This window comes from Phoca vitulina, unplaced genomic scaffold (genome assembly GCF_004348235.1).
Source record: "Phoca vitulina isolate PV1807 unplaced genomic scaffold, GSC_HSeal_1.0 scaffold28, whole genome shotgun sequence".
NCBI classification, from domain to species: domain Eukaryota; kingdom Metazoa; phylum Chordata; class Mammalia; order Carnivora; family Phocidae; genus Phoca; species Phoca vitulina.
The window spans coordinates 7,702,053-7,924,569 of record NW_022589731.1 but is presented as its reverse complement, the minus strand read 5'-3'; the positions used below and the strand labels follow the sequence as shown (position 1 = coordinate 7,924,569).

Genomic DNA, 222,517 nt, shown 5'->3' with positions numbered 1-222,517 from the left:
GGGGGGGAGCGGGAAGAAGGACTCTGAGGGGCATTCTCTGATTCTCTGCACCCCGAGGCCAACAGCTGGGAGGCTGGTCCTTGCTGCCCCCTTCCCTTGCAGAAAAGTGATCCCTTCTCAGAGAGCATGGATGGACAGTAGGAGGTTTCCATGGGACATTTCCGCCACTGCTTTGGAGGGATGGAAGGTGGCTTCCGGAGGACGAGCCGAGGAGATGCTGTAGAGAACCCCCAGGGTTCCAAAATGGGGCGCGTGGTTGTTGTGCCTCTGGGAGTGCTCATTCTTCTCCTGTGTCAGGCCCTGCGCTGGGCACCCTGCACGCAGCCCCTCAGCTAATCCTCACAGGTTCTCACGGAATCCGTACCACAGCTGCTCCCATTTATACAGAGGCGTTAATATGCTGAGGGAGAGAGGTTATTCGTCTCCAGCCCCACAATGGCCGGCAGAGCCTTCAGCTCTCCGCCACGGTGAGGCCGCACTCCTAACCAGCCCCCAGAGGACTTCAGGGTTTCTGAACTTCATTTCAGATCATTGACTTTTGAAGATGTGCCCAAAGCTGTTATCTTGTCCTGACAGCTAATGATCAGTGACATTCACCATTTAGCCAGGCCTGTACCTGTACTGATTCGTTGAATCCGGGCAACCTCCCAGCAGAGTGTTATCGTTATCCCCATTTAGCAGATGAGAAAACAGAGCCTTGAAAAGGTTGAGTAACTTGTGCCAAAGATTGTAAACTGGTATAACTAGGCTTCAAACTCAGTGAGTCTGACTCCAAAGTCTACACTATTAACAATTACTCTATCCTGCCTTATTCCAGGGAAGTACGTACTCTACACCCCCACACAACCATGTGCTCCATCAGGGGATTTGGGGCTCTCTGAAATCCTTTTTTTTTTTTTAAGATTTTATTTATTTATTTGAGAGAGAGAATGAGACAGAGCATGAGAGGGAGGAGGGTCAGAGGGAGAAGCAGACTCCCTGCTCAGCAGGACTCGATCCTGGGACTCCAGGATCATGATCTGAGCCTAAGGCAGTCGCTTAACCAACTGAGCCACCCAGGTGCCCCATCTGAAATCCTCTTTTGGGGTCCAGCTGTAGGTTAACAATACCTAAGGATCAATTTTTTTTTTAAGATTTTATTTATTTATTTGACAGAGAGAGACACAGTGAGAGAGGGAACACAAGCAGGGGGAGTGGGAGAGGGAGAAGCAGACTCCCCGCTGAGCAGGGAGCCTGATGCGGGGCTCCATCCCAGGACCCCGGGATCGTGACCTGAGCTGAAGGCAGATGCTCAATGACTGAGCTACCCAGGGGCCCCAGGATCAATTTTTTTTTTAAATCAAAACTCAAAACTTTATGCTTCCAGGAAGACCAGGTACTGGGAGAGGAGAGTGCATGCCTGGGGCCTTTGGCCAGGCTGCTCTGAAGCTTGCTTTTGCCTCTTCGCCAATTCTAGATTCCGGGGTTTACCCCAAGTCTGGCGAAAAGGTCAGTTCCGGCCACACCCTGCTTTCTGAGTGACCATGCTATTGGGCAACTCCATCTCCTACCTGCCCCCTTGCCCTGAAGTTACTGGGCCTGCATTTGCCTCTCTGGTAGGGAATGAGCCAGGGGTCCAGTCCAGGAGGGTATATGGGAGGGGGGCAGGTGAAGGAAGTGCTACAGCTAGATCACCGGTGTCTGAAATTGTCGTTTACATCAGAATCACCTGTTCAAAAGCAGATCCCTGGGCCCCACCCCCAAGGATTCTGATTAAGTTTGTCGGAGTTTTTTTTTTTTCAATGAAGGCCTCAAGTGTTTAATAAAGGCCCACTGACAAAGACTGACCAAGGTCAGAGTCCACATTATCCGCTCTGCTGGCAGCTGTAATCAAGAGGAGGACTCCTGGTTAATTCTACTCACGCTTGGGGCAATGGCATCGGGTCAGAATCCCAGAGACACAGGGCAGGGGCTTGGGGATTTGTACGCTGAGCAGACAGAAAGGAGGGGTAGCTCCTGGAACTTCTTTGCAGCTGCCGCCGCCCTGAGTCCTAGCAGTGGCCCGTCCTTCCTCTCTCCCCTGCCTCCACTCACCGGCCTTTACCCAGCCTCCTTCCAAGAGTCTCTGCTCTGAGCTAGGAGAACTGCCGGGGGTGGGAGGTGGAGGTGGGAGGTGGAGGTGGGGGTGGGGGGGGGTAACAGACTGAATTTGTTAGGGCAAGACATAGTTCCTGGCCTCCAGGGACCCAGAGTCTAGTTGAGAAGGTGGTGGACAAGTCAAGCAAGAACTGTCAATGAACCTGGGGCATTGAACCCAGGTGACTGTGGGAGCCAGAGCACAGCCCAGGGGGCAGGAAGGCAGGGGGCTGGGGAGGGAGGTGGTTTTGAGTGAGAGGCCACAGCGAATGACCATTGGGGGCATAGGGGTGACTGCAGAGGAAGCTGCCAGGGAGGGTGACGAACGCACCTGTTTGCCAGCGATGGAGGGGGTTTCACTTTCAGTGGGCAGACCCTGCAGGGCAGGTGGGCTGAGGTTCCCTTCAGAAGGCCTGGAGAGCCCCCCCCAAGGCACAGAAGAGCCCACCGAAGAATCTTCTAAGACTCCGGACTCTCTCCACTAGGCAGGGGGTGAAGGATAGCTGGGGGGTCTGGAGGTTTGGGGACCCACTTCTGAATACTCCGGGCTCTTTTACAAACCTTGAAAGGTCCACTGAAAGACACAGAGGGTTGGACCAGATCATCTCCAGTTTCAAGTAAAGAGATGAATTACACTCCAAGAAGCTGTAGGAGGAATGGTGACTAAATTCGTTCTTAATTGAGCTCTTACTGTGCACCAGGACTGTGATAAGTGTCTAATAGAGACGGTCTTATTTATACCCCATAACTTCCCTTTGGGGCCGATTTCATTACTCCCATTGGAGGGATGAGCAGACAGAGGTACGGAGGGAGCAGGTCACCTGCCCAGTCACATAGCTGTCACTGGCTGAGCTGGGCCTTTGACGAAGCACACCTTAATTGAGGAATAAAGATCCGTGGGATATTTTCTCTAATTGGTCGATGCGAAACTCCCCAAAGTTTTAAACAGTACTCACCTGTCACAGAGAATTTAGAACCAGAATGAGGAAATGACTTAGGTCAAGGCACAGCATTTTAAAAAACAGAAAAATCCAGCTGGGAGCAGGTCAAAATGAATCTCCGTGTTTAAGCTGCGTTGCGAATGTCTAAGGGGAGCCAAGGAGTTGGCACCTCAGCCAGCCTGTTTTCCCAGGCAGAGAGGTGCTTCCTGACTGGGAAGGATAAGCAGCATTTGAAAAAGGAATGAAAGATCAGTTGCATTTCTGGAACACGGTGACTAACAAAGGGGGCCTCTGTCGTTCTCCGGGTCCAGCAAGGTGACGCTGCTAATCCTAGAATCTATCCCACAATCACCCGGCCGGGGAGAGGCCTCTGTCCCCAAAGCCCTCAGCAGACAGTCATACAGGTTTAGTCGGAAGACGAGAGTGAACCTCCCTCGTAGTTGCCCTTCTGTCTGGAACGGGGCTCGACAGCAGCATTTTCCAAATGTAAGAAATACATTTTCTGTCACCACCCAGCACGGACCTGCGTGTATGTATGTTTCAGAAAGCAATACCTGCCTGTGTTAAATGCAGTTCACTCTGTTGTTCTCCATTCTACCCAAATTCCTTTGTTTTAAAGCTGGTTATGACCAGCTAAATGGATTTCACTAACCACGAATGGTTTACGATCCACAGTTTAAAAAACATCGAGCCGTGTGAGAAGGGCCAGGGAAACTGAGTAGGAAGCGTCAGTGACAGGAATTTATACTGCAATCACTGTCGTTACCGTTGGGCCTTTGAATTACGTTGTGTGTTTACCCTACATTCATCTAATTGGCATTTCTCAAACCGTTGTTCCATGGATTACCTTTATTCTGAGAGATTTTTAATAGATACTTTCCTCCAAAATGGTCCTGTGGCCAGACAAGTTTGGGAAATGACAGATACTACAGCCACACCTGACGTGCCACATGCACTTCGCCTGTTCAAGGCTCTGAGAAGGTCTGCAGCGAAGGACCAGCAGACTCTCTTTATCTAGCTTTTCCCAGACTTTTTTGACCACAGAGCCATTTATCCCTTTATGGGAACACTGGTGCTCTCTAGAAACCAGTCAGGGCCTGACTGCTTCACATTCTGCTTTGTCCCTGAGAGGCCAGCGAAGCAGGTGTTATGGGAATGCTGTTGGAAGACAGTTCACCTACTTGTCTGATTCCCCACATGGGGTCAGGGCCAGAGCTGGGCCAGAGCCAGGCCTCCTGACTCTCAGTCAGATGGGGGAGCCCTCGGGCAGTCCCATGATCCCGAAGGGCTACTTTCCAGAAGGGCTGAGAAAATCCGTCCACCCTGACGTGCACGCAGGGGCAGTGGAAGGGGGCTGAGTGTCCCAGGAGCCCAGAGCTCAGCCCGAAGGCCCTTTGGCTCTTCAGTCTCCCTGGAGGCAAGAGGGAGATGGGGACCTTGTCATGCCCCCTCCCCTCCTGAACGGGGTCAAGTACCTCACCAGCCATGGTGCAGACAGAATAGGTACTTGCTCCCCCGGCTTCTAGCTCCTGCTGTGGTTCAGCTCAAGCTTGGCTGAGGAACCCGTGCTCAGATTCCTGAAACAGCTCCGTTGGTTTCTTTTATTAATTATTTTGGAGTATGTCCTGTGTTTCTTTGGATACAAAAGAAACACGGGGATATATAATAAAATTTTTTCTCCTAGAAAATGAAGAAATTTCTTCTTTGTCCCGGTTGTCTCATCACCCAGTTTCTCTCTAGAGCCAACCAAGGACGGGTTTCTAGTATCTGCGCATCTGCAAAGAAAGATACACAGGGGCGCCTGGGTGACTCAGTTAAGTGACTGACTCTTGGTTTAAGCTCATGTCATGATCTCGGGTCGTGGGATCGAGCCCTGTGTCAGGCTCTGTGCACTCAGGGCAGAGCTGGCTTGAGGCTTCTCTCTATTCATCTCCCTCTGCACCGCGCTCTCTCTAAAAATAAATAAATATATCTTTAAAAAACAAAGATATGTATTATGCCCCATGTACACACATTAGACGTTCAAAAAATTTTTTTTCTTTTTAAAGATTTTATTTATTTATTTGACAGAGAGAGACACAGCGAGAGAGGGAACACAAGCAGGGGGAGTGGGAGAGGGAGAAGCAGGCTTCCTGCTGAGCAGAGAGCCCGATGTGGGGCTCGATCCCAGGACCCTGGGACCATGACCTGAGCCGAAGGCAGACGCTTAACGACTGAGCCGCCCAGGTGCCCCACACATTAGATGTTAAACGTAAATTAACATACTGCACACACTGTCTCCACTTTACTTTTGAACTTAATGATGGATTTTGGAAATTGTTCCCTTTTACTACACAAGCTTTCTTACTCTTTTTTATGGCTATGTATATATTATAGCCCTTTATGGATGCATCATAATGTATTTAACTAGCCTCCCCATGATGGATATGGACTACTTCCAGTGCTTTCTATTAGAAATTATACTGCAGGGGCGCCTGGGTGGCTCACTCGTTAAGCGTCTGCCTTCGGCTCAGGTCATGGTCCCAGGATCCTGGGATCGAGCCCTGCATCGGCCTCCCTGCTCCGCGGGAAGCCTGCTTCTCCCTCTAACCCTCCCCCTGCTTGTGTTCCCTCTCTCGCTGTGTGTCTCTCTGTCAAATAAATAAATAAAATCTTAAAAAAAAAAGAACTGATGCTGCAGCGGATAATCATGCCCACCGCGTGTGTCGGGGGTGGGGCGGAGATAAAGTCCCGGGCGTGGAACCCCTGGGTCAAGGCACCGACACTGCTTTAGGTGGTGTTAGGGGCTGCCTGGTGGCTCTGCTCCGGCACGGGGATCCCAGGAAGAGATGTGGGGTTTCCCTTTCTCATTAGAAGTTTTATCCAGCCAGCTTCATGCATTGCCACTGGCCTCGGGAAACATGGGGTGTGGTTCTGCCCTGTCTTCAACCAGCTCTGTGACCTTAGGTAAGATACAGACCTACCCCAGATGTTTTCCTGCCTTTGTAAAATCGGGTGTTGGAGCACAAGCCATGGGGACGCACTAGCTTCTTACTCTCCCCGGTTCTGGAATGTGCTCTCGGTGAGTCTTCCAGTGGCGGGGAAGGGCAGCACTAAACTGTTCTTGCTCCCTTGTCTTGTCTCCATTCTGGAGACACTTCTCATTTAGGACCAGGTCTTTGGTCTTGTTCTGGAGGAGAAGCGAACTGAGCTGTGTGGCTTGCTTCTATCATCTCCTTCCACAACAACAGGATCTCCACATGGGCTGGGGGTTCGCGGGTCTCACTCACTGCGGTATTCTGGCATCTAGAGCAGCTCCGTTCGATGGAAACAGTGCCATACAACAGCAACAACACACCATGACACACCTATTAAAATCATGAAAATCTGGAACACTGTCAGTGCCGAATGCTGGCGAGGATGTGGGGCAACGGGAACTTTCATTCATTGCTGGCGGGAAATGAAAAATGCTACGGCTACTTTGGAAGACGGTTTGGTGGTTTCTCATAAGACTAAACATACTCTTACCAGGCTCCTTGTTATTTACCCAAATGAATTGAAAATCTATGTTCATAAAAAAAAAAAAAACCCTCACATGGATGTTCATAGGAGCTTTATTCATAATTGCCAAAGCTTGGAAGCAACCAAGATGTTCTTTAGTCGGCAAATGGATTCATAAACTGTGTTAATGCAGGTAATGGAATAACATTTGGCGCTAAAAAGAAATGAACTATCAAGCCATGAAAAGCCATGAAAGAAACTTAAATGCATATTACAAAGTGAAAGAAGCTAATTTGAAAAGGCTATATGTTGTAGGATTTCAACTATTTGACATTCCGGAAAAGGCAAACTTATGGGAACATTAAAAGGGGCAGTCACTGGGGGAGTTGTCGGGAAGGAAGGGATGAATGGGCCGAGCACAGAGGATTTTTAAAGCAGTGAAATGACTCTGTATGACACTGTAGTGGTAGATGCATGTCATTATCCATTTGTCCCAGCCAGTAGAATGCACAACACCAAGAGTGAACAAAGTCTGATATAAACTATGGACTCCAGGTCATAATAATGATCTGCCAGGGTGGGTTCACCAAATGTAACAAACACACCACTCTGGTGCTGGCTGTTGGCAGTGGCCGAGGCTGTGTGTGGGTCAGGTGACAGCGACTCTGTGTGAAGGCTGTCCCTTCCATTCAGTTTTGCTGTGAACCTAAAACTGCTCTAAAAAAAATAAACTATTTAAAAATAGACCTTAAAAATTTGAGCCACATACACATTGTTCCATTAAAAATTGAGATAATATTCACCCATTGAAAAGGTACAATTCAGTGGTTTATAGTGTATTCAAAAGGTTGTGCATCGCTCACCATTATCTAATTCTAGAACATTCTTTATCACCCAGATCCGTGAACAGTTGCTCTCCGTTCCTCCTGTCCCCCAGTGCTCCAGCAACCAATAGCCTACTTTCCGTCTCTACAGATTGCTTGAGCTTTCCTTCGCCTTGGGTCTATGCCTAGGAGTGGCATGGCTGCATCACATGGCAGCTCTGTGTCTAACTTCGGGAGGACCTGCCAGACTATTTTCCACCGCGGCTGCACCTTGTTCCATTCCCGCCAGCAAGGCACGAGGGGTCCGGTTTCTCCACATCCTCACCAACACCTGTTAGTGTCTTTTTTTTTTTTTTTAAGGATTTTATTTATTTATTTGACAGAGAGAGACAAAGCGAGAGAAGGAACACAAGCAGGGGGAGTGGGAGAAGCAGGCTTCCTGCTGAGCAGGGAGCCCGATATGGGACTCGATCCCAGGACCCTGGGATCATGACCTGAGCCGAAGGCAGACGCTTAACCATCTGAGCCACCCAGGCGCCTCTCTGTTAGTGTCTTTTTGTTTATAATCATCCCAAGGGGTGTGAAGTGGCCCAGAGCCTAACCTCTTAACTACTATTCTACACAGGAGGCACTCCATGAACATTTTTTGAATGAATGAGACAATAAACACAGGTTGTCATCGTCAAGGATGGGAATAATGGGACAAGTGACGCAAGGCGTACTGACCAGGAGCTTTAATAGAAGAGGAGGCTGTGGGGCTCAGCCCGCTAAGCGTCTGCCTTCGGCTCAGGTCATGATCCGGGAGTTCAGAGTTCTGGGGGATCGAGCCCCCCATCCCATCGGGCTCCCTGCGCCGCGGGGAGCCTGCTTCTCCCTCCGCCCCTCCCCCTGCTTGTGCTCTCCCCCACTCTCTCTCTCAAATAAATAAGTGAAGTCTTAAAAAAAGAGTGAAGAGAAGGCTGTTTTCCTCTAAACAGTGATTTCCTGGTGGTGTCAGGGTCACCTGCAGTGTTTTATTTATTTATTTTTTTAAAGATCTATTTATTTTAGCGAGAAGGTGCGCCTACGCCAGCGAGGGGAGGGGCAGAGGAGAGGGACAGAGAGAATCTGCGGCCGGCTCCCCGCTGAGCGTGGAGTCCAACGTGAGGCTCGATCGCAAGACCCTGAGATCATGACCGGACCCGCAGTCAGGAGTTCGGACGCCTAACTGACCGTGACCGAGCCACCCAGGCGCCGCACCTGCAGAGTCTTAAAAGTGCAGATTCCCAGGCCCCATTCCCAGAATTCCGTGCGGTGAGATGCGGGCTCGGGATCGTCCCCCAGGTGATTCTGCTGGGTAGCCACGTTTGGGGCCCAGAGATCTAGAAGGGGCATTTAGGGTACAGCGCTCGCATTGGAACAAGCCGGCTGTGGGAGTGCCCTCTAGGAATGCAGCGTGCGGACAGGGCAGGAATAAGCCCGGCTGAATCTGGGAGCTGGGGCCCTGCCCAGCGCGGCATCCCCAGGCCCGGGCAAAGAAGGCCAGGGTTGCGACTCAGCGAGAACTCACCCCGTTCCAGTTCTTTACATGCAACCCCTGCTTTCAGCTTCAAAATGAGGTCCTCTGAGGAAGGCACTCTTCGTGAGCTCTCCTTTACAGATGACAGCTCCGAGGCCCCGCGGGATGGAGTCACGCAAGACCCCACAGCTCCGTAGGCTTCAAGCAAGGTCTGTCCGGCTCCGCTCGGCCTGTTTTCCTCCCAGGACCACCTCTCTACCCTGGAAGTCCTCACTGCGCTCGGGAGGAGTCAGGACACACACTAATACAGGCGGGACCTAGACAGGCCCGCAAGGAAGGAGCAGGATGCCTAGTGCGCGGGGTGTATGCGAGGGTGCTGGGTGAAAGATCGGTGGGGGAAGGCAGGAGGGGGACAAACAGAAGACACAGAAGCGGTCCTTTGTGGCAGTGCTTCACGACACTTTCTGAGCCCTGTAGCTGCCCCCGTTACTTCCTGCTGCGGGCTTGCTTGCCTTGCTTGCCCCCCAATGCCCTCCCACCCTCTCCAGAGGGACTCACATACAGCAAATATTCCTTGGCACCTAAGAATCAGGAGTAGATGCTTTCAGCTGCCATAGCTCATTTAGATATTATTTCCAGCTGAGAAAACCGAGGCCCAGAGACATTAAATAACTTGCCTAAAATCGTACAGTATATGTGTTGCAAGGCAATTCCAACTTCGTTTTTGACTCCTGGTCCAGTGCTCTTTTCCTCCTAGTCGTGATTCTTAACCTGAGGCAGATTGTGGGTCCCTTTGAGAATCTGATGAAAGCGATCTTCCCCACACTGAGCGGGAACATCCCGGTGTGTACACTGGGGCTCATTCACAATGCTATGATTTGGGGGCGATGCCCAGACTCTAGTTAACCTGCTCTGCTTTGCTCGTGCTTTGAGGGACCCCTCACAGGAACGACAGTTTCACAAGAACATATTAACAACCCCTCAAAGACAAAGGCAACTTAAAAGAGCTGGTTCATCACAGAGCCGGGTCCCTTCTTTGCAGGCCCAAGCGGACACGGAAACCATCAAAAGCTGAGGCTGGGAAACCCAGCTTCCTGCTTCTGGCCTCAATTCCCCACCACCATCACCACCAAGACCACTCAAAATAAGACCAAACCCAACACATGCCCTCCGCACGTCGTTCTCCTCGTGGTTTATCTCTCTGCTTCCTGTTGATCTTGAAGTTCGCTTTACTTCTGAGCTTCTGACTTCTGGGCACAGCCCATGGGCCCTCCCCCAGCTTGAGAGGAAATAGCATTTTAAAAAGACCAAGAGAAGATGGCAGGTGGGAAACAGCGGGTGCTGAGGGGCGATGTCCTGCCTCTCTTCATCCATTTTGCTGGAAAAGTGGGGACCCTCCCTCCCACCCAGCAGTGTGGCAGCCCCGGGAACTCGGGTCCAGACCCTATCAAACATTGCCAGGGTCGACCTGGATGAATGTTGGTTACGGGTTTTGACAAATGTAGCCCCACCCCCACCAATGGTTGTGGGGCTATGGAAGACATAATTGCTATCTGGACTCACTCAGCGAGTGTGGGTGAGGACGGAGTCACAGGACACAGGATCTTTGGGGACAGTTTATGAGAAATGCCCTTTGCCTCTCCCCATCTGTCCCCTGGAATACCAAGGGTCATTGGCCCATTTTTCTGTTTTACACCCCAAATGCTTCCAGCCATAATTTCAAACTCCAACCCCTCCAAGAGATCTCCCTGGAGCCCCTCAGCGAGACTTCACCCTCTCCCAATCTCTTAGCCTCCGTTTGCTACTATAATTACATGTCTTCCCTTGCTAGATGGTGAGCCCTTGGAGGGGCATGGGTGACCACTGAATCACTCTTTTTAGAAATTGCACAACTAATATATGTTTACCGTTTGGAAACAGAAAATTCAGGGAGCCCTCCTCCCCCCACTTCCAAAGGATAAAATGTATCCACGATGCCCCGGTGGGACTTATAACATTTTGGTGATCTTTCCATTTTCTTGTGCAGACACAAACAGCCCCACAGGCCACATTTACTTAGAGTGGAATCTATTCTACTTCGAGTTCCCTAACTCCTTATAGGCCTGCTCAATAATCTTAAGATATTTTCCTCTCAACATTGTATATCATTGGGATCACTGCAGAGAGTCCTGTGACAGCTACGTCCCAGTTTTCTCTATCAGGCTCCTATTGCTGGGCCTTTAGGTTGTATCTAGTTCTTTTCTAGAAGACAGCTTTATTAAGAAAATTAGTCCTTTTAAGGTGAATATTCGGGGGTTTCTAGTGTATTTACAGAGTTCTGCAATCATCATCACTGTCCAGTGTTAGAAAATTCTCATCATTCCCAAAAGAAAGCCCATAATCATGAGCCAGCATGGTACTCCCTAGCTCCTAGAAACCCAATCTCCATTCTGTATGGATTCTACTTTAACCCTTGACATTTCATATAAGTGGAATTGTACGATGTGTGGCTTCTTTCCCTTATAATGTCATGTATCGGTCTTTCTTTTCTGCTGCTGGATGATATTTCACTGGGTAATACCGCATTTTGTTTACACATTCATCAGTTGATGGACACTTGCATTGTTTCCACTTTTTGCCTGTTATGAATAATACTGGTGTGAACATTTCTGTGTAAGTTTTTATGTGAACATATGTTTTCAATTCTTTTGGGTCTATACCTCGGAGTGGAATTGCTGGATCATAGGGGTAAACTTTATGTTTAACTTCTTTGAAGAACTGCCAAACTGTTCCAAATTGGTTGTACCATTTTACGTTCCATTAGCGAAGTATGGATCCTCCAATTTCTCCACATCCTGGCCATCATTTACTTTTGTTCACCAATTGGTTTTTAACCCCAGACCTGTCCCTTGAATATAGGAACTGCTGAATCCACGTTTGCTAGATTGATCATGCGCTTTCCCCAAACAGCAAGTTTTTGCTTTTCTGAAACTCATCTCTATAATCCAACCCCCCAAACACCAGGCCAAACCCAGACTTTGTCCTTGGAGCAAGGGAAGGCTTTGTGGAGGAGGAGGCATTTGTTTGGGTTGGAAGACAGTTGTGACATCAGAGTGTGGCTTTGGGGGCAACCATCAACCCCTTGAGACTTTGGTTCAATCACCTGTAAAGCAGGGGCTGAGAACGGTACCTGCCTCATCACATAAGGCAAGGAAACCACGCGGCACAGTGCAGGGCACACAGCAGGGCCTCTGTCCTTCCCCATGAGAAGGATGAAGGGTTGGCTCTCCAATGAGCTGGGGAAGGACATGCCCCTTGAGGAAGTAGCATGTGCCAGGACAGGGGAGGGAGAACACGTGGCCAGAGTGAGGGGAGAGGGTGGAGCATGGAAATAAAGTCAGGAACCCACGGGGCCAGACCCCCTCAAGGGGGTCCTTGTGCGGGAAGGAAGTTCCATTGTTCCTTGAAGTCACAGACTCTAGGCTCAGAGGGGCGGGGCCACGGTGTGCGGTGTGTCGTGTGCGTGTTAAAGAGCTCCCTTTTCAGCAGGGTGAGGCTGGACTGAGAGGCTGGGCCAGGAGCAGCCAGCCCAGGGGGCTGTTTAAATGAATCTGGGTGAAAAATGAGGAGTCAGACTAGAGCCGTGAGGACAGGCATCTCAGGAGGGGCCCACAGGGAGAGAGATTTAGGAGATGGCATCAATGGGATGTGACGGGCCTTGTGGCCTCTCATGGCAGGCTGCCCTAGAGATCTCATCTTTTTAAAATCTCACAGCTCTGCAGGGAGCTACCCGCTTTTCCAGTTCTAGGTTCGCAAACTGAGGCTCAAAGGAAGTTAAGAGATTTGCCCAAAGTCCTAACAGAGGGATGACATTTGCCCCTGGGTCTGCCTGCTTTCCTGGGAAGGACTTAGCTAGGCAGTCAAGCCTGGGAGGGAGGGAGCAGGGAGGGAGGGAGCAGGGGAGCGCTATGGTGGGAGGCCTGGACCTCAGGTGGGTCAGTCCAGCTGCCGGGCCTCTCTGAGGAGTGAGGCACTCGGTGAAACAAGAGAATTTGCCCAACAGGAGCTGGGATGTCTCGGATGCCCTCTCTTCCTGCGGGGGTCGGGGGAGGGCACAACACGCAGCCTTGGAAACAGAAGTGTGTTGAATGGAGACCATGACCCAGCCAGCCCTGTTTGGAGTGAGGCTGGCACATTGGCCCAGGCGGAGAACAGGCAGATCCCCACCTCTTCCCTCATTCAGAACCCTATCCTTGGCCAGAAGCCTAGATCCTCTGGATTTGGGGCTATCCTGGGGAAGGGGGGTTGTCACTGGGCTGGTGGCTGGGGCCAATCTCCCAAGCAGCCTCAGGCCTTTCCCTGAGCACTTCCCTCAGCAGGACTAAGAGACTCCAACCCCTTGGTGGAAAAATCCACACTCACAGCATGGGGAACTGTCCCGGCCCGCCTGGGAGACCCACGCGCTGGTCTGCCTCACAGAAGCAGGTGAGCTGAGGGGCACCGAGGAGCAGAATGGGGGAGGGCGCTCTGGGAAGGGAGTCCCAAGCTGCCAGGCCTCACACAGAGGGGGAACCCCTTGCTTCCACTTTCCCCCAGGCCGCACTCCCCATGGCTCCCTTCCTGTGCCCATCCGCCTTTGTCTGCGAGGTCCTGCTCACTCAGCTTAAAGTTAGCGGAGGCCCAGATGGGGACAGGGCAGGGAGCCATCTGGTCTTCTCCCAAGACCCTCAAAACTCCCCCCCCCCCCCCCGCGTGGTCCCCAGAGCCTGGCCTGCCTCAGCCCAACTACCCCCTTCTCTCTGCCCTAGGGTCTTTATCCATGTTTACTCTGTCAGTTAGGAGGCCTCAGTCCCCTGCTCACAGAGAGCAATCTCTGGGCTCCCTCCCCCTGCCTCTCTTTCCTCCAGGTTGGAGAAGTCGGGGTGGGAAGGGAGGAAGGCAGCTGCAGTCTCCCCTTTAGCTGAAAGCGACCGTGGCCGTGGTCTCTTAGCGGTCAGCTGCTTCTCGCAGACCAGAGCTGGAAGTCCTGGGGTGGGAGTCCGGGTGAGGAGGGTGATGGCCAGCGGGTCCCCGTGAGGGAGGGGTGGGTGGGTCAGAGGCTGCACTTCCCTGATCGCCTGGGGCCTGGCTCAGTCAGCCTCCTCCATCAGTGTGGCCAGTGACCTCTCCCTGAGCGCTGCTGGACACTTGGTCTCATCGCTCTGAGGCCTCCAACCACGAAGGAGGAGCAAGGTAGAAGAAGAGGAAGGAGCCAGGAGCAGAGGTGCCATGGGCGTGGGCCGGGGGTTCCCAGGAGGGGCCTCCCATCTGCCCGGGGTGACCGCGTGTGGACGCCGGGAGTGGGCCAGCTCAGAGCCAGGCGCTTGAGTCACGCTTGTTCCAGCCCCAGCACCACCTCTACGAGGCAAATGTGCTCCTCCTCCCCTTAGAGCTGAGGAAACTGAGCTCAGGCAAGAAACTGGCCCCAAGTCTCTCAGCGGGCCTGTGGCAGAGCTTCTGGCTCCAAAGTTCACGTGCTTGCTCTCTTCCCGGCCACTCAGGGTCTGCCTCGCCTCGTCCCCTCGTTCTGGAAGGGAGCCCGTGGGCCCTGAGCTCAGCCCCGTGTCCTCTCACCATGCTGGGCTCTGCCTTCTGGAGGGACGCGCCCCACATCTGGTCTGGAAAAGCCTGTCTCACACGGGGATCACTTGAGTGCCCAACAGCTTCCCAGGGCGAGAGGGCCCAGCCTTCATCCTTGGAGGGGGCTGGAATAGGCAGAGGCAGAGGAGAGGCAAGAATTGGGGGTCCCAAACACGGAAGCAACTTCTTCTCTCAGGAGAGACCCAGTGGCTCAGAGACGCTTTGATTCCTGATCCCCACTTCCTGATCTCTTGGGCAAGTAGTTTGGCCTTTATGGGCCTGAGGCTCGTCACTCCTAAGACAGGGTGAGTAATATCGGAGCCTGCCCCCCAGCCCCTGGGTGGGGGGCATTGTTGGAAATGCCATTTTCCTGGTAAAGCACCCAGCTCATTGCCTTAGACGCGGCAGGGGCACCACGCCTACTAGTGGAGTTTATCATTCCTGTACTTTCTAGGCTGACCTCTCCCAGGGCCACACCACACACTCTTGGGGTCACAGGGCCACATCACTGATGGTCAGGGCTGTAGGCCACGACGCAGGAGTTTCACTCACCTGCACAGAACACGACTGGGCCTGGCTCATGGCTGCCCTCATGACAGGACTGTGAGCTCACCCTGCTTTGTTCATCAATGAGGATGTCCCGGGGACTTTCAAGTGAGGGATCAGCCCCAGCTACGAGGAAAGGGGAAATTCAGTCCTAACTGCAGACCGTTAAGCCAGAAGGAGATCTGAGAAAAAGGTGGACAGCAAGCAGCTGCTTTATGGGTCCAGTCCCTCCCGGGGTCTCCCTCTGTCCCAGGGAGCGGCGGAGCTGATCCACCCCAGAGGCCGAGCTCGGAGGGCAGCCTGCCCTGTGCACACCCTGCTCCTCGGTCCCGTGCGAACTAATAACTTGGTGGTGGCTCCCGGCTGATAACCTCTCAATATTTGTTACTCCTTTTCTGAAAGAGGAGGCTGAGCACAGACAGAAGGGTGGAGGACCAAGTGGGGTGAGGTGGGAGCAGTAATGGTCTTTGAATGCACAGACCAGACCCGGGAAAAGCAGCCCTGATGTCAGCCAGATATTCCCCTCTGCCAACACATCGATACAGGACGTGGGTCTCAATGCCTTCCCTCCCCTCAGAATATTTCATCGTAGTGTTCTGCTAATCCCAAATGGTTGAAAGCTACTTCCTAAGTCGAGGTTCTTCATTCTTTTCACCTTTATCAGGATGGTTTTTAGTCCCCGTATGGACTGGAGCCCTGGTTAATGCCAGTTGGCCTACTGCTTCCTCCGGGTCTGGCTCTGACAACAGCCCTGGTTCCTCTAACTTCCAACCCAAGGAAAATTCTCTGCACGAGCAAACGTGCCTTAGGAGCTGAGAGGACCAGTGGAGCAGAGTTCCAGGGATTCTCCAGCCATAAGTTCTCAGAGGAGAGGACAGTGTTGACTAGAGAATCCATCAGAAGAGTTTGTTTCCTAAGAGGAATGGGGTGGCCAGTGCTGAGAAGTGGGGACAGAGGAGGTAAGTATTCACAGTGCTTTCTCCACAGCCCGTGGCCAGAACACCCGGCACCCCAGAGAGCTGGTCCTGCCCTGGATTGGGTCCTGTCCCATGGTGGCAAAGGCCACCAGCTACCTTTGGAGGAAAGTACCCATGTGGCCAGGAGGGCGGTGTTGGGAGAAGTCTAAATTTGGAAGAGGACGCTAAGTTGGGTGGGTGGTTCCCGGGCCTTATCAAGGCCCTGCAGTCCAGCATGGCGTCAGGGCAGATGGGCTCTCCAGTCTCCACCCTACTGGACTTGGCTCAGTCCCTGTAAGAGGGAGGGCCTTGTCCTCACACACCCCTGTGCTCAGTGTCACCCTACTCCACTGATCTCACTGGCCTCCATGTCACAGCCAGCTGCAATGGGAAGAGAAGTTGGCTGGCTTTCAAAGTCAGGGGTGAGCAGAGGCCTGGCACTACCCAGACTGGGCAAATCCTGGCAATGGCAGAAGGCAGGCGAGGGGCTTCTGAAGGAGAATGAACACCTGTTGGATTCCGGAGGCTTTAGAAACGAGTTAAACAGCTCTGTCGGAATTCATTCAACTGAAAGTATTAATCATATTTCTCCCTGGTGGCAAAATGGTCATGGCTTAGATGCATCCAGGCAGCAAGTAATGGAGAATGCTTTCCATTTCCCACTGAGGGAGGGTGATGGCACAGCTCTGACCTCAGGCTGACACGTGCTTGACATGCTCTGACATTGTGTGACCTCGGACAAGTTGTAAGTCTTCTCACAGTCTCATTTTCCTCATCTGTAAAACTGAGAATATGTTTTTATGAAATTAAGCACAATAATGTGTGTTAAGTACAGAGCATCGGACGGTAGGCGCTCAGTAGGTGTTCCTTCCTCCTAAAACCCCTCTTTCCTTCATTTCTCATTGTCTTTACCTTCTCGTTTGAGTGATTTGATATTATTGACTAATTCTGATGCCCTGTGGTGGCTTTTAATTTGACTACAAATTCTTTGACATTCCGCTCTTCAAAAGGTGGAAACTAATAACCCTCCCCTTGAAGACTGGCTGGATCTCGTGACTTGCTTTTTGCATGAAGAGGATACAGCAGAAGGGAAGGTGTGTGACGTCTGAGGTCATAAAAGGCATTGTGGTTTTCACCTTGTTCTCTCCTGGAATCTACTCTTTGGGCCACCATGTCATGAGGATGCTCGAGCAGCCCATGTAGGGAAGGCCCAGGTGGGGAAGATGGAAGGTGCCCCACCAATAGCAAGCACCAACTTACTAACCATCCTCCAGCCCCAGTCAAGCCCTCAGATGACTGCAGCTCTGGCTGATACCTCGTTACAACCTCTTGAAAGACAAGCCAGAATGCTCCTGAACCCAAAGGAACCATGAGATATAATAAATGCATATTGTGGTTTTAGCCTCTGCATTTTAGAGTGACCTGTTACACAGCAATAGATTAATATGTATCTACTGAATTCCAAAAAAGCTCTGAAACTGCCTAAGGGCAAAGCTGTAACAACATGGAAAGCTATCAGAACAAGATTTGAAAGATGGGAGTGAAGTAATAAATGGGGTGGGTCTAGGGAAGAGACTGTTTCCTTCAATTAGAAAATCTGGTTAAAGACAAAATAGAGCCTTTAAGGCTTCTTTCAGGCCAAGGTAAAAATGGGAACGTAATGGGTCATATTAAAACTATTTTTTTTCTTTTGGCTTTGAATAATGATAACACATTTGACATGCGGGATTTTAGATAAATAGCACCACCGTATGGTGAATGATACCTTGGTATCCCGCAGATACTCTACCTACTGTAGATTATATCGAGGTTTGAAATAGTGAACATATAGTTCACTTATAATGATGCACTTTCTGACAGTTTTCAGAAACTCTTGGCATTACAAAAGTTAGGAAAGAAATGTACACTATATTTTGCAAACTTTTTATGTAGGTACTAGATAAAAAATAAGGTATAATAAGGTTATAGGAAAAGTCTCCATTTCACCCCTGTCCCCCGTGGGCTAGTTTCCTTTCCCATGGTTAACCCTCTGTGACTGATTTCTGGTTTAATTTCTCAGAGATATTTTATATACACACAAATAATATATATTGTTTGCTCCCTTTATTACACAAACCGTAGCATACTATGGGTGTGGTTCTGTCCTGTGCCTTTTATTATTCAATATTGATACAGGACTTAAAGATAAAATTTCCCTTAATTATCCTAATTTTTTTATTTTCTGCGCTTTTGATATTTTATTATTCATACTTGGGAAATGTAAAGAAGTCGAAAAAATAAAAAGCACTTGTAATCCCACCATCAAGAAGTCGCTGCTGTTCAATACCTACTGTTTGGGCGTATTCTTTCCTGTCTTTCCCCTATGAATATGAGATGTGTAATATGTGTACTTTTTTTAAACCGTGGAATGAATTTCATATTCTGGGGTTTTCCTCCCATTTACTTTTACATACTCCCATTCCCTCTCCCTTATCACTACCATTATACTATAAGTATATTCAGGTTTTTCTTAAGGGGCATATTTATTTTCTCAGTAATGCTCCGCCCAGCGCAGGACTGAGGTGAACCTGCCTTTTGTGGGTCTTCTCCAGGCTGCTGTGAGAACAGCTCCGACCAGCCTCCGTCACCAGAGCATCTGCAAGAGGAGCAACCAAGGCCGTGAGGCATCACTGAAGCACGTTCGTAAAGGACCTTCTTGGATTGCCAACATGGGACAGCTGGGGCCTCAGAGCCTGCCGACGGCCAACTCCCCGTGTGACGGCACTCAGCTCTCAAGGAGCAAAGAGAGCTAGGAGAGGTCAGCCTTGCCAACCAGAGCCCCAAAGTCAGCTGTTGCCCTGAACGCAACTTAGAATTACAGTGATCGGCCGAGTCCCATGGGATTCTCCAGGAAGCTGCCCTAGGTTGAGGCATCCCCACTGATCTCGAAGGAAGTTGCTGCTCTGGAGCATCCTTGCCTGGGAGGACCTGACATGACAGTTTCCTCTCCCTCACCTTCCAGGGCACAAACCACACCTTCCAGCGAGATTTCTTACTGGAAAAGGGCAAGTTACATAGGGTTATCTATTCATCCCTTTTCATCCTGTACTTCTTTTTCAAAGACTAGACATCTGGTCACAGTTGTACAAAGAATTCTGGAAAGAACAGGAATGACAAGTTTTTTTGTTTTGTTTTGTTTTTTAAGATTTTATTTGAGAGAGAGAGCATGAGCAGGGGGAGCTGCAGAGGGAAAGGGAGAAGCAGGCTCCCCGCTGGGGTTCGATCCCAGGACACCGGGATCATGATCTGAGCCAAAGGCAGATGCTTAACCAACTGAGCCACCAGGTGCTCCAGGAATGACAACATTCAAGTGGATAACAGTGGAAAGGGCAAACCAGATGTAGTTTACTCCTTTATCTTTTCCCTAATATGCATTTTCTTCCAGCAGATAAAGGAGACCAAGCAAGTGATAACACTATAACGATACCAACATTAATTCAGGGCTTACTGATACTGGGTTAAGTTCTGTGTACATTATAATCTTGCTTAATTTTTATAACCACCCAAAGAGGTTAGTGCAATTATACCCATTTTATAAAAAAGTGAAGAGCTAGGAATCAAAGTCAGGTTTCTAGGACTCCAGGGCATAAACTCTTAATTTTAAACTATAATGCTTTATTGTTGGACAAAGAAAAAAATGCTACAACAATGTCAGAAGTGGAAATTTTAGGGTATTGTTGGTATAGTTGTTTAATAAGATATGTAATATGTCATATGACAAATGAGAAAGAAAACGTGAACCCAGTACAATGTACTTAATTGATGTCTGCTGTCTCTAGAGATTCATGTAAATTAAGAAGATAAGACAGCAGTTATCTTTTGGAAATAAAGACAGTAGAAGTATAAGCTCTTAAATCTGATTATGCAGGTTTGGAACCCCAGTTTTGCCACTTACTAATTATGTGACCTTGGGCAACTGCTTTAAACTTTAGTTTCTTATCTGTAAAATGGGATACTACCTTTTACCTCAGAGGTTTGTAGTATTAACTTAATGAATCCATTTAAGGCACTTGGGTGTTCAGTAAATTCTACTATTACATTTAACCCATAGAGTTATAATGTGCCAATGACGTCTATCAATGACCGCGGCCTTCAGTTAAATAAATAATTGCTTAAGATCCAATGGGCGATACAAGAATTGAAAAACCACACTGGTGATCAGGATGTAGTCGCTCTATCACCGTAGGGTTTGCTAAGGCTAGACAAATACTCTCTGTAGATCCAATTCGTCCTTGGGTTCCTAACCAGAACCTCACTGTATCCTTGCACAGGAAGCCCCTCCCCACACTGGATTAGTGAACGCCAGCGTGGCTACCCAGGCAGTTTGCCCTGGGGTAAAACTCTGCCTCACCTAGAAGCCACTTTACCATGAGACAGGTTGGGGAAAGCTTCTCTGACACTGCCTTAAGTTCTAACACTTGATGTTCCTACCAGCTGATAAGCAGGCTGCTTTTGGTGAATAACCTGGCATGACAATAAGAAACAGACTTGGAGTTTGAATCCCAGATCCACCACTTACCAGGTGCGAATGTAGGATAAGTTACTTGGCTTCTCTCTAAACCTTGGTTTCCCCTCAGTGGAGTTAGCCCTACAGTGCAGGATTGGGGATTAAATGAGATAATGTAATTTAAACATGCAATACAATGCCTACCCAATGCCTAAACTGTAGCAGTCATTTGCCTTACAGATCAGACTAGGAACTTCAACTAGGATTTGTATCCCAAGCCACTTCCTGACTTTCACTATTAAGATATAGGAGAACATCTTTTTGCTATGTACATATTATTCACCATATCATCAACACGAACAGTATTGTCTACCATGAGCAACAAAAATGCAGATTCTATTTTTGGCCAAGCATGATGGAGGACAAAAGGATGAACAAGGTTCAGTCTCTGTGCTCCCGGAGCTCACAACCTTTTAGGGGAGATAGATACATAATCAGTAATGTTAATTTAAGACAGGCCAAGAGAGGTATGATCCTAAAGTGCCACTGGAGTTTGGTAAAGGAAGAAAAATCATTTTGATGAGAGAAACATCGGTGGGGCCAGGTAGTAGAGGATGCCTGGAGAGCTAGGAAGCCCTCTGGCCAGGTGTATAGGTTAGGGAGAGGGGTGTGATGAGGGTCTGCTGGCCAGGGAGTGCTCTGTGGACAACTGCTGGCTCAGGGGACTGAGTGATTCAAGCAGATGCTGACGACAGATCTGAGCTTCTGCAAGTGGGGCCCAGGGAAGCCATTCTCTCTCTAGTGGCAGGCTGGAGGAGTGAATGGAGAGGTCATTATTTGGGCAAGTGTGGCAAGATGAATCAGAGAGGCCTTCTGACTCAGTGGCAAAAGGTAATTACCACAACCAGGAGGTTATGGAGGATGTACCTTGTAGAATCAAAGCTGTTTTGCTCGTCTGAACTTACAGCCTCATTTATTCCAGTTGGAGGAAGAAACACAGACCACTCATTCTCTTCAACCCAGTCAGTACTCGTGAGGAGCGTCTTCTGGTGACGCCCAGGAGGGGGGCCAGAGTCATCACTGGAGTAATTTCCCTGTGGTGAAACTGTACTTTCAGATAGGGCAAATGAGCTCACAAGGAACATCTGGCCGTCTTCACAGCCGGTGTGCTGGTAGCACTTGGCCCCTGTTCATTATCCGGTGCTCGTCCTCCCAGGTAGGTTCTGGTGTGAACAGCAATAGCCCAGTCCTGCTGCCCTGCAGGACTCTCACATGGCTGCCTCCACTGTGAAAGTCAGGTCAGGCCCTTCCTGGCCCCGCAGCACTCCTCTCCCCTCCACGGCTGGGGCCCTGGACCCCCTCACCTAGCTGTGGCCTCCTGCACTAGCCCTGATGAGGCACGAGGAACTCAGGCGGCTCTGGCGACTCACTCAACATTAAGCCACACCTGTCTCCAGGCCAGTCACGACCTTGTGTCGGCTCCAGCACTGCCTTGCTTCTGGAATTCTGAGTGGTATCATGTACCTCAAGTCTGGTAACAGGATCCCCATCTGTCACCCTCCTTACATCTGGGTTCCTGTCCTGAGGAACTATCTCCTGCCCCTTAAGCCTGAGGTCCTGCCCTGATCTTGCCATTGCCCCACAGGAAGCCGAGGAAGCCCTGCCCTTGAAGCCTGAGCTGGGGCTCCTACACAGGCTGGGGGACTTGCAGTCCTGCTTTTGCTCCGGACACCTGACTGGGACGGACACTTCCCTGACGGAGACCACTTTACCAGACTGTGCTTCTGGTTGATTGCCATGTCCTCCAGATTCCATGTTTCCCCTGCCGGGCTGGACTTCCTACGAGCTGCTTCAGCCCGAGCTGCTCTCCCCACGCCTGACTTTGCTCAGTGAGTGGGTAGAATTCCAGAGCTTGCCCCACCCAGTCTGCCCTGTTCCTCTGCAGTTAATTGAGCCATGCTCAGCTTGACTTTAGCAAGGATATGTGCATGTACTCTTGCTCAATATTAACCTAAAGGTCAAAATGGAGACATGAGACCATACTTATACAAAATCATTTCACATACATGGTTTGAAGACAGAAAACTATTTAAAAGATATTTTAAAAATGAAAAGTCTCAGTTACCACACAACATATTTTAAAAGGCTTCACATACCCAAACATCAGGTGCGGCGGGAGCCTAACGCCACCCCCGGGGACCGGTAGCTAATACTTGGAAAACATTTTTGGTTGTCTGAATAGCCTCAGTTTACCTTTAAGTTGAAATAATTGAAGCCGACATTTCCAAAACAGAAATCAGGTAGGAAGTAATCTATAGCCTTAACTTGTGAGTCCAGTGAACACCCCTGAGGAGCCTGCCTCTGCCCGCCAACCAGCTGGCCATACCTCCCTACTGCCCCTAACACTCAGTGGGTCACCTGTTCTGGAGTCAAAGTCTACCAAGCCAGCCACCACTGAAATCCAGCCCCTAGAGCATTACTCAACAGGAAAGGGCGAGTTCTAGAACGCAACAACGACTTCCTCCACAGCTCCTGCTCAGTGAGAATCTTCAGAAGCTATTGCTTTTGGAAAAACCAATTAGAAAATATTCTAACATTAAGGACAGACACTAGACTGGCATATCATTGAAGAGGGTCTAGCAGCACTGCAGCTCTAGGTCCGGGCTGGGACAGTCACTACCAACATCTGTTTTTAAACCCAGAAAAGAGGACCAGTGGGAAATTCACAAAACCGTCTACCTCTTAACTCCTGCATTTTATAATCATACCACTTTCCTCATTTCCAACCCATCTGTTAGAATATTACTGCTGTGGGACATCCAAGTTTTTCTTCAAAAATCTCAAGTCTAAATATCAGCTTGAGAGGACACTGTTTGGTCTAAGAAGTCCAATTAAGTAATACTCCAGATTGGTCTTTCCATAGGGCTCATACATTTAGTGGCTTTTTGAGGGGCAGCCTACTACAAGTAGACAAACAATGAGGACAAAGTCTTGTCTACAAGACACAAGATTATAGACAAGATTTTGTTCTATGTACTTTGTCATCTTAAAAGCACAGCTAAAAAGTTTTGGAATAATTTCTTAGAAACTTAATATTTATCAGTGCACATCCAAATTAGATTAGTAATACTACTCTGGTTCCTCTTTTATTTTTTACAAAATTGGATTAATAAAATCAATGTTATTGATTTTAAGGTATGGAATTTAGCAAGGAACTAGTATTTTGTCTAGTGATGGGAATTACCTGGGACTGAAAATAAGGGAATTTTTTTTTTTTTTTTTTTTTACTATTGTAAGCAAGGTCAAAGCTGGCCTGGAGAATGACAAAACCTAAAGTACTTTGTGTAGGAATAAAACAAAAGGTAGCTTAATCAGTAACATTCACCATTGCTTCAGTACCAGGACTTACCCAACCAGAAATTATACAGGCCTTAGAAAAATTACGGACTGCATATATACCCATCTATCTTTCTGCTAGATAAAACATATAACTTCTTTGCTATGCAAGGCATATCAAAAGGTACCAGTTTATCATTTAAGGTATAAATGACATTTAAAATATTACAGGTTGCATCAATAAAATCAGCACCTTGATTAATTTGAGAGAATACACAAAACTCTCTGCAGACTTGACACTTTAGGAAAAACAATTATTGTTTACATAATATACAGGCTCAGTCCTGCAATAGATTTCTCTTAACAATTTCTGTAACAACATACGAATTTGCCGAGAACTTTAGAAAACTGTATTTATCCCTAAGTTACGACCTGATGAGCTTCCAGGGGAGACTATGGCACAGTAGAAAAGCAGGAGGTGCAGACCTGAAGCCCTTTGCTTAACTCCTGGCTTCGCTGCCTACGAGCTGCATGATGTTAGGCAAGCACAGCTTCTCTGAAGGACTGATCCTTCTTAAGTCAGAACGAGAAAACGAGGCTGAAGGAATAAATTAAGTAATTTGGTATCTCTAAACTTTCCTCAACCTTAAAGCACATCTAGCAATGCATAATCAGAATAAAGCCCTAAATGGAAGCTCAAAAATATTTTGAATGAAAGTTCTCATGATTAATTAAAACTAAATTTAGACCCAGGATTGCCCTCTAATGGTCATCTTTTAGAAATGAAAGTTATTTTTTCTATCAAAAGTTCCCCAAAAGGCTTATCCTTGTTCTGATCTCCAGCAAGTATGCTAGATTTTTCTCCAAGAAAGATCATCTCCAAGTATATTTATTTAAATAAAGTTTTAAGTAAATAAAAGTATACTTCTGACCTTTGAAACTACTTATATAGCTCGGGGCGCCTGGCTGGCTCAGTGGGTAGAGCATGAGACTCTTGATCTCAGGATTGGGAGTTCAAGCCCCACACTGGGCCTACAGCTTACTTAAGAAATAAATAAAATTAAAAAAATAAAAGGTCAAGGTTTAAGAAAAAAAGTAAAACTACTTCTCCAAACAGTCTTTTCAGGTTTTTAAAATAACACTTTCCTTGGAATGTTTCTCCTTGTCCCCAACACTGAAAATCAAAAAGGAAACACAAGGAAAAGATAAAGGGGCTTTTACCCAAGTCTTTTTTGCATCTTAAGCAAAGATATAGAGATACCTTGTCTTCCAGGTGTCATGGTAAAGACTCAAGGGGTGCTCTTTATATTAAAGGACAGTGTCACCACAGGTCACTCCTACTTTGCAGGTATTCATCAACTTCTTCATTCTTGGGGTGAGTTGCTGAGAAAAAGAAAAGTCTTCCAAATCAAAAGTTAATGTTTTATCCTAAACCTATATCCCATCTTATATCAAAACGTGAATTCAGCATGGTTGGACTTAATCCAAACTAAGGAAACTGCCTAAAAAAAAAAACTCAAAAAACATACACGGGAGCCACACTGGGTCTGGCCCACAGGTGTCACTAGTAATTTTAAATATCTGACTTTTGACGGGTGAAATGCTAGTACTCCCTTTTCATTTTCTGTAAGCCTTAGTCTCATTATGCACAAAATGGGGATAATATCTATTTTGTTGGGATGTTGGGAAGGCCAAATGAGGTAATACATGAAAAGCACTTAGCATAATTTTTGATAACAGAAGGCATTAAGAAACAAGAGATTATCAATCTCCCCAGTCAAAACATGCCAATTTTTGAAGAAAGCATTATATTGCCACTCAGAGGCACAAGGAGTCATTTTCTACCATGGTTTCTTCCTGAGACCTCACTTCAAATATTGTTTCAATGTGTTTTCCACCATAGGCATTAGAGTCCTTGCTGGTGGTGTCTGTATTAGTGAAATGGGACTTGTTAAGACAACAAAGTTGAGAACAATCTAGCGAAGAGAATGATAAGCAACAAAGGAAATGTCTTCTGAGTTCTGGGTATTTCACAACAAACATGGTGCCTACCGACGAACGGGGAAGTTAAGGGCAAGAACTGAATCCACAGAGTGGATTGTTAGGTCTATTACACCCTCTAGTGGCCAAAAGGAAGATTGTTCTTTTAAAAATCAGTTTGGTCAAGATGGCAATTTGGATGTGTATATGTAACACCCTTGAGTCTAAAAAATAACCAGCTTGCCTTTATGTGTTTTTTGCCTATGTAAAACAAAACAAAACAAAACAAAACACCCTAAAAGCTAGTGTTAAGAGAAGCCAGTGCTGTCACAACTGGATTCACTCGGCTCTCTCTCTTCACCGCTCCATGAAAACACTGAACACTAGAGGAACAGGCAGGCGGCACACCTTCTTGCCACAATGACTCTCAAATGCAACTGAAGTTAATGGTCTTTGTTGCTTTATGGAAGGGAATTTTGAAATGAGTATCTTTCTAAAGCAGCAATTTTTCACCACAGGGTTATTTACAAGCCAAGGTAATAATATGCCCAAGACTATGAATCTATTCTTCTCTGCCCAAAACCCTTCATTTTTATAATGGGTAATTATAGTAAAAACTTCAATTAACCAGAACCCTCAATTAACATGATTTCCCCTCTTGCACTCTATTTTTAGGACAAAGTGGAAAAAAGAATCACAAGAAGTCATTCCTATGAAGGATTGGGTCTGAAAATCTTCTAGGATGAATTTTGCTAAGGAGAAAAAACCCAGAAAAAAATTACATTCACACCATGATAAGCAATATATATGAGATCTACCTATAAATCATCAAGAGTTGGAAGGGAATAGATTTATTGTCAATGTTAATGTGCTGGAATTGTAACCTATTTTCTATTCTTTTTATTATCACATTGTTACATAAATAAAAGTCATAGACAAGGGTAACGTATACAATAAACTCAGCACATATTCTGCAACATTTTCTATTCTACATCCATAGATCTGGACAGTAGAACTGAGACTGAGAATCAAAGTCCTAAGTCCTTCCAAGATCTTGAGATCCCAGAGATATAGTTAAGGTCACCATACACTGTCAAGACAAAAAATAGGTCACTTGGGGAACATTTCTTCTAATATGAGCTGAAACAAGAAGGGTTTTTATATAGTGAATTTTCAACTAATTTGAAAATAAATATACCAGGACATCACTTATTCAGAAGCAATAGTCCTACTCAAAATCTCACTGTGGTTAAAAAAAAAAAAAATCAAAATTCCACAAAGTAATTCAGGCTAAGCAACCACCCCTGAATTGAAAGTTCGTGATACCAAATCCATCTATTTAAAATACTGTTTATTTGTGATTTAACATTAATTAGCATTACATCTAAGAGCAATATCAGATAACATTTATACATTTTCCACAGGACACAGAGGTTCATTGGCTCATTCTTTATGCCAAAGCAAGTAAAGAGAGGCATTAGCAAAAGGTGCAAATAGTTCACTGTTGCGTTTAAAAAATATTTATGCACACTGCATTCATTTAAGATATATATATATATTTAAAAAGTTATGGAAAAGCATAGTTCACAGGTTACTGTTTCTACATACGTTGTAATACAACATAAATGATGTAGAACATAAAAAAAGTCCTCAAATACAGAATTAAGCAACTGAAAGTTTCCACTAAGAGATTAAAACACTGATTCCAGTAGTTAGTGAGATCTAGAATGAAATTTCCAGGCTCTGTTTCAACTTTGCATCATCATACACACACAGTCAAACAGAACCAGCCCCAGAACACACTGTAATCAATGTGATTTTTTTTACATGCCAACTCACCCTCCAGAAACACTTTGGATTATTTTTACCCACTGACCATTTTGGATCATTGATTTTACACTGATTTGTGACATCACTTGGGTGAAGGGGGCAAAAAACTATATTAAGTCTAGGTTTAAATTTGTATTTACATTAGAAAGAAAGTTAACTGAAACAAGATAAGAAAATTTTGTAAAAATCAAGAAGTGGTAGGTTTTCTCACTGGGGGATCAGACCCACTGATTTCTTCTAGTACTGCCTTCTAAAGATACAGAAATTAAAAGGAATTGACCCTTTTAAAACTCAAATATCAACGAAGAAATATGATTTTGGCAAAGCAGAATTTTAGCAATTTGGGACATGTTTCAAATAAACTACGCTTCAAATCCTATCGTGACTATGAGTCTTTATCAAACTAGAATTCTTTGCATGACACCACTTTTGTTCCCTTCATTTTTCACTTTCTCTTTTCCTTTTCATTTGGTTACCGTATGAGAGCTTCTTCATTTGTTAGCAATACTAAGAGAAAAATACATGATAAGGTTCAAATATGAATCTAGTTATACCTTGAAATGCTCTAATCCCCTTTTGATACCAAGTCCCTGGATTCTTGAATTATATTTAAGTATACTTAGTACCAAGCAGCCTCAAATATGCTCTACGGTTATATGATTGGCTAATATGCTTATGATGCTTAAATTGAATGGTATACAAACATCTCAACATACAAAAATCGTTTTTGCCAGAGTTAAACTAAATAACCCATGTTACGTGTACAAAATCCCCTTTGTTGAAAAATAAGGGGCTTTCTAAACTAATAAAAAAGAAAGTTTCCAAAAATTATAGTTTACTAAAATGATTTTTTTTGGCAAAGAAAGTTACTTCAGGTGAGGAAATTTTATACTATGAATAAAATTCCAAATGAATCTTTTCCTAAACTTTTTTTAAAAAAAATTATGTGCCAGTGTATACTAATGCTATAGATTCTTAGAAGCTTTTAAAGCGTCTGTTAATGCCCACTGAAACAATGGGAACCCAAAAGGTACAGTCAATGATCATGGTAAAAAATTATCATCTGATTACCCAGTGAAGCAGGTGTTGAGAAATAAAAATTCGCTCGCTTGTTCACTGGTAATTTGTTTCCAACAGATATTATGCAAAGGCCTGAAGTAATTCAGACAGGTATCTGTTTGTGGTGAATTATAGTAATACTTCATGAGGGCAGAGCTAACTAAAACTAGCAAGTATTTAAAAATTCAAAAACCTTTTTTGGACATATAAAATGAGAGATGAATTTGAGATTTTTTTTCATAATGTTTTTCTTTTAGTAAAATCTCTTTCCAGTTCTTAAAGTCCGGTTTGCTACATACCCCCAATCTTATCTACCACTGCATATTAATGAGCAACTTAAATGTGGTATTTAAATGTGCAATGTCACATTGTAATAATAATAATTATAAAAAGACTTTAGTTAGGCTTCAACTTTCTCCTTTTTTTTGTTCTTTTTCAGAAAAGAAGGAGTACGGAATTTCTTCTTTTTCTTGGATGGTGATTTTGAAGGTGAGCCTTCAGGTGACAGGACTTCTTCAATTTTTTCTGGAGACTTAATGGTAATCTCGATGTTCTCTATGGTCGTGCTTGTAGTTAACCTACTCACTCGCTTAGCAAGCTCATCTTCAACATCATGCATATCATCCTTGCCATTCACTACCATGACAGGCTCTTCCATGGAGATGAAGCTCTTGGAAAACAGCTCATGGTTTTCTACAAAAGGGGAGGGTTTTTTTTTTTTTTTTGGTTATTTTATATAGTTAAAATCTTTGCTTTATTTTACAAAACTGAAACGTTTCAGCAATGTACTAAGGCATTACTTTAATTTCAATAAAGATAAATCATTATCTTAATAGACTATGGATCTATTAGCATGAAGCTGATTTTCTCACATGGTATAAAGGGGAAGGGGACAAAGTTTTTAGACCAAAGGATGAAGGATAGATAAGTCTGGTTTGATGATTTGAGTTGCACTGTAAATCAAGTCAGTATAAATGAGGAAGACAACATGTATTTTTCTTTAATTGTGGGGTCATTTGGCAATCAAAACTGAAAAAGATTTCATGCTTCTGATTGGAAGATGTGGGACAAACCACTTTTAATTTCACAAATTCTTAAGAACTACTGGTTGCCAAAATCCCAATTAAGGTAAATCAATATAAACTATGAACAAAAGTAGCACACCATTTAATAAAAAAAGAGATATAAAATTATTGGGAGCTTTAAGTAAAATCCATGGCAAACTTACTGCAATCAGGCATTCAATTTCTTTACATGAAAACAAACGACAGAGGACAAACTCTTAAGACTAACTCAGTGAATGCTATGGGAAGTTACAGTGAATACCTTCTAATTTTTCAGGGATATTTTGCGGTGACTGAGTTTGAGACTGAATTTGTGAAACAGATGAAGCGTCATCTGAGAGTAATTCCTGCTCAGCATCTGTCGGATGAGAGTTTAGTTAAAAGCCATGCAAAACAAAGAAGCATAAGATCTCAGGGAGGTTAGTGCATACTTGGAACACCTGCAGATATATGATAAACTTCAGCAATGAGCTGAGCATGCTAACAGCTATCTCATATATCAATAATTATGCATTAAGAGGAGGTTAATGTGTTAACATTTCTGGCTGCTAATATTAAGTTTACATACATGCTTACTGTAAGGAAGCATGGCTACTCACTGGCCAGGCAAATAGTATGTATGCATTTAGCTTTTGCTAGAGTGTTAGAAAACCAAAATATATTGAGCAGCCAGGTGAAAAGAATGATGAAGTCTCACCAGTGATGCTACATTCATGAGGCAGAATGCCTCACTGAATTTTTGAACAATATCCTATTAGTGATTCCTGTCAGAGCAATATTAGTGAGCTAATTCAGAAGGCCATAATGAATGTGGAAGAAACTATTTATAAAAATACATATATAAAAGGTGACGGTTCTAGAGTGCAGTATTTATTACCTGGCATCTTTAGGCTTTCAAAAAATGAGAGATTAAAGAGGGACCATTTTACAAAATAGAAAAACAAAGTTTCCAACCTTAGGTTAGAATAAATAAATTCACTAATACCACTTAGAACATTTAGCATAATCACATTAATGAGTCAGGATGACTCCCTCTTGTGACAAAGGCACCAACTAACATACTGATAAAAATCATTCCCTGGATGATCCAGCTGTCAATTCTTTCTACACGATACCTAACATGGACAAAAATTCTTTATCTATTGGTTCTGCTTTGGGTAAAAATTTCAACTGTATGTTGTAGATGCTCTAAAGCAGAGGCTTTTACCCTTTTTTGGGGTCACAGACTTCTCGTCCCTTACCCTGAGTGCCCTCTTTCCCCAAATGTATATCATATAAAATTAAGCACATATTTTTCAGATGGCTCATGGACTGTCTGGAGCTTATCCAAAGACCCAAGATTGAGAACCCCTGCTATAAAGAATTTCTTATTTTTGAGAAAAAGGGAGCTAGCATTTAATTAGCTGGGGTTTCATGAACAACTTTTAAATATAATCCTTACTTAGGGTTCTGAAGTCAGAAAAACTCAACCTCATGAGAGTGATCATGTGCTTAAAGAAAGTCACCTCAAAACTTTGGCAGTTTGCTTTTGAGATTATAATACTGGCACCTTGCAACACCCAAAAACAAGAGAGATTTTACAAAGTCTTAAAGACGTACAATATATGCTGTAATGTTTAAATCTATTACTGTATCTGTATTTACTTTAGCTGATAATTCTTATCTGTGGATTTCACATTGCTATGAAAGACTTTCTGCTAGCCATCAGATTGCTTTCGGAAGAAAACTGTTTCTTCTACATGTTAACATACATGGACTATGGTGGCTCTTTGCATTTTAGCTCCACCCACACTCAGTAAGGTCTGGGAGAGATAACATAGCACAATCAATTACAGAAGGAACATTTAAAAAAAATAAAACACTGACTGCCTTCCATCCAACTCAAGGTGTTCTGCTGTTAGTAGTATGGTTATCAGGCTTAATCTGAAAATGAACTAACCTTCCAGGCCCTGCTGTTTACGTTCAATTGTCTTCTTATACTCTTCAAGCTCTCTTTCTGTGAGATGACTGAAGGGGTTGGGAGGAGCTGGTGGGGCCTGATCGTCATCTTCAAATTGCATGGTCTTGTAGAGAAAAACATTGAGAGATCAGAGGTTATTCTTCAGAACTGGGTTAGGGGTTCTGAGGGCTCCCAGAATGATGGTGGGAAAATTGTAGGAGACTGAAGAATTCTCCAGATAAATGGCCTCAGATAAAAGAACTATAGATATTAACATTTAGGGATTCTCCAGAGAAACAACCAATGACCTTAGAATGAAGCTCACCAGTTCCCAAGCTCTGCACACACCCAGAGCATCTGACTGGCTTTTCAGTGCCCTGTTCTTAAATATAAACAGACTGCCATGTATTACTAGACACCTGAGGAACGCTTCCAACATGGAAGGGAGAAACCAGGGGAAAAAAAAAAAAAGGGAACTCAGAAGAAACAAGGAAAATAAAGGAGGGAGAAGCAGGCTTCTCGCAGAGCAGGGAGCCTGATGTGGGGCTCGATCCCAGGACCCCGGGACCATGACCTGAGCCAAAGGCAGTCGCTTAACCAACTGAGCCACCCAGGCGCTCAAGCCTAGGTGTTATTTAAAAAAGAAACATTCAGGGAATAAGAAGTCTTGAAAATTTTTCAAAAATGCATCAAAACAGAAAATTAAACAGAAGGATAAGAAAATAAAGTCAAGCAAATCTCCCAGAAAACAGGAAAAAAAGACAAAGGGATGGAAAATGGGAAAGAAAAATCGAAGAGATTCAACTAACAGCAAATCTTGATAGAAAAAGAGATTGGAGGAAAAAACTATTGAAGAAATACATTTTAAAAATTCCCAGAGCTGAAGGATAGGACTTTGCAGATTGAAAAGGGTTACTGAATGCTAAGAACAAAGACTAAAAGAAATCTACTACAGAGCACATCATCGTAAAACTTCAGAACAGCAGGGATGTAGAAGAGATCTAAAAGAATAAAAAAGGGCCCTACACAAAGTCACATGAATCACAGTGCTCCTCTCCTACTTCTCAACAGTAACATGGAGTTAGGGGACAACAGAGTGATGCTTTCCATATTTTTGAGGTAAATTATTCTAAACTAGAATTCTATGTCTATTATATGAACATTTGAGGGTAGGACACAGGATTTCAAGCTGTTACCTTCTGTGTACCCCTCTTCAGAAAGCTAGGAAGAGGATATGCTCATCGATAAAGGAATAAATCAAGAAACTGGAAGACACGATGCAGGAAACAGGGGATACTACACAGTCAAGAATCAGAGGAATCCTCAGGATGAGACTGTGCAGCTGGCCTAAAGAGCAACCAGGCCAGATCTGGGCCGGAAAGACAGAGTAACGGGAGATTACCTGTTACCTTCGACCCTTTGGAAAATAATAAGAAGGGCTTTAAAATTCCTTTGAAAAGTTTGGGAAGAACTAAGCCAATGTACCTAAAATACTAAGCCAACAAAAAAAGGAGGCACTTATTAACTCGAGGGGTCAGAGACTAGTATAAGAAAGGATTTGTAATCATGGGATATTACCTGGCTCAGCAGTAAACACTGAATACTGTGAATAATAACACTGAAAGCTGATTTAACCAGGAAACTATAATATAATCTTTCCCCCACATTTTCTCATCTCTGAAATCGGGATTCATCTAATGATTGATAGCTTCCTACAATTATAATTGTGAGGGTTTTTTCTCTTTTAGTGATATACAAAACAACGGTACTTCTTATAGTTGATGACAGAGATTCGATGAAATCAACTGAGATCTAAAATTAACAGGCCAAGAACTCTTTAGAAACGTGAAGGTAAATGCTAGAACAAAGTCCTTGCCCCTGGAAATTGGAAGTTGAAGGTGATATTTTAAGTCTGGCAGTTACTTGACTTTTCAACTTGTGCTTACATTAACTTTAGTAAAAATAAATATTCATATATAAAAAACAAAGAAATTAATGTGGTAGATATAAATCAAAGATCATATTGCTTCATGGACTTACAGAAGGAGGTTTATCCACAACAATTCCAGCAAGCAACTGAGATTGTGGTCCTGCTGTTTTCAAGTCATATCGGTTTTGTTCTCGAATCTGAATTGAAATACAATAAGAAGTTCTTGGGGACAACTATGTAGATGATTTTTACTCTCTCTTTTCCCACAGGCTTGCTATTTGACCACCCAGAGCCTTTTTTGTTCCTGTCTCCACCCATCCCAACAACGCACATTCATCTCCTCCACTCTTCCTGATGTGTGATTTCTATTGCCTTATGTGGTTAGAGAATTACATTTTCCACTAGCGCTGGGGCTCACTCTCACTAACCCAGCAGCAATATGTTTAGTGCTTCTCCCCGTGTAGCCGCTTACCGGTGACTAGCACAGAGCTGGACGTATTCAATACAAGCCACAATTATACTGAGTTTCAAAATCTTTTTTATTCAAACCCCCAAGCTTGGTATTAATCAGATTTAATCACTAGTGATTTGAACATAAAACAGTATAAAAAATGCCTCCCCTGGCCACAGAAGACCACATCTTACCTTATTTCTCTTTTCTAGTACCTCATTCGGGTTTGTGTTTAAAGGAACAAACTGATTTGGATCTTCAATTTTGATAGGTGTTCCACTACTAACTTTAGAAGAATCCTCTGCTCTCATCCACTAAAAAATAAAAAATTTTATAGAATGAAGCTTTGTGTTAAGGAACAAGGGTAGGTTCTTGGTAACTGTTTATTGACTCAAGGCGAGGGAGCATACACTGCCAATATTTTAAAGAATTTCACTAAGCAGTATTTAGTGGGCAATTACTGTATATCTCATACTAGTTAGAAAAAGGCTCACGATCAGCACTCACTTAAAAAAATGTGATTACTATTTACATGAATACTCATTTATATGGCTACTTAAATTTTCCCCTTTTGGCATTTTCAAATATGATGCTCAAAACATTCCAAGCACAGATACAGAGCTTGATCTCGTATTAACTCACATTCAGAGATGGCGCCTGCATTGAAGTTTCTTCAACTGATGATGGCTAAATCACCGAAAAGGACTCAAGGACCCCCTGACCAACATTTTACAAAGAGAGTAATCTGGTAGTGACCCATAATATAACAGAATGATAGGGATGGAAGAGCCTTATAGAATTCTTCTTCTTCACCCCATATTATATCCCTAAAAGAAGGCTAATATTCATCAAGATTAATAATGGTTGGCCATCAGTCTGTCAATAAAATTAATTCTGGGAAACTAAGGAGTTTAATTATGTTCTTTTCCTAGGAGATAAGAAATCTTTTTGGGGGGGCACCTGGGTGGCTCAGTCGTTGCAAGCGTCTGCCTTCGGCTCAGGTCATGATCCCAGAGTCCTGGGATCAAGCCCCGCATCGGGCTCCCTGCTCGGCGGGAAGCCCGCTTCTCCCTCTCCCACTCCCCCTGCTTGTATTCCCTCTCTCGCTGTCTTTCTCTCTGTCAAATAAATAAAATAAAATCTTAAAAAAAAAATTTAAAAAAAAAAATCTTTTTTTTTTTTTTTAAGATTTATTTATTTGAGAGAGTGAGAGAGAGCACAAGCAGGGTCAGAGGGAGAAGCAGACTCCCCTGCTGAGCAGGGAGCCCGATGTGCGGCTTGATCCCAGGACCCTGGGATCATGACCTGAGCTGAAGGCAGCCGCTTAACCGACTGAGCCACCCAGGCGCCCCAGGAGATAAGAAATCTTACAGACTAGGGAGAAACCTTTTGATGTCTAGGCACTTCCATATTGAATGGTACTGATTGGTATGATAGGATGAACAATTTTGAGTATTTAGAGGATATTTGGTGATAAGCACTCTAAAACTAAACCAAATCTGAAGCAAAAATGTTGAAAAAGATAAGACAACCCATTTCTCTCTCTACAAGATCTTGCCTAAGGATAAATATGTGCAGTAATTCATGAAACTTTGGCACCATTACATTTCGGTAACTTTTATAGCTCTGATTCACTGGTGTAATATAAACTACAAAGCAGTAGCTAATAGTGGATTAAGAAGAAGGCTCCAGAGTCATTTTTGTATGCATTCAAATACTGACTTTACTATTCACAAATGATTAGTTAATCCCTCTGTGCCTCAGTTTTCACATCTATAAAATGGGGGAGAAAAATAGCATCCTCTCCATATTAAGAGAATTAATTGAGAATTCACTTATGGTCCATAAAACAAAGTATCTTGTTACAAAGTTTATAACTGATAAATGACAGGTTATTATTATTATATTCTGCTTTCCCAGTATTTTTAACAGATAACATTCAATTCATGAGTAACTAGGTGAAATATTTCGTAAAGGCGAACCATATAAATAGTGACATACTGTGATTTTGGTCCTGGGACTGGTTTCACCATTCCGAGACTCCTCAGGCACATTCACTTTCATATAAGTATTTGGGGAGTTCAGCCATCTTGTTTTTTCCCGCTGCTGCCTCTGTGCCATATATTTGAGAGGAGACAGTAGCACTGTGTCATCCTCGAAGGAAAAAGCAGTCACAGTTGCTGGGATCTCCACATCACTCTTGTGCCTGGGCTTCTCTCGAACGAGAGGATGCCTGTAAGCATAGCCTGTTCTATACCCCTAAGGGACAAAAAAAAACCCACATCTGAAGCAATCAAACGTGTACCGAACACAGCATCTGGACTCTAATTCTTTAAATAAATGATCAAAAAGACTCCTTTGTTGAGAAACAGAGGGGAAAGTTATCTTTCAAACCCCACATAACCTCCACATAACACTAGAGTTGAAATTAAGCAAATTTCAAGATTTGGTTAAAACAGATTCCAGCTGACAATGCTATTTCCACTCACACATCTGTTCCTGACAAAGGTAATTTCAAAACTGCTGACCAGAAACATTTTCCTAGCTATTTTCCAGTTTTGTGGAAGCCAAATCTCAGTGCTCATTTAAGTCTTTGTTCCAGGGTCTGAAGGCAATCTATCTTCTGACCCTTAGTGGAAGAAGGTAAAATCTTAAGATGACATCTGCATGTTTCACCGTATGATTCTTAAAAATGTGGTAAAATTACACTGGAATGCCAGAGGCATAAGGAGGGCCCCAGATAGTCCAAAGGGGGATGGAGGCATTTGCTCTTGAATCTGAAGACATGAAAACCAAGTTTATGTACAATTTTTCACCTACCAAATTATCCAGAGTCCTCATCAGCCCTTCAAACTCCATCTCGCCAACCTTCCATTTTTGATGGGAACCCATATTCACTCCTCCTCCTCCAGATGCTACCACAGTGTAAGTGAAAGCTTTGTACTTCTGAGGATCCAGCACAAGCAGATTGTCTACTCCACCTGCCCCTGCTAATGCCCACACCTGTAATCAATGGCAAAATAGAGAGGCACAAGACTGTAAAGATTATAAGTATTTTACCTTTAAAAAGGTATAATTTTAATTCAGCAAATACCTATAACACTTGTTCAGGCTACTAACAACAAAAATAAGGCAATATACTTGGGAAAAAAGGCAGCTGAAGTATCTTTTCTACCTATCTGAAAAAGATACCTTCCAGGATTCTGACCCTCCCTGATGGAAAACACATTTAGAGCCATTCCTTTTAACGTATTTCAAGAAACTGAATTCTCTTGCCAAATTTTAAAGTTATCTTGCAGTTTTCCCATGGTTATCCTTTTTTTTTTTTTCTGAAAGTTCTAATTTTAAAGGAATATAGACACTATACTGTGAATTTAAGGATATTTAGGCAGAAGTAGTCAGCTCATCTTAATTAAGCTTTTCATAGCTTCATTTGAAAAGAGGAGGTACTGCTAAAGCAAAAAAAAAAAAAAAAAAAGGTTGGTTAAGACATTAAAATTGACAGAAAAGTTTTTTCCCCTTTTTTGTGGCCCTTCCAATAAATTAAGATTATTACCATTTGCTTCAAGAGAATCTTCTTGAAGACGGAAATTAGGTGTGTTAAAAATACATTCAGCTTGGGGCGGCTGGGTGGCTCAGTCGTTAAGCGTCTGCCTTCAGCTCAGGTCATGATCCCAGGGTTCTGGGATTGAGCCCCGCATCGGGTTCCCTGCTCAGCGGGAAGCCTGCTTCTCCCTCTCCCACTCCCCCTGCTTGTGTTCCCTCTCTCTCTGTGTCTCTCTCTGTCAAATAAATAAATAAAATCTTTAAAAAAAAAAAAAAAATACATTCAGCTTCTCTGAGAAAAAAGTGGCTGATAACTATCCAACCTGTTATAATAAATCTGAGGCCGTGCAATTGTTAGAAACTGCACAAGTTAGTAAGACTTCTGGTCCTGCTCTTACACTTTTTATAAAAGTGGCTATAATACATCTGATCTTTGAGGACTGACAGTTGCCTCTGTTTCTCAATTAGTACCACACCACTTCAGGGTAAAAACAGAGATGTGTACAATTACACTATCTTAAAAAGAAGGATTATGGGGAAAATGATGTTTATGAGGCACTCAGATTTGTGTGTATTTATATGTGACACTTTTTTCCCACCCTATTTTCAATTCAAGAGATAACTGAGCTGACCCTTTTTATTCAAGTAAAACAGAACTTCTCTTAAAAGACAAACAAAACAAAAAGCCAATAGGACTTTGAAAATAAGTAAATACAAAACCCATCTCAATAAGCAAATTACAAAGCAATAAAAAAAAAGTGTGTGTGGGGGGGGGAGGATAATTTTTCCTACCTGAATCTCACAGGCTATCTGCACGTTAAATATATAATGAAAAGCCTCCTCAACTGTTTCTCCAAGGGCTAACACACCATGATTTCTGAGTACCAGCACCTAAAATAGAATCCCAAAGCAATCACTTTAAATAACTGGCATAGCTCACACTGTTTTCATCAACAGCAACAGCAACAGCAACAAAAATAGCTCCTTCAATAGAAACTCTACTTACATACCTTACAACTTGGCCCCAGAACTTTCTGCAGTTGAATTCTCTCCTCCTGTTCATCAAGGGACCCTTGGTAGTCATAATAGGCAATATCTCCCAGGATGAGGGACTCTTGAGAAATTGGAAGGATCCCACACTTCATGGAGGATACCTATTTGATTGGGTCCATGTCAAGAGGACACATTTAGTTACTAATTAATTACACTCTCCTAGGAACCTGATTCTTTAGTCAGCTCAGGAAGCACTGGCCTATTCACTGTGTTCACCATTCCAGCCCATCTCCCACTTCAGCTCGTCACTTCTTCCAGAGGGGGGGAAAAAAAAGGATTTAGGGCATACAAGTCAATTTAAATGTTGTGCCAAATATTATGAAAGAAACTTTGCTCCAAAGAACTCAGTACCCAATTATTAGCTGATTAGTTAAAAAGGCCAATGCTATCTCTCCAGGTGTTTCCTACAATGTCAGCATTTGGTCCAAAGGAACTTTTGCTTTCTGGGTATTCAGAGGATTAATATTTTGAATATAATTCTGAATGATGGGGTGTGAAAGCGTGCAGGTAGTAAAGCATCACATAAGGAACACCATGAAAATTAAATACACTTCCCAGAGCCATTGCTGGGTTTAGTCTTCAGCGACTTACAGCTGCTGTTGCAAGAGTATGGATGTGGATCACACACTTAACATCAGGACGTGTGGAATAGATTGCAGCATGGGGACTGAAGCCTGTGTGGTCAATTTTCAAATTAGTACTTCCCTGATCAACCACTTCTCCTATTATATTGACTTTCACCTGGAAAAAATCAGAGAGACATATTTAATTGGTATCAATGTATCAAAGACATGTAACAAAGTCTGCCTGTGGTCCACCAGCTAAACCAGGGGGTGGCAAACTTTTTTGTCAAAGACAAACAGTAAATATTTTAGACTTTGTGGGCCTCTGATGCAACTACTCAACTCTGCCACTTTATGTAGAACCATAAAGAACTGTAAAAAAAAAAAAAAAAAAGTGTGGCTTTGTTCCCATTAAACTTTATTTACAAAGAACAGGCAGTCTGCAACAAAACTTAGAATTTATAAGAAGTAGTTTCTAAAAAGCCAAATAACTTAAAACTCTTCACTAAAGGTCTGGACAAGGTCTGGCATTCACTAAACTGGCTGGAAAATGTCCGTTTGCTAACACTGCAGCACCGAGAACCAATGCAGTTCCTGCCATTCTAGAAGCCAATGACACTGGTTATGAGCACAATCGTGGAAAAATAGAATGCTACACAGTCAGCCCCTCTGCTCAGACCAACTGAATTTTGCTGAAATCTATCTATAAAATACACATAGACTTTGTGTGTGGGTTTTAAAAAAATTCCAGAGTGTACAGGGTGGAAAAAAATTCAAAAGATTCCCTTCAAAGCATGGATAGGTTCACTGATAAGACCAACTTATTTATTAGTCTCTTCAACTACCTTGTTTTTCTTGACCCCTAAAGCTTTTCTTAAAAAAATCAACATAACCTTCCAAACTCTTTCCTGTTCATTAGCAAATGTTTTCCCATCCATACCTTCTCTCGTTCTGTCCTGTACTAAAAACTAAAAGCTGTAAGAAAAGCCCAAAGAAGGACAGAAAAAGTAACATAGGAATGAAAATTATACCAAATTGGAGGCTGTGGCTTCAGAAAAAGACAGGCCTCTAGGAATTATTATTATGTGGTCTTGCTCCTTACTTATTCTCACCTGAGAGAAAGAAAAAAAAAAATAGGGAATTACTGTGAGGTGTTCATATTTTGCAGTGTAAATACGATGGGGAATATATTTGCAGTGAATAACTGTAAGAGATCGGGGGTGGGGGGAGGTTGACAGGAAGCAAGAAAGCAGAAATTAAAGGTGTGCAACAGGAAACTTTCCTTGAAAAGTTTTCTTACCTCAACACTCAAGCACTTGCTAAAAATTTCTGACATTAGTTTCTCATTTACTGAACTTACCTGAAGTGTTATCCCGGGAGTTCTAAGGTTGCTTAGGGTCAGCTACATTCACGAGAAAAGATTAACTGAATGTGGTAATGACTATAATTTCGATTTACAACATGGAAATTAAGGGAAAAGGGGCAAAGGAAAGAGAACAGAGTGTCTTCTTGGGAAGGAGCTGAAGTGGAGATGAAGGGGAAACTAAGGAGCGGCCGGGAGGGAAGAAGAGGTGTAAGGAAGACTGCACCTGAGCCACTTCCACCACCACAGTTTCATAAGCTTCCAAATATTGTCTGGCTTTCAAATGTGACAACATGAAAACAGATAATGGAAAAAATATACTTAAAAAATAAAGCCCAGGGAGGAAACTTCCCTGACCCCCTCTATTTTTCCTGCCCCAACCCAACTGCTTTTTAGTGACTGACACTCATGCTCAAACAGAATTAATATGGAGAAAGAAAATTCTGCCAGAAGAATTTCTTCTTGGATAGGTTCTACAGCTGGTTTGAACAAAAGGGACACCACAGACAGAAAATGGAGAAGAAAGCGAGGTTAACTGCAGCCTCTCCCTTGGAGATAAGGTTTAAATCAGGAGTTGGCTGTAACCCAGCATGCTAGGTTCAGAAAATGAAGTCTGACTGGACTTAGGAGTAAAGGTGAGAGGAGTACAGCTGCCTTCTGGCTGGGATTTTTTAGAAAAGGACTCGAAAGCCAAGGAACTCACGGAGATGTATGTATTTGCCAGCTGTGCCCATCCAAACAAGTCCACGAGTCTGTAGAGGCTGGCGAGCTTACAGCGGGTAAGCTTTTCTCCCTTCACGTATGAGGCTGTATCTGCCCCAGGAAGGTCACTGATAGGTGTGACCATGCCGAGACCTAAAAGGAAAAGTTGTGGAGAGAGATTCACGTCAAGTAACGCGGTACCTGGAAGCAGCCTGAGTCTGCGAGTGTTCCAGCCTTGTAAATAATGATGTGAAACTTCTCAGCCCACACAATGTTCCTTAGCTTATCTTCCTTCACAAGAGTACCCGCAGAGCTAAAATGCGCATCAGCAATCTTCGCTATTTCATCTAGTACTGGACTTGTGAGGGAGGGACTTGGTAGGAAAATGGTCACATGATCCTAATGGCGAAAGTGTTATCAATACTGAGGTTACTGCTAATGTTATGATGAAAAGATCTCAACAGAAAGCTACTTTTCTAATAGCCCTTTTGACATTTATTAAAAAAAATTTATTTAAGATAGAGAAGAATGCATTCAAACCGGTCTGCCTTTAGCCGTCACTAAGCAACAAAACCTAGTCTTGGGCTTTAGTGACCCAACCGCTAACTTCAACTGTGACCATGTTCCACTTTCTCTCAGTCTTCGTTCTCCTTGACACCATTTACGACCTCTTCCCTGGAATTCTTCTGCAGGCCTGTGTGACACGGCCTGGACCTCCCATTCCCCTTTCACCTGTTGCTTCCTTCTCCTCCAACCAGCTCTCCTCCCTTCTGCCCTCTGTGGCTCCATCCCAAAGCTCAGTCCCCCACTATGCTCCCCTCTCATTTTACTTTTCCCCAGGAAAACACTACAGACTCTTGAATTTTCACTGTCACTTCCGTGTGGAAGACACCCTGAGCTTTATCTGTGACTAGGGCCTCCTGCCCACCCTCCAGCCTACTGCTTCTAACGGCCTGCAACGCAACAACATACACATTAAAAAGGTCTAAAAGCGATTTTATCTCCCCGCTTTTTCTGACCTTCTCACTCCTCCTCAGTCTTCTGATGCGCTGGTACTACAATTCCCACAGTCTCACACAGGAAGTAACCTTCCCTGGGCCACCATACGTAATTCATCACCGTGTTCCGTCATCCTTTGCCTTCCAGGTTTCCTCATTTTCCATCCCTGAGTTCGCCTCACATGTAATGCTTTCAGTAGGCCGCCTCATTTTGTCCTTGCCTGTAGCCCCTCTCTGTAAATCCATTCTATATAAAGTCACCTTTTGCCTCACTACTCCCCTGCTCTAAGTTTTGCAAAAGCCCAACGTGAAGGCCTACAAGGTGCCAGGAGATTCACCTAAGGGCTGAAACTGGGCCTGCTGAAGACTGTAGGCACTAGAGAGGCCACAAGCCTGGGCTGAAGGGGCAGCTGACGCGCTGCGATCGGCTGCTAGCATGTGAGAGTCGGAGGTCGGGGCGAACATTTCAACAGAAGTCTCAAGTCAACACTCGAATGTGAGAGCTTCTCAAATGTTCTGAACTAATTCAAAGAAAGAGTTTCAATATGTAAGCCATACATTCAAAACAGTACAATTTCTAACAAAATTTCAGAGGCAGCTGTGAATCGATCTCTCACTCTCCCTGCCAATGTTAACTTCTACTTTCCACAACACAACATAAATATTCCAGCCAAATTGGCTGATTTCTAGTCCCTGACCTCTGAACCACGGAGCACAAATCTCCTACTGCCATGCCTTTGTATACTCCAGCCAGCAACCTTGGCAGCTCAGCTCCTCTTTCCTGCTATGGTATCTAGGACACTCACAGGATAGCTCCTCTTATTATTCTGGTCTTCCCTGACCTGTCTTCCTCTTCCAACTTTCGAAATTTTCTCTTTAGACTCTTTTCTTTCCTGCTTATACCCTCTTGAATGATTATTTAATCAACATACACAGCTATGAATAATACTTCTTTATGTCCATCTCCCAAGCCACTCCCTTAAGCTCTAGGACTGTATTTCCAACTGCGGCCATGTCTTGGCAGCTCTTGGCAACTTTGGCATGCCTAAAGTTGAACTTCCTCCATTTCCCAAGCCAAAGAGATCCCCAACTCTGGACATTCCTATTTTTGTCTAATAATACCGCAAAATTTCCCAGTTAATTCTTCACACAGAAACCATAGAGGTCTTTCTGTATCACCCTCCTGCTTAAAATGGCTTTTCAAAGTTAGAATAGAATCCAAACTTCCAACTCTGGCTGGGAAACCCTGCATAATTCAGCCTCTGCCTATGTTGCTGACCTCACTTTGTTCTACTTGTCCCCCCAAACCCATGCTCTCCAGCCATAATCTTTAATTTTTATTCCTTGAAGAGACCACCAAATTCATTCTCATCTTGTTTCCACCTGACATTTGTACTTATTCCTTCTACCTGGAATGTTTTCTCTCGATCTTGGTATGGTTTGTTCCTTCTTACAATTCAGATTTCAGTTCAAATGTCACCTTCTCAGAGAGATTCTCCCTCATCATCCAATCTAAAGTAGTTACCTAGTTCTTCCTATCAAATCACCATCTATTAATTATTTGCACAGCACTTCCTATTATCTGACCATTTTCTTTAGTCTATTTTCTGTCTCCACAAGCACAGGAAACTTTGCCCATCTTGTTTATCACTGTATGCCCTATCTCTAACAGGGTGCTTGGAACATAATAGATACTCAATATTACAGAAAGAGCAAAACAAACTAGCTCAACCTTCGAATTTTTCTGTTCCTTCTGATAGAAGGTTTCTCCCAAGCTACAAGAGTGATTTTGGAACTCACAGTTCTTCTCCCACTCCATCCCCACAATACCACATCAAACCTGTCACTAAGTCTTCTCTACTCTTCCTCGGTGATGCCTTTCTCATTGATCTCTTCCTTTTTGTACCCACACTCCTATTTTAGTTCAAACACTTACACATCACACTGGGACTCTTTCAAAAGACTTTTTAAACAATATGTATGTGCCAACATGCTGGTCCACTGTGAGTTCTACAAACACACCCTAACCTTAGCATGTTTCCATCATCATGTCTCTCTTTATGCCATTCCTCTATTTGGAAAGTACTTGAATTCACTGACTCCTACTTATAAATCTTTAACCGAAAAGAAACAAAGGAAGGAAGAAATGAAGAGAAGGAAAATGAAAGAGAAGAAAAAGACAATCCTTGGCTCTGACATGCAGCAGTCCCTCACAGTACCTTCCGGTACTCCGTACCTGTTCTGTACTGCAGTGAGCTCTGTACATATCTTGCTGAGATATAAAGTGCTTACAGCGTTCAGCTCACCAAACTGGTGCTCTCACCAAAGAGCTATTATTAAATGAGTAAAATGTCTTCATTCCTCTTTCATACCAAATTCTAACTACTCCATCTTCTAAAGCCTGGTTAGTTCAGGCCTCTCTTTTTCCATAGTTTTCTCAGTCCACTTCAGCCAACAATCAATTCCAACTCTAAGTTCATAGCCTTTTAAAAGGTCATTAGACAATTTCTTATGAACTGCTTTGTAAGTTTTTCTTCTATAGTTATCTTGCAGTTTTAATCATTTTTGCATTCATGGAATGTCTCCTCAACCAAAAATATACATTTATCTAGGACAGGGCCCTTGTCTTATAACTATTTTATAATCTTACAAAGCCTAGTAAATGCCTGGTTGATAAGAAAAGGTAAGAGATTTTAACACTTTGTTACTCTAAGTATTAGACGTTATAAACTTAAGGACTGAACCAGAGCAGAGTAGGCTGCCAGAGATGTACAGTGTTCAAAGTAGAGATAAAATCGTAATTTTTTCAACTTCCCAAAACTATTTGCAACGACATCGATGGAACTAGAGGGTGTTATGCTGAGCGAAATAAGCCAGAGAAAGACAATTATCATATAATCTCACTGATATGTGGAATTTAAGAAACAAGGCAGAGGATCATAGGGGAAGAGAGCAAAAAATGAAACAAGACAAAACCAGAGAGGGAGACAAACTATAAGAGACTCTTAATCTTAGGAAACAAACTGAGCGTTGCTGGAGGGGCGGGGGGTAAGGGGATGGGGTAATTGGGTGATGGACATTAAGGAGGGCACTTGATGTAATGAGCACTGGGTATTATATAAGACCAATGAATCACTGACCTCTACCTCTGAAACCAATAATACATGTTAATTGAATAAAAATACAAATAAAAAAAAATTAATAAACTTTCCAAAACTGACGTACTGAGGGGAGGTGAAGTAAAGCCTGAAAAAGAATTGGCCATGATGTAATCTGCGATCTGCTGTAATGCCAGCAATCCAGTTGGGTTGTGGCCTTTCTTCATCTGTTCTTGAATAAGGCATTCCAGGTCTTCCCGAAAGGCCTGAAACACACAAAAATAACCACTAAGCACATACATCTCACTTGGAGCAGAACGATCCAAACATAACTTTCTCTATAATCAATCTTTTCCCCATCCCTCTTTTAAATAAGCTTTCATCTACACTACTTTAAAACAGATATAAAACACAAAATAATAAAGCACTGGAAGCAGCAGCAAGAAGCGTGCTTTCAGGGGAGGGAAAAATTAGGAATCCTTAATCTCAAAGAAAATGAGCTACTATAACATCTACAATAGACAGATATAGAGGAAACAACCCTGTTAACAATATGGAACTAGAGTACCAAGTATAGACTGATGGAGAAAGAGAGCCATTCCTTATCTAGCAGCCTCATTATCTAGGTTAGGCTAGAGTCCCTATTTGAATGGGGCAAGGCTCTGACTACAGACTGCCTCACAGCAGAAGTCTTCACTAAGACATACTAAGTATATCACAGCTTCCATTTTATGATTTCCATTGCAATCCCCTAGCTCCACAAACACTGAAAGCAAACTGATAAGCATGGAGAACTGATTACTCCCCTTCTGCAACACTGTGCTAAAGAAAGAACATTTTTTCCCCAACTTTGGGTACTGTATGTTCCTGTTCTCAAATTCTGCTGTATCTTTTCTTTTGCAGGCATATGTACATGTGTCAGAAACAGTGTTTATATAAATAAGAATTCTGAACATTAAGAGAAATTCTCTATTCTACTAACCCTTGAGTTGCTAATATGATTCATCATCTGAAACCTCTCAATCCTTCACATTACTTGAAATAGCTCATTTTTATTTCCATAACACCCAACCAGTACTTATTTTATTAAATTCATTATTTGTTCTCTTGCTCAAGCCTTTTTTCATTCATTTTAAACATGAAAGCTCTTGCGATATAAATTCTCTAAACCTTGCTCTTGGTTACATGTGAAGCAGAGTGCCTGCCAGAAATTAAGTTCAATTTTTTCCACTTCACCTAAAAGGCAGAAGGCAGAAAACTGCCTTGGAATCACTACCTCCAAGAGGAGTACATACTAACCCCTTGGAGACCATTGGAATAATCTTCATCAGAGGGTGAATTTCCTTTGAGTCACCAACAGTAGCCTTCTTGTAAGGCTGGGAATAAGATCTCCTGGAGTCCCTGCTTAGATGTAGCCTTGCTTAGAGGATAGCTGCATAACTCAGAGGTTTTCAGAAAGGACTTCTTAAAAAAAAAAAAAAAAAGGCACAGGAACCCCATGGAGGAAAGGAGAAATGTGGTTTGAAGCTATGAGGTTGCAGATATTAAGACCAGTCCTGACTCAATGCTTGTGCTGCTTTCAGAACAACAGTTGAGAGGTATCTGTGATGTGAAGAGCTGAGTGCTAACCGCTGTAATCTTGGGAGCTCAACCATGGGGCACCATGGAACACCCTAACTGAGCTTAGCACAGGAAGAGGGAGGTCATCCTTCCCTAATGCACCATGGTGGCCTGCATAGGCATCTGGGTCAGCAATGAACCTGCATCTTCTACTGGACAGAGTAAGAGTAGTTTTCAACACCAGGGAGGTCCAGTGGCCATGGGCTGTATACACTTTAGCATGACTCACGTACGCACACGCAGACATATGTACACACCACATTTTGGATATAGAAGTCACTGATGAACCCTTTTGGACTATGTAAGCCACTGACGTTCTTGGGACAACTTAGAGGGGAGTAGAAATTCCAAGAGGAAGATGCTGTATTTTCTACTAATACAGCAGGTGGATGTTTGAGTGATTTAAAAAGTACTAGTGACCAGGGGCACCTGGATGGTGCAGGTAGGCATACGACTCTTGGTTTCGGCTTAGGTCGCGATCTTGGGGTTGTGAAATCAAGCCCCACATTGGGCTCTGCGCTCAGCACAGAGTCTGCTTGAGATTCTCTCTCCCTCTCCCCCTCCCACTTGTGCTCTCTCTCAAATAAATAAATAAATCTTAAAAAAAAAATCCTAGTGACCATATTTGAATTCTGAGTTCATGGAACAGTTTATACCAGTTAAACATGGTTTTTCTTTTACAAATTTGAGGCTTGTTAAATGTAAATCATCAGCACAATGATACAAATTCTAAACATCTAATTCCATTGACTGTACCTAGTTCATTTAAATATATGATTTAAACCACAGAAACTATCCTATAAAATATCCTCTACAAAGACACATAACACTGATCAGAAGACTCCATTTCTAAGACTTAGTGAACATAAAATGGTTGTGAGCTTCATACAGATGAGTAACATGAGTATTTTACCATATTTAAGGCTGAAAGGAAAAGAATCTTCTATATATACTCATTTATCTTTATATAAACTACAGAAAACTTCTGGACATTGGCAATGGGCCAGTCGACTCTTCTGAAACTATCTTCCCTTCAAAACCAAATCCTGTTTAAACCTTCCTTCAGCTGAAAGCAGCTATAACCAATATTCTTTTATTCAGTAAAATACTAATTAATAATAATAATACCTACAATGTGTATCACTCATGATTTACATTGCAATAGCTCTGAGAAATGGGCATCATTTTACTGAGTATCCCACCTCACAATGTTCCAGGAAGAATTTAAGAGATTCCATAGATTAAAATTATACAAAAACAAATATAGGTTAGAAAAATTAAGCTAAGGAAGAAATAAGCATAAGGAGATTAGTCAGAGCCAGGAAGGAGGTTAAGATACAAAGTACATGCTATAAAACTGTAGGCATTTGCTAGAGATTGGCCAAATTTTATCTAAACTCTCTAGCAGCCAACATGAATTAAGATAATCTGCTCAGTATGCTAATATACAATGGCTTTAAGATTAAAAACCAAGCAGTTGTTCAAGAGAATCACAACTATTTATGAATTGATGAGACACTTCTGCTGGGTGGGATGAGAAAGCTAAATGAGAAAGGTCGAAAAATTTGTCCAAGGCAGTAATTGTCCAAGGCAAAAACTCAGGTCAAATGCTATTTTCATTAGTGAAAATGCTTTTTCCACTTTCATACATCCCACAATATGGTTGGCACCATCCTAAAATTTTGGGATGATCCAGTGTCATAAGGGGAAATATATAAGCCCTCTAAAATCAATTAAGAGAAATATATGAATTTCCCCTATAAGGCTAGTGAATAGCTTCTACACAGTATAGGAAAATAATTTTCAAAGTAAATGAAATTTCCCCAGCCTTTTTATACAGTTGTAAGTGCTTCAACAGATAAGAATTCTTCTATAACAAAAAATTTATTATTTTTTGTCATGAACATATTTATAACTCATTTTGAAGGTTTCAAATATTTTTGAAATATTATTCAGATAATTACCTAAGTCATAAGACATTATAAAAACTAATGATAAAAAATTATCTCAGCTGGTTTTAAAAATGTATCTATAAACATATTAAGCTTTAAAATATTGTATTAAAAGAAAAACATACTTATCTTTATGATGACAGTTAATCATATTTCTACTAAAATCCAATGTTAATATAATAATCCTTTATAGTTGATTCATTTGAATCTCACAACAAAGTCCTGAGATAGGCAATGATTTGCTCAAGGTTGCACAGCTAGGGCGCCTGGGTGGCTCAGTTGGTCAAGCAACTGCCTTCGACTCGGGTCATGATCCTGGAGTCCCGGGATTGAGTCCCACATCGGGCTCCCTGCTCAGCGGGGAGTCTGCTTCTCCCTCTGACCCTCCTCCCTCTCATGCTGTCTCTCATTCTCTCTCGCAAATAAATAAAATCTTAAAAAAAAAAAAAAGGTTGCACAGCTAATAAGTAAATGGAGTAAAGGTTGAAATCTGGAACTCTCAGCTGGGCACAGGATCTTTCCCTAATTTTATAGGAGATGCGTTGTATCACTGAAACCAAATACAACTAATAAGGCAGCAGGCACACTGTGATCAGAAATACAGGGTAAACTTCCTAGGCTAGATTAGAGCATTATGTTGTAATGATGGAGCAAAAAATTTATATAGCAGCAGATGATGATGATCCACAAGTACCAAATACTTGCCCTCTTATAGCTGGGACTTCTCCCATCAAAGCAGAATGAAAAACTAATTTATACACGGGGCAGCAAGATGGGCTTCTAAAATCAGATTAAACCAACAATTCCCTAGAGTGTCCACTAGAGGAGTCAGGCTAAAAGATCAAACAACATATATATAAAGCCACAGCATAAACCATGTCTTCTATCTCTCTCTGAAACAGAACAGAGGAGGTTGTGGGAGTTTTTACACCTTGAATGCATGAATACATGAACGTGAATAAGCCAGACTGCCATCAGGATGATAGATTCTTTGGAGACCTTCAAGAAAACCAAAATATAGTCTAAGGAATTGTGAATATATAATCTTCCAAGTGTTGCCATAAAATGCTTTCACTCAGCAATACTGTATATAACTTATGCATACAATTTTCACAGAAATACTTGCCTGCTATGTGCTAGTCATTACATGGCTTGCTTTGATGTTATTTAATTGTCACAACCCCACGAGGTTCATTTTACCAACAAGGAAACTGAAGCTCAAGTTAAGTGAGTTTCCTATGTCACATAGCTAATATGTGGTGGTGAACCCAGATCCAAAGCAAGCACCATGTGCATATACGTACCTATGAAAACATTCATATAAACAGATTAAAACTGGAAGTGATGAGAAAATGGGCTGACTCCTAACAGGTCAAGATGGTCTGGTACTCCAGGATCTCTATAATCTGTCATAATATAACATTTTGGCTGTATCTACCGTTACTACCTTATGCGCTGGTTTAGCCTATGAGGTTTGCTCATCACTCTCTGATCACAACCTGTACTTTTCTATCCCTGCTCACTCTACTTCATCAAAGGGAAATGCTGGCTTCCTCTGTTCCTCTACCTAATCAGTTCTCAACCTTTATCTAACACTCATCTTAAATGCCACCTTCTTCTTGAAGTCTCTCCTTTAATCACCCAATTAGATCTGATCTCCAATTTCTTCTCTTTCCACCCTCCTCTAAATTCTTTTAACATTTACCTTTACTACACTTAGGGTACCTGTCATAAGATTGTGATTTACTTTTCCTACTCTACTACACCATGATATTGGATGGTTGGGACTGTGACTTTCACATTGCTAGAGTCTCCCTGAGTGTCTAGTTCAATGCTCAATTAATAAAATAGTAAATTAGAGTTTTTCTTTTTCTTTTTTTTTAAAGATTTTATTTATTTGAGAGAGGGAGAGAGAGAAAGTGAATGAGCAGGGGGAGTCGCAGAAGGAGAGGGAGAAGGAGACTCCCCACTGAGCAGGGAGCCCGATGCGGGACTCAATCCCAGGACCCTGGGATCATGACCTGAGCCAAAGGCAGAAGCTTAACTGACTGAACCACCCAGGCAACTTGTTTTTCTTCTTCTTTTCCTAGAATATAAGGAAAGAAAGTAAAGAACCTGATCTCAGTCTTGATTGAGTTAATGATAGCAAAATCCATTTCAAAGGTTTTTAGCACTGGAATTTGAAGCTCTAGAAAACCATCTTAAGAGTCTGTTACTTGAAGGAGAAATTCTTCCTGTGTAATTAGGTATGTACATCATCTAATGGGAGAAATGCATCTTTTTTTTTTTAATAAGAAATGAATCTTCACTAAATGTTATAGATTTTTGAAAAGTCACTTAATTCTTCAACTCAAACAACAAAATCCTACTTGAAAACTTGGTTTGTCCCCAGAGCATTATACTTTGGACAGCTCTCTCATTAGACACACGTCCAAAAAAGTATGGTTAAAAAAAAAAAAAAAAAACCACTAGATGAAAAACAAAATGTTTAAGTTAAAAGAGGGTACCTTAAAAGCCTTATCTGAATCTTATACCCTTTTATTTTATACATTGTCTGTCAATACTGAGGGAGTGATCCTATAAACTCTGAATTCATAAGGTATGAATAAAAATAAACATGATTATAAAAACATGACAGATTTGGAGACCTGACATTCATGTAGGTAAGAGTATACTTTAAGTACAAACATACTCATGTATCCTATAAACCAAAGGTAGAATTATCTTGAAGTATCAGATCTTAGCTTCTGTACCTAGGATCAGAGCTTTTATGAGAAAGTGGTATTGGATGAAAGGTATTTTAAATTACAGAAAAGAGGATCAATTTGATAAAAGAAACTGACCTGATGCAATTATTTCAGTTAAGGCTAAAAAAAAATAAAATAAAAAAGAAAATCACACAGGCTGATTTATAAATAATGTTTAACTTATGGACATCAAACAAGAGAATGCTGGTAAATATCACAGATAGATTTTAAATATTCACATCTGGATGTTCTACCTCATAATAATTACTAGAGCGAAAAACTGGAGCAAAAAGAAAAAAGATTACAGACTAGCATGCTGCTCCCAAGGCACCCTGCAATTATGTTATTAGATCTCTCCCAAGGTGGGATTAGGAGCATAACAAACTTACTTAGAATTTCTCCATTAAGAAATGTATTCATTTGGAAATAGATTACCACTGGTCCTGTTGAAAGGAGAAAAAACAAATAAACCAAATTTTCTTTTGGATGGTTTTTGTCCTCAGCCTAAGTCTTAATTAATATGAAGCTAAAGGTTAGAATAATATCTTTTCGTGATGCTGGCATGTAATAAAAACACAAACAAAATTAATAAAGAATTCTTGTATCTTAAACTTCCAAAGCAACCAGATAAATCATGGTGCTTTTGATCAACTAATCTAATTAAGGTGCCCTGCTAACTTTTTTTTTATTAGAGAGTGAGGGGAGGAGGGACAGAGGGAGAGGGAAAGAGAGAATCTTAAGCAGCTCCAACACCCAGCACGGAGCCTGATATGGGCTCAATCTCACAACCCTGACCTGAGCTGAAATTGAGGGTTCAGACGCTTAACCGACTAAGCCACACAGGCGCCCTCTGGTGCCCTGTTAACATTTTAGGCCTTAGAGTGATATTCTAAAATGTATATGGCTTTGAAGTTTCTATCTTCGAAGTAAACTTGTAGCATTACACATTGCCCTATTAAGAAATGTTAGTGTGTCATGTGCCTGAGCTATCACCACCTATATACTCCTGTCGTTCTAACTTTCAGAAAAACACTGCACACTTCCATCAATCAGTCTAAACTGCTTCCCATAGTGGTAAGGTTTAAGAACATTGATCCTTTTTCTGAAACCCACCAAATGTTTTCCATATTAGGTTGTCAAGTTCAGCAGGAGCTTGGTGGACAACATTCGAGTGTTTAATGACTCAAAGTCCACCCAGCTATTCATATAGCCATCCATCCATGTATGTATGTGGAATTTTAACTAAATATCTACTATGCACAATGTCCTGTTAGTTTTTCAACTTAACATGCTTCTTTAATGTTGGTGAAGCATCATTTAGTTTCAACAGTTTGCCCTGGACCCTTCATTCTGAGATAAGGGGGTTAATGATAATCTAGGGTCTCCATAGACATATATATTACTGGTCAAAGAAAACTTGTAGATTCTCCTTAGGGCATTAACAACATCTCTAGCTAAACCTGGTTTAGGTTTTGACAAAAGACTGTGAAATTCCTAGAAAGAAGTAATACTTGGGAGTCAGGATGAGACATTCTTTTATTTTCTTAGCTGAAGGCAATAAGGTACTGTGTTTGTCATCCAAATTTACAGACACCAAAATGTCTTATGATTGAAAACTCTTCTTGTGTTGGGTTGAATTAACCTTAGCAACAGAATTTGACGATGAATAAAGCAATAATAATATATGGGTGGAGCTTTTTCATTGTTATTGAATGCTTTAAGTGGTACAGCCTACTGGTTAAGAGCGTGAGTTTTGGAGTTTACACTCAGAGCCCAAACTTGTAAAAACTTCAGCAAGTTTTCTAAGACCTCTAAAGTTTCAGTTTATTCAACTGTAAACTAGAGAGATTAATACTTTTTTGACTGAGTTGTTTTGAGGATTAAATAGGATTTGATACATAACAGCTGCCCATAACAGGTGTTAATAGGGGGCTTAATAAAAAAAGTATTATACTTTGCTTTTATTAGTTTCTCTATTTCCCTTTCTTCTCAAATAAACTCAACATTTTATTTTTATTTATTTATTTTTAAAATTTATTTATTTATTTATTTGACAGAGAGAGAGAGAGACAGCAAGGGCAGGAACACAAGCAGGGGGAGTGGGAGAGGGAGAAGCAGGCTTCCTGCGGAGCAGGGAGCCTGATGCGGGGCTCGATCCCAGGACCCCAGGATCATGACCTGAACCGAAGGCAGACGCCTAATGACTGAGCCACCCAGGTGCCCCTAAACTCAACATTTTAAATAGGAGGCTTACAAACCTGTTTCTTACAAATAAGAATTAGTAATATCTTTGATTTTGATTTTTTTAAATATATAATGTATTTTTTGTTTCAGGGGTACAGGTCTGTGATTCATCAGTCTTACATAATACCCAGTGCTCGTTATAACACATACCCTCCCCAATGTCCATCACCCAGCTACCCCTTCCCCCCACCCCACCTCCCAGCAACCCTCAGTTTGTTTCTTAAGATTAAGAGTCTCTTATGGTTTGTCTCCCTCTCTGGTTTTGTCTTGTTTCATTTTTTCCCTCTCTTCCCCTGTGATCCTCTGCCTTATTACTTAAATCCACATATCAGTGAGATCATATGATAAGTTGTCTTTCTCTGACTTATTTCGCTTAGCATAATAAATACCATCTAGGTTCCATCCACATCGTTGCAAATGGCAAGATTTCATTTTTTGATGGCTGTGTAATACTCCTTTGTATATATATATCACATCTTCTTTATCCATTCATCTGTCGATGGACATCTTGGCTCTTTCCATAGTTTGGCTATTGTGGACATTGCTGCTATAGACATTGGAGTGCACGTGTCCTCTCGGATCACTACATTTGTATCTTTGGGGTAAATACCCAGTGCAACTGCTGGGTCATAGGGCAGCTTTATTTTCAACTTTTTGAGGATGCTCCATACTGTTTTTCAGAGTGACTGTACCAGCTTGCATTCCCACCAACAGTGTAGGAGGGTTCCCCTTTCTCTGCATCCTCACCAAAATCTGTCATTTCCTGACTTGTTAATTTTAGCCATTCTGACTGGTGTGAGGTGGTATCTCATTGAGGTTTTGATTTGGATTTCCCTGATGCCCAGTGATGTTGAGCATTTTTTCATGTTGGCCATTTGGATGTGTTCTTTGCAGAAATGTCTGTTCATGTCTTCTGCCCATTTCCTGATTGGATTATTTGTTCTCTGGGTGTTGAGTTTGATAAGTTCTTTATAGATTTTGGATACTAGCCCTTTATCTCATATGTCATTTGCAAATATCTTCTCCCATTCTGTCGGTTGTTTTTTGGTTTTGCTGACTGTTTCCTTTGCTGTGCGAAAGCTTTCATCTTGTTGAAGTCCCAATAATTCATTTTTGCCCTTGCTTCCCTTGCCTTTGGAGACATGTCTAGCAAGAAGTTGCTGCGGCCGAGGTCAAAGAGGTTGCTGCCTGTGTTCTCCTCAAGGATTTTGACGGATTTCTTTCTCACATTTAAGTCTTTCATCCATTTTGAGTCTATTTCTGTGTGTGGTGTAAGGAAATGGTCCAGTTTCATTCTTCTGCATGTGGACGTCCAATTTTCTCAACACCGTTTTTGAAGAGACTTTTTTCCATTGGATCTTCTTTCCTGCTTTGTCAAAGATTAGTTGACCACAGAACTGAGGGTCCATCTCTGGGTTGTCTGTTCTGTTCCACTGATGTATGTGTCTGTTTTGTGCCAGTACCATACTGTCTTGATGATGACAGCTTTGTAATAGAGCCTGAAGTCTGGCATTGTGATGCCACCAGCTTTGGTTTTCTTTTTCAACATTCCTTTGGCTATTCGGGGTCTTTTCTGGTTCCATACAAATTTTAGGATTATTTGTTCCAGTTCTGTTGATGGTATTTTGATAGGGATTGCACTGAATGTGCAGATTGCTCTAGGTAGCACAGACATTTTAACAATACTTGTTCTTCCAATCCATGAGCATAAAATGTTTTTCCATTTCTTTGTGTCTTCCTCAATTTCTTCCATGAGTATTCTACAGTTTTCGGAGTTGATTTTGATCTTTATTAGTTATGGGTTTTGTCTAACAGAGTGAACCCCAGTATCATAGAAGACACATAGGTTTTAAGAGAATTATATTTGCAGAAACACTGCAAGCTTGGGCATAAAGGAACAAAGGTAGTTCCAAAAGAAAAGAGGTCTTTGAACCTTAAACCTCTACAAGAAGGAAGAAGGCTGAGGAAAAAAACAAACACAGGCTACCATTCAAAGAAAAGGAAAGATGATTCAGGGGGTAGAATGAAAAGCCCAGAGCCACTAGCTAGAGAGTCACCCCCTTGAAAGCAGAAGGACTGGGTCTTTATCAAGGGAACTTCCAAACATTTCCCAGATGGATTTCACAATTGCTATGGACCAGTTATTCTTTTGTACCACTAATTTCCTTTTTGAACAGGAATGTGTGTAACAGTTATCTTTGCTTTCCCCACCACTGGCTGTGTGTGAGGGCAGATAACTTGTCTCTTTAGTTCTCTGGTGTATACAATTGAGAGGACTTGTACTAAAGGAGCTGTACTTAAGGAATCACACCTGAGGAGCATCATCTGCAGCTGGACCAGATTTAGTAAGATTCTGGACTCAGGAAAACAGTCTAATGAGATGAGACTTCCGCAGGGGTGTTAGGAGAGAGTGAGTGTATTTTGCATGTGGAAGGAAGTTAAATAAATTGTGGCAGACTGCAGTGCTTTTAAATTAAACTGTGATCAGAGAGTGGAAAATCCTCCTGTCAAAAGGTGGATATTAATTCCTCTCTCCTTGTGTATGAGCTGAACTTAGTGACTCACTTCTAACTATAAATATGGTGGAAGTGATGGTGTTTAATGTCTGAGATTATGTCATGAAATGCACTGCAGACTCCTCCTGGTTCTCTCTCAGATACACGCTCTGGAGGAGAACACTCAAACTGCCTCAGGTAAAGGTCCACGTGGCCAGGAACTGTGGCCTTTTGCCAATACCCACATGAGTGACCCATCTCAAGAGTGGAAACCTCCAGGCCAGTCAAGCCTTCAGATGACAGCAGCTCTGGATGATGTCTTGACTGCAACTTTGTGTAAGACCTTGAGCCAGAACCACTCAGCTAAGCTGCTCCTGAATTCCTGACCCACAGAAACGATGAGATAATAAATGCTTGTTGTTTTAAGTTGTAAAGTTTCAAGGTAATTTGTTATTTAGCAACAGATACTAACACAGGTCACCATAGGTTATATCCCGTGGTGAAAAGTTTGTTGTATTAAAAGAAATTTGACAACTGTTGTCCCAAAACACAGAAGACAAAACTTATACACTTTTCTAAGTCTTTCACAAATGAGATTTTAAATTCACCAGCAAAGATCTAGGGAAAAAATGATCAATCCACAATTCTTTTAAATCTTCTCTGTTCCTATCTGGGCTGAAAATTACCACTCCTGCTATGTGAATATGGAAATGACAATCGGTATGTCTGGCTTTTCCCATAATTTCATTTAGTTCCCTAAGGCATAAGTGAAATTGATACTTCTAGCCAATTTACAAACGAAAATACATAGGTATAAAAAAATTAGAACATCTACTCAAAGTTATGCTGTCTTTATTTAATGGGGAAATTAAAACGAAAGCCCTGGCATAGAAATGCTGCTTAGTACTTTTTCCTTTTAAACTTTATAGTTAAAATTGAATGGTCCTTTTTGGAACATTTCTAAAAGAAATCTCAGTATTTAACAACTTTTAACAAAATCTGAACTTCATCTCATTCTCTCAGTTACTTTATACTATATGTTACTGTAATCATTTGGCTAATAAGTTAGTTCTTAAAAGTGGGGTGTGTTTCTTTAGAAGAGGGAATATATCTATTTTAATCCAAATAATTAATGTGTCTTTCAAGTATTTATAAACACAGAAAGTTTAGGTTTGCATAAAAGAAGGCACTGAACATTTACTCCCTCATGATGAATCCTCTGGTTAATCTCCTTTCCATTGGGAAAGGATTTCTTTATGGGTTTATTTAAAGGATAGGTTTAAAGTTAAGCTATACTTAAATTCCTCAAAGCTCGCACTGCTTTTATAACTTGTAGTTGCTTTTATCTAGGTCACTGGTATAGCTGGATTACTCAGAGTGGAATTCCCCTTTGGCTTTGGGCTCAACCTCTGTGATTAAATTCACAAGGGCACAACAAAAATGATTTACCAGGGCCACCTTAGGCAGTTCTATGCCTTGGTGCTTATTTTATTTATTTATTTTTTAAGATTTTATTTATTTATTTTGACAGAGAGAGACAGCGAGAGAGGGAACACAAGCAGGGGGAGTGGGAGAGGGAGAAGCAGGCTTCCCGCTAAGCAGCAAGCCCAACGTGGGGCTCCATCCCAGGACCCTGGGATCATGACTTGAGCCGAACGCAGACGCTTAACAACTGAGCCACCCAGGTGCCCCTGCCTTGGTGCTTATTTTAGTACTGAAGTTGAAAATCTAATATAATCCCAACATAGGCATCATGTGTCTATGTTTGCTGAACTCTACCTTAAGGGGTCCATGTTCTTCATTATGCATAAGGTTATTAATTCATTTTGCATCTTAAATCAAGCTATTCTCTCATTTTCCATCACTGATATATGACCTTTGCAATTCCACTAAGGGTTTGTAAGAAAACTAACAAATCACTTAAATATGATTTACAAAGTCTCGATATTACTGTGCAGACATAATTTTCAGCTTAAGTTTATAATCCACTTTTAATTTAGTTTGGTATGTATGCATATATGTGTGCCTGCATTAGGTGTACGTAACATTAGGCTGCCAAATCAAAGACCACCTCAAAAACCTTAAGTCTTCCTATGCTGCTCTGAGTGTCAAGGTACACAAAGAAAGAAGAAAATATGTGCATGGGATGTACCTAACTCGTTTCTTGGTTCGCAACAATTCAGTCATGCCTTTCTTTTCTACACAGATACTCACTCTGAACTGGGTATCCTAGCTCAGCTGGATCTTTTGTCCTCCTTTAATGAAGTATTACACTCAGAAATCACACAAAGAAAATTTACACCACCAAGACAACAGTAGTTTGTTATTAAAGCTTTGCAAATTAAATATATAAATTAGGTGGTCATTTTACCTCTGAAAGATTGGGGGCAACTAGCAGTCACTCTTCCTTCACCCCCCTCTAATGTGACCATACTTTAAGATACCTCCTACCTCACTGTATCAAGGTTTCCAGAGAGAAGAAAGATTATAGCCTTCTAATTATTTCAACTCACAGGACTTTGCAGGATCTGAGTAACTCGTTTCCTCTGCTCCATCATATTGAAGTCTTGTCGTAGATCAGGAGACATGTTTCTTTCCCTAATATATTCTGGGTCATTTTCATTGATGCGGTCAAAATACCTCTCTTTGTGAGGCATGCTGGGAGGAGGAGGAGTAGTGACCACGCCTTGGCTGGCATCTGAACTCATGCTTCAAGTCAGCGACTCCCCTTGTTATCTGCATTAATAAACACAAACGAGGACATTCATGATAAGTATTAAATTAGATTTTACGGAGGTTAAGCAGAACTTTTTTTTTTTTTTTTACCCAGAAAGTACCAGTGGCAACTTTCTTTAGAAAGTAGCTTCTCAAAAAATATTAGAACAATTTTTTATTAAGGTAAAAGTCTCTTAAAGTGCTAAATTGGAAACTGATATTTTCAAAGGTAATGAAAACTCTTCAATTATAATAATGTCATCAACTACTAACTGAATCTTTAGGAGGAACAATCAAAATCTCTGAAAGTAAAACCTCACATCTAAAATGGCAAAATTTCCACAATTAGTGAGTACTGTCACTAGAGCTCCTCTTTTCTCTCTTACTCATGCTTTTTTATGTTACGCCAAACTTTGGCCATATTTAATGACCCTACATTTTATAGAGAATGTAATTTACTAACATATGAGAGAAACAGTTTTTTAAGTCTAAAAATTTTCTTTCAAGTTCTTCCAATGATTCAACTTCCTAGGAGGAATTACTAAGGTTGCCAGACTACAGCAGATAGTGCTTCAAATTCAAGAAACAGTAAAAAGCTATTGAAACCACGTGAACAGCTGAGTCACTTAATTATCATGATAATCACACTTCTCTAGACAGATTCAGGAAGAAGAAGGTAAAGGCCACTTTCTTCTTAGGGATCTGAATCTCTGGTAAAAACCAGAGATATCTGGTCTCATCTTTAAAACACAGTTAACAACCAGTGAGATTACTGTATTTGTCTCTAATAACAGTTTTCTCTGATAGAATTCATCTCTACAGCTGCCCTGGTGCAACTTAGACCAAGCAAACTGTAAGATTAAAAATTCGTGCATTAGATGACATGATGCCGTATAAAGAAAACCCTAAAGACTCCACCAAAAAACTACCAGAACTGATAAATGAATTCAGTAAGGTCACAGGATACAAAAATCAATGTACAGAAATCTGTTACATTCCTATACACTAAAACAGCAGAAAATTAAGAAAACAATCCCATTTACAACCGCACCAAAAATAAAATGCCTAGTAATAAACTTAATGAAAGAGGGGAAAGACCTCCAAAAACTATAATACTGATGAAAGAAATTGAAGACAACACAAAGAAATGGAAAGACATTCCATGCTCACAGATTGGAAGAACAAGTATTGTTAAAATGCCCATACTACCTAGATTTAATGCAATCTCTATCAAAACACCAACAGCATTTCTCACAGAACTAGAACAATCTTAAATTTATATGGAACCCCCACAAAAGACCCTGAATAGCCAAAGCAATGTTGAAAAAGAAAAACAAAACTGGAGGTATCACAATTCCAGACTTCAAGTTATACTACAAAACTGTAGTAATAAAAACAGTTTGATAATGGTACAAAAACTGACACTTAGATCAATGGAAGAGAACAGAAAGCTCAGAAATAAACCTGCAATTATACAATTAATCTTTAACAAAGAAGGCAAGAATATGCTAGCTACTGAAGTTTATATACATTAGTTTATTTACTTCTCTTAATCCCATGAGGTAGGTGTTATCTCCACTTTACAAATGAGGAAATAAAATCATTGAGAAGTAACTTGTCCCAGGCCAAAGAGCTAGCAAGTGGTGGACCAGGGATTTAAATCTAGTCTGTAGCTCTCTAGGGTCAGTGGTCTTCATCACAATCCAGACCCAGAGGTAAGCTAGTACTTCTTTTCAAATGCCAATTCCAGCTACTCAGTAGCACTGATGATTTTTTGTTTCTGAGACTGGTGAAACCTTTCCAAACAAACAAGCAAGCAAACAAACGAAAAGTACCAGAATTGCCATGGTTTGGAAGGGAGTCATGCATCTTCACTATACTGCTTCCCAAGGAGGGTTATTTTAAGGGAATAAAGTGATAGATTCTTTATTTTAAGGGAATAAAGTTTTTCTTAATCCTAAACAACTAAACTAAGCTACATATTTCTGCTTCTAGAGGATATAGAAACAATTCAGTTCCACGGCTCCTTCCCTTTAAAATTAACTGACCCTATTTTTTTAATTCAAGTATAATTAACATGCAGTGTTATATTAGTTTCAGGTATACAATATGATTCAACAATTCTATACATTTCTCAGTGCTCCTCTTAATCACCTTTATCTATTCAACCCCCCTCCCCTCCTCTCTGGCTACTACTAGTTTGTTCTCTATTTAAGGATTTGTTTTTTTGTTTGTCTGTTTCTTAAATTCCACATATGAGTGAAAATATATGGTATTTCTCTTTTCCTGACTTAGTTCACTTTGCCTTATACCCTTTAGGTCCATCCATGCTGCTGCAAATGACAATATTTCATTTTTTAATGGCTGAGTAATATTCCATGTGTGTGGGGGTGTGTGCGTGCGCACACATGTATGTGCACATACACATCCATCTTCTTCATCCATTCATCTATTGATGGACACTTGGATTGCTTCCATATTTTGCCTATTGTAAATAATGCTGCAATAAACACAGGGGTGTATATAGCTTTCTGAATTATTGCTTTTGTTTTCTTTGAGTAAATACCCAATAGTGGAATTACTGGATCATATGATAATTCTATTTTTAATTTTTTTGAGGAACCTCCATACTGTTTTCCACAGTGGCTACACCAGTTTGCATTCCCACCAACAGTGCACGAGAGTTCCTTTTTCTCCACATCCTTGCCAACACTTGCTACATCTTGCGTGTTTGATTTTAGCTATTCTGACAGGTGTAAAGTGACATCTCATTGTGGTTTTAACAACCAATCCTATTTTTAATGTTACATATATACAGTCATGCTTTCTAGTACTTCAAAGCAACATAAACCAGTGCAAACCAGTATGAACTCCATTACCGGGAAAAATATTCATCTTCTAAGAGGATTCTTTGAATTGAAAATAATGCAGGGAAACAGATTTTTTTTACAAAGTAAAGTTATAAAACTTACTGTCAACACCATGGGTTTCACTCTGGCCATATAGATTAGAAACAAGGTATCAGGCATAAGCAAAAATTCTAGTTTAAAAAATCTTACCCAAATATTTATGAAATAAGCACCCAACATGTATATTTAAAGAAATTTAGGTTCAAGGCACAAAGAGATGAAATACTCCATAACGATGGCTTTCAAACTCTTTAAAAATGGCAATCCACAATAAGAAATACGTAAGTGTAATCACATACATGAGATAATATAACTGAAATAAGTTCATGGTACTTTCCCTTACTATGTGGTACATTCTGATATTTCCTATTTTAATCTTTTTCATTAAAAAAAAATACTGGTCAAATAGATTCTTGGTCTACTAATGGGTTGTGACCCACAGTTTGAAAAACACTATTGTAGAGACTCTAAGTTATGGTCAGATGGAAAACAGAAAGGAAAAGAAGTGTGTTTGTATATGAGATGGGGGAGGAGGGACTGAATATATGCTAGAGATGGAAGGGAACTGGAAATGCTTCCTTGAGATTTTTAAAAAAATGTTTATGGCAGACTATAGCAGTTAGATCCTAGTGATTTGGGGGATAATTACATTTTCCTCCATTTGGGCAGTTAGTGCCATCTGTACTACTCAATGTCCATTTGTTTTTCATTTTTTCTTGAGTCTTATCTATTTCTAGTTCAATTTTCCAGACCTCTTTGCTTATGTTTGTAGTTCCCACAGGCAGGGGACTCCGTAAGTGGTGGATAAATTGAATTAGTTTACTATCTCACAATTCCTCCCAAATCAATCTGGTTTGTATTAGTTCTAGGCTGGGAATGGTAAAAAACAATCTTATGAAAAGTTATTAAAAAAAACTCCCAAGAATTAAGTTTGGAAAGACTTTAACATCTTCTTCTAGAACAGAAGCAAAAAGATGGTTTACTTTCAAGTCCCAGGCCTATTGTTCCATATTTAAAACAAAAATCAAAGATATGCCACGACTTCAAAGCAGCATATTTGCTAAAAACAACAATAGCAACAACAAACGCTGGTTTATTAAGTTAGGGTTTTTCTTAATGAAATTTACTGTAAAATTATGAGGATATTTAAAGTTTTAGAAAACAATTTGGACCCTGCACAAACTGTAACAAGCCACAACTTTAGATTGACCAGTGAAGTTTTATTCATTTTAAATTCTAAAAGGCATAGAGATGCCTGGGTGGCTCAGTCGGTTAAGCGTCTGCCTTCGGCTCAGGTCATGATCCCAGGGTCCTGAGATCTAGTCCCGGATTGGGGGTCCTTGCTCAGTGGGGAGCCTGCTTCTCTCTCTGCCTGCCACTCCCCCTGCTTGTGCTCTCTCTCTCTGACAAATAAAATCTTAAATTCTAAAAGGCATAAACTACTTTCAACTGCAAGCCAAGATTTTATATACAACTGACATGGAAATCAACAGACTTGGGAAAACGGAACTAGGCATAGAGAAAAGTGAAGAAAAAGAAAAGAAAAAAACCCAAACAACAGGCATTGAGTAGCACCAAGTAATACAGATAAAACTTTCCAAGTGCCCCAATGGAAGAAGATTTAATTATCCCACAAGCACTAGGGTCTTATTGTTATAATGGCTATGGATTCTATTTAGAGTTCTCTTGGAATATTTCAGACTAGATTCAAGGATCACATTTTACAGATGAGAGGAAATTACACTCAGAGGTGTTGAGTGCTTTTTCTAAAGCTACCATGTTCCAGGATCAGATATTGCTATAAAATCATAATAATGACATGTATTAGTACCATCGTATCATTCACAGATTGCCCCATGGTCAAAATTTACTCTTCCAATGAAATATATGAAAAAACCCCAGGCCTATCACATACATTTTATGCAGGAATTTTATAAATATCACTGACTGTGAGGAATAAGCTATAAAGAAGGGCCACAAATTTTAGCTCATGTAAACAGACTTAATTGTATGACTGTCCCTCTAGCATGCACAGAAAAGTAGATAAACAAATTAGGTTTTTCATTGGTAATCTGCTTCACTTAAATACAAAAGGAACACATTTTATTTAAATAACTAGACTTCTAAAGATTAAGAAGTATTCACTAACATAGTACCACTAAGTCAAGGAAGTGTCTTTCATTTAATTCTTTGAAGCAAAAATTAAGAGACTATCTGGTCCAAATCTCTTATCTTCCAGATTAGATAACTAATGGAAGAAGTCTTCATAAAGAGACGAGCCCAAGACCATATACCAAGCATCATCGGGGTGATCTAGGTTCTCCTAGTCCAGGGCTCTTTCCATGACACAATATTGCTTCCTCATAATTTGCCACCCTATATACTTGGTCTTTTCCATCAGTACTTAGGAAGCCAGATATAAAGATGCATAAAGACAAGGAGTATTGGGAGCTGGGCTGATCAAGAAGCTTCATGAGGCAGGAAAAGATGAATGGTACCCTAAAATATCATGGAACATTCAACACAATTTTGAGTTCCAAACAAAAAGGAATGAAATGCAGAGTAAAGGCCCTTAAACTGGATCAAATCCATCTGAAGAAACCGCCAAACGGGCAATGATCAGTACTTTGGAAGTTCTGTTAACCCAAATGACTACAATGTCTTAATTAGAGGTTATCAAAATGACACTGACTGTGCCCTGGGTAACAATAAATTTTGTTCAAATTTACACTCTTACCCCAGAGTTAATTTAGCATCATTTTGAAAGAGTTGAGGGTCTCTGACTATTTATAATGAAACAAATTAATCTTCAGAAAAAGATTATGTTGGTAGTATCTCCACTTCACAGATAAGAAAACTGAGGTTTAATAATCTGCCTCAGGAAGACACAAAGAAATGGAAAAACCTTCCATGCTCATGGATTGGAAGAACAAATACTGTGAAGATGTCAATGCTACCTAGAGCAATCTACACATTTAATGCAATCCCTATCAAAATACCATCTACTTTTTTCAAAGAAATGGAACAAATAATCCTAAAATTTGTATGCAACCAGAAAAGACCCCAAATAGCCAGAGGAATGTTGAACAAGAAAAGCAAAGCTGGTGGCATCACAATTCCAGACTTCAAGCTCTATTACAAAGCTATCATCATCAAGACAGTATGGTACTGGCACAAAAACAGACACATAGATCAATGGAACAGAATAGAGAGCCCAGAAATGGACCCTCAACTCTATGGTCAACTAATCTTCGACAAAGCAGGAAAGAATGTCCAGTGGAAAAAAGACAGTCTCTTCAACAAATGGTGTTGGGAAAATTGGACAGCCACATGCAGAAGAATGAAACTGGACCATTTCCTTATACCACACACAAAAATAGACTCAAAATGGTTGGAAGACCTAAATGTCAGACAGGAGTCCATCAAAATCCTAAAGGAGAACACAGGCAGCAACCTCTTCGACCTCAGCCGCAGCAACTTCTTCCTAGAAACATCGCCAAAGGCAAGGGAAGCAAAGGCAAAAATAAACTATTGGGACTTCAACAAGATGAAAGCTTTTGCACAGCAAAAGAAAGAGTCAACAAAACCAAAAGACAACTGACAGAATGGGAGAAGATATTTGCAAATGACATATCAGATAAAGGGCTAGTATCCAAAACCTATAAAGAACTTATCAAACTCAACACCCAAAGAACAAATGATCCAATCAAGAAATGGGCAGAAGACATGAACAGACATTTTTCCAAAGAAGACATCCAAATGGCCAACAGACACATGAAAAAGTGCTCAACATTGCTTGGCATCAGGGAAATCCAAATCAAAACCTCAATGAGATACCACCTCACACCAGTCAGAATGGCTAAAATTAACAAGTCAGGAAATGACAGATGTTGGTGGGGATGTGGAGAAAGGGGAACCCTTCTACACTGTTGGTGGGAATGCAAGCTGGTGCAGCCACTCTGGAAAACAGTATGGAGGTTCCTCAAAAAGTTGAAAATAGAGCTACCATACGATCCAGCAATTGCACTACTATTCTATAGTAGTGCAATTGCTGCACACTATACTAAATATATGTATTTACCCCAAAGATACAAATGTAGGGATCCGAAGGGGTACGTGCACCCCGATGTTTATAGCAGCAATGTCCACAATAGCCAAACTATGGAAAGAGCCAAGATGTCCATTGACAGATGAATGGATAAAGAAGATGTGGTATATATATACAATGGAATATTATGCAGCCATCAAAAGGAATGAAATCTTGCCATTTGCAATGACGTGGATGGAACTGGAGGGTATTATGCTGAGCGAAATAAGTCAATCAGAGAAAGGCATGTATCATGTGATCTCACTGATATGAGGAATTCTTAATTTCAGGAAACAAACTGAGGGTTGCTGGAGTGGTGGGGGTGGGAGGGATGGGGTGGCTGGATGATAGACGCTGGGAAGGGTATGTGCTATGGTGAGCGCTGTGAATTGTGTAAGACTGTTGAATCACAGACCTGTACCTCTGTAACAAATAATACATTATATGTTTAAATATTTTTTTTTTTTTAAGATTTTACTTATTTATTTGACAGAGAGAGACACAGCGAGAGAGGGAACACAAGCAGGGCGAGAGGGAGAAGCAGGCTTCCTGCTGAGCAGGGAGCCTGATGCGGGGCTCGATCCCAGGACCCTGGGATCATGACCTGAGCCGAAGGCAGATGCTTAACGACTGAGCCACCCAGGCGCCCCTACATTATATGTTTAAAAAAAAAAAGAGAAGATAGCAGGAAGGGAAAAATGAAGGGGGGGAATCAGAGAGGGAGACGAACCATGAAAAACTATGGGTTCTGAGAAATAAACTGAGGGTTCTAAAGGGGAGGGGGGTAGGGGGATGGGTTAGCCTCGTGATGGGTATTAAAGAGGGCACGTACTGAATGGAGCACTGGGTGTTATACTCAAACAATGAATCATGGAACACTACATCAAAAACTAATGATGTAATGTATGGTGATTAACATAACATAATAAAATAAAATAAAATGAAAAGTAAAAAAAATAAATAATTTGCCTCAGATTACCAAATGTTCTTCACCAAATGTGGAATTATTCATGGTTACAGATCTCAATAGGTATGAGAGTTGACCACAGATGGAATGGCTCAAAGACTGCCATTTTCTAGAAGTATATACAGCTATCACAACCTTGATTACAACCTTTCTTTATTGTGGTGCCTGGAAATACATTACAGGATCACAATATTTACCACCAAAATAGAAATGGCAAGTGTTCTGAAAGTAGTGAGATTAAAAAGTCTCGTATGGCTATCAGATTGGTATAAATGTAGAAACTTAACTCTCTCTGGCCTAGTGCCAGAATCTTTTCAAATGACTTCTGTTGAGTATATCTTTAAAACTATAAATTCTAAACTTCTATATAAAAGTCAGGAAACAATGAATCTACAGTTGATTAGTAAAAGATACTATTAATCGGAGCCTTAGCCTTAAAATCAAAACTTAAAGTCAAGGAAAAAAACAAATAAACTGGTAATGGTAACACCACCTCATCATGCTGCTAAATGTCCTGTGCTTAATGGAATTTGATAGCTGGCTCAGTAGTCATTAAAAAACAAAACAAGGGGCGCCTGGGTGGCTCAGTTGGTTAAGCGACTGCCTTCGGCTCAGGTCATGATCCCAGGGTCCTGGGATCGAGTCCCACATCGGGCTCCCTGCTCCGCGGGGAGCCTGCTTCTCCCTCTCCCACTCCCCCTGCTTGTGTTCCCTCTCTCGCTGTGTCTCTCTCTGTCAAATAAATAAATAAAATCTTTAAAAAATAAAAAAATAAAAAAAAAATAAAAAAAATAAAAAACAAAACAAAAACAGATAAAAGAAAACAAAAGGCATACTTATGAGAATCTTCTGGTTTCAAACTTTGTTTTATAAAGAAAAATAGGGGTGCCTGGGTGGCTCAGTGGGTTAAGTGTCTGCCTTTGGCTCAGGTCTCCTGGATCCAGCCCCGCATCGGGCTCTTTACTCAGTAGGGAGCCTGCTTCTCCCTCTCCCTCTGCTGCTCCCCCTGCTTGTGCTCTGTCAAATAAACAAAATCTTAAAAAAAAAAAGAAAAATAATACACAGCTAATTAAGATAAATTATTTTAGCAAACATGAAAAATACATCCTGTGCTTGTACAACTGGAATATAGTAGTTATATTTTAAATAATGTATATTATGATGACATCTAAGTGCAGAGCAGTAAGTACAAAAATTTTGAACAGGTGTTTGCTAGGTCAAAATTCAGCAGGGTGAGCCAAAGACTAAAAGTATTCATTCAACTGCTGGATAGCAGGATGAAAGCATAGGAATAATCAAACGTTTTTCTCATTAAGGTACCGATACTTGATGAAGAATATTTCATTGATCAACATTACCTGTTGCAAGGAACAGTGTGCTGGATTCCTGTATTTGAAGAGGACGGATTGGGGAGAAGAAGGACAGTTACTTGCTTAGGCATTGGCAGGAGTATAAATAAATAACATTTACTGGTAACTTGAAAAGAAACCTTTCATTATAAATAGATCAAATTTACAAAATATAATGGCCATGCAAGAGGCAGAGTTACAAACCTGAAAATATGTATAAAAAGTTCAAGAAAATAAAGTGTATTTTCTTGAAGTCCAAACTCAATCATTATCTAGATTTAGCTCAAATTGTTCCCAACATGAATCATCTGGAAAAACAAATATGAAACTGATTTTTAAATAAATAAACATATAGCCTTATAAAATGGTCAGTAAAACAATCAACCACAGAGAGGCAATTCCCCAAGTATCTTGCAGAATCCAAAAACAGATGGCCTTGGTGCCTTTACCCTCTTTTCTACAACAAAATTTAATGTATGTTCTGTATATATTCCCTCAGTATTCGTTTGTCTTCAACATGGAGCTTTTGGAAATGATTGGGAAAAAACAAAAGGAGGATTTTTTTCTTCTCCTAAGAGAAAGTTGACAGAGACTAGTGGATTGATTACTTGAATGTGCCTCTCAGACATTTAGTTTCTGTTATTGAGTCCCCTGGTATCAGTGAAATTTTTAAAACTGAGATCCAGGAAACTCTCCAGAACTTGACAGTTCATGATAAATGAGAGGTTTTAAAAAGTGGAATCAGTGGAGATTGTGATTTTTAAAAAAAGATTCATTGCTCTCAATTTCTGGAGATAACCTTAAATCTTTGGCTCTTGACTATATGGTAGTCCTTCTGGGCAAAAGGTTTTTGTTTCTGTTTTTAAGAAACACTAAAGTCTATTTAATATGTGCAGCACTGAGCTTGAAAAATTTAAAGCCCTTGCTTTTGACATTTTATTGAGAACAATGTTTGAGGTCAAATTCACTCTTACCTAATATGGTACATGTATCTAGAAACCTCAGGAAACTTTCCAAAATGAATATGAGAATATAAGTAATATGGAAAACTTAACTCCCCCAAATTCCAATCTTATGTCTACTTATTTCTCAAGGATTCTGAAGAAATTCTAGTTCCTCACTCTGAAGAAATGCAAAAACAACACTATAAAGCTCATTATTAAAAATGAGTTGAGTTTGCAAAATTAAACAATCACCCAAAAGTCTAGTCTAGAAAACGGATTTGTTACTGTGGATGATACTCCTAATGGTTCATTCCTAATGGGGGTCACTGTGACCAATGAGAAACAGGAGGGGGCCTGGAAGGGCGCGCATGCGCGCACGCACACACATAAGGCAGAGCTCTTTATTGTAAAATTTGAAGGAAAAAAATATATAAATAGTTAAAGAACCTAGGGTATCACTAAGTCCCAAGAGTTCATTCTGATCTACTATTTCAGGTATTCCAGCTAAGGAATTTTGGCTTTTATGGTTATAAGATGTAAAATACAGCTGCAAAAGCCAATCCAAAAGCTGTAGGTAACTCAATACATTGTCACTGCAAGGAAGTCTGATTTGAAGGAGTTCCCACCTTCAGATTTTGGCTAGTAAGGAGGATTTCAAGATCATCACAACCCCATCTGTTTTCTTTCTATGGGAAGTCTAACAGTGAGCCATGAAAATGAAATTTATTAAGCATAGGTAACAGTACTTGAAAATCACTTTGAAAAATACTTGGTCAGACCCTGCCATTTTAGAAATGTGATCATTGTTTTAAGTGGCAGTCCATGAAAAGAGATGTTCATCAACCTCAGAAGTCTGCTTTTGTACAAAAACTTTTTGTGAAACCTTTTTCAAATGAATCATCCTTTAGATCTAGAGTTCAATATTATGTACTGTACTGGGTTGAAGAGTGTCTCCCCAAATTCATGTCATGACTTCAGAATGTGACCTTATTTGAAAATAGGGCCTTAATTTGTAATCAAGTTAAGATGAAGTCAGATTGGATTAGGGCAGGCCCTAAACCCAATGACTAGTGTCTTTAAAAAAGCGAGAGAGATGTGGACACAGACACAGAAGAAACACAGGGGGAAAAAGCTATGTGATGATGGAAGCAGTGATAAAAGTATGCTGCTGCAAGCCAGGGAATGCCAAGGACTCCTGGCATCAAAAGCTAGGAGAGGCATAAAGCAGGTTTCCCCTCAGAGCCCCCAGAAGAAATCAACCATGCTGACACCCTGATTTTGGACTTCTGGCCTCAAGAGAATAAGAGAATAAATTTCTGCTGTTTCCAGCCACTTGTTTTGTGGCACTTTTTTATGGCAGTTCTAGGAAACAAATACACACGCTGTTCCAATGGAATTTCCATCCTGATAATACTGATTTTTCACAAGCCATTTTGCCATCATAACAATGTAGATAACAATGTGGACACATAGCACACCTTTGCAGAATCAAAGTTGGCTCTTTAGAAATAACAGACATCATTGATAATAAGTAAGGGCAATGCAAGGTAAATATATTCCACAGTGGCATGACTTTTGCAAACTACAATTTTAGACTGAGAAACAATGTTTCCAAGAAAATCTGAAGCCAAGAAAATACAAATGTTCTTGTCACATCAGAAGCTTAACAGAAATTTCTTTGTAAAACTCCATGAAGACTCACAATGAATGCTACCCACAAATAAAAGATGCAGTGGGCTCTACTACTTCTATGATAGCTGAAACAGTGTTAAAGCAATTATCAAACTATAAAATATTACTCTGATGGAATATTTTTTCGTTTAACTAAGGATGGATTTAAAAAGCCACTTGCTCAGGTTAGCAGGTTCTTGCCATGCATACATACATGCAGTATTTCTGCTCATCTACCCACACTAGGGACCACTGAACCCTAACCTGCAGTTTCAACGTCATGCCACGGGCCCTGGATCCTTAGGATTATGAAAAACCGTAAGAAACTAGTTAAGCAGCTCAACATCAAGTTAGTCTTGCTGCTGCTTCTACTCTGTTGTCTGACTTTCACTTGAGCAATACTTTTATCTAATCCTTAAAGATCAAACTCTGTTGGTCTCTCAGCCCCTCCACTCACTATAAAGCAGCCTAAATCCCTTTCTTGTTTCTCTGTCAGGTAACTCCAAATACTTTCAAAATAGAAACTCTATACCTGAACCTGATACGTCAGGTCTGAGTCTTAGACCCTTCCATCAGTTTCTATAGTTCCCTGAGGTCACCTGACAGCTCGTACCTCGGCTTACAGGGGATTTCTGATGCCATGCAGAGTTCCCCATCTAGCCTTCTCCCAATTACCAAAATATCCTGTCCCCATGCTCTGCCCATGTGTCAGGGTTGGACACTTACTGTTGAACCTCCCTCTTACTGACAGTCCACACACCTGGGTTCTTCCCTATTGCCTGTTGCTAGGGTTCTGCCGAGGCCTCAAAGGATCTGCCTAGATTCCAAATCCTTGTCAGGCATGTTTCAGTCACTGCAACTCCATTCCCTACACCATTCTTCTTAGTAATTTAGCTTGTGTGTGTCTTCATTAAAGAAATTAATTAGAATTTTTAAAAACACATTTTTTGACGAAAACGTTTTTATGTGAAGAGAGGGATAATGGCCAATAGTCAACATTTCCTGACCATCTAATGTTGTCTTACATGGTCTTAAGAATATAGCAGGTTTTAACTCTTTTAATCCCCATAATAACTCTAGAAAGGTAGGTGCTATTACCATACTCATTTTAAAAAGAAATAGCACAGAGAAGTTGTTTATCCATGGTCACACAGGAGTAGGTGTTAGCTGAGATATAAATTCAAGGAGACTGGCTCCAGAACCTCTGTTCTTAACCACCGTGCTATATTGTATCTCTACCTTCCACCATCCCATTCCTCTCCCTAATCCCCAGTGATGTTTTTAAATTTTGAGTCATTTCGAATTTACACCTGTTAAGATCCTTTGGTAAATGTTTCCAACTCCTCCCCTACCCCAGTCCCCAAATCTGAGTGAGTCACCTAAGTGAACACCATCTAAGTCCCTACCTCTAATGTGAACTGTTTGGCAAAATATGTATTTTCATAGATCAGATTTTTCTTACAATGAAGTTTACTTGAACATGAAAACATGTCATACAGGGTCTGACACTCAGGGATTATTTTTTTTTTAATTTTTTATTGTTATGTTAATCACCATACATTACATCATTAGTTTTTGATGTAGTGTTCCATGATTCATTGTTTGTGCATAACACCCAGTGCTCCATGCAGAACGTGCCCTCTTTAATACCCATCACCAGGCTAACCCATCCTCCCACCCCCCTCCCCTCTAGACCCCTCAGTTTGTTTTTCAGAGTCCATTGTCTCTCATGGCTCGTCTCCCCCTCTGATTTTCCCCCCTTCATTCTTCCCCTCCTATCTTTTTTTTTTTTCTTAACATATATTGCATTATTTGTTTCAGAGGTACAGATCTGAGATTCAACAGTCTTGCACAATTCACAGCGCTTACCAGAGCACATACCCTCCCCAGTGTCTATCACCCAGTCACCCCATCCCTCCCCCCCCCCCCCCCCCTCCCGCAACCCCCCGTTTGTTTCCTGAGATTAAGAATTCCTCATATCAGTGAGGTCATATGATACATGTCTTTCTCTGTTTGACTTATTTCGCTCAGCATAATACCCTCCAGTTCCATCCACATCGTTGCAAATGGCAAGATCTCATTCCTTTTGATGGCTGCATAATATTCCATTGTATATATATACCACATCTTCTTTCTCCATTCATCTGTTGATGGACTGACACTCAGGGATTATTAAGTCAATAATAAACAAGCAAAATTTCCTGGTAATTCACCAAATTTAATCTTCCACCAAGTATAATATAAACTACAACTATAATTATAAGCTTTAGGAAGAGGTGGTGGTGGTGGGTGAGTTCTTTGGAATCTAATAACTAGATTACATATGCCCCATTATTTCATCTAGAACTGTGTTGGTCATTTATTGTCATTTAAAGAGGTTTAGGCTCTGACCAAATATAAAGTAAGATTTAGCCTTGAAAAGTAGGCTTAGTCAATATGATTAAGAACCTTGAAAATGTATGCATACATTTTAATTTTTTAGGACAATTAATTCATATAAGAGAAAAGAGATTGGGATCCTTTTCTGACATGGAGACACTGAGGAGACTGGAGAGAATAGAGACAACAATTGAAGTCTCTAAACCACAGCTGGAACCTGAAGTCTTAATAAAAAGAAAATCTGAAAGAAGACCTAAAAAGTCTAAGGTCAAAATCAGGGAAAAAGAGAAAGCATTAAACTAATTCATCATTTAATTTACGAAGGAAAGCTTAACAAAGACATCAGAAGTGCAGATTTTTTTTTTATTTTTTTAAAGATTTTTATTTATTTATTTGACAGAGAGATAGCGAGAGCAGGAACACAAGCAGGGGGAGTGGGAGAGGGAGAAGCAGGCTTCCCGCCGAGCAGGGAGCCCGATGTGGGACTCGATCCCAGGACCCTGGGATCATGACCTGAGCTGAAGGCAGACGCTTAACGACTGAGCCACCCAGGCGCCCCAGAAGTGCAGATTTTTAAAGGATGAAGAATACCTTTATAAGGATAACAGAGAGACAAAACATTTATAAACCCAAATAACAACTGTCCCAAGAAATATATACTGCTCTTTCCTAATATTACTTAATTAGAACCAAAATAAGAATAGCATCTTTAGAACTTATGTCCTACTAAGCTCTAATACCTTTAAGATATTATTACATCTAATCCTACCCCCTCAATTCTCCATATGAAGAAACATATGAAGGTCCCAAAAAGAATGTGACTTCTCAAGTGTCCCTCAATTTATTTTGAGACTTTTCACATTACTAGAATAGCATATGATACACAGAAAGTAGATCATATGATCTGTCAATGTAAGAAAAGATTTAAAATAGAAACTGCATTAAAAAATTCCTTTAAAGATTATGGCAATAAACTAATTTCAGAAGCTACTATGCATTAAATGTTACCTTTCATGAAAAAGAAAAGTCACCTAATGTCTTAAGCTCCAATTTCTTGATTTTAAGTAGTTTTTAAGTAGCATTCAGGGTTAACAACACACAAAACAGATTTTTTATGTATTTTCATAAGAATTTAGAACGACTTAACCACTTTTTAAAATAATGAGAAAGCTGCTCTTTCAAGCTTTAATGGTAATTCACTAGAGAGAATAAACTTTATGACTCAGCTTTTTGTACCCACTCACACATGCCTGAAGGGTCCCCTTAAATTGCTTGCTATATTTTAAATTCAGGCTTGGAGTAGGATTCTTGTTTTTGTCTAGTCACAAAGACTAGACTCACAGCTTAGTTCTATAGTGCCTATTTAGCTGGACTTAAAGCCTACATCAAGTACTTTATTGTCAAATAAAAAGCAAACTTTCATGGAGCTTAGTAACTTAAGTAGCTCTCCACAGAGTTTGTTAAATATTTTGTTTCTACATTTGATCTCTATTGTCAAGGAAGAGTTCTATAGAGTTGCAAAGTGCCAGAAAGTGTTATTTTAAACATCTAAAAGGTAGTATGGACACTACAACCTTTGGGGTTCATGGTTACAACTGAGAAGCACAAAGATACCTACTATATAATTTTCCAAAAAACACAATTTTCTTAGTCCCTCCCTCAAGGAAAAAAAAAAAAGCACCTTGGAGTCCTACCTTTATTAGGAATCAGCCTGGGGGTTTCTAAAATTCAGGCTCTGAAAATAGGATGGAAAAGACTTCCAAGTGTGTCCCTCATAGACTTAGAGGAAAATGATGACTCTCCCAAACAAAAGCCATTTCCCTGATTGATGCTTTGCTCACCTTCTTTCTCATGTACTTGAACTCTTTTCCCTCTCATCTCCAACCCTCCAAATCTTAATCCATACTTTTAAGTCTTATTCAAAAGCGAACTCCTTCCATAATGGCTTCCCCAATCTCCTGCACAAGAATTAGCCTTTCCTCCCACCAGTATTGCTCCCAAAGCACTTTTTCATAGTCTGTGTTGCCTTTAAATTATTTGAGTAGGTCTGTCTGCTCCAGCAATTGGGTCAACATCTTTTTTCTTTCTTTACTGTCCACTTACAATTATGCAATAAGGGTTTATTAAACTAAGTGAGGTAAGTAGGGCTATTGAATCATAATATCCCATTCTCTACTTGACTTAGAATAAACTAGGGCAGAGAATTTAGAGCAACCCTTGAAAACTGGGCTAATCATGGTTTGTTCAGAATGGCCAGGTACCCAAGATGGCTGAGGTAATGAATTTCACCTGCATATAAATGTCTTAAGCTGATTGAAAAGTAATCACAAAAAAGTGAAGGTATAAAAAGAGCAATTTAAAAAAAATCTATACTTACTCCTGGGTTTTGAAATGAGGTACAAGTTGTGGTACAAAAATGTCATTTTAAAATATTAAAAAAAAACAACCAACAAACCCTATTGATCCTATCAATCTAGCAACCACTAATTCAGCTGTTAGGTAAAGTCTATAAAGAAATATAAGACACAGGCCTAGGTCCTGCCTTTAAGGACTTCTCAGTTTTATCACAGAAGAACTAAGACATGACACAGGGAAAGGTAACAAACAGTAAAAACCAGTTTATGACAACTACCAAATGAAAGATAAATATAAAATACCCAAGAGTTGTTGAGAATGGCTGTTAAACAGAATTTTGGGTTAAGATAGTAAAGGAAGATTGAAATGAAAGGTAAGTTCTGATGTGCTTCATGTATAAAATGAGGTGATGGTTTGATCACATGACTTCTAGGTTTACCTTCCACCTCTGAAGTTTTATTATATTCTTATCACATAATTATAGTGGTGACCTGATACTGACCATCCCCTGAATGGAGTTTTCTTCTTCCTAATCGTTATGAAAGAAACACAGCTTTGAAAAAGTAGACAGTCCTCAAATAAGAAGTATTATAAAATTATTTTAAATATAAAAATCCAAAATCAAATGTGATATATCTCGTAAGAACATCTGCTAGTTCCTAAAGACCCTGAGTTTGATGCTTTTTTCTTTGTACTAGCTTCGTGGTGTAGCTTTCAGAACTCAAAACAGGCCTTTAAGTGGACATTTTTCATAGCTGAAAGACGTATTTGAAACCATTTAATTAATTCTTGTCTCTCTGCGGGAAGTGAGTAAACCTGCAAAAAGTTCATCACTGCTATTAACACATTTTTTTTTTTCTTCTTTGTTCTTTTTAACTGTCATGACTTCTATGCCCAGTAGTTACTGATGGTCATATGTATTCTGAAGGCTGGCCAAAGTTTTTTTTTTTTAGGGTAACACTCAAAACAAAGCAAATATTGGCTTAGTTATGACACTTGTTGTTCTAATACATTAATAGCCTATTGTTCACTGTGGTTGTCTCAACAAGATAATACATTGAAAAACAGTGTTTCCTGATAGGAAGTGAATTCCCACTGTGTGTCACAGGACCCCAGCCAAAAGCTGGGCTCCAAAGAAGAAACAGCAGTCCCTTCTAGGATTGCATAATGGAGCAGAGTAATGATTAGACTTTTTCTTCTCTCTCTCTTTTACACACACACACACACACACTTAAAATGGCTTTCTGCTTCAGCTCAAACTATAATCTACTGGACTGATTTTGCTATCATAGGGTTGTTTTTCTTAAAATGATTGCAAATGTTTTAGACAAAGTTGTTCAACATCCTGTAGACAGCAGTATCCTGTATATTTCTAACTATAGAGAATTTCCTTAGTCGTAAATGTCACAATGGATGGGGTAACTTGACAAAGATATCAGGATGTGTCATCAAGACATAGTGTGACCACTTTCAAAGGTTAGTGTCATACAAGCAATAGATTAAGTCATAATATATGAGGTACAATAATTGTAACAGGTTTTTATATGTTAGATACATGTAAGTGGGCAAAAATTAAGGCTCAATTAGTCCAACCACAACTTTATTTTGTTTAGAATCTCATGAGTGAGAAATTGATGTCACTTAGCAGATCCACACACAGAAGAGTGTGCCTCCACAGTAGTTAACACTGTCCTAACAAGACATTAAAACCTTTTTAATTATTTAAAATATACCTTGTTTTTATCTATTTTCACAGACTCAAAATTTGAAGAACTTTCTCTGCCCAAAATTCTATCAATGGAAGAAATAAGAGTTGTCATTTTAATAGATTCCAGTAAGACTAGACTGTCTCTGTCATTTAGGTACTTCCACTGCTTAATGCAGTGCTTGGTTCCTAGATGGTCCTCAATACATTTTGCTAAACTGAACCATATGTCAAACAACTGATATGAAAATCAACACAGAATACCGGTAGTAATTATGCAGCATTGCTTCGATTAATAAATAACATCTCAGGTTTCAGAGAAGCATACTTAATCAAGGTATATCAAGTTTTCTGCCACAAAGCTAGGCTAAACCAGCATATGAACACACAGACTCCCCTACCTCCAGGCTGAGAAAGTATCTTTTTATCTTCTTGTTATTACACAAATCAAACAATGAAGTTCTTTACCATTCTGCTTTCAGGACAGCTGTCATTTGACAGAATTGCAAGAATAAAATTGTGAAACAGGCAATCCTAAACATCTTATGTGTGATGCAGCAAAAACTCCTGCTTCTGTTACTTTATAACTTTGCTGTGTAACTTGATAACTTTGCTGGCTGGATAATAGTGTATAGTTCACCTCTAAGCTGCTTCCTCAGCACCAAATCAGACAACTTTAGCTATGTCAAGCAATATCAATTTTAGCATTCAATGAAACAAGGAGATGGATTAGAGGACTAGAATGTGAAAACAATTTAAACAAGGGGGCTGAAGCCAAGTTTCAAAGCCCTGAGGATTAGCCTTGAATGGCTGGATTCATTGAAAATTACAAGGATCCATTTTAAAAACAAACACCGCCTCACTCAGAATCTTCTTCTCAAGTATTCAAGCTTGATAAAAGGATCTGCTTTTCTCTGGAATGGATTTTATACTTTTGAAGTGGACTTTTTAGAAAAGGAGAGTTTATATAAAATATAACATTCAACTTCTCTTTTTTATAGTCTTACACTTTAAAATAGCTTAGCCCAAATAAATTACACATCACACAATATACACAAAAGATGTTTTCAATTTAAGTAACAGAAACCTAATATAGATTGGGTTATATAGCTTAAATCAATACTTCAACAAAAATATAGGTAAATACTACAGCTGGAAAGGGCATTAAAACTCATCTATTTTGGGACACCTGGGTGGCTCAATTGTTGAGCATCTGGGATCGAGCCCTGCTTTGGGCTCCCTGCTCCGGGGGAAGCCTGATTTTCCCTCTCCCACTCTCGCGGGAAGCCTGTTTTTCCCTTTCCCACTCTCCTTGCCTGTGTTCCTGCTCTCGTGGTCTCTCTGTCAAATAAATAAATAAAATCTTAAAAAAAAAAAAAGCATCTATTTTAACCTCTCATTTTATAGGTGGCAAAACTGAGGATCAAGGAGGTTAACTGACCTGCCCATAATCTTACACTCAAGTTACCAGACTTTGAACCCAATGTTATTTGATTAATCTGCTGAAAAATGACTCCTAGGGCAGTTCTTACTCACTCATGAATGGCTGGGACAGTGGGGCCTATCCTTGGTGTTCTAGCCAGAGGAGGAGAAACTGATGAGGGATTTCTCTATTTCTGCACAGCACTATTACCCCTTTTAGCACCTGGATTCTGGCTCCAAAATGGAGGTAGGAGAGAGGACTGATTAAGTATATCTGATAGGGGAGAAAGGGAACAATTTGGAAATAATCCAGATCTCTATCAAAGGATGAATGAATAAATTATAGTACATCCATCCATACACTGAAGTACTATACAGCCATTAAAAAGAATGAGGTAGATACACAATGGTGTGCATTGTAAATTTAATTTGCTTTAAAAAAAAAAAAAAAGAGGGCGCCTGGGTGGCTCAGTTGGTTAAGCGACTGCCTTCAGCTCAGGTCATGATCCTGGAGTCCCGGGAACGAGTCCCACATCGGGCTCCCTGCTCGGCGGGGAGTCTGCTTCTCCTCTGACCCTCCTCCCTCTCATGCTCTCTCTCTCAAATAAATAAATAAAATCTTTAAAAAAAAAGATGTGCACTCATTCATAGAAATATTTTTTGAAAAATAGAGAAGAACCCCCCCCTCCCCCCCCAGGGAGTAGGGCTCAGGGATTAGGGTTGCAGGAGAGGATTTAAGGGCAGCTATATAGAGCTTGGTGAAAAAAAAAAAAAATCACTCCACTTTCTTTATATTACATAATTATTATAAGAAAAAATAAGATGATGATGATGATGATGATTTTTATAGAGAGGTGGGAGAGGGAGAGAGAGATTCTTTAGCAGCTCCACGCCCAGCGCATGAGCCTGACGTGGGGCTCGATCTCACAACCCTGGGATCAAGACCTGAGCTGAAATCAAGAGTCAGACACTTAACTGACTGAGCCACCCAGGTGCCCCAGATTTTTAAATAATATTTTGAATAAGAGTATTACTGGAGGTATTAACTACTGACCTTCTACAAAAGTTCCATATAAAATCTATTTAGAAAATTTCCCGATTTCAGTATTTAACAACAAAGTGGTTGGCAAGCTTTGTTCTGGAGCAACCATAAAAACATCAAGAGTAAGTGTATTCTCTTAGAGTTCAAAGGGACAGTAGAGATCATCTAGCTCAGTAGACTGAAACAAACATTTTAAAAATGAAAAAGAACAAAAAAGTGTTTTCTGTGCTGTAAGGGAAACTTATTTCAGAAATTAAGTGGTGTGTATGTGGTTTGTGTATTGGGTAGGGATGCAAAACAACTTGAAAATTTATTTTGTTGAGGTGATGATTAGTGAATTCTACTGCTCAGAATAGAATCAAAGAGTAAATTTCTAAAATTTCTGATATACACAGTTTAAAGTAAAGCTTTAGTTTTCATGTCATTGATAAGAATGATTCTAGGTTAACATCTAAACATTTTTTCCCCTCAATTCCAATACATCCCCTTTAGCATTTTTAGAATAGGCATGTGTCTTTACAATGAGAATTAAGGTATTCTCAACTGGAAAAGTTCTTAGCTAACCCAAATTCCCAAGTTTACAAGTGAAGAAACCTGTCCAATGTAATGGCCTTTTGATTCCCAGCCTAGTGCTTTTATCTGATACACCAAGCTTCTACTTTTTTCTTACATCCTTGTGATGTTAGAAAATGGCTAAACACAATTACTACCAAGTTTCAAAGAAGAACCTAAAGCAAGGAAATGCTCACAAGTCTAAGTCCAAAAAGGATGACACAACGTCACCCCTGCATGCTTTACGAAAATCTGCCATTTTCAACATTCAGCTTTGATTTCAACTGAAGCAAGTGCTTCAACTTGCTTGTACTGAATGGGTGTGTCTATCCTAAAAGGGTACACAATGGACATGCCTGAGAGGAAGACAATAGTCAGTACAGAAGAGATCACAGAGCACAGCCTCTCTCTCAACATGCCTACTCTGGTCAGTGCATAATTAAACACTTCACAGGCATTTAAAACACAGCTACAAATGAAACCCCAATATGTAAGGGGAAAAAAAGTCAGATCCATTTGCAAAGGAAAAGTTGCTGAATGTGGACCTCATTGAATTCTCCTATAGTTCAACTTACCACTCACGTCACAAACTCTAGAAAGAACACAGAGGCACAGACAAGGCATGGAACAGAACTTTGGGCTGCAGCCTTCCCCAACTCTTCTGACAAATACCCAACAGCAGCAGGACAAAGCATCATTATAACAGAAATAAAGGCTCTTTAGATGCTGGCTTTTTTTAATTCAATGAACCCACTCTTACACACAAAGTTCATGCCACGATGTCTCGAAATACAGTATTGCCAGATTATGCTGTTAATGGGTCCAATAAATTCAGTGCAAAACACTACTTCAAGCATTTTTATGTTAAGTAATTAGCACATTTGGGAAACTACCAGTATTTTCCTTAGTTTAAACAGTCATTGTCATTCCCCCAAACAATTAAAAACAACAGTTTAGTAAACTGTTTAAGGAACAACAACAAAAAAGCAAGTGAACAGGAAAAAATTTAGTTGACTGATAAAGCTACAGGCTCCTTCCCAAGAAGAATACTGCACATTACTAGCAGATAGCACAAAACTAGCCATCTATCTTATCTATGCTTCCCCCTAAGCTGTGCGTTATCAGTTTTACAATAGAAAGCCCATTACTTACAAAAAAAAATTGAAGCTGCTGTACATTTCTTAAGCTGGTTTTTGTGTGGCAATTCTGATGCAATGCTGCCCTAAAAATGAACTTTGTTTTAAACAGTGAGATATCCACACTCGGTGCGGTTAGAGCAAGGGTGGAGCCCACTCTGGGGGAAATAACACACCCAAAGCAGACTTCAGTGACAGCAAACTGCACGTTAATACTGCCACAACATTTTTCAGGGCCTCAGAGTCAAAACTAATTGGTTAATCCTCCTGAAAGAAACAGGGGAGAGGAGGGCAGTTCCTCCTGCTTTCCTGCTGTGAAATAAAATATGGACTCATTCCTTTTTTGTGAAGAAAGTAAAGATAAAATGCAAGGTAGATCACGCAGCTCAACCAGCAGAATGTAAGGTGGAAGTGGACTACTATAAAGGAAGTCCAACCATGCCAACTTCTAAGTTTAGCAACAGCAGCTTCTGCATATCTCAAGGTGTTGGCAACATTGCTCACTCTAGAACTTAACCTTTTGGCCTATTTGGCCAAAATAGGGGATCCAATAATGAACATAAGCATTACTTATCCTTCTCTATCAATGCTCTAGTTCTCCTGGTAATGCAGAAACAATAAAAGCATTTTCTTATCAACTAACTAGCAAGAGTTGCCTTAAAAAAAAAAAAAAAAAAGGATTTGATTTATAAACTTGTTTTAGGTAGAATATTAAAATACATACAAGGGAGGATTATTTTGATGGAAATCACTAATATACATACCAGACTTTAAAAAATTTTATAGGCACCTGCTTTTGAAATAGTTTCATAGAGTTTTGATTTTCAGTTTTTTCTGATTTACAAATAAGATATTCTGTAAGATGTATACATACTGCCTAAAAAGCTTAGTGTCTAAAATAATCAGTTATTGAAACTGTTACCAAACATCTGGTTATTGTTCAAAGTGACTTTAATCAATACTACTTCCTGTATATGCACATTCAGACGCACAACCAACAGTTACTTTTAACTGAACTCCTATAACTCATGGAATAAAAAATAGGGTTTTAGTAAAATACCCACACAGGTAAAAAAAAAAAAAAAAATAAGCTATATAATCATTTACATTGAATTTAGAACAAAGAAAAGGCTTTTGGAGAAGAGCAGGAAAATATTATTTTTAATGATACATGTTGTCACATTACCCTCTGCGCCAACTGCTACTTCCTCACACTGGAACAATAAATCAGTCTGCAGTACTGAACATTTTGGTATTTTCCTCTTCTTCCCCCCCGCCCCCCATATTTTCAGAGGTGGCCTATAACAACAACTTCCAGGATCCTAGAAAGGGGGTGCTTGCTGACTGATCTAGCCTTTTGTTGATTATGAGGTTGCTTTTACCATAAAATAAATCAACCCATTCAAAAATACTTAGTGCACGTGCCTGTTTTAATTATTTTTCAACCATATATATAATTATGAATCGCCTGCCATCCCTTGCTGCTCTCTATCTCAGCCCCAAACTGAACTCAAAGGTAGCAGTCAGATATATTTGAAGAATCCCATTTTGATACTTTTTGGATTTGCACTGCTGGAAATGTCTGTTTTCAAGTCAAACTTCACTTTCACAGCTGCAAAGGAAATGACAAGAGAAGAAAAACAAAGCCAATATATATCAGCAATTAATTCCATCCACAACTGCCCAGCTGTTTGTGCATGGAAGAATCAGTCTGTTTCCTTTTGGGGCTTTCACCACTGAAAATTGATACTGCACATTCAGAGACACAAGCTGTTTGTAACATGTCAGGAATGTGCACAAGATCACACAGAGTTGAAAAGACAAAATGAAATCCAGATCTAGTTTTCTTGGGACTTGCCAGTATTATTTCATGGCTAAAAAATAAAAAAATAAAAAAATCATAAAAACACCCCAATCAGAGAGCAAAATACATGAAAAAACAATCTCCCTTCTGACTATTGTCCTTCCAATAAAGGGGAAAATCTGCCAGTGCCATCAGATTTAGTATCAGGAATAGACACTCTGATTTATTGGCATAGACAAGGTGTGACATTCTTAGGAATCCACATGCCCCCAGTATGTTAAATCCAGCCAATACTTTTTGGACTACACAGTCGCTTGCCCAATGTGTAGTTATTAGGCCCTTTAAAAAAAAAAAAAATCCTCATAAACGTGAAAGTTGTTGGGAACCAATGCTTTCACCACAGTGATGTAGAAAAGCAAGTTTTTCTTGGTTAGTTCAGACATTTTTTGGCACTCACATACACCTGCCTGTTTCAGGGATTCATGTAAATTTAATGATCCAATCTTCTAGGGTAACTCTCAGAAGCAATTAATTTCTCCTTCCCTCTCCATATCAGCTTTGTGGATTTTAAATAAAAACATTGTCTACTGAGTGCCAGAGGCTTAAAAATTATAGTACGCGCTCCTGCACAACTCAAAACGTGTCCTGATCCCCCTCCCTCTGCCCTTCAACTCCAATTTTATTTCAAATATTTGTTTCATTTAAATGCCATTTTGTTATATTTTCAAACACACAATATTGTAAAATAATCTGTGCTTTCAGTATGTAAAGTGACTTGTAACAAACGGTTATTAAAGTTAGAAAAAAAAGATGACATTTTTAGAAGAAAATAATTCAAAACATATTTTAGCTATCTTACTGGTTTTTTTTTTATGAAATTAGGTATCCCCATGATTTAACTCATTGTTCTAAGGGCTCTCCCCTTCACTTCTGCTGCACAAGAGTTCATGTACTCTTCATACCCATACACATTCTCAAACACAACTTGGATGAGACACTCATTTGGGGCACCACCAGGGGCTGGGGCTTAACCAATGAAGAGAAGATAAGCACTCTGCTTCAAATACGAGAGGGACATTCCATAAGCTTCAGAATGAAGATGCTCTCAAGTGCCAGAACTCAAACCAGCACAATGAGAAGTTGTCTCCAACTAAAGCGCTGGGGAAGCACGAAGGGTCATTTGTTAAAGAATAAAGAAACACAAGGCATCTCAAATCTCGAACTTGTGGTTGACTGAAAATAAAGCACAAAACCAAAAAAAGGGCTTTTCCCTTGACAAACATCACCAGATCAAGGATATTTCTAGTGTGAGAGAGGGAGAGAAAAGTTTAATCTTTGGCTGATGGTGACATTAAATTCTAGAAATATGGTATAACTATTAGTGACTCAGAGAGCCACAGAGATGAGCTTTGCTTGGCAAGCTTCAGCTCTGTGGAACATTCAGACTAACTTGAAATGTCTATGGGAAGGAAGCTCCCCATCTACAGGACTGGCTAAGGAATGAAAAGGTCTCTCTGAGCTGTTTAAATCAGGTTAAATTCATGGTAATCCAACTAGAGCCTGAGGTGGTGGTAGTCACCTCTTCAAAAGTGAGGAGGTGACTATTGATAGGAAATTGCTGACTCATTTTAAAAGTGATTTCCCCACCCTGACAATTATAATATCTTAATATTTGTTATTTTAGATTTTCAAATTTACAGCAAATTTGAAAGAAGTTTACAGTAAGCACTATACAAGCCCTATTAGATTTTACCATTAACATTGTACTATACTTATTTTATCACATACCTCATCTACCCATTCTTCTATACAACCATTAATCTACGTTATTTTTAGTGCATTTTGAAGTAAGTGACAGGTATCCATATACATCCCCCAATACTTCAGCATGCACACCGTTACCCAGAGTTCAATATTTGCTTATGGCCTTTTTTCTTATGATATAAAATTTATATACAATGAAATGCAGAAATGTAAGTGTATACTTGTACAAACGCCTATCAAAATACAGAACATTACTTTCAACCCCAGAAAGTTCCCTCATGCCTCTCCCCAGACAATGCCCTCTTCCATTTCCTCAGAGGCAATCATTATTTTGATTTTAAAGTGATTTTAGGTATCCAACTCTTGATTTCAGCTCAGGTCATGATATTAAGCCCTTGTTAATAGGTTCCGTGATCAGCAGGGAGTCTGCTTGAGATTCTCTCACTCCCTCTCCCTCTGTCCCTCCCCAAACCGCCCCCCGCCCCGTGCGCTCTCTCTTTCTAAAATAAATAAATCTTAAAAAAAGAGTTGATTTTAAACAACTCTAAATAGTCATGCCTTTGCAACCTATGCGTTAGAACATTCCCCACTACGTCACATAACTTGGCTGCACAAAGTGATCAGGCGTGAATGAAACAGATGGAAGAAGCCTAAGAAGAAATTATAAAGTTAAAAGGAAGTGTAGACTCATCTGCTCCAATTACTCCACTTCTTAGGTGAAGGAAACAAAACTTCAAAAGTTTTGGCTGCCTGTACCAGCCAGCCAGCTGGTCAGTAATTTATTGGTTGGGCCTAGTCTAAGGTTCTTAGGCAGCAGCTCTACACTTGGCTTTAGGATGAAGAGAACAGAAGCTTGGGAGAGAATGCTGGCTCAGAGGAAGAACTCTGCCACTTACAGGCTATACATCTTAGGAAAGTTTCTTGGTTTTGGTTTTGGTTTTTTAAACTCCTCTGAGTCTTAGTTTTGTCCTATGTAAAACAAGGAAAATCTTAATTCATAAAAGTTGTACGGCTTAAAAGAGATAGCCTTTGTAAAGTGCCTGGCATGCAGTAAGTGATCCAAAGAAGAAAACACAAGAAGTGGAAGCAAAATCAACAGTTCTGGGCATAGTTCAAGCATATGCCCATTCACATACTGCTTCGAAGCTTTTGTGCTACTCCTATGTTTGCTCTCATTTCACATACGCAAAGAAAAAATAGCAAATAAAGCAGAACTCTTTATTCGCTACAGAGGCAAGCGATTTTTTACGTCTGGGAAAAAAAAATGCTACTTGTTTTCTCTTTGCCTTCCTACTATGACAGAACTGGAATGGCAGGGGGAGGGAAGAATAGACTTTTGACTTTGTAGTGACTACTTACACCATATATACTTATATCTCCACCAGTCTTTGTATAAAGAGCTCCCTTTCCCTAGTGTGATCTCCCTTTTAACCACCAAGTGAGAATTCAAGGCCCAGTTAAAATCTAGCCTACTTTCCTAATCTACTCAGAACAAAATTAAAGCTTCTTCATCCTGTGTTTCCATTATGCTTTAAATAACAGCATTATAGAACTCACACCAGATGGCTGCTTCCATTAGTTTCCCTTACTTCAATGGGAGAATCTTTGTATTCCAATGCCTAGCACATGGAAACTGTCCATAAGTGCTGAACGGATATGCCTGGATAATGGGTACTCAGTTATGATCAAAGTAGCCAAAAAAAAAAGAAAAAAGAAAAAAACCAAACCAAAACACTAAGCCCAAACACTCACCAAAAAGGAAAGCAAAGTGCTAGAAAAGTGGGGGGCAGGGAGATGATCACAGGGCATGAAATTAAAGAGATTAAAAGTCAACTGTGTGCAAACTCTTGTGTTCTTGGAGAAGTAACTGCTGCTAAGCAGTTGAAGTGCCACTGGAATAATTCAAACTGCTATGTGCTTTAAATACCTATCCTGTGTACCACCCACAACAGCTCCACTGGGCAGTACTACTAGGTTCCTTTTATATATGAGAATACGGAGACTCCAAGAGGTTAAGCATATAAGGTCACACAACTCGTGGCAATGGAGATAAAATAAAGAAGTGATTTTTTTCATTACAAGTGATTTTCATAATAGGCCAATTTTACAGAGTGTGGGGAGGCTCTGGGATTAACAGAACTCAGATAGGGGAGGGACAACCAAATAGCACAAGAGATTCAGCTGAGGGAGCAAAACTCAAGGGGAGAAAAAAGGCCTGGCCAAGAAAAACAAAACAAAAACAAAAAAACCAAAGCTGAGACAATTAAGAGTAGCAGGACTCAACTCCATGGAACAGTCTGCCATCCTGGAGTTACGAAACCTAAGTCAGAAATGGCCCTAGAACCATAGCAGTGCTAAATCATAGCTCTTACTCTTATGACACTCCCAACCCAAACCAACTGTTCTCAGAAGTAATAAATACAACATGGATAACTCCTTGATAAAAATGCCAACCATGGTGTTCATACTTCAGAAGATAATGAGAGCCTTGCCAAGCTGGTGAAATTCAACTCTTGTCTGCAGGCATCTGGCTATATTCCGTAATTTCCCATTTAGGAAAACCCTGGTTTTGCTTCCCTTGCAAAGATGGATTTGTGAAGGAAAGCCTTCGCGTTGAAGTTCAAAGCTTCAAGTGCCACAGCCCTCTGGCTTACCTCCAACATAGCACTCATTACATCGACTCACAATTTTCTGTTTGCTGGTATAGCTCTCATACGTGCTGTGAGCAACTGGCAGGCAGGGCCCCTAAGCACCTAGCATAGGGCAAGTTCAAAAAATATGGATGGTAAATGAATAATATCCTTTGCCTATTTAATATCTGATAGATGGTTATTTGTTAAAAGAGGTAATCCAGGATTTAAAGATGAAGCAGTTACAGAAAAGGCAAGGTTGGGAATAAGTGAAATATGGTTAATGTTCAAAATTAGGTTTTTTGGTGGATAAAAAAATGTATACAACATAACCTACAATGATTGGCAAGTTAAGCCTAATAAAGCTGACGCAGAAGTTCGGTAAATCATTAGGTCTAAAGATTGGACATGATCCCCATTTAAGATAAAAATTAACCAAACTGGTGAGTTTGTATTGTATCTGAAAGTTGCCAAACTTGAAATGGAAAAACAGTATGTGGCTTTGACTCTCCCAGGGCATAATACTTCCAAAAACAATGCATTTTATTAACCACCTCTTAGAGGAAGATAAAGACTACATGGGAAAAAAAAAAAACCAAAACATTAAAAAGTGAAGAGTAAATGTTTATGTGCTATTAAAAAACCTGCATTCACAAATAATTTCTGCTTTGGGGAAAAGTCCAAAAAAAAAAAGGAACAGAAAACAAGTAAATGTAAATGCACTATGGCCACATGACCTAGACATTCATGACACATGCAATTTCTTTTTTTTTTTTAAGATTTAATTATTTATTGAGAGAGAGGGAGTGAGCGAGCACGGCATGAGCAGAGGGAGGGACAGAGGGACAGAGAGAATCTCAAGTCAACTCTGCACTGAGCACAGAGCCTGATGCAAGGCTCAATTTCACGACCCCAAGATCATGACCGAGCTGAAATCAAGAGTTGGACGCTTAACCAACTGAGTCACCCAGGTGCTTCTGCAATTTTTTGTTAAAAATATTACTGTTTTTTTTTTTTTTTAAAGATTTTATTTATTTATTTGAGAGAGAGAGAATGAGAGAGAGCGAGTACATGAGAGGGGGGAGAGTCAGAGGGAGAAGCAGACTCCCTGCTGAGCAGGGAGCCCGATGCGGGACTCGATCCAGGGACTCCAGGATCATGACCTGAGCCGAAGGCAGTCGCTTAACCAACTGAGCCACCCAGGCGCCCATTACTGTTGTTTTGATTGGTTCCATCCAAGGGTGTGGGGGACCAGGGCAGACATTTTTTAATTGTTGCTTTTTCTAAACATGAGAAAAAAAATCTCTTTAGTTGAAAAAATGTTTCACATTTCAAATAATTTACCCAATTAAAAAAAGTCTTCTTTTTTAATCTTCAGAAATTTAAGTATTCTCATCCAAAAAAAAAGTCTTCAGGTACTTAGCCTCAAACACTGCTATAAGGTAGGTAGGTGGGCAAGCTGACAAATCACATGACTTAAAGGACTAACGATCTTCTCTCAGATCAAGCTCTGGAACACATGTTCCCTATTCATTACAAGAATACATCCTGGGGCGCCTGGGTGGCTCAGTCGCCTAAGCGGCTGCCTTCGGCTCAGGTCATGATCCCAGGGTCCTGGGATCGAGTCCCGCATCGGGCTCCTTGCTCAGCAGAGAGCCTGCTTCTCCCTCTGCCTGCCTGCCACTCCCCCTGCTTATGCTCTCTCTCTCTCACTCTCTGTCAAATAAATAAATAAAATCTTAAAAAAAAAAAAAAAAAGAATACATCCTATCCTCTAAAACAAAAAGTTCCAAATCCCCCAAATGCTACCATAAAAATCAGAGCACGAGACAGGTTTAGAAATGTTCTCCTCCTTTTCATTCCCATTGTTCAATCCCTCCAGTTCCACCTGCCCTCAGTGAAAGTATCTGTAGATAGTTGGTAGATTTGCTACCTTTCTATTTCCTTAGGCAAACCGGTAGTATGATAGGAGGTTCAATTAAAACAAAAATGAGGGGCGCCTGGGTGGCTCAGTCAGTTGGGTGTCTGCCTTCAGATCAGGTCATGATCTTGCCTTCCTGGCATTGAGCTCTGAGTCAAGCTCCCTGCTCCGCAGGGAGTCTGCTTCTCCCTCTCCCTCTGCCCCTCCACCTGCTTGTGCTCTCTCTCTTGCTCTCAAAATAAATAAAATCTTTAAAAAAATAAAACAAAAATGAACACAAAAACTGGCCTATAAGCACATCTCTTCTTATCATTTTAGAAACACTTTCAGTTTAGTTTACTTTCTGCCCCCAAGTATTACTCTAGTTGGAGAATATCAACTTGTTCTGTGCCAAATCTACAGCTGCACTGATTTTAATCTACTGATTTTAGATTTTAAAAATTTACCTTTAAATTCAAAGTTGGTAAGTCAATTAATCAATAAATCTTCCTACTTCTGGCTGAATTCATTTATTCTTTTAACAATAATTCATTCAACACCTATCACGTTCTACAGTTGAGGATGTAATATGGTGGAGAATGTAAGAAATGAATGAGACATTATCTTTGATCCTAAAACGCAACTTAGTGGGCTGGGGGGAGAAGAAGGGAGAGACAGCTTCTTAAGCAATTATATTAGCCCACTGTGTTATCGTATTATAATAGACATATTATGAACTCAGAGAAAAGAGCCAAGTTGAAAGGTTCCTAGGAGTTACACTTGAGCTTGGTCTTAAAAGGTTTGGTGGGGGGGATGATGTACAACTCTGGCAGAAAGATACGAAAAGACAACATGCTTCTTAATAAACTTGTATTTTAACATGTAGCTTTATTTTTTAAATTTTATTTATTTATTTTTAGAGTAAGAGAGAGAGTAGGAGCGTTAGAGGGAGGAGAGAGGAAATCTTAAGTAGGCTCCATGTCCAACATGGAGCCCAACACACGGCTCTATCTCATGACCCTGAGATCATTACCTGAGCTGAAATCAAGGGTTCGAACGCTTAACCAACTGAACCACCCAGGCACCCCACCTGGCTTTACTTTAAATAAAAGTATCACTAATGGCAACTAATACAAAAGGGAAATAAAAATTGTCACTAGTTAACAACTTACAGTGGTTTGTATAATTTAAACTATAGGAACCCTACAATCTACTAGCAAACCATATAGTTTTGTGTCATGAGCTTTTGCTAATCTTCTGACTTGTGCACTAAGAAAAGAATCTCAAAAGCCATTTGTATCCTTTCTTGGAACAACGTTTGTTCTTAAGCTGCACTAACCAATGACTTAGAAATAATTAAGACCAATTATCTTGAAGCCAGTCATACTCTGATCTGCCACCATATCCTCATGGAAGGAGGAATAAGAATGTTCTAGGTTAATACCAAAGTCAGTATACAAAGACATGGTCAACCTGGAACAGGGACACCATACTCTATGGGCTCAAATCCTTAAAGGTATCAAGTGCAAGGACGGGAGATTTAATGGGAGGGGCTGGGAAGAAAAAAGAAACACACAACTAATCACAAGTATTGTGTTTGTAAGTCGCCTAAATTTTCAAGTTCAAGGCTCAGAAAGATGTTGATACATATGAGAAAGGTTTTGTGGGCTAATCTGACAAAAGTTAAAGGGATGCCACATTAAATTGATGAGAACAGATCACCCATTTTGATCAGGTTACTACCGATGTGAAAATGTCATAAGGTTAAAGTTTAAGATAGGTTTCCACATGAAAGTACACATAAATAACAAATCTTCCATTTTTATGAAGAACAATATGAAGATCATTATTTACAGCACACACTATGTGACAACCTAAGTGAAAATTATCTAAAACGGAGAAATTAAGGTAGGATTATTTATATTATGTGAATTCTTTAAAGATTCTTTGCCAGGTTCTTTCAGATAGTAATCTCCCCTGTGTTTAACACATTATACTGGGATGCAAGAGCCATGTGTACTTTATATTCATGAATTCACACCTATAATACCTAAGCTCTGACAAAGAAAGAAAAAAAAAAACTGTTGCAAAATGTTCAGACTGAAAGGTTTGATCCTGGAGTAGGAATTCCTCAGTGAAACACATACCTTTGGACAGTGTAGTAAGTAACTTTCTCAGAATAGTTAGAGAAAAGAAAAAACAACAACAACAACCACCACCAAAAGCCTCATGAGAACTGCTCCTGAGCCTTTGAGAAGGGAGGTGACTAGAACAGTACAAAAACTGGAAGAGGGCAGAGGAAGAGCTAAGAAAGCACATGAAGAGACACCCTAAAGGGGCCAAGAGTGACGAGAGAGAAGGAGGATCAAGTAACTGTGGCAGCAGCATGAGGCTGGGCATACCCACAGGGAGCTATGTGGCTTATTTCAAGGGGGTGGAACACTGAGAACAAGTGGACAATTTTTATTTTCTTTAACTGAAAGGCTGCTGTGCAATCCTACAAATGAGAAAAAGAAAAAGGAGTGTTTTTCCAATATAGAAAGCTAGGATGTAATAAATGGCTATCACTTGAAAAAATATTAAACAAAAGAGAATACCTTATAATATATAAAAATGAAAAATTGAGAACTTTGAGGAAAAGCAATATAAAGTCTATGTAAACCCAGAGCTGCATTATTTATTGATTGTCATGACAAAGCTTTTTATCCTGTGGACTATGCCATCCTTCAAACAACAAGATCCCCATAAAGCACACTGACAAGAATGTTGGGGTATGTGAAGCAGTGTAAGGTTTTTCTTCACTCCAACTCTCAATGTGGCAGCTTATGGAAACAATTCTTAATGGCTGAGTTTTTAAAACTCACTCCAAGATAAGCAGGACTGTGACTCCTGTGGGCTATTTCCAAGTTGCCAAGTCATTAATCTAAAACAGCTCTCAACCCCTTTAAACTGATTCCTGCTGGCCCAATATAACAAATGATATGGTGTTTTAAATAAAAAGGAGGGAGAGGGAAGAAAGAAGACCCAAACGAGTACCTCTGGAGTTACTTTTAAGTTTAAAAAAAAACTGGAAGCAATACGATAATACACATTTACTACTATATTTTTCAATCATGTGCCTGGAAACGACAGAAAGGAATTTGGAAAGGCCTTCTGCCAGAAGCAAATTACTTTCTTCAATTTCAAGTTTAAACAGTTATTACCTTTGCTACACCCCCAGAAATGAAAGCTAAAAAAAAAAAGATATATTTCAAATATATTTCAAGCTTTTTGCAGATGATTTACTACGTTAATCAAATCTGTTCATTCCTGTAAGCATCAGTTAATACCTTCCTACAGGAATTGGAAGAAGGACATTGTGCATTCAACAAGTGTTTGCCTTTGCTATGACACAAAAGTCAAGATGTACATAAACCAGTAAACAATCAGTGCATCTAGACCAATGTTTTTAGTATAGTGAGAACAGAGCAACCAGCCACAGCTTTAGCGTTTTGGATCACTGGTTTAAAAACAAAGATTTGTAGCTAGGGCTCAAAAGAGGAATCTAAAGATGCAAATCTTAATATAAAGCGGTTACAGAGATCATACCATTATTAGAAAATACTCATGGAAATACTCTTATTTCAGTTATTTCCAAAATAACTAGACAAATTATATCACAAAATAATATAAACAAATTATAAGTGCTTAAAACTTATGAAGGAATCCTAATCATAGTCATAGTTGATTTATTACGATGAGTAAGATCAGAAGTAAAAAATAAAAGTTGCTTGGTCTTCTGAAGATGATGAGCTCAATGTTGTGAATAAAAAATTGCTAAATTAAAAAGCAGGTTTTCCTCAAGTCATAACGGGGGTGGAGAGTTCTTTCTACAAGGTAGGGAGTTGTTATAGACCCCCACCATACACATACAATAAATCCAGAATCCTAGAGGGTGATACCCTCAGTTAAAAGGTAGACCAAAAAAATCTACCCACCAACAGAAGGAATTAAAAAGGACACACACACAGACCAAAAACAACAACAACCAAAAACCAAAACATCTTAATCTGTCTTTTCCAGAATGCTGAGTGGGAAAAGAAAAAGTCTCCCCTGAGAATCTGTAACAACAGGCCTACTCTTCAAAGAATTTGGTATTTGAAAAAAAAAAAAAAAATACACACACACATACTCCCCAACATGGTCCAAAAAATCCTAAGCCCACAGAATAACAAAGTGGCCTTAGGTTGGTAGCACCACTGATACCCCACAAAAAGGGAACATAAATTCTGTCTGGAGAAAGGTGCTCTCAAAACAGACTGCCTAAGGATTTCCACAGATAAAATTCTGCCAAGTTAAAAATTCAAAATTACAAAGCACATGAGTAACAAACCACATTAAACAAAAGTCAGCAGAAACAACAGAGAGTAGAATTTGATACTTCCCCCTAAGAACTGCAGACAACAGAATACTAAGACACAGAATATAAAATAAGTTTTTTTTTTTTACAATGTTCAAAATCCTTAAAGATAGAACTGGAAGCATGAGAAACAAGATGTTATAAAGGAAGACCAACAGAGCTGAAAAACTACAGAATAATCGAAAAAACATAGTGAATGGATTAAACAGAGTAGACTAGACCCACGTAGAGAGAATAAACTGGAATCTAAATTTGAAAAAACTAGCCAGAATGGCAGAGAGACAAAGAAATGGAATGTGTAAAAGAGAGGCTAAGAAACAGAGAAAGCAAAGAGGTCCAACATACCAGAGTTTCTAAAGAGGAAACAGAATAGGGGAGAGGTCGTATATGAGGAAATCATGGCTAGAAACTTCGGAGACAAATCACCTATAAAGGACTGTTAATTACATTTGCAATAGATTTCAAAAGAAAAAAGTCATTAAGACATAGAAATAATAGTGCTGAGAGAAGATAGCAGTCAGCCTAGAACTGTAAATCAAACAGAACTATCAAGAATAAGTAAAAAAACAAAAACAGAAACAAAAAGAAAAAACAAAAAACAAAAAAACTATCTTACTAAAGAGTTCTATAAACTCATTAAAGAAGCTTTTAGAGGATGAATTTCAGAAAAATTAAAACTAGAAGAATGGAGATGGAAGAGGAAAGAAAATGGTAAACAAGTGAATAATTTTTAAAATACCATATAAAAGAATAGCAATAACAAATGTAGAAGGTTAAAAAAGTGGAACTAAAATCCTGATAAATAATATCACAGAATATGGAAATAGAGAATGACAGTTAAAATGTTTTAAGATCCTTGTATTGTTCAGAAGGGGAGAAAGAACTATTGACTTTAGACTGATAAAACTTTAATCTGATAAGATTATCCAGAATATATTTTAAAAATCACTAAAAAAAGAAAAAAAAAAGACAACCTAATCTGTTTATTAGTAAAAGATCTTAAACAGGTACTTCCCAAAAGAGAATGTCCAAATGACCAATAAATGAATGAAATGCGTGTCATCAGTAGTCATCAGGGAAATACAAATTAAAACCACAAGGAGATATTCTATCTACCTATCAGTATGGTTAAAATGAAAACAAACAAAAAAAATTGTTAATACCAAGTATTGGCAAGGATGTGAAGCATCTGGAACTCAAACAGTACAAATCCTTATGCCAATTAGTCAAGTACTTAGGAAAATTTTTTGGCATTATCTACAAAAGTTGGACACACACATACCTTGTAATCTAGCTACATCTCTCCCATGAATACACTCAACAGATGCATGCATGTGTATACACAGACACACAGACACACAAATATATGAACAATAAATTATATATATATATATATATATATATATATAAGAACACTAAAAACAAGAATATTCATGGCAAAATTATTTTTTAAAAAAGATTTTATTTGAGAAAGAGAGAGAGCGAGCACGAGTGGGGTGCAGGGGCAGGGGGAGAAGGAGAAACAGCCTCCCCACTGAGCAGGGAGCCCAACATGGGGACATGGGGCTAGGGGCTCGATCCAGGACTCTGAAATCATGACCTGAGCCTGAGCAGAAGGCAGACGTTTACCGGACTGAGCCACCCAGGCGCCCCCAGAATTATTTTTAATAGCCCAAAATTTGAAACAATCTGAATGAATGACCATCCACAAAAAGGATAGATTATTGTACATTCATATCAAGGATTACAAACAATAATGAGATAAACTATTGTTACGATGCAACAACATGGATGAATTTCACAGACAAAAATGTTGAGCGAAAGAAGCCAGATACAAAAGAGCAGATACTGAATGATTCAATTTATATAAACTCAGAAGCAAGCAACACTAAACTACGAGGTGCCAAGATTATGGCTACCCTTGCGAGGAGGAGATACTGCCCAAGAAGGCAGGCACCCCAGGGGGTTGCTGGTGTTCCAGGTCTTCATTTAGGTGATATTATACAATGAACACACCTGTCAAACTCTAGCTTATGATTTGTGTACTTTTCTATAGATCTATTAAACTTATATTTAGTGGTTTACCTAAAAAAAATTAAGATAATCTACGAGAGAGGAAAGTTTCCCTTTCTTCTGTAGCAAGAACTTATAACTTGATGCCATCTTTTCTGTTGGCTAGTTTAGCTCTCTGGAAAAACTTAAATCCTCTTTCTCACAAAACCAAAGCATTTTCCTAATCTAAACTCTTTAAGTTGTAATGCAAGCTCTCTCACACATGTTGGAATTGTCTATTTCCTATAAAAACAAGAACAAATTAAGCAATCCATATAATTTTAACTATTCAGCATGGAGGAATAAAATTGAGAGATTCTCAAACAGAATTTAGGTCTCAAATCAGTATACTACATACTCCACTTCTTCACATTAACAGAGTGAACAGACTGAAATGCACAGTACAGCTGAAATGATCACAATGTTCAAACACTGGTCAACAGCAATGTTAAGTATTAACACATTCCATTGTCTGACCTCTTCAACAGCTTCTCCCATCTTCAGAATGCGTTACCGTTTTTCAGTGAGTAGAAACATTCCCAATACATTTAAATATAAATTAGGGTTCACAGTGATTAAAAAATTAAGACATTGTTCAAAATTAAGTCATTATGTAAAATAAAAGCAAGAAACTGTGTAATTACTAATGTACAACAAATAATCAGGAATTCTTTATTTCCCCCTGTATAACCCATCTCTGCTGGGTTAAGATTCTGAAATTCCTATTTAAAACCAACACATGGGGCACCTGGGTGGCTCAGTCAATTGGGCATCTGCCTTTGACTCGGGTCGTGGTCCTGGGGTCCTGGGATTGAGCCCCATGTTAGGCTTTCTGCTCAGCAGGGACCCTGCTTCTCCCACTCCCCCTGCTTGGGCTCTCTCTCTCCCTCTCTCTCTAAAATAAAATAAAATAAAATAAAAAATAAAATAAAATAAAAAATATAAAATAAAATAAAATAAAACCAACACATTTCAGTGTTACACTCTTGCCCTATCATAAGAGAATTTTCTGATTCTTACTGCACAGAAACATTACCTTCATGTTATCTTACTTTTGCTTAACACTGTTTTATCTCATGGTCTAAGAATCTGATAGAGAATGTGACATGAAAATTTATCTGTTGGCTGAATGCTACTTTCTGATGTTATTGAAGAGCAAAGGCTCAGGGGGAGGATTCCCAGAAAAAAAGTGGAAGATTTAGTCTCATTCACTAACTTACTAAAATTGCTTACTATTTTGAAAATTTTTGTGGCACACTTCATACTTTCAAATATATAAAGAATAGATATGTATTCTCAATAATAAAAAATCTAAGAGCAAGCAGAACTGGGTTCTAGTTCCAGTTCTAACTCTGATTCTAACTCACAGCATGATTTTGGCCAAGTTACTCAGTCTTTCTGGGCCTCAGTTCCCTCAACTACAAATGAGAGGATTGAATCGAATGTCAAAGACTTCATACAATGCTAACATTTTATGATGAGTCTATTGAAGAAAAGTATCGCGGAATAGAAATTTACATGGATGATTATACTACCTAATCACAGTTACACGAAAGAAAAAGCAAATAGTTAATCCTTCATTAACCAGTCTATTTGTTATGGAAGGTCTTCAAGCAATTGGTATTTCTTTTTCCTCTACAAGCACTTGTATTCCACCTATGTATTGTTTTTACGTGCCCTACAGACAGACTCTGAAATACAGTACCAATTTGCTTCCTTCCTTACAAAAGTCCTGCTTTGAAGATGCTCTCATTTTAAGTTCCCAAAGGCTTGACTCTAGTCAGTCCCCTCACTTAGACCTCTCCAAGACCAACCAGCAGTAAGAGAAAAAAATACGATCCTTTTCTAGACTGTACTACACCAATAAAAGTGAGTGTCACTGAATAAATCAACCTATAAGGCCCTGTCCACTATCTATACTGTCAGGAAGCTATCAACGTTACCTGCGTCTACCTTGGCTGTAGTATGCGGCTTTGCTTGATGAGCCCCACCAGCTGGAACACTATGGCTTCATCTTTTTTAAAGATTTATTTATTTATTTTAGAGAGAGATTGTGCAAGTGGTGGGGGGGAGGGGATCTCAAGCAGACTCTGCACTGAGCAAGGAGCCCAACTTGGGGCTGGATCTCAGGAGCCTGAGATCATAACCCAAGCGGAAACCAAGAGCCAGACACCCAACCGGCTGAGTCACCCAGGTGCCCTTGGCTTCATTCTTCTTTTTATCTTTCATATTATATAGTGAGTCTTTGAGAGTAACAGACACTAATAGGAGAGATACAACTGCATTTTGTGCTAGCAGAGCTCAGGCTGTATGAATAGCAAAAATAGCTGAAAAGACCTTAAAGGTCATCTCATCCAATTCTCTTTGTACTTGTGAGATTTCAGAGGTGCCTAAGGTCACTACCTAAGGTCATACAAAGCACTTATCTCCTGACTTCAGGTCGGTACTTGCTGCTTAGGAGAAAATGCTCAAATTGGAACCCTCTCTCCTACGGAACATGTTGTCACTCCTTTGTATCATCAATGAAACATCCACGTCAACAGAGATGTCAAAAAACATTTCGAACCTATCTGACCAATGTCAAAAATGAAGTTGTGCTAATGTACATAACCTACCAGTGTACTAAACTTAAACAGACATTAGAGTATAAAATTTCAAGGAAGGAAGGAGCTCTGGGTAATATTGTTCCAGTGGCAATCAAAGATGTTTAGGATGGTTAGATGAAAGAAATAACATCCTGAGGTTGTTCTAAAACTTTGAGAATAAAATAGTGGAATGGTTAGAATACAGAGAAAGTATTTAATTCTTCGTAAAGGAATTGTGTGGTTTATAAAAAGAAAAAAAAAACTACTTCAATTACAGCACTAGTCTAAAACATTCAAATGCTCTTGGGACCTTCTTTTAAAATTTTATTCAGAGGGGGTTTCTCCTTGTCATTCAGTTTTTGCAGCACACATACCCATATTTAATTCACACTCTGACTATAACCTAGTATTTAACCATTGTTCACATTCTTATCTGGGCACATGTCCAACCTCTTCCTCCATGAAACACTAGAATAAACTTTAATATATTAGGAAATTAGAAAAATAAAATGAACAGGAGAGAAAGCAAATGCATTTTCACATGAAGTACAGGATACAGCTGTGATATGTCATCTGTCAAGCTTACAGACTATCTCCTTAACTAAAAGAAAAATTACAGGACTCTCCTTAGCTGAACAGGAAGTAGCAATCTAAAAAAACATAAATGTTCCCAAGCCCCAATTCTATTCCCTTCACTTCTCATTTCCAGCACCTACTCACCCTTTGACCAGGCCTGTGTAATACACGCATTCAAACAGCCTTGATGAAGTGTCAGTAAACATATGGATGACAAGTATTTTGAGAGTCCACAGAATAACCTTTAATCATGATGTCCCCAAATAAAAAACCTGTGTTGGCTGTACTCTTCTGAAGAAACAGGTTGTAACAAAAATGACAAAACCTGCCTTGGCTCTTAAGAAGTTTGTATTTCTATGTATGATCCTTAGTCTCCCATTTCTGAAAGTTGTTTCTATGGCACCAAAATATAACTTAAAAAACCCAGAATTTCCTTTTCTATCCTTTGCAGGATACTATGTAAACTCATAAACATCAGGCACCTTACCCAGGCCCAAGGCAAGAGAGGTGGAAAAGAAGAATTTCATAATGGAGCTAACATGTGATTTATAAATTATAATTTAAAAAGACAAAAGCCAAGCAAAGAAGCAGTTAAGACAATGTTCCAGGAACTAGAAGCCACATGAGCAAAAGCAGCAGTATATTTGGGACCAACAATAATTTAATAGCATGGCAAATCTTTCCTACAGCTCCACTTTAAGTCAGTTAGCTGGATACTTCAGATGTTTACTAGAGGTGCTCCCATTAAATCAACAGGAGGTCATATTCAAAATGGTAGTTCTACATACATATAGGAGAGGCTCAAAACAAAGGAAACTATGATATGCTCAAATGGGTGTGTTTACAGAAGAGAGGAAGTGGTGAGCATTTTAACCAAGAGAACACTGTAAAGTCACTTCCAAAATAATACCCCTTTCAGTCTTTTGATTTTCCCAGCTTACCTTTTCAATCAATTGGAGGAGAGCAAAGCAGTGCTGCCACAGTTCTCACAAAGTGCTATCACCACGGGTCTGACTATACAGAAACACAGCTAACCCTCAAACCATCCTGGGAAGTCACCAGAAAGTCACCATCTTGTCAATTAGATGGTATATATTAGAAATGAAAAGAAAAGCTGTACGGAAAAAGCAATAAAAGAACACATGGAATAGAGAAAAGGAGCTCTTCCTGAGATCTTCCCCTCTCCCACAGCAGGCTCCACAATTTATGAACAGCTGGGAAATTTCCTTTTCACAGGAAAAGGAGGACTTCTTAGTTCACATTAAAGTGGAAATGACAAAAACTATATCATCACACAGAAAAAAAGGTGTTTCCTGAAGGAAGGAGACAGTACTGCATTTAAATACACACACACAGGAAAAGCAAAACACATGTAAACAACAAGCAGAAAAAATCTTTTTCAAGAAATAAAGGATAAAATAACTGTATCAAGGAAACATTACATGGTAGGAGTTAGCCTCAGTGGGATAATCACTTTGTCCCAGAGGGTTAGCTCAAGTGCAAATACACTTAAGGGGAATAACAAAAACATATTTGCACTTCATGCAGGGATTCTTATCGCTATTTTAATAAATACCTAGTTTCAGCTTTTCTTCCACATGCACACAAAAAGAATCTAATCTGTTTCATCACTAACTTATCACTAGTTCATATAATTCAGATTATTTCAAAGAATTAAGGCTTGAATGGTTCGTTCTTTAAAATACACTGATTCTTTTTTTTTTTTTTTAATTTGACAGAGAGACACAGTGAGAGCAGGAACACAAGCACACAAGCAGGGGGAGTGGAGGAGGGAGAAGCAGGCTTCCCGCTGAGCAGGGAGCCCGATGCGGGGCTTGATCCCAGGACCCTGGGATCATGACCTGAGCCGAAGGCAGACGCTTAATGACTGAGCCACCCAGGCGCCCCTAAAATACACTGATTCTTAAGCATACTTCTTCATTCTACAAAAAGTATTCTTGCAGTGCCTACTAAGTGCTAGACACCAGTTCCTGTTAGGCACACAGTGGAGAACAAATTTCCTGCCCTCAAGGAGCTTACATTATTCACAACTGTGAAGGGTTAAGTTTTAAAAATCCCTTTGCCTACTTTCGCTTTACAGACAGGGCAGTGGATTTCAAACTTTACAGTTTTTACAGCAGATAGAATCACATGAGGAGCTTTAAAAAATTTTTCCAATACCCAAGCTATACCCCATTCCCTTTAAATCAGGATCTTGGGGTAAGACTCAGATATGAGTATTTTTCAAGTTTCCTAGATGACTCCAAAGAACAGTATATCGAGTACTAATGAATTAGAGCATTGGTTCTCAACTTTGGGCCTTTGAAGGAATGGAAAATAAAAATAAAGAATCCCTAGAAATATATTCCTCTATCTTCTCCCTATCATACCAACCAAGTCAGAAGGTTCACTGGGGGTACAGGACAGTTTACTCTGTGGGAAGGGGAGATGTACTTGCTATCCACAATAGCACCTTCCCCATTCCTCACCTTAGTCGAAATATAATCTCTGCAGAGGGGGCTATCAAGCATGCCGTTTCTGCCTCCAGCTTGCGTATCTAGGCTACACAAAGTGGGGACAGAATAGCCATCCTGAGATATGTGGACACACATGAAGCACACAGGGGTGCTTCCATAATATAATAATCAGAGCATAAGACTTTAATGGTTTAAAATATTCTGCTTATTTTATTACTTTTTAAATCTTGGGGTCAAAAAGTCACACGAGGGTTGAAATTAGCAAGAATGGGTTAGGCACCAATACTCAAGTATATGTTTGGGAAGAATCAAATAATCCCAAATCAAGATGTTTTGGTTCTCAGTGGGAAGAATACAGGCAGGCATTAGGAAATGCCCTAACTCAAAGGTAAGTATTATTAATGATGTTGTGGAATTAAGGAACATAAGCCAAAAAACTAACAAAAATTAAAGTCCTTCATAGAACAAAATATAGTCCTTTTAAATTCCATATTTTTTTTTTTTTTTTTTTAAAGATTTTATTTATTTGAGAGAGAGAGAATGAGAGAGAGTGAGCACATGAGAGGGGGGAGGGTCAGAGGGAGAAGCAGGCTCCCTGCCGAACAGGGAGCCCGATGCGGGACTCGATCCAGGGACTCCAGGATCATGACCTGAGCCGAAGGCAGTCGCTTAACCAACTGAGCCACCCAGGCGCCCAAATTCCATATTTTTTTTAAAGATTTTATTTATTTGATAGAGAGAGACACAGCGAGAGAGGAAACACAAGCAGGGGGAGTGGGAGAGGGAGAAGCAGACTTCCTGCGGAGCAGGGAGCCCGATGTGGGGCTCGATCCCAGGACCCTGGGATCATGACCCGAGCCGAAGGCAGACGCTTAACGACTAAGCCACCTAGGCGCCCCAAATTCCATATTTCTATATAAGTTTATTTAAAAAGCAATTTAAATCAACTAGTAAAAGCAAAATGGAACTCAATCTTCCCCCACATAAGGGCATTCCCGGAATTTAAATATATCATTAGAAATTAAAAGTTTATGTACAAAATTCTGAAGAATTCCCATTCTGGACTAGCACAGGTATGTCACGGATCCCTTCCTTCCTGGCTGTTTTCATCTCACAGATGAATCACAAGTATTTCTCAATATTTATACCATATGTTGTAATATCCACCATATTGAGTTTTTAGTACACCACTTTTCTCTTCTACATGAGTATTCTAAATGCTTTAAGCATGTCCCATCAGTATATCCCAAGAATATACTTGATAAAAGTATATATTGTCCATGATTAAAAAACAACATAGAAGTAACATCATACACAAACAGAAAATACAAAATCCCCATTTCTAAGAAGGTAGAACCATTCATTATAGTGTATTGCTTGTTAACAATACATTTAATGTCTTTTAACATGTAATGTTTATGTATACAGTTCAACACATGTTACAAAGACTACCTTCCAAGTTTAAGACATCGGCCTCTATAATCTATGAATACAACAGTAAGAGATTTAGTGTGAAAAACAAAACACCTCTTTGTTAAGTAAAAATGCTTTCCTTTATCTTTTTGAAGGAAATGAGAATTATCCAGAGCAACTATTAGGGAAAATTACTGGCAGTTATATTTGATACATAGCAACAATGTAATATATTCAATACAGAGAAAAGTTGGTTGTCACATAATATCCAATTTAAAAAGTATAAATGGAATGGGGTAGGGAAGGGGAGAATTGGGGGTGTGAGGGAAGAATATAAGAGTATCACAGATTTCTTAAGAGTCTGTGTCAACTGTCACTAACTTCACCCACCTCTTATCCACAAAGGCATCAAAAGATTTTACAACCAAAGGAACTGTTGAGGAAATCATTGGAAACTGTTAATAACCTAGTGTTTCCTTATACCACTGACTACAGGAATCCAAACAACCTTCTAATAAAAACGTGGGTCTGAAAAGAATCAAAAGTAATCTGATTATAATTCCATCTTCCCACTAGGACAGCCACTGTCCAAACAGTCCTCTTGAAGGCTGAACACCACCAATCAAAAGAAAGGGTTCTCCATTTGCTCTAGATGCATGGTGAGGGTACTTCTGAGGAAGGCAGACTTCAAGTAACTTCATCAAGTTTCACTTGGTAGGAGTTGGGAATAAAGATCTTGGATTTTAAATTCATGCCAGTGGTTTCACATTCAATACTTCTGTGAATCTATTCAGTGTTGACTAGACAAAAAATCTGTTTTGTCCATTTTCCATTTCCTTCTGTTAACTCCTGGTTAAAGCAAATTAACACTCTAAACTATGAAGTTCATTTCTCACTCTCTACTCCAAGTCCTAGAATTATTCTGCAAAAAAAAAAACTTCATTTCTTTCCAAAAGTTGAAGTATTCTTCTACTTCTAAAAATTATGTCTACTGTTGCTGTGATGGGGGGGGGGGCGACCCTCAACTTAAGCTGGGCTGTCATCTTCAAAATAATTTTAATTCCCAGTATAAAAGGAGATAAAGACTAATTTTTAAATCCTTGCTGGTTCTCACTTACACTTTCCTGCTTTTTATAAATATTATAATACATAATTTATATTTATTGGATTTATATACATAAATTGATCATTAAAGAACCAATTGTTTAGAAAACATTTCAATCAAGGAACAGAAAGTTTACATGTGCAAAATGGAAATAACTTAGATATGCAACTTATTCATGGAACTACATATTACATACATTTGAGGTTCATCAGAACTCTTCTTGAATTATGTCAGCTCAAGGATTAAGGCTTCCCTTCCAACCCTAAACGTTGGAACTGGGAGAAGGTGACAGTTGTGCAGCTAGTCATCTCACTAAGAACATCTGCAATTGTGATGTGATTTTGGATTAATGTCTTCACGTACTGATAAAAATCTGTTTGCAATTTAACAGTCTTCATGTCATAAGCTCATATACACTACCACAGGCATTATATTAGTCTGCATGTTCAGTTAGGCCCAAAGCTTTCACAGTGGTTAGCATGGATTTACAGTAAGTGTTCCATTTTACCATTACAGTCTCATTCCATTAAGAAAATTGGCACGAGGGGCTTTAATGTCATCTAATGAAACATACTGTGCAAAGGAAGTCTAGATTAGAAAATGATTATATAGCTCCTTCTAGGTATATAGTGCCTTCTAGGCTACAATACACTTTTCTATCTATTATTTCATTTTATGCTCAAAACAACTTGTAAAATGATACCTCCATTATACAGACTAAAATCCATCAAAGACACAGAGTTAGTAAATGGCAGAATTAGGACTGGAATCCAAGTGTTGTTTTTTTTTTTAAATTAACATATAATGTATTATTTGTTTCAGGGGTACAGGTCTGTGATTCGTCAGTCTTACACAACACCCAGCACTCACCGCAACACATACCTTCCCCAATGTCCATCACTCAGCCACCCCATCCCCCACCACTCCAGCAACCCTCAGTTTGTTTCCTGAGATTAAGAGTCTCTTATGGTTTGTCTCCCTCTCTGGTTTCATCTTGTTTCATTTTTTCCTCTCTTCCCCAATGATCCTCTGCCTTGTTTCTTAAATTCTGCGTATCAGTGAGATCATATGTCTTTCTGGGATGGACTTATTTCACTTAGCATAATACCCTCTGGTTCTATCCAAATCGCTGCAAATGGCAAGATTTCATTTTTTTTTTTTTAAACTTTAATCTTTTCCTTTTTTTTTTTTTTAAGATTTTATTTACTTCTTATTTGACAGAGAGAGAGACAGCGAGAGAGGGAATACAAGCAGGGGGAGTGGGAGAGGGAGAAGCAGGCTTCCCTCGGAGCAGGGAGCCCGATGCAGGGCTCGATCCCAGGACCCTGGGACCATGACCTGAGCCAAAGGCAGACGCTTAACGACTGAGCCACCCAGGCGCCCCAAGATTTCATTTTTTTTGATGGCTGCTGGAATCCAAGTGTTCTGACATCTGCCTCTTTATTCTTAGGTAGGTGAGCTGCCATACTTCACTTAAACTTTTAGCTTCTTGGTTTTGTTAATTTGGGCTTTTCTTAAACTTGTAATATGAAAAATCATGGAAAAACATTAAGTTCTTAATATTGTAAATATTTATAAAGACTCTGGACCTTAGTACTATCCTTTCAGTAACTTATATTGTGAAATTTGGCAATCCCTTTTTTCAGTTTTGTTCTACTGTGATAAAATACATGTAACATAAAATTGACCATCTTGACCAAATTTGTGTGTATACAGTTCACTGCATTAAACACATTCATAATGCTGTGCAACCATCACTACTATCCATCTCCACAGCTCTTTTCATCTTGTAAAACTGAAACTCTATACCTATTAAATAGCAACTACTCAATTTTCCCTGCCCCAGTCTCTGGCAACCACCATTCTACTTTCTGTCTCTACAGTTTTGATTACTTGAAGTATATCATATAAGTGGAATCATTATAGTTTTTGTCTTTTTGTGACTGGCTTATTTCATTGAGCATGTTCCCAAGGTTCGAGTATGTTAGAATTCCCTCCCTTTTTAAGGCTGATGAATATACCATGTATGTATATACATTTTGCTTATCCATTCATCTGTTAGTGGACACTTGGAGGCAACCCAGATTTCTGATGACTCTGCCAACACTATATTCAGCACTTAACATATACATATTTAATGTTCAAGAAACAACACATGTCGTATTTCTGAAATTAAGGTTAATTGTGATAAGCAGCTAAGTGGTCTATGAAAAGAATGATTTACCACTATTTTCTATATCCACACCATACCAAAATAATTCAGAACACTTGGGCAAGAAGTTCAGCAGTTCGGTCAAATATTGTGAGTACATCTCCTTGGTTGTTTTAGCACCATAGCTTATTCCTGTTTCTTGTCCTTTTGGTATTTTTTCCAGTTTATGTCAATCAAGGAAGATTTCAGTAGCACTGTAACAACAGTTAATATCATTGGGCACTCACTAGATGCTAAATACTTTATGTGGATTTAAAAACAAGAATATTGTGGGGTGCCTGGGTGGCTCAGTCGGTTAAGCGTCTGCCTTTAGCTCAGGTCATGATCTCAGGGTCCTGGGATAGAGCCCCGATAGAGCCCCGCATTGGGCTTCCTGCTCAGCGGGGAGCCTGCTTCTCCCTCTCCCTCTGTGGTCGCTCTCAAATAAATAAATAAAATCTTAAAAAAAAAAAAAAAAAATTGGCTCCTAAAAGATTAGCTTCCTTCCAAGGTCTTGAGCTAGTCCTATTCTATTATTACTTCTATTACTTCTAACTCAAAACCCAGTGCTCCATCCACTAAACACATATAATACTAGCATTATCTGGCAGTATTAAAATATTTTGTGACTAAGTTTACAGCTCTTAATCTTGATGTTACACTCTTGATTTCTGATCATTATAAAAATAATACACACTCATATTTACATACCACTCTCCAGAAGTAAATTTTAATCAGTTTACCAGGTATTCTTTCATACATTTTCTCTGCATATATAAACAAACATTCTTGCTGACACTTAAAAAATAAGTCCTGTTGGGGCGCCTGGGTGGCTCAGTTGGTTAAGCGTCTGTCTTCAGCTCAGGTCATGATCCTAGGCTTATGGGGAGCCTGCTTCTCCCTCCCCTTTTCCTCTTCTCCCTCTGCCTGCCACTTCCCCTGCTTGTGCGCACATGCTTTCTCACTCTGTCAAATAAATAAAATCTTTAAAAAAAAAAAACAAAAAACCTCCTTGCATTACATATTCTGTTCTACACCTTAGTTTTTAAATTAACAATTTTATAGTGGATATTTTATTCTAAGTCCGTATACACAGAATGAGGTCACTCTTCAATGGCTACAGTGTATAGTCATCCCCCATTTTCAGTTCTTTTTTTTTAAACCAACTCTTCAATGATAGTTATCCCTATACATATGATGTAGCCATATCCATATGCACATTTTTTGGAAGTAAAATGTAAGGTAAATTCCTGGAAATATAATTGATGGGTCAAAGGGTAAGCACATTTAGTCTGATAGATATTGACAAACTGCCTTCAATGAAATTTGAACTTATTAACAGTCTCCTTAACAGTGTGTAAATTAGAATTAATGTTTCATTTACAACTTCTGTTCCAGGGGAATCTCACCCACTCTTATTTCTATACTCAGTGAAAACATTAATGCTTAAGGAAAAGGAATCAGTGGTTCTATTAACTTCACAGCAAGATTAGACTGCTAATTTCATTACTAAGTGGTTTTTGTTTTGTTTTGGTTTTTTAGTTCTAATTACTGGGTGGGTTTTTTTTTTTTAGTTTAGTTAAAAACAGTAACAAGAAATCAAGCTATAAAAACAGATGAGTAACTGAAGTACATTCTGTGACATAAACTATACTACTTTAAGTTTATACACAGAAAAAGAACAGTCTGGGGTATCAGAGTATATGTACTAGATTTTAAGAGTATTACTAGAAATACAGACATAAAATATATCTAAACACCCAACAGTGACCTTAAAGAATCCACATGGACAGTTGATATACTGAGAAATGCTCATTAAAAAGTGAAAAGCTATATTATGTGCCATTATAATTTGCTACAAAAGAAATCACATTAAACTCAAGCAGAAATTGGCATTATTTAAATTCACCTACTTTAAAGTAAATCTAAAAGCATCCTTTTTATTACCACTGAAGTAAATGCAAAAATGTAGAATGATCACTATGGTATGGTAAATTGTTGAGTTTTTCCCCCCCTTCTGCTATGATCTTATGCTCTCAGCCATCCGGACTGTATTTACTGTACTACTGGAAAAGTACAGTTGCTCACTAGAAAAAGCACAAACTCTACCTTTCCTATTGTACTTGCAGTTATTCCCATGTGCTTTTTTCATTTTCTAAACTAGATATTTCGCCCACCTCAGAATATTACTCTCATTTGTGAACTCAACAGAATATGCTATACATCTTACAATATGGTTGTTGCTGTGCTATATTTGAACAATGGTTTCTTTAAGCTCTAAGGAAATTCCTCTTTTCTACTTCAACTTCTCCAGTAACACTGCCTCTGAAAGGGCCCTAGTGCTTCTGTTAATTTTACGTGTCAATTTGACTGGCCATAGATTGCCCAGATTAAACGTTACTTATGGGTGTGTCTGTGAAGAGGTCTCTGGATGAGATTAGCACTTGAGCTGGTGGATTAAGTATACTGCCCTCTCCAGTGTGGATGAGCATCATGTAATCTTTTGAAGGCCTGCACAGAACAAAAAACAGAGGAAGGAGGAATTCACGTTTTTCCACCTCTTTGAGCTGGAACATTTCATCTCATCTCCTGCCCCTGGCCTGGGATTTACACCACTGGCTCTCCTGGTTCTCAAGATTTCAGACTTTGAATTATACCACCAGATTTCCTGGGTCTCTGGCTTGCAGATGGCAGATCATGGGACTTCTCAGCCTCCATAATCACATGAGCCAATTCCTCACAATAAATCTCTTTTGATAGAGACAGACAGACAAGTAATTCTATTGGTTGTTCCTCTGGAGGATCCTAATATAGTCCCTTTCATTTGAATCACTGTCACTTTATTATCAAATATACATATGACATCTGAAATGCTTTTTAAGCTAAAAAAGATAACCATTCATTTGTTTTTAATATAAGCTATTTGTCAAAATAGCCATGGTATACTTATGCAAAGAAGGAGCCTGCACTTTAACCTGCCTCAGGAAGTTAATGTTTTACCCTATACATTTGATAGCACAGTTCATTAGAATGAAGCAGATATTCTATGAGCAGTGATTCTTTCCTGTTTTCCTTAAGAGGGAGGTGGCCTTAGCTCTTACTCATTTTCCAGACTGATAAAGAGGTTATATAAAAGACCTCTCTATAAAAACACACTGTTGGTGTATTTTAAATTTTTTTTGTTTACTTATAAATAATATTGCATATGGTGAAACATCTTAAGGTACAAAAAAAGGTCAAATTGTATTAAGGAGTATATACAATGAAGTTAGTCTTCCTTCTAACTTTGCACCCCTTTCTAGAATAAACTACTTTTGCCACTTTCTTGTGATTCTTTCCATATATCTCTTGCCCATTTTTATAAAAATTATAGAATGCATGCTCTCTACATCTCGCTTTGTTCCACTTTACAGCATATCTTAAAGTCTATTCTATTTCAGAATGTATAGATCTACCTATTTTTAAATGGTTGCACAGTAATCCATTTTATGGATATCATTTTTTACATTCCCCCATAATAGGCATTCATATTTTACATACTTTTTTCTTTCATAATGCTGCACCGATTATCTTTAAATGTACTTCTCTGCATGTATTTGTTAGTCTATCTCTGAGAAATCCTCAGAAGTGGGATTGTCAGATCAAAGATTATAAAAAATAGTTTTTTATTGTGATAAAATATACATAAAATTTATCATTTTAACCATTTAACTGTATAATTCAATGGCACTATATACATTCACAATGTTGAATCTACAACCCTGTGCAACCATCACTACTACCCACTTTCAAACATTTTCATCATCCCAAACAGAAACTATACACATTAATAACTCCTATTTCCTGTTCCCCCCCCAGTCCCTGGTAATTTCTATTATACTTTGTCACTATGAGTTTGCCTATTCTAGATATATGTACAATATCTGTCCTTCTGTATCTGGCTTATCTCTCTTAGCATATTGTTTTCAAGGTTTATCCAGGTTGTAGCATGTATCAGAATTTCATTCCTTTTAAAGGCTGATTTATATTCCATTGTATGTATGTATCAGATTTGTTTATCCATTTATCTGTCAATGCACACTGAGGTGCTTCCATCCTTTGGCCACGGTGAGTAATGCTGCTATGAATACTGGTGTACAAGTTTCTGTTTGAATCCCTGCTTTCAATTCTTTAGGATATATACCTAGAAGTGGAATTGCTGGATCATATGGTAATTTTATGTTTAAGTTTCTGAGGAACAAACTGTTTTTGACAGCAGCTGTACCATTTTACATTCTCACCAGCAATTTCCAATTTTTCCACATCCTCACCAACAAATGTTATTTACCGTTTTGATAACAGCCATCTTAATGGGCATGAAGTGGTATCTCATGGTTTCGATTTGCATTTCCCTAATGATTAGCGATGTTGAGCATCTTTTCATGTGTTTATTGGCCATTTGTGTATATTCTTTGGAAAAATGTCTTTTCGAGTCCCATTTTTAAATTGGGTTTTCTTGAGTTATAGTTCTTCACATATTCTGGATATTGATTACTTATCAGATATATAATTTGCAAATATTTTCTCCCATCCTGCAAATATTTCACTCTTGACAGTATTTTGTAATGTACAAAAGTTCATTTTTATAAAGTCCAATGTATCTATTTTCTTCTGTTGTCTGTGCTTTTGGTGTCATATCCAAGAAACCACCACCAAATCCAGTGTCATCAAGATCTCCTCCCATGGCTTCTTTGAAGAGTGTTATGGTTTTAGTTCTTAGTTTAGGTCTTTGGTTCATATTCAGTTATTTTTTATATATAGTAGTCTCCATTTATCTGTGGGGGATACATTACAGTGGATGCCTGAAATTGCAGATAGTATTGAACCTTATATGTACTATGCTTTTTCCTATACATATACACCTATGATAAAATTCAATTTATAAATTAGGCACAGTAAGAGTAACAATTTACTAATAAAACAATTATAATATACTGTAATAAAAGTTACATGACTGTGGTCTCTCACTCTCTTTCAAAAATATTGTACTAGTCTACTGTATTTACTCTTCTGGTGATGATGTGAGATGATAAAATGCCTACATGATGTGAAGAAATGAAGTGAATGACGTAGGCAATGAGCCATAGTATTAGCCTACTGCTGATCTTCTCACCATATGCTAGGAGGATCATTTGCTTCTGGACTATGGTTGACCATAACCTAAAACCCCGGAAAGCAAAAGTGAGTAAGGGGTGGGGGTCGGGACTACTGTATGGTCTAAGGGTTTACTTCATTCTTCTGCTCGAGGAGATCCAGTTTTCTCAGTACCATTTGTTGAAAAATATTGTCTTTTACTTATAAAATGATACTGGCACTCTTGTCAAAAGTTGACCATACATGCGAGGGTTAATTTCTGGGACACTATTAATTTTGATAGTGCTAAACTGCTCTCCAAAGTGTATATACCAACTTATACTCCTGCTAATATATGAGGGGACTCATACTCCATATCATCCAGAGATATTTTTGAAAGCAGTAAAATGACTTGAGACAATATATTTCATATCCTTCTTAAGTATTTTAATAGGTTTGTAAGTATCATACTTAGGTAAATATTTTTGTAAAATGTTTGTTTCAAATGGGGTGGTAGTTCTCATTAGCTGAATATTAATTTTAAAACATACTCATTTTTACCTTACCACCCCAAGATACTCCCAAGATGTTCTCTGGGGATCACACAAAACTGGGGATCACTTTTTCAGTGAGAAATCACTGGAATTTAAATTGTTTTTTCATTTCTGCTTCTAAGAGGCTATCTCATTAACTTTTTGCTCCGCAACTGAGTCTTTTTCCTATGGTTGTCTTTTCTGATTTTCCCAAAGATCAACAATATGTAGCATAACAAGAGTTTCTCTCCATTGGCTCCAAAATACAAATTTAAGATTCAAAGAAGAATAAATATTATAAGATAGGGTTTGTACAAATTTTCATTTGTAAAATGGTTTTTAACCATGGATCCATATAAAAACTATCTAGGCCTCTACCCACAGATATTCTGATTTAGAATGGAATGGGACCCAGATACGTAGACTTGTAAAATGCTAGAATCTGATCCTAATGTATCTCCCTAAGAACCACCAGAACTCATTTGACATGACAACTGTATGCAGTAATTCTGTGTTACAGTTTGCATTTATAGATGACCAACTTAAGGCTAAGTTAGCCAAGTGACTTGCCCAAGGTCATGTAATAGAATCCAAGTCCTACAACTTTATTACACAAAACTGTCTAAGCCCAATATTACTTACAAGGTTACAAAAAGTGTGTTCATTTGGTAAATGTCCTTTTTAGATTGTAAGTTATCTATGTCAGTTTTAAACAGATAAATGATCTATCAATAGGAAGACTCTCAATACTGCCCTAAAGGTAAATACTAAAGAATAATGAACAACACAGTTAGCTACTGTGAACTAGCTATCCTTATTATTCTGGTGCATTAGGAAAGCATGACCCTTAAGACCTGTATCACCAAGTAACCACTAGATTTGAATCCCATGCTCTTATAATTACAGCTTTCCAATTAACCAATACATAAAAACTTCACTTTAGACAGGAGTTCGTGTTCTTCAAAGCTTTTGATCCCTCATCTCTAGAATTATATAAATAGATACAATTTATACAGATTCTTGATATAACTAATAGTTCAAAAATGCTAAGTAGCAACAAAATGACCCTAAAACAATCTATACTTTCACCATTAGGAACAAAGTCCTGGTGGAAACATCAACATCATAGGGCGCCTGGGTGGCTCAGTTGGTTAAGCGACTGCCTTCGGCTCAGGTCATGATCCTGGAGTCCCGGGATCGAGTCCCGCATCGGGCTCCCTGCTCAGCGGGGGGGTCTGCTTCTCCCTCTGACCCTCTTCCCTCTCGTGCTCTCTGTCTCTCATTCTCTCTCTCAAATAAATAAATAAAATCTTTAAAAAAAAAAAAAGAAACATCAACATCAGCACTCTATTTCAAACTCTGTATGCTGGAAAAAGTCCTCAAGGAAAGCAATCTGTTATCTCCTTGTGCTCTTCTTCTGGCCAGAGAGTGCTTTACAGTAGGCTTCCATTGGAAGACTGCAGTCAAAATCCAATTCTCGCCAAATGCACATAGTAAACTACTTTGAGACATAACTATGCCACCCCCCACTCACACACGAGTACTGTAAGTACAGCATTTTTAGAAATAGCATTTGATAAGTAAGGTTATCTAGTTCCAAAGTATAAATAACAATCATTTTCCATTTTTTAATTAAGAGGTCATTATTTTCTTAATATCATGGAAAAAATCTGAAGACTTCACTGCTTACTGTTCTGATGTATTATTACTTCTGTAGTTTACAATTTTATTGTGAAGGAGTATATTTTTTCCCCTCTCCATGACATTACTATCCCTGAAATAAAAATTTCATTAGTATTACCTATCAACTAGGGATGTTCTGTGAATATTTTTAATGTTTTGAAGTTCATGTTACAGAGGGCAGCATCTTTGTCAGACTACAACATAAAACTACATGAAATACTTGTCTGATTCAGTGGAAATTTCTGGGTTCCTTGCTGGTTCATTCTCTAAATTCATGCAGTAATACATGCAAATATCATGCAATAATACATATAAAACATAAATACAAAAATATGTAAGTATAAAAATAAAATATAAAAATACATGCAAAATACATCAATCAAGTATGAAGTTCTGTAAAAACAAATATAAAATATATGACTCTTACTGTGAAGGAGCCAATGGTCTAATAGGCCAGAAGATACAATAATACAAATCATAAATTCTCACATAAAGTTTCCCATAGGATATACAAACTATAAAATTAATTTATATAACCAGAAGTTTCCTTTTCCTACTGTTTAACAAATTGCATCATACCAGACTCATAAGAATATCTTCCCTAATTCTCTCATTCTTCCCAAACCAAAAATAATCAGTCCTTCCTCTTGAGTTACCACAGCCCCTGATCTGTACCTTCTTACCACTTTGTACTTTATACTGCAGTTATTTAAGTACACAGCATATCTTCCCCAAGTGACACAACATTCCTTGAGAAGATCTATTTCTGATTTATCTTTGTATCCTCTCTCCTGTTCAGTACCAGCAAGAATTAAAATATTTATTGAATGAAGAATTCAGAACTCCTATATAATAACCTGAAAATAGCATCTTAGTTTCAAGGGATTAATGTGGATCTTAAAATTTCCCAATCTACTCTTGGGAAAACTTATTTAGTGAAAACTTACGGTTCCAAACGTGGTATTTTCTTCCCCCTCAAAGAAAGGTATATTCTTTTTACCATGTTGTTCTTCCTGAGCTATTCATCCTTGGTTGCAACATAAAAATAAAAAAGTAGGCTGGGTAATTTTAACCATAAAAGTGGAGTAACAGCAAATGAGTGAGTGAAGTATCTAGAAACATTCAAATGCAACTTACACAGTAAAGCCCTAAGAAAAAGACTAGCTATACTTAAAAATAAGTAGGGTAATTAGAAAAAACTAAAGGGGGGGAATCAATTTCTTTACATGATAATGTTACAATTTTCTTTAAAGACTCATATATAACTAAAAAAATACTTTTTCTCAAAAATATAAATGTGCAAATTTGAAGAGTTCCTATTACATGATTTTAAAATATCAAAAAAGTTTGATGATACATTCATTCTATTTTCAATGCTTACAATTATTTCAGGAAAAAAAAAAAACAACTCACCTGGATTTAAAGGCTAAGACTACCTCAAGTAAAGTTACAAGTACTACAAGAGAAAAAAGGAAGAAGAGCAGAAAGAGAAATCCACCTGTAAAGAGCAAGCAGTTCAACTGAAAAGTGGACTGGCCCAACAACCACACAGACTAAGGTCTCCAGCACACAATTCAAATGTAAACAAAATCACTATGTCTTCCCCTAGGCTCTTCCACAGCCTGAAAATAAGTTTTTTAAATCAACATTCTTGACCACTGAACCAAGATTAATCATTACTGGCCCAGTGCATGCAATTTGCCAAAAAGCTAAAATACATGACAATTCATGAAAAATAAAATAAAAGTTGACCTATTAAAACTCTGAAGTAAAATATGTATTCTACTTTCTCAAATTTTTTTTTCTTAGTCTTTTTTTTTTTTTTAAAGATTTTATTTATTTGTTAACAGAGAGAGAGACAGCAAGAGAGGGAACACAAGCAGGGAGAGTGGGAGAGGGAGAGGGAGAAGCAGGCTTCCCGCCAAGCAGGGAGCCAGATGTGGGACTCGATCCCAGGACCCTGGGATCATGACCTGAGCCGAAGGCAGACGCTTAACGGCTGAGCCACCCAGGCGCCCTACTTTCTCAAAATTTTAATAGCTAGTTTAGATTAACATTAATTTAAAATCTCTAGTATGAGTATAATTTTAGACAAAGAACAAAATCAAATTATTTCATCATTAGTAGAAGCTTTCTTTTGAAATAACTGGATGATGGAAATTATTGAAGTAGTACTTATTTGTAATTATCAGGAGAATTAGATTTGGCTCCTGAGTCTAAGAAGTGAAAAAAAAACTGATGGAAAAAAGTACCAAAGCAAACTCAGTTACAAGATTATTATTATCATCATATTAGTGTGCTAATTCTAAACTAAAATCCACATTCCATGTTATTCCAGAATATTTCCTGATTTAAGAAACAGTATTTTAATTGAAATGAATTGTATTTTCTCTTTTTAAAGCATGAGGGTTTTTTGTAAAATGATTTATAGGATTATTTCTCAGCTCACCTAACATATACCTCGATAAACACTTCCAAGTCATTTGGGCAAGACTAACTTTCGCACACTGCCATGAACAAAAACACTTTTGCACTAGTCAAACCTCCTGAATGCCTGTGCTCTTTGTCTCCTTCTGGCTGCCTTACCACCACCGCCCTCACTGCTTCCCTCCCAAGAATATAAAATGTTAGTTTAAAGTAACTGTTATTTAATATAGTTGTGTTTTAAATCATCGTATTTTTCTTAATGTTAATGTGCTTGTCCACAGAATAGGAAGCTGTTTTTTAATTATCGCAAGCTCTGACATAAACAATAATGCCTTTAAAAAGACAACACTATTTATAAACTACTACGGAATTCCTTACCTACAACTACCTACTCACAAAGTATATTTCCAAAGAATGAGACCTCCTTTTGCAACACATAAAGTCAAAATCTTCGAGGACATTTTTTTACATAAGAAATTTAATAGAAGGTCCATGAATCCCAAGAGAGTCCATAGATAAACTTCAGAAAAATTAATTTGGGATCTCTCAAATTAAAAACAATAAACTAGGGGCACCTGGGTGGCTCAGTCGTTAAGCATCTGCCTTCGGCTCAGGTCATGATCCCAGGGTCCTAGGATCGAGCCCCGCATCGGGCTCCCTGCTCTGCGGGAAGCCTGCTTCTCCCTCTCCCACTCCCCGTGCTTGTGTTCCTGCTCTCGCTGTGTCTGTCTCTGTCAAATAAATAAATAAAATCTTAAAAAAAAAAAAAAAAACTTAAAAAAAATAAACTATATGTGTATTTTGGGTGAATCCATAGCTTTCATCAGATTCTCAAAGTGGCCTGTGACTCCAAAAGTTTAGGAAGTGATCTAACTAGATTGGGGGTTTTAAGTCTGGTTTCATGGGTACATGCCTATCAGCTGTGAAGTATCTATCACAAGTAACTAATTTTGTGATTAAGTACCCAAGTTTGTGAAATATCTGCTTTTTTGAAATAAATAATGGAACAGTCCCAAAGTTACCTTTATATTAACATAACTTTCATTTCCTTGCATTTCTTGTATGACAGAGACAGAAAGAGCCCATAATTCAGAGCACAGCCATGGAAATATGCTGTGCATGTGAATTCCCTATGTTACATGTAATCCAGCAGCAAAAAGCTTGAGAATCGTTTTGAACCACCCCCCTCATTTTATAGAAGAACAAATTTAGGCTCAGAGATGAAGTGATTTGTTCAGTCACACAGGAGTCCTGGAACTTCAATCAATATAATCTTAAACAGTGCTGGGATTAGAATGAATGCCTACGCTGGAATTTTCTTAGTCTGGAGAGTGGCTATAAAAAAAAACAATTTTATACCTTGGTATTCAATAAAGTTCCATCCTTGGAATACTTCTCTCACTCTGTACACTCACCTTGGACAACCTCATTTGCCTCCCACAACTTCAACTATCATTTCTTCTAATTCACAAATCTGTATTTCCAGGCCTGTCAAACTTCTTGCTTGTAGCTCCAGATATATATGTCCAGCTGCTCACTTTATATCTCCTACTGTTATGCAAGTTTCTCAACCTTTACATGTTAAAAAAAAAAAAAATCAAACTCATATTACCGACACATTCTTCAAAGGGGAGGAGGAGGGAGAAGGAAGAGATCTTCAATCCCAGTTTTCTTTCTCTATGCCAAAAACCTAGGAGTTTTTTTAACCAGACTTTTACCTCCCACATCCAGATAGTAACCAATTCCTTCTGATTTTGCTATTTTTCCTCTCCATCCGAAAGTAGAAGTTTCTTCCTCTCCATCCCTAGGATTACTGGTTTATTTTAGGTACTTGTTCGCTCTCTCTCTCTCAGGGAATACTATAATGATCTTTTTTGCCTTCAACCCTTCATCCCTTCATCTACTTTCAATATTGCTGCCAAAATGAGATTTTTAAAACAAATCTGACCACATCATTCCACTTCCTATAAATCCTTCAGTGGCAACCCATTATTGAAGAATAAAGTCCAAATTCTTTAACACGGTATGTAAATGTCTCCATGATATAATCTTTGCTATAAAACTATTATCTGCATGCTCGCTTCGGCAGCACATATACTAAAATTGGAACGATACAGAGAAGATTAGCATGGCCCCTGCGCAAGGATGACATGCAAATTCGTGAAGCGTTCCATATTTTTGATAAAAATTTGCATTATCATAGTTACAAACACGCACAGGTAGACAGCCTCGGCATACAAGTGTAGACACCTTGATATGACTGAAAAAAGTTGATTTAAATGTATCATTTCCTCTTAAGATTGAGTCTAAGAGAGCTAGTTTCAAAATAATCTTCAGATAAAAATTTGCATTATCATTATTGACTTAACAACTGATTCTTTTAGCCTCACTTTTTGCTTTCAAGTGTTCTGATATGTTAACTAATTTGACTAGACTTGGCCATACACAGTGGCAGTGTAGACCTCAACTGTGTGATGGTTTCAGTTCAAGAAAGATGAAAGTGGCCTCAGGAGCGGCCCGATCCCAGAACTTGCAGAGCCCGTGCTGCTTGTGTGCAAACATTAAGCGAAACCACCAAATGTCTCATTTCTGTCCAGCTCTGCTGAATGGGGGCTGGACTCACGTGTATCTAGCTGAAAAGGAGAGGCACAGAAATACACATACACCAAAGCTGCTCATCCTCCAACTGAAAGTGTATTAAGCAACTTGCAGATACTCCTATTAGAACCTGCCTTTGTTTATATGCCCACTAGATTCAGGAATGTATCATTTGCAGTACTTGTATTGGTTTAGAATATAGGATTTTAAGATCGTCCAACAATGTACTAAAACATTTCAATAAAATCATGTTACTTCTTTCTATTAAAAAAAAAAACTATTATCTGCTTTATACTACAATGGAAGAATGAGTACTTAAATTTGCGGTTAACTACTAATTATGGATAACCATTTAAAAATTACTGTGCAAGTACACATATATTAATTGGTGAAACTGTGTATGTGCTGTGTAATCCTGCCAGTGCAATTTGTTCAGTCATGTTTCAGGTAAGCTGGCCTATTAATCACCTCTCAGTCTTGGCAAAAGTTTCACATCGTGTAGGAAAAGCTAATAAGAAAAGGCGGCTTCTGGGACAGTCCGTAACAAAATGGCAGGCTTTGATGGGGAGGGCGGTAGCATGAGGGAAGAAATGGACAGAAGGAAAAAGAAGAGTCAAACAATTTCCTAGTCTAAAAAAAACCAATGGTAATCAAAATTAGTCTCACACCAACAGTAGCAGCAGCAGCATCTTGGAAACCTATTAGAAATGCAAAGTATTGGGCCTTACTCCACACCTGCTGCTTTAGAAAGTGTAGCATGTGGCCCAGCAATCAATGGTTTAACAAGCCCTCCAGGTACTTCCTGGAGCAACTAAAGTCAGAGAACCACTAGCCTAAAGGGATCGTGTACGACTGGCAGCAAGAGCGCCAGTCCCATTGCAGGGAGCTGAGACAGCATCACAAGTGCAGTTCCTGTTTAGTCAGCTGGTCTCACTTGGCTTTTAAGCTTCTGATCCCATTTCTGTTGGTGAACAGTTCCTTTCTTGTAGAGAATTATCACTCATCTTTAGACTTCCTCACCAAGTAATATCCTTTAGAATAAAGATTGTTCAGATAAGTCTACTCCCTATTACCTGTAACTCCTTTAAAACATGGGATGCTGATAGGGTGGGGTTGGGGATGGAGGTGGAAAGAGAGTATCAACCAAGAAGAGTTATTAGCATCAAGGGAGCCCTGAGTAGATGGACTCACCGAAGAAAGGAAACCCTATGGATGAGATAATTACCTTTTGTTCCACAAAAGGGTAAGTGTAAGGATCTCATGCTAACATAACACGCAAGGAAAAAAAATGTTTATTTTATATTTGGGTACAAAAGAATCCCTCCCTTAAATCCATTTGGGGTTTGATGGTCTAGTCGTAAATACTACTTAGCATTAAACATGCCATTTTTAGTTATTCAGGAAATGGCAAGCCAAAGCTAACAGACATGAGGTCTTCCAAATACAACTGAAAATAAAATATTATCTCATGGTTTGGTTTGGCAGTTAATGGTAAGAGAACTTTTTCTGGTAGGAGACTACATTTATACATTATACGTCCCAAAACCTGAAACATGGCTGGCTAAACTTTTTTAGTTTAACTGAATTTATGCACTGGCTCACAATTAGAAGAGTGAATATATTTAGTATTTTTTATTACTCACAATATGACACAACTTTCTAATTTTCCAACCTAGTGATGATTCCAGAACCACATTTAGCTGTAACATTAAAAAAAAAAAAAAAAAAGCATGCTCAAATATCATGTTTAAGGAATTCATGGAAAGCAAAGAAATGTCTAAAATCCTTGATGCATATTCAAGTTAGAGAATATAAATAATAGGCTTTGGTACAGATAAATAATTTGTTTATCCTCAGAGTGCCACTGTCTTAGTTGATAGTCTTAAAACCTCATTTCATAGAGTTAATTACATGGCAGTATCCTGAGTTATTGAAATCTTTGGTTTTCCTTTCAGTTCAAATGAAACCAGCCTATTGCTACTAAAACATCTCTTTACCAAATAGTTGAACTTAAAACAATTACATTTTATTTTACTCTTGAAAAAATATATACAACTTAAATTAGAAAATAGCTTGTTAGTGAGATTACCTGGCCTATCAAAAGTCCATGTAAAATTTTAAATATAAGGAAAGTCACATTCACAAAAAGCATCAAAATGCCCCCAAGAGATAATACCAATATCAATTTAAAGACCTATCCTATGGAAATGAACATTTCTATGTAAAACTGCCTTATAATACTGGTTTTAAAATGAAACTTATAAACACAAGCCTTATATCCCCCAACCCAAGATATCTGTAACTGTCAAAATGTAATTGTGGTTTTTTTTTTTCTTAAAAAGAGTAATCACAAAAATTCTGAAATCTGCTAACACATTACTTAAGGGCTTTGTTTCCCCCCAAGTACATTCTAAGAAACAAGAGTTCCACAGGATATTAATACATTTTATTAGAGTGACCGATTTCCCTGGTCTATGGGACATTTAATTTGAAATACACTGAGGTTTTTTTGTTTTTGTTCTTTAAAGGTAAACTCAGTAACTGGCAATATTTCTCAGTCTTTGTTATGCTAATGTGCATTATGAACCTTTAAGAGAAAGAGTAAAGAAAATAGTTTTCCAAACATATTTGAAACTATTCTTCCTGGGTAATCTCTTAGAACTACAGAACACAGTGTGGGAAATGTTACTCTGGGGCATGAGGCTTCTAATATGAAAATGACAATGTATTACACTTATATGGGGTTAATTTTGAGGTTAAAAAGGATCCATATTAGTTTTTCAGATCTAATCTCCTATGATGTTTGAATTCCTTGTCATTTGTGCCAAGTGGTCTTTGATTCAGCCTATCTACCTGCTCACCTTAAACAGAGTATTAGTTTTGAGCTCATTCTATACAGAAACTTGCCTAAAGATATTAAACTTAATTCATCTGCACTTCAGGATCTTTCTTGTTCACAGAGATTAAGAGGGAAGCAAGTTATGAACCCAGGAACTTTCCAAAATAGAAATAAAAAGTATAATACAATGAAGTTACTGTCACTGCTCTTTATTATTTACAAAATGTATGAAGTATTTGCACTATGTTACAATGTTTGTACTATATACATTTTAACGTAGCACATGCAAATTTTAAATAGAAAAATTAACTTATTTTTAACTATACTCCAAGAACACGGCTGCTGCTATGAATTCCCCAGAAACGGGCTCATCTGATTAGTACAACTGATCTGCCAGCTGGATGCATCCCAAGTAAATTTCAAACTGGCATTTGGCAAAATATCCCTGTAACCCAGCAATTTACACAGAACATAAAGATGCATTCTAGAATTGCCCTGAGAACCAAGCAATTGTATGGTAACATGAATATATTCAACTTACCCTCTTTATGCTAAATTTGCTAGCTGAGCAGTTTAAATGATACTTCAAATTCTGTGCCTGAATTCTGCTTACATTTATTCTGTATTAGTTTGTTGGCATCTAACACTGGATTAGGAAAGACTGCCATCTGGTAGTTATGGCAACCTTTTACTAACTTGGTCGGAAGCTGAAGACCGTGAGCCTCAAAGAAATGCAAACCCCAGGTTTATTACTATGAATATATCAATATCTTTTTTAAAAAATAGTCATTCAGTAGGGCTTTTCATTTTAGAGAAACACCGTGGGTGCTTGCACGCTCACACATTATATAATCAACCTACAAAGGTCTGGTTTTAAAAGGGGTTAAAGGGATGACTAAATAAGCAATTAGGTCCACACTCCCTTTACCCACAAGGCTGCCACTGTCCCTTTGATAAAGCCTAGGGATGGGAGCCAAATTAGCCCTATTTAAATTGGCCATTTAACTCTAACTTCCCTTAATCACATGGGGGTACATATTTTTTCCTCTGAAAGAAGTTTCAGGTGAGCAATACTTCAGATGAAGTAAATAACAGTATAAAAACAGTAACAACATGTATAGAGCATATGAGCACACAGTAAAGGTTTTCCAATTCATCATGATCTTATTATACCATGAAGGAAAGCCAGAGAGGTAGAACGACAATGATTATCTTCTATAATTTCCTAAGGTTACCCAGTTATGGTAATGGTAGAGCAGGGAAAATTTAATCCACACTACCTAGTTAGAAATTTTATTTTCTTCCTACTATATCAGTTTCTTTCCTGAAATCGTATTTTACAGCTTACATAGCTTTTAGTATTATAAATATGTGTGTGTATAAAAAGGCTTTGAATCTGAACTTGTCCAAAACTTCCCCGCAGCCCACCTCATCTAGTTTTACTCCTTGAACTTTTTTGTTTTTCCTTTGCTCCCCTTATCTTCCCCAAATCACCAACACTTGCTTGAGCCTGAATTAAAGCAACAGCGTGTAAATGCAGAATCCAGCCGTCCAGCGCACTTACAAACTGTGATTACATCTACTCCAATTTACAGACTAGCATGCCAACACATGGACTATTTCCCCATGCTCTCATTCTAAATGCAACAATATCAAGGACATAGCCATTAAGAGACGACCTGGGATTATTAAAGACTTATCCAGCTCAATATGCTTATCCTATCCCATTATTTTACTTCAACCCTCTTTGTCTATAAAAAGCCCCTTCCTTATATGGTCGGTCTTTGAAGTCTCAGATTTGATATTCCTGGCATTTAGAGAAGGAGACTCTTCTGTATCTCTTCCTGAAGACATCTGAAGCATTCTTTGCTGACTGATTTTCAAGATGGGAGAGATGTTCTTTCACACGAGGCTTTTAGATTATTGATCCTGCTCAACAGGCTGTCACTAAGGTGAAGTCTCTTGATTAATGTTTGAGCCACTCACTAGGCACTAGCAGGGGAAAAGGGTGGCCTGGCCAGAATGGGGGCACTCAAGTTGTTCACCAAGAAAAAAAAGGATCAGCTAACACCATTTGGCAAGAGACCCCTTTAAATACAGCATTCTGCTTCATGCTAAAGGACACACATGGTTAATGGAAAACACAACGAGAGCATAATGGCTCTAGAATCAGAGAGACATGGGTTGGAATCTTGATTCTCCCACTTGCTAGCTGACCCAGGGCAAAGTTAAAATGTATCTAAATCTCTTCATTTTAACTAGTATCAATCTGGAAGAACTGATGTGAGGATTCAAGATTTTATGTAAAGTACCTGGTCCAGTATCTAGTATATGGCAGGTACCCAATAAACAGTAGCAATTAAAAAATTGTTTTTAAATCACCTGTCTTTAAGAAGAAGCTAGTCAGGAGTCCGTAATCACTAGAGGTAGTAGGCAGAGTAAATTAAAAAAATATATCTCATAGATTGGGAGTTAGAGAAGGAGAGGTAGTGGCTGCTTGTAGGCAATAGTTCTCAAAACAGCACTGTGATACAAACTGGCTCAGCTAAGTCAGCTGGAATACCTATAGCGAAGGCTTTCTGAGGGAGCATTTCCCTGAACCTCTAACAAGCTCCTAACAGTAAGAATACAACATAAACTCTCTTAACTTTTTATAAAAGTATTTTCCAGTAGAAACATAATGTAAGTCAGAGCTGTTTTTAAATTTTCTAGTAGCCACATTAAAAAATAACAGGTGAAATTAATTTTAATACAGTTCATTTAACCTAATATCAAAATATCATTTCAACATAAATATTAAAAATTGACTTATTTTACATTCTTTTTTCTTGTAGTAGTAAATCTTAGAAACTTAGTATATATTTTACACTTAACATCTCAATTAAGTCCAGCTGCATTTCAAATGGTCAATAGCCACATGTAGCTAGTAGGTACCATATTGAACAGTGGGGCTCTACAATCCTTGCATCAAGCCTGCGCCCTGTCCAAAGAATCTGCTCTAAGACTTGTTGCTCTACTATTCTACTAGGGACCCTAAAAACCTTGTTAGAAGATCTCACTTTTAAAATGTAAACATCATAATGTATGGTGATTAACATAATAAAAAATTTAAAAAAAGACATACACACACAAAAAATAAAAACCAAAAAAATAAAATAAAATGTAAACATCAGCTGACATTTCAACAGGGATTATGTGACACACCTGGGAAGTAAAGAAGAAGGAAAACTAAAAGGGGGGGTGCGCTGTGAAGAGAATCTTAAGGAAATCAAAGACGTGTTTTGCGTAGATCACAGGTTAGCTCAGACCCATGCCACTTAAAATCATCTCATAAATCCTTTCTAGGTTGTCAAACCCTAGATTACTATAATAAGATACCTGTGTATCAAAAGCTGGCACAGTCAGCTATGACAAACATACACAGTATATAACTAGTAACAGCTGTTGGGAGCTGTAAGACATTGGTAGAGGAATGCCAATCACATCAATCAACACCATTTCTTGATTGCCCATTAGTAGAGTGTATTCCAATCAGGTCAGCACCTTTAAAATTCCACAAACCTGAAAGAATTTTTAGTAAATGACCTCTGTAAGGGGTCAGTAGAACAATTTGTAAAAGTCTGAACAATTTTTTAAAGCTAATATAATAATCCCTTCTTCCTGAGGTATTGTGATAATTCATGCATTTGGACAATTATGCCTTCAGTTAGGTTTGTTTAAAGTTCAACTGTAACTGTAAACAACTTTCAATCAGGTAAGAAAAGTCTGTGTCATATGGTTTGCTTTTTTGCAATTCAAAAAGTACTTTCAAAGTATGTAATGTAAAGTGCAACCAGATGCTATTGGCAAAGAACTGGATTTTCAAATGTGACCGATTTCCAAGAATATTACCACAGATGTGGCCTACACATTGGGTGAGTATAAAGTTTTGAAGAGTTCATATCTAATCTAATCATCTATTTAGAACTCTCCATGCTTTCCCACATTTCAGCGATGGTTCAAATTTTCAAATAGAGTAAATTTCTCAAAAATGCAGAGCGAATCACAAATACATGTATGATTTAAAAACTGCCTCCTCCTAAATAGACTCAGAACACACCATACAGCTGATATATCATAAAAAGCCCCCACTCTATCAAAAAATACGAATTGATGTTAATACCTGAACAAGAACAATAGATCACTTGCATTATAATATAAAGCTTAGTCAATGAGTGGCAGTTTTCTTCCATTTAGAAAAGTTTTCCTGGGGCACCTGGGTGGCTCAGTTCTTAAGCATCTGCCTTCGGCTCAGGTCATGATCCCAGGGTCCTGGGATTGAGCCCCGCATTGGGCTCCATGCTCAGCGGGAAGCCTGCTTCTCCCTCTCCCACTCCCCCTGCTTGTATTCCCTCTCTCGCTGTCTCTCTGTCAAATAAATAAATAAAATCTTTAAAAAAAAAAAAAAAGTTTTCCTTAGTTCCTGTTACTACAAAAATTTACAATCATCACTTACTTGTTACTCTGTAGACTAGCTTTCAAAGTAGATGCAAAACACATTTAAATTCGAAAATTGCAATAACCCCTGTAGCATTTGTATCATATCTAGGAAAAGATAAAAAGAAGTATCTTTAATGATTGAGATTTTTCTCTTAAATAGCTGAAATTTAGAAACATGTACAGACGCTGTGTTAACGGATTCACAGGATAAGTATACGGAAATAAAATTAAATGGCAAAATTCATTTCTTAGTATTTAAACATGCAGAGGATGAACTATTTCACATCATTACTTTCTGAAACTTTCAGAGAAGGGTCCTGAATTAAAATCTCAATTAACCACAAAGCTTAGTGTTTTGGACAAACATTGAACTGTAGTTAATTTAGTAAACTGGCTAAGTTTCTTTAATATATGACCAACATTCATTTTAGGCATTCCTCCTTCCTCTTCCTTTTCTCACAAACAGGGATTTGGGAGTGGTGGATGTAAGTAAGCAACAATCATTTATTCAAAACAAATTTACTGAGCACCTTATATGTACCAGAATACACATGACATATTTTACATGTCATCTTATTTAACCCTCAAAGCAACCTAAGAGATGGGTATTTTTATCCCAATTCTACATACGAATAAAGAAGGTTCAGAGAAGTAACTTGCTCCAGGCCAGCAGGATTTTAAGTCAGATCTGTCTTATTTGTACAACCCAGCGCTAACTCTTCCCTTTCTATTCCAGCTTGCCTCACTTAAGCTCAACCAACTGAACCTGCCCTCTAAAGTTCTCATTCAATAATATTTGCATTTCTTTAGCAGTACTAGTTTTTGGTTATCAATTATAAAGGGGAAAAATAGCTAAAACTGGGGACCAAGAATGATTTATTTTTTTTGTCTCAGAAGTGTTCTATTTTCCATTAAATTATAGAAGAGTATACATAGAGATGGCTACAGTCCCCCAAATAGACTTCTACTGGAAGAATCCTCAACACTAATGCGGGACAAAAGAATGATATTCTAGTGCTGTGTTGCCCAATTTGGTAGCCACCAGTTACACGTAATTACTGCGTACCTGCAATGTGGCTAGTCTGAATTGAGATGTGCCATAGTGTAAAATACACACAAAATGTATAAAAAAGAGCAAAATATTTCATTAGCTTTTTATATTGATTACATGTTGAAAGAATATTTTAAATATATTGAAAATAAAATTTTAATAAAGTATAAAAATATATTTCAAAAATTTCATTTTATTCCTTTTTTAATAACATCGCTTGAAAATTTTAAATTCTATTATGTATTTGGGGGAGAGGACAGCAGTATTCTAAGGCCTTCCTATGAGACTTCAAATCAGACTACGCAGATAGTTTGTACATAAGGCATCCTCCCGTACAAACACCATCCCTGAACAGAAGGCCCAAACCTTTACAATTAAACCTCTTAAAAAGACAGTGAGCTATCAAAAGAAAAACACTCTAGGAAAATTCATGTAATTATTCTGATCAGAAATGGCAAATAAATGTTAATTCTTACAGTAATAAGCCAAATATATGCAGCCTTCTCCCCCATATACACTCTCCAAAATCTTAAAAGCTGTCTTTCCAACCTTTGGTTTCACATACTTTCATGAACATATTTATCTTTACTGCTCAAGAACTGGGCAAGATATTATTAGGGCCTTTATTCCAAATATTGATTCTAAGTGTACTAGACCACAGAAGATCTAAAAGTCAACGTACACTGACTTTAGGACTCACCTAGAAGTTACTGCTTCCAATATATCCCTGAAATCCATTTGTATTCTTAATCATTTGGTCTTCTTTCATTAGAGGACTCAAGGAATTTCAGGTAATTGAAGTTCCTATTAATCAATGTTTTATTCCCTATAGACTAAAATCTCAGGAAAAAGTACCAATAGAAACTTTTAAAAAATCAATCATGAACTTAAATATTACATGGTTTTTATAAAAGAACTGATTTACAAGGTTTTAAATACAAATATTGCCACCATTTACTGAGACAACATGGATGGACCCAGAGGGTATTATGCTAAGTGAAATAAGACTGAGAAAGACAAAAACCATTATGATTCCACTGGTAAGTGGAATTTAAAAACACACAAAAACCCACAAATTTTGTCACCATGAAACAGCTAGTACTCAGTTTAAAATCAACTTATTAAAACACTGAATTCAAAGTTTTCCAATAAGTACCTTGACCTTGTACCTATTCCTATTAAAATCCATTTAAAAATAGATGGAAAGACATCTTACATACTAACAGTGAAATCAAAAGCAATTATATTTTATTTAGACCCCAGCCATAATAATGAATCCTTTTAGTTCCTCAGAAGGATTACTGAAGGTCTTATTTTGAAAAAATCAGGCTATCTTGTAAATTACTTTCTAAAACTGTCGTGAAACCAAATGTTATAGCAAAACATGGGAAAAAAAATCAAAACAAATCTGATAAATTCCATTCAAAGTCCTTGGTATGATGCAACATTGATAAGATGCATTCTTAAATGCTAAAAATCTTGATAAGTTTATCACAAAATTAGATTAAAACACTAACATTTCCAATATGACAGATTTCTTCCTTCACTGTGTTGTATATTGGTTTATTAGTATTTTTTTTTAAAAGATTTTATTTATTTTTCAACAGAGAGAGAGAGACAGCGAGAGAGGGAACACAAGCAGGGGGAGTGGGAGAGGGAGAAGCAGGCTTCCCGCTGAGCAAGGAGCCTGATGTGGGGCTCCATCCCAGGACCCTGGGATCATGACCTGAGCTGAAGGCAGACGCTTAACGACTGAGCCACCCAGGCGCCCGGTTTATTAGTATTTCAAATCCACTTGTTTAGGACTTAAGTGAGGTTGTTTTGATCTAAGGGTGAATCTGTTTATATTGAGGAATCTGCATTGGGATGTTGTCATCAACATCTGTTGTTCATAAGCACTTCCTAGCTCAACTGTTGACGGGCACTGCTGGGGACTTACGAAGATCATATGGAAGAACAGCTATGACGTAATGGACATTTAAACTTTAAATACCAAGAATTTGTGAGGACTTACCAGGAATGTTTGGTGTGGGCAAGGCTACTCTTTGCTGATCTAAATAGCTCTCTGAAGATCTCGAAACACTCCCACTGTGGCCAGGCTACTATGTGGTCAACAGTGGTGTTAAACCATACAGCAGTCTCAGAAAGAGAAGGGGGATCTGTCCTGGCCTTGGCAAGGTTACTCCTCATAGCCAGTGGTGTGAACCGGTTTATGGTCCATGGAGTAACAGCCTTCAGAACAACCCACTTTGCTGCCAATACTGGTGCCATCACCCACTAGCCACATGCCCCAGCAGTGAGGAACTAAGCCAGCAGCAGATACCCAAGTTTTTGTTTGGAAGGATCGACTGTACCAAGAACCACCTCATAGAAAGATACACCTCAACTAAATTTGGACTCTAAATCTTTTGTCTCCCCTTTGCCTGGAATAGTGTAATTGATCTATCATTGGTTTTGGAGTAGGTTATTTCTTTATTGGCTAATTAAGAGACATTATCCTGTATGCTATTGGCTTGTGAAATATTATAAATTATAATTCCTGCAGTGAACCTATGTTAAATTATTAGCAAAGATAATCTTAGTCTCTGAGCATAATTTGCCTCACACAAAACACTGTACCTTATGTAATGGCCCACTCAGTTGAAAATAATGGAAAATTGGGGCCATAAATCCTATAATCTATTTTACTCAAATGACCTAAAACTTTCCCTTTTCTTTGGAGTGTGGACCTGTTTCTCATTTAAATATGTTCTTTTCCAAAAGAAAAAAAAAAAAGTCAAGGCAGCTAAACAGATCTAGTTTGAATTTTCAATATAATGTTCCTAAACATGTCAGAAATATTTACCATATACATGACTGGCTTCAGTGGTAAGCATACTAAAACTGGAACAATATACAGAAGATCAGCCTAGTTTTTGTCAAAATAACAAGAAAGTACATGACACATTCCAGAGTTTTAAATTTCAAAAAACTTTTCCTAATTCAATGAAAGATTTAAAAAACAAAGGTACCAACTATTTCTTGAAAAGCAGCTTCAAATCACTGAGAGATGGTGAGGTCTCTCATCCTGTCTAAACCCTACTCTAGGGAAGATCAAGTGAAATTCTGGTGAACTCCCTTACCCCAGAATTGCATGAATGGGTTAAGATTGCTGGAAAAGTCATAAAGTAGAAAAGGCATTGGGCTGAGGGTCACAAACACAGTTGTGAGTCCAGATCAGCCACAAGTAACATTATCTTGAACATGCCACTTTGCTCAACCAGACCAGGTCCTTCATCCATAAAATAAGGTAAGGGTTTCCAAAATTCTGTGCGTCTAGATTTCATCCCCCACTTTACTCCAAATGCCTTTCCAAACTTTAAAATTTACGGAGAATTCTGGAAAATTTCCAAGCATTAATGGAAAGTCTAAATGATTCACACACAGGCAGAATTTCAGCATCCAAAGAGATTTGCAAACCTGGGGATCTCCTACTTCTATTAGTGGGGAAACTTCCTTTTCATTGGGTCATGAAGGCAGAGGTCAGCTAGCACCACTTTGCAGATTTCCACCTCTCCCATAATTATCAAACTCCCTCTCCAACCCACCAACACAGAATTTGCACAGCTGAGGGGTATAATGAGGCTACAGTTCTTCACTTTAAAATATGAAGGAGGGGTGCCTGGGTGGCTCAGTTGATTAAGCTTCCGGCTCAGGTCTCATCTCAGGGTCTTGGGATCCCAGGATTGAGCCCTGCGTCTGCTTGGTATTCTTTCTCTCCCTCTGCGCACCCACCTCCTCCCCTCCCCCTGCCCCACCTCGCCACGCACTCTCTCACACGCACTCTCTCAAATAAATAAATTTTTAACATATGAATTAAAGGCTATAGGTTCTGTGCGCCTTGTCTCAACTCCAGGGGCCTGAATGCCAGTCATAACCTTTGCTGCATGATACAGATTTGTGCAGAGTTTCAAATTACAATCTTGATTAGGTATAAAAATAATAGATTTTGTATCAACTGAAACCTTGATCTTAAAACAATTTTTTTGATCTAAGAATATAGGAGGGGGGTGGGGAATTATTGTTTAATGGGTACACAGTTTCAATGTTGCAAGATGAAGAGTTTTAGAGATGGAAGGTGGTGGTAGTTATACAATATTACCACCGAACTACACCTTTAAAAATGGCTAAGATGGTAAATTCTATGTTGGACACCCACAATAAAAAATATTGGCAGACAGCAGACACCCAGGACTCCAAGACGTGAGTATCAGTTCTACCAATGAAGATGAAACTCCTAGATGTTCAAATAGGGATACTGATGCAGGATTTTGTCCCTAAAGGCACTTGTTGGAGAGTTTCAGAGAGGTTACTACCAATATTACAAATATGTCAATGTGAAGAAAGGAAGCATTGCTGGGCTTTCTATGGTGCTGGCAGCTTATGTGCTGTTCAACTACTGTCTTCCTTACAAGGAATTCAAACAAGAGTGGCTAAGCGAGTTCCACTGAAGAGGGTACAGTGTGGAGGGTGGCCTGGCACCCCTTCTTGAGGAACTGGATCAGTGCTGAATTCTTTCATATCCTAACTGAGAATTAACACCCAATAAAAGATGACTGGTACAGGGCGCCTGGGTGGCTCAGTTGGTTAAGCGACTGCCTTCGGCTCAGGTCATGATCCTGGAGTCCCTGGATCGAGTCCCGTATCGGGCTCCCTGCTCAGCAGGGAGTCTGCTTCGCCCTCTGACCCTGTCCCCTCTCATGTGTTCTCTCTCTCTCATTCTCTCTCTCTCAAATAAATAAAAATCTTTAAAAAAAAAAAAAGATGACTGGTACAAAAATAAATATATTGGAAATTTTAAAAAAGAACCCCCCCCAGATATAAGACTATTATTTATAGTATTTGCATAGGAATGACATTGTATTAAATTCAAAACAAGAAAAGAAACCAAGTCTAGTAACTGTAAGTTTAGAGTCAGGCAATCCCAAGGCTTAGGAGAAAATCTTATGACTTAGTGGGTGGCCAAAGGCAAGAGTCAATAAAATAATGCCAAGTACCAAAAATAAAAAGTTTTAGAAAAGGTACAGTTACAGCTGGCCTAATGGGGCAGATGCACAATGATGGTAAAGGCTGACCATTCCTGACCCCTTCTTTGCCCTCCCTCCTAGAGGATGTTTTTCTACGGGAACACTTCTCAAACAGAATTTGCTTTGTTAGCATGTATGTTTTCATAAAGTTATCTGTCATTGCCTAGGATGAGACAGGAGTGACAGATGATTACAATTTCCACCTTCCACTCTTCAGACCTCTGCTCTAAGTGGAGAGGAAGCTAGAAAAGGACACTCTTAAGAAAAAAAAAAAAAAAAAAAAAAAGAAGAGAGAGAGAATGGATCTGGAAACAACACCTAGGAGAACAGGGCTAGCTATTTCTCCAGGCTGTTCTGAGCCTAAGGCTCTATTTCTTATCCAGCAATTCATCCACCAGGTGTAGGCAGGCAAAGTCTTGATTCAGGAATTTAAAAATAAACAATGAAAAATATCTCTGGAAGAATATACACGAAAGGAGGAGACCTGAGTGGTTTGGAGGTGGAATAACAACTTTCTTCTCACTGTATACTCTTTTGTGCCTTTTGGATTTTGTTCCATGTCCTTAAGCTTCTTACTCAAAAATTAATTTCAAATATTTAAAAATGAAAATAATTTTATAAAAATATGCCTCACAATAAGTTTACCTTATAAATCAAGTAAATAAATTCTTGCTTTAAAATAAATCAGTGAGGGCTTTTTACTCTTCTGATTGTCAAACCTGTCATAGTATTTTAGGTCAATGAATTATTTTTAAGAATTGCTTTTAAATAAGCTATTTTAATGCTTTAAAATTTTAAGCATGAAAGTTTTATCTTATAATATTTTAGAAGTTAGTTCTGTCAAATCTTGTATTTTCTTCCATCCATTTATAAAATAACTATGTCCTGCTATAATATCCTCTTTGTTACATGTCTTATTAAAGGGAGCTACAAACCCACAAACAAAAATAGCCAATCATGCCTTTTAATAAATCGGAAACATTAGAGGAGACAAATCTTATGTTACTGGTTTTATTACGCAAATACGCAGAACCTTACTGGATTGGATCCTCTACTAAATTTATACACACACAAAAAACATTTTTTTGAATGTGCTTCTTGACATTTCTCATTTTTTTTTTTTTTTAAAGATTTTATTTATTTGAGAGAGAGAGAATGAGAGACAGAGAGCATGAGAGGGAGGAGGGTCAGAGGGAGAAGCAGACTCCCTGCCGAGCAGGGAGCCCGATGCGGGACTCGATCCTGGGACTCCAGGATCATGACCTGAGCCGAAGGCAGTCGCTTAACCAACTGAGCCACCCAGGCGCCCTCTCATTGTTTCTTTATAAGTGTTCACCATATGTTTACTCTGAAGTTCCAAGATAAACCACTAAATATAAGGGGAAACCTCAAGATGGCACAATGTCCCGTAATGACGGCATGCAATACTTGACACTGAAATGCCCTCTATCTTCAATTCTTTATTATTCCACTCCACAAAGGTTTAAGACACAAAATACAGGATAGGGAGGGAGTTTCATTTGGAAACAAATACTATTACACCAAAATGAGGACTATTCAACCATTTCCAAAGACACAAATGAAAACAAATCCAAAGACTGAATTGGGTAATAACTGACAAGTTGTAAAAAATTAAGGAAAATTAAGAAATAGTCGCATTTCTAAAGTCTTTTATGTACAGTAAGGAAAAGACACCTTCAAGAATCTGTCTCCTTTCTAGCAGTATAGGTGTATCTCCCCTCTGTCATAAATCAGAGAATTGGAAATGGAGTAAAATACATTTAAATGTCTACCCATGGTGATGGAATGTTCCTTCAACCTCTGCATTATTCAGCAAGTTGTACATATTTTTGCCTCCAAAAGGTCCCATTCCTCCCCTTCTCATCTCAAAGCCACTGCCTTACTTCATTTGCTTATCTCTAAATGCCTAACTTGTCTCTTTGCCAACACTTCCTCCATGACAACATTCTTCACACCACCAATCTCAGACACATCTGATTATGCCTCTCATCAGCTAAAATAAGTGCCCCAGAATAATATCTCAGTTTCTTAAAATAGTACCCAAGGCCTTCATGATCTAGTGCTCTCAACCTTACTCTCCTGTTTCCTCTCCCACCACATTTATCCTGTAGACTGCCTTTCTATCATCTTGGTCTGTAATTCACTCTCTTCCAACATTTGAGATCCTCTAAAACTCAATTTAAATGTCAGCCTCCTTCATTAATTGTTTCTCTCAGTGGGATAAACATTTCCCTTCTTTTTGCCCCTCTGCACTTCCTTTAAATTGCTGCCTTAGCATAGCTCTCAAGCTACTGTTGGAATCAGCTACAGAAGTGCCTATCTCCCCACCCTATCTTTCTTGTCTGCTTCATGTGTTCCCTTAAAATGCTGAAAACATGTTAAACCATCCAAGTAATATGGACCTCTGTTCTCTAGAAGCTTTCATTCTAATAAAAGAATATATGAATACATATATTTCTTCAAAATAAAATTAGGGGATAAATTTTATGGTATGTGAATTATATCTTAATTTTAAAAATAACAATAAAAAAAGAAAAATAAGAGTAGGAAGTGGTACGAAAGTTAAAGATAATCCTTTCATCTACTTCCTCAGCAGGCAACTCTTTGATAGTAATAACATTTTTAAGAAGTAAATATCATCTTGGGTTGGCTTAAAAAAAATTATTGGGAATTGAGTTCTCCATATTTTTAAATTATAGGTATGGCGAAAAAAGCCATCTTTATTGATTTAAGACCTAATAAACTTATTTATCAACTAGTTTCTGTTCTCTGAGACTCACAGAAATGATCATCTTAGAGCTTTCTTTTGCGTTATCTAGGCCATCTCCATGAAATTAGGTATTTAAAAAAAAATTAAACTCACTTATGACTTGCCAAGGATAGGATCACAAACTGCTTCCTGATTTCTACCTGAATGATCTAAGTATCTTAACTCTGCCTCTCTAAGCCAACCAAGCTAAACCAGGTTTAGTGTGGTAAGTCTTGCTTCATCAACTTTCGACTGGGAAAGCAGTTCTATTTTAGAAATAAGGTCCACATAAGTTGTTTTAGTTATTCTTGTGCACATGTCTGCACACATATACTTTTTTTCCGGGTATCTCTTTTAAAAGTTAAGATATAATTCCTGTACCATAAAATTCATTCTTTTAACGGTGCAATTCTGTGGTTTTTAGTATATTCACAATGTTGTGTAACCATCGACCCTATCTAGTTCTAGAACTTTTTCATCATCCCACAGGGAAACCCAGTACCCATTAAGCAGTCACTCCCTACTTCCCCTACCCCTCAGGCCCTGGCAACCACTAATCTGCCTTTCAGGATAGGCCTATTCTGTGCATTTCATATAAATGGAACCGAGCAATATGTGACCTTTCGTGTTTGGCTTCTTTCATTTAACATAATGTTTTCAAGGTTCATCCATGTTGCAGAATGTATCCGTATCTCATTCTTTTCTATGACTGAATAAATTCCATTGCATGGATATACCACATTTATCCATTAATCACTTGATAGACCTTCAGGCTGTTTCCACTTCTGGGTTATTACGAATAATGCTGCTACGAACATTAGCATACAAGTGTTTTGTGTGAACAATATGTTTTCACTTCTCCCGAATATATACCTAGGAGAATTACTGGGTCATAATAGTAACTAGACATTACTATTTTTAACCATTAAACTGTATTAACTTTTTGAGGAACAGCCAAACTGTTCTATTTTACATTCACACACACATTTCAAAGGGCAGTAACAACAGTTTCACATTTTGATTAAAAGCAAATTGTGCTATGCCTAGAAAAAAGAATTCCTTTGGGACCAAGTGTCTTTAGAAGTTAAAGTAAATTCAAGGTTTTACATGAGAGATTAAATCCCTTCAAAGCATTAAGATGTATAGCAAGACATGAAGCCTTTACTATAGAAAAGTTTCTTCTAGTCATCAAAGGGATTAAATATGCAAATATTTAAAAGTGAAAGAGGAAAATAATGACAACTATCAAGTTTATATAGTGGGCAATAACTGTATTTCCACTCACAGCAACTTCCTACTCAATATCTCCAAGTGGATGTCTAATAGACATTTCAAACTTAATAGGTCTCAAACTGAACTCCTATTCCCTTTGCTCCCCAAACTTGTTCCTCCTGTAAACTTTTGCCTAGACACCAAACCTTGGTCTCAAGTTTGACTCACATATACCACACATCCCAGTTGGCAAATCCTGTTGTCTATATCATCCAAATATATCCAGGATCCAAATCACATCTCACCACCTCTACGAGATACATCATCTCTCACCAAGATTATTGCACCACTATGGCCTAGTGTCAGAACATAACCAAAATAATCCTTTGAAAACCTATGTCAGATCATGTCCCACCTCTTCAAAGTCATCCAATGACTTCCCAACACCCATCACTCATTCTGTTTCATTCATGCCAGACACTCTTGGGCCTCAGGGATTTTTCCCTCTGCCTGCCATGAATCATGCCATGAAGGAGGTAAGAATGTATGTGATACAAGGGAATTACATATCATCTTTGCTCACACATCATCTTCTCAGTAAGGGCTTCACCTAGCCACTGTATTTAAACTTGCCATACACCCAAATACTCCCTTTATTTTCATTTCCAGCTCTGTATCTCTCCAGAACATTTACACCAATACAACACACACTTTACTTGTTTGTTTCTGTTTACCTACAAGAATATAAACGCCATTAGGACAGGACAGTTCTTCTGTTTTGCTTACTGAATTCCCATAACTTAGAACATGGGCTGGCACATAATAAGCATTCAATAAATATTTGCTAAATGAATGAATAAAATGAAACAAAGTGGCTCAGAAAAGAAGAGCTAAACAGAAGTCAGAAATATTTATAAGGAACTAATATACTAAATATAGTAAAAATGGTATTGTAACGGAAAAACATTTTTTGAAAAATATGCCATTATGTTTCCAGTTTGCTTTAGGAAAAATTGCTATCCTTATTTATTTCATTGTTCTTGAAAAGGATCTATCCATTGTCCATTGCCAAGGGCCCTTAGCTTCTGAAGAACTAAAACTCTGGGGGTCCTGGAGTAATGTCCTTTTCTCAACTGCCACATATACATAGAGCCAAGGACTTTCATAGTCTTTGCCTTCAATTAGACCTGTTTTCAGGACCTTCACCCAGTACAATCATAGGTTTCTTGGCCACTTTCCAAGTTAAACCACTAATTGGGGAGTTTACCTTCCTTGGAAGTAAAATCACAGAATCTTTAAGCTGAAATGGATTTTAAGATGATCTGGGATCGAGCCCCGCATCGGGCTCCTTGCTCAGCTGGGATTTCTATACATTAGAAAACTAAAATGAGAAAGAAATAAGTGACTTGCTCAAAATATCTTAAATAGTTACACTAAGTATTTTTCAAAAAGTGATAAGCATTACAAAATCTAAGAATTCAGACACTTGGAACAAATCCTCTAAAATCCAAAACCAGACATTAACAAAAATTAAGTACAAATGATTATATTTCATAATATCAACAAGTCTATCTATTGATACATTAGATTTAAAAGATATAACAGAGCCATGAACAGAATTATACTCTGGTATTTGGCAAAGTAGATGATGGACAAATTCAGGCTTTTAAAAAAGGTACCCCTCTTCCCAAAAGGAGGCTTTTCTTGTTGAGTGTTGGGAATGATGAGAATTTCTAAAGTCTTCTTCCAAGTACCAAACTTTCCTAAACATTACTTCAAAGTAACAGTATTAGGATTTTTCTATGAAGCAGTCATTTTCATGTGGGTTCATAAGGAGTGTTATTGAAATCTACATGACGGGGTACCTGGGTGGCTCAGTCAGTTGAGCAACCAACTCTTGGTTTCAGTTCCAGTCTTGATCTCACGGTTGTGAGTTCGGGCCCATACTGGGCTCCACACTAGGCTCCATGCATGGAGCCTTCCTAAAAAAAAAAAAAAAAAAAAAAAAAAAATCTACATGCCCTTCACCACCACCCTCTCATTCCCATCCCCACAATACTCTAATATACCTTCTAGGGAGGTGTGTCCTTGGCACTATTACTCATAAGAGTATACTGTAGCATTCAAGTGCCTTACAGTGAGAAGAGACTGTGAACCACTATTATAAACTATCTCCAATCATGCTACAGAAAAAAAAATTATTTTCACGGACAGTAATGTCTTGCCAAAAACTCTTTCCCTAGCCTGCACCTAGTGAAATCCTATCCTGCCTTTCAAGGCCCACCCTTGTCCTCTTTGCTTGAGATTTTTTTCTGACCACTCCATCTATGGGGCTGCTTTCTTGATGAGATGACCCATACAGCCTTTGTTATCTGTACCTGCCATTCAGCATTCATCACACACTGGCAAGTAATATCTTTTGTGTTGTCATCTTAGTTGTTGCTGACTTTTTCTATGTTTGACTGGAATGTAGAGTCAGAATCCAAGGAGTTATGTAATTGATATTCCTAAAGGGGTTTTCTGGAAGGCAAAACATAATTCTCTTACATATGAAAGAGAAGAGTCGGAGGTCCTTCAAGAGTGATTGGTTTATAATACACAGCACTCTGAACTGCAATTTTAGAAGCTTTTGGCTACACCAAAACAATGATTTCCAACCTGTTAAAGTAAAAAAAAGATACCTTTTAAGGTCAAAATAGGTTTCAAAAGCTGAAAGCACTCTCAATAGTAGGTATTAAATATCTCTTAATTGAGAGGATATGTGCATTCAAAACTAATTAGTACATATATGAGAGGTATAGTACTCATTTGGTGCTCAGAGCACACTTGGTGTGCACAACAAATTGAAGTTCCCCCAAGACCTCAGATTGGCACATGGTTGAATTTTATTGTGCTGTGGATATGGGATATTATTGCCATATTAAGAAGTACTACTACCTAAAAATATTTAGGAGCAAGCAAAATAAAGAAAGGCAACTAACACATCCCTCTTACCCGCCCAACTGCAACCCCTCCAGAACCCCAGCATAAAACCCTTCTGTAACTCAACCCCTCCTCCCATGAAGTAGCATATTTTAAGCAACATGAAACAATTTCGCTATTTCAATTATAAATTTGTTTATTTTTTAAAGATTTTATTTATGTATTTGACTGAGAGAGAGAGAGAGAGAGAAGAGCAGAGGGAGCAGCAGAGGGAGAGGGAAAAACAGGCTCTCCGCAGAGCAGAGAGCCCGACGAGGGACTCGATCCCATGACTCTGAGATCGTGACCTGAGCCAAAGGCAGACGCTTAACCGACTGAGCCACCCAGGTGCCCCTCTTGTGGTTTTAAATAAATAATATAGCAAAAGGAACAAAGACATGAATATTTTAGATAAAACCAAATAGCAAATATTTGAAGGTCTATCTCATACATACTTCCTGATCCTACTGAAATTTCAATCCTATTTACCCATTTCATCACCTTTTTAAAAAACAAACAGGGGGTGCCTGGGTGGCTCAGTCGGTTAAGCGTCTGCCTTTGGCTCAGGTCATGATCCAGGGTTCTGGGATCGAGCCCCACATCGGGCTCCCTACTCAGCTGGGAGTCTGCTTCTCCCTCTCTCTTCCCCTGCTGGTGCTCGCTTGCTCTCTCTCCCCCCCCACCAAAATAAATAAAATCTTTTAAAAAAAACAAACAAAAAACTACCAGTATTTTCCCGCAGAGGCATAAATACTCTTCTAATCTTGGTTCAAGTCTTTTGTGCAGTCACCAACAAGAATGAGCTTAAATAAATGAGCAGTACAGCATCCCATTTAAAGGAGTTAGCCTTGGGCTCAAACCTTGGCTCTGCCACTTATCAACTGTACAATCTTAGTTACTTAACTAAATTCTAGATAATTTAGGTAAAGTGCTTAATAGGATCCTTGGCAGGTTTTAAGGGCTGAGAAAAATGGTTACTGATTAATTATATCTGATACTTAACCACAAAGATAGTATCATAATTTCAAAGCTTCCTTTCAAGTCCTAATGTCAAAGTTCCTTCTTGTCTGGCTTCGACAGGCCTATTCCAGGTATTGTAAACCTCCACTGACCTACATCTGATTCTGTGACCTCCTGTTCTACCCATGACTACTACCACTGGCAGTCTCTGGAAGTTAGGAAAAACTTGACAAAACAGGAGGCCACTTGAGTAAAGCAGATCAACAACAAAACCCACTTTGAAACAGTGAAATCACCTAAGTAGGAATCATGGCCTTAGAAAGGGAGACAAAGTAAAAGGGCCAGAGGAAAAAAAAAACTCAAATACTCTTAAAACCCTTACCTCTAGTTAAATAAATGATTTGTCTGATTTTAGAGCCAAATTTTAAGTTAATTTTTTTTAAAGATTTTATTTATTTATTTGAGAGAAAGAGTGCACGAGAGGGGGTAGGGTCAGAGGGAGAAGCAGACTCCACACTGAGCAGGAAGCCAGATGTGGGACTTGATCCTGGGACTCCAGGACCATGACCTGAGCCAAATGGAGTCGCTTAACCAACTGAGCCACCCAGGCGCCCTAGGGCCAAATTTTAAACAACATCATTGTTGTCTGCAGAAGCCATCAATAACCGGAACCACTAATGAAACATGCCTCATTAAAATAATTTTCTTTACCACTTTTGATTTAATAATGATTTCACCATTGCTAGATTATTTAATATAAAGTCTCAACAACTTCTTGAAGTTTCTCCTTTCCCATGCAATCCAAAAAGTGGTGAATTAGTTCTTTATCATGTGTTTAGGCCTCCTGCGGAAAGTGTAATTAAAATTAAGCAAGCAACAATTCTACTTGGTACTAAAATCCTGTCAAATTCTTCAGTGAAGTGAGGTCTGGTTTCTTCAGTAGCCAGCTGAGAGTTCTGTAAGAAAAACGTGGGGCTGCTCAACTCGATGCTGGCCATTCAGTAGATGGCACTCTTCCCTTTGAGCCCAAATTAAACAAGCTCCAAGAAGCATGTCCTGTGACAGTCAGGTGGGATACAAAACAGGGTTTCTCTCTTCAAAGCACTTTAACTGATAGTCACAATCCCTCCAGAAATGTATCCATCAAAAACTGATGGTCCAACCACTTTTAAAAAGAACCCAGTGAAATTCAGATTATAAAAACATCAAACAATATAAAATCACCTAACGTGAGTGAGTGAGTGATTATCAAGTAATCAGCTTTTCAGAGCCTTCACTATGTCAAGCAGATACACTGTTCTTATTCAGGTATAAAATGTTCCTTTCCTATTACATTCTGCTCTAGACAGTCTTTCAGTGGCTAGTGACCAAATCATTGTCTATCTACTATTTCATTAGAATATTTAATGATAATAGTTTAGAGTACTATGATTTTTTGTCATCATCAACACTCACTAAGACAGGGCGCCTGGGTGGCTCAGTTGGTTAAGCGACTGCCTTCGGCTCACGTCATGATCCTGGAGTCCCTGGATCGAGTCCCGCATCGGGCTCCCTGCTCGGCAGGGAGTCTGCTTCTCCCTCTGACCCTCCCCCCTCTCATGTACTCACTCTCTCTCATTCTCTCTCTCTCAAATAAATAAATAAAATCTTTAAAAAAAAAAAAAAAAAAAACACTCACTAAGACAAAAGATGTATTTCTTTCATATTACTTTCAACATTTTTTGGTTAAAAATAATTTTTGATACCCACTTAAAAAGAAACATCCCAACACAAAATTACTGTAGATTTAGTTTTGCAAAAAAGTGCTTAAACAATATGGATTTCTGATTCATTAATAATATGTATTTTAATTTTAAAGCATAATGGCTCCCAACTATTACATGATAAGGTTTCTCACACTTCTGTTTCAGAGATCTTTTTTTTTTTAATTTAAAAAACAGACAGTTGTGGAGAGCGATGGAAGGAAATTCCTTTTAGTGAACTTTCTAGCTAAAAGCCAAACTTTTCAGCAATTAGATAGGAATCATCTTGAAAATTCCACCTTTCTCTAGAGGACCTAAAACTCAGTTCTGGCAATAAAAGTCATAGGAGGAAGGCAAGGTGGAAAGAACATGGTTTTAAAGTTAAAAAAAAAAAAAAAAAAAAAGTTGGGAGTGGGGACAAGGAATAAGACCAATATAACAACTTCATTGCCAATCTCTTTCCCCTTTCCACTATCTGTGCCGCTCGTCCTATGCACTTAAGCCCATTCACAACTCCACGGAGCTGTGACCATCACCATTCCCCAACCTCTTCCGTAGACATTAAGAAAGGCTGCCCTTAGAATCTTTTCATGTACTAGTAAGACAAATGAGATTAGAAATAACAATGCAGCTAACAGTTGCTGGCTCTAATTTCTGAAGGATTAAAAACAGAGCGTTCTTAAAGAGTCCCTGGGAGGGGCGCCTGGGTGGCTCAGTTGTTAAGCGTCTGCCTTCGGCTCAGGTCATGATCCCAGGGTCCTGGGATCGAGCCCTGAATCGGGCTCCCTGCTCGGCGGGTGCTTCTCCCTCTCCCCCTGCTTGTGTTCCCTCTCTCGCTGTCTGTCAAATAAATAAATAAAATCTTTAAAAAAAAAAAAAAAAAAAGAGTCCCTGGGAAGGACTTGATCCCCAAATATGCATCTTCAGACATACCAAGAAAGCCTAATTATCTTCTCCATGAGGATACGGAGTAAACCCAATTTTTTTTTTTTTTTTGGTATGGCATTTAGTTATTCCAGCAGATCAAAAGATGACAGGATGAGAATATTGTATGGAAAAAGGAAATGTTGTCCTTGTACAGGATAACTGAGCCATTGTGGAAGAACGTCACAGGAACACTGCTGATGGTGACAAATTAAAGGCATACACCAAGTCCCAAGATACTGAAAAATTCAGCACTTCTCCAACCTGATTGCTTTCTACATTGTTGGAATTCCAGCTCCCCTAGCAGGCAACCAACTAACAGCCTGGGAGCAGAATTAAACAGTCTCCTGAACTCATACCTGCAGGGTTCTTTCCTCTTCCAAAGAGGTAAGGGGATGGGGGAGTAAAAAAAAATTACAAGAATAAATTTAAAGGAGTGTGACAAGTAGCAAAAAGAATAAAGTGACAATTTCATGTATGTCACTTGGGAGTTAGATTTCCATCTTGCTTAATCAATTGCTTGCCTTAATGTCTACTTGCCTTAATGCACCTTGGGAGCATTAAAATTAAAAGTTTTATTAAAGACACTGGTTTTAAGAATATTATGTCATTTGCCCTTAAGCTTCCAAAAAGTGTTTTAACCCCTGGCTAGCTAATTGTGAGAAATTTTTATCCTATGGAAATCATTATGTCTGCTGCAGAAAAAGTGAGTTTCATCACCCAGGTTCAAACTGCAGTCTTGTTTGAGGAGGTAGCAATCTTAAATGCTAGTTAATGTACTGCCTATACACCAATATCCTGAGGCCCAGTTTTGGACAATTTGAAACAAAGAGGTTTCAAAGTTCATCTTATACCAGCGAGGTCTTACCATTTCCAATTAAGCTTTAACGCCAACTTTTAAAAACAAGTAAATGTAAGGTATATGGTGGCAATGCAGATCAGTCTGACATCAGATTAAAGTTCAATTTACATCTAAACTCATTATAAAGCTGTACTGTACATCAAAGCCTATACAATAACAGTTCAGCTTTGGCATAGTTAGAAACCAGTCTATATTATCTTCCTAAGAAGAAAATTTATAAGAACAATAAGCCTTTTAATATAAAAGATGTGTTTCATTCATTTTATACCTTTCAGTGATCATGGTACTACTTTTTGGGTTATACTAGATTAACACCGAAAGCCACATTCAATCTTTAAGGTTTCTAGGATACTCCTCCTTAAATTGCTCCTTCAGTGTAGTAAGTAATATCCTAGAAACCTGAAAGAGATTATTAATGCAGCTTTTCAAAGTATCTAACAAAAATTAGTTTAAGGAAACAAGAGACTCTGATTCTCATTATTTGTACTATCAGCTAAGGCTCTACAGTAAGTTTAACAGTACCATCTTAACATTCAAATACGTGTTCAACTGTGCAATTAACTTAATTCTGAACTGCACTTTGAAACTTGTCCAAATATAAAAGATCAACATTATTAAAATGCACATGAAATAAAGTGCCCACAAACCTTTTTTTTCTGCAACACTTAATTAAAATTAACATAATTAATTTTCAGTTAAAATTGTTCAATGCATACTGTTGATACTCAAATTATTTATTGCATGAATGCCAGGTGAATAATTATTAACTTTACATGAAAGGAAGAGTATCCCCCAAGTAGGATAATTATATACATGTGTGTTCATAACCAGCTACTGCTAGAAGGAAAAAATAAATTCATCTAGTTATTATATAAACGGGATATATAAGAGTTAACAGACATGTTTTCTTTCAAGCCTCAGTCAATGAAAGACTTCTAACCTGTAGGATATAAAGGATTCTGAATATATACAACCCATTACAGTAAAAATTTCAGATTGTCCTGGCTCTTAGCCAAGAGAGCTTAGTCACTTGCAGAACCCGAAAGACCTCATAACAATCTCATCTATAAAAGATACTGGAATGGACCCCAAGATCAAATGATAAACCATTAACACAAAAGACATGACAGTTATCAGGGCACTCATTTTGAACCTCAATGACCTAACACAGTCTACAACTCCTTAATTAATTTTAAATAAGGTGTCCATGTTTAAAAAGAATAGCACTCTGATTAGACATTTAAATTTTTTTTCTATTCAAACTCTACATATTTAGCATTTCCAAAGGATTGGAAACAGCACTGAATATTAATTCTAGCCAAAAAATTTAGTATTTATTTATGTGAGAAACAGATTAGTAACCTGTGTCTTCAATACAGCTTGGGCTTTCTTAGTTCAACATATGCTTGTTTTTAAACATTTTTTCCTAACATATTTCACTAAACTGTCAACAAAAGGACGTTTCAGTTCTCAATAATTCTAAACAGTACTGAAACCAGCTCCTGATTTACGTTATAATTTATTTGCTTGACCTATCAACTACACTGGTGAAGCAGCAACACACAATTCCATGAGGAATGTGAGTGACAAAGTATAAGCCATAGTTATATCTTAAGGCTAATCTTAGGAGGCAACTCAGGCGGAATTTAGAACAAATTTAAGTGACAATCCATCTTAGATTGATATAATGTTGATAATCAGAAGATCAGCCTTACTGATTTAGTGCAAAACCAGAATCTCTCCAAGGAAAACTAGTGCCTGCTGGGCCTGCTGGGTCCCAGCACATCTGGCAAGCTTAAAAAAAAAAAAAAAAAAATGACTTTAATATCTTTAGTAATTAAAAAGATAACATACTCTAGCCCAAATATAGTATCCTAGCTAAACTTAGGAATCAAAAGAGAATCCTCTTCCAAAGTCAAAAGGTGATTCTACTTAATGCAGATTAATCACCACCCTTCATATTTAAACAATCTGTTGGTGTGTTGGTGGTATTAATACAGGAGGGTGTGGCTAAACAAGACCAAGGGATATCTGTAGTTTTGGGAATACTTCGAAGACCTTTCACTGATTTGTAACTACTACTGCAAGTATAATAGCAGGGCCCACTAGTTACATGGGCTCACTCTAGAGTCAGACTCTGGGTTCAGAACCAGCCTGTGGCACCTAGTGCCTAGAATCCTTGGGCAAAAACCTAGGTCTCTGTTTAGTCGCTCGGGTGTCGTGAGGAATAAGTAAATTAAATCATATAAAACTATGGCACAGAGGTAGAGGAAATAAATACTGGTTATTACAAATATTTGCTTAGTCTTCACTTGCTACGTAGTGTGATATAACCACCTTCTGAAAAGACTCATTTTATATACTAGTGATGATAAAGTCATAAAACACTTACTGAGTACCAGACCATATTGTAAACACTTTACATAAAACAACTCAGTTAATATTATGACATCATTCCACAACATTCTACAAACTGAATTTGTTCAGATATGGGTTTCTATGCTTTTATAGGATTTCCTCCCTCAATAGAAATGCTTCTTATACCCTGAGGACATGTGTAAGTGCTGCCCAGTACTGCTAACCAACTGCTTTGCCACTGAACAGATTAAACAGCTAACAACCTGTATAGGCTTAGGTGTAACAAAAACAGACATGATACACCTACTTCAGGAAGCCTCACAACTGCAGAAGTTGAGCCCCACCTTGAGTCTAGATTTTAGGATTGTGTGTAGGAGCTGATGCTGATGCTATGTCCTCTTAGTCTCAAAAGACATTCTGGTTTTACAAGACCAAATCCACACTTTAAACATCACCAAATGGAACACACATTCTTCCCAGTACAGCATTATTGAAAAAAGGGGTTAGAAATAGAAAAGTGTACAGTTTTTTCACTTTTAGAATGTAAAACATATTTTGAAAATACAATTCTTCTATTATGCAAAATAAATATTTCCCAGGTGTCTTATGATCACCTGTCATGTCAAATGTCTACCAACAAACCTCCTGTTATCATACATGTAAAAAGCTACAACATATTGAATGCCCCATAACCAATTATCTCTTAATTTACATTTAAATTGAGATAAATTATGTTTAACATTCAAAATTGATAGGCCACTTTTTTTCTTTAAAAAAAAACTATTACCAACATGCCAGCACCTGAGGTCAATTTTTAAGAGTGAATTCTTTGGATGGGGCTCCCGGGGGGCTTAGTCGGTTAAGCGTCTGCCTTCAGCTCAGGTCATGATCCCAGGATCCTGGGATCGAGCCCCGCAACAGGCTCCCAGCTCAGTGGAGAGTCTGCTTCTCCCTCTCTCCCTCTCCCACTGCCTCCCCCACCCCCCACTCATGCTCTCTCTCTCACTTGCTTTCTCTCAAATAAAATCTTAAAAAAAATAAAAGAACTCTTTAAAAAGATGAAGAATTAAATGTAGCAAAAGCAACCATATTTTTCTGGCCCTCCCTCTGCAAAATTAATCTGCTCAATTTAAGCAAAGGAAAACGAGTTAGAGGCCAATTACAATGCAATCAAGATTTGGATACAAAAAACTTTACACATATGCTCCAAAAGTAACGCTATAAATGAGTTGGTACCATACCTTAATTACACAAATTTTTTAATAGTCAAGCTCTTAACGACGGGTTACCCTGCACTCTTACTCTCTTTAACAACACTCTAGAAGTCTTCTGAAGCCCAAATTAGGATATACTAAGCATGATGTAGAGGCACTTCATTCCAAGAAAAGCAACCATTTCATACTGCTAAATCTGAAATATTGTATAATTTAATATAAACATGCACACACGTTTATGTAGCTGGTTCCAACCCCCAGAATCTTATCAACTCCTTCACCACACTTGCATATAATCCCGACTCAAAACCTCCTTCCTGGTTGAGTTAAATTCCATTTCTCTCCTTACCACTATAGTGGTCGATTGCAACAGCACACGTGCCAAAGAAATTAGTGGTTTTACTACGCTCCCATTTTGAGCGGGCACCTACTTGCAATTAAATCTCTGCAACAAAAAAGTTCACCTGAGGCCATTCTTGCCAATTTAATAGAGGCCTAGCTTATTCTACCTGTCTCTGTGGTCTTGCCTCAGCTATAATAGCATACCTCCAAATAGGCTGGACGTGCCCCAAACACCAGCAAAGTGGACCCGCTGCCAACTCTGCTTGTCACCCCAGGCAGGAAGCACAACCTTAATGTGTAAGCGTTTGTAGGGGTGTGTGTGCGCACTAGGGGAATGGGGACGCGGATTACAGGAGAAAGGTGGCTGAACGCTTTCAACTAGTAACGGAAGTTTTTTAAACGAGGAAAACAAACCAACATTCTTTCCCTTACCTCCACCTTTTCCAAGCGCGGCAACCTCGGGGGCACACCTTCAGAGCTTAAGGTCCCCAGGTCACCAACGCTTCAACTAGCTCTCGATTTTCAGAACTCCCTACGGTACTCTCGAGGGAAACCAGAGGACGCCCAAGAGTCGGGCCCACCCGGCGGCGCCCAGAGGCCCTCCCTCCCCCGCACGTCCACTCCCCTCGGACTAGCCCAGGGCTCCCATTCCGGCCCCCCGGGAAGAGAGAGGTTCACCTGAGGCCGCAGGGACAGCCAATAGGAAGTCCCCTCGGCCCTGCAAGCCGCCGCGCTCCCCGCCCCCGCGCGACCCCCTGGAAGGGTTCCGCCGTTTAGCCCGCGCGGGCGCCAGCCATCCCCGCTGGGAGGAGGGGCTCAACGACGGCGCCTTCTCTCCCCTCAGGATTACCTCGCAGCTCGCCTCGCGCAGCGGGCTTTGTGCTTCCCTTCCTCCTTCTCCGAGGCCGCCGGAGCTGCAGCGGCTGCTCGATCCGCCGCGGCCGCCTCTTAAGCGCCGCACGGCTCCACAGGGGAGGACAGAAGGGGAGGGGGCGTGAGGAGGGAGGGACCTGGGCGCCGAGCCCTCTATAGCAGGAAGCGGAGACACCTGGGTCGCGATGCCTCTAGCTCTCGCTCACTGCTTTTAAAGAAAATAATTTAAAGCCCCTTCCTTCCCCTCCCGCCCCTCGCCCTGGCGACCGTTACCAGCGGGCGGCTCGCGCTCTGGCGGGACTGGCCGAGCGCCCCCGGAGCGTCCTTTGGCTCCGCCCCCCTAAGCCCCGCCCTTAGGCCCCCAAGCGCCTCTGGCTCCACCCCCTAGGGGCCCGCCCCTCGCAGCCCCCGAACGCCCCTAGTCCCGCCCTTTGCCCCCCTCCGAGCGACCTGGCCCCGCCCCTCGGAATCACAGGACGTTCTGGGCCCTGCCTCTTCAAGGCCCCGCCCCTCGCGGCCCCTCGCGCCCCTCGCGAGCCTTGGCTCCACCCGCTGCGGCCCCTCCCCGCCCGCGAGCACCACATCTGTGTAGCCGCGATCGCAGGGACCTACCGGCCGGCCGGGCCTCTGGGAGGGCCTGGCGCTAGGCAGCTCCCTGGCACCTCTTCAGCGTCCTCCTCCCGCTATGCAGTTCCGATCCGTGGCGTCCCCTGAGGGTCGGAGGGGGAAATAACCCCGACGGAAACCCGACTACCAGGAGGAGGAGGAATCCTCAGAAATGTCGTCCGCCCTAACCTGAGCGAGCCTTCCCCGTCCCGAGGCTGGGCTGCAGCTTTCAGTCAACCTCTGCCGCCTACTCTGGCAGCTGGGTCTTCAGGGGGAGGCCACGGCTAAGGTTCAATCTCCGCACGCCCCCCATAGGAGGGGCCTAGATTTTCTTCTCAGCATACTTGCCTATTGGGCGCTTCCTCCCCCTACTCACCTCCACAGAGGGGCAGGGCAGGGGCTCTCTCAATCCTGCTCCACTTAGACCGGTGGAGGGTCTTCACCCCTACTTTGGCCCCTGGCCTTGTGACCTTATGAGATCTGGCTTCTTGGAGGGGAAAAGTCGAGGGAGGCAGCGCCAGCTTTCAAAATGAATTTGGGGCTGGGTAAACTTTGCAACGTGCAATGGCAGGGATGTGGATCCATCCACAGGTGACACTGGGCCTCCCCCACCCGCCGTCGCCCAGACACATTTCTCACCCCAGCCTGTTCTCGAAACAGATCTCCCAGCGATGCACACCTTTCTCAGCCACCCACGATTTGCACATCCCTCCCGCACACGTGTCCTCCACGGCACGAATCCACTCGCAAGCACACCCCTCCAAGCGCCATTCTGGTTATTCATGGTCCCTTGAGTCAACCCCACCCTACCAAACAGAACAAACTTCATTCCCCACCCTTGTCTCCCTTCGTTTCCAAGGCACTGGCGACAGTCCACTTCATTTCCTTCCTCCTCTGCAGACTCTTCTCTTCCCCCTCAAATACTTCATGCCATCCCCCTCATCTTCATCCCCTCCCTCTTCCCTAAAAATGTGCTAATTAAAATGTAGTTTCCTCTTCCCACATATGAAGTGTGGAAAATGAATCTTGTGTTGGCACAAACTGTGATTCATTTATCCTCCTTTTCTCTCTCCACTGGACTAAGGCTATAGAAATTTCAGTCTACCACCATCTCCCATCTGCTCAAAACCTAACCATGCCTTATGATTTTTAAATACCCCTAAAGGATCGAGGGAAGGCTTCCTGGCTTTGGGGAGAAAATACTTAGAAAATGCTCAGCCTGTCATTTTATTTGGTGTTTAAAAAATATCTGCAGTATTTGAGAGAGATATTGGGAGTGGCTGGATTTTTTTTTTTTCATTTATAAAGCAAAAAATGAAAAGCTTTTGCATGCATCAAGGTTAGCCCTTCTATGACTAGCAAAAAAAAAAAAAAGTATGTTAAGAGCACTTATCAGACAATAGTCTCCACTATATAGAGCATTTCCCAGTCACAAATCTAAACAACCCCCCCCCAAAGGAAGACAAATTACCATAATCCATTTTAAGCATGTCTGATGAGCAATCTTTTCCATGATCATTCCCTTTCCCACAGTTTCTGGACAAAATGGATAAAAGATCGGCTTACCCGCGGAAGATGCAAGGCTTGCTTGTGTCCAGGGTAGTAGACGTGTGTGTCTTCTGAAGGTGTGGGTTCTGCAGTGAAACCACTGCAGCCTCAGACCCGCGGCGGCGGCCGCAGCTACAGACAGCAGCCGCAGCAGCTTCTCCCAATGCTGAGTAGTAAAGTGTGTGACTTAGTAGAGACTCCCCGGTTACCATTAGGCGCTTGCTTATAAAAAAAAGGAGGCGGAATCTTTCTTAAAGGAATGGGCTTTGTTTCTCCTCTCTACTATTGCTTCATAAGAAGCAGAAGCAGGGACTTTTTGGGACTGAGTAAAGCAGTACAGCTGTGGGAGGTCAAGGTTAAAATTAACTGGATGATCGAGGAACTGATTTAGTGTGAATCAATGAAATGCTGGAAGCTCACTAGTTTTAAGAATATTTTAAAGAGCCCTGCTAACTTCAAACATTGGGGTCCATGGCAAAAACAAACCCGTGTGCCTGGAAACCAGTTAGTATTTCGTGCTAATATTTAATTTCCAATCATTGCACTAAAATGATAACCAAATAAAAGGAGGTTATTAGCATTTAATACAAGAATTCGAAAAGAATAACAAAACTCATTCATGTGACAGGGAGCAATGAAGTCAAGCCTTCTAACCCTTGTAAGCATACCTGGAATTTCAGCGGATGTTGGTATTAGAAAATATATTATTGACAGATTTCAGTGTGTGTTCATGTTTTAAAAATCACTTTATTATTTATAGAAAAACAAAAAAATATCTAAAATAATTCTAAACAATAATAGCAGAGCACTATTCTATTTCAGTGGCAATTCAAAAATCAGCAAAATTAAGGAAATAAGTAGATTAACTTACTTTAAGTACATGTGAATCTACTTTTTAGACTATTAAAATGTAATGTGCCCGTACAGGAGAAACTTGATAGTCTGCATTATAACTTTAAATTTTATTCAATAATTAATAATCCTTGATTTAAGCAGTGAATGGACAGCTTTGATTATTTTCTTCATAGGTAAATGTAGAGTTGTGGCCTCAAAATATGAATAGAGAAAGATATAGAAAATGTTTTGCAATTGATTTTCTTTGCAGGGCCTTTGTTAACTACAGGTGTGATATTGAGCTAGTATGTAACCTTATTTGGTCCTTAGTTCCCTGTTTTGTAAAATACTGATGTTGGATTGAAATTTTCCTTTAACATTCCAAAATACTATGATTTTATGACATTTATTTGCTTATATTTTTGTTAATTAATGCAAGTATGTCTCATTCTAGATTACTTTTCATGAAAACTTGGATTAAAAATAAATCTTTATTTTAAATGTATAACCAGAGTTTGTTATTTACTGCCATTTGGGAATTATTTTGCAGATCAAATAATCATTTTTATAAAATGAATAAACTTAATTTTATCTGACTTAAGATTTTGTACGTAACTATGACCAGTTTTCCTGAAGCAGGACCCTACTATATTGCTAAGGGTATCGACTGAGTGGAGTACATAATGTTTAATAATAGTGAAAGCATTTAAAAACTGAGCATTGCTGGATGGTAGAGTTGGAACAAAGTTTAGAGCTCACTGACTCCAGTCCTGTAATTTTATAAATGGAAAGGATGGAAACCCAGAGAAGCAAAATGGGGACAGAGTTAAGGACAGAACTGGGTTTTACTCTGACTCTCCACTCTTCATAGACACACACAAGGCAAATAAACAACACGTATGAACATACACACAGTTTCATATACCCACACTGGGGGCTGAGCAGGACCTACCACAACAAAAAACGATAGTTTCACTCAGTGACACTATTTGTGTACCTGTAGTATAAACTAAAGAATATCAAACAAGTACTTAACAGTGTGTGCAAACATTAGCACAAATTTTGCCTTTGGGTTTACACTAGAAAGTGAAGAAATTTTTCCAGGAAAATGTTGTGGGTTTTTTTCTTGTTGTTTTGGGTTTTTTTAAGTGACTTCCAAGGAAACACTCATTGGCAAACTCTTGCTTATCTTCCACCCAAATGACAGGGATTTCAACTCTGTTGGTTGTTTCCTTGGGCCCATTGGTGCCTCTGTTCCCTTTTGTCTACATCCTTAAGTATGCCTGCCAAGAGGAAAAGTTTAAGAGCCAGGCAAGGGAAAGTATCATAGACTTTAATTCCGGCCTTCAGAGATGCTTTTTGGAAGTTACTTTTTGTGCTATTAGATAGTAACATTTTCCCTTCAATCCTGATCTGGTGTTCCTGGTAAAGAACCTGGCACTGACCTAAGCCCACTCTCCCTAGTTTCAAGGGGCCATTACAGTTAAAGTCTGTGTTACATTAGATGACATAGCAAACTTGGTGTTTTGTGTATCTGGCAGGCCAATTTATCACCTTGATTTAAAAAAAGCATGCTTCCTACAGGGAGAGAATCGAAGGAAATTAGTTGCCCAATTTCTTCATCTGGTTTTGTTTATCTTGCTCTTCTGTAAGGAAGGCATTTCATTTACCAGGTGGTAATAGACAATGAATAAAATGGCAATTACCTGTATAATTCAACCCCCTCCCAATTAAATGCATTTCTCTGTATCTTCCTAAAAGTGCTGAGTACAGTCTCTTATATAAAGGCACTTAATAGATACTTAAAAAAAATGAATACACGAATTAATGAATGAATAGCCCCCAAAATATCCAGAAACTGATTACAAAGTGTTTTTGTTTGTTTGCAATTTGCTTTGTCTAAAACAACTGACTCTATCCTCTACCTCCCTTTTCTAACACAGTCATGATCTAAGAGAAACAATCTCCTTTCTGTAGAGCTCTTTAGGCATGCCTGATTTGTATTCTCCAATTAAATTGTAGCCACAAATCTCCACATGAACTCTGGGTAGATCCAGCAGTAGCCGAGACACTTTCTGCCAAGAAAACACAGGCTTAAGTTTCAAAATTCCAGTGCTCTAGTTCTAGTTGTGACACCAACTGGTTATGTGACCTCAAACAAGTTTCTTGACATCCTTGTGCCTCAGTTTAGCCATCTTTCAGGTGGTGGATTATAATACCTGCTGTACCTACTTCATAGGGTGGTTGCAAAGTTCAAATGAAATAATAAATGGAACAGTGCTTTGAAGTTTTCAAAGGACTATGTAAATATAAGGTATTATTATAGGCAGATGTATTTAAAAGCAATTATGTAGTTCAAGGGACTTTACCCTAAACAACCTGTTTTACTACTTATTGTTTCAGAAAGCAAATCGGTTCATCTCTCCGTGTGTGTGTGTGTGTGTGTGTGTGTGTGTGTGTGTGTTCACACACGCTCATATGCACCCTGCTGCTTCCAATTTAACAACTTCTAGGCTTTGAGGCTTTTTTTCCTGGACTGGGGAATATGCATATGCAGTTGAATATGAAGAGCTAAGAATTTATATGGCTTTCCCCATCCCTTTGCCAAAATTTACCTTTTTGAAAAAGTTCTCAGACAGAAAAGTAAACTCAGTGATGCACAACAGCCTTATCATACTACATACTGTCCTGTACTTAATTGGTAGGGCTAGATGAGCCATTCATTTGAAACTTTGCCATGCTATATACATTTTGATCCCCCTTTTATGCCATGCTTGTCTGGAAAGTACTTGGGGAACAGAGTAAGAAGGACTGACATGAAACTCATGCTAATGAGTTCTTCATTCCCTGAGGAGACATAATCAGGACAATACTCAAAGATTCATCAACATATTTTATTAGTACTATGTGACCTATATGGTTTCTTTTAAAGAAATTATTTCAACCAAATACCTGACAGATCCTTATACAACTGTTTAAGTAATCAGGCCTGATAAATTTCTGTAACATTAACTAAATATCACCCTCAGTGGTCTCCTTTTTTAAAAAAAGGTATTTATCCTCATTTATTCATTTTCCATTTGGTGAAACTTTTAAAATCACCATAGCTAAATAAATAACTGCCAATAAACAACTACTACAAATAAGATACTCTGAATGAGAAGCCCATTCACAGGTAGGACGTAAAAACTCATACAAAATCAGTTTCTGTGAAGAGAAACTATAAAATGAATACAAAGTATGCAGTTGGTGTGTGAAACCTAAAATATATCAGTTTATCTTTACATTTCATCACATGGTCATAGGCCTTAAGATTTCAGCTGCTAATCTTTAGTATATATGTCCTAATTACCTGATTTTAAATCCTGTTTTAATCCTGACGGCACTATTTCTAGAATGTGATCAGTAACCACTTGGAACAGAAATACCTGGGGGTATTTCCTAAAATACTGATTGTTGGGCCCTATCCTTGAATTAGAATCTTTTTAGGGTGAGCCTTGGATTGAGGTTTTTTTAAAGAAGCCCAAGTGATTCTCATGTATCAAAATTTGGGCACTGCTATCCTATAGGAACAATGCAATGTATGTAGAATCGCAAGAGTCACAATGAATGAAATGTAGGTGGGTCCTTTTTCATTATGTGAGAAGCATTCAGAGGAGGACTAGCCCTGGCTCCACCATTTCTATGGCATACTTTGGTTAAAATACTAACCTTTCTGGGTCCTAATATCCTCATCTGTAAGATAATATGTTTCACCATGCTATTGTGAGGATTAAATAACATGTGGAGAACTTCTACTCTAATACCTGACATATAATGGAACTTATGCATATGTTCATTTCCTCTCTCCTTGTTCAAAAATGAGTTTAAAGGTGCGTTCTTCTTGTCCAGTATCCTTAGTATGCTTGGTAGAGGAATATGAGCTAGTTGTTTAATGATAGCTAATATGTTGTGTTCTTTCAGTATGTCGGTATTGAATGCTTCAGATGCGTTATTTTCATACCTACAATAATCCCTAAAGGTAGATACTATTATTATTTTCATTTTACAGATGAAGGAACTGAGGCTTAAAGAGGGTAAGTAACTTCCCCAGGATCTCAGAGCAAAACAATAGTGGAGTTGCAATTCAAACTGAGGCTTTCTGACTCCTGAGCCTAACTATTCATTATGTTGTATGTTCTCTATATTCTCTAAGTGCTTAGATAAAGCTTATGAGCCAGTCTCTTGGAAGGAACAAGCAACTGCAAAAATGGACTTTATAAACATGCCAAAAATACAGACAAACAAATGTCATCATTTCTCTATTTTAGAAGCCTTTGCCTATAACAGAGTATGGCACATAGTAGGTGTTCAAAGTATTTACTGAATGAATGGAAGGTGGAGTTTTCACCAGCATGCTATTGTAGGAGCTGACATATATAAACTCAAGTTTTAAACTGCAGGCCAAATTGGTCTGATTTTTCAAATTAGCTTATATTCTAACCTAATGCAAGTCACTAAATTTCAAAGCGACAGATCATCATATCATTTGCAACAAATAGTTCTTGAGCACTTGCTATGAACTATGCACTAGTCTGGCCCTGGGAAGATTAAAATAAAAAACAAAACCCAAAACCTTAAGACATAGCCTATGCCCTAAACATCTAATTGGGAAATAAAATACAAATGTGTGAAGCAACTAGATTGCAAAATCACCACATATGAGATAATAAATGTGAAGCTCCTAGCAAATGGCGAATACTCAATAAATATCTGCATGTCAATAATGTTACTTTTCATTTTAATAATTATTAAGACATAATTACTATAGTTTTATTATCAATAGGAAGAAAAATTAATTGTTATCACTATAATTTTTTTAAATTTTTTATTGTTATGTTAATCACCATACATTACATCATTAGGTTTTTTTTTTTTTAAGATTTTATTTATTTGTGAGAGAGAGAATGAGAGACAGAGAGCATGAGAGGGAGGAGGGTCAGAGGGAAAAGCAGACTCCCTGCTGAGCAGGGATCCCGATGTGGGACTCGATCCTGGGACTCCAGGATCATGACCTGAGTGGAAGGCAGTCGCTTAACCAACTGAGCCACCCAGGCGCCCTACATCATTAGTTTTTGATGTAGTGTTCCATGATTCATTGTTTGTGTTATCATTATAATTTAATGAGTGATTATGTGCCAAGCGCTGTGCTTGGTATTTTATATATGTTATATTTAATCATTTTATCAATCTTGCTAAATCAGTATTATTAATCCTATTTTTCAAATGAAGGAACTAAGGCTCAGAGAGCTCGAATAACTTGCCCAAGGCACACATTGGGTAAGTATACCAGATTCAGGGTAAGTAGTATATACAAAGAGTCCAAAAGGAGTCAGGGAAGAGAGAGGCCAATTCCTACTGGAGAAAGCAGGGAGGATATCTCAGAGTGGGAAGAAGAGCAGGACTGTGACAGGGGAGATGGAGGAGCAGGGCCTTGGATGATGGAGGTGGCAGGAGCAGAGGTGTGTATGTGAGTTTTCTGAGTCTGGTCCCCCTACACTTTGCTCAGGGCCATGCTCATGGTGAATGCATGACCTAGGTCTCTTCACTAAATAGAGACAGGAAAGTATGAGGTGTGTTGGTAGAACAGCAAGTAAACCTGTTTGTCTGGAATGAAGAGTTTGTGTAGGGCAAAGTTAGAATTTTGTCATCCCCAAACCCATAATCCTGAAAACTCAGCCTTTGTTTATTGACAGCCTGTTTAAGTAGCCCCACCTCAAGTTATTTTCCATTAATTCACTCACTTATTTTCATTCATCGAGACCACAGTATTTACTGAACTCCTACTATGGGCTAGCCACTCTTCTGGGTGGTAGGGATAGCACAGGGAATAAAACAGGCAGATTTCCTTGCACTCATGAACTTTTATTGTACTGGCAAAACACAGGTGCTAACTGATAAATAAAGGTATTTTCAGATGCTGAGGGCTATGAAAAAAATAAAACAGACTATTGGAAATGGGCCACCTGGGTGACTCAGTCAGTTAAGCGTTGGACTCCTGATTTCAGCTCAAGTCATGATCTCAGGGTCCTGAGACTCTTCCAATCCAGTTAGGAAGCCATTAAAGTCATCCACACAAGAGGAAATGGGGTCTTATTGTTGGAGTGGCTGTGGAGATAAGAAGTGAGTGGACTCGGGGATCTGGAGGTAGGGCTGACATGACTTGCTGATAGAAGGCACGTGGGAGGTAAGGGGAAGAAGAGAAAGAGAGGAATCAATCCAGAATGATCTCTAGGCCTTTGGTCTGAGCATCTGGGTGGATGAGGGCACCTTATCTGAGATGGAAGAAACTTGAGAAGTAGCATGACAGGTAAAAATGAACACTTCTGTTTGGTCAGGTTAAGCTTGAGATTACCCTCTTTCTTTCCTTCGGAATCCTTATTCTACTCTAATTATCTTGTTAGTTAATTTTTTGGGGGTATTTGTTCATTGTTAATTTCCTCCCCAAAAGAAACTTCAAAAGAGCAAGAACCTTGTTAATCTTGTTCTTTGTTGTATGCCTAGATTCTAGAATGCTGGTTGGCACAGAGTATATGCTCAATAAATAATGGGATTTGTTGAGTCTGGTTCAGTGGTTCTTAAGTGTACATCAAAACCACCTGCGCAAACTTATTAAAGATTTAGAAAATCAGCCTCCACCCTAACACCTTCCCACCATGACTCTGCTTTAATAAGTTGAACTCAGGAAACTGCATATTTAGCCAGCACTGTAGATGGCCAGTGGTCTACAGTTGAAACTAGTAATTCGGATATACTAGTGTTCATTCATACATTTACCTTAGAAACCACATTTCAGCACCATCCCAAAAGACTACAAAGTATGGCTTCATAGAAGTCAATGGTATTCTTAAATACAGTCAAATCATAAGGTGTTGATTTAAAAGCTTTTGACAAAAACCACTGAAAGAATCCTGAGGTCCCTTCCATCTCATTTGACTCAATGCTATCATTGAAGACCAGGAAGGGGTCTCTTAGGAGGGGTCCTTCATGTGAAGAAAAATGGCTCCCTAAGTGCTGGGCCAATCCTTGTGTTTGTGCCCTACACCTATTTACAGGTGAGTGAAACTCCTTTCCCTGGTGATTATAGTAAATGCATGTTTTTGTTTGCACAGTGTCTATTTCCATTTTCAGTAAGAGTGTTTCAGTGTTCCTTTGAGGAACCTTTTCTCACCCCATTACTATCTTACCCCATTTCTATCTCCCCCTGGGCGAGGCATTGGCTCCAAGCTGAAGCAACCAGATAGTCTCTCCCTACAATTGAATATTGAGTAGAGTGACACAGACACTTAAGAAGATCAGAGTCTGGGGTGCCTGGTGGCTCAGTCAGTTGGTCCAGCTCTTGATTTCGGCTCAAGTCATGATCTCAGGGCCATGGGATCAAGCCCTGTGTTCGGCTCTGCACTGGGTGTGGAGCCTGCTTAAGATTCTCTCTCCCGTTTTTCCCCTGCCCCTCCTCCCTTCTTTCTCTCTCACTCTCACTCTCTCTCTAAAAAAAAAAAGATCAGAGTTCATCTTGAGGGCAGTCCCTGAAGAGAATGTGATTAGATACTGCTGCAAAGATCTCACCGAAGTGACTTGGCTCCTGTCCTTTCCAAAACCTGATTGTTCAGCTTCTCCAATTCTACAAGCTGTGAACCTTATTCTTCCAATATAGTTCTGTGTTTGCTTAGAGTGGTTTCAGTTGCTTGCAGTATAATCTATGACACAGCAATTAACAACCTTGCAACTTACAATTAAGGCTTTGAAAACAAATCCTCCTGGGGAGCAGTAATACATTGACCTAAGTTTTCACTAAAGTGTAAACGTCTGATAGCAGAGCCTGAATAACACACTTGAGCAGGCAGAGGCTGATGAAAGGGCTCCAAGCCTTGACATCAGTTCTACCTGATGAGGCAGGAAGGAAAAGGGTGGCTGGGACGTGACACATCAGTCTCACTTCAGAATTTGCCCCGAGTTTACTCATGAGATAAATACCTTGCTGGAAACTCTCAAACCTATTTATTTCATAGTTTCCGCTTAGTCCTCCCTGCTCCGGAATTTCTATCTTCAGACTAAACTTTCAGAGTAAGCCTTTCCAAAGCAGGGCATAATTACTAGGCCACATAAGCCTAAGACATCAATTTATGAACATGAGAACTCATAATATTAAATTTAGTTCTCATTTCCTTCAGTGGCCCCTAGGGGAAAAAGAACATCCTGTCCTTTTAATCATTTGGGTGAAATCCTAGTCATTGGTTGACCTCTCCCCTCCCCCCTCATTTGAAAAAAGAGACCTATAACTCTTTAAGACTCTAAGAAACGAATGACTTCACTCATGTCTTATAAGCAACAGTCTTGGGACAAGACAAGTTTCTCACAACCTTATTGGTAGTGATTCCTGAAATCAAGTCACAACAGATAGGATCCCAAACAAAGCCAACACTGCTCTGTGGCTCTGGGTGTGAGCCACACCCAGGGTGAGATAAGGAGCATGTTACAGTTTAACAGCACTAATAAAAATGAAATCTCATCACTTGAAGATTATATGCAGTGTAAATGGAGCTCAAATGTAAAAACCAATCTAGTTATTTTTTTTATTTTTAATAGTGGTTGCTACTTGTAAAAACCAAAAATAACAACAAAATCTGGATATAAATCTAATAGAGTCTGCATAACCCATCATTTTCCTTTCAAATTTGTGGTGGGGGGTGGGGAGAATCACCATTCTTACCATTAAAACTAAGATTTGCTGAACACTTACTACTTTCCAAGTCCTATTCAAAGTGCTTTATAATGTAGATATCTCATTTAATCTTTGCAACAACCCCATGAGGTATTATCGTATTATCTCTGTTTAGAAATAAGGGAAATAAAGCAGTGAGAAATTAAGTCATTTGCCCAAGATCAAAGAATTGGCAAATGGCGGGTTTGGGTTTTGAATCCAGATAATAAAATGGCTCCAGAATCTGGACTCTCAACCACCCTTCTGGACTTCTCTGACCACCTTCCAACCCTGCTAGGCCAAAGAGGCAAACAGCACCTGGTCTTTCCTTCTACCTGCGCTCAAGTTCCTCACTTTAAACGTTTAAAGTTAATTTGAACCAGGTAATCGAAACAAATAGGTTTTCCAGCAGCCTAATTGCTTAGATGTTAATTGTTAACTAAATGGCGAGCCTTTCCAGCCGCCTTGACAGAAGTGTACTAACCCGGATTTTCTATTAAGTAAAGCAGTGAGAATGTAAGGATCTTATCTATGTCTCCAAATGTACTCGCAAGGCCTTCGCTTTTCAAACTCCTTGAAGGGTTTATACTTTCTTACGGTGGATTTGAGAGGGGGGAGTGAGTGGCAATCTCTCTCAGAAAAGTGAGTTCTTTCTCTGAGAGGTGGTTCTTACTTCTTCGCCAGGGAGGTAATTAAGACACCAGTGTGGGACGTGGCCCCACGTGGGAGCAACGTGGCATGCGGCGAGGGTGGCACATACATGAAACGTGCTTCTCAAACATTCAGAGGCTCTCCCAATACCAGTATGGATTTTCTGAGCTGGTCTCCTTGCAGTCTGGCCACGGCTCAGTATGCTTCAGCCTAGAAGGTGGTAGTTTCTTGGAGACTTTTCTTAGTTTTTTCTTTTCTTTTTCTTTTCCATGGGATGGGACGTAGAATTGATCCAACCTTGACTGCGCTTTTAAAAGATTGCCCGAGTTCCTATAGGATGTACCTCTGGTTGGGTTTGGCTTTTCTGTTATCCAGGAGTATGCCAGGCCCCTTCCTCCATGCCATTACTTTCTTTATCTACAGCATTAATACTTTTACTGCTGGATTAGAAATCCAAGGTGTTAAAAAAGAAGAACGTGGGGTACACCAAGCGCGTCTGCCCTTTGTGCCTTATTCTTAGAAGAGAAGGGGGAGGGGGTGTGGGCAGGAGTGAAGAAGAGATAAGCAGGGAAAAACAGAAGCGTTACTCTCCCTGCCCCAATCATACATTGTTCTAGGAAATCAAGGTGGAACCTCGGTTAGCTGAAGTCCCAAACAATGAATAAAGGGATTCAAAATGCTAGAAAGTCTGCAATCTTGGACGTAGGTGTGTTCTGTAGAAAGGTCCGCAGAAGAGTCACCATGACTCCTGAGTTCTGTGTTAGTTTGCTATTGAACTTGACCAAGTTAACTTAATAATTCTGAACTTTTGTTTCCCTCTCTGTAAAATGGTTGTGAGAGTCAAATTATGCATTTGTAGACTTGGAAGGGGACTTGGAGATTATTTGATCTAGCAGCCTCTGATCCATTGTGGGAAGTTTGTCTGTAATATTCCTGACAGAAAACGAATTGCCCAACCCTTTCATTAAATGGCACTCATTATCTCCTATCCCTCTTGTGCTGAGCTAAATTCTGCCTCAGGACTTTGACTCATTTGGTCGGGTTCTTTCCTCTGAAGTTCTGAGTTGGTGACTTTGATGGCAACTGAATGATATAGGACAGTGGAAAGAGAATCAGGTGAACCCGAGCCTGGACCCCATCTCAAGCACTTAACTAGCTGTGGAATCGGAACCAAATTGTATCTGTTCTGTGAAGCTCTGTCTCCTTATTTGTCTAATGGAAAAATGGCAACCTACTCTGCGAGTTTGTTGAGGGAATTAGGAATAATTTATATAAAATGCCTTCATAGAGAGAATGCTTAATAAAAAGACTGGGAGGATTCTTTTTCTTAGAATATAATAAAATCAATATTTATTGAGGCTTGAGGAATTCATGGCATGATTTCAGGTCATTTTCCCAATGGTTTGTTCTGAAATCTTCTTAACTTTTCCCCTGCTTCCAGTCCTAAATAATCACTTCCTATGTATTTCCCTGCATTTCCCTTCCCAATAAATTCACATATTCTTTTGCTGTACAACTAGAAAAAGAGAAGGAAGCTTGAACATGGACTTTATGAACTTGTAGCTGAATGTATACTGACCAATTAGGAGAAAAATTTGCAGTAGAGGTGGAGTTTAATCCTTACTCTGAAGCATGAGGGCCTTCTGAGTTTTCCTGCAAAAAAGTCATTTGCTTCTAAAATAAGGGAAAGTTCGGGTAGGAGCTAAAATGTGCACTGGGAGGAGAGAGTATTAATTTTACTGGAGTGAAAGGAATTCTGTGAATCTAAAAGTGAGATAGTACAGTGCTACGGATCTCACAGTCAATTAAAACCTCACAGAAAGTCTCCTTAGGAATGAAAGCTTCAAAGTGTCTCCTCTTGAATTTGGCCATAATTACAAAAAATAAAAACATGTGACTGTTTAACCAAGCAAATCCACTTAAAAGAAGCTACTCTACAGAAATCCTTGTATGAGCATCTGAACAAGATAGTTACACACTACTATGTGTTTTCCAATAACAAATAAAGAAACAATAATATAAAACTTTCACTAGAATAGTAAAAACAATTATAGCAGACTCACAAAATGAAATACGATGCAGCATTAATAAAACATGATGCTGACTTTGGATATACTAAACTGACATGATGTCCGTGATATATTATTCTGGAAAATAGTAGGTTGTAGAAAAACATGCAACGAGTAATGCCATACTAACATATATGTATGTGTGTATATATTTGTGCATGCGTGTAGATATAAATATATGATGTATGTTTTAGAAAAAAGTTTGGAAATCTATATAGGCAACTGTTAATAGTTACTTCTGAGGAGTAGAATTAGGAAGGTGAAGAACACTTTAAATTTTTACTTTAAATGCTTATATTTATGAATGCTTTTACATGTATAAATATTATTTTTATAATTTTAAAAAACAATGAAATGAGAATAGCTGAATTCAGAAACATCTGTTTAAGCACTTAGTTACCTTTTCCTAAATTTCAGGAGCCCTCCCTCAGAGAATAGCTTTTCCAGGGAAATGGTTAAAGTTAATCTGCTTCCTTTGGATAAAAAGGATCTCAGCATTGAGAAACCATCCTGTTTAATTCTTGTTTAGTTACTCATTTATCTCTTCATTCATTTGTCTGCAGGACAACATAAAAGTTAGTAATCAGCTGCGGGGGGTGAAAGCAATCAGGTGGGGGGGGTGGGGGGGTTGGAGTTAGAAGTACTTGAGTTTGAATTCCTGGCCTAACATTTACTGATTGTTAAATTTTGGCAAGTTATATAACCTCGCCAAGCCTCCATTCCTCATCTGTAAAATGGGGCCAGTAGTCAAAAGTTGTGGGGATTTTTAGAAGAACATTTAAAGAACCTAGCCCAGGACTTGGCACATATTACATGCTCAACCCAAGCTTGCTATTGTCATTTGTGAATTTGTCATTCCAAAAAACCCATTATTGAGCATACTGAGTGGCAAGTTTTGTGTCAGATTCTGAATTTTTAATATAGGTAGTATATGATCCTTGCTTTTAAGGGGGTTAAGTCTAGATCAGAGGTCAATTCAGGGACTTCCTCAAGTTGGATGAGAAAAAAAAATCACATCTCTATTTTTTACTAACCTTTAACTGAAATTTAACATTCCTTCACCTATGAATTTATACAACAAATTGCAGAGGTATTCACACTACCTGTGACTTTGTCACCAACAGAAATGATGGACATTTTCATAGAAGGTTGTAGTTTTGCAGAAATTTTAAATTTCATTCATGCACATCATTACTTCAAAATTGTAATAGTTACTAGACCCACTGCCAAATCTCGGAATTGTGTTAATAAAAAAGCACAAATGTATCGCCAAAGGCAAGGGAAGCAAGGGCAAAAATGAACTATTGGGATTTCATCAAGATAAAAACCTTTTGCACAGCAAAAGAAACAGTCAACAGAACCAAAAGACAACTGACAGAATGGGAGAAGATATTTGCAAATGACATATCAGATAAAGGGCTAGTATCCAAAACCTATAAAGAACTTATCAAACTCAACACCCAAAGAACAAATGATCCAATCAAGAAATGGGCAGAAGACATGAACAGACATTTTTCCAAAGAAGACATCCAAATGGCCAACAGACACATGAAAAAGTGCTCAACATCGCTCGGCATCAGGGAAATCCAAATCAAAACCTCAATGAGATACCACCTCACACCAGTCAGAATGGCTAAAATTAACAAGTCAGGAAACGACAGATGTTGGCGGGGATGCAGAGAAAGGGGAACCCTCCTACACTGTTGGTGGGAATGCAAGCTGGTGCAGCCACTCTGGAAAACAGTATGGAGGTTCCTCAAAAAGTTGAAAATAGAGCTACCATACGATCCAGCAATTGCACTACTGGGTATATTTACCCCAAAGATACAAATGTAGGGATCCGAAGGGGTACGTGCACCCCGATGTTTATAGCAGCAATGTCCACAATAGCCAAACTATGGAAAGAGCCAAGATGTCCATCGACAGATGAATGGATAAAGAAGATGTGGTATATAAATACAATGGAATATTATGCAGCCATCAAAAGGAATGAAATCTTGCCATTTGCAACAACGTGGATGGAACTGGAGGGTATTATGCTGAGTGAAATAAGTCAATCAGAGAAAGACATGTATCATATGACCTCACTGATATGAGGAATTCTTAATCTCAGGAAACAAACTGAGGGTTGCTAGAGTGGTGGGGGGGTGGGAAGGATGGGGTGGCTGGGTGATAGACATTGAGGAGGGTATGTGTTATGGTGAGCGCTGTCAATTGTGTAAGACTGTTGAATCACAGACCTGTACCTCTGAAACAAATCATACATTATATGTTAAAAAAAAAAAAGAAGAAGAAGATAGCAGGAAGGGAAAAATGAAGGGGGGGGAAATCGGAGGGGGAGATGAACCATGAGAGACTATGGACTCTGAGAAACAAACTGAGGGTTCTAGAGGGGAGGGGCATGGGGGGATGGGTTAGCCTGGTGATGGGTATTAAAGAGGGCATGTACTGCATGGAGCACTGGGTGTTATACACAAACAATGAATCACGGAACACTACATCAAAAACTAATGATGTAATGTATGGTGATTAACATAACATAATAAAAAAAAGCACAAATGTAACTATATCTCAAATTTTGTTTTATATTTTGAAAGCTTTATATTAGTTTAGTTATTTTGTACTCCTATGTATCTTACTTTATGCATTAAGAACAGTGTTCTGAAGTGAGTACAAAATATATGTTTTCCATGTATGAGGAGGTTCATAACTGCACTATTCATTACAACATAAAACTGCAAACAAACTACGTGTTCATCAATAGAAGAATGGATAAATCAGCAGTGGTATATTCATGCAGTGAAATACCACCCAGCAATGAGAATGAATACACAATTGCTACATTCAGCAACTTGGATGGATCTTACAAACTAAGACTGAAAAGAAGAAACCAGACCCAAAAGGGAACACGCTGTATGATTCAGTTTATACAAAGTTTCAAAACAGGTTAGCTCATCTCTGAAGTTAGAAGTCAAGATAGAGTTTACCCTTTTGTGGGGTGGTGGCTGGGAGGGGTGTGTGGGGCTTTTGGGTTATCTATTGATCCAGATATTAGCAATATGAAAGTGTTAACTTTATACAAATTCATTGAGCTATCCATAAAGATTTACTGTAAAAAAGGGTCCTTAAGCTTTACCAGTCTGCCAAAGGGATTCATGGCACACAAAAGATTAAGAACCTTTGGTCTAGATGAAGACACAGATCCAGAGAGATTACTATAATACATTGTGTTTTACACAGCCTGGATGTTCCAGGCCATTCCTGAGCCCAGCAGTCTATCCTAGTGACCCTGTAAGTATAATTCGTACTCCTCAGAACAAGAATCCTCTTTTTAAATATTGAAAGTAGGGTCACTGCAGCTGTAGGAAAGGAAGGACAAAGTACTATGAAAGCACAGAGAAGAGAACCATTAATTTTGCTGAGGTTGGTCAGGAAGAGATCTCGTGGAGAAGGTGGTATTTGAACAGAGAATCAAAGGATAAGCCAACTTTCAACTGCAGGACTTCCTGTCAAATTGAGCAGCATCAGGGAAAAATAGGAAGCATGCCGCGTTTGGAGAACATGGAGTCATCTGGTGTGGCAGAATGTTGGGCAAGATGATTGGAGGTGGCAGGGAAGGGGGACAAATGGAACCCTGTGCATCGTGCTAAGGGGAAGCAACCAATACTGTCTGTTTTTACTTCTTACTGCAGGAGTAGACATACGGAAGAGTCCCCAACACATAAGTGTACAGCTTGATAGATTTTCACAAACCAAACACATCAATTCTACTAGCACCCAGATCAAGAAGTTAACACCATCCCATTAATGCCAACCCAGAAGTCCCTTTCACCATCCCTACCAATCACTACTGCTCCACCCCCCTGCCAAGCATAACTGCTATCCTGACTTCTTTTTTTCTTTTAACCACTTCACTGAGGTCTGATTGACATGTAAAAAGCTATGCATATTTACTGTGTACAACTCAGTGAGTTTGGGGATATGTCTATACCATGTACCCATCATCTCCATCAAGGCCATAAACATATCCAACACCTCCCAAAGTTACCCCCCGCCTTATTATAATTATCTTTCTTTGTGTGGTAAAAAAATTTAACGTAAGATATACCCTGTCAGTAAGTTTTAAGTTTTCAATACAGTATTGTTAGCTGTAGGAATTATGCCATGTAGTAGATCTCCAGAACCTAATCTATCTTTCAGAACCGAAACTTTGTACTTTTTGAATATCATCTCCCCACCCCACCTTTCTCCAGGCAACCACATTCTACTCTCTGCCTCTGAGTTCACCTCTTTCGGTTTCCAAATGTAAGTGAGATAATACAGTATTTGTCTTTCTGTGTCTGGCTTATTTTGCTTAGCATAATGTTCCCCAGGTCCACCCATGTTGTTGCAAATAGCAGCATTTTCTTCTTTTTTTAAGGCTGGGTAATATTCCACTGTAATGTATACCACATTTTCTTTATTCATTCATCTGTCAGTAGGCACTTAGGTTGTTTCCATATCTTGGCAATTGAGAATAATGCTACCTTTAACATGGGAATGCGGGTGCTCTTCGAGATCCTGATTTCAATTCCTTTGGATAAATACCCAGAGGCAGGATTGCTGGGTCATACAATAATTCTATTTTTAATTTTTTGAGGAACTGCCTCACTACTTCCCACAGCAGTGGCTCCAATTGACATTCCCATTAACAGTATTTTAGGGTTCCTTTTTTCTATGTCCTCACCAACACCTGCTGTTTTATTGTTTTCTAGTAAAACCATCCCTATCAGGCGTGAGGGGACATCTCACTGTGGTTTTGATTTGCATTTCCTTGATAATGTGATGTTGAGCATCTCTTCATGTACCTGTTGGCCACTCCTGGGATGTATAACACACCACCAGGTGGGTTTGCTGGGTCTCGTGCTTTATTTAATGGATGCACTCTTTTGTGTCTGGTGCTTTCACTCATGTTGATAAGTGAAACCTAATGTCATTGTGCGTAGTTGTAGATCATTCCCACCTAAGTTTTAAGCAGGGGAATGGTGTGGACTGACCTCTGTTAGAAAAATCACTCTAGCAGCTTCAAGGAGGGTGAAGTGAAAGACAAGAAATTTCACACTGGGAACTAGAGCAATAATCTAAGTGAGAAATGATGAGGGCCTGACCCAGAGCCCAGGCAGTGGGAGTGGAGAAGAAGCAGACAGATCAGAGTCACCCTGAGCTCTGGAGAAGCAATTCAAAACATATGTTCCATTTACAGTGTCCTTCAAGCACAGAGGAGAGCACATAACTGAGTGCTCGGAACCAGAGCAACATTAATTGACCACGGCATTAGTTTGGGTGCTTGTCAAGATTTAAATGAAACAAGCTGCATCCCTCTAAGAGTCTATTGTCATAGATGCCGGGAATGAGACAGACCAAAAGCCAACACAATGGGGATAAATGAAGGGTGTCCCACGAAACTTTAATGACCTCAAATGGTTACTGGAGGAGTTTTGCAGTTGAGTCATTTTTCTTCAATGTTTTTTGTGTGGTGGAGTTTCAACATAACACTTAGATTAGTTAGGAAAACAAAATCAGGATTGAAGAGACAACAGGGAGGGAGAGAGTTTAGCAGACAGGGGGGAGATGGGCGGCTGGGGGTGTGAGATGGGTATGCAGGGCAGACGGACGGGGAGACAGTTGGTGAAGCATGAAATGAAGGCTCATTCGGCATCCATATTAATCTCATGCTTCTCAAACTCATGTATACACACCCTTGACACCATGTCAGGAGGAACTTGAGTCACCTGATAAATACAGTACATCTTGCCGGCATGTCCATTTTACCCTGGGGTCAAGGAGAAGGATGCTATTTATATGGAAGCAAACATGTAAGGAGTAGAATACAAATTTTATGTGAAGTTTCAAGATAAAATACAAGACTCCATATGATTTCCTAGCCAAATGCATTGGCCTTCAGCCCCAATGTCTCCCTTGCCATTAGGTGGAATTCAGAAAAAAATTTTGAGAAGCCTCAATTCCATCACTCCTGATTCCACGTTCCACTGTATGGATGATAGCACCTCTGCTGAGCTCTTTTCCAGACTGGGTGGTGTTATTCAGCAACATTCCTTCCTTCATTTACTCATTCATTCCAACAATATTAAGTAAGGACTTGCCATATACTAAGACCTGAGAGATGTTTTTCTCCTGTATAATACTGTAAGCTCCAAAAAGGACTGTGTCTTTTAAAAAAAATTAGAGTCCCCTCAGCATTTGTCAAACCTTGCATATATTAGACCACTACAAATATTTGTTGACATGAAATGAAATGTGATATTTGAAAAAAAATCCAAGGAAGAGTTACGAGGGAGACAATAAAGGAGAAAGAGATGAGGGTATGTGAGCTAACTGCTAACCATTATCAACTGAACATGTTTCGTCCATGAACTGCTCTGAGATAGACTTTAAGTTATATCCATTTCATAGCTAAGGAAATTGAGGTTGAGAATGAATAACTTGTTTGAAGTAACACAGCCGGTAAGTGACAGAGCCCAGATTCAACCCCAGATTTATCTGATAATAAAGTCCATAGAGAAAATCTATGGAAATGTAAAACGCATACACCCTTTGGCCCAGGAATTCTACTTCTAGGAACTTATCCTTGAGATATTGTGACTTATAATATAAAAGAAATATATATCTGGTCTTCATCCTGTTTCTGACATGTAGCTTCTTAAAACTCTTGGAATTTCTTAAATGATGAGAGAGATAAAGGTGTCCTTTGTTATATTAATGAGATGAGTTTTGGACCACACCTAAGGATGGGGGCTGGTTGCAGTGAACAAACCATATGATTATAGGGTTGAAACTTTCAGTCATACCCTCTGGCCTCCAGGGAGGGGAAAAGGGTTGAAGATTGAGTTCAATCCTCAGTTGCCAATGATTTAGTCAATCATGCCTATGTAAGGAAGCTCCCATAAAAACCAAAAGAATGGGGTTCCAAGAGCTTCCGGATTGGTGAAAATATGGAGATTTGGGGAGAGGGCAACATCAGAGAGCATGGAAGCTCTGTGCCCTTTCCCCATACCTTGCCCTATGCATCTCTTCCATCTGGCTGTCCCTGGGTTATATCTTATTATAATTAACTGGTAATCTAGTAAGTAAAATGTGTCTCAGAGTTCTGTGAGCTGCTCTAGCAAATTAATAAAACCCAAGGAGGGAGTTGTTGGAACTTGTAAGCTATAGCAGAGGGGTAAAAGCACAGGTCAGAAGCATCTGGAATTGCAATTGGTCTGAAGTGGAGGGCAGTCTTGCGGGACTGAGCCCTTAACTTGTGGAATCTGATGCTCTCTCCAGGCAGATGTGTCAGAATAGTGTCAGAATTGAGCTGAGGGATGCCTGGGTGGCTCAGTCAGTTAAGTGTCCAGCTCTTGATTTCAGGTCAGGTCATGATCTCGGGGTTGTGAGATTGAGTCCTGCATCAGGCTCTGCTTTGGGCGTGGAGCCTGCTTAAGATTCTCTCTCTCTCCTTCTCCCTCTGCCTTCCCCCTGCTCTTTACCTACCCCGCCTCTTTCTTTCAAAAAAAAAAAAAAAAAAGAATCAAGTTAAATTGTAGGACACCCAGCTGTTATCGAGAATTGCTTGGTGGTGTGGGGACACCCCGCTGCCCCATTGTAAAATTGGATGCAGAATCATTAATCCTGTAGATACACTCAAATAAGTGCTCAAAGATACAGAAACAAGAATGTTCATTTCAGTGCTAATTACAACAACACTAAACTGGACATAATCTAAACATCCTTTATTGGAGAATTGGTTAGATAGCATAAGGAACATATAGAAAGAATCATACCTGTATGTACTAATATGGAAAGCTGTTTAGGATATATTGCTAATTGAAGAAAAGCAAGTTGTAGAACAGCATGTGTTATTTGATTATATTTTATTTTTTAAAAAACAAATGCACAAATCATATATGCATGCATGTATAGGCACCAAAAATTCTGGAGGACTACATACCCAACTTGAACAGAGATTATCTCTGCGGAGGTGATGAGGTCTGCCCAGGTGGTGTTGTCTTTCCTTTCACTTTATTTCCTTTATGAATTGTGTGAAAGCAAATTTTTAAAGATTTTATTTATGTATTTGAGAGAGAGAGAGCATGCATGCGTGCTAGTGTGGGGGAGGAGGGAAGGGGCAGAGGAAGAGAGAATCCTAAGCAGTGAACCTTCACAATTATGACTGAGAAGTATAATGAGACCAATGACGGTTAAAATAACTATACATATGCTTGTAATAAGTATATAGGACTTAGACACTCCCCAACTCTCTCTCTCTCACTCTCTCATTTTATTTTTATTTAAAACCTTTTTAACTATGATAAAATACATATAACATTTACCACTGCAACCATTTTAAGTTCACCATTCGGTAGTGTTAAGTATATTCACATTACTTGCAATCCATCTCCAGAACTTTTTCATCTTGCAAAACTGAAACTCTGTACCCACTAAACAACTTCTCCCCATTTCTCCCCTCTGCCAGCCCCTGGAATCCACCATCCTGCTTTCCATCTCTATGAATCTGACCACTCTAGATACCTCATATAAGTGGAATCATACTGTATTTGTATTTTAGTGCCTGGTTTATTTTACTTCACATAATGTCTTCAAGATTCATCCATGTTGGAGCCCCGTCAGAATTTTGTTCCTTTTAAAGGCTGAATACTATTTTATTATATGTATCACATTTTGTTTTTCCCCATTCCTCCATTGATAGATACTTGGGTGGCTTCCAGCTTTTAGTTACTGTAAGTAATGCTACTCTGAACCTGGGTGTACAAATCTCTCTTTGAGACCTTGATTTCAATTCTTTTGGATGGATACCCAGAATTGTAATGGCTGAATCATATGTGATTCTTTTTTTAAATATTTTGAGGAACAGCCGTACTGTTACTAAGCTCTGTAGTTGTGATATACTTATTGCTCAGTTAGAAAGATAGAAGGCAAGAAGGTGGCTGTTTCTCAACATATAAATCACACAAAACCCAGGAAAGCAGAGTTGCCGTCAGTGGAATCAAGAGGTTTTTAAAAGAACTCTGGGACTTCTAAAGCAAATGTAGGCACAATCTTTTTTTTTTTTTAAGAATTTTTTTTTTTAAGATTTTATTTATTTCTTTGACAGAGACAGAGACAGCGAGAGCAGGAACACAAGCAGGGGGAGTGGGAGAGGGAGAAGCAGGCTTCCCGCTGAGCAGGGAGCCCGATGTGGGACTCGATCCCAGGACCCCGGGATCATGACCTGAGCCGAGGGCAGCTGCTTAACGACAGCCACCCAGGTGCCCTAGGCACAATCTTTAGATCGTTTCCCTGGGAAGTAGAGAAGGGAAAATAATTGCTGACTAAGCTGCATAATAAGGAGCTAAGTGTTTTCTCTTGGGAAATAGTTATCTGTTTGGTGGAGTTGCAAGTTCTGGGGAGTGCCCTCATTAGAAAACAGCTGATGATTCCAGGAGAACTTGGAAGAATCACCATGGTGATACAGAGTGACCCATTTAAAGTGTAAGGCCTATTGTGAGTTGAACTTCAAAAGGTGTCTGCATAGAATCTTCTTTTTCATTTTTCCTTGGGCATAAGATATAAAAGAAGGTAGCATTGCTATTAGTATCTCCAATCCTCTTGCAGTCTGATGTACTTGGGAGGTAGATTATGACGCCCTTAGATTCTAGTCCTGGCTTGGTGTCTCCTTAGCTGCATTACTTTGAGCAGGCCACGTAACCTCTCCAACCTCAGAGGGTTGACCTAAAGAGCCTCAGAAGTCCCTTTAGTCTGTGGGTTTATTTCTTTGCATATGCATAAGTGCCTCAGCTTCTTTTTGTTTGCTACTCCTTTTATCTGGAACTTGGCTATCCAGCAAACCCACCTCGTCAGACACAGTGGAACATGAGGAAATACGCCAAAAGATGCTGAGCAGGGAAACACATCATCAAAGTCCATGGGCTAAAGCTCCTTCACCTTCTTGCTTTCCTTGAACCTCAGGTGCATGTGGTTGAATTAATCACACTCTTGGGTTCACACAATCTCATCATGAGTCTGGACCTGGTCACTTTCTGATCTTCTCTTCTCCTTCCTCTCCCATCCCTTTTCTCATTTCCAGGCACTGTGCTTGGTGGTATAAACGGATGATTGCATTTAACTCTAATGAGAATGCTGTGAGGTGCACAATATTGTTATCCCCATTCTACCTATGGGAAACCAAGGCCTATGGGGATTAAGAGACAGAAGCAGAATACCCCAGTGGACAGATCCAGAATCTACAATCCTAAACACTACGTGAGCTAATCGAGAGAACTTGTTAAAAATACAACTTGACTGTAAGTTATTCTGACTTGTCTGGAGGAACCTCCCCCTCCCATTCTTAAAAAGGAAATGTGAACAGATCTATTTTGAGGCATTTTGCTTCTCCTCATTCATTGTTAAACTGGGATCACAATCTCTTTGGATTTCCTTTTCTTCTTCCAGTTCTCTTGCAAAACTTGGAGGTAGCGTTGTCAGCTTGGGACTTGACTCTGTTGCTTGCTGGGGACATAACTGCAATGATATAAGATAGTATTTCCTCTCCTTAAAAAGGACCCCTGTCCACTCACATTGTATTGTTTCTGCAACTCCTTTATAGGAAGATGATTATTGATGGACAGAATATGCTCTCACCTGGAAGGGTGAATAGTGTAGGGATTTATAATAGAAAGGAGTGCACGTCACTTTTAAGGTAAATCCATCCCAAATTGATGGTTATAGCTAGATTGATGGCCACTTGATGCTCCTGGCATTCTTAGCACAACCCTGATGTGTGATGGGACAAGACTGTTAGCATTGGCTGAGTTTGCTTTGGGGCAGATGCAGGGACAGGAGAGGTTAAGGGCTTGGTTGACTAGGAAGATTCTTCCCCCTGGAGTCTGAAGGTGGTTTAGCAGGAGAGGGGGATGAGGTGACAGTTGAGAGGAGCAAACCAGAAATATTGATAATAATGTTGATGATGATAATAATGCTAAAAATAATAATGTCCATCTCTGGAGGGCTTACTATGTACCAAACACTGGGTTATATGACTTTATATGCATTATCTTATTTAATCTTCTCAGCAACTTCTGGTGGGTACTGTTACGGAGACCCAAAATAAAGACTTTTACAATCTCCACTTTATAGTGGGGGAAATTGAAGTTTAGAGAGGTAAAGTTAATTTATTTAAGATCACATAGCTAGCTACGACTTATTGGTCCAAACATTTAACCACCATATTCAGACAGCCAGGGAGCTTTGGATCCAAGAGATAAGGTAAGGATAGAACAGGAGAATGTCTTTTGAAGGGGGGGATTGAGAAAGTCTACAGTGGGACTGGGTGTAGGCCCAGGTCTTGCGGTTTAGGATTCTACTCAAATGCGGAGAGAGAGCACCCCAGGTGGTTCTCTTGATTGGTGCCAAGCATCCATGAATCCAGGCCGGGGCCACACTCTGTCCTTAGAATCATCTCTTCCCTTTCTTCTTAATTTTAAGGCCATGCTATTATGTAACTTGGACATAACAGCCAAAGATAATTTTCTGCTTGAAACAATCATATTTTATGTTTGGGAGTTTTGACTGAGTAAAAGACTTCTTTCTTCAAGTAAGCATTTTATTCTGTTAATTGTACGAAGTCCTTGCAGAAACATCCTTGCTATGATGGGATCAACCCCTATCCCTAAGAGAGGGATCCTTAAGACTCCCCGGACCTTGGAAGAAAATCATGCACCCCCAGCATGAAATTCATTTAGAGTCCCATCAGAGCTTTCTAATGCAGTTTATATGAAGTTTCTTTTATTTTGGATTTCACTCCTCTGTAACAAATGAGTCATTGATTTTCAAAAAATTTTAAATGTATCCAGAACTTTTTTTTTTTTGGTTTTGGTTTTGAATAGCCTCTCAGAAAACCCAAACCAGTAACCCTGTCCTCTCTCCCTCCTGCTTTGCTATAAAGATAGCAATCCTCTATATGGATCACAGTGCTTCCTTGGATGAGAATGAACAACTCTCAACCAGCTAAGTTGTTGATCCATGTGAAAGGAGTGACTCACAAGTCTCTCTAAATTATTGCCCAGCAATTATTTTTTAACACCCGTGTGCTAAATTCTGGGAAGGCCTGAAAATAACAATAAAATTAAAAAGGAACTTTAGGGACCATCTCGGTTCTCTTTGTGATTTATGAGGTATTCTGATCTTGAGTTCCTTTGGAAGCCTTTCCATGTAACTTTAAGTAGGGAAGCTGACTAGAGCCTCCCCATAAAACTGTGCTTGGGTACAATAAACCCCTGAGGATTAGTCAAAGACAGATTCACTGGATGCCAAATTCTTTTCTATCATCCGAGAGTGGCCAATGAGACCGAGGGTGGGAGTGAGAATTCACCAGGGTTTTCAACAAAGCATTCCAATAAATTAAAAAACAAACAACCTTTGTTAGAACGAAGGCTTTGCTAATGCTAGCTGGTTAGAGCGCCCTCATGTGTCTCAGCATGGTAGTATCATTTTAGGGCTCTCAAAGGACACCAAATGCTCTTCTAATCACTCCACCAACACGACTTAATGCATTTTCTTCCTTCCCATTGGTTTCCAGAGCCACAGATGTTTAGGTGTTAGTTGGAATTTCCAGTGTGATGGTGATTTTTATGAACGGCTGTAGGCATAAACCATTTCACTTTCCAGAGTCGGCTTATCTGTGGGCTTGCTGAATTTGTGCTCATTTAAATCTCAGTTCCTGCCACAAAGTGAAAATACCCCAAATGCCCATCATCTGGTGAATCAACGAATACATTGTGGCAACCCATACAATGGAATATTACTTAGTAATAAATAGGAAAGAATTATTGACGTCCACACCAACGAAAGGCTGCATATGATAAGATTTCGTTTACGTGACATTCTAGAATTTGGATGCGTATTAGATTAGTGGTAGCCAAAGAATGGGGGAAAGAGGGTGGGGTTGGCTGCAAAGGGGTACAAAGGACCTTTTCGGGGGAATTGATAGTGTTCTGTCTTTTTTGATGTTGGTTACCTGACCATATACATCAGTCAAATTCACAGAACTGGTGTTGGTGGTATGATGTTGAGTATAGCTTCCAACACTCATTGAACCACACACTAAAAACAAAACAAAACAAAACAAAAAACCCACCTGAATTTATTGTGTATAAATTACACCCCAAGAAGCCTCACATAAAAATTTTTAATTAAAAAAAAAATCACTGTGGACTACTTCCAAAGTACAAATCCCCAACCCTTCTGGGTTTACTTCTTGGCCTCCTTTTCTTTGCCCATCTGAAAAAGACACCACAGTGATCTCTTGTGGGAGTCTGCAAGTTCCTGCTCAATTCAAAGCCCCAAGGGGGCCAGACTGCATTCCACATGGTCTGCTCCCTGACTCTGTCATTGTGTCCGCAATGGGGTGTGCAGCGAGTGACACGGGGACTTCCAAGCGCTTGGATATTACGAAGGAAAACATCAAAGTTATAGTCCAGTGCTAGCCCTGCTACCAATAAGTAGGAACCCCTTGGGGGGAAATGAGATCTGGGCTCTGAAGGCAAATTCATACTGTCAGTTTGCTGGCTTCCCTCCACGACAGACAACAACCAGTTTTTTTCTGGGCAGAAGTTGTGTCTTGTGCAAACTATCCAACAGCCACAAACTATCCATGAACAACCCCAGGTAGTGCCCAGTGTCTAATTCTGGAAAACAGTTTTGGTTTGATGGCTCCCAAATGTTCTACCAACCCTCATCCTCGACAATGGTGACCTACGAATGTTAATCCCAGGCCAGTGGTTCTTAAATTTTACTGGGCCTACTCACCTAACTTGCTAAGAGAGTACATCTTAAGTGTTCTCACCACACCCATACACATAAAAGGTTAACTATATGAGATGATGGATGTGTTAATTTGATTGTGGTAATCATTTCACAACATATAGGTATATATTAAATTGTGTTATACACCATAAAAAAATCACATTGTACAACCTAAATGCAGACAATTTTTATTGCCTGTCACACCTCAGTAAAGTTGGAAAAACAATCACCTAAGGAGTATACTTTCTAAATGCCAGTTCCAGCCATCTATTCATACCTGAGATGCTAGTGCCAGAGGCCTGGGATTGATCCCTGGAAACAGAATTTTTAATAAGCACCTTGGATGATCCAGACATAGGAAGTCTAAGGACCACATTTTAGGAAGTGATGACTCAGACCTAGAAAAACTCCCATATATAGGCTGAACAATTTATTCATGGAAATGTTTGACCTACCAATGGTTTCAACACAGTGACTAGGAGTGGGGCTTTGGAGTGAGGTTCCTGGGTTCAAAGCCCAGCTCTACCCTTTGTCACCAATGGCCTCAGGTTACTTCATCTCTCCATAGTGTGTATAAGAGGGGGCAAGATCAAATGAGTTAACATATAACAAAACACTCAAAATTGTGCCAGTAAGCATTAGATAAACCTCACTTTTCATTCTCCAGATCAATAAAGATGGCGGGGGATATTGCATGGAAACCATGAACAAAAAGAGTTACTTCAAGAGCTTTTCTTTTAAAGCTTAGACATCTCCAAATACCTCAAACTGTAAAGAGAAATGTGAACTCCCTTACATATGCCAACTTTCCTACATTCCTAATCTCTTTGCCATGTTTTAAATATTAAAAATGTAAGCTGGGGAAAAAAAAGCTGAACTTGGTAGCACCTTTCCTTTTCGACTGATTGAGGAGCTTAAGACAACTCCCATATGTTAGCTTATTCATCTTTACAAGTTATATACAATCTTTGGTGATTCTTGAACAGAGATGCAAATCAGAATCATGTGTAGAGCTCTCGAAAGGTCTAAATTTTGACTCAGCAGAAATTGGGGCAGGGCCCAGGGAATCTGAATTTCTAAAAAGAGCTTTTTCTGTGATTTGGCTATCCATTCCAGGTAGAGAACTAGTCTTACAGGAAGAGGCTGGGATAATCCACCTTGCTTTATAGCTTCAGAAACAGAGACAGAACATGTTAAATATTGGGCCAACACCACTCAGCAAATCAATTGCAGAGGCAGGAGTTGGATTTTGGTAACTCTAAGGCCAATATCCTCTCCATTACAGATCACACTGTCGACGCTACTTGTATAGGGTGGGATGAGGATAGTAAATTTTCATTCCCTCATTTGTTTATGAAATAATACTCTGATCTGAATTCATAGGAACTAAGTTAGAACTGCTGACCTGGGATTCTGAATTCCGTCCAGATTCCACCTTTTACCCTCTTACCCACATGTCTGCACTTACTAATTATCCCCATTAAATCCCTGGAAGTGTGAAAGAGAGTCAGCTTACTTGGAGTCTGGGTCAAATCCCTCTTGGAAATATGATCATGAACTTGAGGATTCTTTCTTCTGGTGGCTGAAGGCATGGCATTTGGTGGCCTCTACTCTGGGTTGATGTTTTTGTGGGTTCCCTTTTCATTTTGAGATATATGTGCGACCTATAAAGTCCCTCAGAAACCATTTTCTTTAATGTATTATCAGAGAAGGAAATCTGTCAAATTAAAATCTGTAGTCGGAAAGGGGGCAGCCACCAATCAAGTGAAATCATTCTGCTGAACTTGAGCCAGGGAACCAAACTGGGGCAGTATCATTTCACTAACAAAATGGCCCGGCGGGCTGGGATCCCTGCCTGCAGACCTTCACACATCACCAACCCCTTGCTAATAAAACAGACCCCTTTATTGAGTTACTTCTTGGCACCCGCTAACTGCTTTCCTTTCAGATTTTCTCTTGTCCATATTTCAATATCCCGCCTTTGCATTCTCCTCCTGCTCTTGTTAAAATACTGTTTCTTTTCTTTTTCTTTTTTTTTTTTTAAGATCCCTTTTAATCAGATAGCTCCTGCTGGCATGAGCTGTCAGAGGTATTCATTTCAGTGGACTCTGGCCTTGTGCTGCATTACCTTGGCAACAAGATTTAGAGGCAAAAGCCCTGCCTTGAACCTGTCAGAGGCTCCAAGACATGAACTCAGCACATATTCCTCTCTAGCATATCAAGTTGTCATGGCAACCCCTGACAATAAAACCCATCTCTCCCTTCTAGGGTTTTAATTCAATAACTTTTCAGATTGGCTCCTTCTGTAATTTAATTGGTCTGAAAATGTAATATATGAATGTGTGTGTGTGCGTGCATGTGTGTGTTTAACCAGTCACTAATGGCCTTCCACTAAATGACTGGAGATTGGAAATACAATTTAGGTCCCAAGTTCATCAGAATGCAAAGAAAAAAAAAACAATGCTGGATCTAACAAAAGAAGCCTGAAATTTTGGAAATCCTGACGAAGAGGTAACTAAATGAAATCTCAGGAGCTGACCTGTGCCCTCAGATGTATGTACATGACTTCCATTGGCATAACTATACGTGTAGCTCTTGGAGCCTCTGACCTTGATATGCAGGGTAGCTGCACCCCCATATGTGTTTACAACTCCTTTAGTTGGTTTTGAATACATAATTAACTTCAGTTTCTTTTTTTTTTAATATTTTATTTATTTATTTGAGAACGAGAAGGAGAGCACGAGATGGGGGAGGGTAAGAGGGAGAAGCAGACTCCCTGCTGAGTGGGGAACCTGATGTGGGGCTCCATCCTGGGACTCCGGGATTAGGGCCTGAGCTGAAGGCAGACGTTTAACCAACTGAACCACCCAGGCGCCCTACTAACTTCAATTTCTTAAAAGCACTCCTACTTTTATACTTACATTTCATTTTCCTTTAACCCAGAAGGCTTTGTGGGAACCTGTCCCTTCAGAAAGTCTCTTAACCCTGTAAGAACACTTAGACAAGGCATTGCATGGGTCTGGGGGCTAGAAGTAACTGAGGGTCAGGGTTTCTCAAACTTAACTGCTTCAATACTTCTTTATCCTTGTGCCAACTCTATGATTATTAACTTATTATTTTTATCCTTTAATCGACTTATTTAAATGCATAAATTTAGGGGTGCCTGGGTGGCACAGTTGGTTGAGTGTCCGACTCTTGGTTGCGGCTCTGGTCATCTCAGGGTCGTGGGACTGAGCCCCACGTTGGGCTCTGTGCTCAGTGCAGAATCCACTTGGGATTCTCTCTCTCTCCCTCTGCCCCTCCCCCTGCTTGTGCATTCTCTCTCTCTCTCTAAAAATAAATAAATAGAGCTTTAAAAACCAATCAATAAATAAAAATGCATAAATGTAGAAGGGCAGCTCTATGTCATGGACTTGGTACTCTGCTTTTTTAGGTTCTCTGCCACTGAGGACATGGTTATTTCTTAGCTTCCAATAACTAACACGTAGAGGGTTGATGATGTGCTGGGCACCACTGAAAATACTTTTCACATGCTGGCTCATTTAATCCTGACAGCCACCACCATAGCCCATTGAGGCAGACAACTGATTTTATCATCTCAACTTTACAGAGGAAGAGAAGGAGACATAGAGAGGCTAGGCAGGATATCCACAGCTCCATAGCTAGTAAATATTAGAACTGAGGTTCAAACCTAGTGGTCTGGTTCCAGAGTCTCAACTTCATAGCCTGCTTCATTGGGTTCTGGTTGAATTTTTGAGCCTTTTTTCAGTTTTATGTAAGAAGCATTAATCGATGCTAAACCTAAAATCACAAACTTCTTGAAGGCAGGGACCATATCTAACACTTCTACCTCCTCAGTATCTAGGTGAGTGCCTTTCACATAATAATTACTCAGAAATATGGTTAGGTTGTTAAGGAATGATCTAAGAGAATCCTAGAATATCACATTCAAGGTCATTTTGAAAAGGTAGTTTTTGTTTAGGTTGCAACAATGGAGGCTTTCATCACCGCCAACCCACAGGTACATAAGGTCTTCTAGAGACCAAAGTCATTGAGAACAGAGGCCAAAGTCATTGAGAACAGAGGCCATGTTTCATGGTGTGATGGATATTTTCTGTTGGCCCTGCCAGAGACACATTCTTTGCTACCAAAGACCATTGGTTCTATTGAGCAGCTCCTGCTAGGATGGTAATAGGTTTCTGCTAATACTAAGGCCAGTGCGCCTCACCATTCCTTATTGGTATCCTGGCACTGACTGAAATTTTATCAATAGTCCCTTCAATAAATATATAACATTTATATGATGGGATTCTGGCTCTTACCCCTGTCATCTAGTCCAGTGAGAATCACCTCCAGAGCTTGTTAAAATGCAGATTCTGATTCAGATGACTGGGGTGGGTCCTGAAATTCTGCATTTCTTTTTTTAAAGATTTTATTTATTTATTTGACAGAGCACAGAGAGAGGGAGAGAGAAAGGGAGAGAGCATAGGCAGGGGGGAGCTGCAGAGAGAGACAGAGGGAGAAGCAGGCTCCCCACTGAGCAGGGAGCCCGACATGGGGCTCAATCCCAGGACCCTGGGATCATGATCTGAGCCAAAGGCAGACACTTAACAGACTGAGCCACCCAGGTGCCCCTGAAATTCTGCGTTTCTAATAAGCCTCCAAGTAAGTGAATGCTTCACAGGGTACATTTTCCGTAACAGACATCCAGTCAATGGTATGTAGTTGTCACTCGATAGGTTTTTTAAATTAAATACAAGAATGGTTCAATGAATGGCTTGGATGCAGTACAGCATTTGTCAATACTGGGGAAGGACGACATGCCCTTGCCACAACGATCTTGTAATAACTTACCCCTGAGGTCCCAGTGTGGCTGCAGCAAACCCACCCGATCACACCGGGAAACTCATGGCTGGCTGGACACCCTCGCTTCCGTCTTTCTCCTCGCCAGAGCCACCCTGGTGATTCTCATCCTCCCGGGTTAATACTGTTTATAAAAAACAGCAACTACCACAACTAACCTGCAAGAAATTGAATTCACACACGTGAGTTTTTTTTTTTTTTTGGAGATAAAAGTAAAACTGATTTATTTCAACATCAGAATTGATCTCCCCAAGGGACAATTCTTGCTGAGTGAACGGTAGTAAAGAAATTCATAGTTTGCCAAACAGTGAGTCTTATTTGCTCAGATTCTGCATAGTCTTGTACAAACAGGTTCTATAGGCAAAGGCAAAGCCAAACTCCAAGAGATCACTCAGAATAAGACCCAGCCCAAGGCAAGATACACTTAACTGTGCCTGTAAGCAGACCAAGCTGTCAGAAGCTCTGAATTACCTTTTACATTTAGGTTATCAACACACACTTTTTGAACACCTACTGAGTGCCAAACACTGTTATCTCTTTGCAGGCCATGAGTACGTGCACAGTAAAATCTTAGGAATTTCAAGTCTGAATAAAACGAATAATGTGATAATTCTGGCAGACGCTAACCTGCATTTGAGTATTTCACTGACCATGCAAAAGGATTTACTACACCAACTAATAGTTTGCAAAAAAAACTACTTAAGAGAATAAATGATTTTCAAGACCTCTCAAGGATTTTAAAAAGGCACATTTAACTTTTGACCACGGAGTCACTGATTGACTAACAATGCTGACTGCTGTGTCAATTAAAAATATTCTTCTAAATGCAATGTGACATCCTAGATTATATCCTGGAATAGGAAACTGGGACATCTGGAAAGTGTCAGGTTTTATAGTAATAGTAATGATAATAGTAATAGTTTATAGTAATCTGGATGTGCCAGGGTGGGCTTCTTAGTTTTGGCAAATGTACCACATTAGTATTAGATGTTGACATTTAAAAAAATCTGGGTGAAGAGTATTTGGGAACTCTCTGGACTGTCTTTGCAACCTTTCCACAAAGGTAAAATTATTCCAAGAATGTAAAGTTTATTAAACAAATCTTGCGCATTCATGAAGTCTGATTCTCCAAGAACTCCTAGTAGCAACAATAAAAAAGTATTTATTGAACCCCATGTTCTGTTGGCACAATGCCAAGTGTCCTCCCCATGTTCTCACAATAATGTTATGAAGTAGGCATGGTTAGTTATTCTCATTTACAGATAAGGAAAGCATGGTTCACAGAGTGATTGAGCAATTTCCAAAAGACACACAGATAAAAACTGATGGACTGATGGAGTCAGGATGTGACAAGGTCTGTCTAATCCCAAAGCCTGGGCAACCCCACAATTCCAGTTTTGCCTCTCCTGGCTTGAGTTTGTCTGTGTAAAAGAGAGTTATCACTTATTCACATTGGCATTCACCTTTCATTTGAGTTGATGAAACACATCAATTGAATTATTGTGTACTGCACCTTTAAGTAAACCAGAGTATCATTTTGAAAGTAACCAAGTTTAACACATGGTCAAGTCCTCCACCTTTCTGCCTTGTTAAATTGGGCTCTAATTTTCTTGCAGGGGGGAGTAGGGAAGAGAGGCTGGGAGAGGCCTCTATTCCAAGGAGCTTGGAATGCTTTCAGAGCTAAGTGACTGGCCCTTTCCCCTTGGCTCCTGTCTTCTTTTGCCCATCATGTGCTCACTTTGGGACGGTGGGCCTCTTGCCCAGCACTTCCCAGCTGGGCTTTGGCCATGGATGGCTTATTTAGAAATGGAAAAAGGTAGCGTACCACAGGATTTATGGTTCAGGGTGACGAATGCCAGTGTTATATGCAGAGAGAATAACTGGCTCCCTTAACACAATTACTGGAGAGGCCTCAGAACAGTCTCTGTCCCCAAATATCCCTCTGGCTGGTCCAGCAAGGTGCCTGTGATCAACCAATTCATATGAAATGCAGTGTGCGCTTTGCGCTTTGTCATGGGCACATACTTCTCACAGCACCTCATGGTTTTGCTCAAGTTTCATCACTTGGCACATTTCAGGGATCTCAGCATCCCAGCTGGAGTTCGGCCTGGTTGATCTTTCATTCATTTGTGAAGGGACAAAAATGATTGCATAGCAGAGTTCCCACCTTTCCCCCCCTCTTAACACTCAAAGCGGATTGTGTTTTTTGTGAATCATTCTGTCCTTTAAGAAGAATTCTGTCATTGCTGGAAGAATAGTTCTTTGGGCTTTCTTGATACAGAATCAGAAGGGAAGGGGAAGATGAGGAAGAGGCGCATTAACCGATAAGAAAGGTTTTGAGGAGATTGCAGGGTGGGAGCCATTTTAGTAGAAGAAACACAAGAACAGGGTGAAGTTCTTAAGAGAGAAGTGGGGCTTAAAGAAATATCACCCTACACTCTTTTCCCCTTCTTGGTGTTCAGAAAGATGCAGATAAAGGACCATCTTAAATGGATTAAAGACTTGAACATAAGACCTGAAACCATAAAACTCCTGGAAGAACACATAGAGGTAAGCTCCTTGACATTGGTCTTGGCAGTGAGTTTTTTTGGATTTGACACCAAAACCAAAGGCAGCAAAAGCAACTAAAAGGTTTTTTCACAGCAAAGATCCTCAATCAAATGAAAAGACAACCTATTGAAACGGAGAAAATGTCTGCAAACCAGTAGCAACTCTTTCTGCCCATGGATCCTGTCCCCGTGCTTTAATAAAATCACCTTTTTGCACCAAAAAACGAAAAACAAAAAAATTTGCAAATCATGTATCGATAAGGGGGAAAATATAAAAAATATATAAAGAGCTCATGCAACTCAATAGCAAAAAACAAAGAATCCAATCTAAAAATGGGCCGAGGGGGCGCCTGGGTGGCTCAGTTGGTTAAGCGACTGCCTTCGGCTCAGGTCATGATCCTGGAGTCCCGGGATCGAGTCCCGCATCGGGCTCCCTGCTCGGCGGGGAGCCTGCTTCTCCCTCTGACCCTCCCCCCTCTCATGTACTCTCTCTCTCTCTCTCTCTCATTCTCTCTGTCTCAAATAAATAAATAAAATCTTTAAAAAAAAATAAAAATAAAAAAAAAATGGGCCGAGGAACTAAATAGACATTTTTCTGAAGAAGATGTACAAATAGCCAATAGGTACATGGAAAGATGCTCATGAACAACACTCATCATTAGGGAAATGCAAATCAAAACCACAATGAGCTATCACCTCACACCTGTTAGAGTGGCTATCATCAAAAAGACAAGAGACAACAAGTGTTGGTGAGGATGTGGAGGAAAGGGAACACACGTGAGGTGTGCCAGTATGGAAAACAGTAAGGAGGATCCTCGAAAACACACACACACACACACACACACGTACCATATGACCCAGGAACCCCTCTTCTGGATATATATCTGAAGGAAATGAAATCATTGTCTGGAAAAGATATCTGCACCCTCATGCCCATAGCAATATTGTTTACGATTGCCAAGACATGGAAACAACTAAGTGTTCATCAATGAATGAGTGGATAAAAAAATGTAGTGTATATATATATGTATACACACACACACACAAATACATACACAATCGAATATTATTCAGCCACAGAAAGGAAGGAAATCCTGCCATTTGTGAGAACATGGATGGACCTCTATGGCATTATGTTAAGTGAGGTAAATCAGACAGAGAAAGACAAGTACTGTATGATCTCACTTATATGTGGAATCTAAAGAAACTGAACTCATAGATACAGAGAATAGATCAGTGGTTGCCAGAGGCAGGGGCTGGGGAGGGGGGGAAAGGGGTGAATGTGGTCAAAAGGTATCAACTTCCAGTTATAAGATACATAAGTTCTGGGGATGTAATATGCAGCTTGGTGATTATAATTAACAATACTGTATTGTATATTTTAGAATTGCTAAGAGAGGAGATCTTAAAAGTTCTCACCATGAGAAAAAAAATTGTAACTATGTGAGGTGATAGATGTTAAGTAAACTTATTGTGTTGATCATTTTGCAATATAGATATACATCAAATAATTATGTTGTATATTGTAAACGAATACAGTGTTATGTGTCTATTATAGCTCAACAAACTGGAAAAAAAGTCCTGAAAAAGCATAACTTTGGGGTGATGGATTTCTGAAAATTCTTAGTAATCCAAAGCTTGGAGACCTTAACCTGTAACTTGACCTCGCCCAGGAGTAACAGTTCATTGTATGACGGTGAACAAAAGAGACAGGAAAACCAAACACACTGAGATACTTGGCATTGAACACTAGTAACTGCTAACAGCACAAAAAAGAGAAAAGTAGCCATAAGTTCCTCTTGATGGAAACAACACTCTGAAATAGTCTTGACATGCATGCACACACACAAAATCAAACCTGGATCTGACCAAGCCTTCAGATGTAATTAGGAAATACAAGAGTTAGGGAAGAGTGAGAGGAATGTGTTCCATTATGCCCCAGGATGCAATCAGCAAAATTCAGACAGAAGGAAACTCTGAAGGAAAGATGTTTCGTCAATAAATAAATTGCAAGGGGGAGAAAGAAAAATGGAGGGAGTTCGTACTGATTTTTCAAAAAAACCTATTGCAATGTATGCATCTTATCAGGATCCTGACTCAAATAATCCGTTAAAAGAAAGGATGGCATCCATGAGACCACTGGTGATTTGAACACTTACCGGCTATTTGATGATGTTAAGGGATTACATGCTGAAATATTTAGAGATGAAATGACATGGTGTATAGAATTTGCTTCAAATAATATTGAGGGGAGGTGCAGGAATATGCAGGGAAATTGGCCATGAGTTGATAGTTGTTGAAGATGATCATAAGGCTCATCATGCTGTCTTTCTACTTAATATATGTTTGAAATTCTCCATAAAAACCCAACCAAACAAAAAATGAGAAACAGAACATGATGCATCACTTCTGTCATCATTGTTTAAAAAGAATATTTTACAATATCTCACTTCTCAAGACTGTATAGGCCACTTCTTAAAACTCGTTTCAGTAGCGCTTATTCAATGTTTTGTCTTTCCCAATCGACTTGCACACAGAAGGGACCCATTCTCCATTTCTTCCCATTTACAAGTAGGATTTGGATGGGAAAAAAAAGAAAAGAAATATCACTCTACACTCTTCCTTCCAGGTATTCAGAAAATGCAGATAAAGGACCAGAAGGCTGAATTTTCTCTTTGGTTGCCAGACGGTATTTCTTTGGCCAAGATGTTGCTTGCTGTGAGACTGGACCACATAGTGCCCAACTTCAACAACTGTGCATGTACTCACCACTGCTCTCTTCAGCAGCTGCCACTCCCCTCCTCCCAGCTCTGGTTTCTGCTGGTAATACTCTGCTGAGCTCTGCCTGAGTCTTCACTTATTTCCCAACTGCCGAAGTCAATGCACACTTACAGCCCTTCCTCGCGTAGTCTCTCGGCAGCATGTGTCTGTTGCCAGCTCTATGGCTGTGCCCCATGCGCCAGTCATCTCCCTGGGTGTGAGGCTCCTGGTGATTTCTATTCATTATTTATTTAATCCTCACAACTTCAGGAGGGGGCGTTTCACTTCCCATCCTACCCTCAGTTTTGCCAAATGAGGAAACTGGCTCAGAGACATTAGTAACTTCCCCAAGTTCTTCGAGCTACAGAAGGACAGAAGTAGGACTTTAGCCCAGAACGATTGGATTCTGAAATGTTTGTTATTCTTCTTATCATTTATCATTTAATATTTAACAAATCATTATTACATAAATATCTTATTACAAAATGTTGTATTATAATACTATTATAATACTATAATCATTGTTATTGTTTTATATTTATATTTATATTTATATTTATATTATGCCAGCTTCAGTTTTCAGATTTCACAACTAGAAAACAATTTAAAATATTTTGGGGTGGGGCGCCTGGGTGGCTCAGTCGGTAAGCGTCTGCCTTCGGCTCAGGTCATGATCCCAGGGTCCTGGGATCGAGCCCCGCGTCGGGCTCCCTGCTCGGCGGGGAGCCTGCTTCTCCCTCTCCCACTCCCCCTGCTTGTGTTCCCTCTCTCGCTGTGACTCTCTCTGTCAAATAAATAAACAAAATCTTTAAAAAAAAAAAATAAATAAAATAAAATATTTTGGGGTTCCAGTATGAGACTGCTAAATGTATGTGTGTGTGTTTGTGTGTGTGTGTGTGTGTGTGTGTGTGTGTAGTCTTCAGGGCATTTTTAAAATGCTCAACTACAATATACCATCACTGTCATTTAATAAAAAAAAAATTCCCCAAATGTACTGATATGGAAGTATCTCTGTAATATGTTAAGTAAAAAAAGCAAGATGCAAGATGTTACCTGCTGTGTCAAAAGCGAATTTCTATAAATATATCTGCTTGTACCTGTATAGAGCATTTCTTGAAGATATAAGAAACCTGTAACAGTGGCTGCTTCTGGGTTTGGGAACCAGAATTCTGGGGTAGAAGGAAGATGTCCCACATAGTCAATACACACATTTTGAATTTTGTGCAAGGGGCATTATGTACTAATATTCCAAAAATCAATAAAGAAATGGAAAATAAGTCTCTGAAAGAAAATATATTGTTTATGTCCCCCAGACCCCACATTCATGTCTTGAAATCCTAATCCCTAGGTATGAGGAGGTGGGGCCTTTGGGAAGTGTCTAAGGCCTGAGGGTAGAACCCTCAGGAATGGGATTAATGCTTTATAAAAGAGACTCCCTTGAGGTCTCTAGCTTCTTCCACCATGTGAGGAAATAGCAAGAAGGCGCTGGCTATGAATCAGGAAGTAGTCTCGCACCAGAAGCCTACCATGCTGATACCTTGAGTTTGGACATTCAGCCTCCAGAACTGTGCACAATAAATTTCTGTAGTAGATAAGCTACTTGGTCTGTGGTATTTTGTTACAGCAGCCCAAACAGAGTGAGACGGATATTTTAACATCTCTCGAAAGATACGGTTAACATAATCACAAAGCAATTTGAATAAATGTAATCTTACCCTTATTTTTCTCCTTTGGACATGCTTTGGTGAAAACAGTAGGCTTTGGGCTGACGTTCCCATTCTCACTGACCACTCCCTGAGAACGTATGGATGTGAGTTCCTCCATTTCTTTTGGAGGTCCCTTGTAGGTGCCCAAATTTCAAGACAATTTTTCCAGCATTAGAGCATAAATAGGGGAGTCGGACCTGCATGGATTTGAGCAGTTCACATCCTGATGCAAGTTCTTTTTTTTTTTTAAGGATTTTATTTATTTATTTGTTTGTTTGTTTGTTTATTTGTTTGACAGAGAGAGAGAGCATGTGCATAAGCAGGATGAGCAGCAAGCAGAAGGAGAGGGAGAAACAGGCTCCCCACTGAGCAGGGAGCCTGACTCTGGGCTCAATCCCAGGACCCTGGGATGATGACCTGAGCCAAAGGCAGACGCTTAACTGACTCAGCCACCCAGGCACCCCTGATGCAAGTTCTTGAACTTGCCTGCTCTTCGGAATCGCCTGTGTGGTTTGTTACTAGCACCTTCCTAGAGACCATGCCTTAAGGTAGAGGTGGAAATCTGCATTTTAAACAAGCATTTCCCAGGGATTCTGCTGCACCAGGAACCAGCATTTGAGAAAATAAATAGCCCAGACTGTGTATCCTTACGGACGGAGGATGATGACTGAGTTTGAATACTCATTCAAGCTTTTCCTAAAATATTTTTAGAGCAGAGGCCCTTAGATCAGTGACAGTCAAAAGTCAAACCAACTATCGCCCTCCCCTGCTATGCCAGAGGTCAAACAGGATGTGTCTGAGATGGAGTCGGCTGATGCAAACAGGATTTGGAGAGAAATAGCCATTTTGCCTTTTCGCTCTGAACCTCCCTCTGACCAGTTCCGGAAACAGTCCTGATTAGAGCATAATTGATTTGGACTCGTTGAGTGGAGCAGCCAGGCCTGCACACGGCCTTCCCGCACTGAGCAAGCTGTGCAGGATCATCTGACCCTTTACTGCATTAAAAACAATATGATATGACATGGGCTGGGTTTCTAACAACGTGTGCAAGCTAAGTAAGATTATCTCGTCCGTGGCTGTGCCAGCCATTCTTGAGAGAAACAGCAGGGCATTTCTGTCCAGCCCCCAAGGGCAGCAACCTCGAGGCATTTGGGTTGCATAAGTACTAACCCCGGTCACACAGGATTTGGGGTCTTTTGCTGGTCAGGAAATGGTCATGTATTCCTTTCAAAGATGAATCCGTTAATCCTGTTTAAACAAGAGTTCTAAATACTTTTCTTTTTTCTTTTTTTTTCCCCCCATAGCATACATCATCAAGTTACTATAATTCAAATTTATTGGGAATTGAAAAGACAAACCAAATAAACAACAGCAACAAAAAAACCCCATCGTACCAGAAGACTGGGAGGAAATGAGTTGAGTCAGAAAAGAATTCCAGCGGGGATTTTTTGGTCAGTGTGTTAGACTCCTTACTTTCAAGTAGTTGTTTCCTCTTTTTGCCCCAGTCTGTTAAGACCCCGTTGAACTGCAAACGGACCACCAGCCAACCAAGTGATAACTGCTGGATGTCTGAAGCATCTCTTAGATCCACACTACACATTCTACCCCTTGAACTTACTGTTTCCTAAGATTAGGTCTATACAATCCAGTTATCCAGGAAAGTGAGAATACCAGTAGTATGATACACAGGTTACCTGTGAGTCTGCGGGAGAGTGTAGGCATTCTGCAGCAAAATATTCAGATGTGTAAGATATTTATTTCGTAGCTCCAAATGGCTTAATTTTGCTGGGCGCCATTTCATTTTGCTCTATGTAGACCCGAAACCAATGTTCTTCATGTTAAAAAAAAAAAAAAAAAACCCAGACATATATTCTGTTAGATCCTAGTTTGGATTTTTTTATGATAAGAAATAAGTATGTCTTTGACAGCTTTTATTTAAATCTTTGTATTATGGGTGATTTCAAGGATCATATATAAAAGTAGAGAAAATAATATAATGCTCTCCAAGTTTAAATAATTGTCAATTTATGGCTAATCCCCACCTTCCAACCCTGGATTATTTTGAAGCAAATCCTCATCCTATCATTTCATCTGTAAACGTTTAGTACGAAGTTTTAAAAGATAAAGATTCTTTTAAAAACACAAACACATACCATTATCAGACTTTACAAATGAACATTATCTCTTTAATATCAAACAGCATCCGGTCATCCGCTGATTTTTACGCAGCAATCTTACAGATTTCATCAGACTGATGAAAATCAAGCAGTCCCTGCATTGCTCCAGGAACTGTGTGATCCCCCCACACCCAGTGCCCCAAGGCAGGGATGCTTCAGAATCAGATGCACAAAAGTTCTTTCAAGGACTTGAGATTGAACTCATGTGTCAAAACCTCCCCGGCTGTGGAGACCGGGTTGGATTCTCCAGCACTGTTGACTTTGGTCTGGATGTTTATCCATTCATTTTTCAGACCTCCAGTCGCTTGTTTATCTTGGCCATCCTTTTACAGCCCGAGACTTCCCACACCCTGCCATCTGGCACCCTCTCTGGTTTCATTCCCACAGCCCCAGCTCTGAGCAGAAACCTCAACGGAAGCCCAGATCCTGCAAAAGGTCCCAAGTGCGAGGCCCGTGATTCTGTACCCGAGTCTTCCTGTAAGAAAGAAGGGGCGAAAGGAATTTTCTGGAGCGGATTCTCAAGGTTCGTTACTAACAAAGGACAACTCTTTTTATTGTCAACTGATAGAATCATAGGCAGTAAATATCTCAGTGCCTTGGTTATCTCATTTTGATAAGCTAAGAAATCAAGTTAGAATAGTACGTGGTGGTTCCTTTTTAAAAAAATTCATCCTATCCCTGAATATTAAACTTGTGTCCTTAAATTGCTGTAAATTGCTTAAAGATCTGTAAATTGCTATAAGTTAAGACAGCAGATTTTTTAGCTATGAGGACTTAAAATTCCTTTAGATTAACATAGCATTTTTGATGGTGAAGAAAGTTTTTAATCAATCCCATGCAAACTGAAGCAGCTCATTTGTTGATCTCTGGCAAATAAGTCTCCTCACCATTTCCTAAAACTGTCTTCTACTTTCCTGCTCTCTTGGGAATTGCCCTCGACTTGTCAAATCTACCAGCCCTCGAAGACTACTAACCACTCAGGCCAAAGAGCGTCCCTCTCTAAACTTCAAGACTGACACCATCTACACCACCAGGATGTCTTTAACAGTTCCCGAAAACTTCCCTCACTGTGTGCTGGGTGCTGTGTTTTGTCCTTATTATATTGTCTTATTTACCTCCAGTGTATTGTCTCAATTCAACAGTTACAGGAGGAAAGACATCATTTTATAAATGAGGAGAATAAGGAAAGATTAGGTAAGCACCCAGTGTCACGGGGACACTAAATGACAGAGCTGGCTTAGATGGCTTCGAGGACCTCCCCTCGATCTTTTAAGCTACATTGCCTTTAAAAAAAATTAATATTCCCCCTTGCATTATGTAAATATGTAATGTATACATGTCCTGTCCTTGACCTTGTCTGTGTGTCCAGCACAGTATCTGGCAAATGGAGGTGCTTGATGCTTGCTCAATGTCAGCGGTTACTATTGTTGTTATTACCAACCATTATTTACCATGTGGCCTAGAACAGTCTCACTTCCACGCTGAATCCCGCTGTAGATGCAGAAGCATGATAGTCTGGCCTTATTATCGCCAGAGGTAGCAGACAATACGGCTGCAATACTTGGGACAGACTTATACTAAGAAGGTATTTGTTGCTTCTCTGAAATTCAAATTTAACTGGGCAGCCTGTATTTTATCTGGCAAGCCCCGCCGAGGGACTTAAGAGCAATCAGGAGCAATGACCACAGCACTATGCAGCGAAAGGAGGGCTCCCTGCTGAGCCATCTGGTGCTGATTAGCAGTGTTGCAGGAGTTCTGGAAAGGGAGGGCACAGCGGGTGCAGGGCAGTCAGAGAGGGCTTCATGGAGGAGACGGGGTTCTCACACCAGGCAGAATGGGGATTTTAAAGGCATCTAGGCCATAGAAAGGATTAATGGAAGCAGCCATAGACCACGTGGCTTCTAAAATGTGCTTATTGTGGAAATAAATTCAAAGAACGGAATTGGAAGAAAGAAAGGACGCCCCTTCAAGTCGTTTTTGAAAGTACGCAAGAGAGTGAATGGTTCGCAACATTAATCCCACTTGGTCCAAATAGCATATAGTTCCTACAAGGCCAGAGATGTCCACATTCCTGGTCTCTTGTTAGGAGAAGTGGAATAAGCCCAGATCTAACATCTGAGGCCCACTAGACTCCAGAGAAAAGTGGCTGAGATGCGTCGAAGAATGGGAAAAGTCAGAGCGTAGTTGGGGAGAAAAAAACAGAGCATAACTGCTGTCTTGGAGAGATGCTCCCTCCCAAGCAAAGGTGTGGCCCTAATCCCCTCATGCAGAGACATTAAGTCATAAACATCTGGATGAGGCACTGCACAGGGGCAGACCATTTACTCAGTGCCTTTTTGTGTCAGGCACTGTAAATCCATAATTTAATTCTCACAAGAGTCCTACTTTATACTGTAATCTTCCTTTTATAGAGGAGGAAACCAAGGTTCAGGTAGCTCAGGTAATCCATTGCAGCTCACCCAGCTAGCAAGTGGTGGAGCCAGGATTCATATTTGGGTCTGCTAGATTTCAAATCCTGTTTCTTTCTCCTCCGCCTTTCAGACCTGGGTCAGTTCTCTGCCAGTCATTTTTAAGGTAACATGCCTGTTGTCCTCCACTTATGGGAAAATGACGGTGTGTTCATCCCGGGTGATGACTTTCTCTCGGCTCAGATTGGCACCCGGAGTACTCCTGGGTGCTGGGGTCTTCCTTCCAGCAGTGGTGTGCGTGAGTGTGCCTTCATTCCCATCCTGTGCCCTGGGGACGGAAAATTCTCCCCGGTGCTCTCACCTGGGTACCTCAGGCATCTTTTGTTGGAATCCCAGGTGGGTCCTCAGAACCACCAAAGCCCGGGAAGAGGCCTCGGTCTGTGTTAGTGACTCTGGAGGCCCCTCCTCCCCCAGGCCCTCTGTATGCAGTGTCTCCACCAAAGGAAGGAGAAGGATCAAAATACATCTAATTAAAATAACTTTCCAGGTGTAGGGAATAAAATCCAGGCCGATTACAGGTCAGGGCGGGTAAGCCACGAGCTTTTGCAGATGTCTAGAAAGAGTCCACTTACGACACAGAGTAGAGGGAGAGACACTTCCAACCATTAGGAGCCAAATGTTGAAGTTGAAGGGCTATGAAAACAATCTAATTTATTGGAACATGTTTTCCTAGCAGCTTTGGGGTAGAGCTGTGATTGCCTCCTACAGGGATTTGTGACCTCATCCTTTCTCCCCCACCCTCCCCAACTGTAACTGTAGGGTTTTCCCGTTATAACCTAACATATGGTTTGCAGCAGGAAGTGCGAAATCCCAGGAATGAGTAGAGGCTCAGGTTTCAGACTGGAGAGAGACTCAGGTGAGCTACAAGGAAGGGCCTTTGTTTCCTATGAAAACAGAGTTGAAAAGAGAGTTCTTAGTGACCCCTTGGTTTGGAATGAGGTAATTAATTCTCCAGAAACTCCCTCTAGTTTCCTGGACAACAAAAATCAATGTTTTGTTGATAGAAAAACTAGGAATAATAAATTGGTTTAAATTACAGATTTTCTTTCTTTTTTTTTTAGATAGTGATTTCCTTCCTACCAACCCAAAATATAAAACAAAGCAAAGGAAAAAAACAACAACAACACACACACACACCCTAACTCCCTCTTCACCCTTTGATTTGCCTTCACTCTTTTTAAAAATTCTAAGCTTAGTGCTATGTGAATATTATTATGCTCAAGAAGATAGGAAACTACAAAGGTGGATCAAATCCCATGCATAATTGTACACAGAACAAGAAAATCTTTGGATATCCTTCAGGCCAAAGATTCTCACTCTGAGTGGGGTGACGGTAAGTTCAGCATATCAGAATTCCTGGGGGTGTCCGAGGGAGGGAACCAGGATGAGCTTTTTGTTTATCAAAAAGCATTGAGGATTAAAGAAAAAATAAAAGGACCGAGAAACTGGCTTAGGCTGCGTTGGCTTTTTTTCCATTTCAAAACCAACTAAATAGGTTTGCTTTTTAATGACCAATTTAAGAAATAATGTAGGGGCGCCTGGGTGGCTCAGTCGTTAAGTGTCTGCCTTCGGCTCGGGTCATGATCCCAGGATCCTGGGATCGAGCCCCGCATCGGGCTCCCCGCTCAGCGGGAAGCCTGCTTCTCCCTCTCCCACTCCCCCCTGCTTGTGTTCCCACTCTCGCTGTCAATCTCTCTGTCAAATAAATAAATAAAATCTTTAAAAAAAAAAAAAGAAAGAATGTAAATGGTGTGGTCTTCTTGGAAATCCTGTTCATGGCATTTCCTGTATTCCTGGTTGAAATCAAAGCCTATTCTTCCCCTTTGCTTCTCACCGCGTGGCCTGAGAACATGGACTTCAGAACCAAACTGCCTGGGTTTTGCTCTGGCTCTCCCACCTTCTGTTTCTCATCACATGTAAGATGTTATTGACCACAAGACACATCATTGTGTTAAGCATCACTAAGAAAGAAGAAAAAGCTGCCAATTAAATGAGAACACAATACGAATGTGCCATCTATTGCAGGGCATGGTCCTAATTTCAGTGGTTGCTAACATGTGACAAAAATTTGTTTTAGGATTGATGAACTATGGCCCTTGTTTTGGGAATTTAGTCTTCTAACTTAACGTCTCTCTCTTTCATTTTCACAGTTAAAAAATGAGAGGACTGATGATATCTACCTCACCGGGTAGTTGTGAGGATTCAATGAGTTGGTTAATGTAAAATGCTCAGAACATTCCTTGGCACGTAATGAACACTGAATCAGCTATCGTCATTCCTCAATATATACTGCTCAAATTGACAAATACTTGTTCCAGTGCAGTGTGGAGGTTTTCATGGTTGTTATTTCTGCTAGGGGAAAAAACCAGCATGGTAACACCCACACATTGCAAACTGTGATTTTAGAGAAATAAAAGCAAGCCAAATTGGGAGAATGGTAGCGGATCGTTTCTCTCTGCCTTGGTCTCTGAGTGATTTCTTCAAGTACACCCTGGTTCCCACAGAAAAGTGCCTGGCTTGTCTGATAATTGTTCTGTTGTGGAAAGGGTTTTTGCATTCATGATGCTCTTGTGGATTATTTTTGCCAATTTTTTTGTGGCTCTAAGCACTTCCTGGAGGCACCACGGTCAGAGGAGGATTCTGACCTCAGAGGGATGCCAGGCAGAGTTTGATGCACACAATCCATGCTGTGCACGGGCCAGATGGTTACACACAGCAAACATTGTTATTTCATTCACAGAAAGTCAGAAACAAGCTGATTTCACCATTTTAGCCCTAAAAAATTGGAAAAGTAAATAACCCTATCTTGACAAGTAGGCCCATGGTGATGAAACTCAGTTTTGCAAATAGATGAACATAGGTGCAAATGAGAATTCCCAGGGTAATTGCTGCTTAGATGAGGTTGACTTAGAATTAAAACCCATAAAGGCAAGGCTCCAAATCCACATATGTTTTCCAGACTCTTGGAAACTCTTGCATTTTGTTGTTGTCCTTAGCCTCTGCTATCCCTAACTTCCTCCTGAAGTTATTGAAGAAATAGATACTTGGATGATTAGAATGCGATCTAGCTGGCTTTCATTTAAAGGCATATGTCTGTTTTTACACCCAACCAAGTTTGATCAAAAAAGAAACCTTGTGGGTGTTGGCACTGGGGCTCGGGATTCCTAGCTCCAGAGTTTGAGAAAAAGTGCTGGACTGGGGTTTAGGAGACCTAAGTCCGTGCTTCTCTTTGGGATGACCCAAGGGTCACTCTTCACCACTCTCTGTTTTTTTTGTTTTTTTTTTTTTTTTAAGATTCCTCATCTACAGAGTTTCTCCTAGCCTTAAATCTCTGTGATGGAAGGAACTTAGTAAGCATCTGGTTCTGTTGGGTATCATTAAACACCATGTGATGGTTAATTTTATGCGTCAGCTGGCTAGGCTATGGTGCCCAGGCGTTTGGTCAAACACTAATCTAGATGTTGCCAGGAAGGCACTTTGTAGACATGGTTAACACGATCAGTTGACTTCAAATAAAACAGATTACGCTCCATAATGTGGGTGGACCTCATTTAATCATTTGAAGGTCTCAAAGGCAAAGACGGAGGTTTCCTGGAGAGGGAGGAATTCTCCCTCCAGACTAACAGGAACGTTGCCTGCCTTGAGATCCTGTTGGCCTGCCCTGCATATTTCGCACTCGGGACTGCAACCCTAGCTCCTACTTGAATTTCCAGCCTGCTGGCTTTCTCTACAGATTTCAGTGTTGTCAGCCTCCACAATTGCATGAGCCAGTTTCTGAAAATAAATCTCTCTTTTTTCTCTCTCGCTCACTATATACATATTCTTTGCTGGACCATTTGCCCTGACTTACCTTGCACTTGACCTCCCCATCCGACCTTCTCAGGTTCTGACTTATTTTTCGACACATGAACTAGCCTCACACCTTAGCTCTACATCTCTAGCTTCAACCTGTGTTTTTCTCCTAGATGACCATGATTTAAACTTTCTTTTTGGCCTACCTACTGTTTATTTCCCTGAGTCAAACCTCCTCTGATCTGCCGCCAATCCTGTGTCCTCGTCAGTTGACTCTGAGGAGGGACCTGGACACATATGACTGAGCTCAGCTAGCTATATGCAGAACTGTCCACACACTCATGGCCTCCAGGGCTTCTGGCTTTTTGTGCTTCAGTGGAGTAAAAATTCTTGCCCTACTCAGAAACCACATTGTTTACACAGTATTCCCATACTTTCACAAAAGGTTAAAAAGCATCCGGACCCATTTCCATCTCCTGGGGGATGTATTTCTTATTCGTGTCACAGGAGATAAGTGGCTATAGGAGTAGGTGTTTGTTAATTAAAAGGGAGTGTGTATCATTATTTTTCACATATTCACAAGGGAGATTCTAAAGAGTAAGTATGGTTGTGGGTGTGTATGTGTTTGTGTATCAGTTTGCAGCAAATGTTTGCAAAGCTCTTGGAGATCCGTGGAGGGAGGTTGCTTGGCCAATGCCAAAATTTATTAGAAATACAGGCTTTGCTAACCTACTCTAGAAGACTCTTATCATAGAACAAGTGTTTGCCTTCATCAAGGGCACCTCATGGGAAGTCCAGGGCATATCATGACTTCAATGCACTGCCCATCTGTCAAGGTCTAAAGAGTCCTATATATGGTCTGTCTGCTGTGTACTGAGGACAATGAAATATTTTGCTCTTCCTTGTACTCTAGTGGAATTAGGCTGAGTTTATGTTATATAACACCGCCGTCTCACTCTGTAATGAGCAACTTCTAAGGAGGAGGCAGCAGGGGGAACAAAGCCACCTGCCCTTTGCCAACCCCTCCATGCTCTGTCAGTGCACCTGCAGAGAACTCTGAGGGCTCGTCCTGGAAGAGAGACTGCTTATTATGTTTCATTGTGTAGATGACACAGGGCCTTTCCAGGACAGGCCGGACTGAAAAAAAATCTCTGCTTTGTTTCTTGGCCAGGTTTTATCCAAGGTCTCCTAGGGCTGAGGGATGATTAAGCAGCTGCCTTGTTGAACCCTTGCCTTTCACATTCACCTGCTTTGAGAAATTCGATCCACTTAGACAGAGACATGAAATATTCAAAGGAAGCTCCCAGTGATCCGTGACTCGATAGCTTTGCAGGATTAAATTGGGGAAGTGTCACATGTTGGTCTCACCTCAGTAGCTCTTGTCCACAGTTCAAGTCTGACCCATTGGTGGGCTAAGTCAGACTGAAGTTTTGTTACTATTCTTAAGTATAAGATAAGCATTGCTTTCTAGCCCACTCCCTGCCACTGCTAGGGTGGGAGAGATTATCAGTTAGGGCCCTTTCCGTTGAGACAGAAACTCGGTTCAAATTGGTTTAAGTGAAAAAGGAAATGTATCAGATCGACTAACTAAAAAGCCCAAGGCTGGGTTGGCTTCAGGAGTGACTGGCTTCATGGCTCAAATTAGGTCAACAGGACTTGGTTTCTCTCCATCTCTAGGCTCTGCCTTCTGTTTGATTGGCTTATTTTCAGCTGTCATGTGGTGGGCCCCAGCCATTCCAGACTCCCCCTTGTGGTGGCAAGATGGCCCACAGTATAAAGCTGGGGTCAGCAAACTTTTTCTGTAAAGGTGCCAAATAGGAACTACTTTAAGGTTTTTCGGCCATATAGTTTCAGTTGCAGACACTCAGCACTACTGTTAAAGTGTGGAAGCAGCCATAGATAATATGTAAATAAATGAGCATGGCTATGTTCCAATAAAACTTTATCTAAAAAACAGGCAATGGGCTGGATTTGGCTTGACAGCTATAGTTTGTGGATCCCTGGAATTATACAGTTGCTTTTGGAAAATGGCTGCTCAGGAGGGGAGCTAACGCCTGGGTGGCTCAGTTGGTTAAGCGACTGCCTTCGGCTCAGGTCATGATCCTGGAGTCCCGGGATCAAGTCCCACATCGGGCTCCCTGCTCAGCAGGGAGTCTGCTTCTCCCTCTGACCCTACCCCCTCTCATGCTCTCTCTATCTCATTCTCTCTCTCAAATAAATAAATAAAATCTTTAAAAAAAAAAAAAAAAAAAGGAGGGGAGCTAAGATGGTGGCATAGTAGGAGGACCCTAGGCTTGTCTTGTCCCTGGAACAAATCATTCTGAGTCCCCAAGAAACTGATCTGAGGACTGACAAAACAAACTCCACAATTAGAGGAAGAGAAGAGGCCACATCAAGGAAGGTAGGAAGTGTGGAGACGTGCTTTAGGGGAAAAATGGAAAATGGCTGCTCGGCCAGGGACTAATCTCCCAGCTTCCCTGTAATTGGGTATGGCCACATGACTAGTTCTAGCCAATAGAACACAGGTGGAAGTTATGTGGAGCATTTCTGGGTCAAACCTTTCAATAAGCAGGTATGCCCCTTCACAGTCTCTTTACCTTCTGAGACTGGTTGCATATGATGAGGAAGTTCTGGGGCAGTGGGGGGGGGGGGGGGGGGGTTGTGTGCAGAGCCACAGGACAAAGGAATACTATTCCTGTGCAGGGGAGTCACCCAACAACCAGGAACAATTGCCTCAGACTGTTATGAGAATGGAAATAAATTTCTATTTTCCTCAAGTCATTATACATTTTGGGTCTATTTTTAGCTACAGTTTACCTACCTTAAGTAATACAGAAATATAAGCACTTAGTAGTCATGCCATGAGAGACAAGAAAATAGAGTAAGCCGCAAAAATGGTGACCCATGTCATGCAGTGGCAAAATCCTTGTTAAAGCTGTTGCCCACATCATTTGGAAGGCAGAAACAAGGTGAGCCCGTAGCTCTGGGGAAGCCGTTCGGAAAGAGACAGAATGTTAGTGTGTGTTGGAGTTGAGCTCCTTGCTGCTTATAACAAGTGACGCTCCTAGAAAAATATGGTCCCTGGCAATAATTGACCAGTTTATAAGCAGAAATGAAAGGGAATGAAGACAGCCCCCAAATCTGGAAAAGCCTATTGATTCTGGATCCCAAACAGAAAGAAATAAGGCTAGAAGAAAAAAAAAAATTAAACCCTAGACTTGGAGAGGACAAAAACCCATTAAGAATTCAGTTAAATATAGCAGCTCGGCCCCTGCAGCAAAAATCAGATTAAAGGTATAGCCTTTCCACTCAAGTCTATCATTCAGATGGCCTCAAGGTAGCTGCCATTAAGTTGCAAGAAAGTTATGGAGAGGAGGAAAAAAATAATTTAGGCTTCAGAACTATGTCCAGGAAAAAGTTCTGGGTGTGGTTACTAGCACTTGGAATTCAATGGATGCAAATAAATGAGAAGCTTACTAAGTTTTGGAGGGAATCATATTACTAAAGAAGTCACAAGCTGGGATGAAATCATCTTTATTGGGTCAAGCTTACGCTTTGTTCCTAAATTTGCATGAGAAGAAAGTGGGCTATTGAAGGCTGTACGGTCTTCAAGGAGTGTACTTCGGAAGTGGCCAAAAAGGATAATGGACAAGGAAGGATATCCAGTAGGATGGAGTAAGGGGCCCTAGAGAAAAACAGACAATGAAATCCTCCCAGAGAGCAGATTAAAGGAGTAAGGAAGGCACTTCTCCCCTCTTACCAGGCAGAGGGTCTTCACACTGCCCACCTAGCAGGATCCCATCATGCTGTTAGCCAAGGACTCTTTCCCATTCTTCCTTTTTCTGAATGAGAGTCTTATTGCAATGATCATGTCCCTGTTCCCCCATGGCATAACAGATGTGAGTTAGCGGAGTGGATAACTGGTCTTTTAGTTAATAAATTGTGGGACCATGAGGAGCCACATGTAGGCCTGATTGAGAAGATATTGTGTTCTCAAGAGTCCCAGACTTTGAAGTGGTTGTAGTGACTGAGTGGAGCTCTGGGTTGTCTTCCTTGAGAGGACATGGGTGTAGGCTCTCTATTTGGGAAGAAGGGTGCAAATGGACAGCTGTGTCTGGAAGGGCAGACTGTGATAGATTGACAGCTGTTTACTAAAAATCCATTTCCTCTTCTTCAATGTACAGATAGACCACAATTTCCAGGTTACATATGCAGTTAGATGTGTCTACGAGTGAGTTCTAGCCAACAGAATGTGAGTGCAAGTGATACAGGCCGTTTCTAGGTCAAGAAGTTTGTGTATCCCCTCCTACTTCATCCCCCTTCTGTTGGCTGGACATAGATAATGATGAGGTCCTGGACCCTAAGGGATAGTACGGCCACAAGTTGGAAGGAGCCTGAGTTTCTGAATCATCACATGGAAAAGAGCTGTCTTCAAACTGTTGAGTAAGTGAAAAATAAACTATTGCCTTTGAGCAATTATAAGTTTGTGTACTTGTTACCACAGCTTAGCCTACTTGATTAATACAAGAAGCAACATGGTCTCTCTGTGTGTCTGTTTAACCCTTTGTCTCTCTCTGGAGGCTGGCTTTCATTGCTCTGCTGTATGTAACCCAGATGTTAACTGGAACTTCCTTTTTCCTTGAGTTCTAGGTGAAACTTGAACAAGCTCTCATTTCCTTGTCCTATGGGTATCCCAAGCCTTTTCCACAATGTCTCTCAATTCCCAATGGATCTTATGGATTCTCTTCCCTCTTGAGTTCTTCAGCTCATATGGTCTCTGTTCTGTTTCACAGTGACCAGACATGAAACTTAAACCCTTTTCTGACTCACACACACATACACACCCCTCACACAAGTTATTTACAAGCATGAAAATTTGTATGGAGGAACTGGAGAGGAAGAAATGGAGGAAGAGCTTACAACTCTGATGATGCAAACCTTAAACGAAACTGTAGGTGTCGCCAATCTTCAGTCACACACCGCTTCACTTCACCTCTTCTGAACTTCTCTCCTTAGTTTTCACTCTTCTCTCTCCCTCTTTCTCCTTCCTCTTATACCCAGAACCAGACAAAAGTTCTTGGATACTATGGACAGATCAACAATCTGTCACTCTGGAAATACTAATAATGAGATGTTTCTCAAACCAATATTTGGAAGGGAGGCAACGTCCTCTGTGGGACATAAGGGGGAAAGCAAAGGATGAGGCTCACACTCGGCCTCTGCTGTCCTCCTGAGCAATTCCGCTCCAGCCCCAAACATGCACAGCTCACTAGGTAAAATAAGAGAATTGTGTTTAGCTTGACCCACTCTCCTAGGAAGTTGTTTTAAAACCAATTATCTGTTGTTGTGCAGCCATGTTCCGGTGACTCATCCCAACCCATGTGGCTAAACAAAATACCTGTTACAAACTTACATTTCTCTTTCTGAAAGAAGTTTTGATAACCTCAAATTTTCCATTTTCTTCACGTTTCCAGTGGCATTTTTATGTGAGGTTTTACTGCTGCTTATAGATTGGCATTCTAGGCAGTGGCCTACCAGCTTCCTCCTAATATAGCATTGTTCAACTCTTTTGTCCATTTTAGGAGAAACACAAGAAATATTTCTCTTTGTGTCCAGCAGTGTGGCTTCCCTTCTCTCCTGATGTCTCAGCACCAGCCTATGTTTGTTATTGAAAGATTCCATAAGTAGCTTATCAAGGTACTTTCCCATACAGAGATAATTCTTTCCCTAAAATGAATTCTAGTTCTATCTGATAATATAAAAATGTTTTTCACTTTGTTTCACATGGAAATGATAGAATAGGGCCATTGTATCCCTGGAATTAATTAACTTCCAGCTCCAGCAGGGTTGTCATGTAGAGTTGTACACCGTGTACACTAAGCAACTCTAGGGGGCACCTTTCACACTATGCTCTATGTGATTGACAATCCCTAACATTGTGTAGTCCACAACCTATACAACTATATATTACAGCCCTGCCTCAAGGACCACCCATCATCTAACTAGCTATCATCTCAGTGGTCTAGTTTCAAATTTCCGGGAGAAACTGTTGTCCATTTTGGATCAGTTGTCCATTCCTGTCCAATGAGATATGCCCAGAATGGAAACATCATGTTATAGACACATGAATCTAAAGATTCATTACTTTTGGGGAGCCTTCCTGGGGGGGAATTGGAAAGACTTCTCAGAGAAGGGGTTGTATGGGAAGGGTATACATCTTAGAACATGGCATTTACTGGAGCGCCTGGGTGGCTCAGTTGTTTAAGTGTCTGCCTTTGGCTCAGGTCATGATCCTGGGGTCCTGGTATTGAGTCCCGCATGGGGCTCCCTGCTCAGTGGGGAGCCTGCTTCTCCCTCTCTCTCTGCTGCTTCCCCTGCTTGCACTCTCTCTCTCTCCCTCTGTCAAATAAATAAGAAAAAAAAAAAGAACATGGCATTTGTTGAAAGATTTTGGTATTGGCATTGCCAAGGGCCAATCATAGAAAAGAATAAATAGCCAAAGGATGCATGTAAATATAATCAAGTCAATGTTTTCAAACTGTGAGCTATGACCCATTAATGAGCTGTGAAATCAATTTAGTGAGTCACATTTTTTAGAAACATAAAAATGAGATAAAAAAGGTAAGAAAATAACAGCAGGCTAGCCATCTAGCAAGGGTAAACATTGTTTTGTGAAGTTACGTTTTAGTTATTTATTTGTATATGGGATCAATATATGAAGTGTGGATTGTGCATTGTGTTGCAAAAGGATCAAAAGCCAAACCAAAGTCCAAACCAGACAGCGACCCTCCCTCCTACCTGCTGGCCCCCAGGTTTGACGCAGGCCCATGTATCTCAGAGGGTCTTGCTGGGCCTTGCCTCCCCAGCTGTTCCTGCCTGATCTTCTTGGCTGACCCTTGGTTTTGTATCTGGTTCTTGCTCCCCATTCGTTCAGGTCTCAGACTTCCTCTTGGCTCCACGCTCAGGCCCAGCCCTGGGAAGTCCAGCCTGGTTAGACTCCCCAGCATTCCAGGAAAGGAAGGTTGGATGAATGACAGTTCCTTGCAGAAGAAATGGTCTTAAGCTCTTCCTCAAGCATAGATAGGTGGTTCTGTATTATAGGATCCCACCACCATCCCACTCGGTTAGACTCCCCAGCATTCCAGGAAAGGAAGGTTGGATGAATGACAGTTCCTTGCAGAAGAAATGGTCTTAAGCTCTTCCTTAAGCATAGATAGGTGGTTCTGTATTATAGGATCCCACCACCATCCCACTCCACCCCAAAGTCATAGCTGATTGGAACAGTGGTGAACACTTGTCCTAAAGGCAGCTAGTCCACTGGCTGGCCCACAGGCTATAAGGTAGCCTGGTATAAAAGTTTTGCACAAGGGGATTAATAGTGATTAAGTGAACTAAACAGATGTTCTCTCTCAGGGCTTTGAACTCAGTTAGAGAAAGTGTGTCAATTGGTAGGAGGAATACCCGCAGCCTTACCTCCTATGTCTTACTACCATGCAAATCTCCAGATACTGAGGTCTGGAGGGACCAGCCTGGAACTTTGCACCCGGTATCTTGTGCCACTGTCTGCCCATCTGAGATCTTGGTTCTGGAATCTTCCTGTCCCCATCATCTCAGTGCCCAGCTCAGTGCCTGTACCTGCCTGGAGGTCAATGGATGCATGCATGAATGTCCTTCATCTCAACCCCAAAGGGTTGAGGTGCTTGTGTCTGAGGGGTTAGAAGCCCTACCTATGGGTTCTGGCTCTGCACCCTCCTGCCCACGTAACCTTGGGCAAATTACTCAATTCCTCTAAGCCTCTATTTTCTTCTCTGGAAAATGAGGGTGGTATTACTTACTTCTTAGGCTGTTGTGAAGTTTAAAATAGCAGATGTGTGAGAGCCTACACATAACAAGCCCTCTAAAACGTTTAGTATATCTGAGTATAGGGAAGTTTTTTATATGAGAGTTGTACTTTGTGAGACCTCTTGTAAGTCAAAAACAAACAAACCTCATGATCCAAGGCTCCTCCTAACAAAGGATGGTGGCCTTTTATGTTGGCCAGCTGGCAAGAGAATAAGTGGAGTTTCCAAGTCACTGGTTCTCAGGTTAAAAATTTTGCAATGTTGAACGAATTCTTAATTTCGGAGTATTTGTATTTTCAACATTTCAAAAACGAGTCTTTATTATCATCTTTACATTATACACTTTTAAATAGACCTCAATCAAATTTGCTTAAAATGCTCTGAACTCCGTGATTTGAGAGAGAAGAAACTGAAAAATGCACTTTGTGATGCAAAAACGGCTCATTCTTCATGGTCCTGCACAGCTGCGTGTTCCCGCATCGCATCAGCCTCTAGATCTGCTCAGCATTCAGTCTGGAATTTTTTAAATGTCATAACAGTGTGCTTTCAAAATAATACGCTCGTGCACCCCCACCCCCAAGCGTGTAATATTGTCAGGATGTTTTATCTGGTGCCATATATCTTGTACATGACGAATCCATTTCCCCAAACAAACCATCACACATGTCCACATTGTCTATAAATTTTGAATCCTGACATCTACCCTATTACCCTCTGACGTTTGGATTGGCCTGAGTTGGGCATAATTAGGGGGGCGATGTTTTCAAGGAATGAAGGCGATGTCACTCTTTTCTTCCTGATGGGTCCCCTCTGGAGAAAGTGATGTCAGGAACTTACAAGACTTAGCCCCGCTGGAGAAAGCTGCGGATGCTCTCCGCAGGGGACAAGGAGATTAAGCAGGCCCGATCTGTAAGCATCCCTACTCCAGGGGTGATAACAAGGTCATTCTGTACTTAGGTTTGGCTTTATAGTAATACATCTGGCATCGATAGAGTTTCCTTCTTTCCCAAGTGCTTTCCTACATCCTCACAGGATGAGGAAAGGTTGCTGGTTAGAATGAGCAAACCTGAGTTCCTCCTGCTCCGGGGCTGGGCAGGTCCCTGCATCTTTCTCAGGTTCAGTTTCTTCATCTGTCAAGTGGTATCATAATTTCTCTTGGGTGCGTAGGGTTGTGTAAAGTGCAAATGTGCCTATGTGTTGAGCAGGAAAGTGCTTTGAGAAATCAAAAAAGCTAAAGACAGAAATGTGCTGTGATGATAAAAGTCATTTATACAATCTGGAAGGAAACTTAAGCAATAACACAGTAAAGAGGTTTTCAGCCTTTGTCTTGTGAAGACCCTCAGATGAATCATGGTCAAGAACAGGACACATTACTTTGGCAGGCTCAGATTTTTGGTCTCTCACTTCAAGACACACCTAAACTGTAGGTCGAATGCCATTGCTGGTGTTGGCTCCTTTCTCTCTCACTCAAGAAAGCATATCATAAGGTAAGCAAGAGAGATGTTATTATGAGGGTAACCTTGATTTCATTCAATTTATTTTCCAAAAATACAAACTCAGGATCCTTATATAAAACAAAATCTTGACCCAAACCTACTTTAGCAACAGATAAAATTTACGGACTTATGTAATAAAAGAATGTCCAGGAGCAGATGCTTCAGTCATGGCTGGATCCAGGGGCTCAAATGATTTCATCAGGACTTAGGCTATCCATCTCCAGGTTCTGCTTTTCTTTGTATTGACATTTTCAGACAGAGTCTCTTCATGAGTGATAAACGGCTGCTGGCTTGTTTTCGCAAGGCTTAGCACCCTCTGTGAAAAGAGAGCTTTATTTTCCCAATAGTTCCAGCATAAATCCCAGGATTAAGACTCATTGGAAGAAGTGCCTGCTCTTTCTGAATCAGGTCCTGGGTTTGGGTCAGTGGGATGTGCTAATTGGTTGGGACTGTATTTTCTCTCTCTCTACCATGGGGGATGGGGGGTGGAGTTAGGGTCAGCTTTATCTGAACCACATGGTCTAACAGTGGGTGTGTGGTATTCCCCAAAGGAAAATTGAGGGGCTGTTACCAGAAACCTGGAGAACGGAGGCTGGGTGGGCGAAACTCACAGATGTTCATTACAGTAAACATGGTACTTAGACAATTATTGGTAAGAAATTACTTACAACTCACATTACAATTGGGTTGCGATTTACCAGTATGTTAGAAAAGTGTGATTGAAAACCTCTATCTAGTTCATCCTTCTCATTTTCCAGATTTTCTTATAGCTTGATAAGTTTATTTTGGGCATAATGAGTTGCTTGTGATTTTGATACCTCATCAGAGGTTTTCTTAATGTAAGGAGCCAACCTAAGGGGTCTTCTGACAAGTTTCCAAGAAACAAATGGCCCCTCCAAAGGTGAAGAGGAGATTACTAGGCATGCTTTCTATAGATAACATATGTACTTCTTGCTGTGGGAAAGAAAAAAAACAAAAAACACCTTGCAAAATTTAGTACCTCTGATTTCCGAACTTTTTCATGACCTGGGGCAGTAGAAGGAAGTGTAAGTTTTAATCACCTGGATTTAGAGACAAGGAAATTGAAATAGAGAGAGCAAACCAGGCTCATGTGTTAGCAGCATGGCTAGTTATTTCCACGGTATGACTAGAGGCATTTCGTAAGGCCTACTATTTCTGGAAACCTCTAAAACGAGCAATCTCTGCCACTGACTTGCTTTCTTAATGAGATCTGTGTAGTTTAACTGGATCAAGGCATTATATTGCTGGGAGGTCAACGCATAATGCATTTTTAAGAGTCAGTTTAATTCAACAAATAGTTATTAAGGGCTTATTACTAGTTGTATCACTTAGGGTGCTTTCAGTCGCAAGTAACAGAAAATCCAGGTCCAGTAGTTTTTAAAATTAAAAGGAATTTTTTGGCAAGCCCAGTGGTAAGGTGGCCTTCAGGTAGGGCTTGATTCCGAAGTTTACCAAAGACCCAGCTTCTTCTCTTTCTCTTCGGACTTCCAGGCTTTCTACTTCACCATAAGACTGGCTGCCTTATGATCATAGGAAGGCTTCCAGAATGTTCTGAGCAGTTCATGCTTCCTTAGTCACATCCATTAGGATAAAACCAATTGTTCAAGTTTATAAGGGTGAGGTAGTTCCCCCCCCCCCAGAGAATATCTCCTCATATCTCACTAGCTCAAATTGAGCCATGTACTCCTTATTCCTAAACCTATGTTTGGGGCCAAGAGGATGGGATACACTGGTAAACAAGGACCATTCCTGGCACTATCTTAACCAGACACACATGGGCTGGAGATGGGATGGGGTGGCCAGGGATCTTGCCTGAATGGAAATCCGTGTATTGTCAAAGGAAAGAAGGAAAATAAATGCAAAAATGCATCTCATCAGGCTCTGGCTTTTTATTAGTGAATAGAAAGATATTGAATATTTGTAAATATATGAGAATCAAACTTCAAAGACAGAGCATATAATTTTAGTTTTGGACTTATTGAGTTTCAAGTGCCTGCAGAATATTTGGGCAAAGCTGTTGAGTAGAAAGTTAGGAATAAGGACGCAGCGCTCAGAAAATCGGGTTTTACTGGTGATATAGATATGGTAGTTAAAGACATGACAGTGGAGGTGAGTGGGCTCAGGGCGAGCATCCAGGGACAGTGCAGGGCCAGTGCCCAGGAGGAGTGCAGGGTGAGTGAGAAGAAGCCTTGACACCTACAGCAGTGGGAAAAGGAAGGGGGGCCCAAGAGGCTGGAGAAATTGAGAGAACACCGTATCAAGAGGGCCTAGAGGAAGAGCAGTTCATGAAGGAGCGAGGGGTTGTCTCAGAGGCCAAGTTAGATCAGGCCTCAGCAGTGCCTGTTCAGGAGGGCGGCTGGGAGGTCACTGGTGGTCCCTGTGCAGGGATGCGGTAGGTGGAGGATAGTCCGTGAGGAGAGGGGGGAAGTGAGGCAGTGATGGCAGGATCAGGACACCACACGCGGCACAGCCTGTCTGCGAAGGTCAAGGGAGAGAGGGCAGAATTCAGAGAAGAGGGAGAAGGCGATCTTTTTCTTGATAGGGGCTTAGAGAGGCGAGGAACTTTTTGTATCGGGCCTTTCATCTATTGACGCACTTCTCTCAGGGCGGGAAGGACAAGTGTGGGCGTAGCAGGTGGAGTGGAGTTTACCACAGACGGCAGACCGCAGCCTACAGACCCCATATACTTTCTCCTCCCAGACTAGGTAGGGACACTTGGCACCCCAGGGTGCCCATCTGCAACACACCCAGGTACCCAGGTACCTTCCTGCTCTTCCTTTTGCTCGGCCAGCCCAGAGACATCTTCCAGTGACAGTCCGGGCATCCTGGGGGAGAGTGGGATATCTCCATTCCTCTCCACCTCCCCCCTTCCCCTAAAGGAAGGTACTGGGGACCTTTCACGCTCCACTCAAGGACCTCCCAGACTGCCTAATGTGTAGACTACTTGCCACAACATCCAGGCTCCCCAAATCCTCTCGCTTTCACTCCTATCTTCATCTTGCAACTTAACCTTTGTCTGTTTCAAAATCCCCGTCTGACCTGTGGGAGTGCCTGTGCCTTGCGGGCGGGGCGGATCTGACGAACATTCTGTATGTCTTCCATCTTCCTGTCTCAATGGACCCAGAGCCCCTTCTCCTTTTCTGAGCGTGCCCCTGCTGACCCCTTCCTCATGCCTTGTCCCCATGGAAAACACCCTGGACTGGTGGGCAGAGCCTAAGGACAAGCTGCGGTGACTGGGTCCATATCAAGGTGTCCCTGGCCCACCTCCCCTTCCAACCCCTGCTGTCCAGTCAGCACTTCAGAGAGCAAGTCTCAATGAGGGTGTTTCTGAGGCTGAGAGAAGGAAGAGAGAGTTCACAGCATTACAGGAGTGTTAGACAGCCAACGCCCCTAGCCAGCACCCGGGGGCACTGGGGCTCCCCCCCGCCTGCCGCAGTGGAACCATCTCTACCCGGACGGTTGCTGAACGTGTGAGCCGCTTGTGAGGTGCAACACGAGGGTTCCAGGAAATGCAGGAGGCCTCAGAGGAGGTTAAGTATTTGGCTAGAGCGAAAGCTGCCTTCATCTGGGCTCTAGGCACAGCTTCTCTGACAGGGGAGCTTTTCGCTTCTTCCCTGGAACCTCACCCCACCCTGCACCACCCCTCCGTCCTGGAGCATCCTCTACTTTGGGTTCCAAGTGCTCTTGGCTTTGCATTTTCCCCTCTCCCTGTTCTGAATGACAACTGATTTTAGCAGGATACCAACCTGCTCTGTGCTCAGCACTGTACACCAATAGTAGGGCCGCAAAAGTAGCTTTTTCCTACCTTAACTAATGGTCCAGCCCCAAAGGTAAGACTTATGCAAATAAAATATTTAGAGAACTAACCAACTTTGTATTTAGTTCTGGGAGAAGGAAAAAAAATCAAGGCAATACAGGGAGTCAGCATAGTCCAGAACTGTGCTATCTAATCCTGTAGCCACTAGCCACGTGTAAATTTATTTAAGTGTAAATTAATTAAAATGGAATGCAATGAAAAACTTAGTTTCTCGGTCATCCTCACCATAGGAGGTACTCTGTAGCCACACGTGGCTAGTGGCCACCATATTGGACAGTGCAAAATTAATATTTTTACTTTGCAGAAAGTTCTATTGGGCCGTGCTGGCCTAGAGTGATAGAGGTTGACTTTGGAGAATAGGCATGGCTCTGGGTGGGCCTGGAAGGATTGCAGAACTAGATTGAAGAGGAGGGGGAGGGACTTCCAGGTAGGAGAAACTATGAAACTGTGTTCAGAGGTTGGAATGAACCTGGCATTTGGGGGCAACCCCCAGGGGGAGAGGACTAGGGGTGAATCACAGTGCTGACCCAACAGGGTCATTATAAGGGTTCAATGGGTGATGTTTGCAAAGGGCATGGCGTAGTTCATGGCAAAATAAACGTTACCTACTCCTGATGTTATTCCTCATCAGACTGAAGCTGTTTGCAGGTTCACTGCAGTTATTATCTCTGCTTCCCTCTTAATTTAAAAAAATTTTATACTATTGATTAATCAGTTTTTTCCTTAATGATTTGTGTTCTTTGTGCCTTATTTAAGAAAATATTCCTTACCCCAGATCTTTCCTTACCCCAAGGTAGTCTCCTGTATTTTCTTCTTTAAAAGTATTTTTAAGTAAAATGTTGTTGACTGAAGTATAATATGCTTACAGGGAAGTGCATACGTTATAAGAGTACAGCTCCTTGAGTTGTGGCCCAGTGGGGCATGGGTTCCTGAGGTCACACATTTCAGCCTCGGCAGAGCCAGGTCTTCTAAGAGCCAGGGCTCCTTCTTCTAGTTTGTCCTACGGCTGCTCTGAGCCATCAGCTGGATCCCCTTTTCTTTAAGCTCCGCGCCAGTCCCAGCCCCCTCACCCCAAGCACTGTTGTTGTTTCAGGGAACATGCAGCCCCTTGGGGCATTTACTCTGTGCAAAAGTCCCAAAGCACAAGGGAAGTTCCCTTAGAGGACCTGGAAGGTAGGGCTGGAGCCCAGAGAGAGGGGCATCGATGAGGTGAAGGGTGGATCAGGGCCTTGTCCAGCACAGCAGCTTCAAGTTTTTAGATTTTTAAAGCTTGTCTGTGGTTGTTAGGCCCTGAGAACCGGTGATCATGCCAGACAACAAAATCTTCTCTAGAGCTTTTCAATCTGTAACTTTCTTTTCTTTCTTTCTTTCTTTTTTTTAATTACTTAACACCCACATGATTCCAGTTCTTCCTAATTCCAAAGAAAGGAAGAAAGACCTGATTGGTGATGAGGTCGTACAATAGAAACTTTTTGTTTTACTCTCTCTCCACTTAAGAGCAGTTCCTGGTTGGCTCTTACTTCCTTAAGCCGCTGGGCAGCTCCTTTGTGCCAGAGAGCTGGGGGTGGGGGAATCATGGGGACAGGCTGTTTTTACAGCTGCGCTGAACTCCAACCTGAGGGCCCTCCATCCCACTCCTCGCACGCTCCCTCGGGCGACTCCACTGAGGAGGGAGAGGATGTAAATCATGCCCTCCCCCATGTGTTCAGAGCTCATTTGTCTCTGAGCCTCACCCAGGGGCCTCTTAACTTCTGACTATTAAGTAGTGAGCCAAAACTGCCCAGAGAGGTGACTCTTCAGCATAACAGTAAGCCTACCCCTTGGGCCGAGCCCCCCTCCTAGCTACAAGTGTGCCTTGCTCTACACAATCCGAGCATTGACAAAACCCTAGACTGTAGGGCCACACACTGGTCAGGGCCACCACCTCTTACTTCTGGAGGAGGAAACTGCTTTTCCCGTAAGTTCAGTGAACTAGGAGGTCTCCAAGGACTCCGGTTTTGACAGTCATGATTTTATGAAGATGTATAGATTTCAGATTTTTAAAATGCACTGTGGGAGTTCACCAGTAATAACAGAGCTAACGTTCACTGTGTTCTCTCTGGGTTCCGGATAAAGTGCAAAGTGCTTCTCGTGTGTTCTTTTGTTGAGTCTTCAGAGAGCCTTTTGGGTCACCTCTTCTTTTTCCCAATCAGCAATGAGCAATTGATTACAAGAATGGATGTGCTGAACAGCAGAGCAAACTAGATGGCACTTTCTGGAAACAAGGGAGGCCCAGCTCCTTGCACCTGAGGAGGGGAAGGGCCCCAGCTCACAAGACCACATGCTATTCCCAGCCTTTCTCCTGTGGGGACTTGTGCTCTGAGGCAACACTGTCGTTAGTTCTCCTTGAAATCTGTGGAGGTCTTACAGCATCTGCTGTGTATTTTGGGAACTTTGGCCAAAAGGAGGTCCTACAGAGGCCCCACAGCCTCCTCCTCGCCCTACTTTCTCAGCACTCTGGTGCCCTTTTTTGATCATCTGCTCCTCTGATAAGCCCTCGAAGCCTGCAAGGATCTCACTTGCCCACCAGCATCTGTCTGTCTGTCTGGTGTTTGTTTTCTTCTCTATTAACCAGAGCCATGTAGATTGGGAGCAGTCCCGCAGCATGTCTGGCTTTGTCACTGTAAGCATCTCTGCTCTACACACCTTTGCCACAAACGTTTTTGCTGCGTAAGTAATTGGCCACAGGCATTTGTGTCATAAAAGAAAAAAATAGTTGGTTGACAGTTTGGTTTCATTTCTCCACTGCTGCAGTACTCTCATTTTTTTATTATATAAATCTTAGCCCTCATAATGGTCTATACGGTGGTGTACTTTTGAGTCCACATCTCCCATAGAACTTTAGAACATCTATCAACAGACATGCGACAATATGCCAAGAGCAAATGTCAGTATAGAAGGCTTTCACAAGGGGCGCCTGGGGGGCTCAGCGGGTTAAACATCTGCCTTTGGCTCAGGTCGTGATCCCAGGGTCCTGGGATGGGGGGTCTACTTCTCCTTCTCCCTCTGCCCTCCCCCCAGCTTGTATGCTCATACAGTCTCTCAAAAACATAAATAAAATCTTTTTTTTTTTAAAAAGAAGGCTTTCACAATGCAATACAGAGCTTAGTAACAAATATCCATCCTAGTATTTCTTTTTTTTTTTTTTTAAGATTTTATTTATTTATTTGACAGAGACAGACACAGCAAGAAAGGGACCACAAGCAGGGGGGCTGAGCAGTGAGCCCGATGTGGGGCTCGATTCCAGGACCCTGGGATCATGACCTGGGCCGAAGGCAGACGCTTAACGACTGAGCCACCCAGGCGCCCCATCCTAGTATTTCTTTTAATGAAGGAAGAAATCTTAGTGGAAAAGAAAAAGTGCGATGCTGGATGAAAAGACAAATTAACAAGAAAAAAAAAAAAAAAATATATATATATAATACTATTAACAAGACTTTGAAAACAAGTGCATAGGTACAGTCCACAACATAAAATCAGTTATTTGTGCAGTATCGCCATGAATCTACACTATATGTTTTGAATATATTCAAAAATTTTGCATTTTGTAATAGTCTTTTAAGTTTTGTTCACTTTTCATGTTTCATTATGTTCTTTTAAGTGAATGTCCCTCTTTTATTTTTCATGATTTTATCTTGTGTGGCAAAATTGCCTCATGGCCAATTAGTTAACGTGGCAAAAATGCTTGCAGCAAAGATGTTTATGGTCAACCTGCCTAGACCTCTCCTGCAGACAGCAAATGCACTAACACCTTATGGATGTCTCAATCACCTGGATTAAGAGTGCCCGACTGAATACTTTCAGGAACAAGGCAGATAGCATGACGCAGGAGGCCCACTGGCTGGGCACTGGGCACCACTGCTCAACTCCACCATGTCTGGTTGCAAAATTTTAGCAAGAACCACAGGTCCAATCTTAATAGATTTTTTTTTTTTAATTTGTGGTGGGGTGAAATCTCTTCGTTTTTATGTGTTGACAACTACTTTTTAAAAATCTTAAAACACCATGTGGGATGAGCTAAACATATCTATGGGCCAGACTTAGTCCTTGGGTACCCAATTCACAACCTTTGATGGCGGTTTTCACTTGTGTGAGTTTTGTTGTAGAGATTATCCAGGGAATCACCTAATTTTTCACTCTACTTCATGGATGTAGCCCTTGCTCTTGAAATTATAACCATCCAGGGTTTGCTATGCTGGGTTTGCACAGCTGACTGAGAGACTGTGGGCTGAAGAACAAGAGGAACAGAGGAGAAGCAGAAGACCAGGCTTCTGCAGTAACCCGGCTGTGTAGCCTTGCTCACATGACCCTCTTGGTTTGAACATCCTCATTTATTAAATGAAGGCATTGGTGAAGGGATCCTTCCAGTTCCAAAATTCCATGAATCTATGGCTTTAACGTAAGTGATTGAATTAGTACTCCTTTTTTTGTTTGTACCTAAAATGTCTATACTAGGTGCTTAGAGACTCAGGCTTATGGTGCACTAGGGAAACAAATCTAATTTACTAGCGTATAGGGGAAATCTGAGGTGTAATTTTTCCTGCCGGTTTCCCTAAAAGGAGAGGCTAAATAAGGGTTCACTCTAAGATGAAGTGCTACCTCACTTTGCCAGTGGCAAAAGTCATTAGGAATTTCATTTGAATTATGGAGAGAGTAGGGACTCCTCGGTGGGTCAGTCAGTTAAGTGTCTCCCTTTGGCTCGGGTCATGATCCCAGGATCCTGGGATCGAGTCCCACATCGGGCTCCCTGCTCTGCGGGGAGCCTGCTTCTCCTTCTGTCTGCCCCCCCCCCCCCCCACCCCGCCGCTTGTGCTCTCTCTCTCATAAATAAATAAATAAAATCTTAAAAAAGAAAGAAATATGGAGAGAGTAGATGGAGGAAAGACAAATATATCAATAAAGAATAGTAAGAACAGACCAGGATGTGGAAATATTGGAACTCTTATTCATTGCTGGTGTGCATATAAAATGGAGCAACCACTTTAGAAAACAGTCAGGCAGTTCTTCTAAGTATTAAAAATAGAGTTGCTGTATGACCTAGCAATTCTACTCCTAGGTATATACCCAAGAGCAATGAAAACATACATTTACAAAAAACCTTAAACATAAATATTCATAACACCATTATTTATAACAGCCAAAAAGTAGAAATAGCACAAATGTCCATTGAAAAATTTATTTATTTATTTATGACAAATAAAAATTATATGTATTCAAGGTATGCAATGTGATGTTTTGATATATGTATACATTCTGAAATGATTACCGCAATTGAACTAATTAACATATTCATTACCTCCCATAGTTACTTTTTTTGTGTGTGAGAATACTTAAGATCTACTCTCTCAGCAGATTTCAAATATATAATACATTATTATTAGCTATATTCATCAAGTTGTACATTAGGTCTCCAGAACTTATTCATCTTATAACTTAAGGTTTGTATCCTTTGATCAACATTACCTCTTCCCTCCTTACTCTCCACTCCCCTCTAGCCTCTGGTAACCACCATTCTACTCTGTTACTATGAATTCAACTTTTTTTTTTTTTTTTTTAGAATTCACATGTAAGTGAAATCATGCAATATTTGTCTTTCTGTGTCTGGCTTATTTCACCTAGCATAATGTCCTCCAGGTTCATCCATGTTGTCTCAAATGGAGGATTTCCTTCTTTTCTAATGCAGAATAATATTCCATTTTCTTTATCCATTATCTGTTGATGGACCCTTAGGTTGTTTCCATGTCTTGGCTATTGTGAATAATCCTGCAATGAATGTGGGAGGGCAGATATCTTATCAAGATGGTGATTTTTGAATATATGCCCAGAAGTGGGATTGCTGGATCAGACTGTAGTTCTATTTTGATGTTTCAAAGAACCTCCATACTATTTTCCATAATAGCTGTATCATTTTACATTCCCACCAACAATATACAAGGGTTTTCTTCTCTCTACATTCTCCCCAACACTTGTTATTTCTTGTCTTTTTGTTAATAGCCATTCTAACAGGTGTGGGGTGATACCTCATTGTGGTTCTGATTTGCATTTTCCTGATGGTTAGTGATGTTGAGCACCTTTTCATAAACCTGTTGGCCATTTGTATGGCTTCTTTGGAAAAATCTCTATTCAGGTCCTTTGCCCATTTATAAATTAGATTATTTCTTTTTGCTATTGAATTGTATGAGTTTCCTTATATATCCCAAATATTCATTTGAACGGGTAAATAAAATGTGGCATATTCATACAATGGAATACTATTTTGCCATAAAAAGGACTGAGACCCTGATATAGGCTACAACATGGATGAACCTTGAAAACACTATGCTAAATGAAAGAAACCGGACACCAGACACAAAACGTGACATATTGTATAATTTCATTTATATGGAACGCTCAGAAGCGGCAACCCAATAGAAGCAGAAGACAGATTAGTGGTTTTATGAGGCTGGGGAGGATGGGGTAAGTGAAGAGTGATACTAACAGATATGAGATTTCTTTAGGGGGGATGAAACGTTATAGTGGTGATGGTTGCCCAGCTCTGTGAATATGCTAAAAATCGCTTACTTGTGTACTTTAAATGAGTGAATTATATGGTATGTGAATTATATATCAATGAAGTTGTTTAAAAAAGAATACTAAGGATAAAAAGATTTAAATGAAGGGGTGTATGAATAAAAATTTAAACAAAGGTTAATGAGAAATAGAAGAGAAGAATGTTATAGAGTATGTTAAGTTACTAATACATATTTTTAGAGCTCTTCGTTTTATTCTGAGAAGGGGCTGCTTTTAGTAGGCAAATTATGGTTAGAGGAGGGGATGTTTAACAATCAGAAATTGTGATTTTTATTCTTGGCTATGGTCCTAAGCATGAAATTATTTTCCTGATATTTTTATGCAGTGTTTTGAAGCTCAGGCAGATTGCTCCTCTGTTTTTTTATTCCATTTGTTTGAGTTCGGCTTGTTTGAGTTAATAATGAGGATGCATTATGGCAAGGGACACTCATGACATAAGTACCAACAGGGCTGCCAAAATTCTGCAGACCTTGCCAAGCCCCAGTGAGTTGCCCCATGCCTTGCAAAATCCAAACCACTAAACAGGAAGAGTGAAGGACTTCACTAGTCCTTCGCTAGTTGGTGCTCAGTTTGGGGCATTCTGTGTTTAAGTGCCAGAGGTGAAACATTTCGGCAATATGTAGTTGATTTAATTCAATTGCAAGGGCAATTTCAATGGAGTTTAAATCCAGGCCACGCTTTGTCAAATTCTCTAGAAGTCACATACTGGGATGTCTATAGTGGCTTGGCAGGTAACAGATCCTCCTACATGGTCAAATGGAGGGCTCTCTGTCCCATCTTAAGGGAGAAGCCCCTGTTCATGCTGCTTGTTGCTGCATAGAAGGAAGGGCCGGTGTTGCCAAACCAATCTTCTGATTTTTCAAAAGAAGCTGAAGATAGGGATTTTTAAATAGCAAACCTTTCCTTTTTTAAATGTTGCTATCTAACTAGAATTTAAAAATGCAACAACCCACGGAATGGGAAAAAATATTTGCAAATCATGTATCTGATGAGGGTCTTGCATCTAGAATATATGAAGAATGCTTACAACTCAATACTGAAAAAACAACCCAGTTTTTAAATGGGCAAAGGGTCTAAATAGCTATTTCTCCAGTGGAGATATGCAAATGGCCGATAAGCACATGGAAAAAAACTCAACATCATTAGCTGTCAGGAAATGCAAATCAAAACCATGAGATACCCTTTTATATCTACTATAATAGATGACTAAAATAAAAAAGAAAGATAACAGCAAGTGTTGATTAGGATGTGGAGAAATTGGAACTCTCATACATTGCTGATGGGCACGTACAATTGGTGGAGCCACTTTGGAGAAGAGTTTAGCACTTCCTCAAAAGGTGAAACATAGAGTGACCGTATGACTTAACATTTCTATGCCTACATATCTACTCAAGAGAAATGAAAGCATGTCCACACAAAAACTTGTACATGAATGTTCATAGCAGCATTATTCACAATATCCAAAAAGTGAAAACAACCCAAATGTCCATCAATGGATCAACATTGCATGGGATATTATTTGGCAATAAAAAGGAGTCAAGTACATAGTACAACATGGATAAACCTTGAAAACATTATGCTAAATGAAAGAGGCCAGTTTCAAAAGACCATATACTATAAGATTACATTTACATGACACGTCCAGAAAAGGCAGATCTATAGAAAGTAGGTTGGTGATTGCCTAGAATAGAAAGGATGGAGGGAAATGGGAAGTCAGTGCCAAGGGAAATGGGAGGTAAATGCCAAGGGTGATAAACTGTTCTAAAATTGAATATACTAAAAGCCATTGAGTTATATACTTTAAATGGGTAAATTGTATAGAAAGTGAATTATATCCCAATAAAACTGTTACGAAAAATGACTATAGTGAGAGCCACACAAAACATATCTACCAGGCTGCCAACTTCAAGTCTTTTGATTAGAACTCGATCGAATTCGTAGCAGGTCTGGAAGGGGCTGGTCAAACCCCAATTCCTAGGAAACCAGAGAAGAGGATGATCTGCCAGTTCCAAAGTCACATGCCTATTTAGTGGCAGAGTCAGGGCCAGAACTCGTCTCTTGACCTTTACCTCTAGGCCATGCTGTTTCTATCCAAAGCCCAGATTTCAAGGTGGAGCCAGGAAGGGATTGTGAAAAGTCAACATCAGGAACAGCTGGATATACTCTCATCTTTTTTCCACATTTTCCAAAGGTCCCTCAAAGACTTCTTGAGAAAAGGATAAAATATGGCAAAAAGGAATCCTCCTTAAAGGAAGAGACAGACACAGTGCTTCCCTGAGCCTCTTTTCCTATAGCATGGGAGGTCTGCATGTTTCAGTCACTTACTCTGTATATTCCTGATTCATTTACACTTAGCTCATCATTATGTTGTTTGTGCAAGAACCATTTGATGTCCAAGAAATCCTTTGGGTCTCTTTAAGTTAAAAAAAAAATTTTTTTTTTCATGTGAACCAAAGAACTGAATTTTGCCAAGAGTAAATAGAACTCAGATATCAAAAGGTCTGAGTTCAGTTTTCATTGAATACAAAGGGTGAGTAGATTCTGAGCTGAGCCAAATGCATTCTCCCACCCTTAATTTACAGTACATTGTTTTGGCAGACTCTACAATCCCCAAAGTTGGCTTTTCTTCTCCCATTCCTTTCTAGGGTGTAACCACAAGCCTATCTTTTGTTTAACTTTACAAAAAATAAGGCCATATTGTAACAATTTATGAGAGCCTCACTCATCACTGGTTCTATAGTTATCAATTTTATTAGAACAAATTGAAATGTTTGAAAAGGTTAAAACCCTCCTCTGAAGTTGTAATTTTGTTTGATATCCTACAAGAATTTTTATTTTTTCAGTCCTTTCATCTGGGGGTTTATCAAAAGGGATGTTGCTCCCTTCCCCACATCAATGGTCAGGCCATCAGGCAGTTATTAAGGTGAATATTGGAGGGCTACTATGCTTGTGATGCTCAGATTTGGAGAATGGTACAGGTCTTTCATTCTGTCTTTCAAGAAGAAAGGGTCAGAGAAATGAGTAGTATTTTGAGTTTTTTAAAAATAACAAAACCAATCTCAAAATAAAGAAGCAGAGCAAAATTAAGATCAACCCAAATTCTGCCACCTCAAGATAAGCATTGTTAATATTCTGTGGATCATTCTCCTTTTATTCTAAAAAAATGTGTCTATATTAATAGAGATATATGTACATATATGATTATAAAAATGGGATATTACATTGTTTTATAATCGGCTTTTTCCATTTCTTAGTTCATGATTAATTATCAATATTAATAAAATTATATCTACTTCATGCATAACATTCAGTTGTACAGATGGAATGTAACTTACTTAAATGATTCAGGGAGTCTTTCAATTGCAAGTGACAGAAAATCCATGTCAGAGTGACTTAAACACAAAGGGAAATTTTTTGGCTGACATTTGAAAAGTCCAGGGGGAGATTTGGTTTCAGGCATGGCAGGATTCAGGGCTCAAATAACGTTATGACGTTTCTGCTTCTCTTCCTCTCTCCTTTTGCTCTCCCTTCTGCACTTTGGTGCCACTCACATGTTGCATGTAAAGGCAACAGTTCCAGAGAACATGCGTCCAGGTTTTCGCCTGGCAGAGGAGAACAAAGCTCCGTTCCGGCACTCACCATGAAAACCGCGTTGCCCTAATCCCATAGCAATCTCGGAGTCTTCACTGCAGCTTACGCCCAGGTCATGAAAGACTCCTGGAATCCGAGTGTTTCACCAGAATAACAGAGATTGAGAATGAGGGGTGAGGGAGGGAGGAAAGGATGGGTCTTCCGAGGGAAAAAGAAGGATGGTTACCGGAAGGAGAATGGATGAATATTGCGTGGCCAAAATAAGTCCCACAATTCATACGCTTGAACATTTAGAACTCATTTTGTATTGTTTCCTAGGGCTTTTGTCACAAACTACCACACACTGGATGGTTTAAACAGAAATGTATTTTCTCACAGTTCTGGAGGCTGGAACTCCAAGAACAAGGCGGGGTTGTTCCCTTCTGAGGGTTGAGAAGGAGAATCTCTTCCATGCCCCTCTCCTAGCTTCCACTGGTTCACTGGCAATCTTTGGCTTGTAGATGCATCACCCTGATCTCTGCCTTCATTGTCACATGGTGTTCTGTCTGTGTCCAAGTTTCCCCTTTTTATAAGGATACCAGGCATATTGGATTAGGGGTCCAGTACTTCAGTATGACCTCATCTTAATAATTATACCTGCAAAGGTTCTATTTCCAAATACAGTCGATCACATTTTGAGGTACTGGGGGTTGGGGCTTCAAAATATGAATTGTGTATGTAGGGGGCACAATTCAACCTATAATGTGTCTTTACACACTTAATGTTTCTGGCTACATTTAAGGCCCATGCAGTCTGAGTTTGAATGATGAATCTGGCTACTATTCTCTTGCCGGTGTGTGGACTAGCAAATTGGATGAGATGACCTCTAGGGCCCCTTTGTGTTTAAGAGCTTGGGGGCTAGGAATCCATCCTGTTGCCTGAACGTACCCCACAGAGCCCCACCACTGCCTAGCTTGTGGACTTTGGGCAAGTGACTTAACCTCTGCAAACCTCAGTCCCCTTAACCAGTAAAATGAGGATAACAGTCCTCCACTCCTTGGGTTGTTGTGGGCCAGGCACATAGTGCTCAGGAAATGTTAGTGACTATACCACCTCTTCAGACATGTGAGGACCGGAGAGTCAGAAGAGCCTGACATGACCCCAGTGTTCTCACCTTTTGTGATAATTTGGCTCAACAACTTCTCTCTGAGTTTGTCCCAAAAGAAGCTTAAGAGGGGGAGGGATGCCTTGTTAGACAGCAAACCGGAATTCAAATCCAGTCCAGGGAACACAAAGTATTCTCTTTCTCTGCTGAAGCCAGATGCTGTAAATGCTGAGCAGGCTCCTCCTCGGCAGTGCGGTTACGAAATACCTGTTTCTTTTATGCCCCCCTTATCCGTCTTTCTGACATTTCCTTTTTTCTCTTACAGCTTGATCTTTCCCACCATCTATCAGATGTGGGCTGGAACCAGTCATTTTATTTACAATCTCTCTCTTTTTGGCTCTATAAATTTGGGGATATGGAACAGCTGTCTGCTGCTTGCCAAGGCGCCACATCTTTTAGTTCTTTCAGACTTTTTCTACAGGGCCTAATTTAGCTTGTCTAAATGCTTACTGAATAACAACCAGAACTTCGAGTTCTTGCAGGCTGCAGGACCTATTTGATGAGGTGTATTAAGGCCTTCACCAAGGTCAAAGCAAGAAGTGTAGGTCACCTTTAAACACGTGGTTACTTTCACTTAGCAAATATTTCCTAAGTGCTGACTCTGTGCCAGGTGCTGTTCTAAGCACCAGGGTCCCTTACCCTTGAGGACTGCACATTCGAGGGGCATTCATTCACGCAGAAAATATGCAGTGAGAACCTACTACACGGCAGGAATTGTTCATCATTAAACAACACAGACACAATTCCTGCACTGATGGCTATTTTGTGTGTGTGTGTGTGTGTGTGTGTGTGTGTATAAGAGGGGATAGAATACAATACACACAAGTAAATTTTTATCGTAGTAAAA

The 222,517-nt window shown here is 40.1% G+C and overlaps 1 protein-coding gene and 1 non-coding gene across 6 annotated transcripts; one reads left to right on the top strand and one right to left on the bottom strand.

Moving 5' to 3' along the window:
* Nucleotides 1–27,094: 27,094 nt before the first annotated feature.
* On the bottom strand, nt 27,095–150,909 carry ADD3 (adducin 3). Of its 5 annotated transcripts, none has more exons than XM_032423473.1 (15): nt 150,722–150,909; nt 58,928–59,150; nt 45,484–45,622; nt 41,262–41,413; nt 40,227–40,307; nt 39,224–39,373; nt 38,590–38,733; nt 38,372–38,470; nt 36,854–37,036; nt 36,035–36,292; nt 34,228–34,347; nt 33,693–33,779; nt 31,653–31,776; nt 29,976–30,071; nt 27,095–29,342 (listed from the first exon to the last, which is right to left on the bottom strand). In XM_032423473.1, the coding sequence occupies exons 2-15, from the start codon at nt 59,120–59,122 to the stop codon at nt 29,050–29,052; spliced, it is 2,121 nt and encodes a 706-aa protein (XP_032279364.1). In that variant the 5' UTR covers nt 59,123–59,150; nt 150,722–150,909; the 3' UTR covers nt 27,095–29,049. The 5 variants fall into 5 exon arrangements, with proteins under 5 accessions (XP_032279364.1, XP_032279365.1, XP_032279363.1 ...); XM_032423474.1 differs by lacking the exon at nt 150,722–150,909 and adding an exon at nt 149,162–149,259; XM_032423472.1 differs by lacking the exon at nt 150,722–150,909 and adding an exon at nt 148,527–148,861.
* On the top strand, nt 118,372–118,478 carry LOC116644161. Its single transcript, XR_004301709.1, has one exon. It is a non-coding gene; the product is annotated as a U6 spliceosomal RNA (small nuclear RNA).
* Nucleotides 150,910–222,517: the final 71,608 nt, after the last annotated feature.

Coding starts and splice junctions, on each gene's coding strand:
- ADD3 (XM_032423473.1), bottom strand. CDS start 59,122: ATGAGTTCAGATGCCAGCCAAGGCGTGGTCACTACTCCTCCTCCTCCC. Junction 37,037..38,371: donor AGATAGCCTGTGAGATTCAG/GTAGGAAAAATT, acceptor CATTGATTACAG/GTGTGGGCATTAGCAGGGGC. Junction 29,343..29,975: donor TATCCCTGAAAAATTAGAAG/GTATTCACTGTA, acceptor CCCCTTTTGTAG/AAAACCATGAGCTGTTTTCC.